The sequence below is a fragment of the Rana temporaria genome, chromosome 3, assembly GCF_905171775.1.
Source record: "Rana temporaria chromosome 3, aRanTem1.1, whole genome shotgun sequence".
In the NCBI taxonomy this organism is placed as follows: Eukaryota; Metazoa; Chordata; class Amphibia; order Anura; family Ranidae; genus Rana; species Rana temporaria.
The window spans coordinates 179,369,130-179,657,487 of record NC_053491.1 but is presented as its reverse complement, the minus strand read 5'-3'; the positions used below and the strand labels follow the sequence as shown (position 1 = coordinate 179,657,487).

The 288,358-nt window shown below is 43.5% G+C and overlaps 2 protein-coding genes across 3 annotated transcripts; both read left to right on the top strand.

Moving 5' to 3' along the window:
* The first annotated feature begins 33,460 nt into the window (after positions 1-33,460).
* SLC38A2 (solute carrier family 38 member 2) lies at positions 33,461-50,917 on the top strand. The gene is made up of 16 exons (XM_040343908.1): positions 33,461-33,622; positions 36,498-36,717; positions 36,891-36,969; positions 37,060-37,175; positions 39,408-39,481; positions 39,574-39,666; positions 39,782-39,863; positions 42,185-42,267; positions 42,628-42,686; positions 44,362-44,541; positions 44,659-44,738; positions 44,824-44,924; positions 45,970-46,094; positions 46,450-46,594; positions 46,902-46,999; positions 48,009-50,917. Exons 2-16 carry the CDS (start codon positions 36,599-36,601, stop codon positions 48,102-48,104), a joined length of 1,530 nt encoding a protein of 509 aa, XP_040199842.1. The 5' UTR covers positions 33,461-33,622; positions 36,498-36,598; the 3' UTR covers positions 48,105-50,917.
* Positions 50,918-144,142: 93,225 nt separating this feature from the next.
* SLC38A1 (solute carrier family 38 member 1) lies at positions 144,143-262,909 on the top strand. Of its 2 annotated transcripts, none has more exons than XM_040343907.1 (16): positions 144,143-144,386; positions 176,249-176,439; positions 182,256-182,334; positions 188,624-188,739; positions 220,421-220,494; positions 230,019-230,111; positions 232,258-232,336; positions 232,832-232,914; positions 236,949-237,007; positions 237,101-237,223; positions 243,339-243,418; positions 249,677-249,777; positions 252,559-252,677; positions 257,083-257,224; positions 260,326-260,423; positions 261,551-262,909. In XM_040343907.1, the coding sequence occupies exons 2-16, from the start codon at positions 176,321-176,323 to the stop codon at positions 261,650-261,652; spliced, it is 1,467 nt and encodes a 488-aa protein (XP_040199841.1). In that variant the 5' UTR covers positions 144,143-144,386; positions 176,249-176,320; the 3' UTR covers positions 261,653-262,909. The 2 variants fall into 2 exon arrangements, with proteins under 2 accessions (XP_040199841.1, XP_040199840.1); XM_040343906.1 differs by having other exon boundaries at positions 144,145-144,386; positions 182,253-182,334.
* Positions 262,910-288,358: the final 25,449 nt, after the last annotated feature.

Below are 288,358 nucleotides of genomic sequence, written 5' to 3'. Positions count from 1 at the left end.
CTTTTCCAGCAGGAGTGCCACCCCCCCCCATTCACACACCAGTCACACTGTAGTATACACTCCTCACCGTGTGTAGGGACTACAAATAAATATAAAAACTCATATCCTGAGCATATAAAAAGAAAAAAAATCTCATACCCTGAGCATATAGAAAAATAATTAAAAAATCATATTGTGTTGAAAAAAAAAATGTAGACATAAAATTATTTTTTTGTTTTTTTCTTTGGGCCAAGGGTGCCCCGGCTCCGGCTCCTCAATCTCCGTGGTGCGGAGGAGGCATGGGGTGGGGATGGAGGGGGGGAGGGGGGGGAGGAGCATCAACCCCTACTTCCACACTCCTTGCAGGAGTTGGCCAGGCGGGCAAGGATGGTGTTGGTCTGGGCCAACATCCGCATTTGGCGTGTGGTGGTATCCCGCTGATGCCGGCGGGTAACTCTCGCCTCCTCCTGCACTGCAGCGGTGTTGGCCTGCACAGCAGCGGTATTGGCCTCCACCGCAGCTGTGCACCTCATCCAGAGTCCTCCTGGATGAGGAAAAAGGAATCCTCCTCCAATACCACTTGCTCCTCCATACTTGTCCCCGGTATGATCTCCTCCTGGACCAGCATAGCCAGAATGTCCATGGGGCCTGACGGGACCCCTGGCTCTGGTATGGATGGGCTGGGTCGAGCCGCAGCCGAAGACGGCCCAGCTTCTTCTTCCTCATCACCACCTGTGGATGACACCAAAACGAAATATTTTGCTGGTGCAACACACTTCTCACATGTTCACTTGTACCCCCTCCCATGATGCACAGCAGATATGAAAGAAAAATAATACTTACATCTTCACTTCTACCCACAAATATGTTCACTTGTACCCCCTCCCATGATGCACAGCAGATATGAAAGAAAAATAACTTACCAGTCCCCAAGTTCCCAACAGTGGAGTCGTACCCTTCAAGTCCCTCCACCTGCTCCTGCACGAACGTTTGTGCAATAAGCTGCTCCTCCTGATTGAGCCGGATCATACATCGCGGCCCACCTCCCGTGCCACCTGTATGTTTCCTGATAAGAGCCAGTTTTTCACGGACCCTGCGCCTCATATCATTTAATTTCTTCTGGATGTCATCCCAGGTACGCACTTCATTACCCAGGGCATTGATGTCCAGGGCAATGGCTTCATATATAGCCCTCCTTTGGGCAATGGTGGTGTTTGCCCGCTGGGCACCATATAGGACTTCCTTATGCTGCTGGAGTGCAGCAATCAGGATGTCCATCTCCGCAGCCACAAAGTTGGCCTTCCTTTTTTTTGTCCCTTTGGGAGGTGCCATGTCTTGCAAATGGGCTGAATTTTCTTTGCTTAGGGGGGGTAGGAAAAAGCAGGATGAAATTCAGCAAAGAACCTGCGCAAGTCTGCTCCTATTTATTTGCTCAGTGCAAGCAGCTGAGCAGGATTTGCCCTGAAATTATGCTAGGCGCAGTTTGACGCATCCGCAGACGGCAGCGCTCTAACTGCGCATGCGCGCGCCCGGCGCAAACCTCTGCTGAGCCGAAAATTCCTAATTTACATAGGGGCACACCCACTTTGACTTGCACAGCCTTGCGCCCTCAGCTTTGCCTTAAACAGGAGCAAATTAACTGAACAAACGATTCCTGAATCAGGTGGCAATTTGGCAAAATTGCTCCAGCGCAGAGAAATTCAGCTGAGCGGCTCATGTGTAAGTAATGGGCAAATCTACCTGAATCTGGGCCAGTGACTGATGTTCTGACTGCCTATCTCATTTCTTTAGGCCTTAAAATACAAGGATAGTTCAAACACCCCCATAATGCCCATTTTTTTTGTAAAGTAGACATCCAAAGGTATTTAGTATGAGGCACAGTGAGTATTTTGAGCTTCAAATTTTTTGCCATAATTTTTTTGAAGAAAATAAATGAAATCTGATTTGTTCACATAGCATAGGCATACTTACAATTATACACTAAAACAAAATTTGCTACCCCTTCTGAGAATGGGAATACTACATATTTGAGTAAACAGCAACCAAAATGGTGAGCAAGCAGATGCAGGATCTCGGGTGGTCAGGCAGGCAAAAGTCGGTAATGGTCAAGCAGTAGAGGTACAGAATCAGATCCAGAGCAGAGTCAAGGCTAAGTGAGGGTCGGTATCAGGCGGGCAGAAAAGGCACCGGAATGAAAGGCAAAAGGCAGAGTCAGGTTACAAGCCACGTTGGCAACAAGATATCAAGAGAGCAGAGTCAAACAGGTCAGATATACACAGGAACAAACACAGGATCAGGTCCCAGACAGTAGAAGCTGATGACCATTCAGCAATCTTCTGGCCTCTGGAGCCACTGAGTTAGGGGATGTATGATTATTATTCGAGAATTATTATGCACATTCCCGCTACAGTATGTAGGGAACCTCTAGTTGTCACTCGAGAATTATTATGAGCAAGTCCACATCTTTGTGCACCTCTTTGTGCACACCATTTCCCTGACACTATCTTATTTTTGGAAGCCTTGAAGTTCAAGTACAGTAGAAACAGCTGTAAATATTCACACTTTTCAAAGCTGTCTCCCAAAGGTATTTGCTAAAAGGCATGGTGGATTGTCCTATGAACCATCAGTACCCCCTAAGTGTTCAAGGGGCTATTCGACAAGTCAGGATAAAAGATTCCATGCAGTGCTTCAGCTGGTCTGTCTAGGTGACAGGAGCCACCCAAGAGCAGAGATTCTTTCAGCTCTGCAGGGGCTGTCCCAAAGGTTGTTCATGCCATAGAAGCTTGAGCAGCCAGGAACGGTGGTGTGCGATAATAGCACAAACCTCCTGTCTGCCCTTCGACAGGTGGTATAGCATTTCTTAAATAGGTACCTAGGGTTGCAAGATCTTCTGAAGCAGGCCAAAACAGTCTGTAGACATTTTAGGCAGTCATACACAGCCAGTGTTCAGTTGGCTTAAATTCATCAGGAATTCCACCTGTCCGTAAACTGCCTGTTTTGTGACATGCATACCAGGTGGAACTCAACTCTGGCAATGCTGCAGCAGCTGCACAAATGCTGCACATGCAGCAGAGGGCCATCAATGAGTGCCTGTGTGAATATGGCACAATGACAGACTCAGGGCAGCTCAGCTTTTTTCCACACGCAAATGGTTGCTCATAAAGGTATTGTTACCATTTGAGGAGGCGACAAGGATGGTGAGCTGTGACAATAGTGCCACGGGAGGGGTTGATTGGAGAATTGTTGCAGGAAGGAAAATAGCTCCATCTATGGCTGGCTTTACATGATGTCACTATAAACTGTAATAAGAAACTATTAAACTATTTGAATCTGCTTTTTTTTTTCTTAGTACTAGAGCTGTAAAGTTTGCTAACACATGAATTTCATTAAACATGTAGGTCAAAAGGACAAAATGTACTGTACAGGTCATAAGATCATTCAACACACTGTTGATATTTTACTCACTACCCAAGTATGTGTTCACAGACATTTCACCATCATTGTACAGCAAAATGATGAATCACTACATGCTGCATGTAAATTCAGTAGGGCGGTTACTGATTAAAATTTTCGTGTTCGATTAATCGTTTTTTTTTTTTAATCGACTAATTTCGATTAATTATAACGCACATACAGATCCAACTACTTTTAGCGGATCTCCTTGCATTGTAACTCTGCATTAGTCAGTGGTAAATGTGGTATACACTATATACAATCAACCAACACTAGTTAGTTTCCACAATCCATGACTTAACTTCACAGTTCACACAAATACGTTTTGAAATTCAAACTGTAGCACTGACGTAAGTAATTTTTTCTTATTAAACTTTAAGAAAACCTAGAAAGTTAGTTTAACTTTAATTATAAAACGTATCTAGTACATTGACTGTCAGTCACTTTATAGTAGGCAAGTAGGCATAACTTTAGCCAGTCACGCAGACATACCAGAGTGTACATTTTCTGGAAGCAGACATGATCGCATTTTATTGACAATATACCCTGAAGAACTGAACAGTCTTTCGCACGTAACAGATGTTGCTGATACACAAAGAATTGTCTGCACAAAACTGCTTAGGACAGGAAAACGATGGTTATTTTTGCCCCCTTCCCCTAATGGAGCCTGATGCATCCTCCTGCTCCACAGATGCAAAGGTACCTCATACCAATGGGTGCAGTTTGCTCGCATCCAGCAGGGTAAGTCTCACTGTCCAGGCTGTTGTGTAACGTCAAGAATTTTGATCGATCAAAAAAAATCAAGGAATTAATCTTTAATTTCCCCAGCCCTAAAAATCAGCTTTAGGTGACTGGTACATTACCATAGTGTTATTGTCTCCTTAACTCTTGTTTTTTGCATTAAAAAATATCATAGATATTGAATGCACAGCAACTATTTTGTGTTTCGAGGGAGTTGGCAGACAAACCAAAAGAAGGGTTTTCCTAGATTGGTAAAGAAACCTTTAATATTTTTTTATAGTGAAGGATGAAGGTAATGCTCTAATAAATATTAGTTGTCACTGATTTGTTTTGTACTTAGTTCTACACCAATGTCAAATTTGCAGGGCATGGATCCAAGAACAGGCATGGTCATACCATACAATCTGTCATCAAGACCGTGTACATGGATATCCTCCTGCCGCGTACACACGATCGTGAAAAAAAAAATGCTCTAGAAAAGCCGTACAACACGTACGACGGCACTGTAAAGGGGAAGTTCCATTTGGATGACACCACCCTTTGGGCTGCTTTTGCTGATTTCGTGTTAGTAAAAGACGATTCGCGCTTTTCTGTCTGTTACAGTGTGATGACTGTGCTTATTCCATTACTAACTGTAGTTTTACCAGAACGAGCACTCACGTCTCATAACTTGCTTCTGAGCATGCGCAAATTTTTCACGTCGTTAAAGCCCACACACGACCATTTTTTACAACCCGAAAAACGACAACGTTAAAAACGTCGTTAAAAAATAGAGCATGTTCGAATTTTTTTTTGCCCGTTTTTCAGAACCCCGAAAAATGCTCTGGAGCCCCCACACGATCGTTTTTAATGACAAAAAAAAACATAATTTTTTACAACCCGAAAAATTATCGTGTGTACGCGGCATTAGACCTCAGTTCTAAAAATGGGCCACCCTCTGACCATCTTATCATATTAATTGTACATTAGTACTAGATTATTTGTACAGCTCAACTGATAATTCTAATTTAAATAGAATTTTACTGATGAATCTGGTAATTGTGTACACTTTACAATGTATTTTAAGGCCAACTGGAAGGCAAAAGGTTAGGATGCAACATTATTTAGAGGCTGCAATAATTTATGTATGGGGCTTGTGTATGTGGCTCTCAAATTATTCTTTTTTTACTGTTCCCCCCAGACAATAGAAGAAATTAGGCAGGGAAGGTCTACTCTTCCTAAAGGGTAAAAAACATAATACGACAAGACTGAGGACTTTGGCAACTGCTATTGTTAACATCAAGGCAAGCCAATGTCTTAGGTGTATCTTCACTGTTCTAAAGTTTAAACCAGCATTTCTCAACTGGGTTGTTGATTGGGCTCATCCAGGGTGTAGCAAATGTGATGCAGTTTTTCAGGTATTTTTACACCATGTAATGCATTGCCCAAATGCCAGCAGGCACTGCATGACACTGATCTAGGACCACCCCCAGCATTTAGTAGAAGACAGATGTGCACCTCAACTCTGATCTGCTCCAACTACCGCCCTCTGCAATGCTGCTGTAAGGTATGACTCCGATGGGAAAAGGGGATTCTGTAATGGAGGACTCTTATGTGGCAAGGGTACTCTATAAAAGATGTGATGAGGGGGTTCCTATGTGTACGAGTGACCCTTGACATATAGGGGGACTCTGACGTGATGGTGAACCTCTGATGTAATGGGGGGACTCTGATATAATGAGGGAACTTGTGATATGATGGGGGATTCTGTTGCAACAGGGGACTCTTGTGTATTGAGTAACCTGTGATGTGATGTAGAGACTCTGATGTGATGAGTCCACTAAAATATTCCAATCTCACAAGTTCCTGGAAAAAGCATTGTCATAGGTGGGCAGGGCCGCTGATAAGGAACTACAGCCAGCCAACTACTGAGCAAGAAGGCTAGCTGTACTATCTTATTGCAGACACCAATCCTCTTCTGCCTACCCTGCAAGGCTGCCAGCTTCTCCTTCTGGCTGCACTACAGGGGAGTGGTTCTAGCACATGCACCACTGCCCCTTTCTCCTGTAGCATCTTTGGCTTCCCTCCTCTCCTACCGGTGCTGGCAGCTGTTGTGGGCACACAGGGGGATGTTTCAGGATGGAGAGTGGGGGAAGAGGCCAGTAAATATATATTTTATTGGCCTCTTCCTTTCCAGAATGAACACAGTAAGTGGTCGGTATCAATCACTCCTGTGTCCATTCATTACTGAAGCCTAGTAAACTGTGTTTACTATACTTCAGTTTGTGAATGAGCAAGAAGCTTCAGAGTGCTTCCAATTCATTGATGTTTGCAACTGAGGCTGCAATGGAAGGAACTGATAAAAGCTATGTCCTCAGTCACTTATGGCCAGGGGGGGGCTGTCAGGTAGGCTGTATGGGGCCCCCGTGTTGTAGCAACCACCAAGTGGGAACCTTTATCAACACAATGTTAAGGCATATATCACCAGCACACTGTGGATCTTAGAAATGGTGTCCAAAAGTTTTTTGAAGAGGTCACATCAAAGCATAAAACTAGGACATTTGGAGGCCATGCAGGACCCCTTTATCAGGCATGTGACCATCAAATGCCTGATGAAGGAGTCAGGTGCAGCCCTAAAATGACACACTTTTGTTCTGTGGTGTTAACTCTTCAATAAACTACTGGACGCTATGTCAAAGATCCACTATATGCCTTAATATGATGTGATGAGGGGACTTTGATGTAAAATTGATCTTCTTACTTGATGAAGGTCTCTAAAGTTATGGGATACCTCTGATGTGATGGAGGGACTCTGATATGATGAGGGAACTTGTGATATGATGGGGGGGATCTCTGATGTTAAAGGGGGCCACTGATGTGATGGGCAGACCTCTAATGTGTTGGAGAGACCTCTAATGTGATAAGGGACTCTGAAGGGATGGAGGGACTCAGATATGATGCAGGTGGTCTCTGAAGCAGCATGGGCAAGGAGCATGGTACACAGACAGAAATACAGTATGAATCACTTCAGATAGACTAACAGATATAAGGTATATCCTAACAGAAACCATAGAGTTCCCTTCGCTCAAGGAACCCTGGTGAGCTTATATCTCATCTAAAAAAGAGAAAGAAGGAAAAAGTAAAGAGGAAGAAAAGAGCCAACGAAGAGTAAGGAAGAAAGAAAAGGGGGGTGGAGGGGGTTAGGGAATAGAAAATTAGTGCGCTGCCCAAGTAGAGCTGGCTCAAGGAAGTCTGTTGGGGTCACCTCAAAAGCGGTTGAGAGCCCAGAATATCCTGATATTCAGATGTGAAAGTAAATTCCGTCCAGTAAAACCATGTTTTACGAACCCATTCCTCTCTATGGTGCGCCGCAGCCATGATATCTTCCATTGAACTTCATTGGTCTTGGCAAACCAATTCCTAATGGAAGGGGGTGTGATTTGTTTCCAGAATAGTGGGATATATGCCTTTGCAGCGTTCAGCAAATGAAGTAAGAAGAAACGCTTCTAACGTTTCAAGGACATGAGGGTCAAATGCAACAGAAAATCAGCTGCATCATCCGGCATCGAGATATCAGTGGCCCTCTGAATCCAGTGTTTGATTTGTGACCAGAAATCTTTAAGACCCTCACAGGACCAGAAAAGGTGGAGCATGGAGCCCTTCTCCCTTTGACATCTCCAACATAACGAGGAGCTCTGGGGAAAGAATTGTATCCAGTTTCTTGGATCTTACTAGAGATGGCCAGACTCAGGTTTACCTTCGATGATGAGGAATATTGATATTTTTAGACTGAGGTGGAGATTCTGAATACTATTAAAGGGTGCTGTGACTCAAAAAAGGTTGAGAAATACTAGAAGAAACATGCAATGTTAAGACGACCTATGTATGAAAACAGCCAAAAAGAGCTTTTGGGTAGGATTACAACTACACATCTAACTATAGTCTGAAGTCTTCTTCGTCTGCTTGCTGATAAAGCTGGCCATGGCCAAACATGGCTGATCAAAACAGAAAGTGAACAGAGAGCCCCACCCACACAAACAAGGTGCATGTGGGAATCCTCCCTAATGTATTCTAACAGCAGGGACTCCTTTGTTGTCAAAATACACTGATTAGCACTGAAGCTGATTGGCTTCAGTGCTAATCATAAGAAAGCCATTGGCTGAGAGCGCTGATTGGGAGCAGGTCGGCTGCTGGTTTTGGAGCATGCTCGTCTGACAGAACCCGGCCAAACTGCCAACTTCTGTCGGACCAGCTGCCATACACACGGGCTGAATGTCAGCCGGGTCAACAAATGTAGCACAGCATTTGGCCTGTGTGTACGGGGCTTTCAGCCTGTGTGTACAGGGCTTAAGTCTCTCAGCAAGAACAATCTCTGTTGAAAACAGTTGGGTATTCATCTATGTGAAGGGGTGGGGAAGGTAAACTGCAGTCACCTCGGGTGCCAAATTATTAGAAGAAAATAAAAGTAATCAGACACGAGACTAACCTGTCCAGTTACTATACAGCCTGACCTTATGGTGCTTTTGGATGGCTCACAGACATCAGATCCTAATCTCTAAGGGCACCTGTAATACAAACATCTGAATCTAATTAACTAAAGACTGACTTTTAAAATGAGTTGATTAGCTATTGACAAGTGATTTCAAAAAGAAAAAGGGTGTGTGATATTCAACTAGCATAAAGCATTTTGTTCTGGGCGACGGGGGTCATTGGGTGGTTCTGCAAAGCCTTTAGACTATCTGTCCACCACCCAATATGATTTCCATAGTAATCCTCTTGAATTCTAAATTTGCCATTGTTACTTGGGATCTAATTAAAGTAGACTCTGTAGCAGGTAATACTGGGGTAGATTCAGGTACGACTTGCGCCCACGCATTCTCGATATGCGCTGCGTAAGTACGGATTTGCGCCCACGCAACTATGCGGGTGACCCAGAAAAAAAGTTAAGCCTGAAATTAGGCTTCTTCCTACGGACGTAGTTTCTCTGCCCCAACGCATGTAATGTGCATTTTTGCGCAGGGTGCAACTTGCGCTCTCATTGTTTTCCCTCAGCAAATATGCAAATGAGGAACTAACGCTGATTCAAAAACCTGCGCGTGTGAGGCGCAGTTTGTGCACAAAGCGCGCAAGCTGTTCGGCCAGGGCAAACTTGCTCCTTATAAAAGCAGGGGCAAGTTAGCAACAGACGTCCACAGGTCAGCTGGAGAGCAACTACAGCAGCACCAATACGGACGAGCTGAGCAAGCAGAGCACCCACACTTGCAGGACCTCACATCTGTGTGCCAACATGCCAGGGGCAGCCATGGTTCTAGCAATACTACTGAGTGAACCGACTCGTAGGAGGGCACGGGAGAGGATATACCGAGTGCGCAGGAACATCTTTGACATGGGGGAATCGGAGGTGTTTCGCATGTTTAGATTCAGCCCTGAAGTCATCCTGGAATTAGCCACAACCCTGCATGATGACATCACCAGCCAGACACATCGTGCACATGCAGTGGAGCCACTGGTCAAGGTAGTGGCAACACTGCATTTCCTGGCAAGTGGATCTTTTCAGCGCACAGGTGGAATTGTGGCTGGGATGTCACAATCCTCCATGAGCAGATGTGTGCACCAGGTTGTCCCCGCAATCCTGAGACGCATGTCCCACCACTTCATCAAACCCACCCAGGATGACCTGCGGCAGAAGGCAGTGACAGATTTCTATCAAATTGCCAGATTTCCACGCACCGTGGGGGCCATTGATTGCACACATGTGGCACTATGGCCCCCCGTGACATAGAGCACATATACTGCAATGGGAAGCATTGGCATTCAATCAATGTACAGGTGATAGTGGATGCCCAAGGCCTCATATGGCACGTCCGTGCCAAACACCCCGGGTCCTGTCATGACAGCTTTATATTCCGTCAGAGCAGCATCCCAACAGAATTTGAACAGAACGTGTATGGGGACAGCTGGCTGGTTGGTGAGTGACATGGGTGTCAGGTATGACTGTCCCCCCCCCATGATGCAGACATCACGAGGGGCACATGCATGACTAACATCCTCCTGTCTTTTCCCTTCCAGGTGACGCGGCATATGCACTGGGACTCCATTCCGGAACCCCCAAACCCCAGGAGAGGAAAGATACAATAAAGCAGACGCACGTACCTGTGCAGTGGTGGAACGCACCTTTGGCCTCCTGAAGTCCTGTTTCCGATGCCTGGATAAGTCTGGGGGTACCCTGTTGTATTCCCCAAACATTGTATGCAAGATCATCGGGGCATGTTGCATTCTGCACAACTTTGCCGAGAGAAAGGGCCTGGAGATTGACATATGTGATGACCTGACCCCCCAACCACACAATCCCCCCCCCCAAGAAACTCTACCGGGTCTACTGAGGGAAGAGCAATCAGGAGTGGTCTCGTGGAACGTCTCTTTGCACGTTAAACACACACATTAATCATGTCACAAGTAGAATGCACGCGTGCACACCACTGTGGTCCCTAGCACACACACCCCACATGCACCCAAAATTGGATTAGACCCAAGGATACCGCATGGTATTAGGGAGCAGCAACGCCGCGCCAAGGCTCCAATTATGTTGCTGTCCATTCATACACCTTTCACATGGCAGAGGGTGACACCCCTTTTCCAGCAGGAGTGACACCCCCCCCCCATTCACACACCAGTCACACTGTAGTATACACTCCTCACCGTGTGTAGGGACTACAAAATAAATAAAAAAACTCAAACTTTGAGCATAAAATAAAAATATAAAAGCTCATAATCTGAGCATTATACAAATTTAAAAAAAGCTCATAATATGAGCATAAGACAATTAAATATAAAAAGCTCATAATCTGAGCACAAATCGCTATTTAAAAAAAAAAAAGATCCGCATGAAAATTGTTTTTTTTTTTCTTTTGGACATCCTCGTGCCAAGGGTGCCCTGGCTCTGGCTCCTCAGTCGGCGTGGTGGAGCCTGGGATGAGGATGGAGCCTGGTCTGAGGATAGAGCCTGGTCTGAGGATGGAGCATGGGGTGGGGATGAAGCATGGGGTGGGGATGGAGCATGGGGTGGGGATGGAGCATGAGGTGGGGAGGAGCATCATCCCCTACTTGCTTACTTCTGGCAGGTGGTGCCTGCCTGCCCTCCATGGCGTTGGCCAGGCGGGTGAGCACACAATTTGTTTGGGCCAGCATCCGAAGCTGCCGGGTGGTATTGTTCAGCTTGTGCCGCCGGGTAAGTCTCCCCTCCTCCCGCACAGCAGCAGTGTTGGCCTCAACCGCCCCTGCCAACCTGCTCACCTCCGCTGTCAGCAAAGCTGTGGCGCCCTGCTGCTCCACCATGCAGGTGACCATGGCCAGACAGTTGGAGCTCACTTCCTTCAGGCTCTCTGTGTCTCTTTTCCCCAGCTCCGCATGCAGGGTGAGGGCCTGCTGTACTGAGGAGGAGGAGGAGGCCAGGCTGTCCGCCACCCGCCTCAAATCTCCCACCATGGCCCCTATATGGCGTGTCTGCCGGCCCTGTTCCTCCTGCAGCCCTTCGCGGAGGCCTGAGGGTACACCCCTCGTTTTAGAGAGCCTTCCTGGGAGGAGAGGCTGGGGCACGGACTGAGGGAGAAGAAGGGGAGGGGGCCACACTGGTTGGGGCGACACTGGAGGGGGCGACAATGGTGGGATGGGAAACTGGAGGGGGCGACAATGGTGGGAGGGACACTGGAGGGGGCGACAATGGTGGGAGGGACACTGGAGGGGGCGACAATGGTGGGAGGGACACTGGAGGGGGTGACAATGGTGGGAGGGACACTGGAGGGGGCGACAATGGTGGGAGGTACACTGGAGGGGGGATTAACGTGATGGTCAGGGAGGTGATGGGGAGGTCAGGGATGGTGGGATCCTCCTGGAGGTATATGGAGTCCTCCTGGTGGAGGTCAATAGACTCCTCCAACACTTCCTCCTCCATAGATGGCCTATGGGTGCTCTCCTCCTCCACCAACATGGCCAGTATCTGCATGGGGGTTGACTGGACCCCATGATGTTGTGGGGATGGCGTGGGTCGCCCTGCAGCCGACGACGGCCCAGCTTCATCCTCAACATCTGTGGATGACACAAAAAAACACATGTTGCTGGAGCCACACACTTCTCACATGTTCCCTTTTACCCCCTCCCATGATACACAGCAAATATGAGATAAAACACACTTACCTGTCCCCAAGTCCCCAACAGTGGAATCATAGCCTGGGACTCCCTCCACCTGCTCCAGCGATAAACTTTGTGCGATCACCTCCTCCTCCGCATTTAATCGCAATGGGCAGGCTGGTCCTCCTCCCGTGCCCCTGGCATGTTTGCGTATGAGAACAAGTTTATCCCGGACCCGACGCCGCATGTCATTCAATTTTTTTTGTATCTCGTCCCAGGTCCTCTCCTCATTCCCGAGCGCATTGATGTCCAGCATTATGGCATCATAGATTGCCCTCCTTTGGGCTATGGTGGTGTGTTTGCGCTGGGCACCATACAGGGCAGCAGTATGCCTAGTGAGTGCCGCCAGCATGATCTCCATCTCAGAGGAATTAAAGTTATTTTTCCTCTTTTTTACCCTCTGAGGAGGTGCCATTGCAAATAAGTGGCAAAATTACCTTGCTCGGGGGGGGGTGAAAAAAGCAGGATGTCATTTTGCACAGGACCTGCGCATGTCTGCCCCTATTTATTTGCTCAGTGCAAGCAGGTGTGCCGGCGTAGCCCATGAAGTAGGACAGGCGCAGTTTCACGCATGCGCACACGGAAGCGCTCGATCTGCGCATGCTCCGTCGAGGATGTGCCGGGCGCAAGCCACTGCTGAACGGTCAGACCATCATTTGCATAGGGGCACACCCACTTTCAATTGCGCAGGCTTGCGCCCTCAAATTTACCTTACGCAGGCGCAAATTTACACACAAAGGCATCCTGAATCAGGTGGCAATCTCGCACGATTGCGCCGGCGCAGCGCAATTGAGCTGCGCTGTGCATGTGTAAGAAATGTGCAAATCTACCTGAATCTACCCCACTGTTAATAAATAACTGCTATGCCAGTATTTCCTGCTACTTCTGGCACTAGTGCCTGTTGTGGGAAATCAACAAATTAAGCTGGTATGAGTTTAGGACCCTTAAAATATATGGGGCTTTTCTATAAAGAGGAAAATTGATTTCTGACAATCCTTTCTCCAACATGAACATCCATGAGTATTCTGTACTTGCTGGGCAATCCCATAAGCAGTAATGAGGAGCACAAGTTACTTCTTCTATTCCTTGTCACAGTATAGATGAAAATTTTACACTTGTCTCTTCTGGTCTTCTGGGTTGATCACTTGCACCCCATAGGTAGATAAATTACTGCACAACTGCAATGAAAACACTGTGAAAAGCGGAAATCTTGGTCCCAATAAGGTTGGCTTTATACTGTACATGGCATTACATTTAAAGACTAGGCTATCTAATTATTCCAAACAGTGGTCTACTCTGAATAAATTAAATGTATGTACATTCTGTTTTTTTGACTAGGCACATGGCTGTCCCAAGATATTGTGCTGCCTGGGTTCAAAATGAAATGCTGCCCCCCCCCCCCTCCAAAATAAAACATGCCCACCAAAAGGCCTCCACATCCATTATTTTATATCATTAAAATAAAATAAAAAATTAACAGGAATTCGTATTTACATGCAACAGCACCTTGTCTATATGCAAAATTATATGACATACCACCAAGTTACCACTCCCCCATCTTGGCACCCTAGGGAATCAATGGGTGCAGTGTGTGTCAGCACAGTGGAACCCCACCCCTCAGTGCCCACGTTGCACCCATGGATGATAACCCACTGGGATAGGGCTGTATAGGGGCAGGCTGGGGAAGTATATGGACAGACTATGGTAGTATATGGACAGACTAGGGTAGTACATAAACAGGCTAGGATAGCATATGGACAGTCTAGTGTCCATCAGTGCCACCTCATCAGTGCCCATCAGAGCAGCTCATCGGTGTCCATCAGTGCCACTTAATCAGTGCCCACCAGTGCAAGCTATCAGTGCCCACCAGTGCAGCCTATCAGTGCCACCTCATCAGTGCCCATCAGTGCAGCCTCGTCAGACAATCCACACAGGCAGCCAGTTTAATTGCACATTGCATTGGGGAGAAGCCGAAGGACCTACCTGCCAGCCAGCTCACTCCACATCCAATTTGTGCTCCGGGGATCTCAGCGCTGCCGCTCCCACTCTGAACCCCTTACTTAGCTGCAACTGCATCCTCGGTCTTCTCCCAATCATACAACGGAGCGGGATCTGAGAGTCAGCGGTGCTCCTGGCTCTGCCGCCTCCCCTGCACCCTGTGGACTACAGCTGCCCCAATACTAGGGGCTGGCCCTGACTAGGCAGATACATGCCGAAAGCTTAAAACATGAAATATAAAAGACAACAAAACAATCTAAAAAAATGGAAATGTATGGATAACGTAAAATATGTATACCTCATACTTGTATAGTCATACATTTGGGTATAGAAGGAAGAACTTAAATGAGTGTTTATAAATGTGAAAAAGTAGAACTAGGAGCATATTTGTAGTACAAAAATACTGTAAGTTCCCTTGATTTGTTATTTGTAAAGAAGCTTCATGCAATCACAAGAAGCGACCTTGAGATAAAATACAACACAATGTTTGTGTTGTTATGGATATCAGCCCTTACTTGTCCTGTGGCATTCACAAGATACAATGATACATTTGTAACAATGCGTTTACTTAGTATTCATTAATGATCTGGACTCTCCTTTATGTTAGGGTTAAATGAATCATTTCATCTAAAAGTCATCACTTCACCCTAGATCATCTTTAAACCTATTGAACTTTAAAGTGCTCATATCTTTGTAGCATTGTAGGCATGAGGTGACTATCGCTGAATACGCTGACAATTGGTGACGGTGGGTATCAGCAGACAGACCCATCTGATTCTTTTCATGGAAGCTGAAGTATTGTTTGCACCAAGATAAGGCCGCCATTAAATACTCAGATGTTATATTTTTTAATATGGTAGTACACGTTCATCATTTTACAAAAACTCCTAGCTAATGTATGTATCTGTTCCAAGGAAAATTTCACACTGGTGCACTGGCAGGACATAGATGATGTGATTTCTTACCGGTGGTTTCATGAAAGACAAACACTTAGGGCCAGATTCTCGTAGATCGGCGTATTTTTGTGCGGGCGTAACGTATACTATTTACGTTACGCCTACGCAACTTAGACGGGCAGGTGCTGTATTCTCAAAGCACTTGCTCCGTAAGTTGCGGCGCCGTAGCGTAAATAGGCTGGCGTAAGCCCGCCTAATTCAAATGTGGAACAGGGGGCGTGTTTTATGTAAATGTTATGTGACCCGATGTGATTGACGTTTTTCGCGAACGGCGCATGCGCCATCCGTGGAATATCCCAGTGTGCATTGCTCCAACGTATGCCGCAAGGACGTATTGGTTTCGACTTGAACGTAAATGACGTCCAGCCCCATTCACGGACGACTTACGCAAACGACGTAAATTTTTCAAAATTCGACGCGGGAACGACGTCAATACTTAACATTGGTACGCCGCATGTACGCCACCATATAGCAGGGGTAACTTTACGCCGGGAAAAGCCTAACGTAAACGTCGTATCTGTACTGCGTCGGCCGGGCGTACGTTCGTGAATTCACGTATATAGCTGATTTACATATTTCTAGGCGTAAATCAGCGTACACGCCCTTAGCGGCCAGCGTAAATATGCAGTTAAGATCCGACGGCGTAAGAGACTTACGCCGGTCGGATCTAATAGAAATCTATGCGCATAGATACGACCGCTCAGAGATACGACGGCGTAGCTGGAGATACCCTGTCGTATCTCTTTGAGAATCTGGACCTTAATTCCTCCCTTAGAGCTATTGTGTTCTCTTGGCGGGGGGGAAGCAGTCCCTGCCATGAGAACACAGGAATTATTGCTAGCAGCTATAGGCTGGGTTCACACTATACTACACGTCTTTCATCCTACTTTGCTCTGCGACATCAGTCCTATATTGGTCCTACATTGGTCCTACATCCATCTGACTTTCATGAACAGGATACTACTTTGATCCGACTTTGTGATAGTCTGAATTGTTCTTTGATCAATCAAAACAATCCCAGAGTGAGATAAATTCCTTTTACTGCTGCTGTAATCACATGTCGGATGTCAAAAGTCGGATGGTAAGGACAAGGCTCCTACTTTGATCCGACTTCAATGATATTCAATGGGCTGAAGTAGGATCGAAGTCGGATCAAAGTAGTACAGGGAGCATTTTCAAAGTCGGACCGTCCCCCATTGTAACCCGACATGTTTCGGAATGAATTCTTCTTCTGGGGTTATTTTTTGGGGAACACAAAATTCTATGAGACAATAATAATAAGTTAACATGAGTGACCCGATGTGATTGACGTTTTTCACGAACGGCGCATGCGCCATCCGTGGAATATCCCAGTGTGCATTGCTCCAACGTATGCCGCAAGGACGTATTGGTTTCGACTTGAACGTAAATGACGTCCAGCCCCATTCACGGACGACTTACGCAAACGACGTAAATTTTTCAAAAGTCGACGCGGGAACGACGTCAATACTTAACATTGGTATGCCGCATGTACGCCACCATATAGCAGGGGTAACTTTACGCCGGGAAAAAATGAACGTAGGGAGGGGTGGTGGCGCTGCCCTACCTACAACTGGACACAGCAAGAATTGTGAACAGTAACCCAAATGGGTATGAGGTAACGTGTAATAGTCTAGTGGTCAATACAGTAAGTGAAAGCAGACCTGTGTTCCGACAAAATATTATGGTGATAATACAATATTGAATAGAATGCCCCACCACATATATATATTATGGGGTGAAGGTAGGTAAGAATATCACTAGTAGGCTATAAAAATAGCCTGTGTGGGTTCCACTGTGCTATAAATACAAATAATACTAGTAAGATACGTAAAAATTATACATGTGACAAAAAGGATGAGCGTGTGACAAAAATGCAAAGTTGTGGTACTTGTAAATAAATATGTATTGTGATAGTCCAATTTTATGTATATATAGTACAGAAAAAATATAGTCCAGCAATATATATGCAGTGAAAAAAACTTATTGCAACAAAAATATGAAAAAGGCCATCCAGGGAGTGGTAAAGTCCGTGCTGTTAAAGGTGCACCTGTGAAGGTGAGTGCTCAGGTATACAGTAGTGGAACTTGCACGCAGTGGTCACGGTGCTCCCCCTCATGGGTCCCCACTTACCAGAGGCACTAACCCCTGCAGGGGTAAAGTGCAAGTAGTCAGCCTCGGACGGCTCAATGGTCTCCCGTAGTTCCTCAGTTGTACTTGGGACCTCCTAGATGTAATAGTGGTGTTTTATCCGGATCCAAGGTAAGTGGTTGTTTTAAAAGCCAGCAGCCCTCCGGAGAAAAAAACACACTGACATAGCGTGGTATGTTGGAATAAGTGCTTGGTTTATTAGCACTCACAAAAGCATGCAGGGTACATCAAAAATATAATAAAAGAATGAACATAAAAATATATTAGAGCGGGGGTGGTTGCTCTAAGGAATAAAAGTTTTAAAAGCAAAAATATGAATGTGGAGCAGCTAACAGCCTGTTAGCATAGCTCCGTCGCTGCACTGGGTAAGACAGGAAGTATCGGCTATCGCCTGGGACCGGCGTGCGTTCCACTGATACTCAAGCTAAAAACCGGAAGTGCGTGCGTGTGTGCGTGTATCCGCTTTACGCGCGTTTCGTCATATTACGTCTTCAGAAGCGGGTGCACGCATCCAGCAGAAGGTGGCCTATATAGTAGGTTTCAATATGCAAAACCCCACCCACTAACGGCAGTGGCCAATCGTATTTTTCATGCGGGGTTCCCATCAAATCCGATCTTAAGGGAGGTGTAACCTTGGGTTTATCCTGTTTGCATATTTACACCCTATTATCCTGACTGTGGCTATAATGTACCATAATCCTACTATCCGCAGTGTTTGTGCGGGTCTGCCATCGCCACAATCGGTATAAATCAATGTGTATAAACAGGCAACCTAATCTGCTAATTGCGCCATTAACTAGCGGTCATTTACAGAAATCAAAAAACAGATATATAGAACATAATAAAATGTAAGTAAGATAATTGAATATTAAATGTCCGTCTTATATATATTAGAGACAAAGGCGTAAGGTTAATTAGCATAAGCTCTTATTTAAAGGGCTACAACCAAACTGGTCATGGGTAGCTCAGCCCATGGAAGGGGGTCTGTATATACAATGCGCCCTATTACCAGCGCAGATAATTAGATATGTTTATTAAAAACATGGTAGAGCTAGCTATCTAAAGATGCATACATAAGAGACATGAGGGAATGCAAATCGCAAATGGAGATAGCCATAAAGGGTTGATAGCTCCAAGTTGGTACTGGTTAAAGGTGGCTACACTTGAGTAGAGGCTGTACTTCCAAGCCTTCTTACAGGGGTGTTGTGAAATTACATATGGATAATATAAAAGGGGTATATGAGAAAGTATATATAGAAGACACAACTACGCATAGAGATAAAGGATATATATATATATATATGGAAAATTGAATATATAGTATTGGGGTAGAAATGTATTAACTATATATAAGTGGTCGTCGGTTATCTAGGGTATGTAAGCTGGCATACCCGACAAGGACGTACAATAATGTGGGGATTGTAAATATATATGTCAATAAATAGTTATGTCAATAAATAGTGTATGCCCTCTTGGGGGGAATAGATGTTGGCCTTGAGGGCATTGCTGTATGGAAATAATAGGGCATTGGAGACATTTATATGTGAGAGTGTCAATATAGTTAACCTGGAGATCTAGTTCAGGGGTTGGCCAGGAAGCAATTTAGATCAATATCCTTATTTAACCCGTGAGGTGCCAATGATCCCAGACGGTAGATCCAGCTGGTTTCATTCTGGGAAATAGCTGTAGTTTTATTACCACCCCTCCAGTTATCTTTTACAAGGTCTATACCGTAAAAGATCAGACCACTAGGGTCTTGGTGGTGGACCTCTTTAAAGTGGCGTGATAGATAGTGCTTATCATATCCTGTTTTTATCCTGTTTATATGTTCACGAATTCTCACTTTGAGGGGTCTGGTTGTTCTTCCTACATATTGTAGGTGGCAGGGGCATTCAATAATATACGTTACATGGGTGGTACTGCAGGTGATGAGTTCTCTTATTTTGTATTCTCTAAAGTCAGTTCTTGACTTAAAACTCATTTTTCGTCTTGGTTGTTTTTTACTAACCCTGCAGGGCAGGCATTTCTGGCATTTATAAAAGCCCTTAAGTTCAGGACATATACTAACTGATCGCGGTGGGTCTACAACATTGTGCACAAGATGGTGGCGGAGGGAGGGAGCACGTCTGTAGATAAAGTTGGGTTTTTTCCTTAGTATTTTGGAGAGGGCGTGGTCCTCTTGTAGGATCGGCCAGTACTTTTTGATTATGTGCTCAAGATCCTTATATTGAGAGTTAAAACCTGTAATGAATGCCACATCTGGCTTATTTTGCTTGTTCTTTTTCTTAGGTGCCAGCATGTTGTTCCTGTTCATATTTAGAACTTCTTCCTTCAATTTTATCAGGTTTTGCTCTTTGTATCCCTTTTCCTTGAATCGATCTATGATTATATCAGCTTGTGTTTTATAGTCGGCAATTGAACTACAGTTTCTCCGCAATCTCATCATTTGTCCTTTGGGTATATTGGACTTCCACCTGGGGTGGTGGCAGCTTGCTGATGGGATGTAGCCATTGCGGTCCGTTGACTTAAAGTGTGTTCTTGTCTGTAGTATTGGGCCGTCTTTAAAAATCTGAAGGTCAAGGAAATCTATACATTCTCTATCACATTTTCCTGTGAAGGTAAGACCATATCTGTTGGAATTGAGCTCTTCCAAGAATTCCTGGAAGCTGTCCGCCGTCCCGTCCCATAGGATGATAATATCATCGATGTACCGCCGGTATAGCTTGATATGGGAGATGTTTCTGTTGTAAACATATTCTTCTTCCCAACAGTCCATCAATAGGTTAGCAACGCTAGGTGCATAGCGTGCCCCCATCGCCACGCCCCTAGTTTGAACATAGTAGCTTTTTTTATACCAGAAGTAATTACATTTCATGGCCATTTCCAGCCCTTCTACGATGAAGTTGATCTGTTGCTGTTTGAGCCTGGTGTTCTGATGTAACGCTTTCTCCACCCCCATAATGCCATCTCTCTGAGATATACTGGTATACAATGAGTTGACATCGATGGTGGCTAATAGTAGATCTTGTACTTCACCAATATGCTGCAGTTCGTTAATAAGTTGCAGACTATCACGAAGATGTGATTTTCCCTCTTTAACAACAGGTTGTAGATATGTATCCAGATATTCTCCTAAGCGAGAAAAGATGGAATTGATCCCGCTTATAATAGGGCGGCCTGGGGGTTTATGCAGTCTCTTATGGATCTTGGGGGTGTAATAGATCACTGGTGTCTTTGTAGAATTAGAAACCAAATACTCCGCCTCCTTCTTATTGAGTATCCCCATGGTTGCACCCTTTTTGACAAACTTGGTCAGTTGTTTGATGAATCGTATTTTCGGGTTACCTTTTAATTTTTTATAGGTGTTTTCGACACTCAGCAGGTTTTTCATTTCTTCCTCGTAATCTATTTTATTTAGAATTACCAGTCCGCCCCCCTTATCTGCTGGCCTGATAATCACATCATTCTTATTGCCAATCTCCTTAATGGTTTTCCACACATTTTTATTTTTGTTTTTAAATTTCTTCTGTAGTTTTCTTAAATCCCCCTCCACCATCTTTTTAAACGCTCCTATACATTGGTTGCCCGGTGTATTGGGGTTGAACGTGGAGTTGTTTCTCAGATTGGTTTGAGTGTATTCCGACGCCTCCATTTCATGCTCCTCTGTGTTGTTCAAAAAGAATTTGCGTAGATTCAGTTTTCTAAGAAATTTCTGGAGGTCGATGTATACCTCAAATTGGTCTAAAGTTTTTTCTGGGGCATATTTAAGGCCTAAATCTAATATGCGTAATTCGTCTTCAGTTAGTTGAATATTACTAAGATTAAATATCCCTTTCCCTAGTGTTGTCTTGGGCGTTTTCTTCTGCCCTCCCCTACACCCTCTGGTGCGTTTTCTCTTTGTATTTGATCCATTTCTCTCTCCTGGTTGTGGGGTCTGCTGTTCCATTGATTGGGATAAATAAAGTGATTTGTGAAAGTAGTACCTGCTGTTGCACAAATCACTTTATTTATGATATCTATGGCTATGCATAATTCAAATTTATGTAATCCATATTGAGCAAGCACTATATTTGATTGGCTGCTTGCTTCTATTTGGGCATGTGCCTGGCGCATGAAGACTTAGGCTACTTTCACACAGTGGCATTGCGCCGTCGGCAGCGGCGCTTTGCTGGCGGTTCAGCACCACTGCCCATTGATTTCAATGGGCAGGGGCGCTTTAAAGGCAGTGTGTATACCGTTCCTACAGGGCCTCAAAGATGTGGCTAGCAGGACTTTTTTGACCATCCTGCCAGCGCACTGCTCCAGTGTGAAAGCTCTCGGGCTTTTGCATTGGAGTGAGAAAAGAGGCTCTTTCAGGGCGCTTTGCAGGCGCTATTTTGTAGTGATGTAGCACCTGAAAAGTGCCTCAGTGTGAAAGTAGCCTAAGACCCCTTTCACACTGAGGCGTTTTGCAGGCGCTATAATGCTAAAAATAGCACCTGCAAAGCACCCTGAAAGAGTGGCTCCATTCACTCTAGTGTGAAAGCCCAAGTGCTTTCACACTGGAGTGGTGCACTGGCAGGACATTAAAAAATGTCTTGCAAGCAGCATCTTTGAGGCGCTGTAGAAGCAGCTCCTAAAACGCCCCTGCCCATTGAAATCAAAGCGGCTCTTTGCAGGTGTTTTTTTAACCCTTTCTCGGCCGCTAGCAGAGGTTAAAAGCACCCCGCTAGTGGCTGAATAGTTCTGACGCCCCCACCACTTCAGTGTGAAAGAGACCTTAAAGTCATCATCATGTGCGATTGTGTGTGTGTGCTAAGCAGACAGGTGATCCTACTCCCTCTCTCCCCCTGTACAGTGTCAGAGGCACTGGCGCAGCATTGGCAACATCCCCTGCACTGCTGTGTGTCCCTGATTATCACAGTGCCACTGCCAGTGAGTGTGACCCGTTTGTGTACCACTGCATTCATGGGTGCTGATATTACTGCATTTATGGGTGCTGGTAAGGCCGCATTTATGGGTGCTGGTAAGGCCGCATTTATGGGTGCTGATGTTACTGCAATTATGGGTTCTGATATTACTGTATTTATGGGTTTCAAATGTTTTGACAGGGGCGCAGTTTCAGTGCTTGCCATAGGCGCCATTTTCACTAGATACGCCTCTGGGTCCAGCCAGGATGACAAGGAGTAGCCAAGAGCCAGGAGGGAGGATGTTGTAAGAGTGGTCAGTAATTAATCGAAATATAAAAGGGTCGACTTTTCTGATTGTAAGCTAGTGAAAAAAAAAAAAAAAGGTAAAAAAAAGTCAGCAGTGTCAAAGGGAAGTAAGTAACATATGACACTCCCCCATTGTTGTCATATGAGAGCTTACATACTTCTCTCTCCCCATAATGGAGAAATCACCTCCATTTTTTTTTTTTCAATCAGCCTGCAGGCTGAGCAAAGAAAAAAATAATCTATAAATATAAAATCAGCTTAATCTGTCCACCCATTTATCCCTAACTTCCCAGCACTTGGTTGTGAGCTCACATGTCCCCGTAAAGCTAGATCATTCATAAGGCAACCTAGGCAGGAGACAAGGGCTCAGTACATAAGGCAACCTAGGCAGGAGACAAGGGCTCAGTACATAAGGCAACCTAGGCAGGAGACAAGGGCTCAGTACATGTATGGGAAGCCCAGCTACACTAACCAGTGGGATAGTGCAATTGGCCAAAGTAGTGTACCTGCCTGTCATTCCACTAGGGGGGGCACTTGTAGGCAGATAGTCACTACAGACAATGCAAATGTGCCTATTGCAATAGTTATCAGTGTCAATCAACAGGATGGAGGGTGGGAATGGGCAAAGCAATACCATAATCTGCCCATCATATGGCGCTAAATACATTTTGTACACAGCCTAATATGGGACCTAACTTTGCTGGCTTTCTAAAAATACTACTTGCCTGGCTGTCTCTGGTTACAAGTCTAGATTAAGCATGCAGATTAGAAAGCTACTGGACACCTGATCTGGAATCCAGACAGTATTACAGCTGAACTCCAGGCAAACAGCTAAACACACAGATGAATACGTACATCCGGGCGGTTTTATCTGCCGTATTTCTGTTAGTGACACACAGTGCAGCCCTGTCTGGCAGGACCTACCTTTTCTCTGCTGCAGTTCAGTAACACAGTATTTGTACCTCCCAGCAGCAGAGTAATGAGATCTTTTCACTGTAATGTTGTTCTCTCCTCCTCTCAGCATGCTCACACCTGACTAGCTTCTTGTGCTACTTATCTCTCTCTCAGTCTGAGCTCTGCTGTACAGTTGATTGCAAAATGCCAATACCTAGTCAGACTTAGGCACTGCTTGATGTAAAGCTGAATTCTATGCTGTACATGGAACTGTATTTGTATTTCAGTCACTCCAGTCCTGGGATTTATACAGCTCTGTCACACAGCACAGTACTACCTTGCAGGGTGGCTGACCTGTTTTTTCTCTGCTGCCGTTCAGTAACACTTACAAGTCTTGTTCTTCCCCAGCCTGACTGGACAGTGAAAGAAGCAGCAGACTAATGGGTTCACCTCTCTGCTCCCTCCTCCTATTAGAATGCTGCTTGTTAGCACATGAATACTGCTGTATAACTAACTTGTTCCTTGAGCTGCTTTTCCCTTTCCCACCCTGAGCTCTGCAGTACAGTGGGTTTCAAGAGGCTGGTTTCAAGTCAAACTCAGGTATGTACACAAATGCACACCAAACAATCTCTATATCTCTCTTTCCCTCTCTCCCCCTCCCCCTCACTCTCCTCTCCTTAGTTCTCTCTCTCTCTCCCCCTCCCCCTCACTCTCCTCTCCTTCATTCTCTCTCTCCCCCTCCCCCTCACTCTCCTCTCCTTCGTTCTCTCTATCCCCCTCCCTTTCTCTCCCTCTCCCTTAGACTCCATTCACACCTGAGCGACAGCCGCGTTCGGCGGTAGCGGCGTATTTTGCCGCGGGTGTGAAACTTTCAATTTTTTTTATTTTTTTCAAAGTCTTCCCATTGCTGTCAATGGGCAAACGCCAATGTCGCCTGAAAAAAAGGGTCCGGGACTTTTTTTCAGGCGACAGGCGTTCGGCCTCTATGAGATGTGAACCATCTCCATAGACAGCAATGGGAATTCTCCCCTCTAGCGGCAGAAGCGTCCGGCGTCGGGCGTTTTGTCGCTCAGGTGTGAATGCAGCCTTTATCTCCCCACTCCCTCTCCATCTCTCCCTTCCTCCCTTTCTTCCCCCATTCCTCCTTGGTTTCAAGTCAAACTCAGGTATGTACACAAATGCACACAAAAAAATCTCTATCTCTCTATATATTGTACATTCACATCAGTCCCTGCCCTCAAGGAGCTTACACTCTAAGGTCCCTAACTCACATTCATACATACACATAGTCAATTTAGACAGGAACTGGCAACAATGATACATAGTACCAGTTTATTTTGAAGGCAACAAGTTTCCAACATATAATTGAATGTTGTAATAATTGCTAATAGTATTCAGTAGGTTTCATTGTTTATTTATGTCCTATTACATTGATGTGTGTTTTCTATTTCTGCCCGGAGTCCAGCTGCAAAAAATAAATATTTAACAATGTATCAGTTAGCACAGACCCACATTGGTGTTTGCCTGTCATACTCATCAGTTCAGCTTAAGGGCCCTTTCATACCTGCGGATCTGAATGGGCGCTCCATGTATCTCTATGGAGCGTTGGATGTCAGCTGACACCCGATCAGCCCCGCCCCCATTCCGATCCTCTCCGCTAAAATGTGACGGATGCAAACCCTATTTTGCATCCGTCTGGCGGTGCGGATCGGATGAAAACGAACAGACGGTTTGTTTTCATCCGATCCCCCGTAGAGGAGAGCGGAGATCTGACAGGGCGGTCATTGCACAGTGTGCAGAGATTGACCTGTCATCTGCCGGCTCAGCGGGGATCAACGAAGCTGAGCAAGCGGATGTTTAACCACTTCCCGCCCGGTCAATAGTATATTGACGTCTGGTAAGTGGTTCTGTTATCCTGACTGGACTTCTATTGACGTCCTGAAGGATAACAGCCGCCGCGCACCTGTGGGGGCGCGCATCGCGGCGATCGGTGGTGCGGTGTGTCAGTCTGACACACCGCTACACCGTTCTCGTCCAATCACGGCTGATCACGATGTAAACAGGAAGAGACGTTGATCTGACAGACGCGAGTAGAGGAGAGACGATCGGCGGCTCTCCTGACACGGGGGGTTCGGGTTGATTATTTATCAGCACAGCCCTCCCACAGATGCCCACATTGGACCACCAGGGAAGCCGCCAGGACCACCAGGCAAGCCTTCAACATGTGGATGGCCAGGTACATCCCAATGGCCATCCACATCTTTCAAAACATGCCAAAAATATGCCAATCAGTGCCCACAAATGGGCACTGACTGGCACCATAACAGTACAGTAGTTAAAACAGTGATGCCCAGCAATGCCACCCACCAGTAACCAGTGTCCCTCAGTGCCACTTATCAGTGCCCATCCGTGCCCACCTATCAGTGACCATCAGTGCCGCCCATAAGTACCCATCAGTGCCGCCCATAAGTACCCATCAGTACCGCCTATGAGTGCCCATCAGTGCCGCCTATCAGTGCTTATCAGTGCCACCTCATTGGTGCCCATCAGTGCCGCCTTATCAGTGCCAGTCAGTTCAGCCATATGAGTGGCAGTCATTGAAGAAGAAAACGTATTTATTTACAAAACAATTTAACAGAAACAAATAAAAACGTTTTATCTTTTCAAAATATTCGGTATTTTTTTATTCGTTGCTCAAAAAATAAAAATCGCAGAGGTGATCAAATACCACCAAAAGAAAGGTCTATTTGTGGAAACAAAATGATAAAATATTTGTTTGGGTACAGTGTTGCATGACCGCGCAATTGTCATTCAAATTGCGACAGCGCTGAAAGCTGAAAATTGGCTTGGGCAGGAAGGTCTGTAAGTGCCCGGTATGGAAGTGGTTAAAAAAAGACCCTCACGGGATCTGCAGGTCTGAAAGAGCCCTTAGGCAGGCTTTACACTAGACAATCTGATTGTACAATCTCTGAACAATTTCTTTTAGGCTCCATTCATTCATGCCTGCAGTGCAATTCATTGTTAATGGCGCCCAAAACACGGCCAGCAAACGCCCGTCTTCGCTCAGAGCAAAACGTGCAACAAATGCGCCAAAACACATTAAGCTCAACTGCCCTATGCCTGTCCTGATAAAACATGGAAAAAAAGAAAGCAGTATAAAATGCCCATTCACGCCATTCGCAGATATGAATGAGACCTTAAAGTTACCAAAACGATGTAATATGAGGACAAATCCAAGCAACTCAGGCTGGCTCCTGCACTACACAGATGATAGTAGATCTAAAGGAGATTGTACAATCAGATTGTAGAGTGTATTTTCAGTCTTTGGCTAGGTTGACATCTGTGCATGTGTGGTTGACATGTTTTTGAAGCCTGTTTTGCAGCACGTTTTGATGCATTTTTTTCATGCATGTTTTTGATGTGTTTTTGCATTTTCCATTTTGTGTTAATTGTTGCTAGGAGGAAGTGTCTGTTGGTAAATGCACCAAAAACGCATGTACATGCCTTTTTTATGCATTTGTGATGCAATTCCATCGAAGTCTATGGCCCAGATTCACAAACGAGATACGACGGCGTATCTCCAGATACGCCGTCATATCTCTGAGTCTGGACGGTCGTATCTATGCGCCTGATTCTTAGAATCAGTTACGCATAGATTTCTATTAGATCCAACCAGCGTAAGTCTCTTACGCCGTCGGATCGTAACTGCATATTTACGATGGCCACTAGGGGCGTGTACGCTGATTTACGCGTCGAAATATGTAAATCAGCTAGATACGCAAATTCACGAACGTACGCCCGGCCGACGCAGTACAGATACGCCGTTTACGTTAGGCTTTTCCCGGCGTAAAGTTACCCCTGCTATATGAGGCGTACATGCGGCGTACCAATGTTAAGTATGGCCGTCGTTCCCGCGACGAAATTTGAACATTTTACGTTGTTTGCGTAAGTCGTCCGTGAATGAGGCTGGATGTAATTTACGTTCACGTTGAAACCAATACGTCCTTGCGGCGTACTTTGGAGCAATGCACACTGGGATATTCCACGCACGTCGAGTCACAAGTTATTTACATAAAACACGCCCCCCTGTTCCAAATTTGAATTAGGCGGGCTTACGCCGGCCTATTTGCGCTACGCCGCCGCAACTTACGGAGCAAGTGCTTTGAGAATACAGCACTTGCCCGTCTAAGTTGCGGAGGCGTAACGTAAATCGGATAGGTTACGCCTGAGCAAAGATACGCGGATCTACGGGAATCTGGCCCTATGTAGCCAAAAATGTCCCTGCACCTTTCCAAAAAACGCACAGATGGAAACTGCAGAGATGTGAAACGTGACCCATAGGAACTAATGTTAAATGGGCTGTAGTGCGTTTCTGCAAATCAACAAACACGCTGCAAAATGCGTAGGTGTGATCCTAGCCTTGGGGTGGCCACATTATAATGGTGCACCTAGTATGAAGGTTTAGGACAGTATGCTAGTAATGTAAGCAATCTGTGTTCTGAGTATTCACCCCCTGGGTACATACTGCCCTAAACATTCATACCACTAAGTGCACGTCCGCCCGCTCCTAGAGTTTTACAGACTGGATGGCGCACCTACCCCCTCTGCCTGCACCTAAATGCTGTAACCTCATGCAAGGGAGGCCCTAAATGTATGGCACATTGAACGATCTTATAGATCACACATTAACCACTTCCCGCCCGATCAATAGCATATTGACGTCCGGGAAGTCGTTGTGTTATCCTGACTGGACATCTATTGACGTCCTTCAGGATAACAGCCGCCGCGCGCCCCACGGCGATCGGTGGTGTGGTGTGTCAGTCTGACACACCGCAACACCGATCTCAGTAAAGAGCCTCCGGCGGAGGCTCTTTACCACGTGATCAGCCGTGTCCAATCACGGCTGATCACGATGTAAACAGGAAGAGCCGTTGATCGGCTCTTCCTCACTCACGTCTGACAGGCGCGATTAGAGGAGAGCCGATCGGCGGCTCTCCTGACGGGGGGTTTGCGCTGACTGTTTATCAGCGCAGCCCCCCCTCGGATGCCCACACTGGACCACCAGGATGCCGCCCAGGACCACCAGGGAAGCACCCAACATGTGGAAGGCCAGGTAAGTCCCCATGGCCATCCACATGTACAAATGTATGCATAACATATGCCAATCAGTGACAATGGAAATTAATGGACTAATGAATTGGACTTTTGGCGGTACAGGTAATTAATGTAAAAGATCTATAAATATTTATTTATAAAAGACGCATAGGTAAAAACTTGTATACACAATTTCATAAGACGATGACAGCATATGATTTCAGTCCATCTAACACAAAGTAAGAAAAGGGTTTATACTTATGCAAATACGTTCATAACATAAGAACGCATAGCATCAGAAAGGTATGTGAAAAACTGCTTGAAGCTGAATCCAATATGCGTAATAGTAGATCTTGCTTTTATACTCTCGACATGTTTTGCGTACAGGACGCTTCATCAGGAGCATAGGAGTGGATCAATAGAATCTCGAAAAATACGTTGATCCAGCCACTGATAGAGGGGTAGGCGTGTACAACGCTTTCTACCTAACCAGCCTCCTGGGCATGTGGTAGGTGCTCGTTGTGTGTAAAAGTCAAAAGGTTGGGCTATAACACAAGCTGTTGGTAAACAGTGCAAAAGGATGGGCGTAAAGGCCATTTATGCAAGTTTAGCAAGACCCATTTAAATATGCCAATCAGTGCCCACAAATGGACACTGACTGGCACCAGCATGGCACAAACACATTTGTGATGCCCAGCAATGCCACCCACCAGTGTCATCAGTGCCACCCACCAGTGTCCATCAGTGCCACCCATCAGTGCCATCCATAAGTACCCATCAGTGCCAGCTATGAGTGCCCATCAGTGCCGCCTATGAATGCCCATCAGTGCTGGCTATGAATGCCCAGCAGTGCCACCTATGAGTGCCTATCAGTGCTCATCCGTTGCCCATCAGTGCCCACCTATCAGTGCCCATCCGTTGCCCATCAGTGCCCACCTATCAGTGCCCATCCATGCCACTTATCAGTGCCAGCTATGAGTGTCCATCAGTGCCGCCTATGAATGCCCATCAATGCCACCTATGAGTGCCCATCAGTGCCTCATACCAGTGCCGCCTTATCAGTGCCCATCAGTGCCGCCTTATCAGTGCCCATCAGTGCCGCCTTATCAGTGCCCATCAGTGCCGCCTTATCAGTGCCCATCAGTCCCGCCTTATCAGTGCAGCCATATCAGTGCCCGTCAGTGCAGCCATATCAGTGCCCGTCATTGAAGAAGAAAAGGTACTTATTTATAAAATAAATTAACAGAAACAAATAAAAACTTATTTTTTTTCAAAATTTTCACTCTTTTTTTTATTTGTTGCGCAAAAAATAAAAATCGCAGAGGTGATCAAATACCACCAAAAGAAAGTTCTATTTGTGGAAACAAAATGATAAAAAAATTGTTTGGGTACAGTGTAGCATGACCGCGCAATTGTCATTCAAATTGCGACAGCGCTGAAAGCTGAAAATTGGCTTGGGCAGGAAGGTGTATAAGTGCCCGGTATGGAAGTAGTTAAATCAATATAAGTTTGTATATAAAATCATTCAACGTATGGCCACCATTAGGGCACGCTCACACTGACGCGGTGCGTTTTTTCTGCAGGGCATCTTGGCTGTGGGTTACCTGCGACTTCTATCAGATTTGGGTGGTTTTCTGAAGGCGCACCAAAAGTTTTGCATGCAGGAATTGTGGAGAGCTTTCAGATCTTTCTCGTTCTAATAGAAAGTTTAGAGCAAAACGCTGGTAACCTACATAAGAAAAACTGCGAATGCACTGCAGGAAAACCGCACCATATCCAGGTGAAAGCGCTGGGCCAGTTCACACCACATGCCGTCAAATGCGTTTTTTTTTTTTCTTTTGTGCATCAAGAATGCATTGAAAGTAAGTTATAGGTTCAGTTCACACCACATACAGTCCAGTGCGTTTTTTTTTTCTGCATCAAGAACGCTTAGAAAGTAAGTTATAGGTTCAGTTCATACCACATACAGTTCAGTGCGTTTTTGTTCTGCATCAGAAATGCATGGAAAGTAGGTTACACGGTTTCCAATGGCATAGTTCACACCAGTGCGGTCAATTCCAGAGCATTCCAGTTCCAAAAAAAAAAAAAGTAGAACATGCTGCGTTTTTCCTGCACTGGACTGTACTGGAACATGTTAAAACGCATGAAAATGCAGCGGAATACACTGGGACGCATCCAAAACACACCAGTCCCCAGTACAGTGAGGGCTGGTTCACACCACAAAAACGCACTCCTGATCATTCTGGATGCATTTCTCCATGCGGTGCATTTTTGATGCGTTTCTAGAGCCATTCCAGATGCTCTTTTTCCTCACTATGCTGGTGTGTTTTTTATGCGTTCCAGTGCATTTTTTATGTGTTTTACCACATTCCATTGCAGGGAAAATGCAGCACATTCTCCTACGCCCTGGAAATGACTGCACTGCTGTGAACTATTAGGTGGATTCAGATAGGTTTACGCCGGTGTATCTGTCGTAACTCTGAATCTACGCCGTCGCAAATTTAAGCGTATTCTGGAAACCAGATACGCTTAAATTAGGCTAAGATACGAGCGGCGTAAGTCTCCTACGCAGTCGTATCTTAGGGTTCATATTTACGCTGGCCGCTAGGTGGCGCTTCCGTTGAGTTCGGTGTAGAATATGCAAATGACTAGATACGCCGATTCACGAACGTCTGTGCGCCCCTCGCAATTAGTTACGCCGTTTACGTTAGAGATACGCCGGCGTAAAGATAAAGCTGCTCCCTAGGTGGTGCATCCCATGCAAGGTATGGACGTCGGAACAGGCCTATCTTTTTACATTGTTTGCGTAAGTCGTACGCGAATCGGGCTTGACGTAATTTACGTTCACGTTGAAACGGCGTACTTTGGAGCAATGCACACTGGGATATGTCCAGGGACGGCGCATGAGCCGTTTGTTAAAAATGTCAATCACGTCGGGTCACCAGTCATTTACATAAAACACGCCCCCCTGTTCCACATTTGAATTAGGCGCACTTAGGCCGGCCCATTTACGCTACGCCGCCGTAACTTAGGAGGCAAGTGCTTTGTGAATACAGCACTTGCCTCTCTAACTTACAGCAGCGTAGCGTATATGCCATACGCTACGCCTGCCTAGCGTTGCGCCCGCCTACGTGAATCTGGCTATATGAGATTGGAAACCATATAACCTGCTTTGGTTTCGATGCAAAAAAAAAAACGCACTGGACTGCATGTGGTATAAACTGGCTCAGAGGAAAAAAAAAGAAAAAAAGGCATCTGGAATCCAGAAATGCATCAAAAATGCACGGCACCATGTCAAAAATGAGTTAACAACGCACATGCATAGAAGCATCAGGAATGGATCTGGAGTGCGTTTTGTGGTGTGAAGCAGCCCATGTGGTTTGCGATAGCAGTGCGGTCATTTCCAGGGCGTTCCTTCCAGTAAAAAAAAGTAGAACATGCTGCATGTTTCCTGCACTGGAACGTGGTAAACGCATCAAAAACACACAGGAAAGCACTGAAACGCATCAACAACGCACTGCACCCAGTACAGTGGGGGGAAAAAACACAGGAAAAAAGAAAAAAAAAGCATATGGAATGCATCTGGAAACGCATCAAAAACACACCAGAATGTGTCACAGACGCACTGGAAGTGACTCGTTAAAAATGTTAAAAGTAGAACGTGCTGCATCTTTCTTGCGCTGAACTGTACTGGAATGCGGTAAAACGCACTGGAACGCATCAAAAACGCACTCAATCCAGTACAACAGGAAACAAAGGCCCAGATTCTCGTAGGAGATACGGCGTATCTCCAGATACGCCGTCGTATCTCTGAGTCTGAGCCGTCGTATCTTGGCGCCTGATTCAAAGAATCAGATACGCCAGAATTTGTATAAGATATGACCAGCGTAAGTCTCCTACGCCGTTGTATCTTAACTGCATATTTACGCTGGCCGCTAGGGGCGTGTACGCTGATTTACGCCTAGAAATGTGTAAATCAGCTAGATACGCCGATTCACGAACGTACGCCCGGCCGTCGCAGTACAGATACGGATTTTTCCGGCGTAAAGTTGCCCCTGCTCTGAGGCGTAGATGAGGCGTATCAATGTTAGGTATGGACGTCGGAACAGCGTTGAATTTTTCACGTTTTCCGTCGTTTGCGTAAGTTGTTCGCGAATAGGGCTGGGCGTCATTTACGTTCACGTCGAAAGCATTGACTATTGCGGCGTAATTTGGAGCATGCACCTTGGGATACTTTCACGGACGGCGCATGCGCCGTTCATAAAAAGCGTCATTTACGTGGGGTCACATCAAATTTACATAACACGTCCACATCTTCCACATTTGAATTAGGCGGGCTCACGCCGGCCTATTTACGCTATGCCTCCGCAACTTTGCTTTGAGAATACAGCACTTGCCTGTCAAAGTTGCGGAGGCGTAACGTAAATAGGATACGTTACGCCCGCACAAAGATGCGCGCTTCTACGTGAATCCGGGCCATAGTGTTAAATATGCGCACGCAGAAACTCCTCCGTTACCAAAACGGTGGAATAAGAGGACAAAGCTAAACAGCCAATCCCATAAGCTGAAGCCTGCCCAAGTTCATGTAACCCCGTGTGTGTGTTTATGTCCCGGCGCCCTGGCAGCACACAACAAACAGCCCGGACTAGGAGAGAACTCACACAGCGCACTTGAACCCCAGGCCGGTAGTGGGCGGGAGAGGGGCGTGGCCTTCAATGTTGGTACACAAAGGCTGAACAGGTCTATTGATGAAATTACGCACGGCAGCCCCACCCTCCGCCCCGCCCTCTGCATACCACTAATAAGAGAGAGTAACCGGGGAAATCATCAGTCACAGGAGCGCCGCTGAAGGGAATTCTTCATATTTATATCATTAGAGCGTGTTTCTAGTGTCCTATTTATTTACCTATTTTATCATTATCATTATTATTGGTCGTGTGAGGGGAGCCGTATCTGTACATCTGTGAGAATTGGAAGGTAAGAAGCTCCGCAGGCTGTGTGGGTGACAGTGCAGCACGAGGCTGCTCAATGTGACTGCTGTGTATGTATACATTGGATGGGGGGGGGTGCACATTACAGTGGATTGGATGGGGGGGGGGGGCTCCACATTATATTGGATGGGGGGTGCACATTACATTGGATGGGGGGGGGTCCACATTATATTGGATGGGGGGCTGCACGCTACATTGGATTGAATGGGGGGGGGGGGGGCTCCACATTACAGTGGATTGGATGGGGGGGGGGGTCCACATTATATTGGATGGGGGGCTCCACGTTACATTGGATTGGATGGGGGGCTCCACGTTACATTGGATTGAATGGGGGGGCTCCACATTACAGTGGATTGGATGGGGGCTGCACTGCACCTTACATTGGATTAAATGGGGGGGGGGCTCCACATTACATGGGGGAGGGGCTCCACATTACATTGTATTGGATGGGTGGGGGCTCCCCATTACATTGGATTGAATGGGGAGGGGGCTCCACATTGGATGGGGGGGGGGGCTCCACATTACATTGGCTGGTAGGGGGCTCCACATTACATGGGGGAGGGGCTCCACGTTGGATTGGATGGGGGGCTCCACATTACATTGTATTAGATGGGGGGGCTCCACATTACATTGGATTGAATGGGGGAGGGGGCTCCACATTACATTGGATGGGGGGACTCCACGTTACATTGTATTGAATGGGGTGCTCCACGTTACATTGGATTGGATGGGGGGGCTGCACATTACATTGGATGGGGGGCTGCACTTTACATTGGATGGGGGGCTGCACATTACATTAGATGGGGGCTGCCTGCAGGAGGAGTACACATTACTCATTACACATCAATTCATTCTCTTCTGTGTGTACTCAATAATCCTCATTTATATGGATGATGATCAGATGATGGCATAGAGCTCAGTCTGATCTGTACACACCAGGTTTCATTGTCTGAGATATTTGTGGGTGACAATAATAAAACGCAAGGTAATGGAGGGCCATTGGTTCAGATTCTGCACCAGATCTCTAGAAGCTCTATTGATCTCACTATAGATCAATCAATCAACCACTCTATCTTATCATTTATATCTATCAGCATATAAATAATCATCATTCTTTCCATCATCTCTATCTATCTAGACATCCGTCTGTCAATCATCGATGTATCTGTCTATTCCATCATCTATAAAGATCTAGCTAGCTATCCAGAACTAATCATCATTCTTTCCATCATCCATATCTATGTAATCGTCTATATGTTAATCATCTATGTATCCATCTTTATGTCTCTAGCTCTTGATCAATTGATCAATCTATTTATCTGTCTATCTATTCTATCCTTATGAGATCAGTTGGGTGATCGCTTGTCCATAGCGAATAATAATATCTCCATGGATATTTAGGAGTGTCCTCTCCTTTGTACTGAGGAAATCCGGCACATGGATGGGATCTGTTTCAATAGTATGTGGTGGTTGCATCAGATTCCTGTGTGTTCTTGTAGAGCAGAGGTTAGTGTGAGGAAGCGAGGGAGGGGACGAGGAGTGGCCATGTATCGCCCACTGCTCAATGCTGAGCTTCACTGGCTGCTTATTCACAGGTTTTTATTTTTTTTTTGCCTTCCCCATAAACTCGGCCCCTTTCGAGAATTTTCTAGACACAAGCGCCTTTTTCTCCGAAATACTGTCTGATATTTTTTTTATTTTTTTTTTAACCGACAAGGCGGTTCCCCCTTTTTTTTTTTTTTTTTTAAATAAATAACAGAGATTTTATTGTATTTTAAACTTCTTATATTTAGTCTAATCAGTTGTAATATTTTTAATAAATATTTTATTGCCATTGATCCTATGTTTAAATCTTAGTTGATCATTAATGGTAATTTATTATTTATATTATACAGGTTTTATATAGTGCCAACAGTTTGTGCAACGCTTTACAACGTGAGGGCAGACAGTACAGTTTTATTATTATTATTATTATTATTAAAGTACTTGTATAGCCCTGTCAATTTACGCAGCGCTTTACATATACAATGTACATTCACATCACATCAGTCCCTACCCTCAAGGAGCTTACAATCTAAAGGTCCCTATTCAATACAGGAGGGATCAGAGGGCCCTGCTTGTTAGAGCTTACAATATATATATATATATGTGTGTGTGTGTGTGTGTGTGTGTGTGTGTGTGTGTATATGTATGTGTATATATATATATATATATATATATATATATATATATATATAATTATTATACAGGATTTATATAGTGCCAACAGTTTGCGCAGTGCTTTACATCAGGGAAGACAGTACAGTCACAATACGAATCAATACAGGAGGGATCATATATATTTCACCTAAATTACGTATACGTGTTTTTGTTGCTGATAACAAACGCGTTAGTCCTACATGTCGTAGGTGCCTTTTATTTGTACGCAATTATAGCAGGTACCCCCTTTCAATCATGCTATAAATGCAGTCAGGCTGTTGCATATCAATGTAGCGTCTGATGATGATCATCTTAATAATTAAACTGTTTAAAAGCGAAAAAAAGAAATGTATTGCGGTGTATGGAATACGTATATGGAGGGGCCGTAATAAAACAATGGCTTGAATTGGGTGGGATTAAATATCATCTGCTCATGGCCTTGGAATGTTTGTGATTGACAAGTATGGGTGGAGAGGGAGAATGGGAGGAGGAGGGGGGGGAGGCAGACTGTGTGACTTGGAATTTGCTGTATTCTCTATGAGCCAGCTAGTACTTTTCCACTCTCTCTAACCTCCTCCCCTCTTTCCTTTCTGGCTCGTGATGATAAAGCATCACGTGGTTGGGTTGCACACTGCAGTATTGACGTTTTGCCTTCCTTGCAGGCGGAGAGCCAAGCAGCAGCAGCAGTACGATCAGCATCAGCCACACAGACTACATCAGCTGTCCTCGTGAACACGCTTCTGGTCCATCTTTTATTATCAGCATGAACAAACAAGAGATTGGAAAGTTTAATATTTCTCCGGATGAGGACAGCGCCAGCTCCAACAGCAACGATGATTTCAATTACCCGGAATATCCAGCGAAGAAGCTATCCATTAAAGGGTTAGTCCTCCTCTTCCTTTACATGCGCGGCCGTGTGTCATTAATTATGCACCGATATCGTCATAGAAACGCTATATCTCTTATGCAAGGTCAATTGCGTATTAGCTGATTCAACTATTGGACAATATTTATCGCACCTTTTCATTTAGATCTCGTGTTTATTCATTTTACAGGCATTATGACATGGATCCAGAGAACCAAAATTTCCTTCTTGAGCCTACTTTAACAAAGAAGAAATGTGAGACTGAATATGTAAGTACATCCCTATGAGCTTGGATAGAATCGGCTACGTACTCTGTATGTTTTTGCCACGTCCTTAATGTTCCTTATTCTTATTCATAGCTTCCAGGGACGACGTCCTTTGGCATGTCAGTATTTAACCTCAGTAACGCCATTGTGGGAAGTGGAATTCTAGGTCTATCCTATGCCATGGCTAACACTGGCATTGCACTATTTATGTAAGTATCTCATTGTCAATGACGCCCCATTTTTTTTTTTCTTGACATTTTGTGCTGAGGCTTTCTGTAGATGTCACATGCTGTGTATTTATACGGCAGTGTTTTTTTACTAGTCTCCACTAGGGGCAGCATGCCTCTGATTTGGTTTATAAAGGAATATTTATTTAATAAAGAACAATGTACTGTATTTATTGGCGTATAACACTCACTTTTTTACCCTGAAATTAGAGGGTAAACTGTGCCTGCGTGTTATATGCAGGGGGCTGTGGAAAGTTTTTTTCCTGAAACTTCCCTCTTAAAGTTAGGGTGTGTGTTATACGCCTGTGCGTGTTATATGCCGATAAATACGGTATCTAATTTTCAATTACCTTTTTGTCAATGACGCCCCATTTTTTATTTATTTTTTGTTTGTTTTCTTGATATTTGGAGCTGAGGCTTTCTGTAGATGTCACATGCTGTGTATTTATATGGCAGTGTTTTCCTGCTAGTCTCCACTAGGGGCAGCATGCCTCTGATTTGGTTTATAAAGGAATATTTATTTACTAAAGAACAATGTATGTGTCTCATTGTCAATGACCTTTTTTGTCAATTACGCCCCATTTTTTTATTACATTTTTTTGTTTGTTTTCTTGACATTTTGTGCTGAGGCTTTCTGTAGATGTCACATGCTGTGTATTTATACAGCAGTGCTTTTTTTTACTAGTCTCCACTAGGGGCAGCATGCCTCCTAATTTTGGTTTAGAAAGGAATATTTATTTAATTAAGAACAATGATGTACACTGTTTCCATTGTTTAGTGTTCTGAACAGTTTTTTTGTCACTGCATTTTAGTTCCGAAAATAATGCACACTGAGACAATACCATTCTTTTAAAATAAAGGAAATATTGCTTTCTATCAGCAAAACAAAGGACAAACCCAGCCCTGCATTTATTTTTTGCTCTAAGTCACCATAACCCATCTATTCTTTCTATTCTTGCAGTTGGTAGTACCATTAGTCCAATGGATTCAGTGCTATATTAGATAGATAGATAGATAGATAGATAGATAGATATGGATAGGGCTTTTTTTCAGGGGGAACTCAGTTCCACCACCTCTGGCTCAGACCCTTTGGTGCCTGATCACCACAATCACTTGTAAACACAGCAGTCTGGTTTCTGTGTTTACAAGTGACAGCTCTGCACTCTGTGTGTAACCCTCCTGAACTTTGTACTCTGTATGTAATGCAATCCTGGTATTTAATGCCCCTTTAAGACCCTTCTACTGTTTGTGAAATCTGAACGGGGTCATGGTTGAGTTCCTGCACCTATTTTCTGAGAAAAAAAGATCTGTCTTTAGGAAGAAAGAAAGAAAGATACTGTTAAACAAAAATGCCGTCCCCCCCCCCTCTCTCTTTCAACTAAGCTGCATTGGTGTCAGAATAAACAATTAGAACTCCTTCCCATATAATGCAAGAATAAGGCAAGCTAAATATGGTGGACCTGGATGGACAGCTCTCCCCTCATAGTCCCCCCTCTGCCCCATAGCAGCCACATGGGATGCTATGGCAGGAGTTGAGGTATCTCGATATAGCGCGGTCTTACCCCGAAGGGTCCCGACACGCTCACAAACACATACTAGGGCCAATTTATAGACAGGATCTGATTACCAACCAGCATGTCTTTGGAAGTTCTACCACTAAATAGTGGACACTACTACTGCAACCAATCCTGGGCGCTGCCCTATACTTGTCATATTCACTGCATTACCAACAAGCGGCTTTTGCTAACATGACACCAGGAGGTCAGAAACACGATTCTCTCTCCTTTTGTACATCATGTATCCTGTAATAAGTGAAATATAGAGAGCCAAACAATTTGCTAATGGTGACCTATTCATTTTCACTCTGGCTTGTAAATTATCCATTTGGATAAAATATATACTCCCATCTTGTAAGGGATTTTTTTATTTTTATCGCTGTTAGCTGCTAAATCATGTGAAATGGTTCTACCCGGGGGTATTTCGCATCCTTCAAAAGGTTATGTTAATACATGACACGGCAAGTGCGATAACTTGCAATCATTAAACAAGTACAGTGCGAAGATGACGGGTTTGGGCCGGTCTTGTGTAATAATGAGTCCGTGACACCGTGGGATGGAAGCCATAAGTGCATTTATACGCCAATATACATTGTATTGCTCTAACACACCTTTGTTGGGAACTTTTACAGATTTTTCTTTTTGTTTTGTGTTGTAGGATCCTATTGACTTTTGTGTCAATATTCTCAATCTATTCCATTCACCTACTGTTAAAGACAGCAAATGAAGGAGGTATGTATTTTTAAACTGCATCACTTTTTTTGAAAGACATTAACTCTGTCAAATGTCCTATTGTTAATGGTATATTTATTTTTATTTGTTAGGTTCTTTATTGTATGAGCAGCTGGGATTTAAAGCATTTGGCTTGTTTGGAAAACTTGCAGCCTCTGGATCCATAACAATGCAGAATATTGGAGGTAGGTCATTCACTTCTACCAGCATCACACCCTGCAGCTACATAAAAAATAAATAAAATATTTTAAGTTTTTATTTTATTTTCATTTGTAGCTAATCCTTTCTTTCTTTTTACAGCAATGTCAAGCTACCTCTACATTGTGAAGTATGAATTGCCTCTTGTAATTAAGGAACTGACCGGTGCAAATCCCAATGCTACGTAAGTATCTTGGTTTGAGAATCAACATAATAAACCCCCATGATAACATTTTTTTTTTTTTTTTTAGCATGGCCACAGCTATGTCTTTTGTATTAAGTTAGTCAATTCAGCTTTCGTTATATTTGAGTCCTATTTAAACATTATTCAGATTTTTTAAACAACGCTATTTGGTAAAGGTGAAAACTGCCCAGCTCAGAGGATATGTAGTGACACTATGGGGGTTATTTACTAAAGGCAAATTCACCTTGCACTACAAGTGCAAAGTGCACTTGAAATTGCACTGGAAGTACAATCACTGTAGATCCGTGGGAGAAATGCAAGGAAAATAAATTTTAGCTTGCACATGATTGGATAATAAAATCAGCAGCGCTTTCTAGCCCCCCCCCCCCCCCCTCCTCATTTCACATCTACCCCTCAGATTTACAGCGACATGTAGTTTGTACCTGTAGTGCAAAGTGGATTTTCCTTTTATAAATACACCCCCCCCCCCCCATATCCTTATTTTCCAAAAATAGTTGATTCATGTACACTACCTAATGACCCAGTAATCTATTTTTCATTAAATTGTTTATTACTGTGTTTTTCCAAAGCCAGAGTTTAGTGTCACTTTAAGTGAGGGGCCAAGCTGGGCGTAGTGATTGGTATATGAGGGTTGGTTAGTTAGGCTGGCCATATATTATACAAATCTCTTGTACAATTATTATTTTTTTTTTTTCTTTAGATTTACCAAAACCATATAATGAGGTCAAACCTAAACCCTTTCAATTTTGTATGCAATCAGGAAGGCCCTTGCACTACATAATTGAAGGTAAATCTAAAGGAAATTGAATAAGAAAATGGTATATTGTATGGCCAGCTTTAGGCTTGATTCACAACCTATGCATTTTTGCATACCTATGCATGCTTTCTGCATTTTGCAGGTTTGCACTACAGAGCGTGTTCCATAGAAAACCATGTTAAATGGGCTTTAGTACAAAAAGCACTAAAAATGCATTGGTGTAAATCCAGCCTGAGAGCAACCCTCTCTGAAAAATGTATATTTGTTCTACCTTGAGAGCCTATAGAAAAGTGGGATAAAGGAGAGTAGAATTTCTTCAGAAGGACATCCTTGGTAGTCAACTATGTGAGATTGCGGAAAGCACATCTCAAGATGTGAGCTGAGCTTGGGTTAACCTAGCGAGAAAAGCAGTACTTAAAGTGGTTGTAAACCCTTACAAACCACTTTTCAATACTGGTAAGCCTATAATTGGGCTTACCTATAGCTACTGTGGAGATCTCCTAAACCTGGTTTTAGGAGCTATCCCCTGTATCAGCATGTGCCAACGTCATCAGCACATGCGCACTGAAGCAACGGCTCATTCATGCCGTTGCTTCAGCTGATGTACCGGTGGCTCCCGCGCGCGTGTGTGGGAGTGACGTCATCACGGCTCTGGCCAATCGCAGCACCAGAGCCCACGATACCCGGAAATAAGTCCAGGAGACGTCACCGGGCAGAGCAGTGTGCTGGGACTGCTGCGGGGGCTTAGCTCTAAGGTGAGTATTTCATAATGCATACTATCTCAATATGCCTTTGCAGGGTTGTGTGGGGTGTTTACTAGATATATATTAAAAAAATAAAAGTGTGTGTGTGTATGTATATGTATATGTATGTGTATATATATATATATATATATATATATATATATATATATATATATACATACATACATACATACATACTTTTATTTTTTTTTTCAATGGGTTTACAACCACTTTTAACTAGAAAAACTGTTTATCTGCAGTAGCTTTGTATTTTCTAACTTGAGCAGAATACTTTACTTATTCGGTTGATTCAAATTTTTTATAACCGAGGCCCATCCCTGTGACAGCCTGTGCACTTTTTTTCAAAGTATATTTGTTTGGTGACTTACCACGCCACATTCTACTAAAATAAAATGTCTGTGAGCGAACATAGTGCTCTCTTTAGTTACTGCCTGTGAAGAGAGGCCTGCCTAAGAAAGCATGTTCTAATACCTTGTACTCATAAGATGCCAAAACAAGCCCTTTACTGGCAGTTACATGCTGAATGCTGGAATTTTGAGTTGTATTAATACTTCTACCAGGACTGTGTGCTTTCCCTCAAAGGCATGTGATACTGTTTTCATTACACACCCCAGCTTGCATAACTCTAAAAACAGTAATAAAATTATCTGGCTGTGACTGTTAAAGCATTTTAATGTTCTTTATATATTTGAAACTATTAATGACATTATTACATATGAAATAAAAAATAAATTGCTGTCCTGCCGCTGACTTTCTGCTTTTGATTATTTGTTTTCCAGTGAATGGTACTTAAATGGAGATTATTTGGTTGTAATGGTTTCTATAGGCCTCATACTCCCGTTGTCACTACTAAGAAACTTGGGTAAGTTTTTTTTATTTTTTTTTATTTTTTTTCAATGTGACGTAGACTTCTTACAATCAGATTGTAAGATCTATTTAAATGCTATTTTGTTCACTCATGTGCCCAGTTTACAAAATTTGTAATCTAGTCAGTAAGGCACTCACACTTCTTAGTTTTTGGTAAACCTAAAAGATTGTAACTAGCTTGACCAGTCATATTATAAATCATTACTAATTGATGTGATCTGCTGAAGAAGAAAAACATTTTTTTTTTTTTAAGGTAACTTTTTCTCATAAATCATGCTTAGCTATACATTTTGTTTGATATTTAAACAGTGTTTGATGTTTTGTTAATTTCTCTTAATTGTTTTTTTTTTTTCAGGGTATTTGGGCTACACAAGCGGCTTTTCACTGCTGTGCATGGTGTTCTTCCTCATTGTTGTAAGTATATTCCTAAAGATTTGGCAAACGGAACATTTGCTAGCCAGTTTTGGGGGGGCATTAACAATTCATGGCACCACATGCATTTTGCATAAGTTTCCAGAATGCACACAAATGCAGGTAAAACATTTGCCAAAATACATGTTAAAACACCTAAATGCATATAAAAATTTACTAAAACGCCAAAATGAGTGTTAAAAAAAGCAGCAAAAAGTGTATTAAGAACTGTACAAAAAAAATGCCCAATTTGAAAATACAATTTTTTGGTCATAACTTATTTTTTTTTTTTATTTGTGCATCTTGGCACTTTGGTAGTGTATTTATCAAATGACAAAATGCATTTCTGCTAACTGCATTTGGGGTGCCATTAACACTGAATGGCACCCAAAAGCGCACTTTTACAGCAATTTGGAATGGTGGCAAGAATTGCGCAAATCTGCCAACAATTCTGCATTGCTCGGATGTGAATGGGTCCTAAAAGACAGCATTCTTCCTCACATCACAGCAGCTTCTCACCCATATTTTCCACCTCTGGGCTGGAGAATCTGGAACGGAGATATTTTACAGAGATTGCCAGTGAGATCTTTGGATCTCGCCTTCATAACCTGCCCATCTGTGTAAAAGTTAATGGCAGAAGGGTGTATCCTGTAAAGAACATGTTTTCCACTCCTCATCTCGGCTTCATAAACTGGCACACCTGAGAGATCTGCTGTGATCATTGGGATCTCGGCTCTTCTCTGTTTCATAAACAGACACCTTAAGCCTCGTACACACAATCGGATTTTCCACGGACAAAGCGTAGGACTTTTGTTCGAAGGGCGTTGGCTGGGAACTTGTCTTGCATGCAAAGAATTGTCAGCCAACAAACACAAAACAATGTGGTTTTTTCAGCTCTTTAGCGCCACTCTTTGGCCAACTTATGCTAATGTTGTGTTATGGTAAGCATTGCTTCTGAGCATGCGTGTTTGTACTTTGGAGTGTTGTCAGAAGGACTTGCATACACACGATTGGATAATCCGACAAAACACATTTGTTGTGGGAACATTTTTAAAGAATGCTATCCAACATTTGTTGGCGGAAAATCCGACAACTATTGTCCGATGAAGCATACAAACAGCCTGCCATCACACTTTTCCCGTCGGAAAATCCGATCCTGTGTACGGGCCTTAAGTGTGTCTTTCTTCTATAAATTCTGTGGGGGTTGATATACTAATATCGGAGAGTGCAAAATCTTGTTCAGCTGTGCATGGTAGCCAATCTGCTTCTAACTTCAGCTTGTTCAATTACACTTTGAAGAAAAAAACTTGAGACTGGTTTCTGTGCAGAGCTGCACTAGATTGTGCACTCTCCAATTCTAGTAAACCAACCCCCGTCTGTTCCCCTGTTGCATTTTTCCATATTTTAAAATAAATTCAGTATCCAACCAGGATATTCAAAACCTGTAATATTTGCTGGAGCATGTATGCAAACCTGGGGACTCGTGTGCATAAACCTTTTTCCTAGAACCTTTTTGTCATTGATTGGGTTGGCTGATGTAATGTAGAAGCTTCAGTTTTTGATACCAACATTGGGTAATGATAAGTTGGTTAGACAGTAGGAGTGTCTATGATGTTGCTTTTATCTAATAATATTTATCCAAATCACCTCTTTGATTATTTTTATGTTTGCATTTTAGGTTATCTACAAGAAATTTCATATCCCTTGCCCTCTATTACTAGAAAATGATGCCCTCAACATGACTTTAAACCACACGTTGACCCACTTGACCACATATTCCCCGATGCATAGTGTTGGGTTGAACGAGACCATTGATGATGAAATGTGCACCCCAAAATACTTTGTTTATAACTCTCAGGTAACAATGTCTCTTTAAAGTTGGTAAATTTTTAGGCAATGGTCATTGACCTAACCCTACAGCTTTTAGGTTGTTTTTTATCTGTGTAATTACATTTTTGTCTATTTTATGTTCTAGACGGTATATGCTGTACCCATCCTGACGTTCTCCTTTGTCTGTCACCCAGCTGTCCTTCCAATTTATCAGGAACTTAAAGGGTAAGATCTGTTCTATTTTAAGCCAGTAAAAGAACATTCACTGCCAATGAGCCTGTACTAAAAGTATCCTATTCTCTCTCCGCAGCCGAAGCCGTAAAAGAATGATGAATGTTTCAAACGTGTCCTTTTTCGCTATGTTTATCATGTATCTCCTTGCTGCTCTCTTTGGATATTTGACTTTCTATGGTAATTATTACAAATTGCAAATTCATATGTTTTTTTCCACTAAAAAAAATTCTGAGGATACTTATATGTTCTGCCAGGAGATTCTAATCACTAAACTCCCAGCAGCCTGGTTTTGAAAATGTAGCCAATTTGGCCTTTTTTTTTTTTTTTTTTAGTCCCATTTTTTATTTAATTTCAAGTGTTGTGCCAGAACATTTCATTTGCCAAAATCATACTGTTTCATAATCCTTTTTATTTTTTTATCAAATACCACTTTAGTCCTTAAATCTCTCAGTGCAGTTTACTATATTCTGTAGCTGCTGTTATCAAATCCATGACCCTAGGAAAATCAAAGTCCAACCCTTTCATTCTTGATGAGCAAAATTTGTGGGCTTGGACCCAGATTCGCAGTGAATCGGTTGATCTGTGTTTTTCCAGTACCTTTCACAATATGGTCTATCCATATCGCATACTGCCACCTTTAAAAAATCATGTATTTTGAGAAATATGATGTCATAATGACTTTTGAGTATCAGGGCGAATTAGTTCAATCAACTACTTGTCAAGTTTTCATTGTATCATAAAAGCCAACTTCACCCAAAATCTCTACTTCAGTTTTTTGCATGCTTTTGTAGATAATTCAGTTGAACATATGCTTACCAGAACACAGCCAAAGCAAAGCTAAATGGTAGCATCGCGTTCTCTCCTAATCATGGATTCTTCACAAAGTTTAATACATTTTAGGGTTAAGCTGCAAGAGTGGCGCTATGTTACAGCTTTGTAGAAGGGTAGCAGAGTCACAAAGTATTGTGGGAAAATGCTGCTGTGCTTGTTTTTGAGAGGATTAGAAAGTTAGTGATTCAATACCAACACTACAAAGTTAGTTTTGTATGGTGTTTTTTTCTTTTAATTTATTATAACAAGAATAAAAATATGCAATACTTTGCATTTACTGATGTGTTGCATAGAAATCATACCATATGTAAAAACCTTATTTTTATTTATTATTATTATTATTATTATTATTATTCTCATACTAAATAAGTGCTCTTTTTATTGTCAACAGGACGGGTTGAGCCAGAGTTGCTCCACACATACTCCAAGGTTCCAGGAGCTGGCGTTATATTTGTCGTTGTGCGCCTGGCTGTTCTCATGGCCGTCACCTTAACTGTTCCTATTGTTATTTTCCCAGTAAGTGCTGTTTTATTATTATTGTTGTTTTTTTATTTATTTTTTGTATAAATAATTAAAATTAATTGTGATGGTTATCTTCGCATCTAAGTTGGCAAAGAATTTTGCATTTATCGTTAACCATAGATTCAATAGTACTCCAAAAACAATTTTAGACTTTTTCGGAGACAGTAAAAGCCCAATTAAAAATAAAGCACACATGAAAAAGCTGACTGTCGAGCACTGATATTAATCGTTATATTGAATGGTATTAAAATGGCATTGTAGGGCAGAGGGTATTATAACGCAAACTATGTTTTATTTTTTTCTTATGTGCTGTTTTCAATATACCTAACTTGGCTTTGTTTTCTATTAGATCCGTAGCTCCATCAATCAGCTGTTGTGCTCTGGAAAGGAGTTTGCATGGTGGCGCCACATCCTGATCACGCTTGTCATTCTAGCATTCACCAATTTCCTGGTCATTTTTGTCCCAACCATCAGAGATATCTTTGGATTCATTGGTGAGTCATTGGGGGGGAAAAAACACTTTGTTTATATTTCTCTATGCTGCTTCGTAGTTGTCGTCAAATACCTGGTATTGCCTTAAGGGTAAATGATTTGCATAGTGCAGGAAAAAATGATGCCTGCCAGTAAATGGAGAAGGAGGAAAACACTGACATCTCGGAGTGCAGCAGGGAAAATACTAGCAACAATTTGTTAATCAGAATGCCAGGTTAATATTGTTATATGTAGATGGGATTTTTTTTTTCTTCTTAAATAATCATCTCCTTGTGTAGAAACTAATGATTTTTTCCTTTTGTGTCATAGGTGCCTCTGCTGCTGCTATGCTGGTCTTTATCCTGCCATCAGCTTTTTACCTCAAGCTAGTGACAAAGGAATCCAGTAGATCAGTGCAGAAGATTGGGGTAAGTCTCCTCCTATAATGTTGTTGATGGTTTTGTAGAGCAACAGCCAGAAGTGCATACATATGTGTTTTTTTCTTTTAGGGTGAGCATATACCTGAATGTTTTGATTGCAATTCTCCTTATAACAAAGGGGGGGGGGGGGGGGTTACTAAAACTGGTGAACTCAGAATCTGGTACAGCTGTGCATGGTAGCCAATCAGCTTCAAACTTCAGCTTGTTTAGTTTAAGCTTTGACAATAAAAAGAGCTGATTGGTTTCTACACTCTGATCAAAGGCTGAGAGTGCTGATCAGGAGCCGGTCTGTTGCTGGTTTTCCAGCATGACCCTCGGCGAGAAGCCAGCTGAACGGCTGGCTTGTGTCGGACCAGTTGCCATACACACAGGCTGAATGTTGCCTGACATTCGCCCCGTGTGTACTAGACTTAAGGCATTTCCATACTGTGAAACCCCCACACAGATGGGAAGTGTAAAGGGGTATAGAATAGGTTATGTAGTGCCAACAGTTTGCACAGTGGCAGACAGTACAGTTACAATACAATTTTTAATACAGGAGGAATCGGGGGCCCTGCTCATTAGAGCTTACAATCTAAGTGGGAAGGTTAAATGATACAAAAGGTAATAAATGTGGTGAATGAGCTGATCGAGAAAATAGAAGTAAAGTTGAGGTAGGATAGGCTTCTCTGAGGTGGGTTTTCAGGGATCACCTAAAGGTGTACAGAGTAGGAGATGGTCGAAGAGATTGGGGTAGGAAGTTCCAGACAATGGGGAGGCTCGGGAGAAGTAATTTGCCTTACAGCACAGTGATAGTAATTGGATTCAGTTTTAAGTGGATGTTAAAAGCAGCAGCATAGTTGATCTGTGAAGGAACAGAGAAGAGATGTACTTTAGTGTTAAATTCATAAAATGTATGATGGGGTTGTTTTATTTAGCAATGGGCCTTGTGGTGTATATTTTATGATCATGGTGATCTTCCAGATAAAATGACGACTTTCTTGTATTTCTTTTGTAGGCTTCACTATTCCTCATCAGTGGCTTTGTGGTGATGATTGGAAGCATGACCCTGATTATTCTTGACTGGATCCACACTGCTTCTGACAAACACTAGATGACTCGGTGAGCAAGTCCTTTCTTGAAGTGGAACTGTTCACTCCCAACCTTTCTACTGAGAATGAAATGTAACCATTGCTTGCAGTTTCTTCCTTCAAGACACCCATTCTTGTAGAACAAAAAGACTCTTGAGAGATTAGTTCTACATCTTGACAAGGACAATGCCTTCTTTATTCCAAAGGTTTTGGCAGAAGGAAGTAATTTTATTCCATTCTGGAGAATGGACACAAAATCTAAACTTTATTGAAGCCACATGGTTGGTTGTTGTCAATTATTGTTACTCATACTTGTATGTTATTACTTGAACGTGCCTACAGGAACCATTTGAAGTGAGTAAATGTTACACTGCATAAGTGTTCATCTGGTGGACGGGACGGATCCCTCCCCTTTTTTTTGTACCAAAAAACTGCTCACCAAATTGGACACACTTCTGAGGGGGATCTACACAGAAACTGTGCTTAAAGATCCCTTTACTGGTTTGCTACAGGTATATTTAAAAATAGTCAGTATTTTAGAAAATAGTCACTTGAGCATGGGATACAGTGAGAGAGAAATTGTAAAAGCAAGGCTGAACAATGTTTTTACTGTCACCAGCTTACTGCTGGAAAGTGCAGTTTATCTTCATACTGAAATGGCCTTTTTGAACATGGAAAAAATAATAATAATTTGAAAGTCAAAATACTGCTTTTAGTATGGGCGTAAAAGACTTGATCAAATTATTTTACCTGGTTATTATAAAAAAAAAATAATAGTTGACGGTCAAACCTTTACCGTGTTACTTGCGGGTATTTTCTACGCATGGTACATACGTGGTGAGATATTTAAATGGCTAATTTATTGAAGCCCATGGCAGTTTACATCGTGTATAGTCGTTTTCAATATTTAAAAGCTTAATTTATAAATGACTGAATTACTTGAGCAACTTTTTTTTTTTTTTTTTTTCCTAAACATGAACCACAGGTCCTGAATTGTTTTGCTCACAAAATGTTTACTGTGTACATTTTTAGAAGGCATGCTCTACAATTCTGTAAGTGACACTGCCGATACAGAAAGTTGTAGAATTTGAAAAGCGCCAGCAAGCTGCAAGTCATTATAAAATATTTTAGTGTTTTTTTTTTTTTTTTTTCTTGCATGTAGGAATAAAATGCAGAGGCATAAAACCAAGTATGTTACATGCAAGACTAAACAGATATCCCAAATTACAAATTAAAGTATACTTGTTTCCTACGCAGAATGGAGGAAGTGCTTTGTGGAAGCAATTTTTTTGTTCAGGAGCTGACTTGTGCATTAGTGATATTACTAATCCTTATAATATATTGATACTTGCTACAGATTTGGGAAGATTTACTTAAAACTGGTGCATGCAGAATCTGGTGTAGCTGTGCATAGTAACCAATCATCTTCTAGGTTTTATTGGCCAAAGCTAACTGAGAAAGATAAAGTTAGAAGCTGATTGGTTACTATGCACAGCTACACCAGTTTTAGTAAATCTCCCTCATTGCTTCCATTCTGTATAGGCAATATGTACACAACAAACTAGTGCAGCAATATATCGCTAGTTTTAACATATATTATACAATAGATTGCATAGCTATTCACATAATTAACGCACAATTGTACCATACAAGTATAATTATCAACTTGCGTACACAACAGATAAAGCTGTTTCTGTAAACACTCTAGGTATATATATATATAATTTTTTTAAATATTTAATACTACAGGTGTATAACCTGTGCAAAGTGTGATAGTCCAATACCTGCTATTAATAACCAAGAAAAATAACATTAACGCACATCATCATCATCATCATGCAGATCTGTATGTAGATCGCCACTTCTGTCATCTCATTGTCTTCCACGGATGAATATATACTCTAACGTGCTATTTGTAGAACATTGACTCATCGAAAAGCAAACTATTTTTCAATATTTATGATATATGTATAGAAGAACCGTGTAAATATATAAATAACCTGTAAATATTTCAGTTGTAGATACATTTTTATTTCTTAAGTACGTTTACTGTCTTGATCATTGTTTTGAGATGGTTTACACAAAGCATTTAAGGGAACCCCTAACCTTAAAAAGAAGGGGTACGCATCTTGTGACATCAATAAACCTACCGGTAGAGTTTTTTTTTTTTAATTATTCAGTAATGCAGTGAAAGGGAATTTAACGTTTGGGGGGAGGGAACTACTTCACATCTCTACCTGTTCATTTCGGTGACACGGGTTTTGTTTTACTATACCGCTCTACTTTCCAACTTTTAGAGCTTTAAAAGCTTTCCCAGAGAGCGAGGATCCTTTTGGAAAGATGTGCATTTAAGCCTTTATTGAGTTCGGTCAGCTTTCAGCTGTTTTGGAAAGTAAAAGATGTTTACATAAGTTAAGGTATATATGTAAGACACGTGTTGGAGAAGAAATGGAAAAAGCAGAATCCTACTCTACCTCCTGCTTAGTAACGTATTACAGAATGAGACCCATGTGTATGGCATTTCTCCATAAGAGTCAATGATCTCATTGTCGGGTTTTGTTCAATTGCCATAACTCGTATAGAATTTCTTTTTTTTTTTTTTTTTTTAGTCCACTCTAAACCTACTAGCAGCCCATCCTTGGCTGTATTTGGCTAGCTGTCTGCATTATAAGAAACCTTTCACGTAAACATCCTATCCTGGCGTAGTAATGCCATATTAATAGGGGCTTTGTTTGTTTGAGCAAGGTATAACTCATCTTTTCTTAGTCTTTCTAAAGACGCAAACTAAACATGTCCCCGTCTAACACACTGAAAGTTTTTAAACGGCAAAAAAAAATCATGTTCTGTAAGATACTGTATATAGAATATTAGAACTGGAGAAAGTAGTAGCTGCTTATTAAACTATGATCGGTTTATTTTACAACACATACTACTTCAGAATTTTAGATTTTTTATTTGCTTTTATGAATCTTTGATTTTGGACCTTCCTTTACCATATAGCACTAAATAAAAAAAATAAAAAGACTGACTGCTCAAAAAATGAAAATACGTGTGTTTTTGCAATACACCATCTACAGTGTTTGGAAGGTCCATATCATCACTAATAAAACATCTGATGGTTAGGGTCCATTTTTGTAAATAAATCAGTAATATTCTTCTTTTTATTTATACTTTTTTTTTTGGGGGGGGGGGTAGACTTAGCACATGGTTTTTGCTTATTTTACTGTTAAGTACAACCTAGGGGCTCATGCAATACATATTTTAGCATCTCTTGTATAAATGTAAAATATTACTATTGTTTAAGCCAACAACTGTTGGTTGAAGGTTTTATTTTTTTTTGAGTTTCAATGAAACATTGTATGATATAAATAAATAAAAAAAATAAACAAATTATGGTTTCTGTATGTTTATTTTTAAGTATTAGATTTGAAAATAAGATTTTTTTTTTCTATGATGTGTGTGTGTGTGTGTGTGTGTGTGTGTGTATATATATATATATATATATATATGTGTATATATGTATATATATATATATATATATATGTATATATATATATATATATATGTGTATATATATATATATATATATAGTGCGTTTTTAACAGGGGAGGAAAAATCAGGGTAAAACAAACATGCCGAAACATGCGTTTTGCAAACCTGTTTAGGTATGTCAAGCGTTTGGGCTTTAATTCATTCCATTGGCCAGAATAATTTTTAAAAAAAGTTTATGCCTCTAAACACCTAAAGCCAGATTCGGACTATTCCTTCAACCCTTTGGGTTGAATGAAAAAACTGTCTGCTCCGGTCAGAGCCCCTGTACTAACCATGCAAAGTTAGTTCAGAGATCTCAGCTGTTGTGTTTTGACAGAACACTCCGATCTACCAGACAGACATAAACACTAGCCTAATGTCTGCTTTTTTTTCTTTTTTTTTTAACCAGCCGTTGTCTCCCAACATTCAGCCCCTGTGTACGGGACTTGGGGGACTAACATAGAGGGGCGTTTTAAAGGCTAAAAGAAAGTCAAAACAGCCAAGTTTTTAATGCCTTGTGTACATGAGGCCTTAAAGGGGTTATAAAGGTTTGTTTTTTATTTTCTATTTTCTAGTTCCTTTTAAGCTAGTGCATTGTTGGTTCACTTACCTTTTCCTTCAATTTCCCTTCTAAATGTTTTTTTTCTTTGTCTGAATTTCTCACTTCCTGTTCCTCCTCAGTAAGGTGTTCAGTAAGCTGTTCTAAATGACTTTCCACCGCTCGGATGATGGTGGAAAGCTTTCTGAGGAGAAACAAAGTGAGAAATTCAAACAAAGAAAAAAACATTTTAGAAGGGAAATCGAATGTAAAAGGTAAGTGAACCAACAATGCACTAGCTTAAAGGAACCAATTTAGAAAATGAAAGACGAACCTTTACAACCCCTTTAAACTGATATAAAGTTAAAGGGCTTGAAAAGGAATTATATTTTTTTTTTTTTACCTCAATGCAGTGCTGTTTTCATGTCCTCATTGTTCATTTTTGCTCTCAAGTTGCTGTAATTCTTCTCTGATCTGGTTGTCTGTTTCCTGATAACCACAGTACTGGGAGCTTTCTCTCTGTGGTCACTGTAATGGTCACCACCGTTTACGATATTCCATTCCATCGCCCCACGACAGCTTATCCGACACTCCAACCATCCAACAGACGATCCATTCCCCCAGAATTAAGACGAGATAAGCTCTGTTCTTTCTGCGTCAAACGAATGAATGAATGCTTTAATGGTTAGCTCTCTTATATAGAGTACAGACATTTTACAGTAATCAAAGGAACAAAGACACCCTCCACCCACACATCACACAATGGGGCTTCAATCACATTATTTTAGATAATGACATTCAGAGGAGTTAATTATCCCCCAGACGTCCTGTCTCTGACAATAAGTGATTCACCTGCATAATACACATGCCTATGTCAGAAGTTTTGGCACCGGTCTGACATAATTAACATGACCTAATTACTAATCAGTATCCAGACAGCCTGCCTCCGCATACAGCTTGACAAGTCACATTCCACATCTTATACTTTTCACACAAAACAGTGTTATTAGCATACATAATGAAAGGTCTTAGAAGCCAGGCTGAATTAACACCTAAAAGCTAGACATCTGACCTTTACAGACTTAATTAGCATCTCAACAGCCTAGGTTAAGCATTGAAGGAGACATCCTATTGACCTGTTGTGGACAGCATTAACCAAACTGTAATATTCCAAGATATCCTGCAAAACATGAATTATCATTTATCAGTCACCCTATGCCCAAAAGGGGCACAGGGTGACCCTAGACCCAAGAGTCATTAGTGACGATGGAACAGGAGTACCCCCCCATCCTTCAAAAGTCTCTGGGTGTCACGGGTCATTCCGTTACAGTCACTAATCAAGGAGGTGTGATTACTGTGTGTCTAAAACCCCTCAGCACCAATCGGTTTAGTTTTCCAAACCATCACTGCCCTGTATTGGCTCTGTACAGCACAGAGGCAGGAAACAACATGCAAAAACGAAACTAGAGACTACAGGTACATTATATGATTGATTTTTAATCATTTTTATAAGGAATCAGTTAACTATTATGTCTATACCCTGTAAACAGTCATTTCAGCAAAAAACATTTTTTTATTTACAACTCCTTTAAGGTGCTTGCCTTCATTTTATCAATGACTGACTAAGAGATGTTGTGTAACACCAGTACTATTTTTATTTTACTGCTTTATAATATTTTGGGATGGCTTAAAGGAGGATCAAAAACGGCTTTTATAGTTGACAATAGTAACATATGCACACAAAACATACACACCCAAAAAACAAAACAAATGATAGTGATGTCAGTAAAAAAAAAAACAAGTTTTGGCATATCTCCTAATCATCAGCTGAAAATGGCAGATGGAAACTCTTGATTGCTGTAAGCCTATCTGGTAACTCCTCTCCATGTTGGCCTATGTGCCCATGCACGCTGTGGCGGGCCACCTGGCACCCAGCCTGGGTGTCTCCGTCAAGATACAGCTTCCTCCACTCTGGAATCAGGAACCAAGTATTATAGCTGAGAATCTCACCCAAGAACTAGACATCACTAGCTTAGGTGCAAACCGGAATTTACTTTATTGTAAATTCACATAGAATATATACCACACAAGATCAGGTAAGGGCCCTTTCACACGGAGCGGATCCGTATTGATCCGCCCCATGTGTGTCCGTTGGCTCAGCGGGGATCATCCGTAAATCCCCGCTGAGCTGTCGGCGGACAGGGCGGTTCCCGCACACTGTGCAGAGACCGCCCTGTCTTTCCTCCGCTCTCCCCTATGGGGAATCGGATGAATACGGACCGTGTGTCCGTATTCATGTGATCCGTTCCACCGGACGGAAGAAAAATAGGGTTTTCTTCCGTCCGCAAAAGCGGATCTTTGCGGACGCGGATGTTTGCGGACATGCATCATCCGCTAACGTCTGCAATCCCATAGGGATACATTACAAGTCCGTAAACGGACTTGTAAAAAACTGACCGTTTGTCCGTACGTGTGAAAGGGCCCTAAGAGTTTGATCACATTATCCTAAACGATGCAAACTCTAAGCAGTAATGTCAGTACATCTAACATAAACAGTAAGCTAATTAACAACTAGTCACCTAGACAAGCCTAGGTGTCAGTGCCCACCCATACAGTTTGGCACCAGTATTCAAGAAGACCCAGGGCTGTCTAAAGCTCATTAACCAACTTTCCATCACCATCATGGCTTCCTTGACTGTTACATGTGGTAATGTCATCTTGCATTATATAACAGGACATCTTACTGAATTCTTGTAGCTCCCTCAAATGCCAGGGCCCATAGTCAGTAGGCAAGAGGCTACCCTGCATTTCCCTCCAAAAGCCCCTGTCCCAGTTAGGTCTATCACACACACAATATAGGCGTTTTCAGGAGTTTAGTGGCAGCCAAGGAGTTTACAGGCAGAAAAAAACAATGGGCCTGATTCTCAAAAGAGATACGCAGACTTAACTGCTGTTCAGCCTGCTTATCTCTGTGCCTAACTTTGGAAACGATTCTCAAAAGGCTTTTTCCAAAGTTAGGCAGAAAATCTGACATGTGTAAGACACTTACACGGTCAGATTTTAGGATGCAGTACCGCATCCGCCACTGGGGGCATTTCTCATTGAAATGCAGCTTTGCGTATGCAAATGAGGACTTAAGCAGATTTTCAAAGCATTTCATCACTGTGATTTCTGCGTAAGTTCCGAATTTGCCTGCGCAAAACTAGGGCTGGTTTTATAATGTGGAAAGTTAGTCACACATTGTAAAGGCCTATTCCAGCGACGGCATTTGGTATGCATTCCCGAGGGAGAACTCCACGGCAATTTTAAAATTCAAAACCGGCATGGGTTCCCCCCCAGGAGCATACCAGGCCCTTAGGTCTGGTATGGGTTGTAAGGAGACCCCCCCACGCCGAAAAATTGACGTAGGGGGTCCCCCTACAATCCATACCAGACCCGTATCCAAAGCACGCTACCCGGCCGGTCAGGAAGGGAGTGGGGACGAGCGAGCGCCCCCCCCCCCCCTCCTGAGCCGTGCCAGGCCGCATGCCCTCAACATGGGGGGGTTGGGTGCTCTGGGGCAGGGGGGCGCACTGCGGGCCCCCCCACCCCAGAGCACCCTGTCCCCATGTTGATGAGGACAGGACCTCTTCCCGACAACCCTTGCCGTTGGTTGTCGGGGTCTGCGGGCGGGGGCTTATCGGAATCTGGGAGTGCCCTCAAATAAGGGGGCCCCCAGATACCGGCCCCCCACCCTAAGTGAATGGATATGGGGTACATCGTACCCCTATCCATTCACCTGGAGGCAAAAAGTAAAAGTTAGTAAACACACAACACAAGGCTTTTTAAAATAATTTATTATTCTGCTCCGGATGCCCCCCCTGTCTTCTTTATTAGCTCTATTTCCAGGGGGGGCTTCTTCCGCTCTCCGGGGGTCTTCTTCCACTCTCCGGGGGTCTTCCACTCTCCGGGGGGGGTTTCTTCTTCCGCTCTCCGGGGGGGGCTTCTCCGCTCTCCGGGGGGCTTCTTCCATCTTCTCCCCTCTTCCGCTGTTGACTCGGCGAACCCCGGTTCTTCTCCAGCTGTCCGGTGCCTTCTTCTTCAGCGCTGGCTGCCTGCTATCTTTGTGTGTTAGCTCAATTAGTAACAGGCAGCCGGCGCGGTCTTCTGTGACGTCAGGTTCTTCTTCTCCCCTCTTCCGATGTTGCCTCGTTGCCTCTTGTCGCTGTAATGATGGAAGCGCGCCTTGCATCCCATTTATATAGGCATCACCGTCCCATCATGCTCCGGCAGGTACCCACGTGGTGGGTGCACGTGGGTAGGCACCCACCACGTGGGTACCTACCGGAGCATGATGGGACGGTGATGCCTATATAAATGGGATGCAAGGCGCGCTTCCATCATTACAGCGACAAGATGCGACGAGTCAACATCGGAAGAGGGGAGAAGAACAGAAGACCCTGACGTCACAGAAGACCGCGCCGGCTGCCTGTTACTAATTGAGCTAACACACAAACATAGCAGGCAGCCAGCGCTGAAGAAGAAGGCACCGGACAGCTGGAGAAGAACTGGGGTTCGCCGAGTCAAGAGCGGAAGAGGGGAGAAGATGGAAGAAGCCCCCCGGAGAGCGGAGAAGCCCCCCCCCGGAGAGCGGAAGAAGAAACCCCCCCCGGAGAGTGGAAGACCCCCGGAGAGTGGAAGAAGACCCCCGGAGAGCGGAAGAAGAAGCCCCCCCTGGAAATAGAGCTAATAAAGAAGACAGGGGGGGCATCCAGAGCAGAATAATAAATTATTTTAAAAAGCCTTGTGTTGTGTGTTTACTAACTTTTACTTTTTGCCTCCAGGTGAATGGATAGGGGTACGATGTACCCCATATCCATTCACTTAGGGTGGGGGGCCGGTATCTGGGGGCCCCCTTATTAAAGGGGACTCCCAGATTCCGATAAGCCCCCGCCCGCAGACCCCGACAACCAACGGCAAGGGTTGTCGGGAATAGGTCCTGTCCTCATCAACATGGGGACAGGGTGTTCTGGGGTGGGGGGGCCCGCAGTGCGCCCCCCTGCCCCAGAGCACCCAACCCCCCCATGTTGAGGGCATGCGGCCTGGCACGGCTCAGGGGGGGGGGCGCTCGCTCGTCCCCACTCCCTTCCTGACCGGCCGGGTAGCGTGCTTTGGATACGGGTCTGGTATGGATTGTAGGGGGACCCCCTACGTCGATTTTTCGGCGTGGGGGGGTCTCCTTACAACCCATACCAGACCTAAGGGCCTGGTATGCTCCTGGGGGGGGAACCCATGCCGGTTTTTTCTTTGAAAATTGGCATGGAGTTCTCCCTCTCAGGAATGCATGCTGAGCGACGCTGTCATTTTTTTTTATAATTATTTGTTTTCCCGGCGCGTCTTTTTTTTTTCACCCGTCGCAACTTTAGTGTCCCGTCGAAATTCTCAAAGCCGCCCGGCGTTAATTACGTTCGCGCGCTGCACGTCGGGAAAATGACGTCGCACGCATGCGCAGTACGGCCGGCGCGCCTCATTTAAATTTTAAACGCCCCCAGGAGAGGAGGACCGCCTTACGACGGCGGCACTTAAGTTACACGGCCTGAAATTTCTAGGTAAGTGCTTTGACGATCGGGCACTTAGGTAGAAATTTTAAGTCAGTGTAACTTAACTGCTGAAATTTAAGTTAGGCAGGGTTTTTGAGAATTTGGCCCAATGCGCTTTAGAGATGAGCTTTTAAGTATAAAAAAAGCTGAAAAGCATCTTAAGGAGCGTTAATTGTAATGGCCAGAATTCTGGCCAATAGAATGTATTAACAGCAGATGCTGGAATGTGCTTTAACGCCCATGCAAAATGTGTCCTTTTACCACATTTTTGCTGCTGCTAAGCTCCTGTAGGAGAAAAAAAGCAGTATGCATGAGGCCTAGTGCTCAGGGATTTCACTGCAGTGTTATTTTGAATAATTGACACTATAATGCACATATAGGCCCAGATTCTCAAAGGACTTACGACAGCGCAGTGCCATGTACGCCGTCGTAAGTCCTAATCTGACCCGTCGTATCTATGCGTCTGATTCTTAGAATCAGTTACGCATAGATATCCATTAGATCCGACAGGCGTAAGTCTCTTACGGCGTCGGATCTTAACTGCATTTTTTTTTGACCGCTAGGTGGCACTTCCGTTGAATTCTGCGTCGAGTATGCAAATTAGCTAGATACGCGAATTCCCGAACGTACGCGCAGCCGACGCAGTAAAGTTACGACGTTTACGTTAGGCTTTTCCTGTCGTAAAGTTGCCCCTGCTATATGAGGCGCAGCCAATGTTAAGTATGGCCGTCGTTCCCGCGTCGAAATTTGAAAAAGTTACGTCGTTTGCGTAAGTCGTCCGTGAATGGGGCTAAACGTCATTTTAGTTCACGTCAAAACCAATGACGTCCTTGCAGCATACTTTGGAGCAATGCACACTGGGGAATTCCACGGACGTCGCATGTGCCGTTCCGCAAAAACGTCAATCACGTCGGGTCACAGTAGTTTTACATAAAACACGCCCCCCTGATCCAAATTTGAATTAGGCAGGCTTACGCCGGCCGATTTACGCTACACCGCCGCAACTTACGGAGCAAGTGCTTTGAGAATACAGCACTTGCCCGGGTAAGTTGCGGAGGCGCAACGTAAATCAGATACGTTACGCCCGCACAATTTTACGCGCCTCTACGTGAATCCGGGCCATAGTATACAGCAAAATGCACAAGCGCTATTCTGTACCTGTGTCCTTTGTGGTGATATGCATTAAGAAAAAAAGAATGTTGCAGCCAGTCTATTAAAAAAAAAAAAAGCGCTGCCATAACAGTGTGCCTAAACAAACTATAACGTGTAGGAATTTGTTTATGGAAATAAAATGCAAATATATCTCCTAATATGTTTATTTCTTACGATTATCCGCTCAATCTAGTGGCCATAATGTGGTATTTTCTTTGAAATACCTCAATCGACTAAATAACACATTTTGGTCACAAGATGGAGTTGAAGATCATATGAATTAAACATAAGAACATTACTAGGATTATTTGTGATGGTTGTGTGAATACTTAAAGGGGTTGTAAAGGTTTGTTTTTTATTTTCTAAATAGGTTCCATTAAGCTAGTGCATTGTTAGTTCACTTACCTTTTCCTTCAATTTCCCTTCTAAATGTTTTTTTTTTGTCTGAATCTCTCACTTCCTGTTCCTCCTCATTAAGCTTGCCCCCATTATCCGAGCCGTTCTGGCTGGGGGTTAGTCAGCGTGCTCGCCTCCTCCCTTGGGACTACATCGCTGCGGTTCACAGCGTCTCCCGGCAGGGATGTAGTCCCAAGGGAGGGGGCGAGCACGCTGACTAAAAAAACATTTGGAAGGGAAATCGAAGGAAAAGGTAAGTGAACCAACAATGCACTAGCTTAAAGGAACCTATTTAGAAAATAAAACACAAACCTTTAAAACCCCTTTAAGATATTCGCACAGCAATTTCTTAATTTTTTTAATAAATAGTGGTAATGCAAATGATCCCACCTTTTGGTCTTCAATGCATCCTTGGAGCCTAAAAAATAGGAAACCAGCTCTACGACTATAATGTCCCTAGGTAGTTATAACCCCATCAAGCCAATGCATTATTTTTTACCAGTGATTCCTCCTTCCAAACCTTATTCTAAAACTCTTGTAAGTAAGAAACAAAAAATCAGCCCTGATACTGATGCAGCCGATAATTTGATGTCATAATTCCTTAAAATGTAATCAGTTTACTGGTGATTTTCCATACTGTAGTTTGCTGAGCTAGCAACAGGTTAACTACATAATAGGGGAGATTTACTAAGGCGCCTTTCACACTGGGGCGGGATGTGCGGTGGAGGTACAGCGCCGCTATTTTTAGTGACGCTATACCGTCTGAATTGCCGCGGAATTGCAGCAGTATTCGCCTGCTAGTGGTGTGGTATTAACCCCCGCTATCGCGGACATCTGTCGCTCTATAGAGGTGAATTGAGGGTCCCATTTGGTTGTGCTGATCGCGTGAAAAGGGCCCAAGACTGCTTTCACACTGATGTGCTATGGTTTACCCACATCCACTGTGTCTATCCTGCGGGTTAGCTGAACTTTGCCATAGACTCCGCCTGTGGCAAAAGCTAGCGCTGTGGAGGAAGCATCGCCTTATGGGGCTCTGCTCCGCAACCTGCGATCTGGGCTTGCCAACCCGCCATTCCATATCAGGAGGTCGTGGGCCACATCAGAGGTCTCCGCAGGGCACATGTGGCCCCCGGGCCACTGGTTGGCCACCCCTGCTTTACAGTGAAGGTTGAGGTCTTTACCACTCCCCCCCTTTCCACCTATATAAGGTGGGTGGGGGGGGGGGGGTGTACGCTAATAAAAACCCCTGCACCAATGTCTCTTGGGGGGGGGGAAGCAAATGTGTTTAGCCCAAAAAAAAATAAAAAAAAATCTATCCCAGCCAAAAAACCTGCTGATCAGCAAGGCTCGAGCAAGAGATGTCTGTTGTCATGGGGCAGACCTACAACAAACATTCCACCATCCAACTGCAAACATCCAGATCAAGCAAATATTTTCACTTATGTGTTGGAAATTGCATGACTGACTCTCTGATCAACACTGCAAGAATATTATTGGCTATTCCAGCCTCTTACAATCTTTTGACCTTTTCTAGTAGTAGAAAAACACAGGGCACATGTGCTAACTGAAGAATAGCAGAAACAAAAATATTTAAAGGGTAACTCCAATTTGTGGGAAAAAATATAGCAAATAAAAAAAATATAAAATATACAATTGCTACGCGCCATGTTGTAATTTAATGTTATTTAAAAAAAATGACCTTTTCATTTCAATCTGCAGAGCTGTAATCTTTTGTAAAATTAAATGCAACCTGTAGGTGTTCTTTACTCCATTGGTGTGTGAAACACCCCCAGAAATCTGATTGGCTCACTGATTTTCCCAAGTCTGCACTAAAATATATGTAGCAAACCCCCCAAAGGGAGCTCCCAGCCCCTCTGGCACACTTAGCAATGTGATTAATGGAATAACTCAGCAGGAATACACAACACAGTTCTTCTTGTAGTTTACTTGAAGAAAAGTAAAATTCAGGTTAAAGCGGAGGTTTACACAAAAAGTGAAACTGCACTTTTTGGATCCCTCCCCCCCTCCGGTGACACATTTGGCACCTTTCAGGGGGAGGGGGGTGCAGATACCTGTCTGAGACAGGTATTTGCACCACTTCCGGGTCTGAATCCTGCGGGGAATCCAGCCTGTGACATCACTCCCCCCGCTGTCTTTTGGGAAACACTGTTCCCAGGAGAGAGTGGGGACCAGTGATGGCGCGCCGCGATCCTCGCGCATGAGCAATAGGAAATCGGGCAGTGAAGCCGTCAGGCTTTACTTCCTGATTCCCTCACCGAGAATGGCGGCGGAAGCAGCCGAAGACCGAGCGATTGCTCAGCCTCGGCTGCTGACATCGCGGGCACGTTGGACAGGTAAGTGTCCATTTTTTAAAAGTCAGCAGCTGCCGTATTTGTAGCTGCTGACTTAAAAAACATTATAAACTTTAACATTAGTCAGTCAGGACCTGTGTAAGTACCCAGGACTTGGTTGAAACAGTTTAACAACTTAACCACCACCCACTGCCAAATAACGGCAGCAGGGTGGTCCCTTAACTCTGGGAGGACGCTATATAACATCCTCCCAGAATTGCGCTCCTGCGCGCCCCCTGGGGCGCACACACGGGAGTCTCCAGACGACCCTGGCGCATCACGGATCACGGTAAATCAGAGCTGATAGCGGCCGTTTATCACGTGATCGCTCCGTCACTTATAAACAAACTGGTGTCATGTGATGAGGTCCCGGTCCCTCGTCTGTTGCCGACAAGCCACTTCCCCCTTCCTGCACACAGACTCGCCCACCTATGTGTCTACACAGCCACCTTCTCCTGCTTCCCATCACTGGAGCGGAGCGCCCACATAGGCAGTGGAGGTGCCAAAGGTGGAAGATCTGTTGTGACAGCAAGTCGTTCAGAGAATGGCTTGTTAATGAGATATTTGGATTTTTATTTTTTTTGTATTATATATTTATGTGTGTATTTATTTATTTATGTTTGTATGTATTTATTTGTATTTATTTATGTGTGACTTTTATTTTTATTTATTTTTGTATGTATTTATTTATGTGTGTATTTTTTTTTTTTTACGTATTTATTTATTTTGCTAAGGACAAACGCAACTGTCTGTGTAGTACACCGATGAAAGGAACTTGGGGTGTCCGCATACACAGGGACCGCCCTGTCAGCCGCAGGCTCAGCGGAGATATACGGAGCGATCCCTGCTGAGCTTACGGACACACGGAGGTGGATCATTACTGATCCGCCCCGTGTGAAAGGGCCCTTACACTGGGAACTATAGTAAGAAAAAAGTGGGAACTATAGTAAGAAAAAAGTGGCTTTATAACCACTTTGAAGCAGAACTCCGAGATCGGAAAAAAAAAATCCCCCATTAGTACACCCCCCATACTAAACACTAAACAGTTAATACATTTGTGAAATTCCTTACCATTGAAGAGAAAAGTCTAAGTGAATTTTCAGGAAGTCTTCTCTATAATGCAAAAGATTCAGCATCTGTTCTGCCAAGGAGGAGGTATTACAGCAGGGATTATTACATCATTTCCTCTCCTCTCTCTTTACAGGAAAAGGAATTACATTTCCCATGAACTTTTGGGAATTGCAGTGAATGTGGGTGGGTACACTTGGCCTGTGAACAAGCCCACGCCAACATAAATCATGCCCCTCATACTCCAGCCACACTGCTGAGCACGCAGACAGATGGCAGCCTTTTAAATGTAAAGCATGCATTTGCACAATGTTTAGTTCATTCTATTTCGGCTACTTTCATTAAATATTGAAGTCTCTCTCCTCTAGGTTTTCTGTTACAGGCTGCAATCTTCACATGTGATCTCTCCCCCTCCAGCCAGAACAGCAGATAAACTAATAGCCCTTACTTGCTTTATTTAATTACTATCGAACTATAGACACAGACCTATAATTATATATTATACACACTGTATTCTGCTGTAATAACTAATGAGCACTGATGCAGCTGCACTGGTGAGGCTGCATTGATGAGGCTGCACTGGTGAGCCTCCACTGACGAGACTGCTCTGGTGAGGTTGCATTGATGAGGCTGTACTGATGAGCCTCCACTGATGAGGCTGCAATGGTTAGGCTGCTTTGATGAGGTTGCACTGGTGAGGCTGCACTGATGAGACTGCACTGGTTAGGCTGCACTGGTGATGCTGCAATGATGAGGTTGCACTGGTGAGGCTTTACTGATGAGGTTTCACTGATGAGGCTGCACTGATGAGGCTGCACTGATGGGCACTGATGAAGATGCACTGATGGGCACTGAGGCTGCATTGATGGGCACTGATGGAGCTGCAGTGATGGGCACTGATGAGACTGTATTTCTAAGGCTGCACTGGTGAGGCTGCATTGATGAGGCTGCACTGGCGAGCCTCCACTGACGAGACTGCTCTGGTGAGGTTGCATTGATGAGGCTGTACTGATTAGCCTCCACTGATGAGGCTGCAATGGTTAGGCTGCTTTGATGAGGTTGCACTGGTGAGGCTGCACTGGTGAGGCGGCACTGATGAGACTGCACTGGTTAGGCTGCACTGGTGAGGCTGCACTGGTGATGCTGCAATGATGAAGTTGCACTGGTGAGGCTTTACTGATGAGGTTTCACTGATGAGGCTGCACTGATGAGGCTGCACTGATGAGCACTGATAAAGATGCACTGATGGGCACTGAGGCTGCATTGATGGGCACTGATGGAGCTGCAGTGATGAGACTGTATTTATAAGGCTGCACTGATGAGGCTGCATTAATGGAGCTGCACTGATGAGGCTGCACTGGGAAATGGTGACCCCCTTCCATCCTGAACACCGGCAACTGCATCAATCTCCCATCCCAGCAGTAGATACAGCCAGCGGGATGGGGAGGAGGGGAAGCCGGCCAACAGCAGCAGGGAGGTGGTCAGAGCCCGGTACGGGAGGTATGGGAGCACCATAGAGGGAAGTGACAGGTTTGCCATGGAGGGAAGCTGCAGGGAGGCAGCAAGGGGCATCGGTGGGGGGGGGGGGCAGTATGGGGGTTCGGAACAGTTAGGGGAACCGGGGATCTATTTTTAAATCCCCTGTGACTCCCCTGCAGCTCTCGCGGCGGTAAGAGAGAGGAGGTGGCTCACAGGACCAGGGTAAGGGGGGGCAGCAGGAAAGGAGAACCACAGGTGGAGGGATAAGGGGGAAAGGAAGATGGGGGAAGGTGTTGGGCGGCAGTGACAGGTGGCCCAAGGGGGAATGACAAGTCGGTCTGTTAACCGGGAGACTGACAGTGAGTGGGCAGTAAAGTTGTTGACAGCGGCGGCTGGGCAGACTCTATGTAGGATTGGGACTCCACCTCCATGGGCAGTATAGACCGTGGGTCGTGAGACCCCTCCACCCCTTACCGAAAGCAGGGACGCAAGTACATCCCTGCTTGCTGTAGATAGAACTACAAATGAGATGTACCAAGACAGGTGGCTGGGGGAACAGGAGGAATAACAGCCACCAGTCTTACAAACAGGAAACCCCTGGGAAGTAACAGTTTTATTTAAAAATCATCAGGCTATTAAAGAGCAACAACTGAAGTATCAAGAAGATGAATGGCATATTTGGTGAAGGTAGGAGATCAGCAACAAGAACACAGAAACAAGTTTTGCCTGGAGTTCTGCCTAAAGACCCAACGGGTTTTTACAGTTCGGGACTGCGTCGCTTTAACAGACAATTGCGCGGTCGTGCGACGTGGCTCCCAAACATTGGCGTCCTTTTTTCCCCACAAATAGAGCTTTCTTTTGGTGGTATTTGATCACCTCTGCGGTTTTTATTTTTTGCGCTATAAACAAAAATAGAGCGACAATTTTGAAAAAATAGCAATATTTTTTACTTTTTGCTGTAATAAATATCCCCCAAAAACATATATAAAAAAAAAATTTCCCTCAGTTTAGGCCGATACGTATTCTTCTACCTATTTTTGGTAAAAAAAATCGCAATAATCATTTATCGGTTGGTTTGCGCCAAATTTATAGCGTTTACAAAATAGGGCATAGTTTTATTGCATTTTTATTTTTTTATTTTTTTTTACTACTAATGGCGGCGATCAGCGATTTTTTTTTCGTGACTGCGACATTATGGCGGACACTTCGGACAATTTTGACACATTTTTGGGACCATTGTCATTTTCACAGCAAAAAATGCATTTAAATTGCATTCTTTATTGTGAAAATTACAGTTGCAGTTTGGGAGTTAAACACAGGGGGCGCTGTAACATTTAGGGTTCACTTTGTGTGTGTTTACAACTGTAGGGGGGTGTGGCTGTAGGACTGACATCATCGATCGAGTCTCCCTAATAAAAGGGATCACTCGATCGATGCGCCGCCATAGTGAAGCACGGGGAAGCCGTGTTTACATACGGCTCTCCCCGTTCTTCAGCTCCGGGGAGCGATCGCGACGGGGCGGCTATAAACGAATAAACGCGCCGGACCCCCGACCCACGTCAAGCAGAGGACGTACAGGTACGTGCATGTGCCTGTCCGTGCCATTCTGCTGACGTATATTTACATGATGCGGTCCTTAAGTGGTTAAAGTGGATTTCCAGGCTAAACCTAGTTAGTCTTAAATGTTCCCTCCCTACAACAAAAACACCAATGCCAACTAACCAGTGTAAGAAAGATGTACTGTATATACTTACCTATTTTCAGACCACTCTGGTCCGGTCACATGATCTCCCTTGTGTCAGCCAGAGGCGGCTGCAGATGCAGGCAAAAGTGCACTGGCAACAGTTAGTAAAGCCTGATGTGGTGAGATGTGGTGATGTCACCCTTCGACCCCCATAGCCCATCCATTGTGAGCGCTCCCTCCTCTCCCCTGCAGCCACACTGGCTGACACAGGCAAGTCAGATCACATGATCAGACCGGAGTGGCCTGAAAATAGGTATGCACATCTTTCTTACACATGTAAGTCAGCATAGGTGTTGGGGGGGACACTTTTAAGGCTTGTTAGGCATAAGCTGACAGTAGCGGGAGCCAATGGCTCCAACTGCTGTCTCGGCCAATGAAAAGGAAGAAACCCTGGAGATCTGCTGCTCATGTGCACATCACTGGATTGAGATGGGGCTCAGGTAAGTATTAAAGGGGGGGGCCTGAAGGGCTACTACATACAGAAGCCCTTGAGCCTTTACAACCACTTTAATAACGTGTACACCATTCAATAACATACTACTATGATGCATCCCTAGATGGCGTGTCTTTGAAAGCTTAGGGCTCTTTCACACGGGAGGCCCGTTTAGGTCCGCCTGCCAGTTTTTTTAGGCGGACCTGAACGGGCGCTCCGTGCTCCTCTATGGACATGCCCGCTGACATCCGACCCACTCCGATCCGCCAAAGTTTGACCTACTTTTCCATCCGTCTGGCGGATCGGGTGAACACGGACAGACGGTCCGTGTTCATCCGATCCCCCCATAGGGGAGAGCGGAGAAAAGACAGGGCGGTCCCTGCACAGTGTGCGGGGACCACCCTGTCATCCGCCGGCTCAGCGGGGATCAATGGAGCGATCCCCGCTGAGCAAGCGGAGGTTCACGGGGCGGATCATTACTGATCTGCCCCGTGTGAAAGGGGCCTAAGGCTCAAAAGTCATGAGCTGCATGACGCTGGTCATCATTTAATCCAGAAGTTCGACTTTAACAGATAAAGCCAAACAGAAAAACAAAATTTAAAAAGATTCAGCAAGTGACAGTGGGCAATGTTGCCTTGTTAATGAGAATCACATTCAATTTCTAAGTAATTCTCAACTGTCTAAATAACTACTTAACAGTTGCGGAAGATATGTGTCTGGATGTTGAAGATGGTGAACTGCGCAGAGAATGGTCTACAGCTACCTGTCTGGTAAACCGCTGTATGGTCTTGGCCACTGTGCTGCAGCTCAGTTTCAGGGTCTTGGCAATCTTCTTATAGCCTATGCCATCTTTATGTAGAGCAACAATTCTTTTTTTCAGATCCTCAGAGAGTTCTTTGCCATGAGGTGCCATGTTGGACTTCCAGTAACCAGTATGAGAGAGTGAGAGCGATAACACCAAATTTAACACACCTGCTCCCCATTCACACCTGAGACCTTGTAACACTAACGAGTCACATGACCCCGGGGAGGGAAAATGGCTTATTGGGCCCAATTTGAACATATTAACTTAGGGGTGTCACTTTTGTTGCCAGCAGTTTAGACATTAATGGCTGTGTGTTGAGTTATTTTGAGGGGACAGCAAATTTACACTGTAATACAAGCTCTACACTCACTACTTTTCATTGTAGCAAAGTGTCATTTCTTCAGTGTCGTCACATGAAAAGATATAATAAAATATTTACAAAAATGTGAGGGGTGTACTCACTTTTGTGAGATACTGTATATATAACTTACTGTCATGTACTCAGTCTGGCTGGAAGGTTAATTAACAGACGCTTGTGTCATTTTCTAAGCTATAGGAACATTTTTGTTGCCAAGAAAAGAGAAACTTTATGAATGCCTGAACAACATCAAGCTTGTCTCCCCCACTGAGAAATAGAAAAAAAGTGAAATAACCTCTGTGCTGCCTGTGCAGCCTCTGAATAGGATTCTTATAATAAGACTCACACAGTTTCTCGGAATTTCATGAATAACCAGAACATTAGGATCTATTTATTATACAGTATACTAACAATTTAAAGGAAACGTGTGGGAATGGGACACCAATGACGCAGGTACATTCTGTCCTTCCAGTGACACCAATGACGCAGGTACGTTCTGTCCTTCTAGTGACACCAATGACGCAGGTACGTTCTGTCCTTCTAGTGACACCAATGATGCAGGTACGTTCTGTCCTTCCAGTGACACCAATGATGCAGGTACATTCTGTCCTTCCAGTGACACCAATGATGCCGGTACATTCTGGCCTTCCAGTGACACCAATGATGCCGGTACATTCTGTCCTTCCAGTGACACCAATGATGCAGGTACATTCTGTCCTTCCAGTGACACCAATGATGCCGGTACATTCTGTCCTTCCAGTGACACCACTGATGCAGGTACATTCTGTCCTTCCAGTGACACCAATGATGCAGGTACATTCTGTCCTTCCAGTGACACCAATGATGCAGGTACATTCTGTCCTTCCAGTGACACCAATGATGCCGGTACATTCTGTCCTTCCAGTGACACCAATGATGCAGGTACATTCTGTCCTTCCAGTGACACCAATGATGCCGGTACATTCTGTCCTTCCAGTGACACCACTGATGCAGGTACATTCTGTCCTTCCAGTGACACCAATGATGCAGGTACATTCTGTCCTTCCAGTGACACCAATGATGCAGGTACATTCTGTCCTTCCAGTGACACCAATGATGCAGGTACATTCTGTCCTTCCAGTGACACCATTGATGCCGGTACATTCTGTCCTTCCAGTGACACCAATGATGCCGGTACATTCTGTCCTTCCAGTGACACCAATGATGCAGGTACATTCTGTCCTTCTAGTGACACCATTGATGCAGGTACATTCTGTCCTTCCAGTGACACCAATGATGCAGGTACATTCTGTCCTTCCAGTGACACCATTGATACCGGTACATTCTGTCCTTCCAGTGACACCAATGATGCAGGTACATTCTGTCCTTCCAGTGACACCATTGATACCGGTACATTCTGTCCTTCCAGTGACACCAATGATGCAGGTACATTCTGTCCTTCGAGTGACACCAATGATGCAGGTACATTCTGTCCTTCCAGTGACACCAATGATGCAGGTACATTCTGTCCTTCGAGTGACACCAATGATGCCGGTACATTCTGTCCTTCCAGTGACACCAATGATGCAGGTACATTCTGTCCTTCCAGTGACACCATTGATGCCGGTACATTCTGTCCTTCCAGTGACACCAATGATGCCGGTACATTCTGTCCTTCCAGTGACACCAATGATGCAGGTACATTCTGTCCTTCTAGTGACACCATTGATGCAGGTACATTCTGTCCTTCCAGTGACACCAATGATGCAGGTACATTCTGTCCTTCCAGTGACACCATTGATACCGGTACATTCTGTCCTTCCAGTGACACCAATGATGCAGGTACATTCTGTCCTTCCAGTGACACCATTGATACCGGTACATTGTCCTTCCAGTGACACCAATGATGCAGGTACATTCTGTCCTTCCAGTGACACCAATGATGCCGGTACATTCTGTCCTTCCAGTGACACCAATGATGCAGGTACATTCTGTCCTTCGAGTGACACCAATGATGCAGGTACATTCTGTCCTTCCAGTGACACCAATGATGCCGGTACATTCTGTCCTTCCAGTGACACCAATGATGCAGGTACATTCTGTCCTTCCAGTGACACCAATGATGCCGGTACATTCTGTCCTTCTAGTGACACCATTGATGCAGGTGCATTCTGTCCTTCCAGTGACACCAATGATGCAGGTACATTCTGTCCTTCCAGTGACACCACTGATGCAGGTACATTCTGTCCTTCCAGTGACACCAATGATGCCGGTACATTCTGGCCTTCCAGTGACACCAATGATGCCGGTACATTCTGTCCTTCCAGTGACACCAATGATGCAGGTACATTCTGTCCTTCCAGTGACACCAATGATGCCGGTACATTCTGTCCTTCCAGTGACACCACTGATGCAGGTACATTCTGTCCTTCCAGTGACACCAATGATGCAGGTACATTCTGTCCTTCCAGTGACACCAATGATGCAGGTACATTCTGTCCTTCCAGTGACACCAATGATGCCGGTACATTCTGTCCTTCCAGTGACACCAATGATGCAGGTACATTCTGTCCTTCCAGTGACACCAATGATGCCGGTACATTCTGTCCTTCCAGTGACACCACTGATGCAGGTACATTCTGTCCTTCCAGTGACACCAATGATGCAGGTACATTCTGTCCTTCCAGTGACACCAATGATGCAGGTACATTCTGTCCTTCCAGTGACACCAATGATGCAGGTACATTCTGTCCTTCCAGTGACACCATTGATGCCGGTACATTCTGTCCTTCCAGTGACACCAATGATGCCGGTACATTCTGTCCTTCCAGTGACACCAATGATGCAGGTACATTCTGTCCTTCTAGTGACACCATTGATGCAGGTACATTCTGTCCTTCCAGTGACACCAATGATGCAGGTACATTCTGTCCTTCCAGTGACACCATTGATACCGGTACATTCTGTCCTTCCAGTGACACCAATGATGCAGGTACATTCTGTCCTTCCAGTGACACCATTGATACCGGTACATTCTGTCCTTCCAGTGACACCAATGATGCAGGTACATTCTGTCCTTCGAGTGACACCAATGATGCAGGTACATTCTGTCCTTCCAGTGACACCAATGATGCAGGTACATTCTGTCCTTCGAGTGACACCAATGATGCCGGTACATTCTGTCCTTCCAGTGACACCAATGATGCAGGTACATTCTGTCCTTCCAGTGACACCATTGATGCCGGTACATTCTGTCCTTCCAGTGACACCAATGATGCCGGTACATTCTGTCCTTCCAGTGACACCAATGATGCAGGTACATTCTGTCCTTCTAGTGACACCATTGATGCAGGTACATTCTGTCCTTCCAGTGACACCAATGATGCAGGTACATTCTGTCCTTCCAGTGACACCATTGATACCGGTACATTCTGTCCTTCCAGTGACACCAATGATGCAGGTACATTCTGTCCTTCCAGTGACACCATTGATACCGGTACATTGTCCTTCCAGTGACACCAATGATGCAGGTACATTCTGTCCTTCCAGTGACACCAATGATGCCGGTACATTCTGTCCTTCCAGTGACACCAATGATGCAGGTACATTCTGTCCTTCGAGTGACACCAATGATGCAGGTACATTCTGTCCTTCCAGTGACACCAATGATGCCGGTACATTCTGTCCTTCCAGTGACACCAATGATGCAGGTACATTCTGTCCTTCCAGTGACACCAATGATGCCGGTACATTCTGTCCTTCTAGTGACACCATTGATGCAGGTGCATTCTGTCCTTCCAGTGACACCAATGATGCAGGTACATTCTGTCCTTCCAGTGACACCACTGATGCAGGTACATTCTGTCCTTCCAGTGACACCAATGATGCAGATACATTCTGTCCTTCCAGTGACACCACTGATGCAGGTACATTCTGTCCTTCCAGTGACACCAATGATGCAGGTACATTCTGTCCTTCCAGTGACACCAATGATGCAGGTACATTCTGTCCTTCCAGTGACACCAATGATGCAGGTACATTCTGTCCTTCGAGTGGCACCAATGATGCCGGTACATTCTGTCCTTCCAGTGACACCAATGATGCCGGTACATTCTGTCCTTCCAGTGACACCAATGATGCAGGTACATTCTGTCCTTCTAGTGACACCATTGATGCAGGTACATTCTGTCCTTCCAGTGACACCAATGATGCAGGTACATTCTGTCCTTCCAGTGACACCATTGATACCGGTACATTCTGTCCTTCCAGTGACACCAATGATGCAGGTACATTCTGTCCTTCGAGTGACACCAATGATGCCGGTACATTCTGTCCTTCCAGTGACACCAATGATGCAGGTACATTCTGTCCTTCCAGTGACACCAATGATGCAGGTACATTCTGTCCTTCTAGTGACACCATTGATGCAGGTACATTCTGTCCTTCCAGTGACACCAATGATGCAGGTACATTCTGTCCTTCGAGTGACACCAATGATGCCGGTACATTCTGTCCTTCCAGTGACACCAATGATGCAGGTACATTCTGTCCTTCCAGTGACACCAATGATGCAGGTACATTCTGTCCTTCCAGTGACACCATTGATACCGGTACATTCTGTCCTTCCAGTGACACCAATGATGCAGGTACATTCTGTCCTTCGAGTGACACCAATGATGCCGGTACATTCTGTCCTTCCAGTGACACCAATGATGCAGGTACATTCTGTCCTTCGAGTGACACCAATGATGCAGGTACATTCTGTCCTTCCAGTGACACCAATGATGCCGGTACATTCTGTCCTTCCAGTGACACCAATGATGCCGGTACATTCTGTCCTTCCAGTGACACCAATGATGCAGGTACATTCTGTCCTTCCAGTGACACCAATGATGCCGGTACATTCTGTCCTTCTAGTGACACCATTGATGCAGGTGCATTCTGTCCTTCCAGTGACACCAATGATGCAGGTACATTCTGTCCTTCCAGTGACACCACTGATGCAGGTACATTCTGTCCTTCCAGTGACACCAATGATGCAGGTACATTCTGTCCTTCCAGTGACACCAATGATGCAGGTACATTCTGTCCTTCCAGTGACACCAATGATGCAGGTACATTCTGTCCTTCGAGTGGCACCAATGATGCCGGTACATTCTGTCCTTCCAGTGACACCAATGATGCCGGTACATTCTGTCCTTCCAGTGACACCAATGATGCAGGTACATTCTGTCCTTCTAGTGACACCATTGATGCAGGTACATTCTGTCCTTCCAGTGACACCAATGATGCAGGTACATTCTGTCCTTCCAGTGACACCACTGATGCAGGTACATTCTGTCCTTCCAGTGACACCAATGATGCAGGTACATTCTGTCCTTCCAGTGACACCAATGATGCAGGTACATTCTGTCCTTCCAGTGACACCAATGATGCAGGTACATTCTGTCCTTCCAGTGACACCAATGATGCAGGTACATTCTGTCCTTCCAGTGACACCAATGATGCAGGTACATTCTGTCCTTCCAGTGACACCAATGATGCAGGTACATTCTGTCCTTCGAGTGACACCAATGATGCCGGTACATTCTGTCCTTCCAGTGACACCAATGATGCAGGTACATTCTGTCCTTCCAGTGACACCAATGATGCAGGTACATTCTGTCCTTCTAGTGACACCATTGATGCAGGTACATTCTGTCCTTCCAGTGACACCAATGATGCAGGTACATTCTGTCCTTCGAGTGACACCAATGATGCCGGTACATTCTGTCCTTCCAGTGACACCAATGATGCAGATACATTCTGTCCTTCCAGTGACACCAATGATGCAGGTACATTCTGTCCTTCCAGTGACACCAATGATGCAGGTACATTCTGTCCTTCTAGTGACACCATTGATGCAGGTACATTCTGTCCTTCCAGTGACACCATTGATGCAGATACATTCTGTCCTTCTAGTGACACCAATGATGCAGATACATTCTGTCCTTCTAGTGACACCAATGATGCAGGTACATTCTGTCCTTCCAGTGACACCAATGATGCAGGTACATTCTGTCCTTCCAGTGACACCAATGATGCAGGTACATTCTGTCCTTCCAGTGACACCAATGATGCAGGTACATTCTGTCCTTCCAGTGACACCATTGATGCAGGTACGTTCTGTCCTTCCAGTGACACCAATGATGCAGGTACATTCTGTCCTTCCAGTGACACCAATGATGCAGGTACATTCTGTCCTTCCAGTGACACCAATGATGCAGGTACATTCTGTCCTTCCAGTGACACCATTGATACCGGTACATTCTGTCCTTCCAGTGACACCAATGATGCAGGTACATTCTGTCCTTCGAGTGACACCAATGATGCCGGTACATTCTGTCCTTCCAGTGACACCAATGATGCCGGTACATTCTGTCCTTCCAGTGACACCACTGATGCAGGTACATTCTGTCCTTCCAGTGACACCAATGATGCAGGTACATTCTGTCCTTCCAGTGACACCAATGATGCAGGTACATTCTGTCCTTCCAGTGACACCAATGATGCAGGTACATTCTGTCCTTCGAGTGGCACCAATGATGCCGGTACATTCTGTCCTTCCAGTGACACCAATGATGCCGGTACATTCTGTCCTTCCAGTGACACCAATGATGCAGGTACATTCTGTCCTTCTAGTGACACCATTGATGCAGGTACATTCTGTCCTTCCAGTGACACCAATGATGCAGGTACATTCTGTCCTTCCAGTGACACCACTGATGCAGGTACATTCTGTCCTTCCAGTGACACCAATGATGCAGGTACATTCTGTCCTTCCAGTGACACCAATGATGCAGGTACATTCTGTCCTTCCAGTGACACCAATGATGCAGGTACATTCTGTCCTTCCAGTGACACCAATGATGCAGGTACATTCTGTCCTTCCAGTGACACCAATGATGCAGGTACATTCTGTCCTTCGAGTGACACCAATGATGCCGGTACATTCTGTCCTTCCAGTGACACCAATGATGCAGGTACATTCTGTCCTTCCAGTGACACCAATGATGCAGGTACATTCTGTCCTTCTAGTGACACCATTGATGCAGGTACATTCTGTCCTTCGAGTGACACCAATGATGCCGGTACATTCTGTCCTTCCAGTGACACCAATGATGCAGATACATTCTGTCCTTCCAGTGACACCAATGATGCAGGTACATTCTGTCCTTCCAGTGACACCAATGATGCAGGTACATTCTGTCCTTCTAGTGACACCATTGATGCAGGTACATTCTGTCCTTCCAGTGACACCATTGATGCAGATACATTCTGTCCTTCTAGTGACACCAATGATGCAGATACATTCTGTCCTTCTAGTGACACCAATGATGCAGGTACATTCTGTCCTTCCAGTGACACCAATGATGCAGGTACATTCTGTCCTTCCAGTGACACCAATGATGCAGGTACATTCTGTCCTTCCAGTGACACCAATGATGCAGGTACATTCTGTCCTTCCAGTGACACCATTGATGCAGGTACGTTCTGTCCTTCCAGTGACACCAATGATGCAGGTACATTCTGTCCTTCCAGTGACACCAATGATGCAGGTACATTCTGTCCTTCCAGTGACACCAATGATGCAGGTACATTCTGTCCTTCCAGTGACACCATTGATACCGGTACATTCTGTCCTTCCAGTGACACCAATGATGCAGGTACATTCTGTCCTTCGAGTGACACCAATGATGCCGGTACATTCTGTCCTTCCAGTGACACCAATGATGCCGGTACATTCTGTCCTTCCAGTGACACCAATGATGCAGGTACATTCTGTCCTTCTAGTGACACCATTGATGCAGGTACATTCTGTCCTTCCAGTGACACCAATGATGCAGGTACATTCTGTCCTTCCAGTGACACCACTGATGCAGGTACATTCTGTCCTTCCAGTGACACCAATGATGCAGGTACATTCTGTCCTTCCAGTGACACCAATGATGCAGGTACATTCTGTCCTTCCAGTGACACCAATGATGCAGGTACATTCTGTCCTTCGAGTGGCACCAATGATGCCGGTACATTCTGTCCTTCCAGTGACACCAATGATGCCGGTACATTCTGTCCTTCCAGTGACACCAATGATGCAGGTACATTCTGTCCTTCTAGTGACACCATTGATGCAGGTACATTCTGTCCTTCCAGTGACACCAATGATGCCGGTACATTCTGTCCTTCCAGTGACACCAATGATGCAGGTACATTCTGTCCTTCCAGTGACACCAATGATGCCGGTACATTCTGTCCTTCCAGTGACACCAATGATGCAGGTACATTCTGTCCTTCCAGTGACACCAATGATGCAGGTACATTCTGTCCTTCCAGTGACACCACTGATGCAGGTACATTCTGTCCTTCCAGTGACACCAATGATGCAGGTACATTCTGTCCTTCCAGTGACACCAATGATGCAGGTACATTCTGTCCTTCCAGTGACACCAATGATGCAGGTACATTCTGTCCTTCGAGTGGCACCAATGATGCCGGTACATTCTGTCCTTCCAGTGACACCAATGATGCCGGTACATTCTGTCCTTCCAGTGACACCAATGATGCAGGTACATTCTGTCCTTCTAGTGACACCATTGATGCAGGTACATTCTGTCCTTCCAGTGACACCAATGATGCCGGTACATTCTGTCCTTCCAGTGACACCAATGATGCAGGTACATTCTGTCCTTCCAGTGACACCAATGATGCCGGTACATTCTGTCCTTCCAGTGACACCAATGATGCAGGTACATTCTGTCCTTCCAGTGACACCAATGATGCAGGTACATTCTGTCCTTCCAGTGACACCAATGATGCAGGTACATTCTGTCCTTCCAGTGACACCAATGATGCAGGTACATTCTGTCCTTCCAGTGACACCAATGATGCAGGTACATTCTGTCCTTCCAGTGACACCACTGATGCAGGTACATTCTGTCCTTCCAGTGACACCAATGATGCAGGTACATTCTGTCCTTCCAGTGACACCAATGATGCAGGTACATTCTGTCCTTCCAGTGACACCAATGATGCAGGCAGGGCCGGCCTTAGGTGTTCAGGCGCCCTGTGCGAGCTAATCCTGTGGCGCCCCCCCCCCCCATTTTCACCCATCGCGCCTTGGTCACCTAAACATACACAAAGAGGACAACAATATTTGTAACAAATAATTTGTTTTAATAAACAAACAGACAATTTAAGTGCATGTGCAAACAATCCATGCATCTCAATGGACCCTTTCACAAGGAGTCCTGCAAGCAGCATCTTTTGGAGCAGCTTTTGGGCGTTGAAAAAAAAACGCTCCAAAAATGCCCCTCTCCATTGAAATGAGGCACTGCAAAAACGCCCTAAAACGTTAGGGTTTTAGCGGTGCTTTACCAGCACATTGGGATTGCAGATGAGGCTTTGCTCGAATAACGCCTCAATAACGCTCAAATAACCTCAAATAAATGCTCAAATAACGTTTGAATAACGCTCGAATAACGTTTGAATAATGCTCGAATAACGGCTCAAGAACGCTCGAATAACGCCTCAATAACGCTCGAATAACGTCTCAATAGCGCTCGAATAACGCCTCAATAGCGCTCGAATAACGCCTTAATAGCGCTCGAACAACGTTCCAGTGTAAAGGGGTAAATGTGTGTTCAAAATGCAACTTTACGTGCTTTTCCCTTTGCAAACTCATCAATCACGTTGTTCATGTCCAATGTCTTCAGAACATCACTTTCAATTGATAAGACTGATAAAGAGGTTAGTCTGTCATCAGTCATTGATGATCTCAGATAAGTTTTAATAAGTTTTAACTTGGAAAAGCTGCGTTCTCCTGATGCCACAGAAACCGGAATTGTTAAGAGAATCCGAAATGCTGTCCACATGTTTGGAAATGTGTCAGTCAGGCCATTTCTCACTATGAAATTGAGTGTATGGCGGGGTGCTGTGACATCTTGAGGTAGTAGGCTTTGAATATGCCAAAGCTCTTCTGAAAGATCTAGACCATTAATGTCTGATTGGCTGCTCTTCTCTAATGCCTTCTGTAACTGCAGGCAACAGTCCCTTAAGTTTTCTCTTGCTGGAAGTTGTTTCATGTTGTATAGAAATCTCCATACTTTGTTGTGTCGTTCCATCTGAGTAAAACGCTCCTCCAAAGATTTAGTAGCAGTATCAACCAAAACATAAAAAAAATCAATCTTAAATTTCTCCGTGGGATCTGTTAAAGGTTCATCTTGGCTTTCGTATTCAAACAAGGCTTTTTTTCTGCGAATACGAGAAGACTTTTCAAAAACAGGCTCCACATTCACTTTTTCTGCTAGTTCCTTTGCAATTTGAAAGGACCTTTCAAATCCAGACTCTCTGAAATTTATTAAAAAATTGTGACATTTCTGGATTAGGTCTGAGACTAAAATTATATCAGCAGTCTCATTCTGCATAGCTTTGCTCACAATATTAACTTGGTACAATATCTCATACCAAAAACACAATGACATGATGAATTTGAACTCCACAATCTGCTGAGCTAGTGTGTTAGCCTCATGACAAATGTTCGGTTCAGTGTGGGTTTCCTCAGACAAAACAATCAATGCTTCTTGTATTTCGCCTAGATTATGTCTTAGTGGTTTAAGACAATTTATACGGCATTCCCACCGTGTGGTGCACAAAGGTTTTAAAGTGAGGCCAGAAACATGGTCAGTCAAAATTTTCCATCTCTTTACTGATCCTGAGAATAGAACATAAAGGCGCTGAATGATACCAAATAGTTGCATTGATTCCTTGCATGAGCGTACTGCATCTCCAATTACAAGATTGAGACAATGACAGCCACATGGTACAAATACTGCTCTTGGGTTTAAGTTTAGAATTTTGGATTGAACTCCGTTGTTTTTTCCTGCCATATTGGCTCCATTGTCATAACCCTGTCCACGACAATTATCGATATCCAAATTTTTTCCTGAAAGAAATTCAAGGAGGAAATCACTTAATCCTTTTCCAGTTGTGTCCTCTACTTTATTGAACCCAAGGAAATGTTCCTTTACTTGAAAATTTCCAGAAACGTCTTCCAAAAATCGAATAGTAAAAGACATTTGCTCCTTATGGCTAATATCTGGAGTGCAGTCAAGAATAATGGAGAAATATTTAGCATTTCTGCAGCGTTGTAAAATGTCCTCAATTACCTGTTTCGCCATAAGATTTATTATTTCATTTTGAATGTTTTTTCCGCAGTAGTGGTCTGCAGTTTTTTTTGATACCACCCTGTGTAAGTGTTCTGCCATCACACTGTCATATTTTCCTAATAGTTCTACGAGACCTAAAAAATTTCCATTATTGGATGTAAAAAGTCGATCTGAAGATCCTCTGAAGGCCAGATTACGCTCTGCTAAAAACTGGACAATGCTTAACAGCCTCTCCATCACAGATCTCCAGTGTTGCCTTTCACGGCTCATGAGATTTTGATAGTTTTGATCGATCGCTTGTTTTGATTTCAGTCTCATTTGTGTTTCATGCCACATCTGCTGGGCTGTAAAATGACCACTGGAGGTTTCATGCGATTTCAACATACTTGACATATGTGCCCAGTCATCTGATCCTCCAAGGGCAAGCAATGTTTTAGGATTCTTATCGAATAATTTACAAGAGAAACAGAATACTTTATTGGCAGATGAGGAGTATACCAACCATCGTCGTTTTTGCTCTTCACCACTGTCTAATTTCCTTTTGTAGAATGCTGAAGAAAAATGCCTATTATAGGCATCTTTTTTAAAATCAACATCTTGCACCTGTACAGGACCAACCTCTAAAATGCTATCAATATTCTTAGAAATCAATTTTGGCCACAAAGCAGGATCTGTGAAGCTTGATTTTTCACATGTGTTTGTTTCATCAGAAGACACTTGGCCAGAAGGTGTATTAGCATCCTCTTCTTCCAAAGATGTCCTTGATGTTGAAGGATCACTAAGCTGAAGATGTACATCACTTTGGCTACTGCAGCTTTCCCGATCTTTTCTTTTTTCAGTGATTTCATCAAAAACCATAGGGTTAGAAGATGTATTAGCATCCTCTTCTTCCAAGGATGTTTTTAATGGTGAAGGCTCACTGAGCTGAACATGCACATGGTCATCACTTTGGCCACTGCAGCTTTCTTCACCTTTTTCTTCTGTGGTTTGTAAACCACTAGCTGCTGGTGTTCCAAAATATTTTTTTATTGCTCCAGCACTCTTCTGGTCCTCCAAATTCATAAGGGCCTTCCGTTTTCTATTCCGAGCACCTGACAATTTTTTAGGACCCATAATGCTGCAACACAATACAATAAAAAATACATATGCATGTAAAAGATAGGCCATTTAAGTATGGTTACAAACAAATGATCTGTTTCAGAAAGTGAAAAATATTGTTTGTTTGTCGCTCTATTTTTGTTGATAGCACAAAAAATAAAAATCGCAGAGGTGATGAAATACCGCCAAAAGAAAGCTCTATTTTTGTTGATAGCACAAAAAATAAAAATCGCAGAGGTGATGAAATACCGCCAAAAGAAAGCTCTATTTGTGGGAAAAAAGGACGCCAATTTCGTTTGGGTACAGCGTCGCATGACCGCGCAATTGTCCATTAAATTAACGCAGTGCCAAATCACAAAATAGGGCCTGTCTTTAAGTAGCAAAATCTTCTGGTCCAGAAGTGGTTAACATAAGACAAATAACAAAGGAGTAAAATACAATAAAAAAATGAATAAAAATAATATGCTTATTACATAATTGCATTGGTAATGGTAATTATCAGTGCCCATAGAATGCAGCCTACTAGTGCCCACCAATTGCAGCCTTATCAGTGCCCACCAATTGCAGCCTTATCAGTGTCCTTATGGATCACACAGAGCAGCGATCTCTTGCTGTCACGGAGCTTGGATTCAAAATTGCAGGCTCCTATGATACATGTCACACTGATTCAAATTTACGGCATTGGATCAGTGTGCCGTATATTACAGGAGCCCAGTCTAGGAGGCGGGACTTTGTTACAGCGCCGCCAGGCATTTCAGAAAGCTCAGTGCGGTATGTGTGACCAGGGCTGGTGCAAGAATTTTTGTCTGCACAGGCAAATATGTATTTTGATGCTCCCCACTGTACTCCCGCTGCCCCCCCCCCCCCCCTCTATAGTAAGAGATGCTGCAACTTGCCAGCCGGCCCAGAGGTACAACAGGGAGAGATGCGGGCTCTTGAAAAATACACAGTCTCACTACAAAAACCGCACCACTAAACGCATCATGTTGCGGAAGCACTACTGTGAACCAAGGTTTAAAACAGGCTGCTATTAAACCACTTGCTGACCGCTCTACAGCTGTTTTACTGACATATTTATACACGTAATCTGCACTTCTGGCCTGCAGGGGGTACGTTCCGCTTCTGCTGAGATTCTTCACAGCAGAAACCAATCTGTGGGTGGTGGGCATTTGATGTCCACTGGCACCCTCTGATCATCGGGCAGAGACTCAGAATGGAGCTCTGTCTATGTAAATGAGGTAGAGCTCTCTTTCGCTGAAGTGGGGTAGTAATGGATTCTGTGTTCCATCTCTTCCCCTAATAAAAGCAGCACATACATACAGTACACATAAAACACTTGTTAGGCAACACAGTTAATTGCCCTAGATCAGGGGTCTCCAAGCGGTGGCCCGGGGGCCATCTGGCCCTTTACTTGCTTTTATCTGGCCCTTGGGGCAATATTTCATCTTCTGACATAAAAAATGGGGCACAATTTCTCCTAATGACACCAACAATGGGGCACAATTCCTCCTAATGACACCAACAATGGGGCACAATTCCTCCTAATGACACCAACAATTGGGCACAGTTCCTCCTAATGACACCAACAATGGGGCACAGTTCCTCCTAATGACACCAACAATGGGGCACGATTCCTCCTAATGACACCAACAATGGGGCACAATTCCTCCTAATGACACCAACAATTGGGCACAGTTCCTCCTAATGACACCAACAATGGGGCACAGTTCCTCCTAATGACACCAACAATGGGGCACAATTCCTCCTAATGACACCAACAATTGGGCACAGTTCCTCCTAATGACACCAACAATGAGGAACAATTTTCTTCTAATAACACCAACAAAGGGGCACAGTTCCTCCCAATTACACCAACAATGGGTCATTACTCCTCTCACTGACACGAAAATTGTCACTTGTTTACTGCGTCACTGGTTCCCACAAAGTGTCAGATTGTCAATCGCAATATATCAGCCCCGCTATAAGTCACTGATCTCCGACATTACTAGAAAAAAATAATAAATTCCATATATATCCAATAGTTAGTAGGCACAATTCATCCAATGACACCGATAATGGGGCACAATTTCTAGCAATGACTCCAATGACGGGACACAATTTCTCCTGACAACACTGATTATAGGGCAACCATTACTCCTATTGACATCAATGATGGGACACAATATCTCTTAAAGCGGTGGTTCGCCCTAAATAACAACATTCTACCATAAAATCCAGCATACTAGCGTGAGCTACAGTATGCCTTTATTTATTTTTTTGGGCACCGTACTCGCAGTTTAATGCCATAGTGAAGTTTCAGACTCCCCGCGGGGAATGGGCGTTCCTATGGAGAGGGAAGATGATTGACGGCCGGCTATGGCGCGTCACGATTCCCGAAAATAGCTGGAGTAGGTCTCGGCTCCTCACGGCGCCTGCGCACAGACTAAGCGCAGGCGCCGTGAAGAGCCAAGTCCTATTTCGGCTATTTCCGGAGAAGCGTGACGCGCCATAGCTGGCCGTCAATCATGTTCCCCTCTTGATAGGAACGCCTACTCCCAGAGGGAGTCTGAAACTTCACTACGGCATTAAACTGTGAGTACGGGGCCAAAAAATAAAATAAAGGCATACTCTAGCTCGAGCTAGTATGCTTGATGGCATGCTAGGAAAAAAAAAAATTCTTAGGGTGAACCCCCGCTTTAATGACACCAATTATGGGGCACAATTTCTCCCATTGACACCAAAGATGGAGCATTGTTTTTTCCCCAATGACATCAGGACCTTTTGTACTCCAAATGGCCACAGTCTGGCCCTCCTGAAGCACAGTAAACCAGGCCTTTGTTTAGAAAGTTTGGAGACACCTGGCCTAAACTTATGAAAAAAACGTAAAAAAAAAAAATTGGATAAGTTATATAGCCGAAAGTCATTTTTTTTTTTTTTTTCAAATTTGGTCTTTTGTCAAAAAAAAATATAAAAAAAAAATAAAAAAACACGGAAAAAATAAAATAACGCAGAGGTGATCAAATACCACCGAGGAAAAAAAAAATACTAATTTTATTTGTGTACAGCGTTGCATGATCGTGCGGCTGTCAGCTTAAGTTACGTAGTGCACATCGCAAAAAATGGCCTGTCATGAAGGGGGGGTAAATCTTCCAGAGGTCACGTGGTTAATCAGTGATTTACCCCCCCCCCCCCCATGACAGGCCATTTTGTATATGTGCACTGCGTAACTTGGAGGTTCACCTGAAAATAAACTTTTAACATTGCATTTATGAGATTAATGACAATTAAAATCGGCTGTTTTTTTTTTTTAAATACGTCCGTACATACCGCATACCGTTTCCTATATGTGTTCTCACCGCTGCTTCCAGGTATGATGGCCGGGCGTTCCTAATTGATTGACAGGCATCTGACCGACGCATACATCGCGTCACGAGATGCCGAAAGAAGCCGAACGTCGGTGCGGCTCTATACGGCGCCTGCGAACCGACGTTCGGCTTCTTTCGGCATCTCGTGACGCGCTGTATGCGTCGGTCGGATGCCTGTCAATCAATTAGGAACGCCCGGCCATCATACCTGGAAGCGGCGGTGAGAACACATATAGGAAACGGTATGCGGTATGTACGGACGTATTTTTTTTAAAAAAAACAGCCGATTCTAATTGTCATTAATCTCGAAAATGCAATGTTAAAAGTTTATTTTCAGGTGAACGTCCACTTTAAGATGACAACTGCGCTTTGTTTTTTGATCACCTCTGCGTTTTATTTTTTTCCAACAAAAGACCAATTTTGACATTTTTTTTTTTTTTTTACGTTTTTTTTTTTTATAAACTAGCTCACATCTCATTGGAGTACAGGTGAGGTGGGAGGAGGGATGACACCTGCTAGGTAAGGTGGAGGGGACGGGCGGCCTTACCTTTACATTTCTTCAGCGCAGTCTGTCAGTCCCGTCCTGGTCCCGCCTTTGAATTTGAATTGCATGCCTTACGCATGCACGCAACGGCGCCGCGCTACCCAGCCCCCAAGACAGTACCACCTGACCTGACTGAGACGCGGAGGAGGGAGGGAGGAAGGGCGTGCGTGCGTGCGTCACTGTGTGCGTGCCAAGGGGACCAGTGGCAGACACTTCGGGCGCGTCGGCGCCAACCCCCCCCCCCCCTCCTCTGCAGCGCCGTGCAGACGTGCTGGCTGGCTGCCTGAGCAGAGTCCCGGACACATTCCCGGCACACTCACGAGTCGCCATCACAGTAAATGGACTGCGGATTGTGACGGCCGCACGGCGCCCTTCAAGTCAATGGCGCTCTGTGCGGTCGCACAACCCGCACAACGCAAAGGCCGGCCCTGGATGCAGGTACATTCTGTCCTTCCAGTGACACCAATGATGCAGGTACATTCTGTCCTTCGAGTGGCACCAATGATGCCGGTACATTCTGTCCTTCCAGTGACACCAATGATGCCGGTACATTCTGTCCTTCCAGTGACACCAATGATGCAGGTACATTCTGTCCTTCTAGTGACACCATTGATGCAGGTACATTCTGTCCTTCCAGTGACACCAATGATGCAGGTACATTCTGTCCTTCCAGTGACACCACTGATGCAGGTACATTCTGTCCTTCTAGTGACACCAATGATGCCGGTACATTCTGTCCTTCCAGTGACACCACTGATGCAGGTACATTCTGTCCTTCCAGTGACACCACTGATGCAGGTACATTCTGTCCTTCCAGTGACACCAATGATGCAGGTACATTCTGTCCTTCCAGTGACACCACTGATGCAGGTACATTCTGTCCTTCCAGTGACACCACTGATGCAGGTACATTCTGTCCTTCTAGTGACACCAATGATGCAGGTACATTCTGTCCTTCCAGTGACACCACTGATGCAGGTACATTCTGTCCTTCCAGTGACACCAATGATGCAGGTACATTCTGGCCTTCCAGTGACACCAATGATGCAGGTACATTCTGTCCTTCCAGTGACACCAATGATGCAGGTACATTCTGTCCTTCCAGTGACACCAATGATGCAGGTACATTCTGTCCTTCCAGTGACACCAATGATGCAGGTACATTCTGTCCTTCTAGTGACACCATTGATGCAGGTACATTCTGTCCTTCCAGTGACACCAATGATGCAGGTACATTCTGTCCTTCGAGTGACACCAATGATGCCGGTACATTCTGTCCTTCCAGTGACACCAATGATGCAGATACATTCTGTCCTTCCAGTGACACCAATGATGCAGGTACATTCTGTCCTTCCAGTGACACCAATGATGCAGGTACATTCTGTCCTTCCAGTGACACCAATGATGCAGGTACATTCTGTCCTTCCAGTGACACCAATGATGCCGGTACATTCTGTCCTTCCAGTGACACCATTGATGCCGGTACATTCTGTCCTTCCAGTGACACCATTGATGCCGGTACATTCTGTCATTCCAGTGACACCATTACTTGCTGCCTAATATATCCCGCTGACTTTCAAACGCCAAAGATAATCAATGTTATTGACTTTATCTGTCAGTCATCTAAATGTTATGACTGATCTGTGTAAAGTAAGGTGACCAGATTTTTTAAATGAAATCCGGGGACATATTTTTTCTTTACTAGTAATGGCAGCAATCAGCGACTCTCTGCCTGTCGCCGCCGGCCTCACAGCCTCTCAAGTCTTACTCTTCGGTCCCCGGCTACTACTGGATGGGGATCGGAGGAAAATCACTCCGCCAGGGAAGGCAAGGAGATAGGCAGGTGGCTGGCCAGGATTTGAGCCAAGGCAGAAGAACATGCGAGCGGAGCTGAATGGGTATGCGCCCGAAACTGAAGAAATATTCCCTCCACTCCGACCAGCACATGATCATCAGAAAGGGGCACAGATAATGGGAAAAATACAACCCCCCTATGCTAGTAGGCACGGCAAAGAGGAAGTGTGTAATTCTATTTTTTTTATTTTAATTCTGCACTGACTGTCTTTGAAATTGCCCCTGCCCCCTATTAAATCCAATCTGGGGACAAAACCGGGGACAGACTTGGTCCAGGGACAGTGTCCTCAATCAGGGGAATTGTCTGTTAAAGCGACGCAGTGGCGAATCGCAAAAAGTGGCCTGGTCTTTGACCAGCGTAATGGTGCGGGACTTTAAGTAACGCAGTGCCGTATTGCAAAAAATTGCAAAAATAGTAAATCTTCCGGTGCTGAAGTGGTTAAACCAGCTTTTTATTCCTAAAAATTACAAGAAACTATAAACGAATCTAACGTATATAAAAACAGTCACTGCAAGTTATTAGGTATAGAAGTTACCTAAAGCCATATATAACTGAATAGAAAAAAAAATCATGAATATACAATGATAAAAACAATAAAAAAATTGTTTACATACCTATTACCATCAATTTGTTCCATACAGATATTGCATTTTAAAGTGACAAGTATGAGGCTTGTAACTTATCATTCTGATAATAATTATATACCAACAGATGTAACACTAATTTTAGGTGCCTCGCGTGCAGAAATCTAGAGAATTCCTAAAGGTTAACAGGCATACTGCCATAACTGTATTTTTTCAAATCAAAATCACTGTGTTTAATGAACCCAGGGGCCCAGATTCAAGGCGCAATTGCTTACTTGCTCCGGCGTTACGAATGCTCCTGATTCAGGAACATCGTAACGCCGACTGCAGCCTAAAATCTGCGTGGCATAAGGCTCTTATGCCACGCAGAGTTTAGGCTGCATTCTTGCGTTGACCGCTAGGGGGCGCTCCCATTGTGATCAGCGTATAGTATGCAAATTGCATACTAACACCGATTCACAATTGTTGCGCGGGCCCTGCGTACGCAAGTTACGTTGTTTCCGTACCGCGTGCTTAGCGTAAGGCTGCTCCTGCTAATAGCAGGCGCAGCCAATGCTAAGGATACCCGACATTCCCGCGTCGCGACGTTCGAATTTTAAGTCGTTTGCGTAACTGAATTGTGAATGGCGCTGGACGCCATTCACGTTCACTTTGAAGCAAATGACGTCCTTGCGACGTCATTTGCCGCAATGCACGTCGGGAAAGTTTCCAGACGGAGCATGCGCTTTACGATCGGCGCGGGAACGCGCCTAATTTAAATGATTCCCGCCCCCGGCGGGATCATTTACATTGCACGCGCTTACGCCGGGCAATTTTGCCGGCGCGCCCTCGCAATTTACAGAGCTACTGCTCCATGAATCGAGGGCAGCGGCGCAAATTTGCGGGGGCGCAGGGCAAAATCGTTGCCCTGTGCCTCCGCAAAAAAAGAGCAAATCTCTTTGAATCTGGGCCCCTGTAAATAGTGATGTATTGTGTTTTACACATTTATTGCCTACTTATTCAATCTACAATATGTGAGTTATTTGTTTTAATATTTTACTAAATATAGAATATGCTGATATTGAACAACGTGAAGGTCAGTTTGTATTATTTTTTATTTAAATTATTATTCCTCCAGGGAATTGATCAAAAAACATTGTAGCACAAACTTGGCTTTCAGGATCTTAGATGTATACACTAATTCATTTAACTGTATATGCAATCCCCTTTTCATTTTTAAAAGAGATGTTCAGGATTTAGAAAACATTAACATTATAATAATAAACATTATACTCACCTAGGTGGATGCAGCATCAATCTGATGCAGCGTCTGTCCCCTACTGGCTCTGTAGTGAGAACTGAGCGATCAGCGGTGTTTGATCACTTAGTTCTCATTGCAGAGCTTGCTCTGAGCAGATAGCCGTCACTGCCAGCCTGCCGGCTCTCTGCTTTCCCTTCCAGCGCCCCTCCTGGGCTATGGAGGGGGCAAGAAGGGCTGGCTCAATCAGCGGATTGCTGAGAGACTGAGCCAGGTGCGGGTCCAGGCTTCTGGGTAGATCATATAGTCAGGATCTTTTTAGAGCCTGGACCGGCTTTGTGACATCAGCCGACAGTGGATTTTAGCCCGCTGTCAGCTAAAAACAGGTTACAGATGAACTGCACTCCTGTGATCCATAGGAGAAGTATGGCCAAAACAGCTTTGGTCATACTTCCCCTTGAACTTTAAAGCGGAGTTCCAACCACAATTAGCATTTTTTAAATGTATGTCCTTTCATCATGCGTTTTTATAATATAAATCCGGTCACTTACTATTTTACAATCCGCCACCGACCCGGATAGATATTTAAAAAAGATAGTTTATAAAACTATGTCTACACTGTTGTCATTTTTCTTGTGGGCATTGTGAATCCTACAGGCACTTACTTCCTGGAAGTCTTGGATGGGGAGTGATAATTGGACAGCGCACTGCATCCTGGGAAATGATGACACACATTTCCCAGGAGCATTAGAGGGAGATGATGTCAGAATCCTAGGTGCTTTCAAAGGCAGATTTCGTGGGACCGCATTTTTTTTTTTTTTACTTTTTTAGGTCTAATGAGCACAATAATGAAAACAACATTTTGGGATGGAAACTCCACTTTAAGTATCTTTAATAAGTATATTTTCTTTTCTGCATGTAACAAATTATTTTAGTGCGTAAGGAAGTCCCGGTTTAAAGCTGGGTGTACACCAAAAATTGGTCAGTTCCTGATAAATTTTGACCCAAGTGTACCGCTGTCTAACAACCAGCTTTTGTTAATAAAGGGTCATGGAGGGAATTTGTACAGGGAGCTGGGCATGTGTGGCTCACTGCACAGAGGCAGACAGGCATGTAAGTAGCTTTAATGCGGAACAGACAAAGCATTTCCCTTCTGCATTAAAAATCCTGCCTGTCTGTAATTTTTTTTTTCCACCTTAAGGAGATCAATGCAAACAAGCATGCAAATTTTACAATGCATTACCCTGTAAAAAGGGTGAACGCTGAGTGTTCATTTGCATGCATGGTGTCACTGCTGTTGGCACCAAACATCCTACATAAACGTGTGGATGGGCACTTAACCTATGTCCTGCCCTGCTATTCCCCCTTGCTAGGTATGACCCTGCATTGTGAGTGGTGTATACTTGTAATTTAGTGTACCATTCTGTCATCAGACAGAAAAATGAATGTGTCAATTGGAAGACAGGCTAGTAGGTAAAGAGGAAGTAAACTCTGCATTTAATGTTTTTATTTTTTCTTACCTGCAAAGTAAAGGCATAATGTGCTAGTATGCATCGCATACTAGCACATTATGTGACACTTACCTGTAAACGAACCCTCGTTGTCCCTGCTGGAGGCCACATCTTCGTCCATCTTCCTTCCAAGCCTGCGGACTCCAGCTGTGTGACTGGGCGTAGTATACAGTAAATATATCCTAAACAGTGCAAGTTTAGGAGATATTTACAGTACCTATACGTAAGCCTTATTATAGCTACAAACATTAGAGGGACGTTTACTTCCTCTTTAAATAAAGAAATCAGCTGGCTTAAGCCTTGAACAATTGTAGGCATGTGCCACAGCAACCTTTACATGGAGCTAACACAGAGTCAGCAGTCAGTTACCAAGTACCAGTTCTGTCACATGAGCGAAAGGGAGGTTATGCAATCCCTAATATCTAGAAGTATTTTTTTTAACTAGTAGGGGGCAGATCCACAAATGGATTACGCCGGCGTATCTATTGATACGCCGGCGTAATTTTAAAATTCCTGCGTCGTATCTTTGTTTTGTATCTACAAAACAAGATACGACGGCATCTCGGAGGGATCCGACAGGCATACGTCTTAGTACGCCGTCGGATCTTAAGGTGCAATATTTCGGCGGCCGCTAGGTGGCGTTACCGTCGAATTCCGCGTCGAGTATGCAAATTATCTATTTACGGCGATCCACGAACGTACGTCCGGCCGGCGCATTTTTTTACGTCGTTTTCGTTCGGCTTTTTCCGGCGTATAGTTAAAGCTGCTATATGGTGGCGTACTCAATGTTAAGTATGGCCGTCGTTCCCGCGTCCAATTTTTTATTTTTTACGTCGTTTGCGTAAGTCGTTTGCGAATAGGGATTTGTGCAGAATGACGTCACCGTCGGAAGCATTGGCTTTTTCCGGGTTAATTTTGAGCATGCGCACTGCCCACGGACGGCGCATGCACAGTTAAAAAAAAAATGTTGTTTACGTCGGGTCACGACGTATTAACATAAAACACACCCCCATTACATCCATTTGAATCCCGCGCCCTTACGCCACCAAAGATACACTACGCCGCCGTAACTTACGGTGCAAATTCGTTGAGGATTCGAAAAAAAAAAAATAAGTTGCGGCGGCGTAGTGTATCTTAGATACGCTGCGCCCGGCAGATTATTACGCTCAGGTACGTGGATCTGCCCCCAAATGTCTTCAGTCTGTTGGACAACATCATTCAACCCCCTTCCTCTGAGCCCAGGTGATCCTGAACCCACACCAATCTGTGACTCCAATCTGTGACTGGACCAGTGGTGGCTGGTGGTAATTTTTATTTTTTTGGGGGGGGGGGCAAAAAGTGCAGCCTCACAGCCACCCCCAGTCCGGTCTGTTGGGTCTAGAGCACTTACCCCATCTATGGCGGGCAGCGCTGCACCCAGGCGGCGGTCATCATAGGCGGCAGGCATCACAGGCATCGGGCATTACGGGCGGCTTCCCTTTCCCCTTCAGGCATCACAGCAGCTTCCTCCTCCCTCCACCTCCCTCCACCTCCCTCCTCCTCGTCGGCCAATGGGAACGCTTCTTATTTTGACCAATTGGGAAACGGGTCTTAGACTTAGGAAATTTTCTTGAACAAGCAAATTTCTAACAGAGAATGTGCTTTTAATTCAGGAAAGCCAATTCATACAAAAACTGAATTATAAAAGCAAAAGTTTTTGTGCAAATGTTCGTACTGTCTTGAAAATGTTATAGATAGGTAACTCTGACTTATCCTAACATTAATCAGTGGTTTCAAACTAATAACAAATACTACAGTAGGTAACAGACACAAATAGATACGCTCAGCATCTTTCCAAATAACTGTTCTGTCTTTATTCTGTGCATTAAATTTATTTTTTAATACACATTCTCATGTAGGTACAGTATCACGTTATTATTACCATTGTGCTTTTAAGGGAACAAGGGGAGTAACTAAAGCAGTACATAGGCGGGCTAGTTAGGCTTTTAAGAATGTGAGTACGTGGCAAAAGAGTTAGTATGGTGCCAAAGGCGTGGGTGTAGATACAGAGTTTAAAATTTATTTTCCAATATGAATGTTCATGCAAAAATCTACTAGTGAATAGCAAGTTTTACGTTCAGGGCCTGTTCACATACAAGTAGACCGCTGCCGCACAGTAAACCAAAGCAGTTTACTGTGTAGTAGTAGCTTTCCATCCCAGCTGCAGCGAGCCAGCGTTAGAGGTCAGTGTGGTGCACAATTCATTATTTGAAGTGCGTAAAAGTCAAACTTCATTCATGGCACTGTATAGCAGTGTGTGTCCTGAAGGCGATTTGTGTTCTTCAGCGCAGGAAAACGCTGGTCACCACACTGCTGGGCCTGATGAGGGGATGCAGTAAAAAATGTCAGGGAGACAGAAGATGGAATGTCAGCAGAGTAGTGAACAATGGGTCAGCACTCAGCAGAGGATAGGGTTAGCAGTTTGTAGAGCGGTGTACAGAGGCTATTAGTTTGTAGGGCAGTGTACAGAGGCTATTAGTTTGTAGAGCTGTGTACAGAGGCTATTAGTTTGTAGAGCTGTGTACAGAGGCTGTTAGTTTGTAGGGCAGTGTACAGAGGCTATTAGTTTGTAGGGCAGTGTACAGAGGCTATTAGCCTGTAGCGCAGTGTACAGAGGCTATTAGTTTGTAGGGCAGTGTACAGAGGCTATTAGTTTGTAGAGCTGTGTACAGAGGCTATTAGTTTGTAGAGCTGTGTACAGAGGCTGTTAGTTTGTAGGGCAGTGTACAGAGGCTATTAGTTTGTAGGGCAGTGTACAGAGGCTATTAGCCTGTAGCGCAGTGTACAGAGGCTATTAGTTTTTAGGGCAGTGTACAGAGGCTATTAGTTTGTAGAGCGGTGTACAGAGGTTATTAGTTTGTAGGGAAGTGTACAGAGGCTATTCGTTTGTAGAGCAGTGTACAGAGGCTATTAGTTTGTAGGGCTGTGTACAGAGACTATTAGTTTGTATGGCAGTGTACAGAGGCTATTAGTTTGTAGGGCAGTGTACAGAGGCTATTAGTTTGTAGGGCTGTGTACAGAGACTATTAGTTTGTAGGGCAGTGTACAGAGGCTATTAGTTTGTAGGGCAGTGTACAGAGGCTATTAGTTTGTAGAGCAGTGTACAGAGGCTATTAGTTTGTAGAGCAGTGTACAGAGGCTATTAGTTTGTAGGGCAGTGTACAGAGGCTATTAGTTTGTAGGGCAGTGTACAGAGGCTATTAGTTTGTAGGGCAGTGTACAGAGGCTATTAGTTTGTAGGGCAGTGTACAGAGGCTTTTCGTTTGTAGAGCAGTGTACAGGGGATATTCATTTGTAGGGCAGTACACAGGGGTCAAGAGATTATGAGATTATATATTTTTATATTTTATAATAAAAAAGTTGAGACATACTACGCTATGAATAGTCCCTTGTCTTACAAGAAATAGTAATAACTAGGAACCCTATGAGAGGACTGTTTGGAGTGCATTGGTGGAGGTGGATTGCGGATGGGCTGCCGGGAGAGGAGATATCTACCTAGGATAAAACTACAGGCGTACTTTATACTTAGTTCTGGTGAGTGCCCACTTCAGAAGTTAGTGATGGTGGCACGATTTGGTGAAGTAGCAGTCACATATTCGTTACAGCACGGAGAACTATAATATAGGACACTTTTTTTATATTATTGGATTTTCTTTATATTATTGGACTTTCTTTTTAATTTTAATTTTTTTATTATTATTATTTAATCTCACGGGCATTTGGTATATGGTATTATTAATATTACTATTTTTATAGGTTGGATTTGTTTGCGTATATAGCATGAATGTTAATAATTATATTGGGTTCACCGTCACAATAATAAGGTTGTAGGATTGGCGCAGTAACACAATTTTTCACATACATTTCAAGTACACAAGGGTCAGCCTGGCAGAGGACAGGGTGCAGCAGGGTGAAGGACAGGGGTAAATGCTGGCAGGGCAGAGGACAGGGGCCACTGCTGCCATGGTAGTCATTGCTGGCAGAGCTAAGGACAGAAGTCTTTGCTGGCAATACAGAGGACGGAGTCACTGCTGGCAGGACACAGGACAGGGGTCACTGCTGGCAGGACACAAGACAGAGGTCACTGCTGGCAGGGAAGAGGACAGGGATCACTGCTGGTAGGGCAGAGGACAGGGGTCACTGCTGGCAGGGCAGAGAACAGGGGTCACTGCTGGCAGGGCAGAGGACAGGGGTCACTGCAGGCAGGGTAGAGGACAGGGGTCACTGCTGGCAGGGCACTCTGCAGAGCTTTTTCTTTTGGGGGGCACAATTGAAATCTGGGGATGTAGCCCAACCCAGCAGCCATGTCACACTATGTGTAAATTGGTCCTCACACATAAAAAGGGGTTGATACATGCTCAAATTCAGGTACTTACACTGTTTACATTTAAATATTTTTAATTATGTAATAATGATTACAAAGCTGCATTAATTAGTTTTTGTTTTTTATATCTGCTTAGAATCCAGTTTTAAAATAGTTCTCCATTACCTCGTTATTAGCAACTACAAGAACTTTTTGTGTACCATACTACATTTAAACATCAAATAGCTGTAACTGTGCAGGGCTATCTATCCACTCTCTGATTGTGTTCATACAGTATGATACAATCCTTCTTTATAACACCTTCCTGGTTTATTCAATAAGAACATATGTAGTACTGTATATTGCCTATACATATTTTTTAAATATTTTATAATAAAATATTACACTATACAAGTATTTAGCGTACAAAATCAGTAAATCAAGGTGCGTAAGGAAGCTTTTAAAGACTCAACCCAGGAGAGAAATCTCATGCTGCCTAAAAAAGTAAAAAATAAATAAAGTTTTCCATAAAATTAAAAAAAAATATTTCAGAAGATCTTTAAAAGAGAAGTATGGCAAAGGCTTTTTTGGCCATACTTCTCTTCTGGGTCACAGGAGTGCACTTACTAAAGCCCGCAGTCAGCTGACATCACAGAGCTTCTCCAGGCATTGGAAGGATCCCAACAATATTGTCAGGATCCACGCACAGCTGGCTCTTGCTCTAAAATCTGGTACACACAGGACGAATATTGACCGGTATCAACAAAAACAGTCCAACAACAGTCCAACATTCGGCTGTGTGTACACCAGGGCGAACGAGCATGCTGGAAAGCTAGCATCCGATCAGCGCTGGCAGCCAATGGCTGCAAGTGCTGGCCAGTGTGTTTCAGCAGGGTGGGCTGCCGAAACACTGTCAGAACACAAAAGCTCCTCCCGAACTTTTCAGTTTTTTCTTTCGTTCAGCTCGCTGGGTTGTAGGGAAAAAATTACTGTTTGTATCAGGCTTCAGTGCTCAGGCTCAGCTCACTGCTCACCAGCCTGGCACCCCAGTGAGTGCTAGATGGGCAGAGCAGAGAACAGTGATCACTGAGTTCTCAGGCTTTGAGCCGGCGGGAACAGCTGCAGCATCAGACCAATGCTACAGCATAGAGGTTAGTAAGTATGTTTATTTATTTTTTTAAAACCCAAATTTCTTATTTAAAATGAATAGCACTGTTGTGTGTTGTAACAAAAACACCATCTTTTTAGAACTGCATGTCAATAAATATATATCAGTATAGAAATATCTCTACATCATGCAATCTTTGATACAAGTAAGGATGGGAAATGTTGTGTTTTGATGGCATCATGTGGCATGCTCAATGTTATCACTGAAAAAAAATGCTGTAAATATGTTTTGAATCTGCTGGTACAATATTTCTAGAAAAAGTGCAGAACTTTCTCATTTCCGTGAAAAAGTTCAAGTAAACATAAGGCGTGACAGTCTTGCGAAGCTTACACGTCAGACTCTGCAGAGCACGGCAGTGTACAATTAAATATTTACGAAAGCAGTCATACATAGCCTATGGCATGCCTATCACTGAGAAGGAAATATGTACCTTAACAAGTGCGTCAATAAATGTGTCCACATTATACTGTATAACTAAATAACCTTTACATTGCCACTCATATATAAACTGTATAATACATACATGTTTATTTATGTCCATCCAAACTTTAACGCGTGCATTTAGCAGCAGTAACACATGAGTGTTACCATTAGCTTACATGTGTTATTACAGCACTGCATTGTGTTTTTACATGTGCTGCATGTCCATCCATTTTTATATGCATTGTAATGTTAGTGTATTTTTCTCTAAACAGTCCTTATGTCAAGAAACCTTTTTACCCACTTTAGACCCGCGCTATAGACGAAAGACGTCCACAGCGCGGCTCTCAAGTGCCGGGTGGACGTCCCTGGACGTCCTGCTATTTACATTCCCCGCGCGCCGCTGGGGGCGCGCAGCAGGGAAACACTGTGCCCGGCGCATCGCTGAGAAGCCGATGCGCGTGCCTGGCGGCCACTATGTCCGCCAGGTTCCCGCGATCGGCGGTGACAGTAGGAACGTGGAGCTCTGTGTTTAAAAACACAGAGCTCCACGTCCTGTCAGGGAGAGAGAAGACCGATGCTGTGTCCCTTGTACATAGGGACACAGCATCGGTCACCTCCCCCAGTCAGTCCCCCTCCATACACAGTTAGAATCAGTCCCAGTTTACACATTTAACCCCTTCTTCGCCCCCTAGAGTTAACCCCTCCACTGCCTGTCACATTTATACAGTAATCAGTGCATTTTTTAGCACTGTTCGCTGTGTAAATGTGAATGGTCACAAAATAGGGTCAAAAGTGTCCGATATGTCCGCCGCAATATCGCAGGCCTGACAAAAAAAAAAACGCAGATCGCCGCCATTACTAGTAAAACATTTTTTTTTTTTTATAAATCTATCCCCTATTTTGTAGGCGCTATAACTTTTGCGCAAACTAATCAATATACGCTTATTGCGATTTTCTGTCTTTTTTTGTATATAGCGCAAAAAATAAAAACCGCAAAGATGATCAAATACCACCAAAAGAAAGCTCTCTTTGTGGGAAAAAAATTATAAAAATATAATTTGGGTACAGCATTGTACGACCACGCAATTGTCATTCAAATTGCGTCAGCGCTGAAAGCTGAAAATTGGTCTGGGCAGGAAGGGGGTTTAAGTGCCCAGTAATGAAGTGGCTAAAGAAAAATTCCCGTAAGGACTATGGACTTTTCATTAATAGCTGTGTGGAATTCCATTGGAGAATATTCTGGGCCAGATTCAGAAAGAACTGCGGCGGCGTAACGTATCGTCTTTAAGTTACACCGCCGCAAGTTTTCCTCGTAAGTGCCTGATTCACAAAGCACTTGAGTATAAACTTGCGGCGGAGTAACGTAAAGACGTCCGGCACAAGCCCGCCTAATTCAAATGGGGCGTGTACCATTTAAATTAGGCGCGTTCCCGCGCCGAACATTCTGCGCATTCTCCGTTAGGAAATTTCCCGACGTGCATTGCGTGAAATTACGGCGCCCCAACGTGTTTTTTGAATGGCGACGTGCGTAACGTACTTTCATATTCCCGGACATCTTACGCAAAAAAAAAAAAAAAATGTGAAATTCGACGCGGGAACGACGGGCCATACTTTAACACGGCTCGTTTAAATTTAAGCCATGTTAAAGCAGGCCTAACTTTGCGACGGGAAAAAACGACTAGCGACGACGTAACGAACGCTAAAACCTTCGTGGATCGCCGTAAAAGCTCATTTGCATACCCGACGCTGGAAAACAACGCGAACTCCACCCAGCGGCGGCCAAAGTATTGCATCCTAAGATCCGACGGTGTAAGTCAATTACACCTGTCGGATCTTAGGGCTATCTATGCGTAACTGATTCTATGAATCAGCCGCATAGATACTCTCAGAGATACGACGGCGTATCAGGAGATACGCCGTCGTATCTCTTCTGTGAATCTGGCCCTCTATGTTTACGGTGTCTGCTCTTACAAGCATTATTACAATGCTTCCCACTCCCATTTTAGGAAGACAGATCTCTCAGAAAAGTCATTTCTGGGTGCATCCTTTGACGATGGAAAAGGTAAGGAAGGAGTAATTCTCGACCCTGTACAATGATGTTTAGTCTCATCCCAAAAAAGTTTTTTTTTTACTACACCCCCATATGTCAATTGAAAGATTGAGAAAGTAAGGGTCATGGATAGGAGTAAGATCATAGCTGATAAAGTAGTGGATTCTACCATTAAGGAGGTTGGTAGCAATTATAAGATGATTATGGATTTTAGCACCCAACATTAAAAATTTGCGAAAATTGTGGCCAAGCACCCTCAGTTCATCTATAGAAATGTACCATCCCTTAGCGATAGTTTAGCCCCTGGGGTGATTGATCCACCTATTATAACCCAGCCTAAGCTTTTTGATTTTTTGTCAGGCTTTTATGATTGTGGCCGATGTGCGACATGTAAACATGCCAAAAACAACATAAAGAAGCAAAAAACGTTCTGTTTGTCAGTTACACATATTCAATATCCAATAAAGCAGCTCATTACTTGCACCACTGTTGGTGTGGTGTATATGCTTGAATGTGAATGTGGCCTGCAATATGTGGGGCGCACTTCTCGTGCGCTCCATGTTTGTGTGGGAGAACACATTAGTAACATCAAAAGAGGTGTCAAAACCCACAGTGTCTCGCGACATTTTAGGAAATACCATCAACGAGACCCAAAAGGCCTGAAATTTGGGGGGGATCGAGGAAAGTTTCTAAGCACTGGAGGGGGGGGGACATTTTATCCACCAATTGAGCCGCTGCGAGTCATATTGGATTTTTGAGATTAAGGTTTCATCACCTGCAGGCTTAAATGTTGAATTTGACCTTAATTGTTTTATTTCTAATAGATCATTTTTAATTTTAATTTTAATTTTTATTTTATTTTTATTTTATTTTTTTATTTTTTTTAATTTTTAATCTTATTTTACTAGTATTTTGTATCTCCCAATTGGGATTGTGTATGTATGTATATATATATAAATATATATATATATATATATATATATATATATATATATATATATATATATATATATATATATATACATGTATATTTTATGGTTTTTATATAACGTGTATATTGTACATTCTGGGTGATCGTAAATGACGTCATAAATAATTTAATTAATTTGGAAAATATTTTTTTGCAACTAAGGGGTTAATGTAGTTTTCCTCTTTATACAGAGGTGCATTAATATTGTTAATATTTTTATAAAGAAAATTGGTTAGTTTTATTGGTGTGATGGGGTGCTCTCTCCCCGTTATACTCACACATTTCTTTCCTTTTCTTTTCCTTCTTTTTAATCAAATTAAATTACCAATTAGGTTTTTTCCTTATGCAGCTAGTGACCAGTCTGCTTGTTCTACCTATTAAATGCTCCTCTGTCATAACCTGCAAAGTTAATTTGTGAAACGTGTCAATTCCTGCTGTGGTTCGTCTGTACCTGTGTTTGTCATGGACTGTTCATTTCTTCAATAAGGCTCCATTCACACTAATGCTTTTTTTGATGCATTTTGCAGAAATGCTGGGAAATTTTTTAACATGGTTTCCTATGGAACATGTTCACATCAATGCTTTTTTGTGCCTCTGCGTTTTTGGAAAGGGTCAGGGACTTTTTTTCATGCAAAAAGCAGCGTTTTGCATGCAATAGAATTCAATGGACCTGCATCCAAAACTGCGATTTTGACGCGATTTGCTTTTTGCAGGTTTTTTTAACCTGTTTATAGCTGGTTGTTAAAGGAAATGTAAAAAAAAAAAAAAATTACTGGCTAAAAAAAAAAAAAACGCAAAACACAAATCGCGGTAAAAACGCACATCAAAAAACGCAGCAAGCACCGCAAAAAGCATTGCAAAAACGCTCAAAAGCAACATGCATAGGTGTGAATCGAGCCTGTTTGTCCTCTATGTCATGCAGTGTGGTCAATACTTTTTTGTTTGGATACTTGCCCAGATCACGGGCTGGACCTGCAGCTGAGAAGTGAGAAAAATAGGTACAGCGCATAGGTGTGGCTTGCGTCCCGACGCCATCACTTCTCACACAACAAGCAGGGACAGCGGGAGGATTCGAGGAGAAGACGCCGAGATCAGTCGTTCTTATAGGCGGATGCCTTGTTTCAAATGCATGCATTGTCAGCCCAAATGTAAGTGCAATACTTTTTAAAAATAAATATCGATGTTGAAGCAATATCACGCTATGTGGATTCTATCTTTTCTCCCTTCTGAGATACTTCTGAAGGTACCATCTAGGATCTAGGAACTGGATACCCCTCAGTCTTGTTGGGAGACTATAAAAATATCCTGTGCCCATACTGACCGCTGTAGTGGTCATTAGCTTTGGTAAGCAGACTACAACACTTTATCACTTGGGTGTTTTCTGGTGGATAGATCGTATGGATCATTTCTGATGTCACATCTTGAATATTATATCAGCGATTCACCCGATTCACATTGGATTTTCCATTCTTTGGATTTTTTAATTATCTACCACCATATATGTTTGGACTTCACTCATTTCACTTGTCTTTCATCTAGTATGAATTTTTGATTTCCTGTACATCAGCAATCTTTGCATAATATTATTTATATGTAATTTATATATATTTTTTTATATTGTTTGTGTTTTTATATATATATATATATATATATATATATATATATATATATATATATATATACCTATGTTCAAAGTGTAGGTATCACCATCAATCACTATTAGTTTTTGCGCTGTACCTATTTTTCTCACTTGTCTTTAAATTTGTATCTACAATTTTTGGTACTTGGCAGCATTTACACTTATTTTTTCTGCGCAGTGTTTTTTTCTATTAGAAATTTATTTTCTTTGAAAAAAAAATTTCCACTGGACCTGCAGCTGGTTCATCAGAGGGAGGATTAGTCTCACCTGGAGCGGTGTAACCTTTTTTTCTCTTCAGACTTTCTAGCGTGAACCTAGCCTTATGTACTGATGTAAGCATTGCCTGAAGAAAACTGAAAAGCTGAGTGGGTACCAGTCCAGATCATTCACCCAGCCAGTGCATAAGCATGCAAACTGCAGTGGTAAGTGATTTTCATAAAAGGAGACAGCAGAGGAGAAGACATTTCCAGTACTGAAATTTTTATTTTGCCAAAAAAAATGTAAATTGCATTGGAATATTTAATTACAGGCAGCTGTGACATCTTATAGCCCTTTAAAATACTTTTCTGTCCAGAGTTTAGCTTTTGACCGAATCAATTACCACTTATAGGATCCCTATAATGAAAATTATTGTTTACTCACACTCTCTCAATGTTATCCATATACATGTCATAAAAAAAAAATCTTCATACTTTTGTCTCCAGCAATGTGAAAATTACATTTATTCATAACTGACTGTAACCTTTTCAGCTGTAATAACTGGGTCATGTTTGCGTAAAAACTAAGGCTTATGCATTTTAGACTGTTGTATAATTTAAACCATACGTCTCCGCTCAGGTTATTCTTGTCTGCATTAGAAACCTGACACACATGTATTAAAAATTCATTCATAGTGAAGTACATGAAAGAGAAAAGAACTAGTGAACAACAACAAAAAATAGTGCAAGAAGTTGGAACAAGGCTTGTGTAAAAATTAAGGAGAGGATGTGGTGGGATGTTTACTCTTAAAGCGGGGGTTCCGCGGTCCTGACGGTTTTTTTTTTTGGTTCCTCAAACTCTTGTTATGTTAAAAAAAATGACTCACTTCTTTTATGTCTCTACTGCGCCGCAAACGTCATTGGTATAAAATATGACTTTATAAAAGGCTCTTCATGCCGTTTCCATTTTGCTTGTGGGCAGCGTGAAGCTTATTTAGCAAAGCAGTGGTTGTATTGGAGGTGTGTTTTTGGGTCGTTATTATGTTGCAATACTACCCTGCGGCCGCATTTTCCAAAGGGAGGGGATCTGGACTGTGGGACAGGTTAACTGTTATGATCGCTCTCAAAAACTGTATACTAAAAATAGATTATCGGGCAATTGATCCAAATATGTTTTTTTTCCTCCGATATTCTCAACGTGTGTACAGTTCTTAAAATGATACTAAAGTCCTTTTTAAATGTGGTTATAAAGCATAAAAGCGGCTGTTAATTGTAGATGAATTACAGACTGTATAGCTAGACATATATTCTAGACGCTGAAACATAATTTACAAAATATACAGTAGTCTAATGGATCATTTGTAGCTTGACTTTCTATCTTAGTTATGTATTTCTGTTTTGAATTCAAACTTCTTGGTTTAGATAAACATTGACATCATTTAGTTAAATTGAATATTTCTGGCTAATTAACACACAATGAAGCCATTATGCTCTGTACGCTGCTCATACTGACACTGGTGCTCACAGTACTAAACTGTGTGGTAGGATCTATTTCAGCGAAGTCTTGTTTACAACCAAGGAACCATACAGATGTGGAAAGTGTAAGACATTCAGTAAGTCCCCTACATACGTAAGTCCAATTTGTTTGTAAATCCAACAAAGTTAGCTTAGGTACCTAACTAACACAATCGGCCCAATAAATTACTTTAATAGGTTTATAACACATTTCACACAAATACATATACAAAGAAAGGTTCAAATATACAGTATAAAATATAGTTCGGTCCATATGCTGTATGTTTGGACACAGGCACAATTTTCATACTTTTGGCTCTGTATGCCACCAGAATAAAATTAAAATGAATTCGAAGCTTTAATTCAAGGGGTTGAACATAAATATCAAATACAAATTTTAGTAACTGCAAACATTTATAATCATAGCCCCCCCCCCCCCCAATTTCAGGGGCTCAAATGTAATTGGACAAATTAATATACTCATAAATAAAATGTTAATTTTTAATATTTTGTTGAGAATCCTTTACTGCAATAACTGCCTGAAGTCTGCAAACCAAGGACATTACCAAAGACAGGGTTTCCTCCTTTCTGATGCTTTGCCAGTCTCTAACTGCAGCTATCTTCAGTTGTTCTTTGTTTGTGAGTCTTTCTGCCTTTAGTGAAATACATGCTCGATTAGGTTGAGATCAGGTGATTGACTTGGCCATTCCAGAATATTTCACTTCTTTCCCTTCAAAAGCTCCTGGGTTGCTTTTGCAGTGTGTTTTGCACTGTGAAGCACCATCCAATCAACTTTGCTGCATTTGGCTGAATATGGGCTGACAGTATACCTCTAAACACTGCAGAATTCATCCAGCTGCTTATGTCTTCTATCACATCATCAATAAACACCAATGACCCAGAGCCAGTGGAAGTCATGTTTGAACAGGGGGGTTGGCTATTCTTAAGAGCTGTAATTCCTAAACCCCTTCTCTGATTTGGATGTACATACCATCAAATTAAACTTGAGAGTGTGCACTTTCAGCCTATATCCATTATATAACTATAGCTTGAACAAGTTATGGTAAATAACTGAAAAATAAAAAAAAAATTGGGCACAAATATATATGTACCTAACTATAGATACTGGCCTAGATTCAGGTACGGCCGATCTACGTTGCACGGGCGTAGCGTACCGTATTTACGCTATGCCGCCGCAACTTAGAGAGGCAAGTGCTGTATTCACAAAACACTTGCCTCCTAAGTTACCGCAGCGTAGCGTAAATGGGCCGGCGTAAGCGTACGTATTTCAAAGAAGGCTGTAGGGGGCGTGTTGTATTTAAATGAGGCTTGACCCCATGTAGATGCATGGCCGAACGAACGGCGCATGCTCAGTATCACGTCGTATGTACGCCCAAAGATACTTTGGCTCAATGCCTGTGACGTGAACGTAATTTACGCACAGCCCTATTCGCGTACGACTTATGCAAACGACGTAAAAAGATAGGCCTGTTCCGACGTCCATACCTTGCATGGGATGCGCCACCTAGGGAGCAACTTTATCTTTACGCCGGCGTATCTCTAACGTAAACGGCATAACTAATTACGATGGGCGCACGTACGTTCGTGAATCGGCATATCTAGTCATTTGCATATTCTACTCTGAACTCAACCGAAGCGCCACCTAGCGGTCAGCGTAAATATTGCACCCTAAGATACGACGGCGTAGGAGACTTACGCCGCTCGTATCTTAGCCTAATTTAAGCGTATCTGGTTTCCAGAATACGCTTAAATTTAGGAGATTCAGAGTTACGTCGGCGTATCCAACAGCGGGTCAGAGGAGGAGGTGCTGCGGGACAGAGATGACAGTTGCTCTTATAAAATTATGATTTAAATCAAGTTGATTTAAATCAAGACTTTTTACTAGTGATTTAAATCGACTTGATTTCAATCAAATAAACCCTGCATTGACCTCATGTGGTCAAGAGCTAATTTGGTAAATTACATCATCCGGGATCCCCTGGTGGAGAACTGTAATTTAGTGGGGGTTTTTTTGCTTTACGTCACTTTTGTAAGGGTACATTGTACTGGTACACAACTTCCTGGGCAGGTTTAATGAACCTCCAAAGTATGTAACGGATTTGAGTATTTCCAATGTTGGCCATTAGGTTGCATTAAAAGCCCAGCTACCCTTGCCCTTTATTCAACAAAAGTTGTAAAAGTTTACAAATTTTCCTTGAAAAAAGATTTGCCTTCTATAGACTTAAATAGGGGTTACCACCATGTTCAGGTTTTTTTTTAGATTTACTGCTGGGTTCAGCAAATGTCCAGAAAACCAAACTTTGCTTAGTTCGCTCATCATATAGATTTCACAAAACTTTACATTTACCTAACTAGCAAGTACTGTACATGGAAGTGTAACTTACAGCATGACACCATCTAGCGACAATGACAGTCAATAAAACACAGGAAGCACATCATTTCCTTTGTTTCTTTAAAGCAGATTTACGAAAAAAGGCATAACCAAAATAAAAAAACGCAATGTCCTCTAAAGCACTCTTGTCCCTAAGAATTTCAGGATATGAATACATAACACCTGATAATTAGATTCCAAGAAGACATTCCTGCTTTTTTTATATATTTACCTAAACCTTCTACATGTGACCATGAAATTCTTGTGAAAAGATTTAAAAGTACAACATTGTAAATCTTTTTAAATCCTAAAAATGAATTTTCCTTACTTGGTCTCTTCTGTTAAACATATCATTGAAAGCGTTTTTTGTCTTATCTATTCAAAAAAATACATTTTGATCTTGTTGGAAATCTAGTAATCTAATTATAAATTCAGGGGCGGACTGACCATTGAGTCACTCGGGCACTGCCCGAGGGCCCCATGCCACTAGGGGGCCCCATCAGGGTTGCCAGGCTCAGTAAAACCAGGGACAGTATGTAAAAATCTATGTTTTGTTTTACATCTGTCACTGATATGTCCGAAACCGACATGCTTTTGATGTGAAAATCCCGAGATTTAACTGCCCCGCCTCTGCACTGCCTCCTGGCGTGGTGGCCATCTGTAAGTCCAGGGGCCCCATAATCTTCTATTGCCCGGGGGCCCCCTGAGTTGTCAGTCCGCCCCTGTATAAATTACATGACTATGCCCCTCAGTGTTATGAACAGGAGAGGGGTGGGGTTCTGTAATCCTACCTTCTCTTTTGTTGTGCTGATACAGAATGCAAAAAATGAAAAAAATGAAAAAAGGTGCGCTTATCTATAGCAATAAAAAACAGCTGCAAACTCAAAATGTTTATACAAACAAAAAATGCTATGAAAAGAAGAAATGAAGTTGCGCTAAAAAAACGTGACTTATCAAAAAATAGTGAACACTATAAAGTCCCAAGGAAAGAAGAAGAAAAATCTTCTTTAATCAAATATAAACTCTGTGAAAGTTCTGTGCATAATCAAATATTCATTTGGAATCACAACGTGTGGAAATATCTGGATCACTGTTCCCTGAGAATGCTGACCCTTACCAGATTTTCAGATCCAAAGGATCAAGCCAAGCAGATTAGCCACACACCTGGGCTGCACAGGAGATCAGGATCTTGATAAAATCTTCCCAGCAGTGGATCAGTGGAACATCCAGAAAGAAAACAAAGAAATAAAACTAGATAGTGTGATATTGTCAGGTAATCACACACAGAAACTCCCCTTGTGACTGGCAGACGGACAGTGTGACATGCAAACCACCACCTATATACACACTGACCCTTACCAGAGCTCTAAGTATAGACAAATCGAAAGCACAGGGGGGATATGGGCAGCCACTGGAAAGAACTTCTCCCACAGACAGTCCTCTCTCCTGTCTCCTTCGTTTGACATGTGCTGATACAGAATGGCAACTGAGCAGTCCCCAGGACTGGAAGTGTGTTGCTGGCAGAATCGCCAGGTGAACATAAAAGGGAAAAAGAAGAGAAAACCAGAACAGCCACCAGATCTAAGGATTACCAACCTGCAATATAATTACACTTTTGTTTTTGGGTTTAATATGCTTTATTTATTTTACATGGATCAAGTGCCTTATTACTTTGATAGGTTATATAGGAAAAATTACACACTTTTCTAACTATGTGTAGCGCCTGTGTACTTTCTGTACAGGTGCTATTCTAAATTTAAGGGGGATGAGAGAGTTAGTTAGCTCTCATCCAGTTGATTTGTCTAAATTGGGTCTCTGTTTCAGCTGGGCTGTGCTGTGGGCTCATTCTGTTGTTGCTGGGGTGCTATACCACCCCGGAGCGACAGGTGGTGCCAGTGGAGTTCAGGCTGGGGTGCCTCTTGCCAGCAGCCAATCAGGAGGGGTTTTTCCCTCGCGGGGCATGCTGGGAGAGGGTACTTCTGGAGCAGACGCCATTGGGTGGGGTCCTTGTTCCTGGAGTGGCACCCACCTTCAGGGTGGCCACACATCACGGCTCTTCACCAGGCCGGGGTGCGCGTGCCACGCGGTGTTCCTGGTTCCGGGAACATGTTGGCCCAGAACATTTAAAGCTGTGGCGGGGCTCCAGTAATTGACTGGGCCCTAACTCTGAGGAGATCCCAAGCGAGTGTAGCTGTTTGGTGGGGAGTACGTCTGAGGAGCGCCAATGAGAGGCTGGCGGTTCAACAGGGCCTAGACAATCCACCGGGGATCGAGGTAACCTTACACTGAGGGGGTGGATGTTAGCCACCTGTAAGTCGGTAACCTCATTGAAACTACCTGAGCAAGATCCAGGCAAGAAGAAGTCTACTGAGGAGAATAGTCTCCATAACCTAAGTTCTGAGGCCAGGTCTGTGGCAGAGATCTGTTCCTCTCAAAGTTCCGAGTGATAGTCTGGCTGCCAGGTCGGTGTGAGTGGCCTGTCCAGATACACTATACCCACTCCGGCTGGAGTGGCGACGAAAGTAAAGTGTCGTTGGAAGCAGGACTGCTTCTGTGTTGTTGGGCCTGAATCTGCTATTTCTTCTTCTCATACATCCCTGCTCTCTACCTCAAGTTTGTCGTTTACCGTGTTGGGTAAAATAAAGCACAAGAAAAGACACCTGCTGTTTGGACATTCCATCATTGCTGCTCTCATCATCATCTACCCCTAGACGCTCACAGAGGTAACACGCCATCCCAATTCTATCCAGCGGCTCCTTCGGGGGTGAGCGCTACATATGTTTGCTATGAACTGCTAAAGTACAATTACATGTTTAATTTCACTTTCACAGTTTGTATGGGTCAAACTGGCCCAAATGTACTATTTCCATTACAGAAAGATTTGGTCGCTGGGTATGGTGTAATGGACCATATTTAGAGCTTAAACATTTTACCAGCACACCATGGATCTCCAGAGTGGGTCCAAAGCTTTATTCAGCAATCACATTGTAACAGCAAACAGCAAGAAATGCCAGCAGAAGCCGATCAGCGGGTTCTGGCCAATGGATGTCTGCCGACACCTCTTGATCATCAGGAAAACACACAGAACAGAGCTCTGCCTATGTAAATAAGGCAGAGCTCCATTCTGACAGGGGGGGAAGCAATGGATTTTATTTCACTGAGTAGAGAGTAGAAGTACCATACACAGCAGGGGTGGACTGACCATTCGGGCACTGCCCGAGGGCCCCATGCCACTGGGGGACCCCATCAGGGTTGCCAGCCTCAGTTAAACCAGAGACAGTATGTAAAAATGTGTGTTTTTAAAGATTATAGCTGCCCCGCCTCTCCAGTACCTTTTCAGTGTGTGTATGTGTATTCTGTGTGTATGTATACTGTGTGTGTATATTGTGTGTCTGTGTGTGTATACTGTGTATGTATACTGTATGTATGTTTGTGTATGTATGTATACTGTGTGGCCCCATAATCTATTGCTTGGGGGCCCCATAATCTCCTATTGCCCAGGGGCCCCCATAATCTCCTATTGCCCAGGGGCCCCAGAATCTCCTATTTCCCAGGGGCCCCATAATCTCCAATTGCCTGGGGGCACCATATTCTCCTATTGGCCAGGGGCCCCATGAGTTGTCAGTCCGCCCCTGATACACAGTATACACAAACACTGGTTAGGCACACATTTACCCTTTGATCGCCCTAGATGTTTAACCCCTTCCCAGTCAGTGTCATTAGTACAGTAACAGTGCATAATTGTATCACTGATCCCTGTATTAGTGTCACTGGTTTCCACAGTGTCAGTTAGCGTCAGAATGTTTGCTGCAATCTCGCAGTTCCGCTATAAGACGCTGATCACCGCCATTACTAGTATAACATTTTTTTTAATCAAAAATTACAGTATTTATCCCATAGTTTGTAGATGCTATAACTTTTGCACAAACCGATCAATATATGCTTATTGGGATTTTTTTTACCAAAAATATGTAGCCAAATACATTTTGGCCTAAATTCAACAAGAATTTTTTTTTTTTTCTTGGATATGTTTTATGGCAGAAAGTAAAAAATATTGTTTTGTTTTTCAAAATATTGAATATTTTTTTGTTTATAGCTCAAAAAAAAAAAAAACACAGTGGTGATCAAATACCATCAAAAGAACGCTCAATTTGTGGGAATTTTTTTTATTTGGGTACAGCATTGCATGGCCATGCAATTGTCAGTTAAAATAGCGCAGTGCCATATCGCAAAAAATGGCCTGGTCATGAAGAGGGGTACATTTTCCTGGAGGTCAAGTGGGTAGCCTGGCTTTGTTCAGGCCCCTCTAAATTCAGCCTGGCTGTCAGTTCTCCTTTCTGCCAGTAGGTGTCACTTGTACCTCTGGCATTAGTGTGAGGATATACAGTGGACTAGGTTCATGAATATTCCCATCCTTTCTTAGCCAACTACTAGGAGTTAATTTGCCAGTGAAGCATAAATATTTTTGGTGACTGGCAACAAGCTCTCTTCTCCCCTAGGCTGTGGCCTGGGGAGGTGTTCATGAGCTGTCTATTTAGGCATGCCTGAAGAGGTCTGTATGTGAATAGGACTGAAACTTAGGCTTGTGGCTGTCCCTGTCTAGACACAGGATGGAGCCCCAAAGGAGTTGGTTGACTTTCCTGAAGAAGACTGGAATCGGTATGGAGTCCCAGATATGGTAATTGCCTCTTCTGAAAAAGAATGGACACAGAATAGAGTCCTAGAGAAGGTGGTTGACACTCTTGGAGAAGAATAGCATAGTTGCCCACAATATCTTCTAGATGTTGCTAAAGGACAAGAGTCCTTTTTTCTGTGCAACAGTATATGGTGTCTTGGAGTTCTGCCAAAGTTCAGGAGCATCTGAAACATTTTGCTTAAAGTGTTTGTAAAGGCTCAAGGTTTTTTACCTTCATGAATTCTATGCATGAAGGTAAAAAACCTTCTCTGTGCAGCAATGCCTCCAGTCCCCCCTAATACTTACCTAAGCCTTATCTCAATCCAGTGATGTGCATAAGAGTCTTGGCTCTCCAGGGACTCTCATTCCTCATTGGCTGATGCAGCAGCAGGAGCCATTGGCTCCCTCTGCTGTTAATCACAGCCAGTGAGCCAATGAGGAGAGAGAGGGGGCAGAGCCGTGGCTCTGTGTGTGTGAATGGACACAGCAGCTTGGGAGTAAGCCTGCCAGGGTTCCCCCATAGTAAACTGCTTGCTATGGGGACACTTGGCAGGAGGGAGGGGCCAGGTGCTCCGGCAGGGGACCCGAGAAAAGGAGATTCCAGGCTGCTCTGTGTAAAACCACTGCATAGAGCAGGTGAGTATAACATGTTTGATTTTTATTTATTTTTTAAAAAGGGGAACCTTAAATATCACTTTAACTACTTCTGCTCTTTGGACGTAAGCTTGTGCTTGTTTTCTTCAGCCAGCTCCTGTCTGTAAAGTAAAAGTAATCTGGACTGCTGTATAATTACCATGATACTTCACTGTACACGCTGTAACTTTCAAATGAGTTTTCACTAATTACTGCCTTTCTGTTGCAGAAAACATAATTGTTCTGTTTTGAGCTTCCACCATTGTGATCTTTGTGCTAGGCTCATTTAGGATTTCATAAAGCTGTCTGTTTATTTACAGAGAATACAAACATATAGATGTTATATACAGAAAATACAGCATAGAAAAGGCAAAGTTTATTACTAATGTCTACTGGTAGAGGCAGTAGTGTATTTCGATTTTGTGCTGCCCTAGGCCTGACTAAACTCCTGCACCCCCTAATTTAAATATGACCCACCCCTTCCTGTCAAGGCCACACACCTTTCTGTTTACGACCCACCCTGAATTTTTTTCAAGTTCTGAGGGCCTGGGGGGACAATGGATTACCTTAATTTGCATAGATTTCCTCATACTTCCTGTCTGGCTATGGGGTAGGAAGTGAAGGGAAATCTCTGCAATGGGACAGGGATGGTAAAAAATAAACTGACAGGGGCTATAACCCAGTGGTCCAGGGTGATAGGACAGTCAAAATTAGAAGCAGCCCCCCCCCCCAAAGTTGCAGAATGCCGGCTGCCCACCTACCGGAATACCGGAAGCAGTGCGGTCGCTTTATGGGGGCACTAGACTAATTTGCTTCTCAGCCCAGTCCTCCCCATAAGACTGGCGCTACACTAAGGCCTCGTACACACGATAGGATAACCAGAGGAGAACGGTCTGAAGGACCATTTTCATCGGTCAAAACCGATCGTGCGTGGGCCCCATAGGCTAGTTAACCTTCGGTTAAAAAAATAGGAACTTGCTTTAAAATTTAACCGATGGACGCCTAACCGATAGGTCAAAACCGATCGTTAGTATGCAAAAGCATCCGTTAAAAACCTGCGCATACTCAGAATCAAGTCAACGCTTGCTTGGAAGCATTGAACTTCGTTTTTTGTGTTTTACGTCACCGCGTTCTGACACGATCGATTATTTAACCTATGGTGTGTAGGTGTGACGGACCATCAGTCAGCTTCATCGGTTAACCTAAGACAACGGTCCTTCAGACCGTTGTCCTCTGGCTATCCTATCGTGTGTACGAGGCCTAACAGTGTAGCGTAGTAAAACCTTGGTTTGAGAGCTTTTTGCAAGACAAGCAAAATGTTTTATTACATTTTGCCTTGTTATACAAGGGATGTCTTGTTACAACTGAGTGTAAAAAAAGAAGAGAGCAGCCCCTAAGTGCAGCAATATGGTTACATTTAATGAAGGGACAACATTTAGCAACTTATTGCTACACTGAGGCCTTGTACTCACGGCAGGACATGTCCGATGAAAACGGTCTGCAGACCGTTTCCATCGGACATGTCTGGCCGAGGACTGCCCGGGGACTTCTGTTCGATGGCTATACACACCATCGAACAAAAGTCCGCGCGTAAACAATACGCGGGGCGTGTCTGCGGTGTCGCCGCGTCGATGACGCGGTGTAGCCGCGACAATGACGCAGCGACGTGGGCGGCCCGCCTTTAAAATGCTTCCACGCATGCGTCGAAGTCATTCGACGCATGCAAGGGATGGCAGGCGGCAGGACATGTACGGTAGGTCTGTACAGACGACCGTACATGTCCGGGCGGACAGGTTTCCAGCGGACTGTTTTAAAGCAAGTCCAGGAAACAGTTGTCCGCTGGAAACCTGTCCGATCCGCCCGAAAATGGTCCGCTCGGGCCAACACACGGCCAAACATGTCTGCTGAAACTGGTCTGCGGACCAGTTTCAGCAGACATGTTTGGTCGTGAGTACGGGGCCTTAGAGGCGCCTCTCTTCTCTTTTATACCCTGTAAAAAAAGTGCTTTGGATTACAAGCATGTTTCTGGAACTAATTATGCTCGCAAACCAAGGTTTTACTGTACAGTGATTTTTATTTATTTCATGTATTTATGTAAGGGGTGGGATCAAACTATCCTGCCATCATTATAGGTTTTGTTTCTTGTGTGCTGCAGATTATCTGTTTATATGTTTTGTTGACCATATTTGGTCAGTGACATCATCCAAGAGCTCTGGCTGGTTTGTTTACAAACAGCTTCCTGGAATCTTTCATGGTGGTAGTGTGACAGGGCGACATCATAAGGTGGTGGGTTGTTTTGGCTTGAGGCAACATCACTGGGTTGCAGGGCATCGTGGCGTCAGGGCAAAGTGATTGGTGATAGAGCTACATTGCTGGATTATGTGATTGATACTGGATTTAAATCATAAGACATTATTATTAATGGACTTTTTCATAGTGTGGGTGTCTTTATTTACTTTTGACTTCCTTTTTTGGGGAATTGCTACACCCCTCTTCCTATATCAAACCAGACCACATGCCTTTCCAAATTAGAAGGGTACTTTGCAAGGAGGGACAGACCACCTTGCAAAGGCACCTGCTCCCCATGTTGAGGTCCCATAATGTCCTACCATCCCCTGGTGATCACATATGCCAGTGTTGTAGATTCATTGTTAACCATGATGACCCGATGCCCAAAAATTTTGCCCAACAGCACTACCACCGTACACCAGTTCAGGTCTGCCCTATAGCAGTTTTACAGGGCGGCACCTGTGCGCCATATCACGTACTGTATATACACGTGATCTGACACTTACGTGTAGGGGGCTTGCATGTGTGACGCCAGCGGCTCGCTTCCACTGTGATTACACACAGCAGAAGCGGATCGGCAAGTGCATGGTACCTGATGTCCACTTGCACCCATTGTTCGTCAGGCAAAGAGGCAGAACGGCGATCTGTCTATGTAAACAAGGCAGATCACCGTTTTGACAGGAGGGAAGGGATGGAATTTGTGTCCCTAAAATCCATCTCTTCCCCTAGTAAAAGCACCACACACAATGTAGTAAAACCCGGGCTAGGCACACAGTTAACCTTTTGATCGCCTAGATGTTTAACCCCTTTCTAGCCAGTGTCATTAGTACAGTGACATTGCATATTTTTTTAGCACTGATCACTGTATTAGTGTCACTAGTCCTCAAAAAGTGTCAAAAGTGTCAGTTAGTGTCAGAATGTCTGCCGCAATATTGCAGTCCCACTATAAGTCACTAATCACTGCCATTACTAGTAAAAGAAAATAATCGTCCCATAGTTTTAGGCACTAACTTTTGTGAAAACAAATGAATATATGCTTATTGGTATTTTTCTTACCAAAAATATGTAGAGGAATACATATTGGCCTAAATTTAAGAAATGTTACTTTTTCAATTTTTTTATTAGATATTTTTTATAGCAGAAAGTAAAAAAATATTGTGTTCTTTTAAAAGGCAGAGGTGATCAAATACCACCAAAATAAAGCTCTATTTGTGGGGAAAAGAAGGACATAAATATTTGGGTACGGTGTCGCATAAGCACCGAATTGTCAGTTAAGGTAACACAGTACTGTATTTAAAGAAATGGCCGTGTCATGAAGGGCAGTGTTGCCAACCGTCCGTATTTTTTACGGACAGTTCATAAAAACGGGCACTTTTTTCCCCCGTTCGCAAATGTCCGTGGTTGCGGGAATGTGCCAGTAAAAATAGCCGAGATTGGTTCGGCTTGGAACTGCGCATGGAGATTGGAGGCAGGGGGTGATTGGAGACAGTGGGTGATGGTGGCTGCAGTGCCACCGCAGAGGGGGATGGAGGCAGGGGGAGATTGGAGGCAGGGGGTGTTAGTGGCAGGGGGTGAGTGGAGCCAGGGGTTGTTGGTGGCACCGCAGAGGGGGATGGTGGCACCGCAGAGGATGGGGGATGGAGACAGGGGTTGTTGGTGGCACCGCAGAGGGGGATGGAGGCAGGGGACAATGGAGGCAGGGGGCCTGGGGGAGATTGGAGGCAGGGGGAGATTGTGGCACCACAGAGGGGGGTGAAGGCAGGGGGTGTTGGTGGCAGAGGGGGATGGAGGCAGGGGGTGATGTGACTTAATAATTTGCCCTTATTATATTGAAAATAACAAAAATGGCCCGGATTCACAAAGTATTGCGCCGACGTATCTCCAGATACGCCGCGTAAGTGCAAATATGCGCCGTTGTATCTATGCGCCGGGCCCACAAACTAAGATATGCCTAAAAACAGGCTTCATCCCACCGACGTAGAGTGGGCGCATATTTACGCTGGACGCATTTGGCGCTCCCATTGATTTTCTATTCAAATATGCAAATGAGGGAGATACGGCGATTCATGAACGTACGTGCGCCCGACGCAGTGCGCGTAAAGTCATACATCCGGCGTAAAGTTATGCCCCATAAAGGAGGTGTAACTCAGCAGCATCCATGCAAAGGGCTGCACCAGGGAACACAAGCCGGCGTATTTTACGTAGTTTACGTTGGACGTGAATATGGTTGAGCATAGGTTACGTTCACGCCGTAGGCAGTGATCCGAAATATCTTAGGGAGTAGTTCCGACGTGATTCTGAGCATGCGCACTGGGATGCGTCCATGGGACGGCGCATGCGCCGTTCGTTATACGTATCTTATATATATATATTCGCCAGCACACCAGGGATCATCTTAAAACAACGTCCAAAGATTTAATGCATATCTATTGATCCAAAAGAGCAACGTTTCGAGGCCACGCAGGACCTCTTCGTCTTTTTGCCTGACGAAGAGGTCCTGCGTGGCCTCGAAACGTTGCTCTTTTGGATCAATAGATATGCATTAAATCTTTGGACGTTGTTTTAAGATGATCCCTGGTGTGCTGGCGAATATATATATATATGATTTGCTTTCCGGTTCCCAGCCGGTGATCGTTTCAGCACCCTTTTACTACTTGGCCATTTTGCCGGAAGGTGTGCAATCGGAATATTTTTGAGACGTTATACGTATCTGTCTGGCGCTCGGCCTATCATTTGCATGGGGTCACGCCTCATTTGCATGGCTCACGCCCACTTCCATCTACGCCGGCTTGCGCCTAGGAAATCCAGCGCAGTTTTGGGAGCACTGGCTTTGTGAATTCAGTGCTTGCCTCTCTACGCTGCGTCGGCATAGCATACAGGAGATACGCTACGGCGGCATAAATGTGCGCCGCTTTCTGTGAATCCAGGCCAATATGTTTTTTTACCTTAATATCGACCTTAAATCACATTGCTATTTGCCTAGTGTACTTGTTTGCAGCCTAAATACTGAAATTTGCACCTAAAAAATTCATTTAGTAACTTTTGTGAAATGCCAGTAAAAACGTGGCTGCGCCAGTAAATTTCGGGTGTCGTGCCAGTAAATTTCAATCTGGTAGGTTGGCAACACTGATGAAGGGGGGTAAGTCTTCTGGAGATCAAATGATTAAATGACAGATCCACTGCTGCTGTTTGTAAATAAACCAGCTGAGAATCATGGGTGATATCATTGATTATGTATGCGCAATGACGTTGCCTGGGATCTCCAGCTGGTTTGTATACAGATGGGGGTTCGCTCAGGGGAGCTGGCCAAGTATACTGAATTGTAAACCCACCCCTACCCATTACCTTTTTTGCTTTTTAAATTAGCCTTGAAGAGGGCCAGAGAAAAAAAAAAATCTGCTTCTCATTGGCTTCAGTAGAGCTCAATGCTATATTCGGGGTCCCCAGACTTCTCCTGAGTTTGCCAATCCTCCAGTGAAGCAAACTTTGCTGAGTTTACTATTCATAATAAAATGTTTACTCACTTTATTTTTTCTGCTGGTCTACCGTCACTTTCTCTATCTGCATTTCCTTATTTATTTACTGTGCTGATATAATAGTTTGGAGGGGGAAGCTGAGACTGGTGTTTGTTCTAAATATATGTTCTTGTTTTTGCACCTGTTTGTAGCAATAAACCTCTGACGATTTTTTTACCCGTTTAATGCAAAGCAGCTTGACCACAGAAAAAAAAAACGAGTTAAATTACAGAAGAGTAGAATTATAAGGTCCTTTTGTTTGTTTATAGTACTATAATGCCCCGTACACACGATCGGAATTTCCGATGAAAAAAGTCAGACGGAATTTTTTCATCGGATATTCTGACCGTGTGTGGGCCACATCTGACTTTTTTCCATCGGACTTTAGAAATAGAACATGTTTTTTTTTTTCCGATGGAAAAAAATTCGATCGGAAATTCCGATCGTCTGTGTGGAACTCCGACAGAGAAAAAAAACACACATGCTCAGAATCAAGTCGACGCATGCTCGGAAGCATTGAACTTAATTTTTCTCGGCTCGTCGTAGTCTTTTATGCCACGTTTTGGACGGTCGGAATTTGGTCTGACAGTGTGTATACAAGACAGCTTGAACAGAATTCCAACGAAAAATTCCATCAGATTTTATCCCATCGGAAATTCCGATTGTGTGTACAGGGCATAACTGTCAGCATTTACATCTAGTGTAAAAGCCTTATAAAAGTGTAAAAGACAATCTACTGTTGATTATTAAGTTCAGCATCTTCTTTATAAGTAAATATAAATATTGCATTTGAATATTCCATATATACCACATGCAGCCAGCAGGTGGAGGTCTGTCCTCTGAACTCTCCTAGTTTTAGGAAACTGCCGTTCTAAAAATAAGGGGCCAGATTCACAAAGAGATACGACGGTGTATCTACAGATACACCATCGTATCTCTGACGTAAACTGGTCCTATCTATGCGCCTGATTCATAGAATCAGATACGCATAGATAGGGCTAGATCCGACAGTGTTACACTGTGTTACACTGTCGGATCTTTTTTTAAATTTAAAAATGGCGCCGGGGGCGTTCCCGCTGATTTACGATAAATAATATGTAAATCAGCGAGATACGCAAATTCACGAACGTACGCGGACCCGTCGCATTGTTTTTACGTCGTTTCCGTAGCGGTTTTCCGTCGTATACTTACCCTTTCTTTTATCAGGCGCAGCCAATGTTAAGTATAGCCGGTGTTCCCGCGTCGAATTTGAATTTTCCTACGTCGTTTGCGTACGCCGATTCACGAACACGCGCGTCGCAAGTCCCGCTCACGTCGCAACCACTGACGTCCTAGTGACGTCAGTAGGAGCAATGCACGCCGGGAAATTCCCCGGACGACGCATGCGCATTTAAATCGGCGCGGGAACGCGCCTGATTTAAATATGACACTCCCCTAGCCGCGGAATTTGAATTCCGCTGGGGGATTTAGGATCCGCCGTCGCAAGTTTGGAGGGAAGTGGTTTGTGAATTAGCCACTTGCCTCCTAAACTTGCGGGAGCGGATCTTAATTCACGTAGATCGAGCGGATCTATAGATCCGCTGAGCTACGTGAATCTGGCCCAAGATCTATTAGCTAGATTCAGGTAGCTTTACGCTGGTGTATCAGTAGATACGCTGACTTAACTCTGACTCTACGCCGTCCTAAATTTAAGCATATTCTGGAAACCAGATACGCTTAAATTAGGCTAAGATACGAGCGGTGCAAGTCTCCTACGCCATCGTATCTTAGGGTGCAATTTTTCCGCTGGCCGCTAGGTGGCGCTTCCGTTGAGGTCGGCGTAGAATATGTAAATGACTAGATACGCCGATTTTTTTTACGTCGTTTGCGTATGGCTTTTTCCGGCGTAAAGTTAGTCGAACAAATAGCTGGCCTAGTCAATGTTAAGTATGGCCGTCGTTCCCGCGTCGAAATTTGAAAATTTGACGTCGTTTGCGTAAGTCGTCCGTGAATGGGGCTGGACGTAATTTACGTTCACGTCGAAACCAATATGTCCTTGCGGCGTACTTTGGAGCAATGCACACTGGGATATGTACACGGACGGCGCATGCGCCGTTCGTAAAAAACGTCAATCACGTCGGGTCACCATCCATTTACATAAAACACGCCCCCCCCCCCCCATCCTCATTTTAATTAGGCGCGCTTACGCCGGCCCCATTTATGCTATGCCACCGTAACTTAGGAGGCAAGTGCTTTGTGAATACAGCACTTGCCTCTCTAACTTACGGCGGCGTAGCGTATATGCCATATGCTACGCCTGCCTAACTTTGCGCCGGCCTACCTGAATCCAGCTATATGTTTTTAGGTCTATTCCTTTAAGAAGGACAGCAATGTTTTAACTAGTGGAGTCTGTCAGAAAGCATAAAGGCAATGCTGGACTTCCTATTAGAAAATCCATCAGGCTTTTTATAACAGAGTGTCATAAATGCACTTAGAAATAAACCTGTAAAAAAAGTTTCTCTTTAATAGTAAGACAGAAGTAGCCTAGAGCTGGCCATACACTGACAGATTTATGTACAAATGTTCATATGAAAAATCTCATAAGAAGATTTGGTAACCAACAGAGAATTGTCAAATGTTGTTCGAAAGTACTATTTCATTTGCTTTAAAGCCCAATTAGGCAAAAAACATAGGGCCAGATTCACAGACAGCGGCGTATGTTTGAGCGGGCGTAGCACAGCTCATATGCGCTACGCCGACGTAACATAGAGAGGCAAGACCAGTATTCACAAAGCACTTGCTCCCTAAGTTACGGCGGCGTAGCGTAAATGGGCCGGCGTAAGCCCGCCTAATTTAAATTTGGAAGGTAGTGGGGGTGTTGTATTAAAATTAACCGTGACCCCATGTAAATGAATGGCCGAACAGCGCATGCGTGCGCATTCTCAGAATCACGTTGCATATACTACCTAAGATACGACGAACGTAACCTACGCACAGCCCCATTCACGTACGACTTACGCAAACGACGTAAAATCCGACGACCATACCCTAACATGACTTACCCCTGCTTTATGAGGGATAACTTTACGCCGGATGTACGCCTTACTTAAACGGCGTAGCTTACTGCGACGGGCGCAAGTACATTTCGTGAATCGGCGTATCTAGGTCATTTACATATTCGATGCGTAAATCAATGGAAGCGCCCCTAGCGGCCAGCGTAAATATGCACCCAAGATACGACGGCGTAGGAGACTTACGTCGGCCGGATGGAGCCAGAATTCAGGCGTATCTGGTTTTAGGAATACGGCGCATAGATACGACAGCGCATCCTAGAACTTACGCGGCGTATAAGAAGATACGTCGGCGTAAGTTGTTTGTGAATCTGGGCCATAAACTTCTCCCTTGCAGTGGGGCTGCATCTGCACTGCAAGGGCTAAATGCTTGTTCCTGTCCAAAGATGGTAAAAGCAGTTTAATGATCTGATCCTCTGTGGATGTTTCAATGGTAGACTCAGCGTCTTCATGTCCTATGCAGTGCTATGGACCCTGCAACAGTCGTGTTTATGTCAGAGGACCTTATGCCGCTGGAGTGAGAGAGAGAAGAGGCTGTGGGGACCAGTCTGGCAGCATGGAGGAGCCTGCAGGAGCAAAGGATCATGTAAGTAAAAAGTGCTTTTTCCAAATTCCCTAGACCTAAATGAGTATATACCCCATTTTTTTGTATAATGTGAAAGATAATGTTACGCTGAGTAAATAGAGACCTAATATGTCATGCTTAAAGTTGCACACACTCGTGGAATGGCACCAAAGCATGGTACTTAAAAATCCCCATAGGCAAAATGTAAAAAATGTCTTCAGGTTACCAGTTCAGAGTTACGGAGCAGATTACTAGTCTCGCTCAGAAGGTTGCGGCGATACCTCACATGTGTGGTGCAAACAGCGTTTACATATGTGGGCACGACCTACGTAAGAGTTCGCTCAAGCACACGGCGATGCCTTTAACCACTTCCCCCCCGGTCAATAGCATATTGACGTCCAGCAGGATAACAGCCGCCTCGCGCCCGTGGGGGTGCGCATCATGGCAATCGGTGGTGCGGTGTGTGAGTCTGACACAGCGCAACACCAATCTCAGTAAAGAGCCTCCAGCGGAGGCTCTTTACCACGTGATCAGCCGTGTCCAATCACGGCTGATCACGATGTAAACAGGAGAAGTCGTTGATCGGCTTTTCCTCACTCGCGTCTGACAGACGCGAGTAGAGGAGAGCCGATCGGCGGCTCTCCTGACAGGGGGGGTTTGCACTGATTATTTATCAGCGTAGCCCCCCCTCGGATGCCCACACTGGACAACCAGGATGCCACCCAGGACCACCAGGGAAGCACCTAACATGTGGATGGCCAGGTAAGTCCCCCATGGCCATCCACATGTACAAATGTATCCATAACATCTATGCATAACATACGCCACAAATGGGCACTGACTGGCACCATCATGGCACAAACAAAATTTGTGATGCCAAGCAATGGCACCCACCAGTGTCATCAGTGCCACCCACCAGTGTCTATCAGTGCCCATCCATGCACATCTGTGCCTATCAGTGCCCACCTATCAGTGCCCATCCATGCCACCTATCAGTGCCACCCATAAGTACCCATTAGTGCCGCCTATAAGTACACATCAGTGCCGCCTATGAGTGCCCATCAGTGCCGCATACCAGTGCCACCTATCAGTGCCCATCAGTGCCACCTCATCAGTGCCACCTCATCGGTGCCCATCAGTGCCGCCTTATCAGTGCCCGTCAGTGCAGCCATATCAGTGCCCGTCATTGAAGAAGAAAAGGTACTTATTTACAAAAAAAATAACAGAAACAAAGAAAAACGTAGTTTTTGCTCTTTTTTTATTTGTTGCGCAAAAAATAAAAACCGCAGAGGTGATCAAATACCACCAAAAGAAAACTCTATTTGTGGGAAAAAATTGTTTGGGTACAGTGTAGCACGACCGTGCAATTGTCATTCAAATTGCGACAGCACTGAAAGCTGAAAATTGGCTTGGGCAGGAAGGTGTATAAGTGCCTGGTATTGAAGTGGTTAAATATTTTTTTATTCATTTTATAACTTTTTTTCATTTTTACACTGTCCCTTTAAAAAAATAAATGTGAGCACTTTTATTGCTATCACAAGGAATGTAAACATCCCTTGTGTTAACAATACAGCATGACAGGTCCTCTTTATGGACCCCAAATCTCCCCTTTACCCATAAAAATAAACAAAAAAATATATATATCTTTTGCTTTAAAAGAAAAAAATATATTTTTACATGGCCAGAGAACCAGGAGTTACGTATGACATCACTTTGGTCCTCCAAGGGCATAGAGATGAGCAGTGGCCATCGCCCATCTCTATAGAAAAACACTGTCAACGCCGTATGGTTCCCAGGCTCACCAATCGGTAATGTTAGCCCGGGAAGCGGCGGGAGGGGGGCACCGCTCTCGCTGCTTCTAAAAGTGATCCGAATCCACTGCTGGGATTACTGTTATTAGAGAGTCAGCCGCCCAAGGGAAAAAAAATGATACCAGGTTATGCCTTCTAGCTTCAGCCATAACCCCAGTATTTAACGTCAAAATCATGACTTAAATTCCCAGTTGGGCGGTCGGCAAGTGGTTTAGGGCTCTTTCACACGGAGCTGACCGTTTCTGGGTCCGCTCCGTGTGTCCGCCAAAGCTCAGCGGGGATCCCCGCTGAGCTGATGGCGGATAGGGCGGTCCCCGCACACAGTGCAGAGACCGCCCTGTCTCTGCTCCGCTCTCCCCTATGGGGGATCGGATGCAGACGGACCGTCTGTCCGTCTGCATCTGATCCGTTCCGCCGAACGGAAGAAAAATAGGGTTTCTTCCGTTCGCAAAAGCGGATCCCGACGGACACGGACGCTAGCGGATGCTCCATCCGCTAACGGACGCGATCCCATAGGGATTCATTACAAGTCCGTTAACGGACTTGTAATGAACGGACGAATGGTCCGCTCGTGTGAAAGGACCCTAACATTCAATTTTGGAATGTAAAGAATTTCCCACAAAAATTGTTAGAAATCATTAAAAGGGAAACTTTCAATCCTGATCCTTTGAATTTTCTTGTCACTGCATTTGAATGTAATCATCGATTTGACCCCCCGTTGGTAGCACCGCAGACTGCACCTTTCAGTTCTGAGATCCACAGTGCCACCAGCAGGTGGTCCAGGTCCTGACATCTTCTTTACATATATAACAGTCAATACAGCAGCCTGATCTGCTAGCAACTAAACCCCCTAGCAATATGTTGGCTTCCAACCATCTTTAGGACCAATCACAGCTAAAGGCTGATTTGTGAGGTCCCTTGAAGCCTATTCATGATTCTCTGTAGAACAGGCATGTCCAAAGTCCGGCCCGGGGGCCAATTGTGGCCCCCGTTCCAGTTTAATTACCACATGGTAATTTGGATATATACTGTATTTATCGGCGCTGCCTCAGAGGGGACAGGGAGGGGGGGGGGGAATGAGTGCTGTCAAACTACATACAGGAGAATCTTTTTACTCTGCGGCATCTGTAATAGGAAATCCTGTCTCCTGGGCTGCCATTGGATGATTCCTCTGTCTATCATAGGAGGCGGGACATTGTATTAAAGAGGCTGCTGTGTAAACAGGAGATTCTCCTGTATGTAATTTGTTGGCTCTCGTCCCGCCCCCCCTCCCCTCCGAGGCTGCAGATGGGAATTGAAGAGGCTGCATTCATGGCAATGGAGAGGCTGCATTCATGACAATGGCGAGGCTGCAGATGGGCACTGATTAGGCTGCATTTATGGGCAATGACCCTTATTTTGCTTCATAGTTATTTATTTACATTTTTTTTCCTGAAACTTCCCTCCTAAAGTGAAGATGCATGTTATACGCCGATAAATACGGTATATCCAAATAACACGCCCAAGCTCATCTGTTCACCACACACAGCCACAAAGGCAAGAGAATTCTTGTTGGGCAGTGTATTGGTGCTCGGGCAAACACACTTATGCCTAGTACACACGAGAGGATTTATCCGCGGATACGGTCCTCCGGACCGTTTCCGCGGATAAATCCTCTGAGGATTTCTATCCGCTGGATTGTACTCACCATCGGATCAAAATCCGCGCCAAATTCACACCGCGGTGACGTGTCGCGCCGTCGCCGCGATGATGACGCGGCGACGTGCGCGACGCTGTCATAAAAGGATATCCACGCATCTTTATGACGCATGCGAGGGATGGGTTCGGACGGATCGATCCGGTGAGTCTGTACAGACCACCGGATCGATCCGCTGGAGCCGACTCCAGCATGCTAAGAAATTTTTATCCGCTGGAAATCGGTTGGCCCGAAATATATCCGCGGATAAATATCCGCTGAAGCGTACACACCAGCGGATCTATCCGCTGAAACCGATCCGCGGATCAATTTCAGCGGATCGATCCTCTCGTGTGTACGGGGCCTGAGACCAAATTTTAATGGTTCAAAGAATGTCAGCAAAATGGTCGGCCCTCACGCATGTTCACTTCATCAAATCTGCTGTAGAAGATGTTTCAAAGCAAATCCTAATTACATACAGTAAATATGTTTGTAAGTAAAGAAACAATGATGGGCAAAAAGGCAATTTCTCCCTTTTACATTAGTCACTTCATTATTTGTTGTTATTATTCGGTCTTTACTGATTGCTAAATCTTTTATTATTTGATGTAACATTTTTCAGAGCCCTTGCAAGACATGATTTTCCTTCAGTGAGTACAGAATCTCTTGCAATGCTAGTAATTACAGATATAACAGGAACAGGATCTTTTATAGAAGTGTTGACAACTTCAAAAACAGAAACATAGCCCTTATTTCAGCTCTATATCGTTAAGTGATACCTGCAGCTATACTCTGCATGAAAGCATCTTGACAGCTTAGCATGGTGGTGCCAACACATCTATAATTTTATCCTTGTATTTCTTTCAGAACAACCCTTTACGTTAAATAGGCAATGAGCACTCAGCGCATAATCAGTAGAGACAACCTTTTTTGTTTGCCAGAACTTATTTTTTAGAGTCACTTTTGTGCAATTTTTTCCAAAGCACAATTATTTGGTAAGTGCTGCACAAATTGGGTGAGTGCCGTCAGTATTACTCATTCCTCCAGTGTATTTTTACAAAACAGCTGGGATCCTATCATCCTTGGATTGCTATCTCCCTACCTGCCTAGGCAATGTTTTGGCCAGGATTGAATATAAATTGCCATTTCTTACCAGATCTGCTTTGTAAAATTCTGTCACCATTGGGAACAAGACCTCTACGTGGATTTATCAGAGCAAGAATGGAAAAATATCTACACATGTATCCACAAGGGGACAGTAAACATTTATGCACAAGAGAATGCTTTTAAGATTTTTTCAAGATGGTACAAAACCCCCCTCAGGCTGCACAGAATATTCCCATCACTTTCCGCTCATATCTGGTGAAGTTGCTCTAAAATACAACCCTTCTGGAAGGAAGTGAGTGAGTGAAAAACTTATATAGCGCAGCACATGCGAACTAAATCGCCTCTGGGCGCTCGTTGTTCCTTTCACCTTTGAGATCCAAAGAGATGAGTTTTGATCTTTCTTCTGAAGGCCAGGTGGTTCTCCTCCAACCGAATGCTGGTTGGTAAAGCGTTCCATAGTCTGGGGCCTTGGAACGCAAATCTTCTTTCCCCTTTGGATTTGTATCTGGCTTTGGGTATCTGGAGCAGATTTTGGTCGGTGGATCGCAGACCTGATTGGGGTTGTAAGTTTTTATTTTTTCGCATAGATATTGGGGGGCCATCCCATGGATGCACTTATGCGTCAGACAGAGTGCTTTAAAAGCAATTCTGCCTTTCACTGGCAACCAATGGAGGGTTCTTAGCGAAGCTGAGATTGATTCCCAGGGTTTTATCCCGGTCACCAGTCTGGCGGCCGTATTTTGAACGACTTGCAGACGAGCGATTTGGTACTTTGGGAGTCCAAGGTAAAGGGCATTAGCATAGTCCAGTCTGGAGTACACAATTGTTCCCACCACGACTGCTACGTCTTCTTTAGGAATAAATGGAATAAGTCTGCGTAGTAGGCGCAGCAGATGGTGCGATCCGCTGACTACTGACCCTATTTGTGCATCCATTGTCATGTAGGTGTCGAAGATGACCCCAAGACGTTTGACTTTGGTGCTAGGGGTGATGATTTGGCCCAAAATGGGTGGGGGTGTCGAAGTTGTTGCAGGTTGGTTCTTACGACTGGCGTGAAACAGGAGAAGTTCTGTTTTGGAGCTGTTGAGTTTAAGATAACTCTTTGTCATCCAGTTTTCTATTAAAGAGAGACATGTCTCTAGACTGAGATGGTGATCATTTTTGTTGCAGATACGAAAATACAGTTGTGTGTCATCTGCATAAGAGTGCTAAAGTAGATTTTGGCTACTGATGATTTCAAAGAGAGGGCGGAGATAGATGTTGAACAGCACCGGCGACAGAGGGGATCCTTGAGGGACTCCGCATGACACTGTGCGTTTTTCAGAAGTGAAAGGTCCCAGTTTCACTATTTGTGATCGGTTTTCGGAAGGACACCGACTCGCGAACCAAATTACCACATACAATCTTGAATTCTCCCTAGCGCAATTTCTGCTACACCATTCTTCGGTGGCAAAAAGTGCATACCTTCACTCACTTGCCATGCACATGGTAAATGCAGCAAAGATGTGCATCCCAGAGAAATGGCGCTCTCCGGAGCCACCATCCGTGACCGCATGGTTTGCACGAATACAAAAAACTGCAGAAATGGAGGAACTCATACACTAAGCGAGAGACACCCCCTCCAAATTTGGGAAAATATGGGCATGTTGGCGACATTGCGTCACGACAGAGGAATAGTCCCAAATGAAAACCTGTAACACACACACAAAGTTGCGGTGGGTAAGTGAGGAAAGATTATAGAACGCTGAAACACAATTCCGCCTTCCCTACTGCCCTACTCCCAGAGCCGCGTAACCTTCCCTTCTCCCCATTCCTCCGAAACACCTATAGCTACCCCTTGTGATCCACACTTTCTCTTAAATAATTGCAGATTTCGGAAACCCGTGCTCTAAACCTAGTACATTTACATGTTCATCATTTAACATACTAAACGCAAGCAGACAGTCTCTGAAAAAAACAGATGAAACAGAGACTTCGCAGTTAGTTGATCGGCACTACTACAAAGAGAAGCTACCCCGGATGCTACTGTAAGCTAAAAATTGCACTGAACAACCAAAACAAACAATGGACTAATGTCTTACGATGAAAAGTTCTGTCATATGTAAACTCTTTTTCTATTATATGTATACATTTCAATATATGCATAATTTCTAATGCGGCTGCATCCGCACTTGTATTTGAATATGTTATGCTTTTGTTAACCCAATAAAAATTATTATTAAAAAAAAAAAATGATAATTGGCATGTTCGTATGTATTCATCACCTTTGTTATGAAGTCCATAAAAAGCTCTGGTGCAACCAATTACCTTCAGAAGTCACATATTAGTGAAATGATGTCCACCTGTGTGCAATCTAAGTGTCACATGATCTGTCATTACACACACCTTTCTGAAAGGCCCCAGAGGCTGCAACACCCAAACCTTTGATGATCTCTAGATCTAGATCTCAAATCTATCATAACCAAATGGAAAGAACATGGTGTGGGGATGTTTTTCAGCAGTCGGGACTGGGAAACTGGTCAGAGTTGAGGGAAAGATGGATGGTGCTAAACAGTGATGTATTTAGGTTTTGTGGTGCCCTAGGCCTGATTAAACTCGTGCACCCCCTAATTGAAATATGACCCACCCTTCCTGTCAAGGCCAGACCCCTTGTTGTTTAAGACCCATCCTGAAATGTTTGAGTGGGGAAACTAGTTCTGAGGGCCTAGGGGGGCAATTGATTCCCCTAATTTGCATAGATTTCCTCTAACTTCCTGTTTGGCTATGGGGGAGGAAGGGAAATCTCTGCAATGGGACAGGGATGGTAAAAAAAATAAACTGACAGGGGCTCTAACCCTCCCTTACTCTATCCAAAATGAAAAAAACGTGTTGCCTATAGTTCCACTTTAAGCACAAATTTCTGATAATTTTATGGAGAGGACTAGGAAGATATAACCATGCCAATGGTGCAGCAGAAAACATATAGAACAGTGAGGAAGGTTTTTGGTCCAGGATGATAGTCAAAATTAGAAGAATCTCCCCCCCTCCCCCCACAGTTGTGGAATGCCAGCATACCATACCGGAAGCAGTGCTGCCACTTTATTGGGGCGCTAGACTAATTTGTCTAACAGTGTAGTGAAAGCCGGGGGGGGGGGGGGGGGCTCTTTTCGTGCTGCCCTCCAGCAAAGTGCTGCCCTAGGCCTGGGCCTTGTTGGCCTAGGCCAGGATACAGCGTTGGTGCTAAATGCAGGGATATTCTTGAGCAAAACCTGTACCCCTCTGTGTGTGATTTGAGACAAGGATGGAGGTTCACCTTCCAGCAGGGCAATGACCCCAAACACACTGCTAAAGCAACACTCGAGTGGTTTAAGGGGAAACATGTAAATGTGTTGGAATGGCCTAGTCAAAGCCCAGACCTCAATCCAATAGAAAATCTGTGGTCAGACTTAAAGATTGCTGTTCACAAGTGCAAACCATCCAACTTGAAGGAGCTGGAGCAGTTTTACAAGGAGGAATGGGCAAAATTCACAGTGGTAAGATGTGGCAAGCTCATAGAGACTTATCCAAAGCGACTTGGAGCTGTGATAGACACAAATGATGGCTCTACAAAGTATTGACTTTAGGGGGTGAATAGTTATGCACATTGACTTTTTCTGTTGTTTTGTCCTATGTGTTGTTTGCTTCACAATAAAAAAAAAAAAACATCTTCAAAGTTGTGGGCATGTTCACAAAGCACGTGCGCCGACGTATCTCCAGATACGCCGCGTAAGTGCAAATATGCACCGTCGTATCTATGCTCCGGGCTCACAAACTAAGATACGCCTAAAAATAGGCTTCATCCCACCGACGTAACTTGCCTACGCCGGCGTAGAGTGGGCGCATATTTACGCTGGACGCATGCGCTGCCATTGATTTTCTATTCAAATATGCAAATGAGGGAGATACGGCGATTCACGAACTTACGTATGCCCGACGCAAGTGCGCGTAAGTTATACGTACATCGTAAAGTTATGCCCTATAAAGGAGGTGTAACTCAGCAGCATCCATGCAAAGGGCTGCACCAGGGAACACAAGCCGGCTTATTTTACGTAGTTTACGTTGGACGTGAATATGGCTGAGCATAGGTTAGGTTCACGCCTTAGGCAGTGATCCGACGTATCTTAGGGAGTAGTTCCAACGTGATTCTGAGCATGCGCACTGGGATGCGTCCACGGGATGGCGCATGCGCCGTTCGTTATATGTATCTGTCTGGCGCTCGGCCCATCATTTGCATGGGGTCACGCCTCATTTGCATGGCTCACGCCCACTTCCACCTACGCCACCTTACGCCTAGCAAACTCAGCGCAGTTTTGGGAGCACTGGCTTTGTGAATTCACTGCTTGCCTTTCTGCGCTGCGTCAGGGTAGCGTACAGGAGATACGCTACGGCGGCATAAATGTGCGCCACTGTCTGTGAATCCGGGCCATTCTCTTTTTTTTATGATGAAAAAAATATGTATTGCAAATTCCGATCATCTGTATGGAACTCCGACGGAGAAAAAACATGCATGCTCGGAAGCATTGAACTTTTTTCTCGGCTCGTTGTAGTGTTGTACGTCACTGCGTTTTGGACGGTCGGAATTTGGAGTGACAGTGTGTATGCAAGACAGCTTGAACGGAATTCCTTTAGAAAAATCCATCAGAGTTTATCCCAACGGAAATTCTGACCGTGTGTATGGGGCATTACACTACTCCTTCTGTGGTTTTCACTAAACAATTACCAGTGCATCAAGATATGAGTTCATATAATGCAGGCCTTGGTCAGAAGGGGTGACCATGTATTTTGGTGCAAGCAGCTATAAAGGAAGGAGTTTAAAAGGGCGTGGGGGGAGGGATGCTGAAATTGCTGGTATCAGAGAGTACCACAAACTGGAAAAGCTATTTAATTCGTTTTTAATATTAAAATCAAACATATCCATACATTTATGTCTCCATGCTTTTATTTTGTTGAGAAATCACTTTGAAAAACACTTCCCTAGTATTTCTAGGTGAAGCAATCTTGAGTAAGGCCAGATAATTCATGTAGCACCTGGAAATTATCTGCCCTTAGCTCAGGCATACAAACAGGATGGGGTGGTTATCTGAGAAAGTCGCTCCTCCTCTCCTCCATATGAAAGAATAAAAAATGCCCATGAAGACTCCTGGAATGTAAAACATCATTTTGGCCTAGGTCAGAAATCAGGAACTGAAGAAATGTGAAAAAAAGTTTTAAAATAAGTGCATATATTTTACCTTCCTATGCATTTACGAATGCTAGCAACATAAGAATTAAATAGTTCCACTTGAAATCAGTCAGGAAATGTACTGCTATATTGCCACTAGATGGCACTTGTCAACATAGGGAATGCTGTTGTAACGTTAGAAAAAATATGATGATTTTTCATTCTGACTATAAGAATGTTTGCCACTTCATACAGCATTTTTTTATGAATAGACCCTAACTTTTTCTTGTTCCACCCATGGGAGACAACTTGCAATCAGCTGAAAAATTGCAGCCTGGCTAATAACTTTTGCATCCAATTATTCAGTCCTTAATTTTCGTATCATAATTGTTTAAAGAGTAAACCTTTAGAATGGTTGGTCTATGTCAGGGGTAGCAACCTTAGAGTGGTGGAGATCTAGCTGAACAACACGGGAGAAATCAAAGATCATTGGGCACAATTCACTATTTTTGGGAGCTAACCTAGCAAGGCAATTAAAAAGTAAGGCAGTTTTGAAGAACACTTGGGGCCAATTCACTCCAGGATCACACGGTACTGCGGCACACACTCCTGTGCATGTCCCACGTCTTCCCTGTGTGGTGCATTTTGACAGCCCAGAGTGGGCTGCAAATCACACTGGAATGCAGAAAAAGTAATGCATGAATTACTTTTAAAAGCACACTGCAGCAAACGGCATGGTACTCCGAAACGATATGGTGCCCACAAATGCACTGAATTTGTGATCTGCATTTGGAGTGCTGTTACCAATACATTGGCACCTGCATGCAGATCGCAAAGGCAGTGTGCTCACCGGCAGTGCGTTTCCTGCACCACTTTCTTTTGTGAATCGGCCCTTAGAAAAATATAATAATACAAATGTCCATAGGTGTGCGCAGGGGGTGTACCGGGGGTGCCTGGGCACACCCTAATCACCCTGTGAAGCACAGAGTCCCCCTGCTGATATGTCACCAAAGCTTCTAATAAAAATAAAAATAATAAAAAATATAAATAAAATTGTAAAAAATACAAAAATAAAATACTAAAAATAAAAAACTACTCACACCATCCACTACCCTACTACATTTAAAAAATTTTTACATTTATTTTGAGTGTATGTATATATATGTATATCTAACTATCTATCTAGGCACGCATGTGTGTTTGTATTTTGGGGTGCACAGCCTAATGAAATAGGCTCTGTACACCTATGCAAATGTCGATGTAAAAATATGAACTTATCCAGGTCAGTAACTAAAGTTCAAAGTTCAGGAGTATATACTGCAGCATTCACAGGTCTGGAGTATATAGCCCACCATTTACAGAACAAGAGTATATAGCCCAGGATTACAGGCCCGAAGTATACAGCTCAGCATTCACAAATCAGGAGTATATAGCCCAGCATTACAGGTCAGGATTATATAGCTCCCCATTAACAGATCCAGAGTATACAGCCCAGCATTAACAGGTCAGGAGCATAAAGCCCAGCAGTAACGGGCCAGAAATATATAGCTCAGCATTCACAAATCAGGAGTATACAGCCCAGCATTAACAGGTCAGGAGTATATAGCCCAGCATTAACAGGTCAGAAGTATATAACCCAGCATTCACAGATCAGGAGTTTATAGCCCAACATTACAGGTCAGGAGTATATAGCTCACCATTAACAGGTCATGAGTATACAGTCCACCCTTCACATATCAGGAGTATATAGCTGGAGCATTAACAGACCAGGAGTATATATCTCAGCATTAACAGGTCAGAAGTATATAGCCCAGCATTCACAGAACAGGAGTATATAGCCCAGCATTACAGGTCCAAAGTATATAGCCCAGCAATCACAGAACAGGAGTAGCCCAGCATTATAGGTCAGGAGTACATAGCTCACCATTAACAGATGCAGAGTATACAGCTCAGCATTAACAGGTCAGGAGTATATAGATCAGCATTAAAAGGTCAGGAGTATATAGCTCAGCATTACAGATCAGTAGTATACAGCCCAGCATTAACAGGTCCGGAGTATGCAATAGAAGCATTAACAGGTCAGGAGTATACAGCCCAGCATTAACAGGTCAGGAGTATATAGCTCAGCAATAACAGGTCAGGAGTATATAGCCCAGCTTTAACAGATTCAGAGTATACAGCCCAGCATTAACAGGTCAGGAGTATATAGCTCAGCATTAACAGGTCAGGAGTATATAGCCCAGCTTTAACAGATTCAGAGTATAAAGCCCAGCCTTAACAGGTCAGGAGTATATAGCCCACTACTGTTTGCCCTTCTCTATTGATCAGTTCCTTACCTGCTTGTCCCAACATGCTGCATTCAGTCCCTCCCCTCACATCCATACCTAGTGCCTATATGAGATATAAAAAATGGGCGAGAGGAATGTGAGGGGAGAATCACGGGGGAATTAGTGAAGCCAGCTGCTTGTGTGTGCTGTTCTGCCCCGAAGTCGGTAAGAAATTGTTTAGACAGCGATGGTCGGCACAGCGAACACAAGATCTACCCGTCGTCCTCTCGTGAGTTTCTCATTAAAAATGACATTTTGATTGCAGTGGATGCCCAAAATCTGACTTGTATCTTTTTTGCAGACTTCTGAGAAAATCAGTAAGCTAAAACCCCAGCAGTAAATTACATTTCTAGGAGGCATTCTGTATACAGAATGCCTCCAGGCTGCTATATTGCATTTTACAGGAAATTACAGCTCTGCAGATTGAAAAATAAAGTACATTTTTAGTAACATTCAATTACCATACACTTGTGTCCCAATTGTATGTGCTATATTATATATTAAAGGGGTTGTAAACACTTGTGGTTTTTCACCTTAATGCTTTCTTTGCATTAAGGTGAAAAACCTTCTATAGTGCAGACCCCCTTTTACTCACCTGGGCCCGGTCTTTCCAGTGCTGAGAATGAGCACACCAGCTCTAGCTGGTGTCTCGGGTCCTGATCGAACAGATTGATAGCAGCGCAGCCATTTGCTCCTGCTGCTGTCAATCAAATCAATAATGTGGGTGCCGTGGGGCGGGCCGAGTCCAGCTGTCTGTCCAGTGCCCCGAGGCAGATCGCTTCTCCAACGGGGCACTCGAGAAGAGGAGGAACCAGGAGCACTGCTAATGTCTCGTTTCCACTGAGCGGATCGGTACGGTACGGTTCGGTACGCTTTTTTGGGTGTTTCCATTATGAAAGCGTGCCAAAAAAGCGAACCGTACCGGACCATTCTGGGTCCTGCTTCAGATGTGGGGCCATAGAGAATGGAACGGTTCCATTAGGGCGGACCTACAAATACATCTCACTGATTGGTGGATGTGCTAGGCTTTTTTTCCAAACCTTGCATGGTCCCGGATGGTCCGATTTGCAGTGGAAATGCTCTGCAGAATAGACCGGACCATTCTAACCCGTTCCATTCTAATCGACCCAAACCGATCCGCTCAGTGGAAACGAGGCATAAGAGACCCCCAGAAGAGGAGGATCAGGGATACTCTGTGCAAAACCAACTGCACAGAGGAGGTATGTATAACATGTTTGTTATTTAAAAAAAAAATGAAGGTTTAGTTACTCTTTAAATTTTAATTTGTTTTGTTTCCCCACGAAAGTGGAGTTATCCTTTTACCCCTGCCGCTGACTGTACACATATATGCGGCCTCATTGAAGTGGCTCTTCTTGTGTAAGGGCGGCATATATGAGTACATGTGTTTGTTCTAGGATTGCGTTAGAACAGGGTTTGATCTAGGTCAATGTCAGGGTTAGAGTTAGGGTCAAGATCAAAGTTCAAGGTAAGGGTCAAAGGGCAGGGTCAGTTTATTTTAGGTAGGATAAATAAAAAAAAGCAAAATGCACATAGTTTCTGGGCCCTACTACAGTTACAAACAACAAATTACATAACAGAATTATGCAGCTACATTTATTTTTTATTATTTTTTCTCCTATTATGGGTAAGATTTCCCTTAATATAAAAAAATATACAGTCTTACTAACACATGTCAAAGTTGCAAAAATGCATTCAGACATTAACATTTGTTTTACCCTCTGTCATGAATAATAAATAAGCAGTAAAGCTAACAGTATAGTAAGTGTGCATGTTTGTTGTGTTTGGCAACATAGGCAGCGCTGTGTATGCCTTCTTGAGCTGTCTGCAGCAAAAGCAGCTTAGGGTACTGTGATGTATTTTTATCTACATATCCAGGCTAATCTTTTGTATGACAGCTTAACTCCCTGGGAGTAATTGGTCTTTTCACTATTGCAAAATATACTGTATTTGTATATTACGGAATTTAATGAATGATACTAATTTAAGTAGATGTTATCCTTGTATTGATAAAAATACTCTGTGAATAAATTAGTGCTAATTGTCCACACCATGTGCTATTTTTTTTTGTTTTAGTTGTAAATAGGGATGAGCTTCGTGTTCGAGTCAAACCAATGTTCGACTCGAACATCGTATGTTCGATCGTTCGTCGAAATACGAACAATACGGGCCGTTCGCGCCAAATTCAAATGGCGCGTCACGGCCCATAATTCACTGCGGCATTGCTGGCTGATGATTGGCCAAGCATGCTCTATGACCCGCATGCTTGGCCAATCACAGCGCGCCAAAAACGGAGAGCCATAATTGGCCAAAGCCAGGGTGGCTTTGGCAAATTATGGCTCAGGGCTTTAGTACACGCCCCACACTATAAAAGGCCGCCTGCAGTGCGGCCTTGTGTAGTGTGTTGCGGCGGTGGTTACAGATCTGTGCTAGAGAGAGAGAGAGAGTGTCTTTTTTTCTAGGTAGATAGAGCAGGCAGGCTAGTCAGTTAAAGTTACAGGCCCGGATTCACGTAGAAGCGCGCATCTTTGGGCGGGCGTAACGTATCCTATTTACGTCACGCCTCCGCAACTTTGAGAGGCAAGTGCAGTATTCTCAAAGCAAAGTTGCGGCGGCGTAGCGTAAATAGGCCGGCGTAAGCCCGCCTAATTAAAATGTGGAAGATGTGGGCGTGTATAATGTAAATGTATGGTGACCCCACGTAAATGACGCTTTTTCCAAACAGCGCATGCGCTGTCCGTGAAAGTATCCCAGTGCGCATGCTCCAAATTAACCCGCAAAAAGCCAATGCTTTCGACGCGAACAACTTACGCAAATGACGTAATCGTCGGAAAAATCGACGCTGGCCCGACGTCCATACTTAACATTGGTACGCCTCATCTACGCCTCATATAGCAAGGGTAATTTTACGTCTGGAAAAGCCTAATGTAAACGGCGTATCTGTAATGCGACGGCCGGGCGTACGTTCGTGAATTGGCGTATCTAGCTGATTTACATATTTCTAGGCGTAAATCAGCGTACACGCCCGTAGCGGCCAGCGTAAATATGCATTTAAGATACAACGGCGTAGGAGACTTACGCTGGTCGTATCTTATACAAATTCTGGCGTATCTGATTCTTTGAATCAGGCACCAAGATACAACGGCTCAGACTCAGAGTTACGACGGCATATCTGGAGATACGCCGGCGTAACTCGTACGAGAATCTGGGCCACAGTGTGTAGAGGATATATATACATCCCAGGTGTTGTACATATACAGTATTTATACACTGTATAGTTTAGCTAGATCAGTTCTTCCTAATTTACTGTCAGGCAGTTGATTGTGCTACCTGCAGTATTCTCACGTGGTGTATTGCCCGTGTGCTCTGTAGTTTGCACCTAAAGCTACTTGGTGTGTACTGCACTTGTGCTCTGTAGGTTGCACCTAAAGTTACTTGGTGTGTACCAGTACTGCACGTGTGCTCTGTAGTTTGCACATAAAGCTACTTGGTGTGTACTGCACTTGTGCTCTGTAGTTTGCACCTAAAGTTAATTGGTGTGTACCAGTACTGCACTTGTGCTCTGTAGTTTGCACCTAAAGCTACTTGGTGTGTGTAGCGCTACCCCCGCAGGAGCCGCTGGTTGTTGTTGGGACCGGCGTATTAAGTCACCTCAGTGTTGTCTAGGGGTGTAATTGATGAGTGGAGTAGAGTAGTGAGCGAATGTCCAGTCAATAAATAAAGGTTTTCAAATGCTTTATTTTCGGCCCAACATCAACATGGAGTAAGAAGGAAAGGTTGATGAAGCGACAGAGAACTTGCGGTATCAGGCCTGGATATGAACAGAGCAATTCTGCTCTCAGTAGCACAGTAGTAGTAGATATAATTCGTCGCCACTCTAGCCAGAGTGGGTGAAGTGCCCCCGGACAGACTTCTGCCACAAGCCTGGCAGCCAAAGTGTCATTTTGGATTGCTGGGAGGAACAAGCCTCTGCCACAGACTTGGATTGAGCAAATCCTCCCAGTAGATTAAGCATAGGTCACCAGATGACAGAAAAAGTGTACCTGTCAACATTCCAGTCACCAAATCCCTGATGGTTCATTCAAGCCCTGTTGGACAACCTGCCTCCGGGTTCTCCTCAAGCCAACCCCCCATCGAACGGCACCCAGCCTGGGATCTTCTCAGTAAAGTGGGGGACCCAGTAAGTCACTGAGGCCCCTCTCAGCAACATGGAGCTCCGCGTAGAATGCAACCCCGGCCTGGAAGGCCACCGCCGGGGTCCGTTGGACGCGCACACCCTAAAGGTGGGTGCCACACCTGGAACCTGGAACCCGCGAAGAACCACACAAAATGGCGTCTGCCACAGGTATACCCTCCCCCAGCATGCCCCCGCGAGGGAAAACTCCTCTAATTGGCTGCTGGGGAAAAGTGGCCCTGCCAGAACCCCTCTAGCGCCACCTGTCGCCCAGGGGTGGAAACGACACCCCTGGGCAAAATAACTCCCCCATTCCCCACCAACTTTAGCGTAGTGCCCATACTGAAAGTAGGGGGGGCTACATGTGTACTACACTTGTGCTCTGTAGTTTGCACCTAAAGTTGACATCCCGTTGAGCTAATTATTCCCCAGACATTCAGTCTCCATCAATAAGTGATTTACCTGCAGAATAAACATTTCTATGTCAGACTATTTGGGCACCGATTTAATATGACCTAATTACTACAGCTGAGAAGTCACATTCCACACATAAAACAGTATTAGCATACTTAATGAAAGGTCTTTCAGGAGCCAGGCTGTCTACCAAGCTCAAATCCACCTCACCCCAGTACAGACTCAATTACCATCTCAACAGCCTGTGCTACACAGAGGAATGAGCCATTATTGACCGGCAGAGTCAGAATATTAGCTCTTTGTAGACATTAAGGAATGTATTGTGGATTACTGTCCATGCTAAAACAATCCAACATATGTCCCTTATTTCCTGGCTCAATACATGAATTAACAGTAATGTCACATCTCATGTAATTTCTAATTAATATTTCTCAGTCACCCTATGCCCAAAAGGTCCACCCTAAAAAAAATAGCCAAAAAGGCTACAAAAAATTAGAATTGGCTGTTACCAGGCAGATCTCCTAATCTGCCACTTCCTTGTCTGCGGTGGTCTTCTTCTCCTCCTCGCGTTGCCTCCTTGTGTGTGTCCCAGGAGACATCCGCTCATTCACATAGCGTCGCGCGGCTCGCGCATGCGCAGTAGGAAATCAGGTGCACTTTACTGCCTCATTCCCTCACCGAGGATGGCAGCGGGGCAGCCGAGACCCGAGCGATTGCTCGGCTTCGGCTGCCGACATCGCGGGCACCCTGGACAGGTAAGCGTCCTTATTAAAAGTCAGCAGCTACAGTGTTTGTAGCTGCTGACTTTATTTTTATTTTTTTAAGCCGGACCTCCGCTTTAATAGTTTAATATTTGCAGCTTCTGTGTGCATCTGAACCCTGGTGACAGTAGTGTCTGTCCTATTGTTGTTTTCTCATATGCACAGTGCCAGATAGCATGATTTATGCTACTGTATGTATTGTGGTGTTAGGAAGCTACCGTAACATGGCATTGCCCAAGGAGTGGTATCCAGGCACGCACAGATGCACAGGAATTTGTGTGCACATGCATGCAAGAATGTGCACACACGCGGGTACATGTCCACAATGCTCATTGTGTCAGGCTAGGAGCAGATCACAGTTCAGGTGTGCTAACTATGTAAACAGTTCAAGAACAAGAGCACATACCATGAGCAGGTCTGAGATGAGCAGGTCAGCTGGGACTTGTAGTTCACCGCTGCAGATGAAGGTGGACGTTTATTTGGTGTTTGTAGTTCACCGCTGCAGATGGATGTACTACAAGAGAATCAGGCAAAGCGTAGTCTAGGCAAGCTGGGTCATACACAGGTAGATCAGAGTTCAAACGGTACCGAATCAGAAGCGAACAAACAGGGTCAGACGAGCCGGGTCATACACGAAATACACAGAGCAGAATGTCAGACTGATTCAAACAGTGGCAAACAAAGGTAACTCTATCACAAGCACTGATTGGATGATGATACAGGTGATTTAAAGGTGAGCTGGCCAATCACTGTTGTTTCCCAGGCAAAGGCTGTGTCAGGTTGTGCTGGGTCCTAAAGGGATCCTACTACTGACACATTGGTGCTAGATGGCCTATTTAAAGCATGCTCAGACTCAGACTTATCGACCTGATCTTGGATTTTGTTTATTATTCTACTCATCAGTTCCTGGCTTTAGCTTCTCTTGACCACATTACTGTCTGATGCTTTGGTACCTCACTGCCTGCATGTTGCTGACACTGGCTACCCTTGTGACTGCTGTCACAGGGCTCCTGCTTCAAGCCTGCTGGTAGCTTCAGCAAGTCATGAATCCAGAACATGCAATTCCGGCAGAATGCCCCATTAACCTTGACTGGTCTACCCTGCATCTCCTCTGTTCCTTACCTGATGCCCTGCCTTATCCCCAAAGCTAAGTCTCCAGCTGCAAGTTCTGCAATCAACCTGCTGGCACTCGTGTTCTTCCTGTCCCTTGGCACCATCTATTCCACATTCTGTGGGGCTTGGGCTAGAGATAAAGTAGAGATCGACCTCTTCAATTCAGACTCCTAGAAGGTACGTGACTAGGGACGCACCGATACCATTTTTTATTAACGAGTACCATACCCTTTGTTCTGTAGATGAATAAACAGAAAGATACAAAAAGAAACTGTTTCTTTTTATCTTTCTGTTTCAGTGGCTGAGCAATGTTGTTGATAAACATTGCCTGGCTGCTTTTTTTTTTTTTTTGACAGCTCCAGAGACACGAGCCACCGTTCCTTTAGAGCGCATGTGCCCATTACATAATCGGCGCAGTTTACAGTAAATATCTCTTAAACGGTGCAAGTTTAGGAGATATTTACAGTACCTACAGGTAAGCCTTTTTACAGGTACAAACACACCAGAGGAGTTTAATTCCTCTTTAAATGCTAATGTAGCTTGTGTGTGACTTTTTCACACTTTTTTTAACGTAACTTTGGTTGCTGTCACATTGGGGGGAAGGGTGACAAACCCCCTATGTGATAGCATTTTGCTGTGACAGGTTTTCTTTACTGAGACATCAGGGGTCTAGTAGACCCACATTTATGAATAGATCAATACAAATCATTATAACACTATGATGTCCTCCTTTGTATGGCAGTCACAGTGTCCTGATTATCAGTGCAGTCCCAACAATGCCCACCAGTGCTGCCATTTAATGCCCACCAGTGCTGCCAATCAGTGTCCATTAGTGCTGCCTACCAGTGCTTATTAGTGCTGCCTATCAGTGCCCATTAGTGCTGCCTATTAGTGCCACCTATCAGTGCTCATCAGTACCGCCTAGTAATGCTGCCTACCAGTGCCCTTCAGCGCCGCCTATCAGAGACCATCAGTGCCATCTATTAGTGCCAATTGGTGCCGTTTATCAGAGCAGCCTCATCAGTGCCTCCTCAGTGCCCACCAGTGCCGCCTCATCAGTGTCCTTCCGTGCCACCTATCAATGTCCATCAGGGCCACCTCATCAGTGCCCATCAGGGCAACCTATTAGTGGCCATTAGTGCAGCTTCATCAGCGCACACACATGGTGAAGGAGAAAAAATTACCTGTTTGCTCAATTTTAGAACAAACTATGAAAATATTTTTTTTTTTTCAAAATGTTCATTTTTTTTTTGTTTGTTTAACAAAAAATGTAAAACCCAGTGGTAATTAAATACCATCAAAACAATGATAACACATTTTATTTGGGTCATTTAAAGTGTGACAGCGCTGAAAGCTTAAAATTGGTCGGGGCAGGAAGGGGGTAAAAGTGGTTAAAAAGAGGACTTTATTTGGATAGCAATCTCCTTCAATTATTCTTTTGTATTTGTGCCAGTACACATGCATTGTTCACTTGTAATGTCATACCCCAGCTGTATAGAACTGCAGAAACCATTGTGACCTGTCATTATGACATGAGGAAAAAAAAAAACAATGCTAGTGGTAGAGGTGGTGGGACATTTAGTAAAGTTCAGGCTATATAAGTAGAACTAGCAATATTGAGCTAAGCCAGGCTGGAGCTTTACAAAGGGTTATAAATCACGCAATGCAAGATCAAGTCAAGAGAAACAGTTTAAAAATATTAAAAATTATATTGGTAAAATAAAAAAGAAACGTACAATTGGGATAAATTTCAGGAGATAATCTTATAACTACAATCTTTCCTGGATCACATGGTCATACACTTTACAATCCGATTGTACAATGAGAGAGGAAGGTGGAGGGGATCTGCTGTTCCCTCTCCTCTTTGGGGTCACATCTTTTCTCCTCCTCTCTCCCCCCACCCCCCAATTTCCTGTATATTCTTGGGATGGTACCACAATGTGGACATTCATAGCATAAGGCCCAACCCAAAAATTTCAAATTACAGTATTACAGCTTACCGGTCTTTACACAAGGTAGCTGCATTATTTTTATTTTTTTTACACTTTTTTAGTTTATTTTCACTTAGTAATCCTAACATTAACACACTTTCTGTCTCAGGGTGACAACTGTACTGAACAGCATCATCACCATGGACAGTGAGTGTCTTAGGCTACATAGCACTGGGTTAGAAATACAGAACGCTTATCTCTTTTCTCCTTAATGGGGGAGGTGTTTTGTAGTCCATGGCTATAGTGGTGAGAAATGCTGACAACAGTTCAGAGGCAGATAACACAGCAAGTTAAAGCATTTGTTAACCCCAAAAAAATTAAATAAAAGGATCCTGCTCCTTTAAAGCATGTTATATGACAGTGCTTGTCTTGTGTCATTTGGCCCCCTGTAACACCTAAAAAACCTGGCTGATCCTGCCAGCCCCCCCCCCCCCCCTCTGTAAACTGACCACAGTGTATCATGGCTGCTGAGACCAGACACTGTGGTCAGTTTATGTGCCTCTGTCATCAGCAGCCTGCTATCTGCTCTCCTCTCTGCTCCTGTGTCTTCCTCCCCCTCCCCTCTGTCTGTGTGTGAGCCGTCCCTCCCCCCTCCTGCTGCTCTCATAACACTAACCTGTATATACCATCAGCACAACCTCCTATTGCAGTGTCCCCCTCTGTGAATGATTTATTAATATAAATGCTGTAAATACCTAATTTAAGAGCCGAGATTTTGATCACATGACCAGCTAGTTCTCTCCTCCTCCCTCCAGGCTGACATCCCACGGAGTGATTACGTTCTCCCAGAGGTGGGAGCCGTCCCAGCAGGGAAAACACAGTGGCCCGGATTCACAAAGCACTTGCGTCGACGTATCTCAAGATACGCCGCGTAAGTGCAAATATGCGCCGTCGTATCTGTGCGCCGGACCCACAAAGTAAGATACGCCTAAAAATAGGCTTCATCCAGCCGGCGTAACTTGCCTACGCCGGCGTAGCGTGGGCGCACATTTAGGCTGGTCGCTTTCATTGATCAGCTATTCAAATATGCAAATGAGGAAAATACGGCGATTCACGAACGTAAGTGCGCCCGACGCAGGCTACGACTGGTGCGCGTAAGTTGTACGTCCGGCGTAAAGTTAAGCCCCATAAAGCAGGTGTAACTCAGCAGCAGACATGCAAAGGTCTTCACCAGGGAACTCAAGCCGGCGTATTTTACGTAGTTTACGTTGGACGTGAATATGGCTGGGCGTAGGTTACGTTAACGCCGTAGGCAGTGATCTGTCGTATCTTAGGCAGTTGTTCCGACGTGGTTATGAGCATGCGCATGCGCAGTTGTTGATACGTATCTGTCTGGCGCTTACGCCGACTTACGCCTTCGAAACCCAGCTCAGTTTTGGGAGCATTGGCTTTGTGAATTCAATGCTTGCCTCTCTGCGCTTCGTCGGCGTAGCATACAGGAGATACGCTACGGCGGCATAAATGTGCGCCGCTGTCTGTGAATCCGGGCCAGTGATTTTTAGCAGCGGCTATAGCCACTGGTAATAATCACATCCTAAAGCTGCCCATAGATGGCGCAATTTAATCGGCCGATTCCCCCATCAACTTAGTCGGTGTTGATGGGGGAATCCATCCTGTGGAGCTATTGGATTCTACCGACAGGGGAGGGGAGCCGTCCTGGCCAGGAGAACACAAAGTGATTATTGCTAGTGGCTACAGCCACTTTTAATAATCGCATGATAAATCTGACAGGAGGTTGTTCGATTGATCAAGTTTGGTACAATTAGCCTGCCTGTCCTGCTGAACTGCCTGAGATTTGAACCATCTGCGGCCGGCTTAAAAATCTGACATGCTGGTTGTATCTAAGTCAATCAAGGAATCGACTTGGTTACAACAATAAGCCTACCCATATACGATTCAATTCTTGGCTGGTCACTGCTGAACTCCCATATTCAAACTCTCTTTGGCTGGCTTCAATTTACATAACCTTTAAGTATAAAAAAAAGAAATAAAGAAAAGGTTTAAAAAAGGACACTAAATAAATAATAATAACTTTTAAGAAATCCCCGCCCCCACATGCTCAAACGCAAACGAGCATGTCAGACACACACAAAACGACAATTGTGCCGCACCTCTTAGGTATCGCCGCACATGTCAGAGTGAAAAGAATAGTTCTGGAGCCATAATTTACAGTTAATTTTAACATGATGAGCTGAAAATTTTGGAAAATATTCCCTATGAACAAATTTTGCTACTGTCATTTTCTCACACAATTTTTAGAGTTGGCATATTTGGTATCTATTTACTCAACACAATTTCACCTTTTATATATTAAAAAAAAAAAATTGAGTCCATACATTCTGGTTTCCCCGACGAGAAACCCGAGAGTGTGTATACTTACCTGTCGCCGTGGAAACCTGTGCATGCTCGAAATGACTTTGATGCATGCGCGGTAGCTTCCACGGCATAGGTAGGGTGAAGCAAGATGGCGGCGACGGCATCAAATTTGACGAGCGCATGCTCGTCGTACGCGATGACGTCACCGCGTTCTTGCCTTTCAAGAGAACCGCGGTTCTTTTGAAAGGTCTGTGTGTACACTTGGGTGGCAAGAGATTCTTGCCAAGAATCTCGTCGGGAAAACCAACGTTTTTTTCCTGACGAGATTCTTGCCCATGTGTACGAGGCCTAATGCCGCGTACACACAACCATTTTTAATGGTCTAGAAAAAAACTAAGTTTTTTTCAACCCGATTATTGTTAAGCCGACCTTGCTTACGCACGATCGTGAAAAAAAAATGCTCTAGCAAAGCGCGGTGACGTACAACACGTACGACTGGACTATAAAGGGGAAGTTCCGTTCGGATGGCACCACCCTTGGGGCTGCTTTTGCTGATTTTGTGTTAGTAAAAGTTTGGTGAGAGACGATTCACACTTTTCAGTCTGTTACAGCGTGATGAATGTGCTATCTCCATTGCGAACGCTAGTTTTACCAGAACGAGCGCTCTCGTCCCACACACAACCATTTTTTACGATGTTAAAAACGACAACGTTAAAAACGACGTGAAAAATTAGAGCATGTTTTAAATTTTTAATGGTCATTTTTTACGTCGTGAAAAATGCTCTGGAGCCCACACACAGTCGTTTTTAATGACATTTAAAAGAACGTCATTTTTTTACGGTCGTGTGTACACGGCATAAGTCTGGCTGCAACCATTTTAACTATGGGCAGCTGAAGCTGCTGCTGTTCACTTCCTGGATTTACACAGACTCACAGAGGCACACCTCCAGCTCTGCAGCTCTCATTGATCCTCTTATGCCTCATCCTCCCCTCTCTTCCTGGCAAACTCTCACGAGAGTGAGAGAGAGAGCTGTGCATGATGTCATAAGCCTAGGCTTTTTACCAGAGAAAAGGGCTACAGGAAGTGGGCTGTATAAGGTATTTACTGGCAGAAAACAAATGTTTTACTATCCAAAGTTAAAACAACAAGGGCAGAAGATTAAATAGATGGAATGTTGAAAAAATTACTGAAGTTCTGCTTTAAGTGGATGCTGGTTACCTTTTTCAACTGCTACTGGAACAGATTTAACTTTCAACTTTCTACATTTGGACTGTTTTGATACACAGTGCCTCTTTTTTTTTTTTTCCATAATTCCTTACCTGTGGACTTTTGCACTTTGAAATCTTGCACACTTTTTTGTTTTTTTGCACATTGCACTTTAATATTCAATATAAGGTATCATTACAGTTTGTGCTTATTGATTTGAGTATTATTGTGTTTCATTTAGCGCTGCACTTTATTATGTTTAATATATTTACTAAAATTAGAGATTATTATGTGTTGGTGTGTACCAAAATTAATTTGGGTGTATTTTCTTTCAGATTTGAATAACAGTAGCGCAAATATTCTTTAACATAATGTTTTTTTTTTTTTTTTTATAAATTCTATTTTTTATTATTATTATTCATACTTTAATTTTATTCAACGTCTGCTTCCAGAAAAGATATACAGTAATGTTTTAGGGGTTTTTAAGTCTTTATTATTCGTGCTCATTACTGTTTAGGCTTATTGATTTGAGTACTATTGTGTTTCATTAAGCGCTGCACTTTATTATGTTTCATATATTTACTAAAATTAGAGATTATTATGGGTTGGTGTGCACTAAAATAAATCTGGGTTTATTTTTTTCTGAAACAATAGATTTGAATAACAGTAGCGCAAATATTCTTCAACATAAAAAAAGAATTATAAATTCTATTTATTATTATTATTATTATTATTATTATTATTATTATTATTATTCATACTTTCATTTTATTCAACAACTGCTTTTAGAAATGATATAATGTTTTAGGGGTTTTTAAGTTTTTAGTATTTGTGCTCATTATTATGCTTATATAAATTTACAAAAATTTGAGATTATTATGTGTTGGTGTGCACTAAAATGAATCTGGGTGTATTTTTTACTGAAACAATAGATATGAATAAGTGTAGTGCAAGTGTTCTTCAACATAATTTTTTTTTATAATAATTAATAAATTCTATTATTATTATTCATTCTTTTATTTTATTCAACAACTGCTTTCAAAAATGATATAATGTTTTAGGGGTTTTTAAGTTTTTAGTATTTGTGTTCATTATGGTTTATGCTTATTGATTTGAGTACTATTATGTTTCATTAAGTGCTGAACTTTATTATGTTTCATATATTTACTAAAATTAGCGATTATTATGTGTTGGTGTGATCTAAAATGAATCTTGGTTTATTTTTTTTCTGAAACAACAGATTTGAATAACAGCAGCGCAAATATTCTTTAACATAAAAAAAAAATATATAAATTCTATTTATTATTATTATTATTATTCATACTTTCATTTTATTCAACAACTGCTTTCAGAAATGATATAATGTTTTAGGAGTTTTTAGTATTTGTGCTTATTACTGTTTATGATTTGAGTACTATTATGTTTCATTTAGCGATGCACTTTATTATGTTTCATATATTTACAAAAATTAGAGATTATTATGTGTTGGTGTGCACATTCAACAACTGCTTTCAGAAACTATATAATGTTTTAGAGGTTTTTAAGTTTTTAGTATTTGTGCTCAAAATGAATTTACAAAAAAATAATAATGGCTCCAGCAGCGAAAAGGGTTAAAATGTAAGCGACACATGATCCTAAGCAAAATTCTAAAGTTTAACCGGAAAAGAGAAATTAATTTCAAATTAAAGAAAAAAGCATGACAGCAATCCCATAGCCAGACATCAGTGATGTGAGCCCATGGCAGTAGCACTGTGGCTCACAGAACTAGGTAGGATGTGTGTAGGAGGTGCTCTAACACACGCTTTCAGTCTGATGCAATCCTTTGTCTGCACAGTAGAGTACGCACATCCATTTGGTACAGCTGCTTCTTGCTGTCTCCTTCTCCATCCATCCCTCCAGCAAGTGATCCCAGCTCCCCATCTTTGGATGTACTGCCTAGTCTTCATTGTGGAACTACCTCAACACCTTCTACACATAGGTAAGACCTTACTGCTTAGAACCACTGAGTAGCATCCTTGTATGACGCCTAGTATGTGCTGAAGGACCCTGTGACTTCTATGTTTAGCTGTCACTAAGGAATATTTTATATTCTCTGATCAGAATACTTTCCTAAGCTGGAAGGACAGATCCAGTAGACATCCTGTTCTTCTGCGGATGCAATGTGGCATGCCAGTTATGTGACCACAGTCTCCTTGGACAGGGCATCACATATATAGCATGTCCTTCTGGATGGGGCTGGCATGTTCTGAGATGGATGTAAATAGCAGCACGTTTCCATGGCGTGCCCTTCATGAATGGAGAGCTAGGGCATTGGGGTCATTGGGGTATATTATCTCTGGATGAGGCTGAATGACCTATTACATGCTACTCAAAGGCACACGACCGCTCCTATTTCTATGTCACAGTTGGATCTAGAGCTAAATAGATCCACACCCCTCCTCCCTTTAAGGCACGCTTCTTATTCCACCTAGACAGATTACACATTGGGTGATAATAATTATTCCACACCTGTCACATGAGGTTTTTTATTTTTTTTTACAAGCCTGATGTAGAATTGCATGTGAATTGCATCCTTTATAACCTGATGATGCTTTGGAGGGAAATGTGCTGCTACCCCCTTAGTATTTCTTTTATGATTAATTGGAAATATTTTATTGATCGGTGTTATAAAACGTGATGACGAAGGCTGGTGATGACTGTACTAGCACATGATTGGGAGAGAGCATCATGGACGGAGGTGGTCTTGACGTCATGGCACTTCATCATCTACATATACAGGTCTCTAGGCATTTGTCAGCTGACCCCCCTCCAGAAAAAGCATCATCACACACTGCTCACAATGTACTGCAAGGCGGCAGCTGTGACATTGTATCCTGCAAGGCTTTAAAGCTTATGTAAAGCGACAGCAGTGTGTTCTCTGGTGGGTTTATGTTTCCTTACCAAGACAACATTGCTGTAACGTGGGAAATTCCACTGTGATTGGTTGCTGAGGAGTGACGTTGCAGGAAGCGAGGCTTTCCATCCTCCATAATCCTCTTAGCACAAGCAGTATAATCTTGGATTCTGATCTACATGTAAAGGCAAAGGGAGCACAGACATAAATCACGTGCCTTTTCTGGGTCTTCTATATTTATATCTTTGGAGAATTATTTATTATATTGTGTCAATAAAAATAAAATAAAAATAGTATACAGGATTCAACTAGGGTGACCACATTTTCAAATGGCTATTCAGGGACCCCCTTCCCAAAAATCAGCTTGTGATGTACCAAATCACAGCACAGTCGGTGCAAGCCACGCGCGCTCTACCCAGAACCACTGATCACGCCCCAAAAAAGGCCGCCGCATCACCACTTACAGTACTTGTCCTGGCCGGCCGAGACCTGTGGATGCCTTTTTTGGGGGCATCAGATCGGCTCAGAGAGGTGGCTGTGTCAGTTTCATTCTGGGACACTGTATTGTTCTGGAATGAAGGTGCCCGGGACAGACCCGCAAAATGCGGGACTGTCCCGGGAAATCCGGGACACGTGCTCACCCTAGATTCAACAGCAACATCTTTTAAAACATTACACCACATAAAATAACTAATATTATAATTGTTGATAATATTCGCTACCACAGTATGTTTGAAATTGGAAAGTGAAAGAGCTGTCAACAGCATTCACACCTAGGTATTTTGGCCTCCATCCACACCTAGGCATTTTGGCCTCCATCCACACCTAGGTATTTTGGCCCCCATCCACACCTAGGCATTTTGGCAACCATTCAACCCTAGGCGTTTTGGGATTGAGGCAGAATCACTGCGATTCCGCCCGAGAACTCCAATAGCGCTTCAATTTCAAAAACGCAGGTTCCACTATTTTAAATAGTACATAATACACGGTGTGGCAAAACGAATAGTGTGACGCTTTCCCCCAAAAGAAGCTCCTGCTCCATTTTGGGCGAAATGCTTCACAATGCGATTTGCCGTGTGATAAATCACGTAACAATCGTGTCAAAACTGCACCGCATTTTAGGCGCCATCGAAAATAATGGCACCTTACCCTGCGTTTTGCCATTGTAGTGCGTTTTGAGATCGCAGAGCGATTCTGCCGGGATCCCAAAACGCCCAGGTGTGAATGGCGCCTAAAGCGTTTCTCTAGGCAAAACCTTTTTTCAGTTTTGTTTGGAGTGAGGAAGGTTTAGAGCTTCTGTTTAGTGATACTAAGCACACACTGTTCACACCTGAGCGTTTTGTAGCTTGAAGCCTGAAGATACAAAACACTGGAGGGGGAAAAATCAATTATTCTCTATGGAGACGGTTCACATCTCCACTCCAAAACGCCAGAAGCCAAACACCTGAAGCTCAAAAAAGTTCTGGAGCTTTTTTTGTAGCTCAATTCATGCATATTTGTGCGTTTTTCTTCTTGACATTTTGACCTGTACAAAACGCATTAAAACGCTGCAAAATCGTGCGACTTTCTGCCTGAAAACACTACGCTCCTGTATGAATGCAGCCTAAATTACATTGTCCCTTCTATTTCTGTATATGGATGATGGCACTGTAATTATTTTAGTAAGAAAATATCAAAATACTTTTTTTCTATAAGATATACAGTTGTCACATGACCAAGCTTATTCCCAGTTTCCCCTTTCCTATCTGTAGGGAAACATAAGCAAGAGGAGCTTCTAGTCATCTGCTGTTGGTCACATGTTAAAAATAAAAAACAGCCTTTAAAATACAGAGTAAAAATAAAATATAAATAAACTTTTTTAAATTGCCATACAAATATATATTTGAAATCAAATCTTTATTATTTTTGGGCAATAAAATAGTGTGGGCAGATGTCTGCCAGTCACAGGCTGTGTCACGGCCATCTAGCTTGTGTCTTAGAAAAAGAGGGAGGGGAAGCCTCCATCAATCTACATTCCCCTAGTGGCACACAGAAAAAATTACCTGGCAGGGGATTTAACCCTTCGCTACTCTTCTATACCATAACAGAAAAAAAGGTTTGGGCTAAACAAGGTCCATAAGGACATAGATGAGCAAGTTTGGGTTGGAGGAACTGAACTGGCCTGCAGTCCCGACCCTTTGGGATAAATTAGAACAGAGACTGCGAGCCAGGCCTTCTCGTTCACATCAGTGCCTGACCTCACAAATGCGCTTCTGTAAGAATGGCCAAACAATCCCAAAGACATGCTCTTAAACCTTGTGGAGAGCCTTCCCAGAAGAGTTGAAGCTGTTATAGCTGCAAATGGTGGGCCAACTCAATATCGAACCCTACGGACTAAGACTAGGGTGCCATGAAAGTTCATGTGTGTGTAAAGGCAGGTGTCCCAATACTTTTGGTAATATAGTGGTATATTGGTAATTTGCAAGATCTGTAAGCCTTGGCAGTTTTATGCTGCCGTCCTCTTTTGGGTATAGCTGTTTTTCCTTGTATAAAATAAATTCAGTATCCAACAGAACCTCTCATATTGGCTGTGGCAGGTTTGGAGTGTGGAGATATCAACCATGGGAGTTCTCAAAATCTAAAATTAACAAAAATGATTGGCACTTTTTTTGGACTGATATTTCAATCTAGGTACTGACTGCTTTGGTAGACGCTACATTGTCCAATATATGCATCACAAGTTCATCATGACTTATTTTTGATAGATTCACTTTAAAAATTTCAAATGATGAGTTTTAATAATTAAAGTACAACTTTAATCTTAGTGTATTTGTCCTTTACTACTTCCAAGCCAACCCACATACATATAATAAAAAGTGAAGCGCTCAAAAATGTAACAATGTGACATATATCATTTAATGCAATTTATGCTATCAAAAAATTCATAGTCCATGTGTAGGAACATTTTTGATAGTGACAGTTCATAAAAATATTAATGTGTTTCCACCAAATGACATATAACTCTCTTTATAGTTTCTACAAGACTCCTCTGTGTATCCCGCCACCAATACAATGCACTCACCAGAGCATTTGGTTGCACAGATTATAGGCAAATGGGCTCAATGGCATCAACCAAAATGCAGCAATATGACCTTGAAGACGGTCACTTTAAGGAGCTGTCTCTCTAGAGATGAAAACGAACAGGGTTGTTGTACCATTAAAACCGACAGATGAGTAGTAGGACTATGCAGAACAGATGCTCCCCAAAATAAACTCCAAAGGAATACATATAATGTAATATTTAAAAAAAAAAAAAAAAACACACATGAGAAAATAAAAATGAAATTAAAAAATTGTGATCATGTCTAAAAAATCCACAGTGTGCACTACCACCAATCCAATGCACTCACCAGACCAAATGGCTGCACAGGTTGTGAACAGCAAATGAACACAGTAGAAATAACTAAGCCTTTAAGGATGGTCCTTTCATAATGGCACCAAACAGGTGGTTACCTCGTAGTAATACACAGGTAGATGGCAAAGCTGTGTGGAAAAAGTGCTTACCAAACCGGAGCCAGATAGGACTATGGAGGGGGGGGGGATTTACTAAAGGAAAATCCACTTTGCACTATAAGTTCACTGCTAATGCCCTTGGAAGTGCAGTCGCTGTAGATCTGAGGGGGACATGCCAGGGAAATAAAAAACAGTATTTTTGCTCATACATGATTGGATGGTAGAAATCAGCAGAGCTTCCCCTCATTTTCTGATCTTCCCCTCAGATCTACAGCGACTGCACTCCCAAGTGCACTTCCAAGTGCAAAGTGGATTTGCCTTTAGTAAATCAACCCCATAGTGTATTTGAAGTATTCTCAGACAAGTAAGGCTTAAAACAACAATATCCTTGACTTACCAATATGGCCGCCTCAAACACACCATGTGGTGGTGATGACGTCACCACTCTTACTCTGCCCAATGTGTTTCGCGCTCTAGCGCATCATCAGGGATCAGAATTTTTTGATGTTATAAATTTCATTATATGATACACGTCACATTTATATGTTTTTGAGCACTGCACTTCTGTTTATATTTATTTATAGTGAAGGTTTGGACATATTTACCTTTGGTGCTAGCAGTTATTCTTTCCACATACTGTACTTAATTTCATCCTACTCTGAGATATTCCTCCTCCAAGATATTCACAGCCCGGCCTTGCCCTGTTGTGCATGTGTGCTAGTCATCCTATTCATTGCTATTGCTGGCAAAGTACTTATGGTGGCCCCAGCCTCCATAGAGGAGTATGACTCCATCCATAGGAAATAAATGAGTCCACATTCCACAACGCATATGTGCAGAAAATTCAGAAACCAACTGTTTTTTTCTGTGCAAACGCTGTGCAGCAGTGGTCACAGATGCATAGTGAAGATCTCTGGAATAAGATTAAAAGGTTACGCTGAGTGGGAAGGAGGAGGTAGTAAAGTCCACTTTTACCATATTTATAGGCTATAGCTGTCCTCAAATAGGCATACCCCTATATGTTAAATACTGATGTTACAAACGTAATACAAGGTGTTTTATTCTGTCAAAGGCTGTCCTGTAGTCATTGTATTTCAGCACAATAGGCCCTCATAGATATCTATGTTGTCTCCCAAAGCTATACTGTACACACTAGGGAGAGAGTCCGTTAGAAGTTTATGAGGACCGTGTGAGCTGTTGGTGGGAGGTCTGGGCAGGCAGGATAAATGCTATGAGCTATGCATTTTTCTGCTCCAAAAATAAATAGTTTTGCTTATATATTTTAACAAATGACAAATTAACAAAATGCAAAATTTCACACAGTGACATTAAAAAATGGCCCCACACCCACTTCTCTATACCCATAAATGGTCAGCTGACCACAATGTCTTCCTTCATTAGGAAGATTGGGACCAAAATGTGGACAACAGCAAAGTCCTGGTCCTTAAACATTACAGCCCTAAAAACGATTAACGAGATGCTCCCCCACTGGTACCTAGTCAAAATTGTCCCCAGCTATCCATCTTGCTTCCAGGGATGTGCAGAACTGGGGTCCCATTTATACATTTGGTGGGGCTGCATGACCACGTGCACCTTTTGCTCAAAAATCTTCTGCATTATATCTAATCTCCAAGACACCAGAACACCCCTAGAGACCACCTCACTGAAACCAAAAAATATGATCACACAATCTATGAAGCATGAAAAGATTAAATCTACTCTGATAGTGCTGCATCATATCAGGGTGTTGGAAGAGTTTGGTGTTATCCAGGGTTCTCACCCAAGCAGATTGAGGGGTGCATTTGATTTGCCTGGGGAAAACTGCCTTTGATTAAGTTCCTGGAGTTCTGAAGCCTTGCACAGTATCAGGTGGGATGAAGCTTCCAACCTTGGGTTCAGGTTTTATGGACAATAAGCACACTGCCCTTTTAGTATAGAGGCTGACTATGGTTGAGGCCTCCACCCTTCTAGTGAGACCGCTGTGCTGTCAGGGAGCAGAAGAATGGAAACACAAGGGACTTCTGTCTTTCTGCACTCACCAGGCCAACACCAGTTAAGTTACTGCAAGAGCAGCATGTGAATATTCTTGTGTTCTGGGTTGAGAGTTTGCTTCTAGACTGGGAGCCGTGTAGTCCAATGTGAGCTGTTATACAGCCAGGAAGCAGTTTTCATTTGAAGGCTCTATAAAGCTGAAACCCCTATGTGGGAATGCTGATGTAAGGAACCTTAACTTTTAAATAAAATGGGCAAAGAAAACCACGAAGAGTACTTTACTGGCTGGACTGAAGTTCATAAAAAGTACTACAGTTGAGCTGAACCTGCCACACCATATCAGCAGATAATGACCACCAAGTATACCAAAGTATGGCTAGCATGGGTAGATAATTATCTACATCCAGGCTTTGACAGCACTCTACTGGACCTGTAAATACCTATACACACCATACCAACAAATGTAGTGCCATGTGCAGGCCAGTCGGAACCCGACAGGCAAACCAAGCAATTGCCTGGGGCCCCCGAGCTGGCCAGGGGCCCCCGAGCTAGCCAAGGGGCCCCAGCAGGGAGGGCCCTTGCCGCTGCTTCCTCCTGCAGTCCGGTCGGCCGTGTACCATAACCGCGCGGTACAGGAGAATCAGGTTCCTGTTCCCGGCCGGACTGACAGGAAGTGCACACACTGTGTGTTCACTACCTTTCAGTCCGGCCCCGGGAACAGCAAACTGAATGCCCTGTACCGCGCGGTTATGGTACACGGCCGACCGGACTGCAGGAGGACGCAGCGATGCAGCAAGGGCCCTCCCTGCTGGGGCCCCTGTGCGGACACCAGGATAGAGGTAAGCCGACAAAAACAACCCCCCCCCCGCTTCTCAAGTAGAAAAGTAATTTTTTTTGCTTGGGGCCCCCTAATATCTTCAAACGGCCCTGGCCATGTGAATGTTCGGATAAGTACAATGGACCCCCAGGAATACTCCCTTATTCACACCCTCCCACTCTCCTAAGCCCCCCTCCAAGTAAGTTTGTCACCACTCGCATGTGCAGCCGCAACCACTTCATAACTCCATATCCTACCGCATACACAATTTACTACTACTACTTTTAGCATAGGTTCACACTGGGTACGATTTGGTACGATTTGAGATGCGATTTCACATGTCAAATCGCATCTCAATTCGGCGGCATTTGCCGGCAATTGTCGGCAATGGCACCGTCCTAATCGGTGCGACGCCGCATCTGCTACTACATCTGCCGTACTACTTTTTGCGATTTCGGGACGTGATTTACATTGAACCCTGCACAGATGTCTCTTAAATCGCGGCCAAAACCGCAGCCGCAAAATCGCGGTAAAATCACGATTTTACCGCGTTTTTGAATTCGCAGCAGTGTGAACCTAGCCTCAATTAAAAAAATACCTTAATTTGCTCTCAGAGGGTGGCTATGTTCATTTTACCAGGACAGGAGAAGTTTGGGAGCTTACAGGGGAAGTTACAAGGAAGCAGGAAAAAAAACTGTGCATATTGATTCTATGAAAAATAGATTATAGGGCCATTGATTATGGAATGTGTATGTATTATTTTTGGAGAATAAGGATATCGTTTATCGTAACATTAACCCTACTGCAACATTCAGCCAAAACACATTAACCATAATGAAAGTTTAATGCATGCATAAGTCAACTTGTAATTGCATATAAAGGTTGCGGTTACAAAGCACAATATTGCATGCACACACATAAACCTGTGCTTTCATTATGCAGGAAAAAATAAAAGCAGGTTTACTCTATTGCTGCCGTATCCACTTTTCCTGCTCTTCCCTCCCCTATCATCTATGGCAGGGGTGCCCAAACATTTTTCAAAGAGGACAGATTTGATGAAGTGAACATGCGTGAGGGCCGACCATTTTGCCTGACATTCTTTGAACCATTAAAATTCAGTCTAAGTTTGTTTATCTGAGCACTAATACACGGCCCAACAAGCATTCTCTTGCCTTTGTGGCTGTGTGTGGTGAAGAGATGAGTATGGGCTTGTTATTTGGATATATATATATCTTTTGTGGCCCCAAACAAATCCCATAGTACCGCTCAGGACTAAGGATGAGCTTGGGCGTGTTATTTGGATATACCATATTTATCGGTGTATAACACGCACCTTCACTTTAAGAGGGAAGTTTCAGGAAAAAAATTAAATTTTAAATAAAGAACCGTGAAGAAAAATGAGGGTCAGTGCCCATAAACGCAGCCTAATCAGTGCCCATTTGCAGCCTCACCATTGCCATGAATGCAGCCTCACCATTGCCATGATTGCAGCCTTACCATTGCATGAATGCAGCCTCACCATTGTATGAATGCAGCCTTACCATTGCATGAATGCAGCCTCACCATTGCCATGAATGCAGCCTCACCATTGCATGAATGCAGCCTTACCGTTGCATGAATACAGCCTTACCATTGCCATGAATGCAGCCTTACCATTGCATGAATGCAGCCTTACCATTGCATGAATGCAGCCTTACCATTGCATGAATGCAGCCTTACCATTGCCATTAGTGTAGCCTGATCCATGCCCATCTGCAGCCTCGGAGGGGACAGGGAGGGGGAGGAACGAGCCCCAAAGATCACATACACTCTCCTGTTTACCCTGTGGCCTCTTTGATACAAAGTCCTGTCTCCTATGATAGACAGAACAGTCGTCCAATGCCAGCCCAGGAGACGGGACTTCCTATTACAGACGCCGCCCAGTAAACAGGAGATTCTCCTTATGTAATCTGATGGCACTAGTCCCACCCCCTCCCTGTCCCCTCCGAGGTAGCGCCAATAAATATGGTATATATCTTTTGTGGCCCTGGAGGCCAAAAAAGATATATATATCCAAATTACCAGGGGGGCTGCATTAAACTGGAACACGGGCCGGACTTTGGACATGCCTGATCTATGGGTTAGTGAGGAAAGGAAACCCTGTAGGGCCAAAGCCCAAAGCCAGGCACCTTGTTTTTCAGAAAGAGGAGAGAGATGGCAGATGGCAGCCTTATATTTCCAGTAAGACAGGTCGGCTTTGAAATACATTTTTCCCTATGACATTCCTTCTGTTGTTTTTTAAATGACTTAATATACCAATCTGCACTCCATGCAATGAGAGATCTGCTAATACACAGTCCATCAGCAAACAGTCTGAAAAAAAAAAAAAAACGGTGCAGATAAATCAGCATTGTGAAATGATCTAGTTGCATTATAAGCATAGCTTTATTCAGAAACTTTGGCAGACATAAATGGAAACTATGTACGTACTTCAGTCAACTGTTCCATAGTTTAGTTGTCTGACACATGTAAGTGGTTTCCATTGAAGTCTACTAAAGCTGAACTCTTTAACCACTTCAGCCCCGGAGGATTTGACTGCCAAAGGACCTGGCCACTTTTTGCGATTCGGCACTGCGTTGCTTTAACTGACAATTGTGCGGTCGTGCTACGTTGATCCCAAACAAAATGTATGTCCTTTTTTTCCCACAAACAGAGCTTTCTTTTGGTGATATTTGATAACTTCTGCAGTTTTTATTTTTTTGCGCTATAAACAAATATTGCTTTTTTTTTCCAAAATTGTTGCTCTATTTTTTTTTTTTCTATAATAAATATAATAAATATCCCCCAAAAATATATAAAAAAACGAATTTTTTCCTCAGTTTAGGCCTAAACGTATTCTACATATTTTTAATAAGCGTCTATTGATTGGTTTGCGCAAAAGTTATAACGTCTACAAAATAGGGGATAGTTTTATGGCATTTTTATTCTTATTTTGTTTATTAGTAATGGCGGCGATCAGCAATTTTTATCATGACTGCCACATTATGGCAGACACATCGGACACTTTTTTACTCTATTTTGGGACTATTCACCATTATACAGAGATCAGTGCTATACAAATGCACTGATTACTGTATACATGTGACTGGCAGTGAAGGGGTTAACCACTAGGGGGCTAGGAAGGGGTTAAGTGTGTCCTAGGGAGTAATTCTAAATCTAGGTGGGCGGGGCTTACTGTAACACGACACTGATCACTGCTTGTTTACACAGGCATCGTTCTGCAGCTTCATGACACGATCGCGGGACACCGGCGGACATCGAGTCCGTGGGTCCAACGGTCACGGAGCTTGCAGCAGGGGCGTGTGCGTGCCGCTGACGGCGCGCGCCCACATGGTGGCAAATTTAAAGGGATGTACCTGTACGCCCATTTGCCTGTCCGTGCCATTCTGCCAATCTAAAAGTGCGTGGGCTGGTCGGCAAGTGGCTAACTACTTAAAGACCAGCATGCTAATATCACAGTTATTTGCTTGTGTGAGCGCTAAGGGGCACGCAAGTGCAAACAGTCCTGCTGTGCTTTCTGAATGGTCCTGTAACCTCTAGGACCTGTGATGTGTCCCAAGAGTTTACAGGCAAGGAGGGAAGGTGGGACAATTTCTGGTGGAATCGGCTAGGTGATTCCAGTAGAAAGGCAGCAGGTACCTGCCAAACCTAGGTACCCGCTCCTCCACCCCCCAAAAATGATCCTCCAATATATTTTTTTAGAGGGGGGTAGGATTGTTTAAATTGAAACTTCTCATTTAGGGTGAAGTTCCACTTTAAATGAACCACAAAGTAAAATTTAAGACAAATAAGCCCACAATGATAAAGGGAAAAAAAAGCAAAGCGGTTGGTTGAATAAAGAGCCAGCAATCAGAATAACAATTCCAGTTTTAACTGACCCTAATCTTTCTTTATGCAGTTTGTCAGCTTCCCTAATCTTTTCTCTACAACAACTTCCAACACACTGGTGCTTTAGCTGCTTTTCATCCCTTCACCTTATAGTGAGGGGGCTGGAATATAACAAAGACCTCATTACTGGCCTTTCTAAGCCAGCTGACAAAAGTTCAAGGGCATTGGTTGCAGTACATTATATTACATACAGGGCCGCTGATAGAAATCATGGGGCCCCGTACAGCCTACCTAACGGGGCCCCCTTTAGCTCCACTCCTGGTCCCTCCTTCAGCCCCACCCCTGGCCACGCCCCGGTCCCTCCCCAGACCCTGCCTTGAAACAAATTGCAGGTTTGTCTACAAGTGATATACTGTATATTTTTCTCCAGACAGTTATAAGTTTGAGTATCCAAAAGAAATACTGTTTTCAGATGAGGCTAAGCTCTGGCATAAATTGCTGCCAGTGCCACCCCTACTTCATTTTAGTGGTGGGAACTCAGGCCTTATACACTAGCCAGTGGCAGAGTGGGTTAGCAGCAGGCATGCATGTGCGTCCCTTACCCAGAACAGTATGGATGACGTACATGTGATCCTGGATCTTGAAAGCAGGACATGCCAATGCCATAAGACAGTGCCACCCATGCCGCCAATGCCATATTGTGCTGCAGACACTGCCATCCATGCCGTCAATGGCATAATTCCACTGGCAGCATGGGTGGCACTGTCTGCAGCACATTACGGCATGTGTGGCACTGTCTGCAGCACATTACGGCATTGGCAGCATGGGTGGCACTGTTTCTGCAGGCAGCACATGTGTTATGGTCCATAATGCATGTGTTACCTGTAGACAGTGCCACCCATGCCGCCAATGCCATATTGTGTTACAGACAGTGCCACCCATGCCGCAATGTGCTGCAGACAGTGCCACCCATGACGCTAATGCCATAACGCATGTGCTACCTGCTGACAGTGCCATATTGTAGCAGCACATTACCGCATTGGCGATTTGGCGGCATAGGTGGCACAGTCTCTGCAGGCAGCACATGCGTTATGGGCAGACAGAGCCCCCCATGCCACAATTTATAGGTGCCACATTATCAGAAACAATGCAAATAGCAGAGTATTGCAGTGTTAATAGAGGTGCCATGCTACAAAAATAACAGTGGTAGTAGATCTTGAAGCCCAGCCCCCCCCCCCCAAGAAAGCACACACCTGACCTGTGTAATTGTTGGCTGGGCCCAAGGAGTCACTTATTCCTGATCCTGCCTGGACTTGAGAGTCTCCCACAAACTATTCCAGTTGGATGATCACAGGACGATGCCGATATCCTCTGCTCAGAATGACTCTGCAGGGCGCCAGGAGGTGACAGCACTACAGAGGACGCGCTGGCAGGCCGGGACTTGAGCCAGCTTGGTATCAGGAGCGGAAGCGTCCGAAATACGAGAAATAGTCCCTCCCCTGCCGCGGCCGCCAAATAAGAATGCTGCTGAATGCACATGGCAAGAAAAAAAAAATGTAAACGTGCCGGTGGTTGTTGGGGCACCCTGTTAAGGGACCCTGATCGGTCTTTTTTTTTTCCGTTTTCTTACACTTAACTGCTTATCTGTTCAGGTTGCCGGGCCCCCCTGATGGCCGGGCCCAGTACAACTGGGCCAGTTGTACTGGCCTATCAGCGGCCCTGATTACATATGTTACATTACAGTGCATTCAGGTGGGCAAAATACCCAGTTAGTTCAGTCCGCAAACAGTAAACAAGCTGGGTTTGTGTTGAAACCATGAGAGGCCCAAACCTGAACTTCATCCCTAGTGCTCATGACTTATCTGCATTGCCCCTTATTTTCTGCATGACCTTTATGCTGTGATGAGCTGTCTATGTTTTACATGTTAGGCTCAAAAATAATGTTCTTCATGCTAGGTAAAACCACAACTTCCCCTTTTTCTTGGTTTGGCTGCTGCAGCATACATAAAATAACAATACTTCCAAAATTCTTATATCTGCTCTCAATCCTTAAATATACATTCCTTCCCAGCTCCTCAAAATAGTTTATTGCTTCTCATAATTTTTATAGGCCCAGAAACACCCAAGACTTAAAACAGGTATAGTGTAACGAATTTGGCTGCTCCAGGTAGATTGGCAAGTCTGTATTCAAGCGAAGGATAAAGAATGGGGTGCATGCCCTGTCACCACAGCAGAAGCATGTGTAGAGTAAACTCCGCACTCCCATACACAATGCAATAAGGTTTATTCCAAAAATATAAAAACAGCACTGGAATGGTACAAACAGGGGGAAGCAGGACACGTATGATCATTGGAGGAAAGCACACTGAGTTTCCAGCATAGCTAGAGAACTGACCACTGGTGTGTTTTCCTGCTTAGTGTGGTCAGTTTTTAATAGGAAAGCAAGGGGACTGGAAGGAACACCGGGGATTTCACATAAAGCAACCAATAAAAGAGATAAGGATACCTTTTTTTATTAGACATGTTTCGATACATTATTTACATAAATTTGTTTAGTTAAATTAGTTTCATTAGTTTAATTCATTTTTGGAATTCGTTTTGTGTAATCAGTTTCATATCGATTCAAATTTTTTAAATTCAGATCGATTCAAAAAGTTTTCAAATACATTTCGAATCGTTTTTGAATTGGAATAGTTTTACGGTTTCCAAAGAGGATGAAATTCAATAGAAAATAAAGGAATAGAATAGAAAAAAAATGAATAGAAAATAAAATAATATAACAGAAAATAAAAGAATATAATCTAATAGAGTAAAACAGAACAAAAAAGGATAGAAAATAAAAGAATAGAATGGAATACAATAGAGTAGAAAGGAATAGAATAGATTATAACCCTCTTCTGATATTCAAATAGAATAGAAAATAATAAATAAAAAAACAATAGAATAGAATAGAAATGATATAACCATTTTCCAAAATTCAAATAGAATCAATTTGAATTTGAATAGAATAGAAAATAACATAATAGTATATAAAAGACGAAATAGAATGGAATAGAATGAATATAACCATCTTCCTAATCAAATCTATTCCTTTCTATTATATTCAATCAAATTGATTATATTTGAATTTTGGGAAATGGTTATATTCTTTCTATTCTAATCTATTATATTCTTTTGTTTTTTTAATGCTATTATTTTTATTTTGTTTATTCTATTCTATTATTATATTGTCTATTCTATTCTATTATTTTCTATTCAAATACATTCAATTTGAAATTCAAATTTTGGAAGATAGTAATATTCATTCTATTCTATTCTGTTTTTTCTATACTATGATGTTATTTTATAGTCTATTCTAATATATTATTTTATATTCTATTCAAATTCAAATAGATTCTATTTGAATTTTGGGAAATGGTTATATTCTTTCTATTCTATTGGTTTTTCTTTTTATTCTATTATGTTCTATTCTATTATAGTATATTCTATTCTATTTTGCTCTATTCTATTATTTTCTTATGTATTCAAATTCAAACGTATTCTATTTAAAAATTCTCTAATTTCAGAAGATGGTTAAATTCTATGTTATTCTATTATTTGCTATTATATTCTAGTCTATTCTGTTCTTTTATTTTCTATGAAGGCTGACCTTTGCACTCTGGAATAATTTTGTTCTGTTTTACACTATGATATTCTATTATTTTATTTTCTGTTATATTCTTTTCTATTCTATTTCTTTACTTTCTATTCTATTTCTCATTGGAAATTGGAAAACTATTCAAATGCAAAAACTTTTCACATTTGAAAACAATTCAAATTTGAAAAGTATTCGAAAACTGTTTAACCACTTAAAGCGGAGTTCCGGCCACAATTTCACTTTTTAAATATAAATACCCCTGTAATACACAAGCCTAATGTATTCTAGTAAAGTTAGTCTGTAAACTAAGGTCCGTTTTGTTAGGTTGTTACATCATTTAGACACTTTATAAAATAGAAATTGACTGGGGCCATCTTAAGTGTGGGCATCATGAAGCCAGACTGTATGACTTCCTGGATTTCAGCCTTGCAGATCTCGCACATGCTCAGTGCTGCACAAGAAGTGTCAGATCAGGTTTCAGCACCTGTGCTGTCCAAGTCACATGATTCTTTGAGACTGGGGAGTGGAAAGTTACACCCACTACATTCCCAGGAGTCTGTGCGGTGTAGGTTAGGAAGCATTAAGCACCTAGGTGCAGGAAGTGGGAAGATTAACTATTCTGCCTAGCAACAACACTTTGAAGGCATCTAAAAAAAAAAAAAAAATTTCATAAAGGACTAATGACATTTTTTTTAAAACTACTGATGTAATGTTATATTTATGGGTGGAACTCCACTTTAACGCCCGCCGCACGCCTATTTACGTCCACAGAATGGCACGTACAGGCAGATGGGCGTATATATACGTCCCCGCCTTCTAGCGGGTCGGGGGTCCGATCGGGACCCCCTCCGCTGCGTGCGGCGGGCGGATTCCCGCGGGGAGCGATCCGGGACGACGGCGCGGGTATTCGTTTATAGCCGCCCCGTTGCGATCGCTCCCTGGAGCTGAAGAACGGGGAGAGCCGTATGTAAACACGGCTTCCCCATGCTTCACTGTGGCGGCTGCATCGATCGAGTGATCCCTTTTATAGGGAGACTCGTTTGATGACGTCAGTCCTACAGCCACACCCCCCCTACAGTTGTAAACACACACTAGGTGAACACTTACTCCTACAGCGCCCCCTGTGGTTAACTCCTAAACTGCAACTGTCATTTTCACAATAAACAATGCAATTTAAATGCATTTTTTGCTGTGAAAATGACAATGGTCCCAAAAATGTGTCAAAATTGTCCGAAGTGTCCGCCATAATGTCGCAGTCACGAAAAAAAAATCGCTGATCGCGGCCAATAGTAGTAAAAAAAAAAAATTAATAAAAATGCAAAAAAACTATCCCCTATTTTGTAAACGCTATAAATTTTGCGCAAACCAATCGATAAACACTTATTGCAATTTTTTTTACCAAAAATAGGTAGAAGAATACGTATCGGCCTAAACTGAGGAAAAACTAATTTTTTATATATGTTTTTGGGGGATATTTATTACAGCAAAAAGTAAAAAATATTGCATTTTTTTCAAAATTGACGCTTTATTTTTGTTTATAGCGCAAAAAAAAAAAACACAGAGATGATCAAATAGCACCAAAAGAAAGCTCTATTTGTGGGAAAAAAAGGACGCCAATTTTGTTTGGGAGCCACGTTGCACGACCACGCAATTGTCTGTTAAAGCGACGCAGTGCCAAATCGCAAAACCTGGCCTGGGCATTTAGCAACAAAATTTTCCGCGATATTCGGGCGCTAGCGGTGAGGTTTTAACCCCCGCTAGCGGGCGAAAAAGGGTTAATACCGCCCTCGTTGCGGGCGGTATTACCGCGGTATTACCGCGCTTTCCCATTGATTTCAATGGGAAGGCGCGGTATAGGAGCGGTGAACACCCCGCTCCTATACTGCGGTAAAGATGCGGCTAGCAGGACTTTTGGTGCGCTCCTGCTAGCGCACCGCTTCAATGTGAAAGCCTTCGGGCTTTCACATTGAACACTACAGGGCATTATTTTTCATGCGGTATAGCAGCACTATTTTTGGCGCTGTACCGCATTAAAAACGCCCCAGTGTGCAAGGGGCCTTAGAGATACAACAGAAAATGAGAGGACGTTTCTACATGTTTCTCCCTTGCAAGATGTATTATTTTGATGACAACTCTCCCCAGTGGAAACAAAAATAAGCTTTGGCTTTACATACACTTCAAATGTATTTACATCAGACTTACAATGTTTGTTTATGTTTTTTCAAGTGCTTGTTATACGTTCCTGAGCACTATCAGCCCATGATTTGAGTGAATTTATACAAGAAATGTCTTTGCATACAAGATGATATGTTACCTTGCCTTACCAAAGGGTCAGCCCATAAGAGAACGCTTATTAAACAACATTTCTGGTCAGTAGCAAAGATGCAAGCTGTTACTTTCAGAATTCCTAATAGCACATTTCTGTTATCTCTGCAATATTACAGCATAAAAAAGCAACTTTCAGTGTATAAAATACACATTCCCATAAAGGTAACCTGTATTTCAGACAACTCAGCACAAAATTGTGAGTCCTAGAAATATGCATATACAGTGCCTTGAAAAAGTATTCACACCCCTTGAAATTTTCCACATTTTGTCACGTTACAACCAAAAACATAAATGTATTTTATTGGGATTGTATGTGATAGACCAACACAAAGGAAAATCATAAATGGTTTTATTTATTTTTTTACAAATAAATGACTGAAAAGTGTGGCGTGCATTTGTATTCAGCCCCCTTTACCCTGATACCTCTAACTAACATCTAGTGGAACTAATTTCCTTCAGAAGTCACCTAACTGGTAAATAGAGTCCACCTGTGTGTAATTTATTCCCAGTATAAATACAACTGTTCTGTGAAGTCCTTGGTGGTTTGGTAGAGAACCTTGGTGAACAAACATCAACATGAAGGCCAAGGAACACACCAGACTGGCCAGGGATACAATTGTGGAGAAGTTTAAAGCAGGGTTAGGTTATAAAAAAATATCCCAAGCTTTGAATATCTCAATCTATGGTCCAAAAATGGAAAGAGTATGTCACAACTGCAAACCTATGAAAGACATAGCCGTCCCCCTAAACTGACAGGCTGGGCAAGGAGAGCATTATTCAGGGAAGCAGCCCAGCGGCCCATGGTAACTCCGGAAGAGCTGCAGAGATCCACAGCTCAGGTGGGAGAATCTGCCCACAGGACAACTATTAGTCGTGCACTCCACAAATATGCTCTTAATGGAAGAATGGCAAGAAGAAAGCCATTGTTGAAAGAAAGCCATAAGAAGTCCTGTTTGCAGTTTGCAATAAGTCATGTGGGGGACACAGCAAACATGTGGAAGAAGGTGCTCTGGTCAGATGAGATCAAAATTGAACTTTTTGGCCTAAAAGCAAAACGCTATTGGGTAGATTCAGGTAGGGGCGCGCAAAACTAAGGTCGGCGTAGCCTAGCGTGTTTACACTACGCCACCTTAAGTAAGAGAGGAAAGTACATATTCTCAAAGCACTTACCTCCTTACTTAGGGCGGCGTAGTGTAATCGCGGCGGGCGTAAGGGCGCCTAATTCAAATTGGTTGGAGGGGGGCGTGTTGTATGGAAATGAGGCTTGACCTCACGTTTTTTGACGTTCTTTGCTACTGCGCATGCGCCGGGCGCCTACATGTCCCAGTGCGCATTGCGGCTAAGTACGCGGTACGGGCCTATTGATTTCGACGTGGACGTAAACGACGTAACTCCCGATTCGCGGACGACTTACCCAAACAACGTAAAAAATTCGAACCTCGCAGCGGGAACGGCGGCCATACTTTAACATTGTTATTCCACCTCATAGGTGGAATAACTTTAGGCCGCCTAAGGCCTTACGGAAACTACGTAATTCGACTGCGGCGGACCTGGCGTACGTTTGTGAATCGGTGTACAAGCTCATTTACATAATCTACGCCAGCCGCAATGGAAGCGCCACCTAGCGGCCATCCGAAAAATTGCAATCTAAGATAGGACGGTGCAAGCCGGCCTATCTTAGATATGTTTAAGCGTATCTCTGTTTGAGCATACGCTTAAACATACGGCGGCGTAGATTCGGAGTTAGGTCGGCTTATCTACTGATAAGCCGGCCTAACTCTTTCTGAATCTACCTATATGTGTGGGGGAAAACTTATGCCCCGTACACACCATCACTTTATGTGATGAAAAAAAACGACATTTTCTGTGAAGTAAAAAATGACGTTTTTGAAACTTCAATTTTCAAAGACGAAGTTGCCTACACACCATCGTTTTTCTCACAATGTTCTAGCAAAGCGAGGTTATGTTCTCACCACTTTTTCTCATTGAAGCTCGCTTCATAAGTAGCTTCTGGGCATGCGCGGGTGAAAAAATGTCGTTTTAAACGACGTTTTTTACTACACACAGTCAATTTCTGTGAAGTAAAAGTTGACGTTTTGAAAAACGACACATAAAATTGAAGCATGCTTCAATTTTTTTAGTCGTTTTTTAGAAGACATAAAACAACGTTTTCCCCCACACACGGTCAATTAAAGTGACATTTTTAAAAACGTCATTTTTTTTCATCACATAAAGTGATGGTGTGTACGCGGCATAACACTGCACATCATCCCCACTGTGAAACATGGTGGTGGCAGAATCATGATGTGAGGATGCTTTTCTTCAGCAGGGACAGGGAAGCTGGTCAGAGTTGACGGGAAGATGGATGGAGCCAAATACAGGGACAATCTTAGAAGAAAACCTGTTAGAGTCTGAAAAAGACTTGAGACTGGGCGGAGATTCACCTTTCAGCAGTACAACGACCCTAAACATATAGCCTGAGATACAAAGGAATGGTTTAGAACAGGGGTCTCCAAACTTTCTAAACAAAGGGCCGGTTTACTGTCCTTTCGACTTTAGGGGGGGTCGGACTGAGTAGAAATTGTTCTGGTGTCAGTGGCAGTAAATAGTATTATAATATTAGGGGGAGGAATAGCACTCCGTCATTGGTGTCAGTGGGAGAAATAGCGCCCCATCCTTGGTATTTGGGGGAGGAATAGTGTCCCATCTTTTGTATCTGTGAAGGGAATAGTGTCCAATCATTGGTGTCAGTAGGAGAAATAGTACCCCATCATTTATATCAATAGGGGGAATAGTGCGCCATAATTAATGGGGTTGTAAAGGTTTGTTTTTTATTTTCTAAATAGGTTTTTTTAAGCTAGTGCATTGTTGGTTCACTTACCTTTTCCTTCGATTTCCCTTTCTAAATGTTTTTTTTCTTTGTCTGAATTTTTCACTTCCTGTACCTCCTCAGTAAGCTGTTCTGGCTGACTAACCCCCAGTCAGTTCATGGGGGCAAGCTTACAGAGGAGAAATAGAAAATGAAAAATTCAGACAAAGAAAAAAACATTTAGAAGGGAAATCGAAGGAAAAGGTAAGAAAATATTTAGAAAATAAAAAAATAACCTATACACCCCCTTTAATATCAGTCAAAGGAATAGTGTCCCATTGTTGGTGTTAGTGGGAGAAATAGTACCCCATTGTTGGTGTCACCACCAGAAATTATGCTCTATTGTTGTTGTCAATGGAAGGAATAGTGCTCCATCATTGATATCAGTGAAAAGAATAGTGCTACATTGTCGGTGTCAGTGGTAAAAGTAGTACCCTATTGTTGGTGTCACCACCAGGTATTATACCTCATTGTTGGTGTCTAGTATGAAGAATAGTGTCTTGTATCAGTGAGAGAAAAAGTACTCCAAGGGCCAGATAAAGTACCCCCCGCAGTTTGGAGACCACTGGTTTAGAACAAAGCATATTCATGAGTTAGAATGGCCCAGTCAAAGTCCAGACCCAAATCCAATTGAGAATCTGTGGCAAGACTTTAAAATGCCTGTTCACAGAATGGGCAAAAATATCCCTCTCTAGATGTGAAAGGCTGGTAGAGACATCCCCAAAAAGACTTGCAGCTGTAATTGCAGTGAAAGGTGGTTCTAAAAAATATTGACTCAGGGGGGCTCAATACAAACGCACCCCACACTTTTCACAGGACTGTTTCTTCACAGCGCATGCGCTGATGGCATCATCGGAGCACTACAAGGCAAATATCTGCTAAACAGCTTTAGGAGATATTTACAGTACCTATAGGTGAGCCTTATTCAAGGCTTACCTATAAGTACAAGTTCTAAAAAGGGGTTTACAACCACTTTAAATCCAGTTTCTGGGGATTAATAAATCCCCCTCACCTCCAATCTTTCCAACTCAAAAAACCCCAGACACCCTGCATTTAAAGAAAAAATCACATAACTGCATTTTCACCTACATTAATCTCCCTACAGTAGTTTACAAATTCAGCATCAGATAAGATCAATACAAAGGTGTCAAATAAGGAAGAAGAAAATGGAATTATGAACACCTGCTTATCAGCCATTCTGATTAAACTATTATCAATTTCTACAGGACATTGCTTCATAAGGCTTCGGTAGTAAACGTCATTCTTCAAAGCAAGAAATGATGAAATTGCATTATAGAAGTTGTTATTCCGTGCATGGTTTAATGGTTAGTCAGGACAGGGCACTCTTGGCAGGCAACAGACTTCAGATCAACAGAAAGAAGGGTGGGACTTTATATGAGGCATGCATCCAAGGAGATAACATGATATATGAATGAATGAATGAATGAATGAAGGAAAACTTATATAGCGCGGCACATGCGAACTAAATCGCCTCTGGGCGCTTGTTGGTCCTGTCTCCTTTGATATCAAAAGAGATGAGTTTTGATCTTTCTCCTGAATGCTAAGTGGTTCTCCTCCAACCGAATGCTGGTTGGTAAAGCGTTCCATAGTCTGGGACCCTGGACAGCGAATCTTCTATCTCCTTTGGACTTGTAGTTGGCTTTCGGTATCTGGAGTAGATTTTGATTGGTGGATCGCAGAACGCGATTGGGATTATGAGCTTTTATTTTTTCGCATTGATAATGGGGAGCATTCCCATGGATACATCTATGCGTTAGACAGAGTGCTTTAAAAGCAATTCTGTCTTAAATATAAATGAAATATGGTAAATACCAAATATAATGGAACTATGAGCATTACATATGGAGAGGTGCTGAATATATGAGCATTACATGAAAGCATTGCATATCAACAATTAGCAGTCAGTAATTTGTTGGTATGTAAAAAATTATTTGACAATAATGGTAATAACATGATAGTATAATAACATAATAAGTTCAAACTGTAAACTTTATAAAGGACCAAATTCATTACAGCGTGTCTCCAGTAATGAGAAACAATAGCTGTAACCCTAGTTGATTGGTACAATTCTATTGATATATGAGGTAGTTGATAGTAGCAATATAAAATATAAGTGAGGGGGCATCTATTGGCTCAATGCGTTTCGTGGTGACTGCCACTCTTCAGGAGCAGGTATGGGGTGGGTGTCTATACATTTTGTTTCTCTCCGGTCTGTTTCCAGCCCTCCATGCCTGTGCCCAGTTTCATTGACATTTCTGTAAGTAATTCTGGGAAATCAATCTTTCCCCCTCCTCTCCCTTTAGATAGAACTACCATTTTATTCTGTTACAAATTAATTATGTGTTTCAATATTTATAGACACACACCCCTTACCTGCTCCTGAAGAGTGGCAGTCGCCACGAAACGCGTTGAGGCAATAGCTGCCCCCTCGCTTATATTTTAAATTGCTACTATCAACTACCTCATATACCAATTGGATTGTACCAATCAACTAGGGTTACAGCTATTTACTATGGAGACATGCTATAATGAATTTGGTCCTTTATTATGTTTACAGTTTGAACTTATTATGTTATTATACTATCATGTTATCACCATTATTGTCATATCATTTTTTAGATACCAATAAATTACTGACTGTCAATTGTTGATATGCAATGCTTTCATGTAATGCTCATAGATCCATCTCTAGTAGCGGACAAAGGAAGTCTTAGATACCCTACCTAGCCATGCTGTTTTTTTTTTTGTAAACAGTAGTTTCACAAAATAAATCTGTTAAAGAGATAGAAAAGATTTAGAATAAAAACTTCATGTTTGTGTTTTCTAATCAATTTATTACACAAGGTACCCTCCTTATTAGAAAAACAAATGCAATACATAACCCTTAGGGTTCATTTACACTTGCTTCGGGCTTCAACACACATTAACAGCTAGTTTACACTTGCTTCAAAACAAGGCTTCAGTCAGGCTTTGTTAAAGGTCTCTCTCTTTGTTAAAGCTCCTGTCACTAAATAAAATAGTTAGCTTACAGTCCTGTTTACACCTTGCTTTTGCTTTGCTTCAAAAATGATACCCCATGTAGCTTTAGTGGTGCTCGAAAGCATCTTCAAAGCCGCCATAGAAGTCTATAGCAAAGCTTGCTTGATGCCCCACCCAAGCCTCGTCGAAAGCCCACCGAAACACCAGGCAAAAGCAATGTGTAAACAGGACTATAAGCTAACCATTTTATTTATTTATGACAGAGAGCTTTAACAAAGTCTGTCCGAAGCCTTGTTTTGAAGCAAGCATAAACTAGCCCTTAGAGCAGGCATGTCCAAAGTCCAGCCCGCAGGCCAATCGCGGCCCGCATTCCAGTTTTAAACTGCCCATCTGGTTATCTGGACATATATATATATCTTTTGTGGCCCTCAACGATCTCCTAGCATCGGGGGCCACAAAAGATATATATCAGTCATCATTAAATGGTGAGTGTTCTCTCTCCTCTGCCGCCTCTCGCCTGCCGCCGCTAACATCATTGATTACATGGGAGCCATGGCAGGTCTGTCCTTTACATCATCTCATCACTCCCCCTTCCTCCTCCTCCCCACCTTATTCACACAAGCCTGGAAGCGCTGCAGGTCTGGACAAAGGGTGGAACCTTTCAAGTTACAAAGCAGGTGATTGGTTGCTAGACAGTGGGGTGGTCCCAGCAACCAATCACCCGCCTTTCACTTGAAAAGTTACACCCTTTGTCTGGACCTGCCATGCGTGCTTTCCGGCTTGTGTGATTAAGGTAGGGCAGTGTGGGGAGGGGGAGGAAGGGGGAATGCTGCATTGATGAAAGGGACAGTCTGACTCTAATATCGAGGGAGGACTGTGATGGAGGGAGTCTGTATTGGGGGGGGGGGTCTGAGATGGAGTGTTTTCTATGAAATGGGGTCTTTCATGGAGTGGGCTCTGTGATGGGGGGATCTGTGATGGAGTGGGGGTCTGTGATGAAGTGGGGTCTGTAATGGAGTGGGGGGATCTGTGATGAAGTGGGGTCTGTATTAGGGGGGCCTGTTATGGAGTGGAGGGATCTGTGATGGAGTGGGGTCTGTATTGGGGGGGAATGTGATGGAGTGGGGTCTGTATTGGGGGGGTCTGTGATGGAGTGGGGTCTGTAATGGGGGGGTCTGTTATGAATTGGGGTCTGTATTGGGGGAATCTGTGATGGAGTGGGGTCTGTAATGGGGGGCTCTGTGATGGGGGGATCTGTGATTAAGTGGGGTCTGTAATGGAGGGGGCTCTGTGATGGAGTGGGGCCTTTGATGGTCAGTGATGGGGGGGATTCTGTGATGGAATGGGGATCTGTGATGAAGTGGGGTCTGTAATGGAGTGGGGTCTGTAATGGGGAGTCTGTGATGGAGTGGGGATCTGCTTCACAGACCTAAAAAAAAAATTCTGAAACGTCCCTCTTTAACCACTTCCATACAGGGCATTTTCACCCCCTTCCTGCCCAGACCAATTTTTAGTTTTCAGCGCTGTTGCACTTTGAATGACAATTGCGTGGTCATGCAACACTGTACCCAAATGAAATATTTTTTTTTTTTCCCCACAAATAGAGCTTTCGTTTGGTGGTATTTGATCATCTCTGCGGTTTTTATTTTTTGCGCTATAAACAAAAGAAGAGCGACAATTTAAAAAAAAAAACACAATATTTTTTACTTTTTGATTTAATAAATATCACAATTTTTTTCCTCAGTTTAGACCGATACGTATTCTTCTACATATTTTTGGTAAAAAAAAAAAATCACAATAAGCGCTTATTGATTGGTTATAGCGTCTACAAAATAGGGGATAGATTTATGTCATTTTTATTTTTTACTAGTAATGGCGGCGATCTGCGATTTTTATTGTGACCGTGACATTGCGGTGGACATATTGGACACTTTTGACACGTTTTTGGGAACATTCACATTTATACAGCGATTAGTGCTATAAAACTGCACTGGTTACTGTGTAAATGTGACTGGCAGGGAAGGGGTTAACACTAGGGGGCGCTGAAGGGGTTAATATGTTCCCTAGGAGTTATTCTTACTGTAGGGCAGGGATATGGGGAGGGGGACTCACAAGGGGAGGAGACCGATCTGTGTTCCTCTGTACTGGGAACACACATTGGTCTCCTCACCTCTGACAGGAGGTGGATTTGTGTGTTTACACACACAGATCCACACTCCTGCCATAACCGCCGGCAATCAAGGGTGCCCGGCGGACATTGCGGCCGCCAGGCACGCACACCGGGTCGCGAGTGGTGCCGCGGGCGCCCTAGATCGGAAGAAAGGACGTTATATGATGTCCACCTGGAGGGAGAGAGGGTTCCTGCCGGCGTCATTTAATAATGACCCGGTAAGGAAGGGGGTAAAGTGAAGGCGTGTGTTATACGCCAATAAATACGGTATATCCAAATAACACACAGAGCTCACCTCTTTACTCACACACAGCCACAAAGGCAAGAGAATTCTTGTTGGGCCGTGTATTAGTGCTCCGACGAACACACTTAGACCAAATTTTAATGGTTCAAAGAATGTCAGGCAAAATGGTCGACCCTCACGCATGTTCACTTCATCAAATCTGGCCCTCTTTGAAAAAAGTTTGGACACCCCTGCCTTAGAGAGCTAGGGGTCAGAATATGGAAATTGAAGTGGGCAGGGGGTCTGAAACTATTGTCTATAGTGACATTTTGACTTAGCACAGCTGCAGTGTTTTGGGGGTAACACTGTCAGATTACTGAATGATTTTGCCCCGGTTCATACTGCTGCGACTTGACATGCAACTTGAGAGCTCAAAGTTGCATGACAAGTTGCGCCTTATTAACGACAATGGGACCGTTCCAATCGGTGCGACTCAAGTCACTCCAACTTAGAAAAAGGTTCCTGCACTACTTGTGCAGCTTCAACAAGAAGTCGTATGCAAGCCACGATGAAGTCGCGCAGGGATGTCGCATTTAAAGTCGCGGGAAAGTTGCATGACTTTGATGCTGATTTCCTTAAGTTGTTCTTGAATTCTTATTTTTCTGTAGCCATTTAAAAAAACTGTTTACCATTTGTTCCCTTACTATCATACGCTATAGCAAAACCACTTGTCAACCACAAAACATGAAAAGGAAATTACTGGCAGGCCTCTCCTACATAGGAAGTGGTAAAACTGTAGCTGATGTTGTGCACATACTTTTAAAGGAAACCTGTCATGAGATACGCATGTCAGCTACCTGCTTGAAAAATATTATTCTATGTAAAAAGATTACAGGAGTGTTGCAGATAAAATGTAATTTCTTACTTACTTACCCATCTCAAACCAGCGATGTGCACGTAAGTTTTGGCTCTCCGGGGACTCTCCCTTCTCATTGGCCGAGGGAGCCGTGGGTGCCATTGGTTCCTGCTGCTGTTAATCACAACCATAGAGCCAATGATGAGAGAGAGTACCCAGAGAGCCGAGCAGCAACTCTGTGTGTAAATGGACACACAGAACCTTGGCTCTGCAGCGAGCCTGCTTGGGTGCCCCCATAGCAATCTGCTTGCTCTGGGGGCACTCGGCAGGAGGGAGGGGCCAGGATTGCCAGCGGGGGACCCAAGAAGAGGATAATCGGGGCTGCTCTGTGCAAAATCACTAATAAAAAAAAAAAAACAATAAAACCTCTTGCCGATTGACTACCATGCACAGTTGCACCAGCGTTTGCAGCCTCCAACATTAGTAACTCCCCCTTTCCCCTCACTCAGGCCGCGTACACACGATCGGTCATAACCGATGAAAACGGACTGAAGGACCGTTTCATTGGTTAACCGATGAAGCTGACTGATGGTCTGATGTGCCTACACACCATCGGTTAAAAAAACGATCGTGTCAGAACGCGGTGACGTAAAACACACGACGTTCTGAGCATGTGCAGCCTTTTGACCGATGCTTTTGCATACTAACGATCGGTTTTGACCCATCGGTTAGGCGTCCATCGCTCAAATTTTAAAACAAGTTCTCTTTTTTTTGACCGAAGGATAACTGACCGATGGGGCCCACACACGATTGGTTTGGATCGATGAAACGGTCCTTCAGTCCGTTTTCATCGGTTTTGACTGATCGTGTGTACGCGGTCTGAGTGTCATTCAGCCCACTTCATGTGAGCCCGGAATGTTTGTGACCCCTCCCCCACCCAGCCTTCCCCAAGGAACTTCATCATGCCAGTGTGGGGTTACAGTACAGCTGCACAAAAAAGCGCTCACACATCACTATATCAAGGACCACCATTACCATATAAAAAGCAAAGACCTGTGATATCATGCAAACAGCAAGACGAAATCTGGAAGTAAGATTTCAAGTAAGTAAGCTATCATTTTTAAATCTAAGAGCTAGAGCTGCACGATTCTGGATAAAATGAGAATCACTATTTTTTTGCTTAGAATAAAGATCACGATTATTGCGGCATAACATCAGTAACATCATCTTTCACATTATATGAAAAATTGGACTAACTTTACTGTTTATTTTTTTTTAATTCATTGAAGTGTATTTTCCCCCCCCCCCCCAAAATTTGCATTTGAAAGACCGCTGCGCAAATACAGTGTGACATAAAATATTGCAACGACCGCCATTTTATTCTTTAGGGTCTCCACTAAAAAATATATATAATGTTTGGGAGTTCTAAGTACTTTTCAAATGTTCATCCCTTTGATTCAAAGAACTAAAAGATACTCTGGGGGTTATTTACGAAAGGCAAATCCATTGTGTACTACAAGTGCACTTTCAAGTGCAGTTGCTGTTAATCTGAGGGGGACATGCAAGGAAAATAAAAAACAGCATTTTAGCTTGCACATGATTGGATGATAAAAACAGCAGGGCTTCCCCTCATTTCAGATCTTCCCCTCAGATCTACAGCGACTGCAATTCCAAGTGCACTTGTAGTGCAAAGTAGATTTGCCTTTTGTAAATAACCCCCTCTGTATCCTTCTCTATGTCTCAGCTCTGAGGAATGTTCATAAACATTTGTCGGCTTTTTTTTTGTGACAGCTCGGCTCTGCACTGTTTACATAGAATCGAGGAAATGGCTGATTAGGATCTTGAGGGGGGTTGAATCGAGATTGCAATTTTTTAATGATTAATTGTGCAGCTCTACTATGAGACAAGGGAATTCAGAGCGGGGTGAGTGAGACTTTGGGGACTATGGGGGTTATTTTCTATCATCATGCAAATTGTTTATTTTATATGTAGCATCCTTGTACTAAACAGGGCTGCTAGTAAATTTAGCTGTGCAAGGTGATGACTAGCCTGGCTAATTTGTAGTTTTGATCAACTGGTTCTTCTGCTAACTTGAGTTTAATTGTAATTCCTCGCTTTGGTCAATAAGTGTCCCTGTTGCCTTTGGCATTGGGATGATAGATTAAACAAAATTTAGGTTAGGAGTAAATATGTTGTCTCAGCCAATCAGCAGGAGTTTTCTTTGGGGCGCTGAGCATGCTAGGGAAAATGGCTATTTGGGCCCAATTTGAACATTTTCACTTAGGGGTGTACTCACTTTTGTTGCCAGTGGTTTAGACATTAATGGCTGTGTTGGGTTATTTTGAGGGGACAGCAAATTGACACTGTTATACAAGCTGTACATTTACTACTTTACATTGTAGCAAAGTGTAAATTCTTCAGTGTTGTCACATGAAAAGATAGAATAAAAGTTTTACGAAAATATGAGGGATGTACTCACTTTTCTGAGATACTGTATGCTTTGCCTGAAAGAAGTTAAAAAAGTGCACATCCTATGCCCATTAGAAGGGTTTAACCGGTTAACGCCCGCCGCATGTATATGTACATCCATAGAATGCACGTACAGGCATATGGGCGTACATGTACGTCCCCGATACATGCGGCGGTCGGAAACCCGCGGGGAGCGATCCGGGACGAGGGCACGGCTATTCGTTTCTAGCCGCCCCCTCGCGATCGCTCCCCGGAGCTGAAGAACGGGGAGAGCCGTATGTAAACACAGCTTCCCCGTGCTTCACTGTGGCGGCTGCATCGATCGTGTCATCCCTTTTATAGGGAGACACGATCGATGACATCAGACCTACAGCCACACCCCCCTACAGTTGTAAACACACACCAGGTGAAGCCTAACTCCTTCAGCGCCCCCTGTGGTTAACTCCCAAACTTGCAACTGTCATTTTCACAATAAACAATGCAATTTAAATGCATTTTTTGCTGTGAAAATGACAATGGTTCCTAAAATGTGTCAAAATTGTCCGAAGTGTCCACCATAATGTCGCAATCACGAAAAAAATTGCTGATCGCCGCCATTAGTAGTAAAAAAAAAAATTAATAAAAATGCAATAAAAATATCCCCTATTTTGTAAACGCTATAAATTTTGCGCAAACCAATCGATAAACGCTTATTGCAATTTTTTTACCAAAAATAGGTAGAAGAATACGTATCGGCCCAAACTGAGGACATTTTTTTTTTATATATGTTTTTGGGGGATATTTATTATAGCAAAAAGTAAAAAATATTGAATTTTTTTCAGAATTGTCGCTCTATTTTTGTTTATGGCGCAAAAAATAAAAACCGCAGAGGTGATAAAATACCACCAAAAGAAAGCTCTATTTGTGGGGAAAAAAGGACGTCAATTTTGTTTGGGAACCACGTCGCACGACCGCGCAATTGTCTGTTAAAGCGAGGCAGTGCCGAATCGCAAAACCTGGCCTGGGCATTTAGCTGCCTAAAGGTCTGGGGCTTAAGTGGTTAAATAAATACAGAAGCATGATATAATGACCACAGGTGACACTGCTTAAAATTGAACTCTACCAGATTTTATTTTGTTTTATTTAGCATGGGAAAGTGTTATGCCCTGTACACACGATCGGACCTTTGTCCAACCAAATTCACATCGGAATTCCAACGGAATTCCATCGGAGGAAAGAGAACATGTTCTCTATGTAAATTTCCGATGCAATTACTCCGATGGGGCATACACACAGTCAGAATTTCCAGTGGAAAATGTCAGTCAGACTTTTTCCATCGGAAATTCCGATCATGTGTACAAGGCATTAGAGCCTCTGTAAGGCCTTTTAATGCTGTATGTGTCCCCTGACAACATCCAGATGTTGAATGGAATGGTCAAAGTAACTATGCTAGTAGTGGATGGTCTGTGTGAGTTCTTTTGGGTTATATCATACACTATTATAGTGCTCTGGGCACTCAGCTTTTGTAAGTTACAGGTTTACTAAGTAGTTTTACTAACACAAAAATTGAGTAACAATATTTGTGGTTTGTTTTTTGATTTTTTTGTGGCCCATTTATTCTACATCTCTATGGACACAGAGAGAACATGCTGGTTCTTTTAGGTTGATTAAAAAAGAACTTTTGGTCAATTGTGAGGATTTTCTGAACAATTTTGCACTTTTTTTATGATTTGATATGTGTATATGTAACAGACATAATATGGTGTTTCTGTATGTCGTATTATTGTTTCTGGAGTATGTCTATTTCACAGCTGTCAGAAAGAAAAGGAATGAGAGGAAATCTTCCTAACAAGGTCACAGGCAGCAATTGTTTATGGATTTTTTTCGTAAAGAAGGGAAGGGGAGAACATTTGCCAGATTTTTACTGCCGTCTTTATTTTTGTAGGGGAGATTTTTTCCTCACTTCCTGTCCATTGAAGAAATGTCAGACAGGACAGAAAGTAAGGAGAAATCCCACAAAGATGGACACTCCATATGAAGACTCAAGTAGGCATTGGGTGTGCCAAAAGCAACACAAGTATAAAGTATAAAGGCCATATTTTTTAATTCGTATTCTTATATAATAAAATACATTGAGTGGGTTCAAAGGGTCTGGGTAGAAATGTTTTGACTTTTTATGATGTAAGAATCTGAATTAAATTTACCTGGACTTTATATGTTCTGTTAGCACTTTTTTCTTGCAGGCTTAGCCTCAACTCGTGCAAAGAGCTGACCTTCAACAAACACTCCTGAGAAAACTTCTTAAAGAGGAGCTCCGGGCATTTTTGAAAAAAAATCATAGTCAGCAGATACAATAATTTTAGATCCAGCTCTGTCTTATGGGCTTTGGGTCCCTGGCACCACCATCTTGGAAGTGGGAAGTCAGGTGTGACTTCCTGGTGCTTCACAGCCAGCTCCCCAACACTGTGCATGTTTTCTGAATGTCCCTTAGCCTCCTGGGACCTTTGACGTGTCCCAGGAGGTTGTGGGCACGGGGGGGGGGGGGGTACCAATTCCCATTATATGTTTTGTTAGCACTTTTTCCTTGCATACCTAGCCTCAACTCGTGCAAAGAGCTGATCTTCAACCAACACTCCTGGGAAAACTGCTTAAAGAGGAGCTTCGGGCATTTCTGAAAAAAATTCATAGTCAGCAGATACAAAAATTGTAGATTAAGCGCTGTCTCACCCTGACTGCTTCTTTGATGGGCTTTGGGTCCCTGGCACCGCCATCTTGGAAGTGGGAAGTCAGGTGTGCTTCACAGCCAGCTCCCCAACACTGGGCATGCTTTCTGAATGGTCCCTCAGCCTCCTAGGACCTTTGACGTGTCCCAGGAGGTTGTGGGCGGGGGGAGGTAAGAGCAGATACTTGCAAGAAATGGGTACCCATTCCCCCAAACAGGCAGAAGAGGGGGGAAGGAAGAGGATTGATGGAACGTGACATTTTAGGTGATGCTTCGCTTTATTCCTTCTACACTGCTTATGCTAATCCTGAAATGAGAACACTACTTTAAAAAAGATCCAGCTTCCCATTTCCTCTACTTTCAATATATAAAACCTGACTGAATTCTAACCCTTTCCTGCTCTTTTCAAAACTGTTTATAGATTTGGGCTATAAGCGATGTATACAGTTCTCGACTCGGCTTATTATGAAGAAAGATGTGGCCATGTACATTTGTATTCACAAAACGTTATATTTTTTTTTCTAAGGTTCACCGTTAAGCATACACAGAGAAAAATACATATTAAATAAAAGCTAGCGACTGGAAACAAGCTTGGAAAATGCCTTTCAAAAACGGTTTGGAATTGACAGAATTGCAGAACATGAACACGCCAGAGGATGATAATATCAGCAATGATTCCAATGAGCTCAGTGAGGCAGATGGTAATCGTATCAGCAGGTGGGTAATGTTCCCAGATATGGATCGCTGAAACTACAGTCATCTTACTAATTATTAACTACATCTGATTAAAATTCCATCATATCACTGTAGTCAAGAAATATTGTTTGCTCTGTTTTGAATGAGCGTGTTTCCTGAGATTTCTTTTAACCTTTGAATATTATTATCAGTGCTCAACCAAGAAAGAAAAGCTTAAATGGCACCTGATGGGCACTAAAGTATAAACATATTTTACTATGTTTTAGTGTGCATAAAATTGGCCATTACCCAAGGACTGAAAGGTTGTTTGACCCCAGTACTGGTATGTTTGAACTCTTCGCAACCAATTGTAAATAAGCATTCAATAGCCTTATTTAAGTTAATACATAGCTGTTCTGCAGCACGTTTTAGTAGTGTAAAGGGGTTTTCCAGCATGACTAATATTTAAAATGTTATTAAACCCACAACAGTAAAATCAGTCTGTATATGCAGTAAAGCATGCTTGTTATACTTATTGTGGAACCTAAGGGGTTGTAAACCCTCGTGTTTTTTTACCTTAATGCATCCTATGCATTAAGGTGAAAAAGCACCTTGCATTGTCGGGCCTCCCAGCCCCCCGTTTTACTTACCTGAGCCCCGAATTTCCATGGGCGCGATCGCGCGTCGCTCTCTCCACGGGTTCTCGGCTTTTCATTGTATAGATTGATAGCAGCACAGCCATTGGCTCCTGCTGCTGTCAATCAAATCCAATGACATGGGTGCCGGGGGGCGGGGCCGAGTCATACACTCATTGTCCAAGGACGCCGAGTGTATAACACAGAAACGAGCCCGCAAGGTAACCCCCTCGGGAGAGAGCTTCCCAGAGGGGGTTATCAAATGCGAATAAGCCGCGAGAGCCGTCGTAGGACCCCAGAACGGGTGGATCGGAGCCACTCTGTGGAAATCTAACTGCACAGTGGAGGTAAGTATGACATGTTTGTTATTTAAAAAAAAAAAAAGAGAACCTTTACAACCACTTTAATTCTGTGCATTGTGTAAAAAGGCTGTCTTCTCTGACCCTCCCCTACTTCCACAGTACCCAAACCACCTCCTGATAGAACAGAGCCTTGGGAGCACTCTGCACATGCTCGCTTTGGTGTGTATTGCTAGAGAGTTATTGTTTCTTGGCAGGGTGTATGTGATCAGCACAGGGCAAATCAGCACTGTCAGAGGGTCAGGGGTCATGCAGCCCCATAGGGCAGTTAGAGGAGAATGAAAACTCCTCCTACAAGCTTTAACCAGACACTAATAGAAGTCGCACGACTACTATATAATGCTGGCAAGGAAAGGTTTTTAGCAGTTTATATTTACTAAAATAATTGCATTTCCGTATTCTGTATACTGTGGGAGACCAGATATAGTGAATGCAGGTTCTGGGTTTAGTAACACGTTACTGCTTGTTTTTAGACCTTTCTGTATGAAAACCCAAAGGGAATGTACCAACTTGTGTATCATCTCAAGTTGGATGAATTAATGTAGCCCATAGGACTGCCAGTACACTCTATGACTTTTGCTATCAGAAACACAGGGGCTGCATTGTTAATCTTGTTATCAAAATGCAAGTTGACTGGCTAACCCTTTGACTTCAGTACATTCTGAGTTGCTGACCTTGAATCAAAATGTATAGAAAGAAAGTCAGCAGCCTTAGCATGCAGCATTTGGGTAAAACTAGCCATGCATGTTTTGTATTCGGGGATCAAAAGAAAAAACATAATAGATGGAGGAATCTCCACCGATAGCTTTTGTATTCAGTAAGCCACAGCACCCGTAGCTGCATGAATACCTGAACAGTCACTGCATCTGAAAGGATTTGGCTGATAATTTTTCACCTGACTCAGTTGATTTTAAATTGACTTTAGAAGGGGCGGGTGGTGCCAACAGGACCCACTATGGCTTAACTTTCAGCCAGTTAAGCAGGAATCGACCCAAATGTATGGCCAGCTTTAGTAGCTCAAATTACTGAAGCAAGAAGATCAATATCACAGCCAGCAAACACATCAGCAAAGGCAACAGAAGCATTTTATTGATTATAAAGATGAAAAATAACATAGCAAAAATACAAAGACTCCAAACATTACCTATACAGCATATATCAATACTGGATTTAACCCTTCTAGAAATAGGCAACAAAGCCTTCAATAATCTTCCATTGCTTTGAGAAAACATTTACTGCGAGCTGAGGCAAAGCAATCATTATGTTCCATTTAAAGGGTTTGTTAACCCATTTATATAAAACTATGCCATCCCCTCTATTAGAGGCTGGCATAGCACACTATGCAAGTCGTTTTAAAAAATGAGCGTTCTAAGTACTGAATTTAAGTTACCTTCAGGCCAGACACATGACTTGTGGCCGCTTTACAGCTCCAATGGATGTCTTCTGTGGGAGGAGCCATAATCTCCCTCTGATGTCAGCCGGGGAGATCACGTGGCTGCACGTCTCCTCTGCAGAAGCCCTGTCTCATAGCTGTAAAGCGGCTGCGAGTCACAAGACCGGTCTGAAGACAGCTCAAATTCTGTATTTAGAACGCTTGTTTTTTAAAACTACTTACATAGTGTGCTATGCCAACCTCTAATAGAGGGGCTGGCAGTGACAATTGTACCTTTTTTTTCAAGAATAGCGGTGGAGGTCGTTGAGGCTTGGAGACACAGAGAGGGAGATGACAGGCAGGAAAGAGGGGGTGAGGGGGCGAGAGGAGAGTAGAGGGGACAGCATTGTATGATGCAGGGACGTACTCTGACCACGGTGAAGAAAGAAAGAATACCCCCATAATGGGACTTTTAAGGCCAGACTCTGGATGAGAATTTGGATGAGAAAAAAAAGTTTATTTGGTGGATCAAGCAAAATTGGGTTGACACTTGTTCACAGAATAAACCTTGAATATCAAGGTGTATATGCACTGGAGCAGGTACAACTATTAAACAAACATACAGATAAATAACACCAGGGACGAAAGTGTATCCCGTGTAAAAAAAAAAGAAAGAAAAATTAGAACAAAACAGTACCCAGTGTAAAACAACATAAAGAATAAAAACACTCTTCAGGGGACGGTAAAAATTGCCCGACGCGTTTCTGGTCTTGTGAACAAGCAAAAGACCATCATCAGGGGCCACAGGAGTGTATGATTGTAGGTTGTTGATTGTTTGTAAAAAACGAGTAGAGAAATCCCTTGGTGTCGTGGATCTTCCCCTTCCCTTGGGCTAAAAGTAAGATCCCTTCAATTTTAATATACGTAGCTATGGGTGTCCAAAAACATAGGAACAGAATATCAACCCTTGCTATTGAAACCAAATACAGACATTGTTACTAATATCAATGGTTCATAAATATTAACCAGTATTAAGTGCTACATGTTTTTTATACTGTATATGGAAATGATGTCTGTAGGAACTAGAAATGTGCGTTATGCTTCATTTAGGGTATATATTTGTTATGTTACTCATTTTGTTTCGTTATTTGTTTTCGTAATTTAGTTTTGTTCCATTTAGTCTTGCTCCTTTTATTCATTTTCTAACGAATTTCCAATTTTTGGAATGTTTAGAATTCAAATCAGTCGAAAAATCATCGACCAATCCGAATTCCATTTAAATTGCTAAGAGCGAGCCATCAAGCCACCGCTTACTTTTTTTTTTTTTATCAATTTTTCTTTATAACATAAAATTCAAAAAATAAAACACATTCTGAACATTACATCACATATTACAAAAATATTATATCCAAATTTACAAATTTCAACTACAGTGCCTTGAAAAAGTATTCCACATTTTGTCATGTTACAACCAAAAATGTTAATGTATTTTATTGGGATTTATGTGATAGACCAACACAAAGTGGCAAAAAAAAGTGAAGAGGGAGGAAAATTATAAATGGTTTTCAAAAATGTTTACAAATAAATATCTCAAAGGTTGGCGTGCATTTGTATTCAGACCCCTTTACTTTGATACCCCTAACTAAAATCTAGTGGAACCAATCGCTTTCAGAAGTCACCTAATTAATAAATTCCACCTGTGTGTAATTTATTCTCAGTATAAATACAGCTGTTCTGTTAAGCCCTCAGAAATTTGAAGAGCAAACAGCATCATGAAGGCCAGTCAGGTCAGGGATACAATTGTGGAGAAGTTCAAAGCAGGATTAGGTTATAGAAAAAAATATCCCAAGATTTGAACATCTCACGAAGCTCTGTTCAATCCATCATCTGAAAATGGAAAGAGTACAACACAATTGCAAACCTGCCAAGACATGGCCGTCCACCTAAATTGACAGGCCGGGCAAGGAGAGCATTAATCACAGAAGCAGCCAAGAGGCCCATGGTAACTCTGGAGGAGCTGCAGAGATCCACAGCTCAGGTGGGATAATCTGTCCACAGGACAATTGTTAGTTGCACACTCCACAAATCTGCTCTTAATGGAAGAGCGGCAAGAAGAAAGCCATATTTGAAAGAAAGCCATAAGAAGCCCCATTTGCAGTTTGTGAGAAGCCATGTGGGAGACACAGCAAACATGTGGAAGATGGTTCTCTGGTCACATAAGACCAAAATTTACCTTTTTGACCTCAAAACTAAACCCTATGTGTGGCGAAAAGCTAACACTGCACATCACCCTGAACACATCAGCTGGGACAGGGAAGCTGGTCAGAGTTGATAATAAGACGGATGGAGCCAAATACATGGCAAACCTGTTAGTGTCTGCAAAAGACTTGAGACTGGGGCTGTGGTTTACCTTCCAGAAGGACAATGACCCTAAACATACAGCCAGAGATACAATGGAATGGTTTAGATCAAAACATATTCATGTGTTAGAATGGCCCAGTCAAAGTCCAGACCTAAATGCAATTGAGAATCTGTGGAAAGACTTGAAATTTGCTGTTCACAGACGCTCTCTATCCAATCTGACAGAGCTTGAGCTATTCTGCAAAGAAGAATGGGCAACAATTTCACTCTCTGGTAGCTGGTAGAGACATACCCAAATAGACTTGCAGCTGTAATTGCAGTAAGGCCTCTTTCACACGGAGCGAACCGTTTTTGTGTCCGCTCTGTGTGTGTCTGTCGGCTCAGCGGGGATCCTCCGTAATCCCCGCTGAGCTGTCGGCGGACAGGGCGGTCCTCGCACACTGTGCAGAGACTGCCCTGTCTTACCTCCGCTCTCCCCTATGGGAAATCGGATAAAGACGGACCGTCTGTCCGTCTTCATCCGATCCGTTCCGCCGGACGGAAGAAAAATAGGGTTTTCTTCCATCCGAAAAACCGGATCCTGACGGACGCGGATGGTTGCGGACGTTAGCGATGCTCCATCCGCTAACGGACGCGATCCCATAGGGATGCATTACAAGTCCGTAAACGGACTTGTAATAAACGGACGAACGGTCCGCTAATGTGAAAGGGGCCTAAAAGATGGTTTTACAAAGTATTGACTTAGGGGGGCTGAATGCAAATGCACTCCACACTTTTCACATATTTATTTGTAAAAAAAGTGAAAACCATTTATCATTTTCCTTCCACTTCACAATTATGTGCCACTTTCTGTTGGTCTATCACATAAAATCCCAATATAATACATTTACGTTTTTGGTTGTAACATGATAAAATGTGGAAAGTTTTAAAAGGTATGAATACTTTTTTTAGGCACTGTAAATTTGTTACTATTTTATCTGGAGATTTGGAGATTCGGGTACATCCGAATCTCCGAAAAACCCTCAATAATATATATATTTATATTTGGACCAAAGGAAAGAGATGCCTATGTCATAACATAAAACAGTCTTCTGCTTATGTAATAATGCGCATTTTCCTTCTCTGCAGTAGTAAATTTATTGCTGACCGTGAAAGTAGAAGAAGTCTTACAAACAGCCACCTTGAAAAAAAGAAATCCTGCGATGATTATGTAAGCCTATGTTTAGCTACTTTGCATACTATTTAGCATCTGTTAGTGGTGTAACATTAGATTTATCAAAGCGGAGTTTCACCCATAAAAAGTTGACATTACTGTGCGGCAAAAATAAGCTAACGACATGCTATGTGGTCTCTTCTAATCTTCCCCTTCCTCACAGCAGCGCCTGATGTCATTTCCCTCGGCACCTCTGCTCGCTACAGCTCCTGGGAGATGTGTGTCATCATTTCCCAGGAGTCAGTGGGCAGCACCGAGGGCTCTGTGTTCTTGTATCTCTCTTTTGTGTATCTTCGTCGCCATCACAACTGGGCGGGCACTTCCGATGATGGTGCATGCTGGGAATACAGCAACATCGTATCCCGGAAAAATATGCTTGGAGATTTCTCCTTCCCACAAGTAATATGGCAATCCCTAAGAAATCAAAGGTATTTTTTGCGATAAGATAATCGTAAAGGCAGCACTAATGACAAGACTATTCAGGAAACTTACGACGGGCGTATCAGTAGATACGCCGTTGTAACTCCGAATCCGCGCCGTCGTAACATTAAGCGTATGCTCAAACTGAGATATGCTTAAATGTTGCTAAGATACGACCGGCGTAAGTCTCCTACGCCGTTGTATCTTAACTGCATATTTACGCTGGCCGCTAGGGGCGTGTACGCTGATTTACACCTAGAATATGTAAATCAGCGAGATACGCCTATTCACGAACGTACGCCCGGCCGTCGCAGTAAAGATACGCCATTTACGTAAGCCGTTTTCAGGCCTAAAGATATTCCACCAAAAAGATGGCGCAGCCAATGTTAAGTATGGACGTCGGACTCGCGTCGAATTTTTAAATTTTGACGTCGTTTGCGTAAGTCGTCCTAGAATGGGGCTGGGCGTAATTTACGTTCACGTCGAAACCAATAAGTCTTTGCGGCGTAATTTGGAGCATGCGCACTGGGATATGTCCACGGATGGCGCATACGCCGTTCGTAAAAAACGTCAATCACGTCGGGTCACGATTCATTAGCATAAAACACGCCCACCTCTTCACAATTTGAATTAGGCGCGTTTAGGCCAGCACATTTACGCTACGCCGCCGTAACTTAGGACGCAAGTGCTTTGTGAATACAGCACTTGCCTCTCTAACTTACGGTGGCGTATCGTATATGCGATACGCTACGTCTGCCTAACGTTAGTCTCTCCTACCTGAATCCAGCTATAAGAATTGATTAATATGCATTATGCAAGAGTAATGCCCCGTACACACGATCAGAATTTCCGATGAAAAAAGTCAGACGGAATTTTTTCATCGGATATTCCGATCGTCTGTGTGGAACGCCGACGGAGAAAAAAAAGCATGCATGCTCAGAATCAAGTCGACGCATGCTCGGAAGTATTGAACTTCATTTTTCTTGGCTCGTCGTAGGGTTTTTTACGTCACTGCATTTTGGACGGTCGGAATTTGGTCTGACAGTGTGTATGCAAGACAGCTTGAATGGAATTCCGCCGGAAAATTTCATAGGATTTTATCTCATCGTAAATTCCGATCGTGTGTACAGGGCATAAGAGTTTAAAAATAAAAAATAAAATCAAAGACGTGGGTGGAACTCTGCTTTTATTTTATGGCATACAAAAATGCACATTAGAACGAGGCTATTTGGAAAAATACTCTTTTATGGCCGTGAACATCTACAAAGCAATTCAGTTTTACTGTTCTGCTTATTAGTTGTTCAATCTAAGAATGTGATGGCGATCTGACTCCATCGCCATATTGATCACTAGGGTTAAATCTGGCTATGTGGGTGTCTCCTTCTTCCCTCGTCGCTTCATATATTTCTCTATGAATGTGGTCAATAGGTTAACCATCCACAGTAGAGAAACACCGATCTTTAGTCATGTAGAAAAGTAAGTACACCCTAGTGAACACCCCCAACATTTACCACCACTTCAAATCATAAAATCAGAATAAGGTGTTCCAAATATTACTGTACTAGACACTTTGGTTTAGGGGTAGGTTCACATCTCTGCATGTGGCTGCGGGCGTGGGAAATCACATCTGTTCCTGTCCCCGCACCCGCAGCCAAATCACACTGCTTTTAGGAGATGCGCGGGGCTGACATTCATTCTGAGCATTCAGCACATTTACGGGTGCAGGAACCGCAGGGAAATCATGTGGTCAAAAAGACCATGGGGCAGATCCACATACAATTGCATGGGTGCAGCGTATGTGAGATACGCTACGCCGCTGTAACTTACTTTTTTTATCTTTGAATACACAAAGAATTTGCGCCGTAAGTTACGGCGGCGTAGTGTATCTCTCGCAGCGTAACCGCGCGTAATTCAAATTGGCGAGTAGGGGGCGTGTTTCATTTAAATGAAGCGCGTCCCCGCGCCGAACAAACTGCGCATGCGACGTTCCTAAATTTCCCGCCGTGCATTGCGCTAAATGACGTCGCAAGGACGTCATTGTCTTGACGTGGACGTAAATTACGTCCAGCCGCATTCACGGACGACTTACACAAACAAAATAAAATATTTTCAAATTTGACGCGGGAACGACGGCCATACTTAACATTGCGTACGCCACCAAATAGCAGCTTTATATATACACCGAAAAAAGCCGAACGGAAACGACGTAAAAGAATGCGACGGCCGCTCGTACGTTCGTGGATCGTCGGAAATAGCTAATTTGCATACTCGACGCGGAATACGACGGGAACGCCACCCAGCGGACGCCGAAGAATTGCATCTAAGAACCGAAGGCGTACGAAGACGTACGCCTGTCGGATCTAACCCAGATGCCGTCGTATCTTGTTTTGAGGATTCAAAACAAAGATACAACGCGGGAAATTTGAAAGTACGCCGGCGTATCAGTAGATACGCCGGCGTACTCTCTTTGTGGATCTGCCCCCATGTGATTTCCCTGCGGCCGTGTTTTGAAAAAGGTGCACGCACCCTTTTTTTGCGGAAACACAGACACAGCTACCTATTTATTTGAATGGGCTGCCTTGCCCGTGCAAACCCGGCCCGCACAAAATGCAGATGTGTGAAAATACGGGTAAAACAAAATAGTAATATTACCGCAATAATGTTTAAAGCTTTTGATTGAATATAACATTTGATACAACATTCCTAACTAAAATCGGTTATTCCACTTTGAAACCTGTGCCTATTGAATCAATAAAATTGATTTAATGTTTAATGTTAATGTAATACACATCTTCTACATCGTAATTACTTTTTAAAATTCAATAGCATATATTAAACTGAACCTTAGTTAATATTCAAGTTCTTTCTGCTTGCATGGAAATTAAGTTGTGCCTGGAGGAATTAAAGCCAACTAGAGAATTTTCCTATAAAATAGACAACACACATACTGTGCTTCCATCCAGTCATGCTGTGTAACGTGTATGCATAAATAATGATATATTTACTAATGAGTGTTGTCATTTGACTCATACAAATATAAAAAAGTAAGGTGATTCTAAACCCCTCCTTTTTTTCTTTAAAATAACAAACAAGTTCTATTTACCTGCTCTGTGTAATGGTTTTGCACAGAGCAGCTCTGATCCTCCTCTTCAAGGGTCCCCTGCCGGATTTAATGGCTCCTCCCCGTACCTCCTCCCCCCAGGCCTTCGAGGAGAACCTTTCGAGCTTCGGATCAGTAAATATGCCTTGGCCTCACCTGCAAACCTCCATTCATGCATAGGGTCTTAAAAACATTGTTCACATGCCCGAGTTGTATAGCTTTGTGCAATGTGCTTCTGGGCCGCTGCAAATCTAAGTGCTGCGGATCTTATAGATCCTAGCGCTATGGCTGCATCTCTGACCCCTCTCCTCTTGGCCAATCACAATTCAAAGCCTGAGGTCATTTGCTTTGTGATCCTGGGTCCATTAAGGATGTATTTCTATTATCTCTTTATTATTTGTATTTTTTTGTTGCTGTTGGAGATTTTTCCTCACTTCCTGTCTGGTGAAACTGTTGTTCACTGTAACAGTAAGGCCAGCCATACATTCCCCAAATTGTAGCTGGTTTAGCAGGAACCGTCTGAGATTCGAACCGTTAATGGGCAGGCTGAATGTTCCAAGTTGATCGATCAATCAAGTTGGGTACAACCAGTCTGCTGGATTCTCTTGTGATTCTTGCTAGTGGCTGCTATAGCTGCTAGCGATAATTATTGTCTTCTCCTGCCTGGGACAGGCCCATTAATTCCCGCTACTGTGCCCATCAATTGCTTCCGGTGTGCTTATCGATTCCCGCTTCTGTGCCCATCAATTGCTGCCAGTGTGCCCATCAATTGCTGCCAGTGTACCCATCAAATGCTGCCAGTGTGCATCCACCGCCTGCCCAGCACTTATCTGTCTCGGTGGAGCAGCAGGTCGCCACGGCAGTGTCCTCCACGTGCCTCAATGTCTTCTCCTGTCCTCTCTTCCCGTCCTCTGCTATGATTGGATGCCTGATAGGCTTCCAATCACAGCGCCTGTCGTTTTAGTCAATCAGGTGACAAGTAACAGAACCATGCAAGTAACAGAACAGAACACTCGCTTTCCTAACACAACGCTGAGTGAACTGCGAGCGCCCAGCATGGCGCCCGCTGTTCACCTTTTTGAACGCCTATTAGAGCCTATGGCTCTAATTAGGTGCTTCCAAAAAAATACCCCGCCGCTGTAATTAAGGCTCCCGGTGCCCGTAATGGGCCCGGTGCCTGAATAAGGGGTGACAGCGGCGACTATAGATAGTTTTATGCAATGCACGAATCTATCTATGGTGATAGAAGGGGTGGCAGGAGAGAGGGGGCAGCACCCATGCAGTCTTATGGACGCACCGCCACTGGGCATGGGATATTTCAAAACGATTACAGGAGGACACTCTTCTCCAAGCTCGCATACACAGGTTCCACTGGGGACACAGGGGAATGACCCTATGAGAGCTGTGTGAGTCCATAGCTACCCAAAAGCACACAGTCACCAGGGATCATGATTCAAGCTCAGGACTCCCAAGTCTCTAGGACAGTTGCACATCTTCCTGCTTCCTCTGGACACAGCCCAGTGAGGGAGACAATCCTTCTCGACTCACACTGAGGCCTCGTACACACGACCGAGTTTCTCTGCAAAAACCAGCAAGAAACTTGCTGGGAGATATTTTTTTGCTGAGGAAACCGGTCGTGTGCACATTTTCGTCGAGGAAACTGTTTCGCCCGTCGAGTTTCTCGGTCGTGTGTACGAGGCCTGAGTCGATGCGCTGGCGGGAGAGAGAAAAATCTCCTGTCAGCGGCATCTTTGGAGCGGTGAGAGGAGCGGCATGTATACCGCTCCTTCACCGCTCCTTCCCATTGAAAACAATGGGAAACCGCGGCAATACCGCCCGCAATGCGCCTCCATAGAGGCACATTGTGGGCGGTATTAACCCTTCATCGGCCGCTAGCGGGGGTTAATACCGCACCGCTATCGACTGATTCCCGTGGCAATCCCGGAGGTATATAGCCGCTATTTTTAGCACGCTATACCGCCACCGCGGCTCCTGCTGTAATGTGAAAGGGGCCTTATAGTGAAGACCCACAGCCAGCTCCTCAGAAGGTCATTTTGAAGGTTTGCAGCTCTGCCACAGCTGGGGCCTTAAAAAGCAGTCCGAGAGGCTCTGGAACCCTCCCTGCAAGAGAAAAGAACAATCTCTTGAGGGCTCCATGTTAATTAACACCTCCTCGGCCACATTCTGGACACTTCCTCTCAGGGATTAACTAGGGCATGATAAATATTCACACTGGTCACCTGACTCTCCCAGCCTCATATTCTGGAAACTTCTTACAGAAGCAGGGTTAAGCAGTCAAACTCTAAACAGGCCAGAGCAAACAATCAGTGCTCCCTTGAGTGCTGGAGGAGCCAAAAACGAAATTTGCCTAGCATCCTATGCTAGGATTGTGCTAAGTGGGCAATACCAGCCTCTGAGGCCAAGGGTGTACTAACTTTTTCAACGCTACACCATTACATTGATTCTTATTTAAACCATTGCTGAAAATGAAAATGTGCTTGTGTTTTTATTCAGGTATATTTATTCAAGTTTAAATGGGGATCTAATGTCATCTGTTCAAATATGTTGAAAAAGTCAACAATTTCCATGGGATGTACTTACTTTTTTACTTGTCTGTAACTGTTGTTCATGATAGCAGCAAATCTGGTTCAGATATTATTTTATCTCTACTCGCCATTAAAGCATATGTATGATATTTTATTTATAATATTTCAGTGAATAAACCGACAAGTATTTTTATTAATTGCAAGCATTACTTGTCCACAGAGTCCGGGGACTACATCTACTGGAATGTCTGTGTTTAACTTGAGTAATGCTATTATGGGCAGCGGAATCCTCGGTTTAGCGTATGCTTTGGCAAATACAGGAATTGTACTATTTGTGTAAGTAATGACCCTTTATTAACATCTAAAACCTGTTTTAACATAATGTGAATGTGTATTCATAGTCTGTTTATTAGTATTTCTTATGCAGCGCTATGTGATACCATTATGAAAGTTATATACATAGATGTGCGCACAGGGTGTGCCAAGGGTTCCTAGGCACACCCTAATCACCCTGTGCGGTACCAATTCCCCCTGGTTTCTGTCACCCCCTGCAGTGCTGCCAGTGTCCCTCCTCTCCCCCCGGCTGCTGTGGTTGTTGTTTCAGGATTGAAAGCGGAGGAAGGGGCCGGTAAATATTTCATTTATCAGCCCCATACTTTTCTGAATGAACACAGTGAGTGTTCTGTACCAATCGCCCCTGCGTTCATTCTTAAAGGTTGTAAAGGTAAAAAAAAAAAAATCCCCTAAATAGCTTCCTTTACCTTAGTCCTTCCCTTATCTCATCCTTCGATTTTGCTTTTAAATGTCCTTATTTCTTCTGAGAAATCCTCACTTCCTGTTCTTCTGTCTGTAACTACACACAGTAATGCGAGGCTTTCTTCCTGGTGTGGAGTGTCGAGCTCGCCCCCTCCCTTGAGGGGGAGGGGGCGAGCAGGAGAGTCAGGACGCCCACTAACACACAGCTCCTTTCTCTTTCTGCAACGTAGAGAGCGTCCTGACTCTCCTGTAGTCCAAGGGAGGGGGCGAGCACCACCTTCCACACCAGGGAGAAAGCCTTGCATTACTGTGTGGAGTTACAGACAGAAGAACAGGAAGTGAGGATTTCTCAGAAGAAATAAGGACATTTAAAAGCAAAATGGAAGGATGAGGTAAGTGAAGGAGGACTGCACTAAGGTAAAGGAAGCTATTTAGGGGATTTTTTTTTTACCTTTACAACCCCTTTAACTGAGCATAGTAAACAATGCCACTCAGCACAGAGCACTTCTCATTGCTTCACTATCCAGTGCAGCTGAGGTACAGAGGGGGGGACTGGGGAAGCTTTGTCCTCAGTCCCTTTCTCTGTCTCAAAATTGAGACCTCAGGGGTCTATTTAGACCAGGGGTAGCAACTTTAGAGTTGTGGAGATCTATCTGAACAACATGGGAGAAATCAAAGATCATTGGGCACAACGCACTTGTAACGGTCACCACCAATTACGACCTTCCATCCCATCCAAGACAGCTTATCGACACTCCAACCAACAGGACCCGATCCATATCAATTTCTCAGAATCAAGACGAGACACAGCTCTGTACTTTTTCCAAATGTAATGACAATTTTAATGGTTTCTTCTCAGCTTTTTATGCAGTTACAAGCAGGTGAACGTAATCAAAGGGACACTGAAATCTCCACCCCCCTAAGAACACACTAAGGCTAATTACTAAACATTCTAGACATGTCGGCGCCGGCCTATAATTATCATGATCTAATCAGTGCACATTCCTTCATTAACAGCATAACAAACAAAACACCATCACACACAATGATCTCTTCAATCCACATCCCTAGACAGACGTTCTGTCTTCGCATACAGCTTGACCGAAAGGTATTCACACCTCTGAGCATCAATAGGCTTAAAGCAGTGTTATCACACCATGAAAGGTTTTCCAGGAGCCTGACTCAATTAGCATGTCACTAGTCAGGGCTAATCATAGAATGAGTCACTATTGACTGGTTGGGTCACAATTACCCAACATCTTGCAGTATCTCAAAATCCTGCAATATGAACTATCAGTGATGTCCCCTGTCCTGTAATTTAGGACATAATTTCTCAGTCACCCTATGGCCCTATCGGACATAAGGTGACCCTAGACATAAGACTCCTTGGTGACGCCGGTACAGGAGTACCCCTCATCCTTACAAAGTCTCTGGGTGTCCCGGGTCATTCCGTTACAGCACTATTTTTGGAAGCTGACCTAGCAAGGCAGTTAAAAAGTAAGGCAGTTTTGAAGAAAACTTGGGGCCAATTCACTTTGGGATTACATGGTACTGCGGCACACACTCCTGTGCTTTTTCCACGTTTTCCCCGCATGGTGCATTTTGACAGCCCATTCGCTGCAAATCACAATGGAATGCAGAAAAAGTAATGCATGAATTACTTTTAAGAGCACGCTGCAGAAAACAGCATGAAACTGTGGAACTATGCGATATGGTGCACACAAATGCACTGCATTTGCAATCTGCATTTGGAGTGCTGTTACCAATACATTGGCACCTGCATGCAGATCGCAAAGGCAGTGTGCTCACCGGCAGTGTGGGAAACGTGCATGGAATGCATGTTTCCTGGTCCACAAATATGAACTTATCCGGGTCAGGAGTAACTAATATTCACAGGTCAGAAGTATACAGCCCAGCATTACAGGTCAGAAGTATATAACCCAGCATTCACAGATCAGGAGTATATAGCCCAGCATTATAGGTCAGGAGTATATAGCTCACTATTAACAAGTCCAAAGTATACAGCTCAGCATTAACAGGTCAGGCGTATACAGCCCAGCATTAACAGGTCAGGAGTATACAGCCCAGCATTCACAGATCAGGAGTATACAGCCCAGCATTCACAGATCAGGAGTATATAGCCCAGCATTATAGGTCAGGAGTATATAGCCCAGCATTATAGGTCAGGAGTATATAGCTCAGCATTATAGGTCAGGAGTATATAGCTCACTATTAACGAGTCCAAGTATACAGCTCAGCATTAACAGGTCATGAGTATACAGCCCAGCATTAACATGTCAGGAGTATACAGCCCAGCATTAACAGATAAGGAGTATACAGCCCAGCATTAACAGGTCAGGAGTATATAGCCCAGCATTAACAGATAAGGAGTATACAGCCCAGCATTAACAGGTCAGGAGTATATAGCCCAGCATTAACAGATAAGGAGTATACAGCCCAGCATTAACAGGTCAGGAGTATATAGCTCACCATTAACAGGTCAGGAGTGTACAGCACAGCATTAACAGATCAGTAGTATACAGTCCAGCATTAACGGATCAGGAGTATATAGCCCATCATTAACAGGTCAGAAGTATATAGCCCAGCATTAAAGGATATCCTCTTCTGGGGTCCGTCAGCATCACTGCTGGCTCCTCATCTTCTGGAGTGCCCTGCTGGAGAGCCACTCTCCCTCGGGCACTCATGTGGACATGCTCCTGTGGCCTGCTGCTGTGTCTGTTGACACAGACAGCAGAACTCGGCCCCGCCCCGACTCCCGCATGATTGGATTTGATTGACAGCAGTGTGAGCCAATGGCTGCGCTGCTATCAATCTATCCAATCAATACCCGAGACATCGGCTGGATCTTATGGAACTTGTCTCCGCCACTGAAAAGACCGGGTTCAGGTAAGTACAAGAGGGGCTGCAAGGGGGGTGCTGCATCACAGGAGGTTTTTCACATTTCTCATTAACAGATCAGGAGTATGTAGCCCAGCATTAACAGATCGGTTAATATACAGTTGTATGGCTGAACTTACATTGGATTTTCATGAAAAAGATGCAGGAGCTATTATATTCCCGCACTGGAATCGGATCGCATGGGTGTGGGTGTTCACACCCATGCGATCCAATTCCTGTCTGAATTCACAATATATATATATATATAACATTTTCTTTTTTTTCTATTATATTTGTTTCTATTCTGTTCTTTTATTTTCTATTCTATTTTGCTCAGTTTTACTCTATTATTTTCTATTTTTTTTTTTTTTCTGTTATATTCTGTTCTATTCTATATTTTTTCTATTCTATTTATTTATCTTCTTTTCTATTTTTTTCTCTTTGGAAATTGGAAAACAAATTAAAAACTATTGCAATTCAAAAACTTTTCGAATTCGAAAGCGATTTGAATTCTGAAAATTTGAATACGAATAAACAAAATAACTTCCAAAAATGAATTAAAGGGATTAAACTAATTTAGCTAAATGAATTTATGTAAGTAACTAATCAAAACAAAACTATTTTTTTTTTGTTCTGCACTTGTCTACCCCTGTGATCCTGATCTTAGTTTCATATTAAAAAATGCTTTTGAATCTTTTAACGTATTTAAATCTATGTAGCACCCACTAGCTAGTGTGCTAGGTGTACGTAGTTCAGTTGTTAGTGTAGGCAAATAGGTTTGGCTGAGAGCTAGGCCTGGGTTGAATCTGGGTCAGGGATTAATGACTCAGGGAGGCTGGATGACTCATTAAAGTGGGAGTTCACAAGAAAAAAAATGTTTAACATTAGATTGATGCTCGTTTTGTCAAGGGGAATCGGGTAGTTTTTTTTCAAATCGAAGCAGTACTTACCGTTCTAGAGAGCGATCTTCTCCGCCGCTTCCGGGTATGGTCTTCGGGACTGGGCATTCCTATTTGATTGACAGGCTTCCGACAGGCTTCCGACGGTCGCATACATCGCGTCACGAGTAGCCGAAAGAAGCCGAACGTCAGTGCGGCTCTATACGGCGCCTGCGCACCGACGTTCGGCTACTTTCGGAAAATCGTGACGCGAAGCCTGTCAATCAAATAGGAACGCCCAGTCCCGCAGCCCATACCCGGAAGTGGCTGAGAAGATCGCTCTCTAAAACGGTAAGTACTGCTTCGATTTAAAAAAAACTACCCGATTCCCCTTGACAAAATGAGCATCAATCTAATTTCGGGTGAAACTCCACTTTAAGACAGCTCTTCTGGTGCCTCCCCCTGTTTTCTGGAACCTTGGAGATGCTTCCAGATGTAGTGGGTAAAGGCAAGGAGGCCCCAGCCAATCCCCAGCAAATGGACTCGCAGGGGGCAGGGCACTTCATAAATAGCCATGAGTCATGCCAGCAGGAGCAGTCGGGTGTAAGATGGAGCTGGAGTGCTGAGGAGGCTATCGGTGGCCCTTGAGGGTGCCCCCTACTCTGGGGGGGACTTCGGGCCTGGGGCTTGGGTGCTGGAAGAACATCCACAAACATATGAAGGAAGCCCTTCCTGGAGGCATAGGAACAAGGAGAGCACAACAGGAGCAGGTCAGCAAGTCTGGGAAATCTCCTGAGAAGTCAGCCGAGTGGACTGGGTAGTGTTCAGTCTGAAGGACTGTGGAGAGAGTGTTATTCTCATAAGACTGTGGGGAGAAGTTAGCCAGGAGGGCTAGTGAAAGTGGCAGCTGCATCCAGGCGATTGGCAGTGTCTGAAGAGATGGTACTGGGATCAGTGACCACAGAGAGGAAGTTCTGGGAAAAGTGTGAGCTGTGTCACCCTATCTGTTCTCCAAGAATAGGGGCTGCAAGTCCCTGCCTGTAATGGGCCTTTGCTACAAAACCACAACAGGGTAACATAGCTGGGTTTCTGCAAGCAAGAGTGTGCTGGAGGAAGAAGAGTAGCTGTATATAGAGACTGTTCATAAGAGAAGTTGTCCCTGAAGTTTGTTTTAATTCAAGTGGGCATCCCATAAACTCCCATCCCTATACAAGTTTATAACCCTCAATAAAAAACAAAAAAAAAAACAAAGTCACGGACCGTTCTCTGACTCTGAAGTGCCTGTAAGAAATTGGTGTGCCTGGCTGTGGCTGGGGAGAGCGCTACATCTACATGCACATGAATGCATTTTCCAGTACAATGTAAACATTTTATGTGTTTTTGGTGCTGTTTTTTGGATGTACTAGTGCTGCTTAGAGCCACAATTCGACATGAATGGGTGGAGACAACTGTACGCAGCTATGTGCTGCTATTAACCTAAAGTAGCGCATGCGCACAGATGTAATGTCCTAAATGCAGGTATTGTGTGTTTACTATATTATTTTTAATTTTTTTTATCAATATTGCCAGTGCTATTATGCAATCTTTACATCAGATAACTAAGGAAGGAAAACAATACTGTTGTAAGATAGCACTGTACTGAACTGGTTATCGGAAATACTTTCTGTCCGGAAACTGTGACCTTAAAAAATTGAGTTAAATGTGTTCTCTATTCTTTCTGTTTCTCTTGTTAATCTGGTACTGTAGTAGAAACTGCCATGTGCTTTGTCCTCCCAGCCTTGATTTGTACTGTAGAAACACAGACGGCAATAAAGCTTTAGCTTTGTGTTTTAGAGGAAAATCCAGATTATAGCGTTGACCTGAAAGAATATATGTTGATTGAATTGTAGGGTGTGATTTACTGGTCACCAAAATGTCATGTTGGGACAGAGTTTCTATAACACGGGCCAAAAATAGTATGCTGTATGTCCCAGACTAGTTAAGCCCAGTAACAGCCCCATAAAAACTGACAGCTCAGGTCAGAGCCGATGTACTAACAATCCAATGTTAGTACAGCAATCTCCCCTACTGTTCTACTGTGTTCTGGCAGGGGGACAACACCCCCCACCAGAACACAGGGAGTAATAGTAGACTGAAGAAAGGAAAATGGACAGCCGCACTCCGGAATAACTTTAAAAAAGTTGTCTTTTATTTTCAACTGAACATGCACAACCACAGCAACCACAACGACAGGACAGCCGACGCGTTTCGCACTCAGAATTAGTGCTTAATCATGGCCATGATTAAGCACTAATTCTGAGTGCGAAACGCGTCGGCTGTCCTGTCGTTGTGGTTGCTGTGATTGTGCATGTTCAGTGAAAAATAAAAGACAACTTTTTTAAAGTTATTCCGGAGTGCGGCTGTCCATTTTCCTTTCTTCAGTCTACTATTGCTACGTGCATCGCCAGCACCTTGGTAATCCAACCGTCCTTGATTGTGTACAGGGCTCACCTGGAGCGGTGAAATCTCTTTCAGAACACAGGGAGTAGCTGAGAGCGCTGATCAGGAGCCAATCGGCAGCCCTTTTTCAGGCTGAGCAACCGGCTTCTGTGGGACCAACTACAGTACACACGGGCTGAATGTAGGCTGGCCACTTCAATACAAGACACTTTCACCCCAGAATTAGAACCACACCGTTCCTCCGTAATTTAACAGTGGGCGGGCGGCAAGTGGTTAAATTGAACCGGCCGATGCCGCCTGACATTCGGCAAGTGTGTACTAAGCTTTAGTAGAGGAGCTACCAAGAGACTTGCAAGTAACCATACTTGGTTTGTCTTGCTATAAACAAGCTTATCTTTTACTTTATCTTACTTATGTAGCGCTACCCCCAAACGAGCCGCTGGTTGATTTGGGGATCGGCGTATTAAGTTACCCGGCAGTGTGTCTAAGGGTGATAGCAGTGAGTCAAAGCAGTGAGCGAATGTCCAGACATCAAATGGATTTTCTTAAATGCTTTATTCCAAGACCCAACATGGCCAACATCAACATTAAGTCAGGACAGGAAAGGTTGATGAAGCATAAGACAGACAAGAGTATCAGGCCTTTAGATATGAAGAGAGCAATCCTGTGAAACAAGTTCGTCGCCACTCTAGCCAGAGTGGGTGAAGTGCCCCCAGACAGACCTCTACCACAAGCCTGGCAGCCAAGGCGTCACCTGTAGATCGCTGGGAGGAAACAGGCCTCTGCCACAGGCTTCGAATCTTAATGAGCAATGTCTGGATTGATTGAATCATCCCAGTAAATTCAGTTAGGGTCACCAGTTGACAGCTGCACTGTACCTGTCAGTATTTCGGTGACCAGATCCCCGATGGTTCGCTCAGAACTCCTGGGTAACCTCTTTCTGGGTTCTCCCTGAGCCGATCACCCACCGCACAGCCCTCAGCTTGGGATCTTCCTAGCAAAGTTCAGGACCCAGCAAGTCGCTGGGGCCCTTATCAGCATCAGGGTGGAGCTCCGCATGGTGCGCAACTCCGGCCAGGTAGGCCATGGTGGCGGGGTCCATGGATGCGCGCACCCTGAAGGTGGATGCCGCACCTAGAACTCGGACCCCACGAAAAAGGAAAAAACGGCACTGGTCAATGGCGTCTGCCACAGATATACCCCTCCCCAGCATGCCCAGCAAGGGAAGAACTCCTCCAATTGGCTGCTGGGGAAAAGTGGCTCTGCCAGAACCCCTCTAGCGCCAACTGTCGCCCAGGGGTGGGATCACACCCATCGAACGCAGACTGACTCACAAGACAGTTCCGGAATGACAGCAGCCCTGCAATTGAACACATTGTGAATGGGAGCAAATAACTCTCCCATTCCCCACTAACTTAAGCGTAGTGCCCATACTGAAAGTAAGGGGGCGCTACACTTATCTTTTACTTTGTACCACCAAGATCTTTTTACATGACCCACCCAACTCTTAAAGTTGGTCATGTATTGTGGCCTCCATTTTTTTTAAAGAAGAGCAGTCTGGTAGTGCAGTATTGCTTTGCTATGTTACTTTTAACAGCGAAAACATCGAAAAGGTGGATGTGAACACGGAGCAAGCACTACAGACTGGACAGAAACAAAGCCATCACAAACAGCACACTTACCAGCCAGCTTGAAAAATAATCAAATTGGTCCTGTCTAAATCTAGGTTCACATCTATGTGGCTGCGCTTGATGCGTTTTTCAGGCATGTTTTGCAGAGCATTTTGCATTTTTAAACTTGTTTTTTATGTGTTTGGGCATTCAGTTTTCATGCATTTTGCATATTTTTTCTCTTTAAACACACTGTACATTTCCTGTAACTATGGAGTGGGCTGGGAAGCCGGCCGCCGCGTCCTTAACAATCGATGTGGGGTTTCCAACTGACAGCTGAAGGTAAAAAAAACGTTAAAGAAACAGCGTGATATCCCCCCCTCTAAGTCCATGCCATGAAGTCACAAGGGGCAGTTCTCTGGGTGACATCACCAGATGGTCATGCCCCATGGCTATATAAGAAATGGCAGACAGCGGGAGACAACACACCGGAGGAAGACAGCGTTAGAAGAAGAAGATTCTTCTTTTTTTGTTTTCAGCAGGTAATCGGCGGAGAGGAAAAAGACAGCTCAGGGAGAAGACAGCACACGGAGAAGACAGCACAAGGAGAAGAGAGCACCTGGGGTAGAAGACTAAACTGGAGGGAGAAATAACTACCGGAGGAGGAAGACATCGGTACCGGAGAAATAAGACACATAGGAGCTACGATGTGGGACATTTTTTTTTTTTTAACACTCCACTGCTTTTTTTGGGTGAATGTGTAGGGGTACAATGTACCCCATACTCATTTACATAGGGGGGGGGGCTTCTAGTACTAGTCCTAGTATTCACTAAATAATAGAACATTATGACAGACATACCTTAAAATGACAGCAACGCACTGTCACCGCTGTCGGCTCTTCCATCTTCACCCAGTCTTCCTTCCGGCTTAATGCCCTCCGGCCATTTGAATGGCCAGACTGCGATGACTACACTCCTGCACATGCAAACAAGAGTCGTCGTGGTTGCAGCACAGCAGTCTCAGTGGACAGCATACTCCAGTGTGCTGTCAATTCAGAGCGCAGTGTGCATGCGCCAGTGGTATCACCAGCTGCTACAAATATGAATATGTCCTAAACTGTACACTTTTAGGAGATATTCATTGTACTTACAAGTAAGCCTTATTATAGGCTTACCTGTAGGTACAAGTCATCAAGCAAAGTTTACTACTGCTTTAATTTGTAGACATATCTGTTTTTCACCAGTGTCTCTGATGGTATGGATGGAATTGACGGCAAACAACTCCTAGGAGTGTGGAACTCTGAATTGCATGGCTAATGAAAGCAGTCTATAATCATTCAGAATGCTTACAGTAGAAACTAAAGGCAATAAAAACCTGACTCGTGTCCTTCTAGAACAAAAAAAAAAGGTTTGCCTTCAATTATCCTTAAACTCCGATCTGAATCATAATCAAGATCAACCAAAGTTGCAGAGGTCAAGGTTCAAGCCATGTTCAGAAGCAGAATGTGACTACAAGCCAGAAGCCAAATTTGAAAGCCTAACCTAAAGAGCAGATCAGAGAAATGCATGTGCCGAATGTTACGGTTATTTGCAGACACTTGCACACTGTCAGCACACTGAACCAAATTTAAATATTGTAGATGCCCAGATGAAGCTTTTTTTCTCTGTTTTGAATATTATGTGGAAAGATTAGAACCTCTGACACAGTTTTATTGCAGTCCTTGTCACAGTTAGGCCCTTTCACCGCCAGAGGATTGCTGAGCAGGTGGATGACGGACCACGGACACAGCCCATTTTCCTCTATGGGCGGTTGGATGGGAATGGACCGTCTGTACATTTTAATCTGACTGTCAACCGATCAGATCCGCCAAACGGATGTCGCCACGGAACGGATGTCAGTGGGTGTCAACGGACACATGTCCATTGATATTCGCTGCTCCCTAGAGAGCATTAGGTGGTCAGATCGGTCTGCCCATGTGAAAGGGGCCTTAAGCCTCGTACACACGACCGAGGAACTCGACGGGCGAAACACATCGTTTTCCTTGTCGAGTTCCTTGTTAGGCTGTCGAGGAATTCGACAAGGCAAGTTTCCCCATTCCCGTCGAGGAAATAGAGAACTTGCTCTCTTTTTGGCTCGTCGAGTTTCTCAACAGTTTCCTCAATGAAAATGTACACACGACCGGTTTCCTCGGCAAAAAAATATCTCCCAGCAAGTTTCTTGCTGGTTTTTGCCGAGAAACGTGGTCGTGTGTACGAGGCCTTAGAGAGATTTACCTCACTTCTTGTCTTCTTCACTTTTGATGAACTGTAAAAATCAAGGTCACACAACTAGTCCTAATGAGACATTATAAATCAGGGGTACTCAATCACCAGGTTCCACCTTTACCTGTGCAGCACTCACTCCCAAAAGGGCCCACTGAATGGTCTTTTCCAAACTAGGGTATTCGCAGCCAGGCACACAGCAACAGTGACTCTTTTGGCTCAATGTCTAGGGTTTTTTTCTTTTTTTGTAGATTTATTACTGATCAAACTTGGATGGGGTTAAGGGAGGCTGTTGGATACTCCAGTAGTAGAGTATAATGATAAGCGCACAGTCCTTCTTGTAACAGCCAGAGGATTGAACAGCACTAAAGCCCTGTACACGCGATCGGTCTATCCGATGAGAACGGTCTGATGGAGCGTTTTCATCGGTTAAGCGATGAAGCTGACTGATGGTCAGTCGTGCCTACACACCATCGGTTAAAAAACCGATCGTGTCAGAACGCGGTGACGTAAAACACAACGACGTGCTGAAAAAAATGAAGTTCAATGCTTCCAAGCATGCGTCGACTTGATTCTGAGCATGCGTGGATTTTTAACCGATGGTTGTGCCTACTAACGATCGTTTTTTTTTCTATCGGTTAGGAACCTATCGGTTAAATTTAAAACAAGTTGGCTTTTTTTTTAACCGATGGATAAATAACCGATGGCGACCACACACGATCGGTTTGGACCGATGAAAACGGTCCATCAGACCGTTCTCATCGGTTTAACAATCGGGTGTACGCGGCCTAAGACTTTATAGGAAATGTCCTGATACAAGCAGGCACTGATCTGAACTCTCAATGTCCTTGGTACTCTTATGCTGCGTACACACGATCGGAAAATCCGACAAGAAAACCATGGATTTTTTCTGATGGAATGTTGTCTCAAACTTGTGTTGCATACACACGGTCACACAAATCTTGTCAGAAAATCTGACCGTCAAGAACGCGGTGACGTACAAGACGTACGACGAGCCGAGATCAATGAAGTTCAATAGGCAGTTCAGCTCTTCTGCTTGATTCTGAGCATGCGTGTTTTTTTGCGCGTCGGAATTGCATACAGACAAGCAGATTTTCCAATAGGAACTTTTTGCCTTCGGAAAAATAGAGAACCTGCTCTCAATCTTTTGTTGGCAGAAATTCCGACAGCAAAAGTCCAATGGAGCATACACACGGTCGGAATTTCCCACCAAAAGCTCACATCGGACATTTCTTGTCGGAATTTACGATCGTGTGTACACAGCATAAGGCTGAGGTCACACATATGCAAATTGGATGCTGGTTACATGTGTGAACCTGGCCTTAATGTCCTTGGAGCTGTTTGCCACCCAGCATCCTCAGGTCTGTACTTACAATGTCATTGGCATTGGAGCTGTCTGCCATCCATCATCCACAGGACTGTACTCTCAATGTCCTTGGAGCCGTCTGCCATCTATCATGCACAGGACTGTACTATCAATGTCCTTGGAGCTGTCTGCCAGCCATCATCTACATGACTGTACTCTCAATGTCCTTGGAGCTGTCTGCCAGCCATCATCCACAGGTCTGTACTCTCAATGTCTTTGGAGCTGTCTGCCACCCGGCCTGCACAGGTCTGTTCTCACAACGTCCGTGAACCAGGCTCAAAAATTCTCAAAAAATAGGCCACTCGTCTCTGCCACAGTCAGGACCTTGATCAACACATGCAGAACTTCAGCTAGGCTACCTGGAAGGATAGCAGCCCTACAGACTGGGGACTTCTCCTCCTGGACAAGAACAGGGCAGCTACAGGCTTCAGACTATTTATGCCCACTTCCAGCCACCATCTGGACTGGACACCCTCTTCCAGGGATTGGCTGAGATATCTTAAATATTCAGCTACTGATTTTTTGTTTCATCCAGCCTACTATATTCTGGAATCCTTCAGAAGGCAGGGGGAAGCAATCAAACCTGCAGCCAATAAAACTCAGAACAGCCCAAAGCAATCACACAGCGCTCCACTGATGACAGAGTAGCCAACAAATATATTTACCTAAACACCCTAGCAACTTGCAGATTTTGTCACAATGTAAATACATAACTATAAAATATCACACCCTCATGTACTGTCTTTAATGTAATGCATGTTCAGGACTAGGGATGAGCTTAGAGTTCGAGTTGAACTCATGTTCGACTCGAACATTGCCTGTTAGCCTGTTCAGCGAACAACGAACAATTTGAGGTGTTCGCGGCGAATTCGAAAAGCCGCGGAACACCCTGTTAAAGTCTATAGGAGAAATCTAAAGTACTAATTGTAAAGGCTAATATAGAAGTTATTGTCCTAAAAAGTGTTTGGGGACCTGGGTCCTGCCCCAGGAGACATGTATCAATGCAAAAAAACGGCAGTTTTTTCGGGAGCAGTGAATTTAATAATGCTTAGAGTGAAACAATAAAAGTGAAATATTCCTTTAAATTTCGTACCTAGGGGGGGGGGTGTAAAGTTAGCATGTGAAAAAGCGCATGTTTCCCGTACTTAGATCTGTCTCTGCACAAAGTGTCATTTCTGAAAAAAATAAAGTCATTTAAAACCGGACTTGTGGCTATAATGAATTGTCGGCTCCCGGCAATTCAGAGAGGATTCATTCATAAAAAAAAAAAATAGCGCTGGGGTCCCCCTAAATTCAATTTCCAGGCCCTTCAGGTCTGGTATGGATATTAAGGGGAACCCCGCCATCAATTTAAAAAATGACGTGGGGTTCCCCTCAAATATCCATTCCAGACCCTTCAGGTCTGGTGTGGATTTTAAGGGGAACTCCACCCCAATTTTTTTTTTTTAAATGGCGTGGAGTTCCCCTAAAAATACACACCAGACCCCTTATCCGAGCATGTTAACCTGGCCGGCCGCAGAAAAGAGGGGGGGATAGAGTGCTCCTCCCCCTCTCCTGAACCGTACCAGGCCACATGCCCTCAACATGGGGAGGATGTCCCCATGTTGATGGGGACAAGGGCCTCATCTCCACAACCCTTGCCTGGTGGTTGTGGGGGTCTGCGGGCGGGGGGGCTTATCAGAATCTGGAAGACCCCTTTAACAAAGTGGAACCCCAGATCCTGCCCCCCCCCCCTATGTGAATTGGTAATGGGGTACATTGTACCCCTACCATTTCACTAAGGAAGTGTAAATAGTTGTAAAAAACACACCGTAGAAAAAAGTCCTTTATTAATAAAAAAATAAAAAAAATCCAGCAGTGGTAATCCACTCGGTCCAGCTCCCTGCTTCAACCTTGTCTGTATCCAGCGACAGGTGATCTCCTCTCCGGTCCAGCGATAAGAAGATCATTTGGGATCCAGAGCGCAGCATCGCCCGCCTCCTCTCTCCGCCGGACACAGCCCGGCAAGTGATGCGGGTGAAGCTGTGACATTCCTTTTATTGTTGAGGCGGGGCCACCCATCATGTGACCCCACCCCCTCTGACGCAAGGGGGAAGCCAGGCTTCCCCAGTGTTGTAGCAGAGGGTGCGTCAGAGGGGGACGGGGTCACGTGATGGGTGGCCCCACCTCACCAATAAAAGAAATGCCACAGCTTCAGCAGCGTCATTCGTCGGGCTGTGTCCGGCGGAGAGAGAAGGCGGGGGATGCTGCGCTTTGGATCCTGAAATATCTTCTCATCGCTGGACAGGAGAGGAGATCACCCGTCTCTGGATACAGACAACATTGGAGCAGGGAGCCGGGACCGAGTGGATTACCATCGCTGGATTTTTTCTCTCTTTTTTTTATTAATAAAGGACTCCCCATCCTCCCCATGTTGAGGGCATGTGGCCTGGTACGGTTCAGGAGAAGGGGGGGGGCCGCACTCTGTCCCCCCCTTATTTCTGCGGCCGGCCAGGTTAACGTGCTCGGATAAGGGGTCTGGTGTGGATTTTTGGGGGAACTCCACTCCATTTTTTAAAAAAAAAATTGGGTGGAGTTCCCCTTAAAATCCACACCAGACCTGAAGGGTCTGGAATAGATATTTGGGGGGAACCCAACGTTATTTTTTTTTAAAATAGACCTCTGGGTTTCCCTTAATATCAATACCAGACCTGAAGGGCCTCTCTGAATCCTCTCTGAATTGCCGGGAGCCGACAATTCATTATAGCCGCAAGTCTGGTTTTAACCACTTAAGGACCGGACCAATATGCTGCTACCTGACCCAAGGGGTTTTTACAATTCGGCACTGCGTCGCTTTAACAGACAATTGCGCGGTTGTGCGACGTGGCTCCCAAACAAAATTTACGTCCTTTTTTCCCCACAAATAGAGCTTTCTTTTGGTGGTATTTGATCACCTTTGCGGTTTTTATTTTTTGCGCTATAAACAAAAATAGAGCGACAATTTTGAAAAATATTCAATATTTTTTACTTTTTGCTATAATAAATATCCCCCAAAAACATATATAAAACAAAAAAATGTCCTCAGTTTAGGCCGATACATATTCTTCTACCTATTTTTGGTAAAAAAAATCGCAATAAGCGTTTATCGGTTGGTTTGCGCAAAATTTATAGCGTTTACAAAATAGGGGATAGTTTTATTGCATTTTTATTAATTTTTTTTTTTACTACTAATGGCGGCGATCAGCGATTTTTTTCGTGACTGCGACTTTACGGCGGACACTTCGGACAATTTTGACACATTTTTAAATTGCATTCTTTATTGTGAAAATGACAGTTGCAATTTGGGAGTTAACCACAGGGGGCGCTGTAGGATTTAGTGTTCACTTAGTGTGTGTTTACAACTGTAGGGGGGTGTGGCTGTAGGAATGACGTCATCGATCGAGTCTCCCTATATAAGGGATCACTCGATCGATGCAGCGCCATAGTGAAGCACGGGGAAGCTGTGTTTACATACGGCTCTCCCCGTTCTTCAGCTCCGGGGAGCGATCGCGAGGGAACCCGACCGCCGCATGTAGCAGGGGGGGTCCCGATCGGACCCCCGACCCACGTCTAGGCAGGGACGTACAGGTACGCCAATGTGCCTGTACGTGCCATTCTGCCGACGTATATGTACATGCGGCGGTCGGGAAGTGGTTAAATTACTTTTTTTCTTTTAGAAATGACACTTTGTGCAGAGACAGTACTAAGTGCGGAAAACATGCGATATTTCACATGCTAACTTTACTCCCCCACCAGGTACGAAATTTAAAGTAATATTTCACTTTTATTGTTTCACTTTTAGCATTATTAAATTCACTGCTCCCGAAAAAACGTCAGTTTTTAAAACTTTTTTTGCATTGATACATGTCCCCTGGGGCAGGACTCAGGTGCCCAAACACTTTTTAGGACAAAAACTTGCATATTAGCCTATAAAATTAGCACTTTAGATTTCAAACGTTCGAGTCCCATAGACTTTAATAGGGTTCTAAAGTTCACACAAACGTTTGGTGAGTTCGCAAGTTCTGGTGCGAACCGAACAGGGGGGTGTTTGGCTCATCCCTATTCAGGACCAGATTTCTGCCAGCATAGGTCACAGTCTTGGACAACATGACTGGTGTACTGCTAGCTTGGTTGCTGGCCTAACCACCTTACCACCCCTTGCATATATTGCTATCTAAATTAAACACCTTCCGGATTAATGACCAACAAAGGCCCCTTTATTAAATCCAAAAGATATAAAAATAACTTATAAAATAACCATTTTAATAAAAATATAAATATATATATATATCTCTTTAATAAATATATATATTAACAGATAAACATTTTAACCCAAACAAAATAACTTTTTTCTGCTGTGTCAGAGGTTCCTGAGAGAAGGTAAGAACAAATGCTATGTCATCGGCTGTCCATCATCACCATCGTATCCTGGCCTCTAGCCATGCTCCCACTAGCTCAGAGACGAATGACTCGATCCTACTTTCTCCATACAGCCTGATGACTAATAGCCCATTTACCCAGATAGGGAAGGTGCCTATACCGCTACAGGCCCCAACCCGTACCAACCATATATAATATATCCATATAAATATGTATATATCAACCACCATCCGACCCTCAGGAACCATAGACCCCTGCCACAACACCCACCCGTGACACCTTACTGGTGGGCGGCCCTCCACAGCCTTAAGGCACGCGGCAGGCCGTGCTGGAGCCCCAGGACACACATATCCATGCCACCTCAGACAGATGAACTCCATCACCCCATAAATAAAGGCCAAACTCCCCTTCCAGCTCGCAATGACGAACAGCCAGCCCCCCCATTACGTACCACAAACTTGGCAACTGCTTGGTTATCTTTCCAAACGTGCATAACGCTGGATCTCTGGCATAACCCTAGCCCAGAGCATGCCTGAGATCCGATTCACCTGACCAAGGCCTCCTCCCGTGAAAAAAAACATTTGCCTGCCTCCTGGTCTAGCCAAAGCCCTCCTAGCCCCCCCAATGGACATATGAATGGCCTAGGATCCACATCAGGCACACCAGGCCTGAAAGACAAGAAACATAACACATAATGGAGAAACTACAACCAGACATGCTTCCCCATGCTCACCCCATCAGAAAAAAAAACAGATGACACACAAACACAGACAGTAACAACAAGGGAAGGGAAAGTACACACACACACCCCACCCCCCCTAAAGCAAGTGGGGTCGCACATACAGCCTGAACCGGTGTGACTCCCACCGACCTATTTCTTGAAAAATTCCATCGCTCAGCCCCCAACGGGCGGCCTCAGTCGCTGCCCCAATCCTAAAGGACTAAGAGGAATATTTTGCAGCAATGTTTAAAAAACTGCCGCAAAGTGATACCGGGACAAGAACGACCCATCCTTGTGCACTAGGCCAGAGCCCACCCCAGGAGGCAGTATCGCAGGCCACTCCCTGAGCACCCCCACCGGGCACAATGCCAGGCTGGGCACCATCCCCAAAACAACACTGGTCCCTTTTCCCAATTGGTCAGTTTTTGACTTACGTACTAACAGCTTGACAGCATCCCCTTCTAACGCCACGTCTGAGATATCTAAACCACCAGCCACCGCTTTTGATGGACTAACCAACTCTCCTACCCTTAACCCCCCCCGAAAAATGCCACGATAAACTCGGTCCTGAACAAACTGACCTCAAACCGAGAATGACATACCTGGGGTTAAACCCCCACCAACATCTAACATATTCAACGACACCGGTCACGAATCAGGCCTGACCCGCCTCTTCCTGTAGCCCCGCAAGGCCTTGCGGACCACAAAGGACTTTGTAGCATCAGCAACCCCCCACAATTTAAACAAGAATGCCAAACCTGCCACTTTTACATTTAACGTCGTCACAGACACACCCTGCTCACAGTTCCGCCCTAGAAAATACAATAAGGCGTGGAGCCTATCTTCATCAGAGGAGCCCAACCCAAGATTACTCACCAGCTCAACTCCCTCCATACACGCTCATAAGACTGCCAAGTCGATTCCGCTACCGACCGCCAAACCAAAGACATCACCGTTGCGACACGAGGTCCCATAAGCCACTGGGGCATGGCACCCCTCCCGCTCCGCCTCCAGAGCCAGCCGCCAAAACCTGTCCCACTGTAAACGAGAGAGCGCGTCAGCCCCCTAATTTTTTACTCCTGGAACATGCACAGCACACACCACAATGTTTAACGTTAAACACTTCAACACCAAATAACGCAGCAAACGCACTACAGGCAAGGATGATGCCGTCAAGGAAACTATTGCCTGAACTACCCCCATATTATTGCAATGAAATTGAACCCTCCGGTTCTGAAATTCCAACCCCCACAGTTCAACCGCCAGCACTATAGGCAACAATTCTAACATCAGATTCCTGCTCAACGCCGATCCTGCCAAGGTCTCTGGCCACCGGTCGGCACCCCAACGCCCTTAAAAATAAGCAGCAAAACCAACTGATCCAGCCGCGTCAGTGAAGAGCTCCAAGTCTCTTGCCTGCACCACCGGTTCCAACCAGAACGATTTCCCATTGTATTGGTCAAGGAACGTCTCCCACACTCTCAAATCCTCCCAGTGTTCCCAGCCCAAATGAACAAAATGATGGGGAGCCTTAACCCCAGCCGTGGCAGCCGCCAGACGCCTGAAAAAAATCCTACCCATAGGCATGATGCGGCAAGCGAAGTTGAGCTTCCCCAACAAAGACTGCAAGTCCGGCAACTTAATTTTTCTTCCCCGAGCCACCAATGCCACCGCAGATCCTCCAGTTTGTCACTGGGCAACCTGCCTTCCATTCTATTGGTATCAATAATGATACCCAAAAATGTCAACGCCGTGACTGGCCCCTCAGTCTTGTCCTGCGCCAGCGGAACACCAAAAACCTTGAAAATATGCTGAATGGTGGACAACAAAATCAGGCACGACTGATCATCCGGTGGGCCTATCGCCAGAAAGTCGTCCAGGTAATGCAAAATCACGATCAAGCCCGACAAATCCTTAACCACCCAAACAGCTCAAAATACAAACAAGAAATAGCGCAACCCAGGGCAAACACCTATCCATAAAAAACTCCCCCTCCCAATGACAACCCAACAACCTGAAACTCTCCGGATACACCGGTAGCAGGCGAAACGCTGACTCAATGTCAGTCTTCGCCATAAGTGCCCCCTTACCAAAACGTTGGACCCACCGCACAGCCTCGTCAAATAATGCATACGATACTGAGCACAGGGCTGGATCTATCGCATCATTCACCGGCCTTCCCTTTGGATGGGAAAGGTGATGTATAAGCCGGATCTGATTCGACTCCCGCTTCGGCACCACCCCCAAAGGCGTCACCACTCCCCAATTGGCAAGTCAGAAAATGCCCCCCCCCATCCTGCCCAACATAACCTCCTTCCGCAGTTTCTCAGAAACCACTTCAGGGTGTTCGTACGCCGAACGCAGGTTGGCCGTGACCGGGGGGGATAGTCCCCAATTCACTGAGAATCGGGAAACCCTACTTACAGCCCAACCACAACGTACACGCTGCCCCCCTGTTCGGATACCTACTTAGGTACGGAGACATTTTTTCCACCCTCATTGATGTCATCCCTCTTTCCAGCGTCACCCGGTTTCTTTCCTTTTTTAAAGCACTTGGACAAAGGGTGCCCCCCCCCCCGCAGCCGGAAAACTCATGGCGGAAACAACAGGAACCCCCGAACTTGCAGGAGCCCTCATTGCACTGCCAGCAAAACCCTTTGCGCTTTCTGGCCGACGGCAAAGAAGCTCGGGCCCCCGGCCCCCCCCTGAAAGGCCTGAGACCCTGACTTGGGTTGAGACATAATCCTCATCCACAAACCAATGTCCTTCTGATCCCAACGCAGGGCTGGTCTCAAGGCATTGCGCTGCCGAAACTCGTCATCACACCGCAGCCAAGCCACTCCCCCATACACCCTCTGCGCTTCGCTAATGGAGTCAATATAGCAAAATAACCCCGAACAATTCTCCGGTGCCTTTTTGACAATCACACTAGCTTAAAAATGTAAAACGCTTGCGCCCAATTGACAAAAGTACGCGGGATAAGACGATCCCGCCGCTTTTCTTCCTCCTCCTTTTTGCTTTCATCCGGCTTCACCTTAACTAAATTGAATTTATCCCAGCAGCAGCAACGAGAATATCTCCACATAGTCTCCTTTCCATATCCTCCCCCTCACTTCCGACTTCAAATGTGACCCCAGAGGTCCCTCGTAGCAGATGTAAACCTCACCCCGAGCTGCGTCTGCTAACCGAACTCCATCCACTGTACTCCCTGCTTTACTCACCTGAGAACTTCCAGCTACCGCCGGAGAAGTGATACTCGACCCCGTACCTGCTAAGAAGGAAGGAGCAACTACCATGGGGCTAGGTGTACTCACCTGAGTCTCTACTGCCCCCCCCCGGAGCTACGATGGGCACTCCCGCCTCAGCAGGCACAGCCACAGCTAAAGGAGCCTTAGACCCCCCGAGGGCCCCCAGAGGCTGTTAACCTCCCCCAGGCACCCCCAAAGGACTCGCCGGCAAGGACGCCACCCCTGCACGTCCCCCCATCCCTCGCCAACCAAGCCGCCACTGGCGAACCTGTGGTAGCGGAGGACTGTGAGGTGAGTCCGGGGGGGGTCGGTCGACCTACCTTCCCCCGGTCCCGGCAGAATCTCTGACAGCTGCTCTGTAAACCATCCCGGACCCTGCTCCACCGCTCGAGCAGGCCGTCCAATTGATCCATGGAAGAGGGAGCAACACAGACAAAGCTAACTGTGTGCTATCCCTTCTGCTGTTTGTGACTGAATGACTAGCTCCGCCCCCTGCGGCTTAAAAAACAAACACAGGGTTAGCAGGCTGGCCCAGCCCCCCTGTGCAGAGAAATTAACTATTGGCTAACATCACTTCCTATGTGCACCCTTCACAGCGTTCCCCCCAGTCATGTGGCCCCTGCACTTAGGTTCCCTTTGCTTCGGGGCTTTCTGGACTGCATTCAGTGGCACACAGCCACCTGCAGATGTGGTTGGCTATTGGTAAGGCCCTTTGCACACTGGACGTCTAGCCCCTGTGTATCCAACCTTGGCATTTAGTGCATCCAGGAAGCACAGGTATAGCATCCAGCCCTGCTGCCTGCAGCCTGGTAAAGTTTATGTAATAATACTGGTGCTCCAGGCATTTGTCCCTGAATGGATAGGGCCCTATATGCAAGTACCACAAAGTACAACAATCAACCCCATACAGCCCAGCACATTTCAGGCTGAAATAGACTTTGACACTCTGCAGGCAGCAGGGCAGGATACTGCATCTGTGTCTCCCGGGCCACTAAAACACCAGGATTGGATGCACAGGGGCTAGGTGCTCAGTGTGTGAGAAGGGCATATCAAAGGTCCAGATTGCTGCCCTGCATGCTGATGCACTTGTAGGTGCAGCCTATATTGGGTGCCTTGTTTGGGAAGAATCGCTCTGTAGAGTGATTCACAGTAGACAATGCACTAATATCCTTTTATATAGGTTTTTAGCAAGTGAAGTGACAAAAAAACTGTTGTTGGCACAGGTATATAGTGATACAGAGAAACTATATGTAGCACTACCCCCGAAGGAGCTGCTGGTTTTGTTTGGGTGGCACGTTACCTCTGTTTCTCTGCCGTCTAGGGTACTGGATGAGAGCTGTAATAAAGTCAATGTCCACACTGTAGATATCTTTTCTTGTGCTTTATTACCCAACAGGGTAAAATGGTAAAAGTAATAGTAGATAAGATGACAGCAGAAGTGGTGAATAATGTATTCAGGCTTGTAACTGGGTTTCGGAAGCAGTCCTGCTTCCAACAACAAATTGCATCCCCACTCTAGCCAGAGTGGGTATAGTGCATTTGGATAGGCCGCTCTCATCGGACTAGCAACCAGAGTGTCACTCTGAACTTTAGCAAAGTCTCTGCCACAGACCTTCCCAAAGGGCGGAGATGTTCTTGGTCCACAATCCTTCTCAACACTGGATTAAGCACTTGAATCTCCCTTGAACAACGTTTAGCAACTAAATGTCCTTTCGATGAAGCAGTAGGCCTCTCTCGAGATACCAGCCTCGTGCTCGGTATTTCCCAGACAGGTTCTCCATCGGTCAGCTCCCTCCCTCGGGACAGACAGCACAGGATAGTCTACACACTGAGTCTGCTAGGTCGATTCTTTGCTCCGGACCAATGTGGTCCCAGAGCCAGGTACACTGAAGCACACACCCTGGCCATGAGGGCCACACATGGGGTGGTGGGACAACTGCCCAGGCAGATGGCAGCGAAGACGACGCCGAACCAATGGCGTCCGCCCCCTAAATACCCCTCCCCAGCATGCACAGCGAGGCGATCAACCCTCCTGATTGGCTGCCGAGGAGAAGTATCCACACTAACCTGACTCCACTGCCGTCACCTGTCGGCCTGGGGTGTGAGGCCCCCCTAACAACAACAGTGGACACACAGTACAGCCAAAGCTGGTACAGAGGCCCTAAAATGTAGTCAAATAAACACGGTCAGAGGCAACTAACTCCCTGGCCACCCTCTAAATTTACAGCAGCACCTGCTATGAAAAGTAGCCAGGTGTTACATATTTATAACTAAATATATATGGAACTAAATATATTGTCAGGTGTGGTACTGGGGAAGGTGGTAATGTCCTTTCCTGGAATACACAGGATAATTCAGCAGCCTTCAACGGCTACACACCTTTGTATCAATTACTAGAGCATATGTTTTGAAGGAACCTGATCTAAAGAATCCCTCATCGGCTGGAACCTTTCCATAAACTACACACTTTCCCTCACAAGCAGATTCCTGTCCCTGTCCATCCCCTCGCCAGAAGCGTGCCAAAAATTACATGAAGTCCCTTATTTAAAAGGTTCCCTTACTCAACATGGCCACTAAAGTCTCTCAAGAGTTCTGTGTCAAACACCATTTTCCTCTCTCAAGGCACTGAACGAAGTCTTGGAGGTTCAGTCCACACTGTGCAGGCTGGTTTCGGGTGTGGGAACCAGGGGTCAAGTCCTAGGGAAAAAAGTGTGGGAACTCAAGATCCACTCCCCCACCAAAAAATAAATAAAAATGATACGCTCATATGCAAAATTACTAAACCGCATGTTTTTTGTTTTTTTCGATCCACTGTACCTTAGTAATCCTTTGTTACTGGCCCCTTCCTGTATATGGATTCATCTGGTAGTGTGTGGGTATTCCGTCACTTCCTCGATGCCGCAAGGTCTGCCGCGAGTTATCACGGGATTTAGAAAGAAGCAAGTTCTTTCTAAATCCCACGATAACTCGCGGCAGACCTCCGCAATGTCTCCTGGGAACAATGACAAAAACTCCCAGGAGACATTGCGGCATCGAGGAAGTGACGGAATACCCGCACACTACCCGATGAATCCATATACAGGAAGCGGCCAGTAACATAAAGGATTACTAAGGTTCGCCTGCCCCTGACAGTGACTCGAGCTGGGCATCGCCGCTTAGTAAAGGATTGGCTCAGGCAGCTCGCCTGCTCTAGTCCTGCAAAGGGAACTGAGTTCCTGCTGTGAAAAAAGTGCAGGAACTCCGTTCCCACACGTTCCCGCAGGACTTGAGCCCTGGTGGGAACCATTTATAGTCAAATCACGCTTCTCTTATGAGACACACAGGGCTTCCATTCATTCTGAATGGTACCCCCATGCATCACAGCCTGCATCGTGTTTACGATGCGGGAGCTGCAGGGAAATTGCATTGTCAAAAAGACCATACGATTTCCCTGAGGCCATGTTTTTGAAAAGGTGCACAAACTCTTTTTTGCAAAAAAATATTGGCTGTTGTGCCCACGCAAACACGGGCAGCACAGCCCGATTGGTGTGAACCAAGCCTGAGGGACCAATTACAATACAAGGCTCCCCAAATTCATGCAATAATAAAACTAGGCCACCCACAGGTTGGAAGACTAACTGCACCAGCCTACACACTCCTGCTAGGACCTCAATGTGGCTGTCCCCGATTTGTTTGTACACTTTTGTTGTTTAATAGTGAACTTTGGAGTTTCACTTTGTGCTCAGGGCCGGATTCCAGACAAGGCCAACAAGGCCAGGCCTCGGGGCGGCAGTGGGTGCAGGGGCGGCACTGCGGCTGAGAGGAGAGGACACTTTCTCTTTCATTTCCGGAGTTCCCCTATGTCATGTCACGGATGGTGAGAGGAGAGAAAACAGAGGGAAGAGGAGGTGAGATCAATGTAATTTTCAGCAGCAGCAACCCCCCCCCCCCCCCCAGTATGTCATTTTGTCAGACCCCCCAATGCTCAATGTCACCCCCCCCCCCTGCTTCTCAATTTTCGACAGCAGCACCCCTCAACTCTCAATGCCATATTCGGCAGCAAACCCCCCCCCCCTCCTTCTTCGTGTGTTGCCGAAAAAGTCCCCCGGCGGATAATGTCCCCCCTGTACTGCGCAGGCGGGGGGTGGCATTGAAGGACCCGGCCTTGGGGCGGCAAAGGGAGTAAATCCGGGCCTGTTTGTGCTCTCTAATTATGTAAACCCAGAACTAAACTGCTAACAGTACAGGGCAGCAGATTGTCTATTCTTTTAGCTGTCAGTTAGAAATGTACTGATAGAGTGGGCAAACTGTCTTCTCTGCTTCTGTGCGCCCATCCTCTGTGTGTCTTGTGTGGTTTAGACTTTGGATCTTGTGAATTGATGCTAGGGGTAGCCACTCGACTGTAGTGCATGTGAGGGAGGTGGTGACACAAGATAGCTGGCTAGGGGTCAGGGAGTACAAATCTGGTCCCGTGCATATTAAAAAAAATTGCCCACGGAAAGGGTTACATGTACTATTTATTTGTATGTGGAATGTGTAATATCCATATAGTGTTTCATAATCTTTGGTAGTTTTTTTTTTTTTAATGGTTAGGAATTTTCAGCATTAGAAACAAGGATTTGTGAGATGGTATATCGCAATAGATAATATTTTTTTTCTCAGTTTTCAGTGTAGTGTGTTCTTTGTAAACATTCCAGGACTATTAGTGTTCATTTCCCGGCTACAGGTCTTTGACACTGTGTATCCTCTCAGTACATTGCTATGAATCATGGAAAGTTTCAACTGGTGCTCAAAGGCCGTTAAGAGATTAAATAGTAGGCAAGTTCAGGCTATGACTCTTTAAAGAGACACCCTTTTCTATTGCATTCCATTCTTAAAGTGTTCCTGTAGCTCTAAAAAAAAATTGTTAGTGAAGCCATACCTGTAAAGGAACAATCCACCTACTCCTACACCAGTGCAATCTAAGAAATGGACCCCTGAGGTCTTTCCTGGGAAAATGGCACTTTTGGGTGTATCGGTCCGTTGGGTCTCCTGCAGTTCTCTCTAGACTGCATTTATCAGTGTGGGCATCAAGAAAGGAGTGTGTACATAAAAGTGTTCTTTTACAGTAGTGGTTCCCATTGTTAGCCCTCAGGTACCCCCCACAGGTCATGTTTTCAGCATTTCACTCCCCTTAGGCCCTCGTACACACGTCCGAGAAACTCGACGGGCAAAACACATCGTTTTGCTTCTCGAGTTTCTTTGTGAAGCCGCCGAGGATCTCGCCGAGCCAACTTTTCCCATTGACTAACGAGGAAATAGAGAACATGTTCTCTTTTTGGCCCGACGAGATCCTCGTCGGTTTCCTCGGCGAAAAGTGTACACACGACCGGTTTTCTCGGCAGAATACGTCTCCCATCGAGTTTCTGGCTGAATTCTGCCGAGAAACTCGGTCGTGTGTACAGGGCCTTACACAGACTTTTCAAATCAATGTCAGTGTCTCTGTATTTATGAAAGCTATTTTATCTAAGGGAAATTCCCAAGACAGCCTGTTGGTGTTACCTGAAGACTGAGGTTGGGAACCACTGTTTTACAGGTATGCCTTGATAAGTCTTGATAGGTATGCCTTGATAAGTCTTGACAGGTATGCCTTGACAGGTATGCAGAAAATATTTTGGGTATACAGTACATGTTTGTTTGTTTTTTCCTTCAGCCGGCGGGCTGACTGTAAAAAACAAAAGGATTCCCCCATCCACACAAATGATGGAGATAGATAGAGGAATCCTCCCTACTGTTGTATTTGGGGACTCTTCTGCCGTCAGAGTAAACAGATCAGTGCTGCAGTCAATTGGCTGCAGTTACTGATGAAATGAAAAATTTTCCCGCAGACTTTGGCTGTCAAACAGGGAGAGCCTCACACAGATTAAACTTTGATTGGTCCCTGCTGAACTGGCTACATTTTCATCTGTGTGTACCCACCTTCAGATTTACCATTAAACATACTGTGACAGACCGTCTGGCACCCAGCCTGGGTGCCCGTGCCAGTTACAGCTTCCACCACTCTGAAACCAGAAACCAGGTATTAGAGCTGCGCATTGCACCCAAGAACTAGGCAACACTAGCTTGGGTGAAAACTGAAACAGACTTTATTGTAAATCCACACAAAATATATACCACACAAAATCAGGTAAGAGCTTAATCACATTATTCTAAGCATTCTAATCATACTGTAAACAGTAATATCAGTACACCTAATGAACAAACATAAACACAATAGTTTGGTAATGAGGTGAAATGGACACAGTACACCCTCTGGAATAGTACACCCCCCCTTTTAGGGGGTCTTTCTTGAAATAAAGAGAAAATGTGGGGACCGGTCGCGTGACCCGGATACTTTGCTATAAATTGTCACAGTTGTTACTTTTCGTTGTATACCTAATCTATTACGTGTGCTGTGTGTATGGTTGTACCATGTCGGCCTGCTCGGCCTTGTCCCTGTTTACAAATAAACAATTTTGAAAAAAAAAAAAATGGACACAGTACTAGCAGACAGACAGAAACAATAGGTAACCATGGGGATTCACACCTAGGAGGCATACAATGGGGAAATTATACAATGAGAGAAAGACACCTAATAAACAGATTACACATAACAGTGGGAGACACCAGCGTCAGGTTGTTTGAAGCTGATTTTAATCTTTTGTTTGGAGTCTCTAGGAGTTAAATACTGGTTTGGGCATAGAGGCCCAATCTGTATTCAGGTCCTAGGTTCCCAGAGTCTGTGTGTTTTTGGGGAGACATGGACCCAAATCTGAAGCAAAACCACTCCAAAGGTCCCCCAGACACACACCTTCCAAAGAATAGAGCCCCCGCAAAAGCCAGGATCCATAGTCAGTAGGCAAGAGGCTACCCTACAGTCCCCTCCAAAAGCCCCTGTCCCAGTTGGGTCTGTCACAATACACATGACAGTATGAAAAACAAAATTAATTATGTCTAAAGTGAAACTTCACTCTCTCAATCAATATTGACTATTTTTAATGTTTATGCTGCTAGTATTAGTAAATAGATAGCAAAATATATCATATTTACTTGTTTCAAACTTTGCCATCCTAAGGCCTAAGGCCTCATTCACATTGGAGCTGAGGCCTATATTACTTGAATCGGCCATTTGTTTTTGCAGCTGAAGATGCCCAGTGGTGAAAGCAGGCAGCCCATGTAAATCTATGAGGATGCAGTGGCTGTATTTGACAGCTGTGCGAGTAAGCAGTGCCAGGGGCATATTGGATATGTTTGTGGTGTAGTTCCTCAGTGTAACTAGACCCTTTTAAATTATGGATTTTATATTTTAACTAAATGAAACATAGCAGCCTGATATCCAGTTTAAATTCAGGGTATTAATACATATGCAACAAAACGCAGATTTTCTGTGTTCGGATCCGTGTACCTGCTCCTGCCTGCATCTGCATTCACCTCTATATGCTGCCTGCACACAGCCCTGGGCAGATGCAGGTGCAATAAAAAAAGAGAGCCTGAATGTAGGACTGCTGTCAACGCCCATCTGAATGAAGTTCAGATAGTTAAACGACAACTTAGGCCTCGTACACACGACCGAACATGTCCGCTGAAACTGGTCCGCGGACCAGTTTCCGCGGACATGTCCGACCGTGTGTAGGGCCTAGCGGACATTTTTCCGGCCTAGCGGACAGGTTTCCAGCGGACAAAAGTTTGTTAGCATGCTAAGAAACTTGTCTGGTGGAAACCTGTCCGTCGGACATGTCCGATGGTTAGTAGACCTAACCATCGGACCGAAATCCCCTGCATGCGTCGAAGTGATTCGTCGCATGCGTGGAAGCATTGAACTTCCTGGTTCGCGCACGTCACCGCGTCATCGTCGCCGCGTTTTCTGTCTGCGGGGAATTTGGTCTGATGGTGTGTACACACATCAGACCAAAACCTCCCAGCAGACATGTCCGATGAAAACGGTCCGTTTTCATCGGACATGTCTGGTCGTGCGTACAAGGCCTTAAAGCTTCCATTAAAAAAAGCAAATGGCGACTAAGAAATTAAAAACATACTGACAGTCATGGCATTTTGCTGCTGTTTAGCTGAAGCTAAAACAAATATTGTATATATAGTTCTGTGAAACTAGATCAAAAACCACACGACTTCCCAGAAGCCTTGTAAAAAAGTGACAGGTTCATAACGACATCTCACTTCCTTTTATAACATGTGTGGCTGGCGGCAAGAAGACAAAATACTCACAAGTACATAGGGACCTATTAAGTTTTGTCTTGTTGACTCTGACTGTACACCCACCAGTTCCTAAAATGTTCTAAAGTTAATGCATAAATAACTGTCCTAAGGGACAGGAAGTGTGTTATTTGCAGGATTACCACTTTCTGTCCTACAAGTGGAACACATAGAGGAAATCTCCCAAAATGATGTTTGAGTGGATCTAAAGGTCCACCTTTTTTTACCCTAATGCATTTTCTGCATTAATGTCGCACTCCCCTCCCCCCCCTTATACATTCCTGCAGGGCAGCCATCAGAAAATTTGGGGCCCCTCACAGCTTCAGGCATGAGCCCCCTGGAGCAGATAACTGGGGGGGGGTGCTGCTGCGAATTGAGAACCGGGGGGTGCTGCCATGGCATATCACTCACCTCATCCTCCGGCCGCAAACTGAAAGTGAAAGTGTTTTCTCTCCTCTCGCCGCGACATGAGGAGAGGGGTGCCTGGGCCCCTGGGAACATTCGGGCCCCTTACAGGTGTAATGCCTGTACCCCCCTGATGGCGGCCCTGCATACCTGAGCCCAATCTTGATCGAGTGATGAGCATGAGAGTGACTCTCCTGGCCTTCTTTCTCCTTATTGGACAGAGAGGCAGCAGCAAGAGCCATTGTCAAGCACAGCCATTGAGGGGGGCCAAGCTGTGACACACAGAGCCGTTTCGGGAGCAAGCATGCATAGGTGCTCACATACCAAGCAGCTTGCTATGGGTGCACTCGGCAGGGGTGAGGAGCCAGGAGCACTGGCAGAGGACCCGAGAAGAGGAGGATCGAGCTGCTGGGTGCAAACCATTACACAGAGCAGGTAAGTATGGCTTTTTTTTTACCTTTGGAATCAATTTAATTCCACACTTTTGCAGGTGCCCCTGGAACAAATGTTCCCAAGATTTCCTCTTCTGTTTTGTTCTGGGGACAGTTCAAAATTTTGCATTTCCCCTCACTTTCTTTTTTTACAATGGTCCCCAAAACAAACAGAAAGGTAAATCTTCTCAATGGAGACTTGGCAATAAAAACTTGCCATAGGTTTTAACACTGATCCCCACTCTATCCAAAACTGAAACGGTTTTCCCTAGAGATAGACTTTAAGTATACCAAGCTATAGTGCTGTGTAGAAAGCTGTTGTTAATGGTAATCTTTTGATAAAACCTAATAGCTTTTATGATGTAGGCTCGGGATTCGCAATCCCAGTTATTTGAGTATTTCTGTAATCTAATGTGGGTGCCCCTAATTATTTAGAATAAAATATATTTTGTCTCTTTCACCCCAAAAAATTATGAAATATATTCCTGTAAAGGGAATGCTGTAAAAGGCATGTTTGTGTGTACCAAATGCCTTTACAAACGCGGTTATTATGTACGGGGGGAAAGCGTTTTTTTTTTTGGACAATTTGTCAGGTCAATGGCTGGTGTTAGAGCTTCAATCATCATGGCACCTTGCTTGATATGGTGCCAGGGTGATTTAAGCACAATTTTTCTATTATTACATTGTAGTAATAAATTAAGTAGTTCAACTTACCATAATGCAGAATCAGTGGGAGCCCTGAGCATGTCACTTGCCACTGACACCTGCCACCAGATGCAGCTTGTGACTTGCCATATCACCTGCAACCAGATGCAGAATGCCACTTGCCACGTCACCTGCCACCAGATGCGGAATATCACTTGCCACGTTGCCTGCCACCAGATGCGGAATGTCACTTGCCATGCTGCCTGCCACCAGATGCAGAATGTCACTTGCCATGCAGCCTGCCACCAGATGCGGAATGTCACTTGCCATGCTCCCTGACACCGGATGTGGATTGTCACTTGCCACCAGATATGGATTGTCATTTGTGACACTTCCCGCCACCGGATGTGGATTGTCACTTGCCATACTGCCTGCCACCAGATGTGGATTTTTACTTGGCACACTGCCTGCTACCAGATGTGTATTGTCACTTGCCATGCTGCCTGCCACCAGATGTGGATTGTCACTTGCCACGCTTCCTGCCACCAGATGTGAATTGTCACTGCATTGGTGGCAGCACTGGTTAATTTAGAACAGAGGCCTGTGATGGGTTCCGAGTAAAGGCAGGAGAGAGCGGTAATGTGGGGCAGGTGGAGAGATGATTTCATCTCGCTTCTCCCCGCCGTACCTCTGACACTGAGGCTGACATAACACCAGCTGTGAGGGCGGAAGAGTGATGATGCAGGGGGCGGAGAGAGAAGATGTCATCTCTGTTTGCCCGCCCGCTTGCTTCGCTTATTCACGCAGCTCTCATGCCGGACACCTGGCTCTTTCATGCTGCCGCCCACTACTGCACCGGCTGCAGAGAGGCCACGACCTAGTAGTGAGCCGTGGCCCTGTGGTTGGGGACCCCTGATTTAGACAATATTAGCTTATCCCGGAGTTTAGCTTTAAGTCACATACATTCCCAATTTGTTTAATTCTCCTGCACATTGCTGGATGTTGAAACACACAGCACATGATTTTAATTTACTTTATTAAATAACCTTCTCTGATTATCAACAGCGTAGCAGTGTCTCCTCAATAATATTTAGTATTATGCTGCTTTTGTCAGTGCAAATCTTAAAATGATAGGTTTTCACTTTATGGCACAATTCTGTATTCTGGTTCCTGTTCTTATTTTCTACAAATGTCAAGTGGTTATGGAAAATTTGGAATTGGAAATACTTTAGCATACTGTGGCTTTTCCTACATTTTAACCCAATTGTGCAGATTTTGCCCTTTTTTTTGCAAATTCTCTATTTATATCAATAAAGTATCCAACAAAGCAATGCAAAACAAAACAGTAATAGCGTCTCCCAAAAAAGTGAAAATCGTAAAAGAATAAGATGCCAGGGCATATATAGAGAAAACAGAGTGCAAAAGTGCCAAATGAATAACATATACATAAATGTCAGGAAAAGAGGTCTCATCAAATGTGGAGAGGCCCAACCAGTGTAGATAGTAATCCTAGAGATGTAGATTTTGCAATTCATCCAACATGCAAAGAATTAAACAATATATTGACATTCCTCAACCAATCAGTCATGTGTGTTACAAATTGAAAACATTGAGTAATTTCAATCCTCCTATTGCATAATTATTGACCTTTTTTGAATACCATTTGCCTATACTTATAAGATTTTTTGCGTTTTACATGATGTAATGGAATCTTTTTTGTTTTCATTGTAGGCTGCTTCTGATATCGGTCACTCTACTGTCTATCTATTCTTTAAACCTTCTACTCAAATGTTCCCAGGAAACAGGTAATTTTTAGTTCTTCAGCTTTACCATACGTATGCCATGTTTATAATGTTTGAATTACTCAGTTGTTACTGAGTAAACCTTAAACTTTATATTTACTAGTATAATTATATGTTGAGGTATAAATAACACAGCCGTACAGTTTTATATAAGCACGCTATTTACACAACAGCACAAGGGTTCTTTCAGCATTTTCATCAGTAGAATTCCATGATCCCCCATTTTGTGGAGGATTTAGTACTGTTGTGATATTCTGAACATCAGCAATCTTAAGCTCTCTTCAAAAAATAGACAGTTCTCCTGGGGCTGATTAGCAGTTCAAAGTGAAAAAGCAGTTCAGTGTTTTTTAAAGCTAATAACTTGCCTTCCCTGGTTTCTCTCCCCCCCCCCAACCCAAACCCCCCACCCTTCGTAAATATGCTGTTGAAAATTTCTAATAAAGCCTTTTCCATTTCATGACATACATTATATAGCACACCCCATAAGGAACCGCTGGTTTGGTGAGCCCTCTTAGGCCTCGTACACACGACCGAGAAACTCGACGGGCGAAACACATCATTTTGCTCGTCGAGTTCCTTGTGAAGCCGTCGAGAAACTCGACAAGCCAATTTTCTCCATTCCCGTCAAGGAAATAGAGAACATGCTTTCTTTTTGGCTCGTCGAGTTTCTCGACAGTTTCCTAGACGAAAATGTACACACGACCGGTTTCCTCGGCAAAAAATATCTCCCAGCAAGTTTCTTGCTGGTTTTTGCCATCGTGTGTACGAGGCCTGAGACTTAAAGGGGTTGTAAAGGTAAAAAAAAATCCCTAAATAGCTTCCTTTACCTTAGTGCAGTCCTCCTTCACTTACCTCATCCTTCGATTTTGCTTTTAAATGTCCTTATTTCTTCGGAGAAATCCTCACTTCCTGTTCTTCTTTCTGTAACTCCACACAGTAATGCGAGGCTTTCTCCCTGGTGTGGAGAAAGCCTCTTAACGGGGGAAGGGGCGAGCAGGAGGGTCAGGACGCTCTCTACTTTGCAGATAGAGAAATGAGCTGTGTGTTAGTTGGCATCCTGACACTCCTGCTCGCCCCCTCCCCCCTCAAGAGGCTTTCTCCACACCAGGGAGAAAGTGTAACATTACTGTGTTTAGTTGGAGACAGAAGAACAGGAAGTGAGGATTTCTCAGAAGAAATAAGGACATTTAAAAGCAAAATGGAAGGATGAGGTAAGTGAAGGAGGACTGCACTAAGGTAAGGAAAGCTATTTAGGGAAAACTATTTTTACCTTTACAACCCCTTTAAGCCGGCCATACATGGATCGAAAATCTCCCGGGTTCAACAGGCACCAGACAAATTTTGATCATTGTGTGAGCAGGCTGATTATACCCAAGTCGATCCATAGATCGACTTGGATTCAACCAGCCTGTCAAATTTTTCTACATGCGATTCCTGCCAGTGGCTATAGCCACTATCCTAGCATTTATAGCTGTGAACATCTTGAGTAAGGGCTGATGAGTTTTGTAACAGTTATTTCCTGGGATCTATTGGCCCTTAGTTCAGGAATGTAGGCAGAAGGCTGTGCATAGCTGAGAAACTCCTCCTCCCTTCCTGCAGACTTCTGGGATGTGTGACATCATTTTGGCATAGGCCAGAAACCAGGAAGCAACTGAAGAAATGTAAAAAAAGAGTTTAAAATAAGTAAATATGATATACTTTCCTATATATTTACTAATGCTAGCAGCATGAGGATGAAAATTAGTCAGTGTTGATTGAGAGAGTTTAGTTCCGCTTTAAGAACTTTTTATTTTATTCAATCCTTTTACATGAAAGAACTTATCTGAACTTAAGTCTAGGTTCACATCTATGCGGCTGCGCTTGATGGGTCTTTCAGGCATGTTTTGCAGTGCATTTTGCATTTTTAAACCCTAGTTTTTTATACATTTTTGCATGTATTTTGCGGTTTTTTTCCCCCCCCTTTAACCACCTCAATAACGGGCACTTTCACCCCCTTCCTGCCCAAGCCATTTTTCAGCTTTCAGCGCTGTCATAATTTGAATGACAATTGCGCGGTCATGCTAGACTTTACCCAAATGAACTTTTAATAATTTTTTCCCCACAAATAGAGCTTTCTATTGGTGGTCTTTGATCACCTCTGCCCTTTCTGATTTTTTCCGCTATAAACAAAAGAGCGACAATTTAAAAAAAAAAACAATATTTTTTACTTTTTGCTATAATAAATATCCCCAAAAATATATAAAAAAAAGTTTTTTTTTCCTCAGTTTTGGCCAATACGCATTCTTCTACATATTTTTGGTAAAAAAAAAATCGCAATAAGCGTATATTGATTGGTTTGTGCAAAAGTTATAGCGGCTACAAAATAGGGGATAGATTTATAGCATTTTTTTTACTTTTTTTTTTTTACTAGTAATGGCGGCAATCAGTGATTTTTATTGTGACTGTGATATTGCGGCGGACACACCAGACACTTTTGACACTATTTTGGGACCATTCACATTTATACAGCGAACAGTGCTATAAATATGCACTGATTACTGTGTAAATGTCGCTGGCAGGGAAGGGGTTAACACTAGGGGGCGATCAAGGGGTTAAATGTGTACCCTAGTGAGTGATTCTAACTGTAAGGGGAGGGGACTTACTGGGGGAGGTGACCGATCTTGGTCCCTATGCAGGGGAGGGCTGGCAGCCTTAAGCCTGGGGGGCAAGTCGAGTCGGGTGGCCCATTGTGCCACCGAATCATCTCACCATCCATGCCCTCCGGGTTTTATAACGGATATTGATGTTATGAAGCAAGACAAATATGACACAGCAATGACAGCATGACCCTGATCTTGGTAAATAACCGATGACGCTGCTCTTTACCCATGTGATTGGCTGTGTCCAATAACAGCCAATCACATGTAAATGACAGCCTCTGAGGAGAGCCGATTATGGGCATCTCCTCACAGGGGACACTGTACAAATAATTAGGGCACTGATTACAGTGCAGCCCCAACAGTGCCCAGCAAATGACACCAATCTGTTCTGCTTTTTAGTGCCACCCATTAATGCCCATCATTGCTACCCATCAGTGCCCAACAGTACCGCCTATCTGTGCCCCCCCATCAGTGAACTTCAGTGAAGGAGAAAAATTACTTACAGTGCCCTGAAAAAGTATTTATACCCCTTGAAATTTCCCACATTTTGTCATGTTACAACCAGAAAAGTAAATGTATTTTATTGGGATTTTATAAATACTTTTTCAAGGCACTGTATTTACAAAAAGAAAACATAAAAAAAAAATGTATTTTTTCATGTTTTAGCAAAAAATAAAAAAAAACAATTGTTATTAAATACCACCAAAACGAAAACTCCATTTGTGTGAAAAAAAAAAGAACAATGTAATATGGTACAGTGTTGCTTGACTGCGCAATTGTCATTCAGAGCCCAGGTTCACACTGACATCGGGAATGAAATCGTGTGAGTTCAGCTGAGCAATTGAACGATTTCATACTCGCATTTCAGTCCTGACTTTGGGGTGTGATTTCAGAGATATCTGTGCAGGTTCCTGTACAAATGTCTATTGAAATCGCACCCCGAAGTTGCCAAAAGTAGTACAGAAACTACTTTTGGGAATCGTGCAACACCACAAATGGAATCGATGCAACGTTGCATCGATTCGGATGGTGCCATCGCTGGCAATTGTCACCGTTTTGGCATGCGATTTGACATGTCAAATTGCATGCCAAATCGCTCCAATGTGAACCTGGGCTTAGTGTAAGAACTTAAAGCGGGGGTTCACCCTATAAACCCCAAAAAAAAAAAATGTTTTGTTCTACCATAAAATCAGGCATTGTAGCGCGAGCTACAGTATGCCTGTCCCGATTTTTTTTTCCCCGTACTCACCGTTTACTCGTACATCGAAGATACCGACTCCCCTCGGGGAATGGGCGTGCCTATGGAGACGGAGGATGATTGACGGCCGGCTCTGGCGCGTCACGCTTCTCCGGAAATAGCCGAAATAGGCTTGGCTCTTCACGGCGCCTGCGCATAGCCTGTGCGCAGGCGCCGTGAAGAGCCGAGACCTACTCCGGCTGTCTTCGGGGAGAGTGACGTGCCAGGGCCGGCCGTCAATCATCCTCCCTCTCCATAGGCACGCCCATTCCCCGCGGGAGCCGAAATCTATAATGTACGATTACACTGTGAGTACGGGGGTAAAAAAATCGGGACAGGCATACTGTAGCTCGCGCTACAATGCCTGTCTCGATGGTAAAATCATGTCAGTGAGGGTGAACTACCGCTTTAAAGCTGAAAATTGTACTGGGCAGGAAGAGAGTGAAAGTGCCTGGCAGGCAAGAGGTTAAATGATAAGGCTCAAGGAAGAGAGGAGTAGGAAAAGAGGGGGGAGGGGAGAACCTGTTTACAGCTCACTCACTTGCACAGTCCTAGCAGGAGGCTCACTGTCACTAGCTCACTCAGCTTCTTCATGTTTAGAATATGATGACACTTTGGCTGCCGACTTCAAAGTTTCCCACCTGCATTTCTGCTTCACAGAGGACACTGGAGGCATCGAGTATGGGCAGGCATAGGGAGAGAGGGGCGGGAGGAGACAGGGCTGATCGTTCTCCCATTAGTGGAGACTGAGGAGGGGGAGGGCTGTACTCTGCAAGACGGAACATACAGCCCTGTGCAGCTAACATCCTTGTCACAGGACACAGCATAGCTGCAGCATGGGCTGCATGGATCAGTGTGACCTTTCACTGCAATTCGGCCGCTAATTCACAATCCAGGGCCAGTGCAGTCTCTCTCTCAGGCTCACTGACTCTTCTCTGCAGCCAGCCCACGAGTCACAGAGATGTATGGCGCTCGTGCCCTGACCCTCCCCTGACGTGCCACATGACCTAACTTTCCTACAACTCCCACAATGCAGCGCGGCAGCAGCCAGCCAGCCAATCGGCGACCGCCGCTGACGAGATTTAGCAAAAAAAAAAAAAAAACAGCGCTGCGGACCGTGGCCCTTTTTAAACATAATGTGAGCGGCCTGGGGGGCAATCTCCTCTTTTCCACCTGGGCCAGTCCGCCCCTGTCCCTATGTACAAGGGACACAGTATCGGTCTCCTCTCCCTGAGGCCTCGTACACACGACCGGTTTCCTCGGCAGAATCCATCAAGAAACTTGGTGGGAGAGCTTTTTTGCCGAGGAAACCGGTCGTGTGTCTGTTTTTCATCGATGAAACTGTCGAGGAACTCGACGAGCAAAAAAGAGAGCAAGTTCTCTTTTTCCTCGACGGGAGTCTGAATTTGCTCGTCGTGTTCCTCGTCGAGCTGGTTTTCCAGTTCTATACCAGGCCCTTTGGGTCTAGTATGGATTCGCCCCCAAAAATATTTAAATGGAGTGGGGTCCTGTTACGGAACCATGAACCAGACGTACAACAAGAGATAAGTGAAAATAAGAAGGCTTTATTGAAAATCAAGCTGTAAAGCAAAAGTCCAACGGATGGTGAAACCAGAGGTCAGGAACCAGAAGGGTAGTCAGACGAAGCCAGGATCAGGAACCAGCAGGGAAGTCAGACGAAGCCAGGATCAGGAACCAGCAGGGAAGTCAGACGAGGCCAGGATCAGGGATCAGGAACCAGCAGAGAAGTCAGACGAAGCCAGGATCAGAACCAGAAGCAGCAGCAGTCTTAGAAGCATGTGCACACAGGAGGACCAAGCAAGGAACTGAAGTCACAGACCTCCTATATATGTGAGCCAGGTATCCAGCTCCTCCCAGTGGGAAGGAGGAGCCGCAGGGTGGGAGGCTACAAGAGACCTAGAAACCAAGATGGCCGCCAGCACATGTCAAACGAAGGAGACAGGAGAGAGGTAAGACCATGACAGTACCTCCCCCTCAAGGGCCCCTCCTCCGCGGTGCAAAAAACGGTTTCTGAGGGAAGCGTGCGTGGAAGGCTCGGAGCAAGGCAGGAGCATGGACATCTGCGGAGGGAACCCAGGAACGCTCCTCAGGACCATAACCACGCCAGTGGACCAAAAACTGCACCCGACCGCGGACCAGGCGTGAGTCCAGGATATTGCTCACCTCATACTCCTCGTGATTGCCCACTTGGACCGGTCGAGGCCGAGGAACCGAGGAAGTGAAGCGATTGCACACCAGTGGCTTCAACAGGGAGACATGAAACACGTTGGAGATCCGCATGCCAGGTGGAAGCGCAAGGGCATAGGCTACCCCCACTGGAAGGGTCTCATGAGTCACGTGTGACGGTTGGAGAGGTCTGCCGTCTATCGCCTCTAGAGCCAGCGGGGAACCTCGAGCCTGTAGAGGAATGGAATTGGCGGCAGCGAACTCACTATCAATGAAAAAACCACCAGCACCAGAGTCCACCAACGCCTGGGTCGTCACCGAGCCCCCGACCCAGGAGAGGACAACAGTGATCAGTGGTTTATCAACACGGGAAACCGGGGACGAGGAGACTCCACCCAAGATCTGCCCCCGACAGGATCTCAGGTGCGAGCGTTTCCCGGACGGTTCGGACATGCCAACCGAAAATGCCCATCGAGACCACAGTACATGCATCGGCCCTCGCGTCTCCGGAGTACCCTCTCCCCCTCGGACAAGCGAGCAAACCCCAGCTGCGAGGGTTCACCCCCAGACAAGTCAACACCAGGAGGCGTGGGAGGAGAGGGAGGCACGGGTGGGACAGCAAACGTAGGCGCCAAACTGTTAGGAGGCCTCCGCAGGCTCACCTTAAAGGAAGGTCTCTCCCTGAGTCTGGTGTCAATCAAAATCAGGAAAGAAATAAGAGCCTCGAGCTCCACTGGTAGGTCCTTAGCTGCAACCTCATCCTTCAAGGCATCCGAGAGACCATGAGAGAAAGCAGCGACCAGGGCCTCATTATTCCAACCTACCTCTGCTGCCAGGGTACGAAACTCAATGGCGTATTCGGCTACGGATCGTGAACCCTGTCTGACGGACATAAGGAGCTTCGCAGCAGAGGCGGCGCGAGCCGGCACATCGAATACCTTCCGAAGAGAAGCAACAAAACCGGAAAACTCGGCAACCACCGGATTGTTGTTCTCCCATAAAGGACTGGCCCAGGCCAAGGCCTTGTCCGAGAGCAGCGAGATCAAGAACCCCACCTTTGATCTCTCAGTGGGAAAGGCATGTGGCAGCAACTCGAAATAAATGCCCACTTGGTTAAGGAAACCTCGGCACTGAGTTGGCTCTCCCCCAAATCGCTGTGGAAGGGGGGCAGAACTGGACATACCCCGAAACACCGCAGGCGCAACAACAGGTGTCGAGGTAGACTCTGGCGCAACAGTCGGATCGGCCGTAGGAGCGGGCCCAGGAGCGACGACCGACCCATCGGCAACGGGAGCGAAATGAGCCGTGCGTTCAAGCAGGGTTTGCAACGCCACGGCGAACTGACCCAACAGGGACTCCAGCTGATCAAGTCTGGCAACCAGCGTGGGTAGCGAGGATGGCTCTGTACCGTCAAAATTCATGGCTTGGTCCTAATGTTACGGAACCATGAACCAGACGTACAACAAGAGATAAGTGAAAATAAGAAGGCTTTATTGAAAATCAAGCTGTAAAGCAAAAGTCCAACGGATGGTGAAACCAGAGGTCAGGAACCAGAAGGGTAGTCAGACGAAGCCAGGATCAGGAACCAGCAGGGAAGTCAGACGAAGCCAGGATCAGGAACCAGCAGGGAAGTCAGACGAGGCCAGGATCAGGGATCAGGAACCAGCAGAGAAGTCAGACGAAGCCAGGATCAGAACCAGAAGCAGCAGCAGTCTTAGAAGCATGTGCACACAGGAGGACCAAGCAAGGAACTGAAGTCACAGACCTCCTATATATGTGAGCCAGGTATCCAGCTCCTCCCAGTGGGAAGGAGGAGCCGCAGGGTGGGAGGCTACAAGAGACCTAGAAACCAAGATGGCCGCCAGCAGATGTCAAACGAAGGAGACAGGAGAGAGGTAAGACCATGACAGGTCCCCATCAATAATCCATACCAGACCCTTATTTAAGCATGCCTCCCGGCAGGTCAGGAGGGGGAGGGGACGAGTGGGTGCTCCCCTCCTGAACTATACCAGGCTGCATGACCTCAACATGGGTGTCGGGTGCTTTGGGGGGGCTCTGAGTCCTAAAGTCCTTTATTAATAAAATAGCTCTGAGCTGTCTTCTCCCTGAGCCATCTTCTTCCGCCGCCGTCTCTCCTGGTGTTATCTTCTTCCGCCACTGTCTCTCCCATTGCTGTCTTCTCCTGCTGCTGTCTCTCCTGCCACTGTCTTTTCCCTGAGCCATCTTCTTTCACTGCTGTATTTTCCCGGTGCTGTCTTCTTCCTCGCTGCTGGTTACCCGCTAAAAAAAGAAAAGCCGCTATTCTTCTGTGGCTGTCTTCCTCCATTGTGTTGTCGTCCGCTATGTGGAATCTCTTATATAGTCATGGGGCGTGGCCATCCGACGACGTCACCTGGTGAGCCCGCCCCTTGTGAGCCCACCCCACCCGGGCTCTCTGGGTGACGTCGTCAGATGGCCACGCCTCATGGATATATAAGAGATGTCACAAAGTGGGTGACAACACAATGGAGGAAAACAGCCACAGAAGAGGAGCATCCCAAAGGTGTTCTATCGGGTTGAGGTCAGGCTGCAGGCCAGTTAAGTTCCTCCACCCCAAACTCGCTTGTCCATGTCTTTATGGACCTTGCATTGTGCACTGGTTTGCAGTCATATTGGAACAGGAAGGGTCCATTCCCCAACTGTTTCCACAAAGTTAGGAGCAGGTTGTCCAAAATGTCTTGGTATGCCGACACAATAAGAGTTCCCTTCACTGAAACTAAAGGGGCCTAGCCCAATTCCTGCAAAACAAGCCCGCACCATAATCTTCATAAAATGACTTGGATCAGTGCACAAAGCAAGGTTCATAAAGACATGAATGAGCGAATTTGGGGTGGAGGAACTTGACTGGCTTGCACATTTTCTTGTAACTTCCTTTTGCATCTCTAGGACAGGAGGTAAATAAACATTTCCCTAGTGGCACACAGACAGCAAAAAAAATAACCTGGCGGGGGATTTAACCCTTCGCTACCTTTCGCTACTCTAACAAACCAGGAGAAAAAGGTGTTCGCTAAACATGGTCTATAAAGACATGGATGAGCCAGTTTGGGGTGGAGGAACTTGACTGGCCTGCACAGAGTCCTGACCTCAACCTGATTAGAATACCTATGGGATGAATAAGAGCGGAGACTGCGAGCCAGGCCTTCTTGTCCACATAAGTGCCTGACCTCCCAAATGCGCTTCTAAACACACTCCTAAACCTTGTGGAGGGTTAACCTTTCAAGGGTCAAATGGTTATGCAAATTCTTCAAACTCTGTGCTCACTGAAAAAAACAAGTGCTGCTCTTTAAAATATGTTTTTCCTGTTGCAACCACATTGAATGAATAAAAACCTCAGAACTGATATTAATACAAAAATGTGGTTTGTGTGGATGGCTTCTAACTCAATAATTTACGAAAGACTAAAGTTGTTATTTTCATTTAACCAGGATGTATGGTATATGAGAAGCTGGGGGAACAAGTATTTGGCACACCGGGAAGGATGCTTGTGTTCGGATCAACATCTCTTCAGAATGTTGGTGGTAAGCGCATGACAGATGTATAGTTCATAATAATAGTACAACATATGTTTTTCATTTTTTTCCTAAAGGTCTATAACACCAGGACACAAAAGTTACATTATATGAATTATGTAAGAGAGCTAGGAATATAATTCAAAGCAATACATGTAAATGAATGCTCTGCTCTACAGACTTCGAAGTATACAATATTGTTTCACTTTGTCATGCAGTCTATTCTATTATGTAAGCTTCTATTGCACAAAAGGAAGCAACAAAATTACAGTTGTTAGTTCTCCTTGAAAGAATTTCTAGACAGGAAATTCTCTGTAATTACCACATAGTGTGGTAATTTCCAGATACTTTTACATATTTGTCTATAAATGTTAAAAAAAAAAACTTTCATGGAAATTAAAGCTGAAGTTTAAGTACCGCAATTGTATATACAGTAGTTACGTTGGTCCAGGTTGCACCAAAGTAACTATGTATGGGCCTTACCTGTGGGATCCCCGTGCTATCCACTTTAATAGAAAATGCTACTACAGTTATTGAAGCTAGCTCCTGGGTTAGCCTTGCTTACTGAACACAAGAGGTTGCCCCGTTCAGCATAGGTGCCATTATGGGAACACTTTGCATTTTCCCAATGAATACAAAATGCTCTCTGATTGGACAAGACGTCATGACACCACCTCGTTCATTCAGAGAATGCTTTGCATACATTGAAAAAATGCAAATTGTTCCCTAAATGGCGCCCATGCCAAGCGGGCGACCATGCCAAGTTGGCAGCCACTTAGAAGATGAGATCTCTATATTAGTGGTACCTACTGCAGTGATTTCCAACTTTCATGAGGATCCAATATATACACTACATTGTCAAAGGCATTGGGATGCCTTCCTTTACACCAGGGATCTTCAAACTAAGACCCTCCAGCTGTGGCGGAACTACAAGTCCCATGAGGCATTGTAAAACTCTGACATTCACAGACATGACTAGGCATGATGGGAATTGTAGTTCCTCAACAACTGGAGGGCCGTGTTTGAGGATCCCTGCCTTACACGCACATGTCTTTATAGACCTTGCTTTGTGCACTGGTGCACAGTCATGTTAGAACGGGAAGGGGCCATCCCCAAACTGTTCCCACAAAGTTGGGAGCATGAAATTGTCCAAAATGTCTTGTCACTGGAAATAAGGGGCCAAGCCCAACCCCTGAAAAACAACCCCACACCATAATCCACCCCTCCACCAAATGATTTGGACCAGTGTAGAAAGCAAGGTCCATAAAGACATGGATGAGCGAGTTTGGGGTGGAGAAACTTGACTGGCCTGCATAGAGTCCTGACCTCAACCCAACAGAACACCTTTGGGATGAGTTAGAACAGAGACTGCAAACCGGACCTTCTCAGCCAACATCAGTGCCTGACCTCACAAATGCGCTTCTGGAAGAATGGTCAAGCATTCTCATAGACACCTAAACCTTGTGGACAGCCTTCCCAGAAGAGTTGAAGCTGTTATAGCTGCAAAGGGTGGGTCAACCCAATATTGAACCCTACGGACTAAGACTAGGATCAGGTCCACCTGTCAGTTTTTTAGGCAGACATGATCTAACCATCCATTGCTCTCTGTGGAGCGTCAGATGTATTTTTTATATATATATATATATATATATATATATATATATATATATATATATATATATATATATATATATATATATATATATATAATTCTTTATTTAAAGATTTTTTCTTATCAGTTATAGCAAAACGTATAAACAATATCAAGAGAAGGTTTAATTCTAGATTATAGTAAGAAAACAAATCTAGCCTTTCGACCAGACTAGAAAAAAGTAAATACAAACAATAATTAGGACCTACAGCGTATCAAATTAAACCTTCATAGGATTAGGAATTTAAACCCGAGAGACAAAAGAGAAAGGAAAAAAATAAATGCCAAGTTAATAATATTACCACTATTGTTACCCTAGGGAACATTCCCTGCCTATTTCTCCTCGAATCCTTCCTAAGTTGTACCTTCCCTTCTCTTGGTCAAAACAAAACACAAAAGAAAAAATTCTCTGTACCCTTCACCACTGGCTATTAAGGGCATGATTGCTCATAAATATACATAAGGCATTACTATGGTTATTGTTAATTTTTCTCTCTTTTACAGCAATGCTCAGCTATCTGTTTATAGTTAAAAATGAACTACCCAATGTCCTTAAATTTCTGATGGGAATAGAAGATTCAACGTAAGTCAACTTTTTAGATACTGAGTACAATCTATTATATGTTGTTAATTCAATTTAGATTTTGATCAAATAACACCTTAACTATGTTTCTTTTTAACACAAACAAGAACATTTTACCTATGTTTAATTCTGAACTCAAGTTATTTGGAGTTAGGAAGTTGGAACAATTAAGATGTTTCCGAGGCGTAGTATTTTCACCCAACAGACATTTAGATTTTAGGAAATGGAGTTCAAAATAGATTCAGTAATATGAATTCTTAACCAATATTTGATAGTGATGAAAAATATGTTAGTGAGATGCTCAGGCATGAATATGGAACAATGGACTTTTCAGAATTTTGCTGTAAAACAAGTCATTTTAGTATGAAGCATTAACCTCAAGTTGTAAAGCGCTGTGTAAACTGTTGGCGCTATATACAGTAAATCCTGTATAATATTTTAAGTGCTTTGACTATATTTTAGCCATTTGGTTCTTATTTTTATATTGTTTTACAGGCCATGGTATTTGGATGGTCGTTTTCTTCTAGTCCTCGTCACTGTGATAATCATCCTTCCATTGTGTCTTCTTAAGAATTTAGGTAAAGTACAGTTTTATAGGCGTCAGTAACTAATCATGTTGTATACTTCTTCTAGTTGTGGTTTATATACTGTATCATATTCCCCCACCACCCTTTTGATGCTGCTTAAAATAAATAAATACGCTAAAAAAGTATATATTTATATATATATATATATATATATATATATATATATATATATATATATATACCCATCCCCCCTTCCTGAAACAGTGACAACAAATTTACCAAACAGGAAGTAAGGGAAAATATGAAACACATGAAGAAAAAAAAAAATCCCAGAGTAGAGGAAGGCTGGAATCCTGTAAAGCACAGGTGTCAAATACAAGGCCCGCGCACTTGCGCTGTAATCGTGATGCATCACGGAATCGAATCAAATCGTTGACATGATAATCGTAATAGAAATCGACCCTCCAGGCCATTACATGTGGCCCTCGCACCTCTCCTGCAGCTGCAGGAGAGCTCCAGCCCTCCTCTGGTCCTCCTCCAGACCCTTACTTTCTGCTTTTAAGCAATGCATCCAGCTTCTTCCCAGCAGCAGCATAAGGTAAGGGTTGTGCACTGTGATGTAAGGGAGGGTGGGGGACTCAACTTCTGTTGGTGGGTTGGCTTTTAACATCTAATGTAAGGGGAGGGGATGCGCTGGACATCTAATTTTACAGATACAACCGACCCTTTTGAGGGCAATCATAATGCTGATGAGGCTCACAATGAGATTGAGTTTGACACCCCTTCTCCTGTATGTTATCTGATGGCACTTGTCCCGCCCCCTCCCTGGAACAATAAATACAGTATATAGCAGTGCGCAGCGCTTGGGGATTCGTTGGGGGCCACAAAAGATATACATTTACAAATTACTAGTGGGGCCGCATGAAACCGGGCCATGGGCCGCAATTGGCCCCCAGGCTGGACTTTGGACATGCCTGATCTAGTGGATCTAGCAGATTCCTCCATCCTCACAAAATAGGGCGGATCAAGGAAATCCCCCCCCCCCCCCAGGACATTGTATTCTAGGCAGTGGGACCCACAGCTGTCAGAGTATACTGATCAGTGGCTGCAGCCGCTGATCGACAAAGGTTTTCTTGCATGCCCCTTTGACAGAAGTTGATCAAACGATCGACTTATGCCAAGCAGGGGAGGCCACACACTAATCAAAATTTGGGTGGTCTTTGCTGAACCGGTCTCATTTTGGCAGTGTATGTCAGTTTAAGATGGCAAAAAGCTTGCTGTATGTGTCTTGGGGATTGTTTTCCTATATTACAAGCTGGGATTCTCAGGTCCAAAGAATAAAGACAAAGGGACTAAAATGGACTTAGATATAATAGAGATAATAGAACAGCAAAGCTTGGATCAAAAATTAAAGTACCGCAGTACTGAGCAGGTAAACAGTGCTCCTTCTATACATTTAGGGGTAGATTCACAGACAAGATACAACGGCGTATCTCCAGATACGCCGTCGTATCTCTGAGTCCGGACGGTCGTATCTATGCACCTGATTCATAGAATCAGTCACGCATAGATTTCTATTAGATCCGACTAGCGTAAGTCTCTTACGCCGTCAGATCCTAACTGCATTTTTCCGCTGACCGCTAGGGGCGTGTATGCTGATTTACGCGGCGAAATATGTAAATCAGCAAGATACGCGAATTCACGAACGTACGCCCGGCCGTCGCAGTACATTTACAGCGTTTACGTTAGGCTTTTCCCGGCGTATAGTTACCCCTGCTATATGTTGGGCATAAGTGCGGCGTACCAATGTTAAGTATGGCCGTCGTTCCCGAATCAAATTTTAAATTTTTTACGTCGTTTGCGTAATTCGTCCATGAATGGGGCTGGACGTCATTTACATTCACGTCGAAACCAATGATGTCCTTGCGGCGTACTTTGGAGCAATGCACACTGAGAAATTCCACGGACGGCGCATGCGCCGTTCGGGAAAAACACCAATCACGTCGGGTCAAGCCTAATTTACATAACACACGCCCACCTCTTCACTATTTGAATTAGGCGGGCTTACGCCGGCCTATTTACGCTACGCCGCCGCAACTTTCTTTTAAGAATACGGCACTTGCCTGTAAAAGTTGCGGAGGCGTAACGTCAATAGGATACGTTACGCCCGCACAAAGAAACGCCAATCTATGTGAATCTACCCCTCAATTTCCCATTTTGATTGAAATTACCCTAAAATATAACATCTCAGTGTGTCTTTATTGACCATACACCAGCAAGATGCAAAGGCTGATTTACCAAAGAAGCTGAAAATCTTATACAAATGTAACAAATATTTACTTAAAAATAATGCAATCATGTGAAAAGTAAATTCTTGTTTACTTTAATGCAGAGGTCCACCCAAATTTTTTTTTTAAAAAACAGCAGCTTCAAAAAAAAATTCAATCCAAAAATGTGCAGGTGCTTTTCACATGATTCGATAATTCAAGAAAATAGTCTTTTTTTTTTTTTTTTTTCGAGTGAAGATTCCCAACTTTATTATAAAAAATAGCCCAACAGTATATATTAAAACATTTTTATTATTTTTTTTTGTTATTTATCCACCAAGTTGAATAAAAAAAACATATATGCAATGGGCTAGATTCACATAGATCAGCGGATCTTTAGATCCGCGTGATCTATGCGATTTAAGATCCGCTGCCGCAAGTTTGAGAGGCAAGTGGCTAATTCACTAAACACTTACCTCCAAACTTGCGGCGGCGGATCGTAAATCCCCCGGCGGAATTCAAATTCTGCGGCTAGGGGGAGTGTACTATTTAAATCAGGCGCGTCCCCGCGCCGATTTAAATGAGCATGCGCCGTCCACGAAATTTCCCGGCGTGCATTGCTCCCACTGAGGTCGCTAGGACGTCAGTGGTTTCGGCGTGAGCGTAACTTGCGGCGCGCGAGTTTCTGAATCGGCGTACGCAAACGACGTAAAAAAAAAAAAATCGACGCGGGAACGACGGCTATACTTAACTATGGCTGCGCCTCATAGAAGCAGGGGTAAGGCTGCATTCACACCTAATCGCAGCGTTTTGTCCCGCGAATTGCGGCGACAAATTGCAGCGTTTTGTACCGCGATTTGCAGCGACAAAACGCTGCGATTGTGAATGCAGCTTACCCCCAGGTCCACATCTCCTATGCCGAACGCCGAAAGCCGCCTGAAAAAAAGGTCCGGGACTTGTTTTCAGGTGGCAGGCGTACGGCGTTCGGTGTGGAGATGTGAACCATCTCCATAGAGGGCAATGTAAAATCATCCCTCCAGCGTCTTAGGGGCTGCTGCGGCGTCGCGCTTCAGGCGTATATACGCCTAAGTGTGAACAGAGCCTAAGTATACGCCGGGAAAACCGCTACGGAAACGTCGTAACAACACTGCGTCGGGTCCGCGTACGTTCATGAATTGCCGTATCTCGCTGATTTACATATTTCTCAGTGTAAATCAGCGAGAACGCCCCCGCGGGCATTTTTTTTTTAATTGCAGTTAAGATCCGACGGTGTAACACATTTACACCTGTCGGATCTTAGGCATATCTATGCGTAACTGATTCTATGAATCAGGCGCATAGATACGACCAGCCTAAGTCAGAGATACGACGTCGTATCTCTCTGTGAATCTAGCCCAGTGTATTTAATAAAACAATCTTCCTACAAATCTGTAAATCCTGTAAAACATTAACTGAAAATCCCAGAACTGTAAAATATGGACTGGTCATGAACATGTCAATTACTCCATATCATAGAAAAGACACAACGATGGGCATGTGTACTGGACTTTAAATTAATAGATGATTTTTTGTGAGTGGATATCAGTTTTTGTAAATCTAAGGCATCCCTGCTGGTATCTTGATGGTTTAGCTATGACCATAATAAATTATGTCCAAAGTGTTTACCGTATATGAGGCACCACCTACTGGTGATAAATGTTAATGCAGTTGCACGAAACATGGACATTGGCTGTGCGATGTACTAAAATGAATGCAGTTCAGTTATACTTTATTTTACGGGTGATTAAACATTTTTTTTATTTTCTGTGACCTTTACAGGTTATCTAGGCTACACCAGTGGTTTCTCTTTGACGTGTATGTTTTTTTTCCTTGTTGTGGTAAGTCATACAAATATTATTCAATATGAATGTAGTACATTATGGTTTCCATTTATTCTATGATGTTTTGACTCTTATGTTGTTGTCTTATAGGTGGTATACAACAAATTTAAAATTCCATGCCCTCAAGACAATGTAAATGGAACCTCGAGTAGTTTACACAACACAACAAGTGAGCAAATCTGTACACCAAAATATGTGACATTCAATTCTAAGGTAACATTTTAGTATTTTAATATTACATATTATAATTCTTCATTATATTTTGATCTAATTCAAGAAAAATCACAATTAGCAAAATCTGTACGATTTACCTAAATAATATGTTTAGAAGTGAAAATTTGCTTTTCTAAACCTGGTTAACTGTTTCACTTAAAAGTAGGTTTATAGGTCTAGTGAAGCTTAACCTCCCTGGCGGTATGATTATTTCCGATTTTAGGTGCTGAAAGGGGTACCATTATTTTGCAAGGAAATTTGGCGTTTTACATTGTAGGCCTGTAATTCTTAGGAATAACTCACTTAAATCTGACCAAACAAGAGACTAGTAGGCATCTCGGGTATGAAAAAGTTTGAAAAACAAAATCATAAATTATAATATAATAAATAATTATAAATAATTATAACAAATAATAATATAATTATATTAAAAATGATTCAATAATGTAATCAACTCAAAATCACTGAAATGTGCTCAGTTGCAGAATTGTCGCTGTCATTACTTTTATTTTTTTATGATGAATTTCCCCACATATCGCTATCGCTCAATTCTGCAAGTGATTAAAATGTATTATCGCTGTTTTCTAGCTGCTCTAAAATCACTTTTGACATAAAGGGACACTTTTGGTTGCTGTGGACAATCTACAGTTTCCAGGCAGAAAGAACAGTTTTTATTATATAAAAGTACATGTAGGGCACTGGGCAGACCACTAGGGACAAAGGGGGTGTGTATTTTTTACATACAGTACTGTAATCTGTAAGATTACAGTATACTGTATGTATTGTGTTTGTTTACTTTTTGGAAATTGTCGCCGTTCTCCGCCCCCGTGCGTTGTAACGTCGCAGGGAACGGAAATCGGTGGCACACAGGCACTGTGTGAATGGAGCGAGGAGACACCGCTTGATCTCACAGCGCGGCGGCATCGCAGGATCCAGGGACAAGGTAAGTAAACCCTGCCTGTGGCTGCTGCGAGGCGATCCCGAGTCTGGCTCGGGGTTACCGCTTTTGGTAATGAAACTTAACCCCGAGCCAGACTTGGGAATACCGGCAGGGGGGTTAAAGCAGACCTATACTCCACTGAAATGTGAAAGGTATAGTAATGATTGGGGTTGATTTACTAAAACCAGAGAATGCTAAATCTGGTGCAGCTCTTTATAGAAACCAATCGGCTTCCAGGTTTTTTATCAACGCCTAACCACTTAAGGACCGGAAGATTTGCCCCCTTAATGACCAGGCCATTTTTTGCAATACGGTACTGCGCCGCTTTAACTGACAATTGTGCATGCTGTACCCAAACAAAATATATTACTTTTTTTCCCCACAAATAGAGCTTTCTTTTGGTGGTAATTGGTCACCTCTGCTGTTTTTATTTTTTGCGCTATAAACAAAGACCAACAATTTTTAAAAAAAGAACAATATTTTTAACTTTCTGCTATAAAACATACCCACAAATTTACCTTTTGCTGTAACAAATATCCCCCAAAAAAAGTTTAGGCCAATATGTATTATTCTACATATTTTTGGTAAAAAAAAAATCACAATAAGCATATGTTGATCGGTTTTCACAAAAGTTATAGCATCTACAAAATAGGAGATACAATTATGGCATTTTTATTATTATTATTTTTTTTTACTAGTAATGGCAGTGATCAGTGATTTTTAGCAGGACTGCGACATTGTGGTGTACAGATGAGACACTTTTGACACTTTTTTGGGACCATTGACATTTATAAAGCGATCGGTTCTACAAAAATGCACTGATGACTGTATAAATGTCACTGGCAGGGAAGGGGTTAACACTAGGGGGCGATCAAGGGGTTAACTGTGTTCTCTGGGAAGATGTTTCTAACTGTGGTGGGAGGGGATTCACTAAGAACAGAAGATCACTCTGAACTCCCCTGTCAGAACGGGGATCTGTTTGTTTACATTGACAGATCCCCAATCTGGCTCTTTGTGGGCTGATCGCTGGTGGCTGCTGGGCATGCGCATCAGGTCCCTCACCGCGCCACAGGTGTGCACGCACGCCCGATGCAGCTGTTAAAGGGACCGCTGTACAGCTACGACAATTCATGGGAATGAACCGACTTGCTGCCTTATAATGAAAATTGGTTAATTGAACAAGCTGATACAATGCAGAGCTGCACCAGATTTTGCACACATTTTGGTAAATCAATACTTTTGTTCCTTTGTTCCATTGTAAGCTTACAATGGTTACTTGCAGCTAATAAATACGAAAAATTGGTGCTCTGGGTACCCTTTTTCAGTAGATAATGTGTCCAGTGTTTAAGAATTGGTTATGCAGCTTCGGACAAATAGGAGGATCAGTGATCAGGATCAGACAGCGATGCAGATTGGAATGGTCTAGTAAAGCATGTTACCTTGTGCTTTAACCACTTGCTGACCGCCGCACGAACATTTACGTTGGCAGAATGGCACGATCAGGCAAATGGGTGTATGCATATATATATATATATATATATATGTGTGTGTTCCTTTAAATTTGCCGCCATGTGGGCTCGTGCGCGCCCCTGCCGCGAGCTGCGTGACCGTGCCCGTGGGACCCGAGGACTCTATGCCCGCCAGTGTCCCGCGATTGTGACACGGAGCTGCAGAACGGGGGGATGCCTGTGTAAACAAGGCATCTCCCTGTTCTGCCTTGTGACAGGACACTGATCTTCTGCTCCCTGTCATTGGGAGCAGTGATCAATGTCATGTCACATGTAGCCCAGTCCTCACACAGTTAGAATCACTCCCTAGGACACACTTAACCCCCTTCCTTGCCCCCTAGTGGTTAACCCCCTCCCTGCCAGTGTAATTTACACAGTAATTAGTGCATTTTTATAGCACTGATCGCTGTATAAATGACAATGGTCCCAAAATAGTGTCAAAAGTGTCCGATGTGTCTGCCGCAATATCGCAGTCCTGATAAAAAAATCGCAGATTGCCGCCATTACTAGTAAAAAAAATATATATTTATAAAAATGCCATAAATCTATCCCCTAATTTGTAGATGCTATAACTTTTGCACAAACCAATCAAGAAACGCTTATTGCGATTTTTTTTACCAAAAATATGTAGAATAATACATATCCACCTAAACTATATATTTTTTAGGGATATTTATAATAGCAAAAAGCAAAAAATATAGTTTTTTTTCAAAATTGTCGATCTATTTTTGTTTATAGCGCAAAAAAAAAAAAAAACACAGAGGTGATCAAATACCACCAAAAGGATGGGAAAAGAAGAACGTCAATTTTGTTTGGGAGCCACGTCGCACAACCGCGCAATTGTCAGTTAAAGCGACGCAGTGCAAAGAGTGGCCCGGTCATTTGGCAACCAAATCCTCCGGGGGTGAAGTGGTTAACCACTACCCCTCTCACAACTGTACACTCCCTATGACCAGAGCAGTTTTAAAAAAAAAAATCTATAGCCCTGTTTATTCTGCAACAACTTTGTCATTACTTAAAGTGGAATTCCAGTCTACATCTAACTAAGCTTAAAACGGCTTCCATCCCCATCAAACACTAAGGCCCTGTACACACGATCAGTCCAAACTGATGAAAACAGACTGAAGTCCAGTTTCATCAGTCCAAACCTACCGTGTGTATGCACCATCGGACTTTTGTCCTTCAGACCAAAGTTTTAAAACTTGCTTTAAATCGGACTGATGGACGCCTGACCGTCGTTCAAAACCGATGGTTAGTATGCAAAAGCATTGGTTCAAAACCTGTGCATGCTCAGAATCAAGTCGACGCATGCTTGGAAGCATTGAACTTCGTTTTTTTCAGCACGTCATTGTGTTTTACGTCACCGCGTTGGACTCGATCGGATTTTGAACTGATGGTGTGTAGGCACATCAGACCATCAGACCATCAGACTTCAACCTTCAGTCCGTTTTCATCGGATGGACTGATCGTGTGTACAGGGCCTCATTCTAACTATCCTGTAAAAGGAAGATGGAAGATGCTTATACTTGCCTATTCTCATTGTGCTCCGGTCCAGTTATGGGATCTTCCCAGCGGCCAGGTTTAGGGGAGAGGAGAGAGTGCCGACAATAGCTTGAATGCCTGGACAGAGCCATCAACTAAAGGCTTAATATGAGGCATTCATCATCAGTTGTCCCTCCTCTCCCCTGAAGCCAGCCATGTGACAGGATAAGAGCACCCTGAGAATAGATAAGTAAAAGGATTTTCCTTGTTTTGGGTGGTTAGAATAGGTGTTAGGAGGGGGAGCTGTTTTAAGCTTAGTTAGATCTAGACTGGAATTCCCTGGTGTGTGGGGCGAAATGTGTGTAGTGTGGTGGAGACATGAAGGGTGAGGCCACTTATGTTATGTCCTAGGCTGATTGGGAGTAGCAGTGATCCTTTCCTCTTTACCCTTACTACCCCCCTGGATTGGTATCAGGATAAGCCTGCACCTGATGTTCTAGGACACAGGGATATACTTTTGTCTCTACTTTGAGTGGCGCCAAAAGCAATAAAGCAGGTCACCATGAAAAGAGAGTAGTGTTAGATGCACTAGCAAATTTAGGGCCCTTTTACAGGGCTTTTCAATAAGGTCAGTTTTTTCATGTAGACCTTATAGAAAGCTCCATATGGGCCTAAGGGAAGGCTGATGTAAATGGACTTGTGTCAGTTTACACCCACCTACCTCTGAGTCCGTCCAGGTCTGGAAAAAAAAAGTGAAAAATGTCCTTTTCTAGAGCTAAATGGGATGGATCAGAGGCAACCTAATGTAAATGGGCACAAGTCTGTTTACATTGGGCCACCATCGAGCCATCATGAATTCTCCCCTGTCCACTGTGTGGCCTCGTACACACGACCAGTTTCCTCGGCAAAAAAACTCTCCCACCAAGTTTCTTGATGGATTCTGCCAAAGAAACTGGTCGTGTGTACATTTGTCAGCGAGGAAACTGTCGAGGAACTCGACGAGCCAAAAAGAGAGCATGTTCTCTTTTTCCTCGATGGGAATGGAGAAAATTGTCTCGTCGAGTTCCTCGACAAGCCTAACAAAAACTCGCCGAGGAAAACGATGAGTTTCGCCCGCCGAGTTCCTTGGTCGTGTGTACGAGGCCTGTGAATGTGGACACAAACTAAACAGGATGGATGGAAAAAAATTGACATCGGTCCCATTTAGCACCAATTCAACAGGGGAACCACCCACAGAGCAGAGAGGCACTATGTGAAAGAGACCATAGGCCAGCCATACACGGTTCAAATCTTGGCCGGGTCAGCAGGAACCGGTCGAGATTCAAACTGTTAATGGGCAGGCTAAATGTACAAAGTTGATTGGTCGATCAACTTGGGTACTGCCGGATTCTCTTGTGATTATTCCTGCAACTCGTTAGTATAGGAAATACATTTGTACTGTGTATGGCCAGCCGTAGATGGACCTAACTAACAAATTTAAACCGTTACTATTTTTTTTTCTTTAGGGATAAAGGTTTTACATCAATTAATGACCATTGTAAGCAGCCCTGTCAGTGTCAAATGGTTTGTCTGAAACCTTTGATTGCTACTTTTTCTGGACAGCATGGTCTGTCAAAGGGAGTTAAAAAGCAAGCAAACAACAAGCATGCTGGCCAGATTACCTGGTGAAAGAAAAAGTAGAAAACAGACTAAAAAAAAGAAAACAAATGTAGGCACCACATCTATAAATTGTTAAGCTGCAACATATTCAATTATTTTTAATACTTTAATATTTGTACTTCAGTTGGTCACATAACTAGCAAATATTGAGTGATGTGATGTGATGCTTTAGTAAACTGCCAATAGAGTGTGAATTAATATTCCTAGAACTTGAACTCGGCCTTTCTGTGACTATAATCACCCTGGGAAATACAAATTGTTATTTTAATGATTTTACCTCAGCAATTCTGCTACTTTTTAAAATCCTTAAAACGTCCAAACATATGACTTCAGTCCATTCCATGTGATTTTTCACTGGCTTCCTTCATTTCCATCCATTACAATGAATTGTGCATTGTAAAATATTCATTTGTTTTAGATTATTAGACATGCCCTTATTCTGCAAATGTGTTTGGCATTTGCAGTGATGTCTATTATTAAATTTCAATGTAATCTAATCACATGTGTCTTTTTTTCCCATCCACAGACTGCGTATGCACTGCCGACACTAGCATTTGCATTTGTGTGTCACCCGTCTGTCCTTCCCATATACAGTGAGCTAAGAGAGTAAGAGTAAAACTTTCCTTTATTTATTTTTTATCATGTCAGCATTGTTCACAGCAGGGGTAATAAAAATGCATAACTTATCAAAATAATAGCAACCTGGAAATCGAGAACTTGGAGAGACAAACCGTTTGGATGTGTTGTTACATTTCAGAGGATTATATTTAAATATTATTATTATTATTATTATTACTTTATAGGCTTTATATAGCGCCAAAAATGTGTGCAGCGCCTTACAATGTAGAGGGGGGGGCAGTAGCATATAGAAGGTACAGGAGGGCCCTGCTCATGAATAGTGTTGCTCACGAATATTCGCATTGCGAATATTCGACTCGAATATAGCATATTCGAGAAATCGCGCTATATTTCGAATTTCACGGTGAATATTCGCAATTCCGAATATTCGCATTTTTTTAATTTGATTTTTAAAACAGATCACATCCTATCGACGTCTAAAAGCATTGCTGGTATGATTAGAGACCCTGGGCCGAGTAGCTAAGCTGAGGCGATCCTTTTATGTTGCCAAATTGAAAAAAAAAAAATTGCGATTTTTCGCTATTGCGAATGCGAAAATGATTGCGAATTTTCGATAACTGTGGTAGGAGAACTCTGATTGTCTCTGATGCAAAAGGGGGGGGGCTTTGTGTATGTGTATGTTATGAATATTTGTATGTTTGATATTATTATTTTTTGTAAGAAGGAAAAAATTGCGCATACCTTAAAAAAGGGGAGAATACAGCAGCAACTCAAAAATGTTATACAACATAAATTAATACAAGACAGAAAATGGAGTCGCTCTACAAGAATAAAAAATATGTCTAGTGACAAGACATGTGGGCAAATTATAAAATAAGCAAGCGCAAATAACTTGTGAAATACACAGTGAAACAAATATATAAAGAAATATAGTCCCAATAATAGAAAAATAATCTTTCATAAAAATGTCTTTGATATGTGAAGTGAAAAAAAGTCCAAAGCATGCTGCATGAACGTGTTCAATCTTCAAGGTGTTTGATTGACAAACGGCTGTGACAGATGGATAGAGTAAAGAATCACCACCAATGCAAAACACTTTTTATTTTCTATTGTAAAATATCAAGAATATTCTGAGCCAATCAGAGTGCTCCTTCCGCATTTGCCGAATATTCGCAATTATTTTGTATTGTAAAATATCAAGAATATTCTGAGCCAATCAGAGTGCTCCTTCTGCATTTGCCGAATATTCGCAATTATTTTGTATTGTAAAATATCAAGAATATTCTGAGCCAATCAGAGTGCTCCTTCCGCATTTGCCGAATATTCGCAATTATTTTGTATTGTAAAATATCACGAATATTCTGAGCCAATCAGAGTGCTCCTACAGCATTTCTCGAAATTGCGCAATAAATATCGCATTCGCATGTTGCGATATTTCGATAAAATATCACGAATATTCTGAGCCAATCAGAGCGCTCCTCCAGCATTTCTCGAAATTGCGCAATAAATATCGCATTCGCATGTTGCGATATTTCGATAAAATATCACGAATATTCTGAGCCAATCAGAGTGCTCCTACCGCAGTTATCAAAAAATCGCAATTATTTTCGCATTCGCAATAGCGAAAAATCGCAATCATTTACTTTCGATAAAATATCACGAATATTCGAATTTAGCGAATATATCTCGAATATTCGAATATATATTCGAGATATATCGCGAAATCGAATATGGCATATTCTGCTCAACACTACTCATGAAGCTTACAATCTAAAGGTGCTTACAATCAAATGTAAAATCAAAATATGTGTTAATACCAACACTAACTGCTTACCGTATTTATCGGCGTATAACACGCACAGGCGTATAACATGCACCTTAACTTTAAGAGGGAATTTTCAGGAAAAAATCTTTCCACAGCCCCCTGCATGGTACGCAGAGCCCCTTGCATAACACACAGCCCCCTGCATGGTACACAGAGCCCCCTGCATAACACACAGCCCCCTGCATGGTACACAGAGCCCCCTGCATGGTACACAGAGCCCCCTGCATAACACACAGCCCCCGGCATAGTACACAGCCCCCTGCATGGTACGCAGGTACGCAGAGCCCCCTGCATAACACACAGCCCCCGGCATAGTACACAGAGCCCCCTGCATAACACACAGCCCCCTACATAGTACACAGCCCCTTGAATAGAACACAGACCCCCTGCATATTACACAGACCCCCGAATTGTACAAAGACCCCCACATAGTAGACAGACCCCCCCCCGCATAGTACACAGACCCCCCGCATAGTACACAAACCCCTGCATAGTACACAGACCCCCCCATAGTACACAGACCGTCACATGATACACAGACCCCCACATTGTACACAGACCCTCTCCTCCTCTGCACTCCTAGGAGACCCCCTCCTCCACTCGTTGTGGACTGGAGCTTCTGAATACCTCCATTGGTGCTGTGGGCCCGGCCACATAACCGCTCTCCTCCAACCAAAAGCTACACTCGAGGAGGGGGTGGAGTGGGAGGGGGAGAGCGGCCATAACGAGTGGCGTTGGTGGATGGATTTAGAGGCTTGGATTTGCATTAATAGTGGCAGGAGGGGAGCGGCGTGGGAGGGGGCTGGCATTGGTGCTTGCAGAACATTTGTAGACTGACCTACTTATCAGATTCTTTTGTCATTACTGACCCAAGATCTATCTATACTAAACTAAAGCCTAGTACACACACATAGAGATTATCGGATGAATGATAGTCCGTTTTTTTTTTTGCTAGTCTCCATATCAAAAATAAATAGGTTACTTAAATACGAAAAAATTCTCATACGACAGAATAAAAATTCAGAAGTGATGTAGTGTATTTGAATTATATTTTCGGACAAAAAATGTACTGATTGAATGAAAATCTTACAATCTGGTACTGCACGAGAAAAAAATGTGCGTTTTTCCCTTCGGATAATTTCAGACGAAAGCTGTGTATTAATGATCAGATTATCGTACGATCGCTTCGAAAGTGGATTTTTTTGTACAATATTCTGATTGTGTGTACTAGGCTTAAACCTCTCACAAAAGAAATCTGCATCATATACAGGTTTACACTTTACTTGTTATTGATTTTTTTGTCTCTTGGTTGAAATTAATGGACACGTGTCTTTTTCAACCTGACTAGCTGTATAACTATCTACAGTATGTAATATGAAGACTTCCACTCTTGACCTCCTTCTAAAAATGCTAGCTGCCTGGCTGTTATGTTGATTTAATTCTGAGTCACTGACTATTGCAAAAGCTGTTTGGATTGTGGGACTGTTCCCAATTGTACATTTGGTCAAGGAGATGTTCTTGTATTGTTAAAAGCCTTTTGCATCCAATGTTCAGTACTATAGGAGACAGTCTTAAAGGGTCACTAAAGGAAAACATTTTTTAGCTGAAATGACTGTTTACAGGGTATAGAGACATAATAGTTAACTGATTCCCTTTAAAAATTATTAAAAATAGATAAAAACCAATCATTTAATGTACCTACAGTTTAGTTTAGTTTTTGCTGTTGTTTCCTGGTTCTCTGATGTACAGAGACAAAGAGCCAATAAAGGGCAGTGATGCTTTGTAAAACGAAACTGGATTGGTGCTGACACACAGTAATCACACCTCCTTGATTAGTCACCACAGTGAGAAATCTCCCAGTACTGTGGTGATCAGGAAACAGACAACCAGGAAGTGTCCAGAACAGAGAGGAATTACAGCAACATCAAAGCAAAAACGAACAATGAGGACATGAAACCAGGACTGCAGTAAGGTAAAGGAAGCTATTTAGCTAAAAAAAAATTCTTTAGTGACCCTTTAATGTTTTAATGACAAAAGACTGATCCTTTCACTGTGCATACACCTAGTATGTCCATAAGTGAGGAACAGCTGCTGTAGCTGTACTAAAAAATCACAACCATATAGAAGACAAGCAGATTTACAGATGTGTATACCTATAGCAGGGGCGAAGCGTCATTCAATCGTTTTAGTAAATCATGCAAAGAGTGTGATGATGTGGAAAGTGAGTCATCCATATAAGCCAAATAGATGTCAGGTTAACAGCCAGATTGTTGAAAGATCAAAGCTGATTTCCAGGAACTCTACCACTTTGTAAAAGGTGAAGGCACACTATGAGTTAAGTCCAAGGAGCTGCTTGACATCTCCTGGGCTTATCTCTAGAATTTACATTTCACAGGTTTATTGCCCTGTCAGAGAGAAACTCTAGGGATTTGCGAGGGGAGAAACACACATAGAAGCTATGCCCACCCCTCCCCTCTGCTGCCTATTCACAGAAGCCTTTGTATTTTTTGAATTTGTTTACCAAAACGAAAACAAGTGAGATGACTAAAATACGACTAAAACTAAAATGGCATTTTAGTCAAAAGATTATGACTAAAGCTAAATAATAACATATTCGATTTTTCACTCCAACAGTATATAATGAGCCTGAAAATTGTAGAAAAATGCTTAAATAATGCATTACAATTTAACTACACCCATTTGATTTTAGCCATCTAAAATGTACTGGAGATTTAGTTGACTAAATATGACTAAAACAATTGCAGAGGACTAAAATGGGACTAAAACTAAAATACCATTTTAGTCAAAAGACTAAGACTAAAACTAAATCGAAATTAGCTTCCAAAATTAACACTGCTGTTCACATAATACCAAGGCTTCTGTGATTGGACAGGAGGAGGGGAGGGCATAGTAACTGCAGCAACTCTCCTGTTCAAAATGCAGATTCAATTGTATTTCCTAAAGCGATAGCTTCTGGGAGTACTATAAAGCTGTCGGAAACCTCTAAATTTTGTTGGAGGGGCTGTTCGGAACCGGGAACTATGTTGAACTTATGGTGGACTTGCCCAAAAATTTAAACATACTGGAACAAAGTAATATTAGTTACAGAGGAAATTACTGGAATTAAAATACCAGAAGAGGCGTGGGTATGCCTGTTTCACGGGACTAAATGCCTTTCAAACAGTACATGAGAACCTTACTTTTCCTAAACGCAGCGAAAAGTTTGATTCCCAGACAGTGGAAGGATCCTAAGAGCCCTACGGTGAGGAACTGGCTATGCAAAATAAATGATATTTATTATGCAGAAGAGCTAAGGTTTATGGGGGAGGAAGGAGAAGGGGGATTCAAACTGAAATGGCAAGACTGGTTAATATAAGCAGACAGAGATTTGCAGAAAGGATGGTATAGAGCAGGAAGGGCGATAGGTAATAGGAGACATGACACAAGATGGTTGGTCGGAGAGAAGAGGGTGGGTAGGATGGGGGGGGGGGGATGGGGTAGGGTTGGGATTTTCTTAAAACTGGGAAATAAAGTATTCTTGTATATTTTTTGGGGGCCGGAACAGGCTATTTGACTGTGATTGAAATATTGTATGTACTTTATACCTAATAATTTTTTTTTTCTTAAAAGAATAATAAAATAAAGCTGTCGGATATAAATAATAGAGCTAAGCCCAGGAGGTGTCATGTACCTCGCTGGACTTAACTCATTGGGATTGATTTACTAAAGGCAAACAGACTGTGCACTTTACAAAGTTTAGTTCCGCCAGAGGTTAGTAAATGAGGTAAAGCAAAGAATAGCCAATCACATGCAGATCCAATCACATGCAAGGAAAAAAAAATGCTTTTTGTTTGGACATGATTGGATGAGGGAAGTCAGTATAGCTTCTGCTCATTTAATAAGCTCTGGAGCAACTGCTCCTACAGAGTGCAACTGCACTAGTGGATTTGCCTTTAGTAAATCAACCCCATAGTGTGCCTTTATTTTTACAAAGGAGCTGAATTCCTGGAATTCAGCTTTGATTCTAACTGTTTACTAAAGTCAAGGGCTGAGAAAAAAATGGATAAAGAAAAGAAAACATATACATTATGAGGGTCATTAGTTAAGAAGTACATTTTCACTTATCCCTGTGTATCAGTATTCCTTTTTGACATCCTATGCACAGAAATATCCTATTTTCTTTCATCCCCTTGCACATTATTGGGTGTTTGAAGCAAGCAGAGCTTATTTTGGCTAAGTAAAAAAAGAAAAAAACAGTAAAAATCACACAATATCAATTTACAATACTCAGTTTACAAGAATTTGGATATTTTCTTGTTTCCCTTCAAGGCGAACACAAAAGCAAGTCTTAGAAACTGGTCATATAGATTTTTAATCAATTTAACTTACAAATAGCAACACAACATACTACGGTGTAATGATTTAAAGAAATGTTTAATATATTTAATTTTGTTTTCTAGCCGTTCACAGAAGAAAATGCAGCTCGTGTCCCATTTATCATTCTTTGCGATGTTTATTATGTATCTACTGACTGCTGTTTTTGGATATCTGACATTTTATAGTAGGTATTGTAGAGAAAATTAAGACAAGTCAAATACTAATGTAATTTAGAAAACATAGAAAATGTCCTAAAAATACAAAGTCAAGTTACTTTACTTTAAAAGTAATCTAAAGTCAAGAAAAAAGGAGAAAGGCTGTTGCTATGAAAGTCAGCTAAAACGTTGTTAACAATGTTTTAGCTGACTTTCATAGCACCAGCCTTTCTCCTTTTTTGCATGGACTATATAGAGGTTTATAGAGACTTCAAAGGCTGAGTGCTGTGTTCTTGAGGCTCACCATGCATTGCACAGGAGGTAGTAGCTCTGATGCACCTGTTCCTAAAATCAAGAAAAGGGCACTTGACCATACTTAGTTCACTTATAAATGTCAGTTAGCCACAGCTGAAGAAAGGTCAGTTAGCCACAGCTCATGGGACGCTGAGCTATCCCTGGAGGAATCCTGGTTGAGGATGGCTGGTCTAGACTAACCAGGAAAAGGGCCTTTTTTAGTTTTGCTGACGGCATACAAATATTGAAAATGTAATTAAAAGGTAACATAATCATTGCTTTTTTCACTGCCGGTAACTCCACAATAGTATCAATCACGAAAAGTGACAATTTACTGGCTTGTTTCAGGATTCTCTGCAACACTGTCATGTTAACATGCATCAGAAAATTAGTTTTATTACAATGCAGTGCTGCCCAATTTTACAGATTTCTCACAGGACACATGCAGAAGACTACAGCCTCAGGTCACATTATACTAGGTTGTGCAACTTCCCACTCTAATGTGTCTAGACAGGATGGCAGTGAGATCAGCAGAAAAGTGGTGCCAGTGCCAGCAAACTCACTATTCTATAGTTTTTGCAGGCTTAAAGCAATTGTTAACCCAAAAAAACAAACAAAAACAAATAGATCCTGTTCCCTTAAAGTATTTTATACAGCACAGTGCTTGTGCTGTCTAATTTGGCCCCCTGTATCACCCGTAATACCTGTCTGATCCTGCCTGGCTATGCCCTCCCCCCTGTACTTTGACCACAATATATCAGGGTTGCTGAGCCCTGACACCATTGTCAGCGTATGTGCCTCCGTCATCCGCAGCCCTGCTCTCTGTCTCCTGTATCCTCTCCTTCATCATCACCCCCCTCCCCTCTCTGACTGTCTGCTTGTGTCAGCTCCCATCCCCTCTGTATTAGAACAATCATTTCCTGTTTCTGTGTTATATCATAAATATGCTTATCTGTACTGATAACACAGCGTCTTCTGGCGATCATGTGACTTCTCGGCTCTGTCTCTCCCCTCTCCTCTCCTCCCCGGCTGACGTCAGCAGCAGTGCTCGGCCCCGCCTACTGGAACTGTCAGCTGGGCAGAGGAGAGGATAGAGGAGTCAACATATCGCAGGAAGACGGTGTGGTATCAATACAGATAAGCATATTTATGTTTTTAACACAGGCACAGGGGAACTTATTGTTTTAATACAGAGGGGATGGGGGCTTTTTCTACAAGTAAACACTGTAAATGTAGGACCATCTAAAAAAAAAAAAAGCATATCAGGAACAGTGGTGACAATGGTTGCACAAAATAACAGAAACATCTAATAACCTAATCATGTCATGGACCTAATAAGGAGTAGGAACACTTTTGCTTTGATCTTTGCAGGAATGCTGTGATACAAACACCAGTGTGTAGTGGGATTTTGCATCACTTTTTGAAAGAAAACCTCTGCAGGCAGTTCTTGATGAATGAAAGTATTAAAAATCTACTTATCTCCCAGCACAGCACAACATCACATAAAGCTTCAGTAAATTTGAGATCTGATATTTGGGAAGACACTGAAGCTGTTTAACTTCATCCATTAAACTTCATTCATTAAACCAATTTTCATGTATGTTTTGCTGTGGGAATTGGGGTATTATACCATTCAGGAATATGGGAACACTATGACCACCTGATCATGCTTACTATTTTTTGACACCTGGCTATGCAAAAAAAATCGTAGGACCCAAAGACTGCTGCAAGATAGCTGCTGAAATACGGATCCCCAACAATGTTTAACATTTTGTAAATAGACATACCTGGATTTTTCTAAACATAAATAGCTGTAGGAAATTAGGTGAGCTATTATATTCAGCACAAAATGCACATGATAAACATTAATAGCCGGTTCACACTGAGGCGACCTGGGATCCGACTTGAAGTTGCCCCAAGTCATCCCAAGTTGAGTGGTTGAGAAAATCAATGGAAGTGAATGGAGCCGTCTTAATACACACTACTGAAGTCGCTCCGACTTCAGAAAAGGTTCCTGTACTACTTCAATCCGACTTGTAGGCAACTTGTAGGCAACTTGTAGGCAACTTGTACCCATTGATTTTAATAGAAGTTGCCACAGAAGTCGGATCACTGTCTTAACTGAAGCAACAATACAGGAAGATAACATACATTTCTCAGGCAAACCCCTCCCTCCCCCCTCCCTCCTACAGAGCTGATTGTTGTTTGATTGGCCACTGGAAAGCCTCCTGTCCTGGAGGCGACTTGAAGTTGCCTTGTACTGTCCTGGAGGTAACTTGAAGTTGCCTTGTAAGTTGCCTGATGATTCATACTCAAGTCGTGTCCAAGTTGCCTCCCAAAGTCATGCTGGAAGTCGTGTTGCCCCTGTGTGAACCTGCTCTTAGCCCCATGCAACATTTGTAAAAAAAAATATGCTCTCCATAAGAGATCGCATATAAATACCCATAATATTTCATTTGCATGCTACATTTTGTGTTTTATTTGTTATCAGTAACATTATTGTTTGTTTCCTTTAGATAAAGTGCATTCAGAGCTTCTTAGCACATACACCAATCAAAAAGATGCTCTCATCTTAACCGTACGCTTGGCTGTTATAACTGCAGTTATACTCACTGTCCCGGTATTATTTTTCACTGTAAGTACAAATAAATTTTCCCAGTTTATTTGCATGAGATATGACACCTTTAGGATTATTCCTTTAAATAGATAAGAAAGGTTAAATATTTAAGAAATGAGCTTCCACTGAAAATGGTGCTATATATCAAGCTTCCCTCCGTTGAGGAACCGGGGTTCAAGATACTAATGTGTTATAAGTTGGCCATGGTTGGCTACTGGTTATATATTGAACACTGTATACAAGATGTACCCATTGACATATGCCTGTCAATCATTTATATTGAAAATCAATAAACAAATACTTTAAAAAAAAAAATGGTGTATATAAACATTGCCTAAATGTACAAGCATGCACATCTAATGTTTACCTCCATAGTACAAATCTAAAAATGTAAGTAATAGTGATATTTATTAACATTAATGAAATCAATAAAAACTATCAAGATGCTTTAAAGTAAATCTACATTTTTTTTTTATATATATATATATATATATATATATATATATATATATATATATATATATATATATATATATATATATATATATATATATATATATATATAATAAGGGAGGGTTATAATCCCTGTGTCTGTTTTTTTTTTTTGTGTCCTACCTTGGAGAGAACAAAAGATTACAGCGCACACATACAAAAATGACAGTGATTTCTGCAAGGATATTTAATTGGAGATTATATTTATGTTGGGTTCACTTCGTTTCCCATAGCCAAAACAGGAAGGAATAGGAAATCCCCGCAAATTAAGGGAATCCATTCAGAACTAGTGTCCCCATTGCATTTTTTTCTCTATTTCTGTTCTGGGGACAACCCAGAATTGGGGATTTTCTTTTACTTTCACTTTTGATGATCACAGCAAACAGGACATATAGAGAGGGTGAATCTCCCTAACTAGGGCACAGACGGCAATAACAACAAGGGTTTTAATTCCTCTCTACTCTGTCCAAAATAAAACAAAAAAAAAGTTTTGCCTTTAGTTATACTTTAAAGCGGATGTGCCACTAAAAAAATATATTAAAAGCCAGCAGCTACAAATACTGCAGCTGCTGACTTTTAATATAAGGACACTTACCTGTCCTGGAGTCCAGCGGTGATCGCAGCAGATGACGAGCCGATCGCTCGTCACCCTGCTGCTCCCCCCTCCATCCACGGTGAGGGAACCAGGAAGTGAAGCGCTCCGGCTTCACTGCCCGGTTCCCTACGGCGCATGCGCGAGTCGCGCTGCGCCCGCCGATTGGCTCCCGCTGTGTGCTGGGAGCCGAGTGTTCCCAGCATACAACGGGGGACGGACGGAAGGTAAGGAAAAAACCCGTCCTTTGCCTGTATCGTAGGGCCGGAAGTGGGTGCAGATACCTGTCTGTAGACAGGTATCTGCACCCCCCTCCCCCCAGAAAGGTGTCAAATGTGACACCGGAGGGGGGGAGGGTGCCGATCAGCGGGACTCCACTTTAGAGTGGAGATCCGCTTTAAGAACCAATAGTATGTTTGCCCAATGAAAAACATTGCAGGTTCTTAATTGGCGTTTTGCCTGCTGCGCCTGGGATTAACAGCTGTGTGCGGATAGCTGCTGCTACGGCCCGTACACTGCAATTGCAGACTGTCAGGGGCTGTAGCTATTGATGACTCTTCTCATAGCCAGGGATTACCTGCAGTGATGGTGGCTGGATGCATACAAAAAGCGGTAATCGGAATAGAGCTGTCAATCCTAGACTCAGGGACAAGAAGTATTTTGCCGCTGAGATTTCCAGTTTAACAAAACGTCCATTTAAGTGGTTCTAAAGGCAGAAGTTTTGTTTTATCCTAATGCATTCTATTAGAATGTGCAGCAGCCCTCCCTCAGCCCAGCCTAATACTTACTTGAGCCCCATCTCAATCAAGCGATGTTGCACACGGGAGCCTCGGCTGTTCGTGGACTTTCCCTCATTGGCTGAGACAGCAGTGGGTGCCATTGGCTGCTGCTGCTTTTAAAGTCATTCAGCCAATTAGGAGAGAGAGGGGGTGGGGCAGAGCCCTGGCTCCATGTCTGAATGGACACACAGCAGCAGCTCAGCTCAAGTGCCCCCATAGCAAGCTGCTTGTTGTTGGGGCACTTGGCAGGAGGGAGGGGCCAAGAGGAAGGGGTCAGGAGCACCGGCGAGGGAGGGCCCCCAAGAAGAGGAGGATCTGGGCTGCTTTGTGCACTGCACAGAGCCGGTATGTATAACATGTTTGTTATTTTAAAAAAAATTAAAAAAAATAAACAAGACTTTAGTATCACTTTTATGCCCTGTACACACAATCGGATATCTGATGAAATCTAATCCGATGGATTTTTTCATCGGATATCCGATGAAGCTGACTTTCATCAGTCTTGCCTACACACCTGTCAAGTCTCTGGTGTGAGGCCGGATTGCTGAGAGAGCGCCCCTTGCGGCTAAGTGCACCGCACCCCTGGGAATGAGACAGGGAGTGCTGGGCCCAAAGGTGCACGGATTGCCAGAACTGCTGCTGACTAGGTAGATGCAGGCAAGGTAGCTGGGGTGTGCTGGAAGAGCGGACTCAGTAGCCGTGCAGGGAAGGGTTCAGGTGCGGTATCGTAGGTAAACCAAGAACGAAGTCTGGAGCCAGGCCAAGGGTCATACACAGGAATCAGTCCAAAGGATTTTACAAGAACAAGCCGTGTCATACACAGGATATAGAGTAGTCAGCCAAGCCGGGGTCAGATGCGAGGAGATAACCAGAGTCACAGGTTCCGATGTAAGCCAAGGGTCAAGCCAGAGATTCAGGATACACAGGATACAGGAGACACAGGAAACCGATGACAATCCAGCAATTTGGGTCCGACAGTGGCAGCCTTTTATAGGCCAGCAGGGGGATCCACCTGTTACATGATGTGCCTCTGGCTGCCATTTCTTCTACTGACAAGATTGCCAGTACTTCCATGGCCATTTCCCTGACACAGCCTTCGGCCATTTCTTCTACTGGCAAGATTGCCAGTACTTCCACGGCCATTTCCCTGACAATGTGTCCAACGCGGTGACGTAAAACACTACAAAGTGCTGAGAAAAATGAAGTTCAATGCTTCCAAGCATGCGTCGACTTGATTCTGAGAATGCGTGGATTTTTGACCGATGGATTTCTCCACAGACGATAGTTTTTTTCTATCGTTTTTTTAACCATAAGAAAAATTTAAAACAGGTTCTATTTTTTTTCACCGATGGATAAAAAAACGATGGGGCCCACACACGATCGGTTCGTCCGATGAAAACAGTCCATCGGTCCGTTTTCATGAGACAAACCGATCGTGTGTACAGGGCTTTAGTCTCCACATGAATGTAGCCAATATTAGGTAGTAGGTTTAAAAAAAAATTGGTTTATCTTTTTTTTTTTTTTTTAACAACCGTAGAACTAAAGGCTCCTGTTTGACACAGGACTCATGCACATTGCAAGTTAAAAAAAACACCAGTAGCATTAGCTGTAGAAAGCTGTAGCTGTAGAATGAGTTTTTCAGCATTTTTGCAGTACCGTTTTTCAAGGTTTTTTAACTGGAGCGTTTTTTAGCAGAACTATACCCCCAGGAAAGCTTATGGCTCAAAAACGCTGATAAATGCAGAATAGCCAAGTTTTTCAGCTTTTTTACGTTTTTATCAGAGTCGGAGCATTTTTATAGCTTAAAAACTCTTAAAACTTGCTAGTTCTGGAGGGGGGGGGGGATGCGGGGGTTTTTCAAACCAGAAAACGCCACTGCCAAAAAACACTGATAACAGCCTATGTGTGCACGGACACATAGGATAACATGGGGAGATAACTGGCTGCAGAAAAAAGTCTGAAGCCAAAAACAGCAGCTGTAAAAACGTCCAGTGTGCATGAGGCCTAAATAAGTAGCACATACAGTTATTATGTAATGCATAAGCCTCATAACATTAAAAAAAAAATACAAAAATTACCAAATTACCAAATTATCTTCCCTAACTGAGCCAATTCCTCCTTTTTTGATTTCTGACATGTTCTCCCTCCCAGACAGTGCAGGTCACAGTGGAAAGGTTTTAGCAAGAGGCAGTGCAGTCAGTATAGAAAGTAGTGGGCTTGTGAATCTTCAGTGACAATGCTGATAGCCACACCCACTGTAGCATGTTTTCATCCTTCTGTAGTACAAACAGGCACAGCCTACATTATGTGACAACTCTGCTCTAAATTCAGGAGCAGTGCAGCATCATTGCTACACCATCAAAGGAAGCTGAATTAGATGCACTTCACTCTCAGGATCAACTTGTATTGAAGTGCAGATGGATTTAAGTGTTATACATTTTTATTTTTTTTATTTTTATGAGAGTTTTTTTTATTGGAGGCCTTAGTTCCACTAACTGTGTATACATATTTCATATTGTTCAATAGATTTACAACTATGTTGTTTGCTTTTTTTTTAAAGGTTCGTTCTTCTTTATTTGAAGTTGCTCGGAAGACAAAGTATAATTTTTGGCAGCATTTAATAGTGACAATTGTACTTCTATCGATGATTGATCTACTTGTTATATTCATACCATCAATGAAGGATATATTTGGCGCAATAGGTAAAATCATTTTTAAAGTTTTGGGTATATAGGAAAATATAAAGTAATATACAAACATTGGTTTGTTGAGATTTTACTACAGTTCAAGACAGTCCCAAAAGAGGTTTTAAATAAAGCAGGAATAAACCCTCCTATCCTTTAGGCCCCTTTCTGTTGTTACAAAAGGCAACATACTACATTTTCAACACCCATTTATGTCAGTGCTTACTGTACAAAAATGATTAAAATAATATTTGGATCTGATAGATTTACTGTGCTTTACCAATATCTATAAATGGTGGTTTCTCTTTCAGAAACCAGTTTGTTACTTACTGGCCTTAGCCGGTCTATGGAAAGGTTCTCAATATTCTTGGGACATGTGGCTAGGTGTGCAGCTTGTGGTTTAATTTTCAAATTTTATTTTGCAATTATATAAAAGACAAAACCCAAGATGTGAGTGAGTGCTAACCACACATAGCGGAGTTTAGTGTGCACAATGCCATTTCTGAGAGAGACAGGGAAAGAATAAGTAAAGCTTCATCTCAGAGGGAAATCTGGGGAAAATGGCTGGGATGAACAGATCTGTCTACAGCCTGGCAAGTATTAGGCCGCGTACACACTGTCGATCCATCCGATGAGAATGGTCCGACGGACCGTTTTCATCGGTTCACCGCTGAAGCGGTCTGATGGTCTGATGTGCGTACACACCATCAGTTCAAAATCCGATCGGGGTCAGAACGCGGTGACGTAAAACACACGACGTTCTGAAAAAAACGAAGTTCAATGCTTCCAAGCATGCGTCGACTTGATTCTGAGCATGCGCGGGTTTTGAACCGATGCTTTTGTGTACTAACCATCGGTTTGGACCTATGGGTCAGCGGTTCATCGGTTCGATTTTAAAGCAAGTTCTCCAATTTTTGTCCGAAGGACAAAAGACCGATGGGGCGTACACACGGACGGTTTGGACCGATGAAACTGAACTTCAGGCCGTTTTCATCGGTTTTGACCGATGGTGTGTACGCGGCCTTAGTCTGCTGATCCACTAAGGTGGATATGATATGTTTTGGGTGTATTTAAAAAGTGTATTGTGTAAGAGTAAGCTCTATATACACTGTCCATACATCATTCCACTCTCTGAACACTGTGCTCAATGCTATATACTCTATATGATTCACAGTTTTGACATATCAGTTGAGATAAGTTGTTGGTACCCTTGATACTTAGAATTTATACCTAAACTTAGCAAACCTGTTGGGTTGGTTTACTAAAACTGGCAAGCAGCTGTGCATAGAAACCAACAAGCTTCCAAGTTTTTTTGTCAAAGCTTAATTGAACAGGATGAAGTTAGAAGCTAGTTGGCTACCATGCACAGCTGCACCAGATTTTGCACTCTCCAGTTTTAGTAAATCCACCACAGTGTTTGCTATAAGGACCATCCTTGAGGTGATTGTAGCCGTATTAGTGCACTTGCGACAGAAACAATTGAGTACTGTCTGTGATACCATTGAATATGTTCAGATCTAGAAGACCGAGATAAACATCTCAGAACCCTAGCAGACTCCTTTCCATAAGAAAGGTTACAAAGACAAAACCATCAACACCAGCATAAACACGGCATTGAAAGACGGCAAGAGAACATAGTTACATAGTAGGTGAGGTTGAAAAAAGACACAAGTCCATCAAGTCCAACCTGTGTGTGTGATTATCTGTCAGTATTACCTTGTATATCCCTGTATGTTGTGGTCGTTCTGGTGCTTATCTAATCGATTCCCCCCCCCCCCCGAGACAACCGCCTGTGGAAGGGAATTCCACATCCTGCCCGCTCTAATGCCGTGTACAGATGATCAGATATTCCGACAACAAAACCGTGGGGGTTTTTTTCGACGGATGTTGGCTCAAACTTGTCTTGCATACACACGGTCACACAAATGTTGTCGGAAATTGCGAACGTCAAGAACGTGGTGAGGACAACACGTATGACGTGCCGAGAAAAATTAAGTTCAATAGCCAGTGCGGCTCTTCTGCTTGATTCCGAGAAGGCGTGGAATTTTGTGCATCGGAATTGTGTACACGCGCTCGGAATTTCCGACAACAAGTTTTGTTGTCGGAAAATTTGAGAACCAGCTCTCAAATTTTTGTTGTCGGAAATTCCGACAGTAAATGTCCGATGGAGCCTACACACGGTTGGAATTTCTGCTCCCATCGAACATTTGTTTTCGGAAATTTTGACCGTGTGCACGCGGCATTACAGTTAAGAACACTACGTAGTTTATGGTTAAACCTCTTTTCTTCTAAATTCAACGTGTGGCCACAAGTCTTGTTAAACTCCCTTCCGCGAAAAGTTTTATCCCTATTGAGGGGTCACCAGTAAGGTATTTGTAAATTGGAATCATATCCCCACTCTTCTCCAGAGAAAATAAGTTCAGTGCTCGTAAACCTTTTCTTCATAAATGACATGCTCCAGACCCTTTATTAGCTTTGTTGCCCTTCTTTGTACTCGCTCCATTTCCAGTACATCCTTCTTGAGGACCGGTGACCAGAACTGGACAGCATACTCTAGGTGCGGCCTTAAGTCTTAAAGGTAATTAAAAACTATTCAGGAAAGGAAACTTTTGAACTAAGAATGATAGTTCTATTTGTCACAAAAAAATAACAGCCTGAATTTAGATATGGGTTCTCACTCATTATTCAACAGTTTCACAACCCCCTCTGTGATGTAATTTGTTTTTAACATCCTGCTAAAGGTTTTGTGAATAAGTACTGCTAGGACCTTGAAGAAGGGGACATACCCCTGAAAGTTTGTCCTGAAAAATTGTATGTTAGTGCAAAAAAAAAAGGATCACGGACAGTAATTGTTTCTATAAGGACCAAAAACACTAATATCTGTTTTTATATTTATTATTCTAACCTGTTGCTTTAAGTCACCAAAGATTATTGAGTTTATGTACTGTATATCATTTTCTGCCTGGTAATTAACCCCTAAGATATAACAGTTTCATTATGGTCATCATGCAGACAAGTATTTATGTGTATATTAATGTATATATGTTTACTCACATACATACAATATGTATCACCTGAATTCCTAGCTCACACAATATATGTTCTGCTATGTTTTAAAGGTGCAACATCTGCCAACATGCTGATCTTTATTCTCCCTGCTTCCTTGTACTTGAAAATTACTAACGGAAATGATGCATTGGGTACTCAAAGATTATGTGTAAGTTTGCTTTTATGGTTACTAGATGCCTTCATGATAAGACTAAGAACAAGTTGTAATATGTCCTATAATACCTGATTTTTATTAGTGATCTTGTGTTCTTCTGTATTTCCTATACTGTAATGAGTATAGGTAAAAATGGTCAGAATTTTGGTACTACAAACAGGCTTGTGGGTTGCATTCAATCGCTAACTGACTAACAGCCATAACTATTAATGATACTAAAGATGGCATACTCACAAATTACTGATTTCAGCCGTAACAGTAAAAGGATAAGCTGTGTATTTAAATAGATGGCCACTTAAAAGAGAAAGGTGCTAGCTGGTATAAAGTGTCAGCACCTTAATGTGTTTCAAACTTCAGTTTTTTTTATTCTGGCAAAGAGGGAAGAGAGCATGCGTTGTGCTTGCACGGGCACACAATATTAAGTAAAAAAAAAGCATAAATACGCTTAAAAAAAGCTAATATAGAGTATAGGGTGACTAAGTGTAAAGTGTAATGATAGGTGATTAGAAATGATAGGATTCTGCATGTTGTGCATAGCCAAGCATATAGAAACAAGTTGAAAAATGTTCAAGTGTGAATGGGGGCTTAGAACAGCCCAGTATTTGAACCGAAGGTGTCGCATTTTATACCTGTAAGCAGCATGAACTTAAAGTGATTCTAAAGGAAATAAAAAAATAAAAAAAAATAATACATTACTGCTCTGTGCAATGGTTTTGCACAGCGCAGCCCCGGTCCTCCTCTTATGGTGTCCCCCTCCAATGCTACAATGCTCAGTTCCAGCACGCCTGGTGTGATTGAGCCCTAAGCCATTAGAAACAGACTGAACCCTGACTTTAGTATCTTTGTTGTGATCTTTGAGGATCTTTTAGAATGAATAAGTCACTTTTTTGGGGCTCAAAATGCTCAAGTGTAAAATTCCTGGTGCATTTCAATACCTGGAAAGTTGCTATAGGTGAGTACAGCCAGTCATACAAGTGAATGGTTGTAAGCATATCTAAGTTCTTGTTTTCACAGTTGGCACTGAAACCTATGCTAGGTATTGACCTATACAGTGAATCATTGGGTGGAGGTTACTAGACTGTAGTATCCATTTAACAATATATCTTACATTTCTCTTGCAGGCATTTGCTTTCTTTGCACTGGGTTTGCTGTTCTCCCTAGTAAGTATTCCTTTAGTGATCTATGACTGGGCTCACGCAGGAGGAAAAGAAAATGGAAACTAAGTATGACTACATGGTGGCTGCTTCCCTCCATTACCACAGTCAAAGGCACAAACATTTCAGTAGGGAAAGTCTGCATTTGTTGTAGTCTATGTTTCTTTATCACAATGTGCTTGCCATTTTACAATCCGACATTAGGTTTTCTCTGTCTTTTTTGAACTTACAGTTGTATATACAACTGTACATTTATTCTACTCCTGGAGAGTTTTTATGTATTGTGCTTTTAACTTACATTGTTGTAAATCACTGCAATGTATCCGACCGATATCACTACTGTCGTTACCCATATTGAAATTCTTTAACACTGTAAATGGAACACGTATTCCACACCTTTCCTAGTTTTACATGTGTCTACATAGAGTAGTCACTAGTTTTCCTGAAAACCCTCATTATAGTGATGTACAGTATATACAGTATATTCAATTTTACTATTGACCAGTTTTAATATAGTACTGATTTATTTAACCATGGCATTCTATGTTGTTATCTAAGTTCTAAAAAGTTATAGTTTACAACATTTCATTGTAAAGACTTACTTAAAATTGTTTGATCAGGGAACCAGCATATAAATTGAATCATGAAGCTGCTTTGCAGAACCAAAATGAACTGAATTGGTCTATTTATAAAAAGGTTCACAAAATATTCATTTAGCTTTCATCTAGGATTCAAACTTTTTTTCAATTGAAAAAAACGTGTGAATCTTGGGATAAAGTTGTGTGAATCTTGGGTGGAAAAATTTATAAATAGACTCCCAAGTGTTTTAAAGTATGCATTATACATAAAATTAGCCATATTGTCACCCATTGCTTAGTTAAAAACAATAATCCTACACTTGGCTATTATTTACACTATACAACACAACATGTGATGTGACAGTTGTCACTTTTTATTCCATATTGGGAGTATCTTGAGAAAATGCTACAGAAAAAAATAGATTAATGTCTAATCTATTCATATGTTGTGGACTGGTCTTTGGAGGAAATTACCCAACAATCTGATCTTCCCATATATTATAATTGTATAAGAATATGAATGGTCTTATTGTTTGTATGGTATAACCAATGAAGGGTGTCATACGTGTCTATACCTCAGATTAATGACACCTAGGGACATTTTTTCTCACAAAGAAAAAATAGCTTCCAGCAGCTTTGACTTTACATTCACAAGAATTTGCTCAATAGCCCCATGTATCTACGGTAATTATTTTAAATGACTGACCAGGAATTGTGTGCTTACGAGGAAATAAATATACATGTTGCATTTGTTTTTTTATTGCTAGATGTAGAATGCTGCTATGGTTGTTTAGTATTGAATGTTGGTTATACTCGAGGGGCACAGTATTTTGTAGTCTTTTTCTTATTTTAAGTGTTTCTTTCTTTGTTGGAAGTTATTTAAGTGTATTTATTGAAAACTGAACAACAGTAGATTTTCAAAAGATATACCCATTTTTATTAAAAAAGCAAGGTAACGTGGCATGGGTTGGCAAAGTCTGCTAATCGGGCAGTTGGGCATAACCATCAGCTGTCCGTTTTATCAGTATTTGAGAATGAAGAACTCAAAAAAAGTAAAGATCTACGATTTAGAAAGCAAAGATCTAAGATTTAGCAAACAAAGATCTAAAACTTAAAAAGCAAAGATCAAAAAATCCAAGATTTAGCAAGCAAAGATCTAAAGATCTAAGATTTAGAAAGCAAAATATATAAAATTTAGCAAGCAAAGATCTAAGACTTAGAAAGCAAAGATCTAAGATTTAGCAAGCAAAGATCTAAGATTTAGAAAGCAAAGATCTAAAGATCTAAGATTTAGAAAGCAAAGATCTAAAGATCTAAGATTCAGCAAGCAAGATCTAAAAATCTATGATTTAGTAAAGCAAAGATCTAAGATTTAGTAAGCAAAGATCTAAAAATCTAAGATTTAGCAAGCAAAGATCTAAGATTCAGAAAGCAAAGATGTAAGGATCTAAGATTTAGAAAGCAAAGATATAAAATTTAGCAAGCAAAGATCTAAGATTTAGACAGCAAACATCTAAAGAACTACGATTTAGAAAGTAAAGATCTAAAGTTTGTTGTGGTTCATTATAACGTGCTTATTGCTGAAGACCACATTTCTCTGCCAACCTGATTGTGGTGTGGAGAACAGGGGGCCTTAATCCCTGGACCAATATTTGCAAATACGTTTTATAGGTTTCTTTCAACAATCAGGCAGCTATGAATTTAATTCCAAATCAAACTGTGCATTTGTGAGCCATGGAAGTGCTCTACGCTGCACTTCCCTATGTACTAGAAAAATCTAAACTTTTCTAAATTGAATTACAAGGCCAGCAGAATCGGAAAAAAAATCATGAAGGTCTTGGCAATCCAGATAAATATGGGCAGATCTCTTACTACATGTTCTCTGTGAGCAATTTGCCCTTTATGGCTGGTCTTATTAACGTAAGCAATAGCAGGACTTCAGTCAGTATGACATATACTTATGTTCTAGATTAAAGGAAAGCGATAGACAAAATTTGGAAAACCATATGAAAGAGAATGAATGGAATCATAAAGAACACACTGCTGCGTAACTATGCTGCTCTGTAATCACTTGTACAATAACTAAACAATAGTTCCTTCATTGTATGGATGAAAAAGCCTGTCCATTTATGCTCAGCATAAGTGACTATTTCAAGTAAATTAGTGGGGAAAATAACAGTTAATAAGATCTTGTAGTCTAAAACTCTGCATGTTGAATTAGGAGGTGTAGAGGAGCTTGGAAGCTGCTGGGTAAAGTAGCCAGAGATGATGTGTATTTGTGCGTGCTTGTTGTGTTACTCTCAGAGGGAACAAATGTTTAGTTTTCTAAGCTATAGTGTAGAGTCTAATTAGTAAATATAGTGTTGGTAGTGTTGTTGTTTGTGACCACCTTTGCAGTTTTTTCCTTAAGCAAACTGCAATGCAATACTGTACTTTTGTAAAGAGAGCAGCACATTATCGTGAGTGCACTTTTTTCATACTGAGCTGGAGCCAGGCTCTGTGGCTATTACATATATTACCTATCTCGTAACATGTTTAAATGTATTGTTCTTCTTATTTCATGGTGAAATGATAAAGAAATTACTCTTCTGATCCTTACAAGATTACCATTGTGTTACATGGGAAATTTGAATTATTAAATTGGTCTTCACATATAAAAATTTAATAAATTTTTGCCATAGTTTGAGTGAAACAATAATAATAATGGCATAATCACTGTAGACTAAAGTAAGAAGTTACGTGATCAGATCCATCATGTATTAGTCATATGAAACATATCAGGCTAATGTGTATCATGAATTCAATATTGTAGTTATACAAGATAAAATAGCCACCAGCAAGTGGGAATAGTTTATCACGCTACATCGTCGCACAACCTGAAAGTTACAACTCTATGCATTGGATATTCTTGGTTCAGAGTTATTTGTTTGTTTATATGTATATATGCTGTACATAGATAATATGCTATATATTTTTGCAATGGTTTATTTTTAGTTGTCAGGTTAGAATAAACATAAATTATCATATTTTGAGTATTTTCATAGCTGTAGTCTGGTGTAGAATTTGAAGTAAATATGTCTTGCAGTTAACCATTAAGACAAAAACAACTCCTTAAAATTCAACATGTATTGTATATGTAATATTTTTCCACATTTTCATCTATTACTGGACCCAAGGAAGGCAGTGCTTTCCTTTTATTAATAATAACATATTGATGAACTATTATTTTTATAAAATATTTGAATATATGATTTGCCTATAAATAAAATAGAACTAAACCCTCCCACCCTATACACCCAAAGAAGCTGCCATTTTAGCCTCTGTTATATCTGTAGTTGCCATGGTGCTGCACATGTGATTAATTATGACACCAGACATTGGATGGTCTGACAGTTCGGTTGGGAGCACAAGTAAATGTGACAGTTATCATTCACAGCATGGCTTGAATGTAACTGTTTTGAGAAGCAGCTAAATTGATGGGTTTAGTTCCACTTTAAATGTAGTTTACAGATCATGAGCACATCTTGATATGTACCATTGTCATACAACAGCACTGGATAAATGAGCACACAAGCAAAAGCACATTCCCTCTACTGGTTTAGTGGGCCTATACTGGTTTAGTGGAACCAAGGTCACAGTAATACATGCCTTGTAGGGTTGAATCAAACCAAATAGCGTTATTCCCTGAACAGTGAAAGGATTGGGTGCAAACAAACCAAGAGCCATGCATGTGGGAGCAGAGGGCCCAAGAAGGAGCTAATTTCTGCAAGTGGTTGCCTACAGCTGTGGCCAGCAGCTTTTATATATCGATGACAGGCTGACAGTTCCCTCGGCTGTACAGATGAGCAGCCCTGGATGCAGAAGCCCAGGACGATTCATCCATCCCTATACATTTGTAACAGCCCAGATGTGTGGTTACATCTATCATTAATTTGTACAGGCTCCTGGCTGTAGCTGTGAGCAAACAAGTGTAAAATACATTCCTTCTTGACAGTGTATGCCCCTCTGTGCCCATACGCATGAGCCACATTAAGTTACATGTGTATGTAACTTAAAAGGGTACTGGGAAGCATATACTAGCCAATATACTGATTTCATTATAAAAACGGAAATCCTGTTAACATTCCTAAATGCAATAACAATATACTTTTTTTTCCATTCCATCACTACTGTTTTTTAACATTTTTATTAGGTTTTAGGGATAAATACAGAAAGAAAAGTATAAGAATACAATAAAGACAAAATAGGTAGGGCAGTAGGGGTTTTTAACCACAGTAGATGATGATCATTTTAAAATATAATTTACATTTGTATAGGAACAGTACAATGTATGTAATAGTTATTAGGTTACATATACACTGAAAATTACAATGAACCTGGATATAAATAGTGACATTGCAAGTTAATATAATTGTGACAGAACAGGTCAAAGGGGCTTATTCATACCAATGTGATTTTTCAATTAATCTGCACCTAAACTCTACGTGGCAGTGTCAGTGTGTCCCACTTGTACATTACTACAAGGCAGCAATAGATAGTAGAAAGATGTTGCTGCTGCTTTACCCATACCTATGAGATAACGTATATGCTTATAATACATTTTGTGCAGAATGAAGCAACTTTAACGCGTAACTCCACTTTTGTTAAGGAAAAAACATTTCCCTCTGGGTGATCTTTGTACATTACAAGGATTTTAACAAACTTTGTTGCAGATTCCTACCTTTTGTTATTCCAAATGAATCACTGTTTGTTCCTCTGTGCCCCTGTGCTAGGTGAGTCTAATGGGAGTGGTTTCATAATTATCAACCACCTGATGCAGAATCAGGCCTCTAATGAGGAAAATTGCAGGGTCTGCAACCCTTTCGATGTGATTTCCTATTCGGAGAATCTTACCAAAAATGAATATTTTATTGCAGGGGAAGCCAAAAATCTTACTTGTATCTTAGTGTAGACTTGGGAAAATCGGTGAGCCAATCACACAAGCAGGAAAGGATGTTTCTGGGGGATGTGCTGTACAAATTCTGTGTACAGAACATCTCCAGGTTGCCATATTGCATTGCACTTTACGGAAAATTACAGAGCTGCAAATTGAAAAGGAAAGGTAACATTTAATAACATTTAATTACAATATGACTTGTGTCGCAATTGTATATGGTATAACTTTTCTTTTTTTTTTTTGCTATTTTTTTCCCCATGAAAGTGGAGTTATCCTATTCATCTCTGTTTCCTGTATATGATACTGCGGGTATTTTGCGGGTATTTCGTAATTTCCTGTGCGCTACAGTGACTCCTGGGAGTTCGTGTCATTGTTCCCAGGAGTCACTGCAGAGGCCCGCCGTGAGTTCTCGAGGAAGTGAAGCGATTACTACAGTCAGAGAATGCCGTTAAAACTGAGCATGTGCGGGAACGAGAAAGGAATGCTGGTAGCTCAGCATCACTGCAAGCAGGAAGTAAATGCTTGTGGGCTTCAAATGCCCACAAGCAAGATGAAAACGGGCGTGCACATTTTATCTAACTTCTTCTTTGCAATCAAACCAGACAGCGGGCAAGCTGGCAAAACATGTCAATGTGTGATTGTGTAAGGCCGCGTACACATGATCGGTTAAACCGATGAGAACGGTCTGATGACGTATGCATGCATGCGCAGTAGTACATATAGTTGCTTGCATGTAGTTCAGTTTTTTAATATATAGAGGGGAGCCAAGGATTTGTGACTTTCTGCTACCACACTGACACTGTCCATTGTGTGTAGCTCACTACATCTTCTGTGCAGACTTTGTTAGAAAGTTGTAATGTGATTTTCAATACACTGGTGTGAACAAGTTACTTATCCTGTAATCACCATTTTACAGGTTTTCCTGTCTTTTTACAAAATTCTGCAGACTAGACATTAGTTATTTTCTGGTGTGTGTGTAAAAATGCAGTACTATTAACCAGTATTTATAATGATGAAATTATTCAGTGTATATTTGACTTTATGGGATATTCTGATATTTGAAACCAATAAATACTTGAAGTATGCATTGTAAAACTAAGCACATTATGTAGTACACTGAAATATGGGAGATATTTAAATAATGCCGATATCATTTTGGATAGTAGTTGGCTCCAAGTCAGCCACGTAAGAACACATAGTTGCTCACCTTAAACATTTACAATTTTCTTGTTTTAAAAAAAAAAAAAAACATTTCCAATAATTTACTAATTTTGCGATTCACTGTCAGAGTACCAAATTTCAATACTTGCTCTACAGAACGATGTGTTTAAATGACTCCCAGTTTCTTTGTTATAATTGCACTGTACTGTATGTCGTAAAATGTTTTATTTTGACAATATGTTGTTCGTTGCTTTCAAAAACTGAATTTGAGAGCATATAACGTGATTTGAATGTTGTTTATACAGTGTCACCAGAATTTGGCATTCCTAGGAATAACCAGAAAAGGTTATTTCCTCGGTGCATATTTAATAGGTATTTTGTTTTACTTGTTTTGTTATCTAATGTAAGTGTGACGCTTCTATAAACGGAAATAAACCGATGTTTTTAATAAAGTTAATAAACCAATTTGTTGTCCAGTTCTTTGTGTTTGTAAATAAATATTTTACAGTTAATAAGCTAGTTTTGGATTCATAGATGTGGTCCAGCCAGGGACGTATCTAGTGAAAATGGCGCCTATGGCAAGCACTGAATCTGCGCCCCTGTCAAAACATTTGAAACACATCTTTCAGATAACCTTAACACAAAAAAAAAAAAAAAAAACAGCTAACAAAACTACAAGTCAAGCTCTTTCATTACCCCTTACACCAGAGTCAATAGCATCACATCTTATAACAGTTTCCCCCTTAGAGTTCCCAGAGAGCCCCCCTTACATTGGAATCCACAGAGTGCTAGACTCCTAAAGAATGCTGTGGACTCTGGTGTCATCTTTATATACACTGTAAGGGGGGGGGGGGGTACTCTGACACAAAGGGGATCTCTGCAGACTGGGCTATAGTGGGGCATCTGATGTGAGGGGGTCTCTTCTGCAGAGTTCCCCTTAAAGCAGTGTGCCAGACAATAAGTGTTTCTAGACAGGGGTCAGGTCAGCCGTGGCAGCCCTGTAACAGGACAGAGCCATTTACTTTATATGACCAGCCCCCTCCAGTATGTGCGAGCATTTCCCCACCTCCATGGGACTACAAATTCCAGCATAGTAGGCTGAGCTCTTATTTCTCTGCTGCTCCCCAGTCCTCCCACACACAGTGTGACTGGGAATTAATGCTTTCTGCAGTTCTGCACATACACAGCCACTGCCAAAGTCTGTGCCCCCACCCCCCCCCCCTTACCAGAGACCAGGGCCGCTGTTAGATATCATGGGGCCCCCTACAGCCTACCTGATGGGGCCCATGACCCCACCCCTGGGCCCATCCCTGACCCTGCCCCAACCTCAAAAAAAAAATTCAGCTATCTTCAAGTGATATTTATCATCCCTTGTGAAACCTTAGGTAGTGACATATCCTCTTTATGGAGAAATATGGGGTTTATTAGACCCCCTGATCCCTACTCTGCCTTCCAAGGCACATTGGCTGCTTTCTTAGCTGATACCAGCCAGGTAAATGCAGAACCGATACTGGAAGTGATGAAATCTTATGGCCTCAGTTATCACAGAGGAGAGGGAGAAACGGATGTTCCTCCTTCTTCTTTGTGCGCTGTCAATCCGACCAGATGGAATGCTAGAGCCTGGGAGAAAGGGGGGAGTGCTGTGGCTGAATGCAGCAGAGATAATTTTTTGCTATGCAAAACGCTTTATGGCCACAGCATATATTATCCACCCTCAGCTGATTTGCAAAATAAGGGGAAGTGGTTGGGGACAGTAAAAAGACATACATGACGCTTTTACTACCCTCCCAAACCCAAGTGTGAGGGCATATTCACACAGGGTACAGGCATCCATGTCTCATGCAGAGACTTTTACTGGCACAATGTTGTGTGCATCCTCAAAAAATGCGACTGCCTGCCTACTCCGCGACCAGTGACTGTACTCACAGGAGTAAGAAATTAGAAATAGTCCCACTTGCAGCGCTGCCATTGTCCATTAGCAAAGGTGCTGAAAAGGAGATCCAGCCTATGCTCGGGAGCCTGGAGGGAAGAAGAGACCATCAGACCCTGGTAAGTGCCTTGCTGCCCAGCCACTCACCAGCACCCCCTTGATATGGCGCCCATGGCACTTGCCATGGCTGCCATACCCTAGATACGCCAATGGGTCCAGCTCTGCTCTTTACAGCGCTGTTACCATTTAGAATGATTATTCAAAAAAAAAATTATGTATTCTCCATATCTCTATAAATCCACCAAATGTAGGGTGGTATGTGACTCACAATTATCTATTACCAATAAAAGAATAAAAATAAAAAAAATTTGGGGAAAAGGGAATGCACTCTAATATTCCACAATACACAAAATTCATTATTAATAATGCCCTTGAAAAATAATCAACTACCTTCATACAATTATTAAAAGTGGCAATTGTCTTATATTCTCCTGGAGGATAATAATCCATCCAGAGCAGTAAACCAAGTGGGTGTCTATAATTACCCCTAAATATAATACAGTAAAACCTTGGTTTGAGAGTAACTTGGCTTAAGAGCGTTTTGCAAGACAAGCAAGATTTTTAAATACATTTTGACTTGATATACAAGCGATGTCTTGATATACAAGTAGCGTCATGTAACAACTGGGTATAAAAGAGAAGAGAGGCACCTAGTGTGGCAATATGGTTACATTTAATAAAGGTACAACATTTAGCAACTCACATGGTTGATTATTAAAACAGGCACATCTAAGTATGCAGGCATCTGGGGTGAAGCTGTTCACATAGACCATCCTCCCCACCACCATCAACATCATCCCTTCCACACTGCGCTCCACGAGCGGTTCAAGCCTCGCTTTCAGATCGCTCTACTGCAGGGTAGTCTTCCTGGTCACAATTGCAGACTGACATCGATGAGAGCCGGTGGTGCAGAGGATGGTCTATGTGAATATCTTTACCCCAGATGCCTGCATACTAAGGGCCCTTTCACACGTAGCGGATCAGTAATAATCCGCTCCGTGTGTCCGCTTTGCTCAGCGGGGATCCTCCGTAAAATCCCTGCTGAGCTGGCAGCTGACAGGGCGGTCTCCGCACACTGTGCAGGGACCGCCCTGTCTTTCCTCCGCTCTCCCCTATGGGGGATTGGACGAACACGGACCGTATGTCCGTGTTGATCCGATCCGAACCGGCAGACAGAAGAAAAATAGGATTTCTTCCATCTGCAAATGTGGATCTTTGCGGAGGCGGACAAATTACGGGTGTCAGCGGATGTTCATCCGCTGACACCCGTAATCACATAGGGACCCATGTATGTCCCGTTTTCATCCGCAAATGGACGGATGAAAATGCGGACATACGGTCCGCTAGTGTGAAAGGGCCCTTAGATGCGCCTCTTTCAATCATCAACCATATGAGTTGCTAAATGTTGTAACTTCATTAAATGCAACCATATTGCTACACTTAGTGGCACCTCTATTCTCTTTTATACTCTGTACCTCCTGCTGGATTTTGCTTCCAATCCCCTTGTGGAGGCTTCCATTTGTGGATGGACATTTTATGATTACACAACCTGGTCACATTGCTATAATATTTTTATATGGACATTAAACTGAAGGACTTATGAATAAATGGTTGTGGAACCAATCATTTGTGTTTCCATTATTTCTTATGGACAAATTTGCTTTGATATAAGAGCGCTTTGGACTACAAGCATGCTTCCGGAACAAATTATGCTTGCAATCCAAGGTTTTACTGTAATACCAATTCTCTGGCATAAAATATATATGTAATTAATTAACCCACCCAGAGGATGTCACTGATCGAAGAATCACACCACTGGTACTATATTTAATGTGAGAAAGTAACTCCCTCACAACAATCTCTATATACGATGGACTATAAAGGTCAATAAAACAATTCTACATATATAAAAAAATTGTCTTACTTTCAGTGGAGTAGCTATGGGGGTGCGGGGGGTGAGGACCACACCTGGGTGACACCCGCCAGAGGTAACACCATCAAGTAGGAAGTGAAATCCGACCCCTCTGGTGTTGACCCATCAGTCCGACCGCATCATTTATCGACCAACATGATTCATGAAACTCAAATGTTTACAAAAAGGGCGGCGTGAAACCTACATGGCAATCCTAGAGACAATAGGGATGCGGGGAGCATTTAATATAGGATAAATAGTGCAGCGCTAAACAATCAATGGTGAATAATAAATATACTGAAGATACCACAGTATGAATTAAATAGTAAATATACTGAAGATACCACAATGTAAATAACGGTAATCAAAAAATGAAAAATATCTAATAATATATAAGGAGCCAATTAGGCTTAAATGAACAATCCAAGAGTCCATATAAAATGAGCACAAGGTGACGTGATCCTTCCCAGTGGATGGCACGGGATACAGGAGTAGCAAGTTGACTGCTAAGATACTCAAATTCTTCAAGCAATAAACAAATGGGTGCAACTGGTGGACTCATCTGTTCTATAACAGTGGGTAAGACAGGCTTGGAGTCTCAAGGACCTGGATCGATTTAGGAGGATCTCTGTGGTTGCCGGAGTTGATGACTCTCTTAGTCAAAACGCGTCGGTCTAGCATTGCTGCACCCCACATTGCTTTTCAAATTGTTTCATTGTGATCACTTTAATTCTATTTTTGTCATTTCCTGTATGTCAATTTTACTAAATAAACCTGAATTGTTTTTTTTGGCCTGCACCATTGGGAGCATTTTTCTCTTTTGTTCCCTTTTTTATATTTTATTTGGAGCTTGTACAGATCTACATTGACATTTATTTGCTAGTGGAAGGAGTGCTTTTTCCATGTTCCAGGGTACCGGATTACTTTCTACAGGATTGATCTAGACCCTCGGGCAACCACAGAGATCCTCCTACATCGATCCAGGTCCTTGAGACCCCAAGCGTGTCTGACCCACTGTTATATAACAGATGAGTCCACCAGTTGCAGTAAGAGTACCTTATTTGTTTATTGCTTGAGGAATTTGAGTATCTCAGCAGTCAACTTGTTACTCCTGTATCCTGTGCCATCCATTGGGATGGATCACGTCACCTTGTGTTTTTTTTTGTATGGACTCTTGGATTGTTCATTTAAGCCTAATTGGCTCCCTATATATTATTAGATATTTTTTCACTATTTTTCATTTTTGATTACCATTATTTACATTGTGGTATCTTCAGTATATTCACTATTTAATTTATACTGTGGTATCTTCAGTATATTTATTATTCACCATTGATTGTTTAGCGCTGCACTATTTATCCTATTTAACTTTGTTTGTTTGAGTGCTGGAAGCTTTTTCACATTATCTGGGTTCTGGTGCAGTTTTTTCCTATACATTTTTTATGCGGGGAGCATTGTTCGGATAGGCTAGGTTCGGATCTGAGCTTAAAGGTTCCCCGTCCAATTCGGTGGGGAGGGAGCCCAAAGTGAGGATAGTGGCCAGACAGAAGTGTTGTGCACTGTGCAGCAATGGTGGTGGCGGGAAAGAGAGGGAGAGAAAAAATAGGGAGGTATACAAGGGATGGGCGAGGGGAGGGAGAACTGAGAGCTGTGTGAGAGGGAGGAATGCCGGGGTGCTGTATATGTGAATGGAGGTGCCGAGGAGACAGCATAATGGCAGCTGTGATATGAGAGGGCAGGTGACTATAGCATGTGAGGGGTGCGAGCATAGGGCTGCCAGCAATGAATAAAAGGGAGGAAATAGAATGTGAGGACTAAAAGTGGATAAATATGAAGAGAAGAAGAGAGTAATGGAGAAATAAGGGGACTGTCTTTGCAATGGAAGATTGTGGGGGGTGCCTGTGAGAGGAGAAGTGGGTATTGGGGTAGTAGAACCGGTATGTGGAGAGGAGAGGTGGATAATAGTAACTAAGGGCCATATTCTGAGTAAATATCGAGCCTGCTTCGCTTAGGGCACTTACACTCCGCTGTCCCAACTTACTGGAGCAGGTGTTGTATTCCCCAACCACTTGCTCCATAAGTTGGGACAGCGGAGTGTAAGTGTCCCGGCGTAGCCTGGCGGATCTCCAAGGGGGCGGCTTCTATTCAAATGAAGCGCGCCCCCGATACAAAAGAACTGGGCATGCGCCGGGCTGCAAAAAGCCCAGTGCGCATGCTCCAGTTCTGGGCGGAAAATGTCAATGACGCCGACGTGTGCGTCATTGACGTAAAGTCGTATTCAAGAACGACTTACGTAAACGACGTATCCGACGAAAAAACACGACGGGGACCCGACGCCATCCGTAACATGGCCTATGCGAGACTTGCGGAAACTTACCCCTCATATAGCAGGGGTAAGTTTCCGCTTACGCAAACGACGTTAGCGACGGTTACGCGACGCGAACTCGTTCGTGAATCGGCGTAGAAGGATCATTTGCATACGCAAATGACTCCTTCACTTAAATGCCATCTAGCGGCGGCCGGCGTCATTGCATTTAAGATCCGCCAGTGTAAGTGACTTACAGATGGCGGATCTTAAGTGTATCTATGCAAAAATGATTCTGTGAATCAGGAGCATAGATACACGGGTCAAAAAAGGGAGTTACGATGGAGTATCCTGAGTTACTCCATCGTAACTTTACTCAGAATATGGCCCTAAATGTGGAGATGGGAGGTGGGTAGTAGAAGGGGTACGTGAAGAGGAGAGGTGAGTAGTAGAAGGGGTATGTGGAGAGGAAAGGTGGATAGTAGAGGGGGTATGAGGAGAGGTGAGTATAGGGGAGTATAAAGGGTATATGGAGTGGTGGAAATAGGTGTAGTAGAAGTGTGAGGGCGGTGGGGGGAGGTGTATGGTGATGATACCCTATTTTACTAGCCTGGGGGGGGGGGTGACACCATGTTTTACTGCACCAGGTGACACCAACCCTAGTGTCGCCACTCGCCACTGCTTACTATGTAAAACAATACTTTACTAAAAAGAAATCCATCAAATATGCGTAAACTCATTATGAAAAAGATGCCGCAGAGAAAATTCAATACACATCTGAGATCAAACAAGCATTTTTAGCAAATTTGGTGTAATTCATTATTTAGTCTCTTTCTTCGGCAAGTTATATGTATAAGGAACCTCTTATACCCATTGTTAGGATTCCCTCTATTCCAAAAGTACACTTCAGCAGATGAATTGCTATTAGACAGTTGTGGCTCCGTGCAATTTAGAGAGTTGCTTTATATTGTACTACATTCAAAAAGTGCACTTAACTAGATGAAATATATTTCCAGTTGGATAAATGTGATTTCTTACACTCTGCAACATGAAATGGGGTATGCTTGAGAGCATAAAGCAAGCGGGAGGCAGGGCAAGAAATTCCATGGCTGGTTTGGAAGGCCACGTCTTCTAAGAGAAAAAGGTTTCAGTCTTGGAGTTTGTGTTGAAAAGGACAAAAGCAAACTTAACATCCAGAGGGCAAAGCGTGAGACTTGTTTTTTTGAGGAAAGAGCATACTCTTATGCCGCGTACACACCATCACTTTATGTGATGAAAAAAAATGACGTTTTTAAAAACGTCACTTTAATTGACCGTGTGTGGGGGAAAACGTCGTTTTATGTCTTGTAAAAAACGACAGAAAAAAATTGAAGCATGCTTCAATTTTATGTGTCGTTTTTCAAAAGTGCACTTTTTACTTCACAGAAATTGACCGTGTGTAGCAAAAAACGTCGTTTTCTAAGACGTTTTTTCATCCACGCATGCCCAGAAGCAAGCTTCAATGGTAAAACGTGGTGGAACGTAACCTCACTTTGCAAGATCATTGTGAGAAAACGATGGTGTGTAGGCAACTTCGTCTTAGAAAATTGAAGTTTCAAAAACGTCATTTTTTACTTCACAGAAAGTGTCGTTTTTTTTCATCACATAAAGTGATGGTGTGTACGGGGCATTATGCCGCGTACACACCATCACTTTATGTGATGAAAAAAAACCACATTTTTAAAAACGTCAATTTAAATGACCGTGTGTGGGGAGAAACGTCGTTTTATGTCTTGTGAAAAACGACAAAAAAAAATTGAAGTATGCTTCAATTTTATGTGTCGTTTTTCAAAACGTCATTTTTTGTTTCACAAAAATTGACCGTGTGTAGCAAAAAACGACGTTTTTAAACCCGCGCATGCCCAGAAGCTAGTTATGAAGCAAGCTTCAATGGAAAAAAGTGGTGAACGTAACCTCGCTTTGCTAGAGCATTGTGAAAAAACGATGGTGTGTAGGCAACGTCGTTTTTGAAAATTGAAGTTTCAAAAACGTCGTTTTTTACTTCACACAAAATGTCGTTTTTTTCCATCACATAAAGTGATGGTGTGTACGCTGCATTAGGCTGACCATAGACAGTTTGAACCTTGACCAGTTCAGCAGGGACCGGCAAAGATTCAAACCATGTATGGGCAGGCTGATTGTACACAAGTTGATCGATCAACCAACTTGGGTACAATCAGCCTGTTGGATTTTGCATGCGATTATTACCGGCAGCTATTATAGCCGCTAGCAGTAATCACTGCATTTTCCTGGCAGAGACGGCTCTCCCTGGCCTCCCGTCTGAAGAACTCAATGGCTCCACTGGAGGGATTCCCCTATCAACACTGACTCATGGTTGCAGGAAAGAAATTTGCTGTGATTATGGCCAGCTTTACTCTCTGTGATCTTCTTGATGTATTGTCCAAGGAGGGTTCAAACAAGCAGGTAGCTTCTCAAGGTACTTCTTACATAGGAGTATAATAGAGCCACACTTGAGGCAGAGAATTCTGTGCATGTGGAAGGAAAGAAGGCCTATCCCACAAATTTGTCAGAGAGAATCAGCCAAACCAATTACACAGTATCAGAGGCTGTAGAGCCCCCCTCTACAGCCTCTGATACTGTGTAATTGGTTTGGCTGATTCTCTCTGACAAATTTGTGGGATAGGCCTTCTTTCCTTCCACATGCACAGAGGCTGCAGAGGTCAGGGGCTGCAGGGGGGCAGGAGGTCAGATGCTGTGAAGGGGGGGAACAGGAGGTCAGATGCTGTGGAGGGGGGGAACAGGAGGTCAGAGGCTGTGGAGGGGGGGGAACAGGAGGTCAGAAGTAGGAAGTAGGAAGTAGGAAGAAGGAAGAGGCACAGGCTGCACACACCAGACGAGACCTCACCTCACCTCAGTGAGCGGCACGCATTTTAAAAATGGCCCCAACGCCATCGTGTCACTGCGCATGCGCCGCCTTTCCGAAACTTGCCGAGCATGAACGGGCTTTCCCGAGCACGGTTAGGTTCGGATCTGCGCTGGCGCATGCGCAGATGCATGTCGGCCGGCCTGGCTGCAGCCATATTTGTTTCAGGCGCCGCTGCCCTCAGGAGCAGCCAAGCAGCCGGCCCGCCGGGATTTTTCCCGGTATCCCGGTGGGCCAGTCTGGCCCTACCCACTTCCAATGCATGTGAGGTCTGCATTGCATCTCGTAAGTGCATTAAAGGGGGAGAAATGGTCTGTATTGATGGGGAGGGAGTGGGTCTGTGCTGGAGGGCGTAGTCCGTACTGGAGAGTCTGTGCCAAGGGCTTGGTCTGGAGAGGGGGGTGTATTTAACCTCCATGGCGGTATGATTCTGTCTGGAATTACGTACCAAAAGCGGTACAATTATTTTGCAAGGAAATTTGGCGTTTTATACTGTAGGCCTGTAATTTTTAGAAATAACTCACTTAAATCTGACCAAGCAAGAGTCTTGTAGGCATCCCGGGTATGATTTTTTTTTTAAAACAAAATTATAAATTATAATATAATAAATAATTATAAATAATTATAACAAATAATAATATAATTATAATAAAAATTATTCAATAATGTAATCAACTCAAAATCACTGAAATGTGCTCAGTTGCAGAATTGTCGCTGTCATTATTTTTATTTTTTTTAATGACGAATTTCCCCACAAATCGCTATCGCACATTTCTGCAAGTGATTATAATTTATTATCGCTGTTTTCTAGCTGATCTAAAACCATTTTTGACATAAAGGGACACTTTTGGACAATCTACAGTTTTTAGGCAGAAATGACATTTTTTATTTTTATAAGAGTACATGCAGGGCACTGGACAGACCACTAGGGACAAGGGGGGTGTGTATTTTTTACATACAGTACTGTAATCTATAAGATTACAGTATACTGTATGTAAAGTGTTTGTTTACTTTTTTGAATTTGGTGCCGTTCTCTGCTCCCGTGCGTCGTAACGTCGCAGGGAACAGAGATCGGCGGCACACGGGGAGACTGTGAATCGAGCGAGGAGGTCCCGCTCGCTCACACAGCGGGGTGGCATCGCTGGATCCAGGGACAAGGTAAGTAACTTGCCTGTGGATCCAGCGAAAGGTAAGCCGCGCCGCTGCACACTCTGCACGTCCAGCCCGAGCGTGACTCGGGGTTACCGATCCTAGCATAAAAAATCAACCCCGAGTCACGCTCGGGTTTACCGCCAGGGAGGTTAAGGGGTAGGTGGGAGGAGGGTCTGTGCTGAGGGGAGTTGAGGGCTGATGGAGAAAATCTGTACTGGGTGGGAAATTGGGGCTGTTGGGCGGATGTAAACTGTGGGGAATACGGGCTTGGGGAGAATTTTTATCAAGAGGAGGGGGGAATTTTTGGTTGAATAAACAAAACGCAGCGCTGAGAAACTTAGTAGTGCACACACCACTACAAAAAACTGGTGAGTGTCCAGTAAGTGATAAAAATACCAGAAAATTAAATGTACAGTGCAAACTGCATAATCATGCGACACAGTGTAAAAACATGCATAAATATCAAAAAATGGTGATAAACAAAAAATCCTAAAGAATTAATATATATTGGCACACAAGTCCTTGTATAAATATTCTTTAGGTGCGCCAGTGCATATAATGAATACTCGAACGTGCTTTAGTGCATGTGATATTCAAATAGCAGCTTTCCTAGAATGATAAGTATTACAGTTCATAAAACCACACAACCCAGTGAGTGATCCAAAAAGATGTATCAGAGTGCTCCCCCAAGGTAATGGACGCTCACCTCAGAGCATGCGACCCTGCAGCTAAGCTTAGTCTGTGCATGCTTATGAACCACACCTTGGTTCTATTGGGCAATCCTGGGATCCAGGTCTCCTTAGTATATGTTCCAGATCATAGAAGATAGAAAAAAACTTGGATGGTGCAAGTAACATTTTAAAAGGTTTATTAAATAAAGAAATCCCCTGCTGGGGTACTCACACAGCGTGGGTGCGGAAGTGCACCACTCTCAAACAGGCCATAATGATGTACAGAGATCGGGATATGGTAAAGACCTCCTTAACCTCGCACAGACTCTCCTGCTGTCCTGTCCCCTCCCCTACGCGTCTCGATACAGGAGTTGTCGTATCTCCTTAAGGAGGGAAATTTTGAATTTTTGGTTGTACTCTGTACGGTAGCATTTTTGTTACGTATCCCTGACCCCTGCACTTTCTGCGTAATACACTCCTGACCCCTGCCTTCTGTGCAACAACCACTGCTGACCCCTGCACTACTTGCAATAACAACTCCAGACTTCTGCACAATCTGTGCTATGCACACTTGAGATTCATACTTTGTGGGATAAACACTCCTAACCCCTGCACAGTACTAAATATAGGGGGTTATTTACAAAAGGCAAATCCACTTTGCTCTACAAGTGCAAACTACAAATGCAAAATGCATGTGAAAGTGCACTGAAAGTGCACTTGGAAGTGCAGTCGCTGTAGATCCGAGGGGGACATGCAAGGAAAAAAAAACAGCATTTTAGCTTGCACATGATTGGATAATAAAAATCAGCAGAGCTTCCCCTCATTTCAGATCTACCCCTCAGATTTACAGCGACTGCATAGCCAGATTCAGAAAGACTTACGCCGGCGTATCTACAAATACGCAGCGTAAGTGTAAATATGCGCCGGCACATTTATGTTTCGTACCCACAGAACAAGATACGCCTGAAAATAGGGTTCCTCTGATCGACACAACTTTCCTACGCCGGTGTATCGTGGGCGCATATTTAAGCTCGACGCATCTTGCGCTCACATTGATTTCCTATTTAAATATGCAAATGAGGGAGATACGCCGATTCACGCATGTAAGTGCGCCCGACGCAGGCTACGCCCGGTGCACGTAAGTCGTACGTCAGGCCTAAAGTTATTCCATCAAAAAGCTGGAATATCTTTGCACCAGGCGTGCACAGGTCAGCTGGAGAGTAGCTACAGCAGCAGTGTTACGGACGAGCTGAGCAAGATGAGAACCCACACTTGCAGGACAACACATCTGTGTGCCAACATGCCAGGGGCATGCGTGGTCCTAGCACTACTAATGGGTCCACCGACTCGTAGGAGGGCATGGGAGAGGATATACCGCACGCGCATGAACGTCTTTGGCATGGGTGATTCGGAGGTGTATCGCATATTCAGATTCAGCCCTAATGCCATCCTGGAAATAGCCAGAACCATGCATGATGACATCACCAGCAGGACACATCGTGCACATGCAGTGCAGCCACTGGTCAAGGTAGTGGCAACACTGCATTTTCTTGCAAGTGGATCTTTTCAGCGTACAAGTGGAGTAGTGGCTGGGATGGCACAATCCACCATAAGCAGATGTGTGCACCAGGTTGTCCCCGCAATCCTCAGACGCATGTCCCACCACTTCATCAGACCCACCCAGGAGCATCTGCAGCAGAAGGCAATGGAGGATTTCTACAGAATTGCCAGATTCCCACGCACTGTGGGGGCCATTGATTGCACACATGTGGCACTACGGCCCCCCCGTGACACAGAGCACATATACCGCAATCGGAAGCACTGGCATTCCATCAACGTACAGGTGATAGCCGATGCCCATTGCCTCATATGGCACGTCCGTGCCAAACACCCAGGGTCCAGCCACGACAGCTACATATACCGTCAAAGCACCATCCCAACAGATTTTGAACAGAACGTGTATGGGGACAGCTGGCTGGTTGGTGAGTGACATGGGAGTCAGGCATGACTGTCCGACCCCAGGATGCAGACATCACGAGGGGCACATGCACGACTAACATCCTCCTGTCTTTTCCCTTCCAGGTGACTCTGCATATGCACTTGGGCCCCATCTCATGACTCCATACCGGGCTCCCCAAACCACAGGAGAGCAAAACTACAATGCTGCACACATACGTACCCGTGCAGTGGTGGAACGCACCTTTGGCCTCCTGAAGTCCCATTTCCGATGCCTGGATAAGTCCGGGGGGACCCTGTTGTATTCCCCAAACTTTGTGTGCCAGATCATCGGTGCATGTTGCATTCTACACAACTACGCCATGAGAAAGGGCCTGGAGATTGACCTACGTGATGACCTGACCCCTGACCCACGCAATCCCCCCCTAACCGAGGGTACCCCGTCTGCTGAGGGAGCAGCAGTCAGAAGACATGTTTGCACGTTAAACACACACATTCATCATGGCACAAGGAGAATGCACGCATGCACACCACTGTGGTTCCCTAGCACACACCCCACATCCACATCACATTGGATTAGCCCAGTGTTTCTCAATTCCAGTCCTCAGGCCCCCCCAACAGGTCAGGTTTTCAGGATTTCCCTCAGATGAAAAGGCTGTGGTGATTACTAAGGCAGTGAAACTGATCAAATCACCTGTGCAAAATAATGGAAATCCTGAAAACCTGACCTGTTGGGGGGGCCTGAGGACTGGAATTGAGAAACACTGGATTAGCCCAAGTCCACCAAGCAGGACTTGGGAGCAGCAACGCCACGGCAAGGCTCCAATTATGTTGCTGTACATTCATACCACATTCACACGGGTCGTGGAGCTAAGTTTAAAAGGTTTATTAAATAAAGAAATCCCCTGCTGGGGATTCATTTAAATGGAACACGCCCACTTCCTTCCTACTTTGAATTACGCCGGTTTACGCCTACGAATTTACGTTGCGCTGGCGCAACGTTGGGAGCAAATGCTCTGAGGATACGGTGCTTGCCTCTCTAAATTGAGCCGGCGTAGCGGAAATGAGATGCGCTACGCTGGCCTATATATGCGCCGATCTACGTGGATCTGGCCCAATGGGCTTAAAGTCCAGTTCCACCCAAAAGTGGAACCTCTGCTTATCTGCTTCCTCCCCCCTCCAATGCCACATTTGGCACCTTTCAGGGGGGGAGGGGTAGAATGAGTACCTGTTTTTGACAGGTACCCTTCCCAACTTCCAGGGGAACACAAGCCAAGTCAGAGCTCTGTGTATCCATTCAGACATGGAACCCTGGCCTGGCCCACCCCCTTTTCCCCCTAATTGGCTGACTGACTTTGATTGACAGCTGTGGGAGCCAATGTTGCTGCTGCTGTGTCTCAGCCAATCAGGAGGAGTGTCCCAGACAGCTTAGACATTTGTGAACATTGCCGGAAAGAGAAGGGGCTCAGGTAAGTCATTTGGGGGTGCTGGGGCGGTTGCTACACCCAGAAGGTTTTTTATCTTAATGCATAGAATATATTAAAATAAAAAACCTTCTGCCTTTGCAACTCCTTTAAATGTCTTTTTTTTCTTTATACGTGTCAGTTTTACTGCAGAAGGTTCTATACATGGTAGAGGTGTGTCCCTTTGCAGGCAGACTAAGGGGACCCCCAGGCACTAAATTAAAAGTGATTTTTTATGTTTATTGTTTCACTTCAAGCATCATTACAATCACTAGAAACAAAAAATTTGCGCTAACCAGAGAATAAATAAATTTAAATTAATAAAAAATGTGAGTATGTTAAACCCGAAGGCAGCAATAAACAGTGCATATACACATAAATAACATAGGAAAAGAAAAAACTGCGCCAACTCTATAAGCCAGCTGTGATACCGGAGAAAAACAATAATCAATATAAAAGATAGTCCAAATAAATGTCCTAATGTAAATGAGACAAAAAAATGCAGCAGGGATATTTCAGATGGAGTCTGACAACACCGCAGTGAAGGGTATGATTAATCAGTGAAACCACCACCACATAGATAGCCTCTTACCAGATTGATAAGAGGGAATAGCCTTGAGCAATTACACTGCTCAGTAATGACACCGAATCCAAGAGAATCCTGATCAGATCATCCAAGGGAGAAAAGACAGCTGCCCAGGAAATCCTCCAATCATCCAATCCTCCACAAAATAAGTAGCAGCCCTTCCACTCAGAAATCACGTAGGCCCCCAGAATAGAAACAGACTATAGCGTGATACCGTTTAGGGGTGTTTATTTTAGTATAAAAAATTGTACTTACAATTTATATAAAATCGCAAAGCATTAAAAACATGTGCCGGCCGGCAACGAGAGCCCTTCCTCATTCAAAATGAGTGCGGTAGCGTCACTGAGTGCACGTCCCAGACGCGTTTCGTCATAGGTTGAGGTTATCAATGGGGATTACAATCACTGCTCCTTTAAAAAAAATATTTTTTAAAAGTTTGTTTTGCATTGATACATGTCGCCCAGGGCAGTGCCCAGGCCCCCATACCCTTTTTATGGCCAATAACTTGCATATAAGCCTTCAAAATTGGGACTTTTGATTTTTCAAGTTCGGGTCCCATTGACTTCAATGGGGTTTGGAGTTCAGGTACTTTATAATATGGGGACATGAGCCAAGGCACTAATACCTAGGAACTGGAGGGAAAAAAGAGCACCCTTGATAGGGGAATGGCTCCAAGAAATTGATAAAATGAAAGTGATGGAGGAGTTGTGGTCCTTTCAGGTAGAGTCTGGGCCAAGATATGAAATGACCTGGAGGGGATGGAGGGACTTTAGAGCTAGGGGGAGGGAGGGGGAGGTGAGGAGGGAGAGGGTGGAGGGGAATAGAGGAGACCGTTGATGGGAACCCTTAAAGGGTCCCCTCCTCCCCTCGCGCTTGTTTTTTTTTTTTTTTTTTTTTTCTTTTCGGTGGTGGGGGTCTATATTTCAAAACGTGGGTAATTTGCACAATAGGGGAAAATTATAGCCCATATAATAGAATGTTTTTTGTGCCTCTATTTTTCTTTTTTTTTGTTTTTGTTTTTTCCCCACAACATAGGGGTAATTGTTTTATTCCCTCTCTGATTATGTGGTTATTTTTTTTTTTCTCGTGCCTTCTTATTTTTGTACACTTAAGTGAATTCACAATAAGGGGAATTAACCCCTACACCTTTCACTATACTCTAGATGGACTTAGTGTCTTCCCTTTTTTTTTTCTCTCTCCACAACTCATTCTTGTTTTCGTATATTTAAGTAAATACACAATAAGGGGAATTAGCCCCTATACTCTTCACGATATTTTAGAGGGACTTAGTGTCTTTCTTCTTTTTTTTTGTGTTGTTTTTTTTACAACTCCTTCCTGGTTTTGTACACTCATGTAAATACACAATAAGGGGAATTACCCCTATATTTCTCACTACATTCTAGTAGGACTTAGTGTTTCTTTTTTTTTTATACTTAAGTAAATACACAATTAGGGGAATTAACCCCTATATTTTTCACTGTATTTTAGAGGGACTTAGTGTCTTTCTTCCTTTTTCTTTTTTTTTACACCCCCCTCCTGGTCTTGTACACTCAAGTAAATACACAATAAGGGGATTAACCCCTACACTTCTCACTATATCCTAGTCGGAATCAGTGTGTTTTTTTTTTTTTTCCTCTTCACAACACAGGGGAAAGTGTTGTTTTTCTTTTTTTCTTTCCCCTCTACAATATAGGAGAAAATGTTTTTTTAGTTTTATTCTCCTTCCTATGGGGTAGTTCATATATTTTTTTTTCCCCCTCTCTCCATCTCTCTCTCTCTCTCTCTTTTATATGTCCTCCCCCCCTCCATTCAATGTGGGTATAGGTAGTGTGGTCCTATTCCTGGGTATCTCCCTTGGAGAGTGAAAAGGGAAGGATTGGCCCTGGGGTGGAATGATGGAGAAATCCAGGAGTAGTACATAATATTGGTAGAAGAGGATATAGTTTTTTATATATTTTCAATGAAAAGGGTACTTTCTGAGACCATATATGTTAGTCTGTATATTGATTTTATGTTGTATTAATTGTACTGTTTTGTAAAAAAATGAATAAAAGATTTTGGGAAAAAAAAAATAATAATATGGGGACACTTTTTTTTTTTTTTTTTTTTTATAACAGAAAGATCAGCCTGCACAGGCCACAGTAATTCAACCATTCAACTTGTGTGTCATCACAGATCAGGTTACAAGATCAACAACAGTGCAATATATCAACTTATGTGACATTACAGATCAGGTCTTGGGGGGTTATAAGTTCTAATGGTAATATCATCAAAGAATGATAGCGCACGTCTAAATATAACACGTCTCTAAGGGCTCCCCCGATGTAAACCTTGTTCAACGTGGCAGTGTGTGTGCCGGTGGAAAGGTGGCGTATCACCGATTTCTTGTATACCCGCAACGGAATATCCGTTGCATGGAGCAGGAAAAAAGATGGATCGTCCGGGATTTCCCGGTCAGTAAAATTCTGTGTTATTCGACGTACTTGACTCCAGAACCCCTGTAGACGGGTACAGGACCAGAAAACCTGCAGGAGGGTGCCCCTCTCTTCCCGGCAGCGCCAGCAAAGGTCCGACGACTCCGGGAAGAGCGCATGCAACAATGCCGGGGTCCTGTACCACTGAGTCAAAATGTTATAGTTTGTTTCTTGGGTCCTGGAGCAAATGGAGGACTTGTGGGTGAGTTTGAGAATGCGTTGTTTTTTACTAGTGGATAAGGAACAGCCCAAGTCCCTCTCCCATTTAAGGAGGCATGGAATAGGGCTATTAGCGGGCGGGGTGTTCAGTATACCATACATCAGCGACAGGGTGTGAGAGACCATCCCTGTCCCTGTACAGAGTTCCTCCAGGGGAGTGAGTGGCTGTTGTGTGCCTTCAGGGGGTAGCATGGTACTCAGAAAATGTCCCAGCTGGAGCGCTCTCATGTGGTCCAACCTATATGGGCCCGCGGGGTCTACCAGTTCCGCGACGGTCCTCCATTTCCCCCTATCGCTAAAGTGTGACGTCTGGCTGAACCCCGCCTCCCGTAGTTCGAGGAATTTTCTATCAAGCAGGCCCGGTGAGAATTGGGGATGGCCTAGTATTGGTCTCAACATGGAGTTATGTGACGTGAGCGAGGGTTTTGTCCACAGCTGCGAGCAGATTTTAGCTGTGGCTCCTATCATCGGGTGACGCTTTAGACTCGGCAGCAGCACTTCAAAGCACCATGGGGCTCCGTGAAGTGGAACAGCACTCTGTTTCTGTTCAATCTGAGTCCACAGCTTGGTGACACCAATCCACAAGTCTACCCAAATGAGTCGCCTGGTAGTAGGTGCGGAGGTCTGGCATTGCCAGACCCCCGTGAAGTTTCGGGAGTGACAGCATTCTCCTGCTCAACCGGGGGCTCTTCCCTGCCCAGAGGAATTTAGTAAATGCAGAGTGGGCCTGTCTAAAGAAGTCTTCCGGTATCCGTACCGGGAGGGCCTGCAGAAGATACAGGAACTTAGGCAATATTGACATCTTAAGGATGTTACAGCATCCAAGCCACGAATGTAGACCGCTGTCCCATTGGTCTAGTAGTTTTTTCACCGACCCGAGGAGAGGTAGGAAGTTTAGTTGGAAGAGGTGGGAGAGTGACGTCGGTATATAGGTCCCAAGGTACTTCAGGGCCTTATCTGTCCAGCTTAAGTCAAAACCGTCTCTAAGCTCCCGGAGTTTGTGTTGCGGGATCCCCACTCCCATGGCCTCCGACTTACTGAAGTTGATCTTCAAATTAGAGATCCGGCCATAGACCTCAAATTCCTGTAGGAGATTCGTCAGTGAAGTGTGGGGGTTCGTGAGTGTGAACATCAGGTCATCTGCATAAGCAGAGATCTTATGATGTGTTCGGCCCACTGTTATCCCTGAAATGTTGGGGTTTTGTCTGATATGGCAAAGGAAGGGCTCCAGGGATAGGGCAAAGAGTAGGGGCGAGAGAGGGCACCCTTGTCTGGTGCCATTAGATATCGGGAATGGCTCCGATAGTACTCCGTTTGCTCTAACTCTGGCCATAGGCCTGCGTAGGCAGCCCCCACCCATCTCATCATCCGCCCACCGAGGCCTACATTTTTGAAAGTTGCAAACATATATTTCCAATTCACTCGGTCAAACGCCTTTTCGGCATTCAATCCCTATGAGGACACATGGTGTCTTGTTGCTGGTTTGTGACATGTAACAGGTTAAGGACCTTGGTGGTGTTGTCTCTGGCCTCTCTCGTCGGGACAAACTCCACTTGATCCAAGTGTATTAGTTGGGGGAGATGTTGCTGCAATCTGGAGGCCAGGATCTTGGTAAAGACCTTAAGATCTGCGTTAAGGAGGGAAATGGGGCGGTAGCTCCCACACAAAGTCGGGTCCTTGCCCTCTTTCGGTATAACCGAGATCTGTGCCTGCAGTGTGGTGGTATGAAACTGCTTCCCGGTACCCAGGTCATTAAATAACTCAACCATTCTTTGGCCTAAAGATGGCAGGAAGGTCTTGTAGTAGTGTGCGGTAAGGTAAAGTTAGGGTGATGGGTTCCTCTAGGAGCTCTCTGACGTCCGTCGATAATGTGGCCATATGGGAACCGTCAAGATAGTCCGTTGCGGGGTCTTTTGCGGGTGTTGACGTGTGTAGGTTATATAGGGATTCGTAGAATGTCCTAAATTCCTGAGTGATTTGGTGCGGGAGGGATGTCTTCAGTCCGGCCGAGGAGACTACATGCGGGATGTAAGATGCAAGGCGTTGTGCCTGTAGGGTCTGGGCCAGGAGCCTGCCACACTTGTTGCCCGACTCATACACCTTCCTACGGAAACCTCTGCATTGCCGTCTTGGCCTTATGTTGCAGCATGCCGGTGATCTGTGAGCGAGTCAAATTCAGATCCGCTCCCAGATGGTCCGACGGGTTCGTCTTATGCGCAGTCTCCAGCATCCGCAGTTTGGTGAGGAGTATATTCAATTGTGCCATCCGGGCCCACTTTAGTCTCGATCCATGCTTTATAAGGACCCCTCTAATCACGGCCTTATGGGCCTCCCATACTACCCCGGGGTCACTGTCTGTTGTAGTGTTAGTCTCAAAATAGCGGTCTATTTCAGTTACCACGTCTGCCAAGACCTCTGGGTCTTGTAAGAGGCTTTCATTAAGTTCGGG

Excerpts from the sequence above, each read along its gene's own strand:
- SLC38A1 (XM_040343906.1), top strand. The coding sequence starts at position 176,321 with ATGCCTTTCAAAAACGGTTTGGAATTGACAGAATTGCAGAACATGAAC. Across the intron at positions 182,335-188,623 it reads AGAAATCCTGCGATGATTAT|AGTCCGGGGACTACATCTAC; the intron begins GTAAGCCTATGT and ends ACTTGTCCACAG. Across the intron at positions 237,224-243,338 it reads ATGTGACATTCAATTCTAAG|ACTGCGTATGCACTGCCGAC; the intron begins GTAACATTTTAG and ends TCCCATCCACAG.
- SLC38A2 (XM_040343908.1), top strand. The coding sequence starts at position 36,599 with ATGAACAAACAAGAGATTGGAAAGTTTAATATTTCTCCGGATGAGGAC. Across the intron at positions 39,667-39,781 it reads AACAATGCAGAATATTGGAG|CAATGTCAAGCTACCTCTAC; the intron begins GTAGGTCATTCA and ends TTCTTTTTACAG. Across the intron at positions 46,595-46,901 it reads AGATATCTTTGGATTCATTG|GTGCCTCTGCTGCTGCTATG; the intron begins GTGAGTCATTGG and ends TTTGTGTCATAG.